General features: G+C 43.9%; 5 protein-coding genes and 1 long non-coding RNA gene across 11 annotated transcripts; 3 read left to right on the forward strand and 3 right to left on the reverse strand.

Annotated features, from left to right (window-relative positions):
- The first annotated feature begins 10,303 nt into the window (after positions 1-10,303).
- On the forward strand, positions 10,304-11,249 carry LOC135173298 (uncharacterized). The gene is made up of 2 exons (XR_010301283.1): positions 10,304-10,399; positions 11,122-11,249. It is a non-coding gene; the product is annotated as an uncharacterized LOC135173298 (long non-coding RNA).
- A 29,467-nt stretch (positions 11,250-40,716) lies between these two features.
- Positions 40,717-173,872, reverse strand: ARHGEF28 (Rho guanine nucleotide exchange factor 28). Of its 4 annotated transcripts, XM_064176295.1 has the most exons (30): positions 173,801-173,872; positions 150,497-150,541; positions 139,711-139,757; positions 119,706-119,836; positions 115,656-115,957; positions 106,259-106,403; positions 102,920-103,031; positions 99,632-99,671; positions 98,943-99,066; positions 96,298-96,430; positions 95,879-95,934; positions 94,013-94,061; positions 92,941-93,088; positions 92,715-92,836; positions 90,725-90,865; positions 90,009-90,259; positions 88,995-89,117; positions 88,170-88,287; positions 87,040-87,294; positions 85,331-85,407; positions 84,496-84,674; positions 82,646-82,746; positions 81,632-81,814; positions 76,462-76,587; positions 75,316-75,395; positions 70,414-70,452; positions 70,263-70,310; positions 67,802-68,281; positions 41,986-42,049; positions 40,717-41,807 (listed from the first exon to the last, which is right to left on the reverse strand). In XM_064176295.1, exons 4-30 carry the CDS (start codon positions 119,754-119,756, stop codon positions 41,647-41,649), a joined length of 3,708 nt encoding a protein of 1,235 aa, XP_064032365.1. In that variant the 5' UTR covers positions 119,757-119,836; positions 139,711-139,757; positions 150,497-150,541; positions 173,801-173,872; the 3' UTR covers positions 40,717-41,646. The 4 variants fall into 4 exon arrangements, with proteins under 4 accessions (XP_064032365.1, XP_064032367.1, XP_064032368.1 ...); XM_064176297.1 differs by lacking the exons at positions 150,497-150,541; positions 173,801-173,872 and having other exon boundaries at positions 85,331-85,362; positions 139,711-139,826; XM_064176298.1 differs by lacking the exons at positions 76,462-76,587; positions 150,497-150,541; positions 173,801-173,872 and having other exon boundaries at positions 139,711-139,826.
- Positions 173,873-200,173: 26,301 nt separating this feature from the next.
- UTP15 (UTP15 small subunit processome component) lies at positions 200,174-212,324 on the reverse strand. Its single transcript, XM_064176618.1, has 12 exons — positions 212,209-212,324; positions 211,619-211,711; positions 211,351-211,535; positions 209,204-209,382; positions 207,844-207,969; positions 206,767-206,902; positions 205,645-205,729; positions 203,219-203,368; positions 202,935-203,036; positions 202,601-202,734; positions 201,897-201,955; positions 200,174-201,186 (listed from the first exon to the last, which is right to left on the reverse strand). Exons 1-12 carry the CDS (start codon positions 212,296-212,298, stop codon positions 200,963-200,965), a joined length of 1,563 nt encoding a protein of 520 aa, XP_064032688.1. The 5' UTR covers positions 212,299-212,324; the 3' UTR covers positions 200,174-200,962.
- Positions 212,325-212,480: 156 nt separating this feature from the next.
- On the forward strand, positions 212,481-223,217 carry ANKRA2 (ankyrin repeat family A member 2). 2 transcript variants are annotated; one of them, XM_064176619.1, is made up of 9 exons: positions 212,481-212,610; positions 213,933-214,326; positions 216,298-216,456; positions 217,739-217,804; positions 220,623-220,720; positions 220,888-221,013; positions 221,384-221,450; positions 221,539-221,619; positions 222,625-223,217. In XM_064176619.1, the coding sequence occupies exons 2-9, from the start codon at positions 214,038-214,040 to the stop codon at positions 222,678-222,680; spliced, it is 942 nt and encodes a 313-aa protein (XP_064032689.1). In that variant the 5' UTR covers positions 212,481-212,610; positions 213,933-214,037; the 3' UTR covers positions 222,681-223,217. The 2 variants fall into 2 exon arrangements, with proteins under 2 accessions (XP_064032689.1, XP_064032690.1); XM_064176620.1 differs by lacking the exon at positions 212,481-212,610 and adding an exon at positions 212,648-212,841.
- Positions 223,218-242,303: 19,086 nt separating this feature from the next.
- On the reverse strand, positions 242,304-249,427 carry BTF3 (basic transcription factor 3). 2 transcript variants are annotated; one of them, XM_064176835.1, is made up of 6 exons: positions 249,280-249,427; positions 248,889-248,957; positions 246,059-246,172; positions 245,659-245,860; positions 243,184-243,240; positions 242,304-242,672 (listed from the first exon to the last, which is right to left on the reverse strand). In XM_064176835.1, exons 2-6 carry the CDS (start codon positions 248,955-248,957, stop codon positions 242,626-242,628), a joined length of 489 nt encoding a protein of 162 aa, XP_064032905.1. In that variant the 5' UTR covers positions 249,280-249,427; the 3' UTR covers positions 242,304-242,625. The 2 variants fall into 2 exon arrangements, with proteins under 2 accessions (XP_064032905.1, XP_064032904.1); XM_064176834.1 differs by lacking the exon at positions 249,280-249,427 and adding an exon at positions 249,064-249,169.
- Positions 249,428-260,929: 11,502 nt separating this feature from the next.
- Positions 260,930-263,544, forward strand: FOXD1 (forkhead box D1). The gene has a single exon (XM_064176808.1). The coding sequence runs from the start codon at positions 261,267-261,269 to the stop codon at positions 262,494-262,496; it is 1,230 nt and encodes a 409-aa protein (XP_064032878.1). The 5' UTR covers positions 260,930-261,266; the 3' UTR covers positions 262,497-263,544.
- The last annotated feature ends 24,814 nt before the right edge of the window (positions 263,545-288,358 follow it).

Below are 288,358 nucleotides of genomic sequence, written 5' to 3' on the forward strand. Positions count from 1 at the left end.
GCTGCAGAGAAGGAATGAGAACTTCAGCAGTGCACAAAAAAACAGTGCTCACTTTCTCACTAGCACACATTGAACCCTCAGGACCAGCAATGTGGACACAGTCATCTGAGTACACAACACTAGCTCAGGTTTCCAAGGCAGTATCCAGAGCTCAATGTGTTGATGTCTCAAAACACACGTCCCAAGTAACCTGCTGCAGCAGTACATATTCAACATTATGTTTGTAACTATTTTTAATATATCTGCTTTATTATCATCCTTTCCTTTTGTACCTCTTCTTTGCCAGAATATGTATTACGTATTCCCTGAGGGGTGGTTGTGGCCAGGAGGAGGTTGCTCTCTTCTCTCAGGTGGCCAGCACCAGAACAAGAGGACACAGCCTCAAGCTACACCAGGGGAAATTTAGCCTGTAGGTGAGGAGAAAGTTCTTCACTGAGAGAGTCATTGGACACTGGAATGGGCTGCCCGGGGAGGTGGTGGAGTCGCCATCCCTGGAGCTGTTCAAGGCAGGATTGGACATGGCACTTGGTGCCATGGTCTAGCCTTGAGTTCTGTGGTAAAGGGTTGGACTTGACGATCTATGAGGTCTCTTCCAACCTTGGTGGCACAGTGATACTGTGATACTGTGATACATGTGGTTTCTTTGTTTCCATTCTAAATCTTGTAGTTGTGTCTCCTTTCTTTTTATTATTTTATTATTAAAAAAAAAAAAGTAAAAAAGAAAAGTTGAACTTCCTGCTCTGCTGCAACTTTATTAAATTATTCTCATCCTTTTTTTTTTGTTGTTGTTGTTTTTGTTATAAAGGCAGTTTGCATGCATGGTTTCCTCTATCTCTCTCTGGAGACCAGCATTTCAATAAATATACTTCACACAGCTCTTACTATTTCTCCTTTTTTTTTTTTTTTTTTTTTTTTTTGGTTGTTGTTGTTTTTATTTTATACTCAAAAGAAAGAGAAAAATAGTTATGGAAATCAAGGAACTCAGCCAAGGACACGAGTAAGTGTAGGAAAGAGCCTCATTCCCTCCAGAGCAATGGCATCACTTCCCAGCAACTCCTGAGCAGATCCTTCAGGACTAACACAAGAGATCAGGTATTTGTAGTTAACATCACTGTCTCTCCTTTCTTTATGAGTTGCTGGTTGTGGACACTTAATTCAGATTATTTCTGACCTAGTTCTTTCAGGCTTCTCAATATTTTTGTTTCAACAGTAAAAACTGCCATCCAAAGTACCATCCATAGAATCATAGAATCAGCCAGGTTGGAAGAGACCTCCAAGATCATCGAGTCCAACCTATCACCCAGCCCTAGCCAGTGAACTAGACCATGGCACTAAGTGCCTCATCCAGGCTTTTCTTGAAGACCCCCAGGGACAGTGCCTCCACCACCTCCCTGGGCAGCCCATTCCAATGCCAATCACTCTCTCTGGCAAGAACTTCTTCCTAATATCCAGCCTATACCTCCCCTGGCACAACTTGAGACTGTGTCCCCTTTTTCTATTGCTGGTTGCCTGGGAGAAGAGGCCACCCCCCACCTGGCTACAATGCCCCTTCATGTAGTTGTAGACAGTAATAAGATCACCCCTGAGCCTCCTCTTCTCCAGGCTAAACAGGCCCAGCTCCCTCAACCTCTCCTCATAGGATTTGTACTCCAGGCCCCTCACCAGCTTTGTTGCCCTTCTCTGGACACATTCCAGCATTTCAACATCTCTCTTGAATTGAGGGGCCCAGAACTGGACACAGTACTCAAGGTGTGGCCTGACCAGTGCTGAGTACAGGGGCAGAAGAACCTCCCTTGTCCTACTGGCCACACTGATCCTTATGCAGGCCAGGATGCCATTGGCTCTCTTGGCCACCTGGGCACACTGCTGCCTCATCTTTAGCTTACTATCCACCAGTACCCCCAGGTCCCTTTCCTCCTGGCTGCTCTCCAGCCACTCTGTCCCCAGCCTATAGCACTGCTTGGGGTTATTGTGGCCGAAGTGCAGAACCCTGCACTTGGCCTTGTTCAATCTCATCCCATTGGCCTCTGCCCACCCATCCAGCTTGTCCAGGTCCCTCTGCAGGGCTCGTAAGTTTACTGATTACACCAGTTTGTGAAGGTGAGACCACAAAAGTTTCCCAGTGATACAGTTTGATGCCAGCCTCTTAATTTTTGATAAATTTCTGAGACTTAGGTGGTTTCGTGAAATGGAGTTTAGGGGAATTTGTGGGGAAAGACATGTGAGGCCGATTTGTAAAGAAGAGTAAATGATTTATTACTAAAGCACTAGAAATCCCCTTCCCCAAACTTATTTATAACTATCCCACGTATGTTCTTGATTCGCGGTTGCAGATTAAAATAGAAAATGACAAAAATGAAGAGAGTCTGCGATTTTCAGAGAGTTCATTTGAGTCTTAAAGATTTTCAGTCTCTAAATAGAGAGTTTGTTGGTTACTCACTGTCCAAAAGCAGTTCAGCAGGGTTTCAAAGTATTATGAATTTCAGGGCGTTGTCCGAGTCCGTGCCGAGCTGGCCGTAATTCTTAATGCTGCGGCGCTGCCGATCGATGCAGGCAGGATGTCATTCAGAAGGGTTGAGAGCGAGAGGGTCTCCAAGTGCAGAGAGTAAGTGCAGGGGTTGCAAAGGAAGTGGTAGGTGTTCAATTTAGGCGAATGCAGCCTTTTTATAGTGTTCAAGAGAGGTGTGTTTAGCCAGTTCAGGCGATTTACATTAGTTTTACAGATTGGTACAAAATTATAATCAATTCATACAATTGGACAATCCTTACCATAAACAACCTACAGGACCACCCAGGGGTCAGCCCCCAACAGGTGTCCAGCAAGCTATGGAACCCAGGTCTTTTGGCTCAAAACAGAGCTAATGTTTACCTTTTACCCCTCCTGGGGAGGAATCTTCTCAGGGGCCCTGTAGCTCATGCAGGCAGATAGGAATATTGGTTTTGGGTTTTGCAATAGTTTGGCTTCATGTGAGCCACGACCCTGTGCAGAAATGAGGCCTGCTAAAGGGCTCTGCTACCTTCCATGACAGGTGGACAATTCTAGTTGTTTAGCCTGAGCAACTAAACCCTGGGCAAGGCAATAAAGCTCCTTTTCTCAGACCTGTTCAAAGTTTCACCTGAGGACTGCTGGCTATACTAGGATGCACTATGCTTTTGTGAGCCTCTCCTCAGCCCTTTATTATCTCTGTCTCAGTGAGAAGAGCTGGACATTGCCAATACTAGACAATTTCAAGTTGTCTACTTCATGCTCAGACACAGATGAGGCCATTAGTACTCTGACTGATCCAATCAGGTGTATGAGAGAGATTATCTGTAAAGATATGCCAGGCTTTTTATGAGATCTCCATGCTGCATATTAAATGCAGTGTCTAATAAAATATGAAACATTTAATTACAGTGAGTGATTACTCTCATTTCTTCAGGACCCCTAGACCTGAGGTAATTTGATGAGGGAAGATTTGAAAAAAATGTGCAAGAGAGCATAAAAGCTGAAACACACTGCATGAAAAAAAAATACTACTTAAACAAGGGCACTGCAGTGCTTTTGGAAGAAAATTCTGAAATTTTATCCAAACTAAAGGCATCACATTGAAAAATAATGGACCAACATACAATGAACCGCACTGGTTACACTTAGAGGCTGCTCCATGGATCCATTTTTCTGGATTAGAACAGACTCAACTGCTAAATTTCAGAAATATGTGATCTTTGTCTCCAACTACTGCTGACTTCAAAGTCTTCTACAAAGCAGATTATCTCCTCTAAGCCCTGTTTACTCCTTTGGACCATCAGGGTTATAACAAATGTGTTATAATGTGTGGTTTACTGTTCTGTAACCGTAGCAGAAGCTAAACTAATTAACCAGTTTGGATGTTGTGCACAAGAACTGCTTCCCTCTTCATGGCTCTGCAAAGACTGAGGTCTGTGGACTAGATCAATTTACGATTCTTTGCAGAGAAGCCACACTTATGTGGCAGCTCTGAGGAGATAGCCCAAGGAGAAAGACAAGGAAAGGGATTCATGAAGGATATTAAAGCTACATTAACCTCTCTCCTTTGAAGAGCTTTCCTTTTCAGTGTCCATTCTCTTGCAAGATAACACCAATAATAGCAGCTGAACAGGAAAGTCTGTTTCTATACAAGTGTCCACTCAATCTGTGCATATGAACTTAGCAACTACAATTGCTTTCAAACACCAGCCTGCTAATTTAAATGAAATTAAACGCTGTGACCACAGTACAACATCTGCTCAGCAGAGCGTTTCCTATTCTCTGCTCCTCAGTGCAGTCCTGACTCCTGAGTGCAACAGCATCCTCTCTCCAAAGGTTGAATATTCTGTTCTAAAGATGTGTACCTGAAGCCTTAGACAGAGAATGGCAAGCAGATGTGCAGTTGTAAGTAGCCTTTTCAGAGACAGTGTGAAGACACTGTTGTGTTTCCTTACAAAACAGAGCACAGGAGATCAGACACTGTTACAAAAGATGGCTTACCCTCTAAATGTTAAACTTTCAACTCAGCTACCCTCTCCTTAGAGATCTCTGGACCTCTACCACAGTGTGACTTCTCCAGTTTGGAATAGTACCCTAAACCAAGGTTGCATGGTCAAGAAGCCCACATCTGTCTATGTCCTTAGCTTCCCCATGTGTCCCTCCCAGTGATATTTTTCAGCTTGCCTCTTTGTTTTGCAGCTGCAGTATCCAGTCTGTCAGAAAACAGGAAGGGTCACCTCTCTCCAGCTTTGTCAAAAGCACTGTCCCCAAGCTCTGTGTTGTCTGTAGGTGATGACAGCATTCACACCATGTTGTAGTCCTCCAGACAAACAAAGATAGGCCCAAGGGGGCTGACAGCCCATCCCAGAGGGACGTCATTTGTTACTCCATCTTATATCCTGCATCTCACAGTATCACAGTATCACCAAGGTTGGAAGAGACCTCACAGATCATCAAGTCCAACCCTTTACCACACAGCTCAAGGCTAGATCATGGCACCAAGTGCCACATCCAATCCTGCCTTGAACAGCTCCAGGGATGGTGAGTCCACCACCTCCCCGGGCAGCCCATTCCAGTGTCCAATGACTCTCTCAGTGAAGAACTTTCTCCTCACCTCCAGCCTAAATTTCCCCTGGCACAGCCTGAGGCTGTGTCCTCTTGTTCTGGTGCTGGCCACCTGAGAGAAGAGAGCAACCTCCTCCTGGCTACAACCACCCCTCAGGTAGTTGTAGACAGCAATAAGGTCACCCCTGAGCCTCCTCTTCTCCAGGCTAACCAATCCCAGCTCCCTCAGCCTCTCCTCGTAGGGCTGTGCTCAAGGCCTCTCACCAGCCTTGTCGCCCTTCTCTGGACACGCTCAAGTATCTCAATGTCCCTCCTAAACTGGGGGGCCTAGAACTGAACACAGTGCTCTCTGTATAAGGGCCAGACCTCTTGGTTGTAGTTCAGTCACTTCTCTGCTCCGAGCATATGCCGACTGCTGCTATCACTTTGTTCTGCATGGGAGTGAGTCCTGGCTGGCAAATTATTTCTTGCTGCATAGCTAAAGTCTATTCTGGGTCTATCTTGGGTAGGGACAGTGAGGCCTAACGGGTCTAGTGTGTATACACATGTGTATACACACACCTTTTGTACTTTCCTTTACTTTCATAAATAGTGTTTCTATTCAACCTCCAATTCTGAGTCACTGGTTTTATTTTACTCCTTTGGGGTAGATACTTTCTGTCCCAGCTCAACCCAGGACACACAGCCACCTCTGGCATGGTGCAGACCCATTTCTGCTTGCCTATCTATACAGGTTACTTGGGCAGTGACAAGTACAGCAATTCCTGGGGCAAAAGCCTGATTGTACTCATCAGGACACACCAGCTGTACAGTGTTTGCAAATTGCTTTGGCTGTCCTGGCATTCTAACTGTATCTTTGCCTAAAAGCACCTACAGAATGGCCAAAGGATCAGGCCCAGCCAGCACGGGTTTAGGAAAGGCAGGTCCTGCCTGACCAACCTGATCTCCTTTTATGATCAGGTTACCTGCCTGGTGAATGTGGGGCAGGCTGTGGATGGAGTCTACCTGGACTTCAGCAAGGACTTTGACACTGTCTGCCACAACAAGCTCCTAGCCAAGCTGGCAGCTCATGGCTTGGACAGATTCACTATGTGCTGGGTCAAGAACTGTCTGGAGGGCTGGGCCCAGAGAGTGGTGGTGAATGGTGCCACATCCAGTTGGCAGCCAGTCACTAGGAGACCATAAACTATCCAACAGCTAGTTGACTGAAAGAATAGTAACTTGAATTTGTAGTCTACCATCAGTGAGAAATACTGTGGTCACTGTAATGTTTTTATCAACTGGCCCTATCCAGTCAACCAGACCATGGCACCAAGTGCCTCATCCAGGCTTTTCTCAAACACCTCCAGGGACGGTGCCTCCACCACCTCCCTGGGCAGCCCATTCCAATGCCAATCACTCTCTCTGGCAATAACTTCCTCCTAACATCCAGCCTATGCCTCCCACAGCACAACTTGAGACTGTGTCCCCTTGTTCTGTTGCTGGTTGCCTGGGAGAAGAGACCACTCCCCACCTGGCTACTATAACACTGTACAGACTAGGTTTTTCAGGAACAGCTTTTGGTGAAAATTACCTTATCTTTTAAAAAAGTACAACTAATAAGCTTCCTCAGTGTCAGTTTGGCATACAAACTAAATATACACACTTCAACTGTGTCATTAATATTACTCTATGGTTATTTGCTTTTTATGTTGTTATAGCACTTGTCAGCTGCAGTTTTAGAACAAAAGCCGTTTGCAAAGAACAGGAGACCAGATACACTGAATAGATGGTGGGTATAGACAAATAAGATGATGGTTTTGGTCAGCTTCACACATGCTGGTTGAGGCCCACTGGCAATCTAGCTGTTCTCATATCTTTGCAGGATGCTGCAGAAAAAAAGAAACCTAGCCAAAATTTCAGATTGGGCTGAAGGAGGTGATTCTGCAGCACAGACCTACATCAGGAAACATTGCAGACATGACAGGATAAAAATTATGTTCCTGGCTAGGACTGCTTAGAGATAAGCAGCAAGGAAGGACAAAAAGCTGGAATGGACTGCCCAGGGACGTGGTGGTGTCGCCATCCCTGGAGGTGGTCAAAAAAAGCCTGGATGAGGCACATAGTGTCATGGTCTAGTTGATTGTCTAGGGCTGGGTGATAGGTTGGCCAGGATGATCTTGGAGGTCTCTTCCAACCTGGTTGATTCTATGGTTCTGTGAAAAGGCAGCCAACAACAGAACTACACAGGGTAATGTTGAGAGTTGCAGCAGGAACATTCCCTGAAAGATGTACCTTGCTAGGTCATTAGAGGGTGACAAATCACAAGAGAATTAGAGAAGGATGTTCCAGTTCCATCACTAGTATTACAACATTGTCTTAAAAGGGGAAAAATTAGCTTAATTGCCTTTGAGGTAGCTTGTTCTGAGTGTGATCTCCTCCAGCAGCTCTGCAGCAGTAGGCAGTACCATGAGATATTCTCATTAGTCAATGGGAAATTACAAAACAACTAATAACCTGCAGAGAGAAGCTGGTTACTTCTTTTCAGCATTATTACTAAAAATGGCAGACCCTGCCTAGTCACTAAGAGGGATTTTGATATGGCTTAACCTCAAAACAGAACATCTAAGATATTCATGGGTATACCCCATTGACCAGCACAATTGTGTTTTTTTTCTGAGCCCTATGACACTTCTTCTTCATTCAGCCTTTACAAGCTTTGTGAAATATTATCATCAAGTTTCAAGGTGTTGTGTTTTTTTATGAGATCTTGAGTGTTTGGTATTTGCTAGTCATGGTATTTGCTGAGCTAAATTTGCCTTACCACAAGGAATGTACATACTCAGATAATTTCCTCCCAGCTTTCTGTCACATGTCTAGGCAGGCACAGTTTTGGGAGATGCTGAATTAGTCATGTGACAGGGCCTAGAGCTATTATCAAACAACTCTCACATCTGTTTTCTTGGCAACTGACAAAAAATTGCACTTACACATCTGAAACCTGGTTCTTAGAAACATTAAAGGTGTGTGCAGTGCTTAAACTTAACCACTGCTGTTGAGACAGCTTTTGATGCTTCTCTCCTTTGGACTTCATGTTCCAGCTGTGTTTTTTCTCTAGTGGAATGAAGCCTTGCTTCCAAAACCAGCGACTGCTCCTATTGAAGTCAGGAGGGAACACGCTATTACCTCGGGGTACAGTCTCAAAGGATATAAGTCAGCATAAGTTCTGCCTCTAATATATGGCAGCTATGCTAAGGCACACTGGTTGAAGGTCCATCCTTGCAGGTTCACACATCATCTGCTCTGCAGTTTGCCAATGTCCCAGATTATGAATGGGAAGCCACGAAGATGCTCTCAGAGGCAGTTGGTGCAGTCCTAGCACTGCATGACACATATATATTTACTTTGCAGTAAAGTAGCAAGTCACCAGAGAGACACTGATACTAGCTGGGAGTAAAAATCTGAAGGAAATTGCTGGCTTTTTACTATATCAGAAGCAAAAGCTTGCCCTTCTCTTTCAAGTTCATTCACTCTATGGCATGCCAAAGTTGGTAGACTTCAAAGCTTTCTCTTTCTTCTGTGGAGATAAGCAATTTCTCAGCTAAGGGTGGGATGAATAATCAAAGGTCTGTAAGGATGCCATTGCATTTACAGGAGATATAATTCATACAGAAATAACATATATTTGTGGATTTGACTTCTTTGAGCTTTCTGCAGTCCATGTCCAATGAAAGAACTAAAGTAAAACCTCACCCATAGCCAATGACACATGTTGCAGCCAGAGCTCACTCTTCCCAGATGCACAAACAACTCTCTGTGATACAGGTAGGTAAACAAACCTGTTATAAAGACCTAAGAAATTTCACTGCAGGCCTAAGTCTTAGTGAATGTTCAGTGAATGAGGCAAACTACAGATGTCTCCAAACACATGCCTGCTTCAGTAGCACTTGCAACATAATCTCTGATTTTAAAATACCATGCAATAGGACATTAGAATAAATTAATACAGCACAACTGAAATACACAATGTGCTAGTCACACCTTTACCTCCATGTTTAGGTTTCTTTTTTATAGAATCATTGAATCAACCAGGATGAGACCTCCAAGATCATCCAGGCCAACTTATCACCCAGCTCTGTACAGTTTGCTTCATGCTAGCTCTCACTTTGCGTCCCCCTCATAGCAGTCCCTGCCTTTCTATGGCAGTAAATGCCAGCAGAAGCAAGAGAGAAAATGTGCTCTTTTTTCAACACATTTCCCCAGTTCCATCTGGCCAAGATGATTTATTTTAAGTACAACATTATGTTGTCCACCCAGTAATCAAAAGCAAATAACTGAATCCGTGAAGACTTATAGCTCCCTTCTTTTTTTTTTTTTTAAGCAGAATATGCATTGTGACAACAGCTAAATTGCTTCATATTATCCCTAAGGAAACTAAGCAGGTAAAAGTAAAGAGAAACATTCTGGTCCCTTATGATGATCTAACCACATGCAGACAACTAATTGGTGCCCTAAAGGAGCACTTCCTCGTCTTTTCCAAGTGGGAATACCATTTTCTCACTCTATCTAGCTCAGCTGGGAATTTTCTTGTTTAGAAAGTACTGCTGTGATTCAGTCCCAGCTCCCAAATAATGACATAGAGGAATGTATTTTGTCTGGCTAAAACACATCTGGCCTAGCTTGAGGGGCTAGAAGCTGCCTTGCAAAACCAGGAGCTGATCAAACCCAGCTCAAAGCTTCAGGACACACTTTGAGACAATGGCAAAGACTTGGTTGCCATGGAAGTGAGTGATCACTGTTTCTGCTAGTGATCTGAGGCCATGGTTTTAACCCAGCAGCATCATAACCTGCCACTCATTTTCCAGGTCAGGAACCAAATATAAACACTAAAGCATTTTGCCATGTTGTCATGAAAGGGGTGGAAATTAAAAATAGGTTTCAAGAGCATTTGACTATAAGATAAGAAAAACAACAAGGTGCAGGACAGGCACGCAAGCTGAGGGGAAATGCATCACAAAGCATTCAAGGCTTGCCAATACACCCCAACACCTTAAACTCAACTCCTGGTGTGTGGAAAATCTTTCCTATTGTAAAGGGTTAACCCTCCTCGAGGAGTGATCTTGACCCTGACACCAGGTGGTCCTAACCCTTCCCCAGGGCTGGGTCTGAGCACTAACAGGTGTGGTGGTTAGCCTACTCCCACTTCCCCTCTAAGACCCATAAAAGCAGGAGGACTTCCTGTTTTTTCTTGCTCTCTCCCTGCCTCCTGCTTACTAGCAATCATCATCATCTTCTTTCCGGCTGCTGTTTGCTTTACTATGTGGCCATAACCCACAAGGAGGACAAAATTATTGCCATCAAATCTGGGTGTATTTACATATTTTGTATCTTGTTTTCCTTTCCCTTTACCTTTGTAAGCTCCCTACCTCATATATATTAACTTTTAACTTTTCATCTCTTAACTTCCAAATCAAAGTGAGATTATTTATTTGGGTGTGCTGACCTTTCCTCTCACTACATCTAATTCCTTTTCTTTGGGAAAGAAAGAGGAAGAGAAAAAAACATCCTACAAATTGTTATTGGCTCTGTTAACTGTATTTGAGTCTCTGGGAAATATAAATTAGAACTGAGACACTTATGGATTGAGGAGAGTTGATTTGTAGAGAAAAGATGCCTCTGAATTATCAATAACCCTTCCTAAGGTGCTCACAAGATCTCTCCCACCTCAGGGACATCCAGAAAAACATTTATCAACAAAGCAAGAGTAGCAGAAGAAATGTCCTGAAGGCCTACGATCATTAAATCACAGTTAGCACTGGCCAGAACTTTTTAGCTTCAACCTGGTGAGGGCAAATTGGTACTAGGCTTCTTCAGTGATATGGTAGTTGTGATCACACAACAGGGGTTTCTCAGCCCTGAGCAGAAACACAGCCTTTTATCCTGGTGGTCATGAGCATGAGCTTACTCAACTCATCTCTAAACCTGTGTGGACTTGATCTGAGCTTTCCCTCCTGCCTTCCAGCTGAACTGGAAGAGCCAAGGAACCCATCTCCTCTCTGTGAAGCTTCTTTTCAATTCCTTGTGTCTAGGATGCTGCAAGACACCCAGAACACCTTCCCTTGGATGATCAGTATGCAACCACAGCCTCAAGTTCGCAAGGCAAAGAGATGTCCAGGTGCCAAATCCACAAAAGAAGACTGTGAGCAGTGTCACAGCATAGAGCTTGAGGTGGTGTAGAGGGATATGCTTGGGTTTTTGTGCACCCAGAAACAGCCACACTGGTGAAAGGCCACAGTCTTGCCTCTGACTTCTGCTTTTCTAGTTATTAGGTGGAGGCATGCTGCAGCTCTTGACTCAAGCAATTAATCACGTTCCTTAAACATTGTCAACAGAGGCTTGTTTCTTATTAAACCACCTGAAAGCAGATCTACTGACAGTCCCGAGAGGAAAATAAAGAAGAAAGGTATTTTTTATTCCAGACACAGTTCAAAGTCAACAAAACTAAGAACTGCTGAAACAGAAATAATTATTGATGCTTTTTTTCCACACCCTGAGATAAATTCCCCAAGCAGTATCATGCTGAGGGAGAGCAGCACAGCAGAGATACTATTCTACTATTTCATTTCTTTCACACTGGGTAATAGGGGGTAGCTTGAGAAGTAGAAAATTAGTGAGAACAAAAACCTTACCAGAAATGTTGAGGGGCATGAACTTACTGAGGTCGCAGATAATTGCAGGCTTACACCAAGATAGTCAAGTTTCCAGTCCCACAGCTGCTCAGTGAAATATGGTGTCAGACAAGCAAATACAGATGTATTGAGAGAGACACACAGGCAGGTAGGAAGACAGACATGGCAGAGCTATGCATCTGAATTTTCATTCCCCTTTTCTGACACTAAGTCCAGGTCACCCACTGCAATGCAGTGAATACTTTAAGTCAGAAATGTCAGACCTCTTCTGCAAATAGAAGGTTAAAATCTGTGCAAGTTGTGGAGACACAGGAGGCTTGATGCTGGCTGCTAGTCTGCTTTTTTTTTTTTTTCCCTTTTTCTTTGTTTGTTTGTTTGTGTGTTTAAATGTATTTCCTCTATGTAAGAAAAAAGCACCTGTTTCCATGAAAGGACACAGTTGCACTTCCTTAGTCTGGAATTCGAACTCATGTTTTGCCATGAGTTCATTTCTAAAAAATTACTGTAATTTGTCATGGTGAAGAACTAGGCTGTGATCAGGCATCTGGGAAACTCTTGGGAAATCCCCATTGAAGAATTTCTGACTGTTACCCCATCAGTGGCCTCCATTAAAAATTGCCCTGGCCCTTGCTCCTCTAGTGCATGGTACTCACAGACTCCCGTGGCTGTATGCTTGCAAAGGGTTGGTTACATGTCCATATTATGAATATTACCAGAACTCTGAGATTCATCACAGGTGTTGCTGAAAACTTCACCACTGCTCGGTTTAGTAAATCAGTGCTTCCTCAGCTCCCAGTCATAAAGTGAAAATTACCTTTGCTTGTTTCTGCAGTTGCACTTAGATTGGCTCTCCTCAATTCAAGAGAGATGTTGAGATACTGGAACGTGTCCAGAGAAGGGTGACAAAGCTGGTGAGAGGCCTGGAACACAAACCCTATGAGGAGTGGCTGAGGGAGCTGGGGTTGTTTAGCCTGGTGTGCTAGTTTGAAGACAGCTGGGATAATTTAGTGAGAAGAATTAGATTACAGTCTGTGAAAAGGAAACAACTGTGATGTTTACTTCACTCATAGCCTTGCTGAGCTGTATAAAAACAAGAACATAAACACAGATAATGCAGTTGTTGTGTGTCTCTGGCTGCCTGCACTTTTCTCCCTAACCTGCTGTCTGGGTAATTAATCCCTCTGCTTTCTAACCTCCCTGGCCAATCCTCCAAACTCACCTTGAACATAAGGCAAAGTCTGGGATAAGGTAGGGGGTTGGAAAGGAGGTGGAAGGGTGGTTGGGAGCCCCTCTTTGGGACTCTGGTTTCAGGGAGGGCTGTTGTGTTTCTGTATTACTTTTTAACTTGTATATTTCTATATATTGTGCTAAGCTGTAAATATAAAGCTTCATTCCTTAATTTTCATATCAGCTGAGTCTAGTCTGGGTGATTTCATAAGAATGGAGGGGTGGGTGACACCCAAACTGTCACACCTGGAGAAGAGGAGGCTCAGGGGGGATCTCGTTGCTGTCTACAACTACCTGAAGGGAGGCCGTAGCCAGGTGGGGATTGGTCTCTTCTCTCAGACCACCAGCAACAGAACAAGGGGACACAGTCTCAAATTATACCAGAGGAGGCCTAGGCTGGATGTTAGGAGGAAGTTCTTGCCAGAAAGAGTGATTGGCATTGGAATGGGCTGCCCAGGGAGGTGGTGGAGTCGCTGTCACTGGAGGTGTTCAAGAAAAGCCTGGATGAGGCACTTAGTGCTACGTTCTAGTTTATTGGACAGGGCTGGGTGCTAGGTTGGAGTGGATGATCTTGGAAGTCTCTTCCAACCTGGATGACTCTATGATTCTATGCAAAGAGACACCCATGTAACTCTTCAACCTGAAGGGGAATTGATCATATCCCCTTTTTCCTACGAGCAGTGAGCACTGGTGGTGGATAAGGGTTACACAAGGAATAGTTAGGATGAGCCAGAAATTATGCAGATCCTGCCCTTCTGCAGCCACAGACAGTCTGAAACCACCAGACCCCTTGTTTCTTTCTAGCACATGCATGACTGAATTATACCCTATCATTAAACCAGTTTTTCATCTTTAGCTCTCACACATCTTTACTTCACTCGCTGTTGGAGGGAAAAGGTATGCAGATCTGTTGGTCAGACTCCTATAAATCTCTAAGGTTTGTCACTTGTTTTTGTTTTCCAAATGTTTTTTTTACTGGCAGTCAACAAGGAATTTCTCAGATCCTTTTAGTACAATATAAAAAGAAGCAGCAGCATCTAGGAAACTGACCAAATGGGTGCAATAACCTCAGATGTGACAGATGCTAGACAAATGCTGGAAGACATAAAGCCTGGTGGAAGGAAGATCCTCCATTCTTCATCATTTTCAAAAGATCATGGAAAACTGAGGTGCTTGAGGACTGGGTAAAAGACAATGTTGCTTGTCTTCAATCAGGGCAATCACACTCACCTCTATCCCTGGAAAGGTAATAGAACAGCTTAATTTGGAAGTCATCTTTAAGCACATGGAAGAAAGACTTTCAGGAGCAGCCAGTAAGGATTTACCAAGAGTAAAACATGTATGACCAATCTAATAGCCTTCTATGATGGTGTGACTGAATGGGTTTGATACAAGCAGAGAAGTGGATGTTGTCTACCTTGATTTTAGCAAGGCTTTTGGCACTGTCTCCCTTAACATCCTCTCAGGCAAGCTCAGGAAGTGTGGATGTGATAGTTTTAAACAGCAGACAGAAAGAAAGTTCACTCCTGAAGGACATAAAATAAAGCCACTCTTGCTGAATTGGAGAGGAATACAGAAAATTCTATTTAAAGCTATATGAGAAAGTACTGAATATATGAACCTTCCCCCCAACCAAACTAAACTGTGAAACCCCAGTGCTCATTTTCTCTCCCCACATTGTCTCACATTAGGCCCAAACAGGCCTTGGCTGCACAGCAAAAATTCAGTCCAGCCTTCAAGACTGCAGGCAGGTTTGCTTCCCTATCATTATTAGATAAGAATCATAGAATCATAGAATCAGTCAGGGTTGGAAGGGACCACAAGGATCATCTAGTTCAAATCCCCCCGCCATGGGCAGGGACACCCTATCCTAGATCAGGCTGGCCACAGCTTTATCCAGCCTGACCTTAAACACCTCCAGGGATGGGACCTCAACCACCTCCCTGGGCAACCCATTCCAGGCTCTCACCACTCTCATGGTGGAGAAGTTCCTCACTCTGGAGAGCTGAAGAAAGGCAGAAAAAGAGAAAGATTTGGCTTTGCTGCCCACCTATAAAGTGGTAACAGAATTATGGGATTGAACAACAAAATCACAATTTCCAGGGTCCACCTCTCTGGTCCTCCTGGAGAACTCAACTCTGCAGTTTTCTTAAGGGGCAACTAGTCCACATCACCACACTGAGTTATAAGAGTGGACAGTGAGATGGACTGAGGTGTGGCTAAACAACAGAGCTCAGAGGGTTGTGATCAACAGTGCAGAATCCACTTGGAGACCTATAACTTCCAACCCCTACCATTCTGTGATTCTGTGGCTCTGTGATTCTGTGGTTCTGTGATTCTGTGGTTCTGTGATAATCCCCCTGAGCATTGCTTTAGCAAGGCTGGAAAAAAACTCCAACTCTCATGATTAACGAGAAAAAAAAACATATTGAGAACGTCAAACAATACATCATCTCAGGTCACTGCAGACCTGATGTGATGGTTTGGGTGTTCCCTGCCCCCCACACTTTAGAAATCACCCAGACTAGACTCAGCCAGCTCTGGATATATGAATGAAGCTTATATTTACAGCTAGCACAATATACAAGCAGATATTTACAGTATATAGAGTTATAGACAGAAATAGACAAGGTAAAAAGTAATACAGAAACACAAATCCCCTCCCAGAAACCTGAGTCCCCAGGAGGGGCTCTCAACCACCCCTGCACCTTCCCCCTGCCCCTCTCAACCTTACCCCAGTCCCAAGGAAGAATGGAGGTTCGGCCAAGAGGTTAAGAAGCAAAGGTGGGTTAGGCCAAATGGAAGGTGAGGTTAGGGAGATGCAGCTCAGCCAGCAGCTCAAGGCAGACAGTGACAAAATGGTGAGAGTGTTATCTAATGTTTTCGTTTCTTGTTCAGCAAGACTCTGAGGGGAGCAGACATCACCAATGCTTTCCTTTCACAGCCTGTGATCTAGTTCTTCTCACCAAAACATTCTAGCCTGCTTCAAACTAGCACACCTGACACCTGACTCTTCAAACTATGAGATACCAAAGATGACTTTATTTTCCAAGAAATTTTAAATTGTTCTCAGTCTTTCAGAAATCTCATTATCTCCTCTCTGCTACTACTTACTGATCAGCCATATTCGTTCCTATGGAAGACTACTATGGAGTAGTTTAGTACTACTACGGAGTAGTCTTAAACAACCAGCTAAGAACACCACAGTACCCAGACTCTGCAGTCTTTGTTGGCATACTCTGACACTTAGAAGCATCTCCCAATGCCCATGTGCTAACTACTAGTGCAGAAGATACATATTATGCCAGAAGAAGTCTGAAATTTTTCTCTGTATGAATTGTCTTAACAGCCAGTGTGCAGGATCTGATATTCCTTTTGCTGTGCAGTGCTAGATCCAGGTCTCTGCCTCTGCTTTTCAGCAGCAGTGGCCAAATGCTTTAACCTCTTTGAAAAAGAAATGCCTCTCATGCCAGCTGGCTAGTCATTAAATAACACAATTCTATTCCCTTCTGCCAGCTCTGGAGGGCAGCTGGGTATCACCATACCGCTCCCAAGGGGCAGATGTTCACCTCCCCCTCGAGTCATGGGTACAGAGAGCACTCCTAGGCAGGAGGTCAGCGGAAGGAGGACCAAATGTCCCTACCCTATTTGTTACTCTCTTGGGTGACATGCTGTGTGATCTGGCAATAGGTTTTTGCACTGCAGGCACTTCTGTCCCTGGTAAATAAAGGGACACCTGCACGTCTGGTTGGCAACTTTCCCAAACACTCACAAGGCCGTTTGTCCTGGGCCCATTAAAGCTAAAGCTTTGAGAAAACCCTTCGTAGCTCCAAACCACACAGCAGTGCAAAGGAGAGAACGTGAAATTAAATCTTCTCTGCCTTAAAAATAATTAGTGGGATTTAAACCAATAAAAATTAAACACAAATTGGTTTAAGTGTGTATTTGCACTTGTGTGCAAAAAACTACTTATTAAGATCACAGGTTTTCATCTGGAAATCCTGTTAGCTAAGATTTTATTATGCAGCTTTGATAAACAACAGAAACAACGTGAACTGATGTTTAATGTTTCTGATCCTCAGCTGCCTTCGTTATTATTTCTAGACAGCATGTGAAGCCAAGGCTTGCCTTCCTCAGCCCAAGAAGAGTTCTTAAGAAAAAATATTTCAGCTCATCTCCTGAACCTGCTTCCTCCAGCAGATCAGTTAAACTGAAGGTGGAACAAGACAAATTAACCAGAGAAGCAAAACTTGTTTTCAATGTTATACTTAAGACAACACAGATACAGAGAATCTGTGACATCTCTACCCCACAAGATTTTCAAAATGTAGCTAGCCAAGATCCTAAACAACCTAAGTTAATCTGGAGTTGGCCCTACTTAGAGAAGTAGATTGGATCAACCACTTCTGGAAGTCTTCTTCAAATTAAATTACTTTCTGATTTTGTGAGAATTGTTACTAAATCTGTTCTGTCCCATCTTACATACCAGCATATAAAAGCTTAATTGTCTGAACTGCTTCATTAGAGCCTTTGTGTTCTTATTTGGGTTTTACCACCTCCATTATTCTGATTCTGACTTTGACTTAGAAGGCTTACAGCAGACAGTTACTAACTGTCCACAGACAAATCTTTTCTCTTACTTCAAATTCCAAACTCTTGTATTTTCTATCAATACAATTCTAGCAGTCACCATTCTTTACCCTGGATTGTATTATACACTCACTGTTATCTTTAAGAGGTGCTGAGGTACTGGAAAGTGTCCGAAGAAGGGCGACAAAGCTGGTGAGGGGCCTCTTAAACAGCCCTGTGAGGAGAGGCTGAGGGAGCTGGGGGTGTGCAGCCTGGAGAAGAGGAGGCTCAGGGCTGACCTCATTGCTGTCTACAACTACCTGAAAGGCGGCTGCAGCCAGGTGGAGGTTGGTCTCTTCTCCCAGGTAACCAGCAACAGAACAAGGGGACACAGTCTCAAGTTGTGCTGGGGGAGATATAGACTGGATGTTAGGAGGAAGTTCTTGCCAGAGAGAGTGATTGGCATTGGAATGGGCTGCCCAGGGAGGTGGTGGAGTCACCGTCCCTGGGGGTGTTCAAGAAAAAAATGGATGAGGCACTTGGCGCCATGGCCTAGTTGACTGGATAGGGCTGGGTTCTAGGTTGGACTGGATGATCTTGGAGGTCTCTTCCAACCTGGTTGATTCTATGATTCTATGATTATGAAAATCTTGCTAAAGAATTCTCTATGTCCTAATGAAAGAAATTAAGGCATAAATACCAAATATAAATGCATATCCCTGCAGTCAGCAGTTTTAGAACCAAAGAGCTCCGAGGAAAGAACACCTTAACAGTGTTGTTTATTTAGCTTAAATACAACAAACACTTCAGGTGCAGCTGTATGGCATGCACTCACTACATGTTATTCTCTCTGCCAAGGAGTTTGGCCTATGTAGGACTTGAGATTGTCACAGCTACACTTTCTCTAGTGTCTCAGCTAGTTGATTTATGCTTTGCTGAAAGTTCTTAATGGCTGTGATTGCTCCAAGAATCATCATATACGAAAGGCAATTTCAACAATTATCATTCAGTTATTGTTTCACTGAGGAAGACAGAAAATTGATTGACCTCAGGGAAAATAAAGATTGATTTGAGGGCCAGGAAGTGAGAATGGTATGTCACGGTGATCTAGTAAGGAACCATAGGAGAGTTTTCATGTAAATAGCATAAAAACATAACTGTATATTGCTGGTGAAAAGTACAAATAGTCCTTTAAAGAAAAAGATGGGAAATAATTGTAGGATTAGCCAACAACACACAAAAAAAACCCTGCAGAGCCAGAAAGCATGGACAAGGAGCATCTACCTAAAACAGAGAAGGCATCTAAATTGCCTTTAAAATCAAGTAGTTGGTAACCAAATATGAGTGTTCAGAAACTATATAAGGATAGTCTGGAATAATATATTTGTTATGGAGGGGGTTTCTCTATGCCTCCCTTATTAGGGGGAGGTGAGAAATTAATTTGAGGCTGTATTATTTTTTTATAAAAATACATTTTTTTAAAATTAATATTTACAAACTCTTGCCACCCCCAACCACTGATTAGTTTTTTTGTGCAAATTTATGAAAACAATTTGGATATGATATGTACAGAGATCTGGTTAATAACTGTTAAATATCAACTATAGACAGAGAGAGATTTCCCTTAGGCTTAATGCCTGTTTAAGGACTATGCTGTCTGCCCAGCAGGGGCTGAAACTGTGTCTACTCTAAGGCAGAGGTAACTTATATTACAATGGAATCAAAGCTTACTTAGATGTGTTGCTCTAATTACTAATCACCCTCCCAGGGTTGTGTCACAGCCTGTGCCCAGTGTTCAGACCTCTGTAGGGCTGGAATATTCCCGTCTTGAGAGGAAAATGATAAATCTTCCCAGTCTCTGGGTAAACAGATTTCTCTAACCTTCTCCTGGTGTGAGGTGGTATCTGCCTCAACGCTGCTGGTTTTCTGGAGGCTGTGTGTCCAGGGATGATCAGCTGGCAGGATTCCAGGAACAGGAGAAGAATGTTGTCCGTGCAGCTTCTGGCACTGTCCTTTCACAGCTAGCAGGCTGTGTTTGTGGGTTTGCAGTCAATCTAGAAGGTCTGCTGTCCTGGTCCTTCTTACCAGGATGAAGCTAGGAGCCTGTGCTCCGTAGATAAATGCAAGATAGTTGGCCGGCATGCATGGCTGGCTCTCGGCTTAGGGGCTATCAGTTCCCCATATATGTATCAGGTGCAGGCTTGAATGTGCTCTGCTTCTAAAGGTACACAGACAGGTTAACTGCAAGTTGAGATCAAAGTAAGAGGTCTAAGCCTCAGCAAGCATCGGAGCAGTGCTTTGGCTTCCAAGCACATGGGTGTGAGCGACTGAGCGCTTCGGGTGCAGGTCAGAGCTGCAATGTGGATCAGAGAGCTGAGCTGCACTGCAGGCAGGGTCAGAGAGCTGAGTCTGAACAGCTAAGTCTGAACATTCTGAACATGTGGTGCACCTTTGCACCCCTCTTTATAGACTGTGGGCTGAGATTCGTGGCCCTTTTGGCCATCCAGAGTGACAATCAGGCTGGCAGTAAACCAAACCTTAATTTAATAGGCAGGAGCTGTTTGCCTGGACCCTCCCAAATATGGGGATCACCTGGGCGGACCCCAGGGATACACAGACTGGGTGTGTGTGTGTTACACAACCTGTTTACTACCATGGGTCCAGGCAGAAAAACATGTCCAGGCATGTAGAGGCCTCTATTTCAGGCTGCAGCCCCTCCACCACAATATTAGGAAAGCATCCTATGGATGAAACTGTTACACTTGTCTAAAGACACAAGTCTACACCTGCACTTACTGAAGTGGTTCCACTCACTTACAGGTTCAGGATTAGGTCAGAGACAAGAGTAAATTTACTTAAAATAAACTCCCTTGAATTTCATCACAAATCTGGAGACACTCTGCCGGATGGTTCATTTGGTTTCTGACTTTTCCTAGTAGCTGAGTCAATACCTCCAGACTATTTCAGTCCTTACTAAATAAAAGTTTATCTATGTTTAATTAAAGCAAATTGACTTGATAGAAAACATTCACACATTTCTGTCAATTTTCCAACTCTTTTCTCAAAGAGTTATTTTTCCACTTTGTAAATTACAAATTGTAGTTTTCTTCTGGAAGAGAAGAAAGAAAAATGAAGAAGAAAGAAAGAAAGAAAGAAAGAAAGAAAGAAAGAAAGAAAGAAAGAAAGAAAGAAAGAAAGAAAGAAAGAAAGAAAGAAAGAAAGAAAGAAAGAAAGAAAGAAAGAAAGAAAGAAAGAAAGAAAGAAAGAAAGAAAGAAAGAAAGAAAGAAAGAAAGAAAGAAAGAAAGAAAGAAAGAAAGAAAGAAAGAAAGAAAGAAAGAAAGAAAGAAAGAAAGAAAGAAAGAAAGAAAGAAAGAAAGAAAGAAAGAAATGTTTTCTAAATGAAAATGAGAACAAGCAAGCCTCTCATCAGCAACAAGAAAAACTGAAATATATCTATACTAATGCAAAAAAAGTAGGCTGTAATATTTTCTGATTCTTTCCATAACCCTAATGAAGCCATATTTCCCAAGAGAGCATCTGAGATAATCCTTGAATTAAGAAACTAGCAGAAAATGCAGCAGATTTAGCAGACAAATTGGAGAGGGGAAAAAAAAAAAAAAAGAATGAGCATCTGGGAAAGAGATATGATTCTCCCCCTCTACTCTGCTGTGGTGAGACTCCACCTGGAGTACTGCATCCAGTTCTGGAGCCTCTATGACAAGAGGGATGTGGAGATGCTGGAGCATGTCCAGAGAAGGGCCACGAGGATAATCAGAGGGCTGGAGTGCCTCTGCTATGAGGGCAGACTGAAAGAGTTGGAGCTGTTAAGTCTGGAGAAGAGGAAGCTCTGAGGTTACCTTATTGTGGCCTTCCAGTCTCTGAAGGGGGCCTACAAAAAAGCTGGGGAGACTTTTTAGGCTATCAGAGAGTGACAGGACTAGGGGGAATAGAGCAAAGCTGGAGGTGAGGAGATTCAGAGTGGATGTGAGGAGGAAGTTGTTCATCATGAGAGTAGTGAGAGCCTGGAATGGGTTGCCCAGGGAGGTGGTTGAAGCCCCATCCCTGGAGGTGTTTAAGGCCAGGCTGGATAAGGCTATGGGCAGCCTGCTCTAGGGTAGGGTGTCCCTGCCCATAGCAGGGGAGCTGGAACTAGATGATCCTTGTGGTCCCTTCCAAACCTGACAGATTCTATGATTCATTAGACTGGCTGTTATTTTTCATAGTCTGGAAAAAAAAATCCATCACTTTTCATTCCTGGTAGACACAGACAGTTCAAAGTTTTAGACTACAAATCATTCTATTTTAAGAAATAATATTTTATTTAGTAGCTTTCAGCAAGTTAGCATCCATGCTTTCACTCTCTAACTCTTGATAAAAATGTCCATTTTTTCCTTTCTACTGGGAAATGTTAGGAATATGTTTTCTAATCCAGGAATGCTGGAGATTTGTCCTCTTAAAACCAGGACCTATTTGACTTCTGCAAAATTTCACTCAGAATTGCTGTGAAGAGTTCTTCTCCACTGTAGAAAATATATGCACTTCTGATAAACTGATCTCTTTTCAATTAAATACTCTTAGGTAACAGCTTGAGAACTTTCTGTGTTTATTTTTCAAGCAACCACAGCCCCGAAGCAACCAGTTATTCACAAATAAACCACAGTTGCTCCACAGTACTCTATTCCCACATCCTAGAGTAAGTTCAAGTAATGTTTTGCCATGGAACAGCTTACTTTTTTTTCCAAACACTTAGTTTTGGATGGCACTTTGAAAATCAGGGAATGTCCACCCCAACATGTGAAGGCAGAGAGGCAGAACAGGAGCAGCAAGTTGAATTGGAGGGTACCATTCTTATGTGTGATCCCTTATAACCCAAAAAAACCTATCCTGAGAAGCTCAAGGCCATGCTGAAGAACTGGTCGAGAACTGAGCACCACTCCCTCATTGCTAGACAAAGAGGGAAGAATTTAACACCGTCTTAAATATCTCAAGGCGTGTTGCAGCAGTAGAGCAACTACTCAGCACTGGGAGATCAGGGTTTGAAACTATGCATTGGTGCTCTCTGCACCAGCAGACACTCAACACCCAACAAACTTCAGTGAAGCCGCAAGGAAGTCTAAACTTCAGATTGTTGTGGAGGGCCTGTAGGCCTGAAAGCAACCTTATTTATGCCTGCTCTGCCCGGACATGTCTCTCTGCCTGCACCAGAAGTAAACAAGCACAAAGGGGCACAACAGACCGGGGCCATAAAGTCAGTTGCCCAGGACACCTCATTGTGTAAGTCCCCACATGCCCAGCTCGTGCCTGCCTGGTGCTGGGCCCACCTGATTCCCATATTTGGAGTCTAGGCCTGTGAGTTTTGCCTAGTGTGGTTAGGTTTGGCTGACTGCCAACCTGATTGGTCATTCCAGTGCCCAATGAGACCATTAACTCTCGGCCCACATTTAATAAATAGGGGTGCACAGGCTCACGTGCAGCCTGCCCCACATTGCTTGCAGCTCCACCACATTGCTTGCCTGCTGCCTGCGTACTTCCATGAAGCTTTATTCCTGCCTTAATCAGTCTTAGACACGTGCTCAGACTGCACAGAATCCTGCCTCTGCACCTAGAGATCCTGCCTGCGTACCCCTGGAGAGAGCAGCCAGCAGGATCCAGCAGCATAAGGTCAGAGACTGCCATTTCCCCTGAAACCAGAGGATTCCAGCCTCAAAGTCCACAGGTAGAGACCCTGAAGAATTGGACACTTGCAATAGGTTGTGACATAGGCTCTGGAGTGTGATTTCTTATTAATCCAAATTGTGAGCAAACACTTTGAATGCCTCTGTAATTTCTACTACCTCTGCCAGAAAGCAGAGAGCATCTTTCAGCTCAGCTTTGCTGGGCAAATAGTATAAGACCCCAGGCAATATTAAGCTGTGGGGAAAACTCTCTTTCTGTATATAGTTTGAAATGTTGGCTAGTTATTAATAAGTCACAATAGATATATATTCCCATCATGTCTTCATAATTATGTAAAGAATCATTCATATTAAAGTTCAGTGGTTGGGGGTGGCAAGAGTTGAAAATATTGGAGTTTAATAAATATATACATTTTTGTAAATATCCTCTCACATTAATTAATTTCTCCCCTTTGCCTAATCAGTGTAGGACGCAGAATACCCCATCCACGACACAGATACATACATGTGTGCATGCATATATATACATGTGTGTGTGTGTGTATATGTGTATATGTATGAAAGCTCTTTTCTCTGTCTTTGCATGCATGAATTTATGTATGCATACAAATACCCCGAAAGCTACAAAACATTTGTGTTTTCTAGGACAACATTGAATGCTACTCTTTAATCTTAACACGTTTTCAAGTGAACTGCCTCTTCTGAATTTCCTGAATTTTGCAGGAATGAAGAGGAAAGCTTGTGTCTTTGATTTTCATGTGAAACATAATGACACAGATACACACTGATACTGAGAGCCCTTTTTTAATTATTTCCTTTTAATACATTATTTTTAGCATCTGTAGAAGGACTTTTCATATACCAACAATTAATTTTACCTTAGAATCTGTCACATAAAAATTAAGATGTGTATCTCCCTCTTCCCTTTCTTTATCATCTCCCCACATGCACATTAATTATAAGCAGAAAGTGCAAATGACACTGGTTCTCCACAGCATCTGCTCAGGCCTTAATTAATCCAACTTTCATGCAGTCCCCATGGCAACAATGCTCAACAGAGTCCCCTGACTTGGAATATTCAATAGAGTATCTACACTACATACTTTATTCAAATTATGGCCACAGAATTGCTTCTGCTTTATCAATGCCTTGTCAGTGTTGATGGGGAGAAAATAAGTTCTTGCTCTACTCGATCCCTCCTCATGCATTACCTCATTAAAATGTATAATGGCATTCAAGCTAAGACAAATTAAAGCAGATATGCTCTTTTTCAAAGCCTAGAAAGAAGCCCATCAACACTTTCCATGTTTAAAATAAATTCTCAGGCTTCAGAAAGTGAAGAGCCATATTTCGCAGTGCCATATCATAAAGGCAGTTAGGAAAATAGCAATAGCAAAAAGGTATTTCCTTGATGTATTTTCTATCTCTGGTTCTACTATCTTAGAATCATAGAATCAACCAGGTTGGAAGAGATCTCCAAGATCATCCAGTCCAACCTAGCACCCAGCCCTATCCAATCAGCCAGACCATGGCACTAACTGCCTCATCCAGTCCTTTTTTGTACACCTCCAGGGATGGCGACCCCACCACCTCCCTGGGCAGCCCATTCCAATGGCAAATCACTCTCTCTGTAAAGAACTTACCTGATTAGGCTTAAAGCATGTGTTTTGGCAAGGTGTAATCCACATTATTTAAATCTTAATGAAGGCTGGAGTTACAGCTGGTGGAAGACCTCCTTATTTCAGTTGTTGGGAGATCATGGGGCACCCATTTGTGATTTTCTGACACACCCTCTCTAGCTAAGTTGAGCAAGGCATCGTACCAAATGTCACCACCACAATAGCATCAGGATGCTCTTCCAGCCAGTCAGCAAGATCTCTGGCTTCCCAGGAATGAAAAGCTCATCTCAGCTTTCCAGCAAAGGCAGACCTGATGGCCAAAGGCTGGGAGCAACCCATTGCCAGCTCAGTCTCTCCCATAGCCAGCATGGCTTTGGGAGCTTGTTTGGTTAAAAACTCTCAGGGCAGCTTCAGAGAGTCCTTGCATGTCTCCAGCAAGCTTCTTCCCTCAGGACAGCTGTGGGAAAGGGCCAGCAGTGGGACCCCTGTGTCCCTGAGCCGAGCTCCCCTGACACAGCTGGAGCCAGTTGTTGCATCAGGTCAGACTCAAACCTGTTGGTTATCAACCTGCAAATTATCTCAGAGGTTTTGGGGGGAAATTGTTGGAAGTGACTGGAGGAGGAATTAGGGTATAACAGTGAGTGGGGAAGAAGTGGGAGCAGGTGGCTTCAGGCCATGACTGTGCATCAGTGACAAGTGTATGGAGGGCTTGTTGGCTTGGAAAGCCTTTGAGTGTTTGCATCTCCTATGCTGCCATATCTTTCCTCTAGGTATTAGATTACAATTTAAACACTGACAGTGTACACACAGAGTTGAAAAGAATTATTTTGCTATTGTATGCAGACAACCATGTTGCTCTGAGGGTATGTGCAAATTAAATGTTAATCTGAGTCCAGGGATAATCTAATTACTGCTTCCTTTTGAAGTAAGAGAAACAATATTTACTGAGTACATTATGGACCTCTGAAGGTAAAACTCTCTTTGAAGATTAAACAACACTCACGTCATTGGTTATTACAGCCATACTTAACCTTTGTTGCTTTGTAAAAGATGTAAGTGAACTTTGAATTTTCACAGAGATGTTGCATGAAGGCTCTACTTCATATCCTTGACAAATGTCTTCTCACAGGAGCTGAAACAGCAACAAACAGAAAGCACTGAATATATGAGAGGCTGGTTGTGTGATGTATGTAGTGCAGAGGTGTGATGTATGTAGCGCAAAGTCACTCTGCAACAGAATAAATCCTCATTTTAGCATAGAGGGGAGATTAGCAGCATAAGGAAACCATCCTCACCACCATGGGCCAGGCACATATGCCAGCACCTCACACACTCAAACCTCTCTGCTTGGGGAAAAGAGGGCCCTTGGACAAATGCCTGATAGAGACAGACTAAATATCCTGGGTTTGTACTGAGGAGGTGAGATCGTGGTATAGCAACGGACCTAGAGTCAAGATCTGGCACCTCTAGGAGTTTAGCAGCTTCAGTAGCACCATATAGTGCAATCTCACTCTCCTCTCTGCCAGTTGTAAACCCTCAGTCCATGAAAAGCCTTCTGTGTGTGGAAATAATCCTTCCTGCTACCTGACTGTGAATTCTTGAACCATATTAAACCTAGTTCATCACATTCAGCTTTACTATCAGCACTAGAGCTGCCTAGTAATTTAATTATGCACTAAATCTTAGCTTCCATCACCCCTAGTCAAACAGTAACAAAATATTGCTATAGTAATATAATTCCATTGATGGCTCACATGGATTTGTTTTCACCATTAACTCTCTGAACACTGCACAGAATAAGTGGTTTCCACAATTTCTTGTGCTGTTTATTTACCCAACCACTTATATTTGAGTCCATATCACATTGTCTGACAGTTCATAATTTGAGTTTGAAAAACATGGTGTTGAAGTGGAGTATTTTATCTGAGTCTTTCAAGCTTGGATTCCGGTCTACATGTTCCAAACATGTGACAGTCTTCAGAGCTCTTTTATGTTCAGGCACATCTCTGTAATTACCCTAGAATCGCTGACAGAAGTTGCAGAAATAATAGGTTGGAAACATCTGAGCAACGTTTAGGGAAATGTTCCTGCTTATCAGAAGGCAATCATGAAATTAAGTGGTGAGTACTAAGTGAGTTACAGTTAATTGAAATTAAAATGGAAGGACTACATTCTGGGGAATGTCAGTTGCCCAGATATTCTGAGCTGACAGTTTCCCAGATGGAAGAATATTTTGAGTTTGGCAACTTCAAACTATGGTCTGTCAGTCGTGTTCAGAATATTCAAGAAGCATGTTGGAGTCCCATTCATCTCATGGGTTTTTTAGCTTGTGAGACAACAATGCAGTCCAGCCTGCAGGACAGAGAGAAGTGACTACTCACAAATAAATTAAACTGCTTCCCCTCTTTTTGGTGGTCTCATGAAACACTGCCTTTGAAAGTTGTTATCCTCATCCCTCTGAGGAATAATGCTGTAAATAAAATGAGAACAGCTGGAATTGGAATTAGAAATGGAACTGCTTCTGCTTAGCAAACAAAGATTTCCAGTCAAAATAGCTGAGCACCCAACCTCTTGTCAATAATTACTTCACACTGTGACATACCCTTCAATGCTTGGCTTTTATTTTACATGCCAATAAAGGTTTCCCAGAGATGTATGCCACCTTTCACAACCTGCACACAACAATTCAGCCTCCAGATAGGTACCAAATGGATGAGAGACTGACATAGAGGATGACCAGTGGAGAATTTAAGGACCCCAGAAGTCAGAATTTAAGGTTCCCAGCATGACCTATGGCATCAGCTTCAGTGGCACCAAATGGCTTGGTCCTGTAACAGCTAAATTCTCTGGATTACCATAATGCCAGTATCATTCACCCAACAGCCATGTACCAGCCACTTAGTGGGAGCCGTTGCCCTCTGCACCCACCACTCCCACTAGGGGTGCAACATTAGCAAACCCTCGAGTTAACACCAAATCCATGGGTCTGCTACAACCAGACTTTCCCTCCTGATGATAGAAAACCATTCTCATTTGTCTGCTTTAGACATTTACTGAGGAGTTAACATTATATTTCTACAAGAAGCACGGGCAGCAACAGGAAGGTAGTCTCATATCACAGAATGACAGAAATATTCAGGATGGAAAAGACCCTCAGGATCACATAGTCCAACTGACAACCCTACTTTGCAAGGTTCACCCCTAAACCATATCTCCCAAGCACCTCATCTGTGCAACTTTTGAAAACATTCAGAGTTGGCAACTCAACCACCTCCTTCAGCAGCCCATTCCAATGCCTGACCACTCTTCTCTGAAAACTCTTTTTTGCTAATGTCCAGTCTAAACGTATCCAGTCACAGCTTGAGGCCATTTCTTCTTGTTCTATCACTGATCACCTCTGAGAAAAGACCAGCACCAACCTCTCCACAACATCCTTTCAGGTAGCTGCAGACAGTGATGAGCCTCCTCTTTTTCAGACTAAACAGCCCCAGCTCCCTCAGTCACTCCTCGTAAGGTTTATTCTCCAGGCCCTTCACCAGCTTCATTGCTCTCCTCTGTGCTCACTCCAGCACTTCAACATCCCTCTTGTATTGAGTACTGAGGTGCCTAAAACTGAACATAGTACTCAAGGTGTCATGTTCCTTGTTCTGGTGGGCGACTTTAACCTACCAGACATCTGCTGGGACTTAAACACTGCAGAGAAGAAGCAGTCTAGAAGGTTTCTGCAATGTGTGGAAGACAACTTCCTATCCCAGCTGTTACGTGAGCCTACCAGGGGGGCAGCCCTGCTTGACCTGCTGCTCACAAATAGAGAGGGGCTGGTAGGGGATGTGGTGGTTGGAGGCTGCCTGGGGTCCAGTGACCATGAAATTATAGAGTTTACAATACGTGGAGAAACCAGGAGGGGCATCAACAGAACCTCCACACTGGACTTCCGAAGGGCAGACTTCAGCCTATTTAAGGAACTAACTCAGAAAGTTCCTTGGGAAATAGCCCTTAGAAACAAAGGGGTCCAGGAAGGTTGGACCTACTTCAAGAAAGAACTCCTGAAGGCACAGGAGCAGGCAGTGCCACTGAGCCGGAAGATGAGCCGACGAGGGAGGCAGCCAGGCTGGATGGGCAGGGAGCTGCTGAAGGAATTAAAGATTAAAAAGAGAGTGTATCACCTTTGGAAAAGAGGGGAGGTGTCCCAGGAAAAGTTCAAGGAAGTTACTAGGTCTTGTAGAGGAAAAATTAGAGAGGCAAAAGCCCATTTGGAGCTCAGGCTGGCCACGGCTGCCAAGGAAAATAAAAAGTGTTTCTTTAAATATATGAATGGCAAGAGAAGGGCCAAGGACAACCTCCAGTCCTTACTAGATAGAGATGGGAACATAGTGACAAAGGATGAGGAAAAGGCAGAGGTGCTTAACACCTTCTTTGCCTCAATCTTCATTAGTGGGACAGGTTGTCTCCAGGACAGCTGGACTCCTGAAGTGGCAGATGGAGTCAGGGACCAGTACAGTCCCCCTCTAATCCATGAGGAAGCAGTAAGGGATCTGCTGAGTCACTTGGATCCTCACAAGTCCATGGGACCAGATGGGATCCACCCTAGGGTGCTGAGAGAGCTGGCAGCTGAGCTGGCCAAGCCACTCTCCATCATTTATCAGCAGTCCTGGCTCACTGGAGAGGTCCCTGAAGACTGGAAGCTGGCCAATGTGATTCCCATACACAAGAAGGGTCGTAAGGAGGAGCCAGAAAACTACAGACCTGTGAGCCTGACCTCAGTGCCAGGCAAGGGCATGGAACAGGTCATCTTGAGTGCCAGCACAAAGCACCTACAGGATAGCCAAGGGATCAGGCCCAGCCAGCATGGGTTTAGGAAGGGCAGGTCCTGCCTCACCAACCTGATCTCCTTTTATGATCAGGTTACCTGCCTGGTGAATGTGGGGAAGGCTGTGGATGTAGTCTACCTGGACTTCAGCAAAGCCTTTGACACTGTCTGCCACAAGAAGCTCCTAGCCAAGCTGGCAGCTCATGGTTTGGACAGATTCACTCTGTGCTGGATCAAGAACTGTCTGGATGGCAGAGCTCAGAGAGTGGTGGTGAATGGTGCTGTGATGGTTTGGGGGTTACCCCGCCCCTCCCTCCATTCAATACCATGCTCTTTGGCCCAATTTTTCACAAGATTGTTCTTGAAATGAGTGCCATTGTCTGACTCGATTCTCTCTGGAGTTCCATGTCTCCACAAGATCTGTCTCTCCAAACCAACAATGGTGTTACGTGCAGTAGCATGTGGAACTGGATAGGTTTCCAACCATCCAGTGCTGGCTTCTACCATCGTTAGTACATACTGCTTGCCAGAACGAGATCGAGGTAAAGTGATGTAGTCAATCTGCCAGGCTTCACCATACCTGTACTTTGACCATCTATCACCATACCATAAGGGCTTGATTCGCTTAGCCTGCTTAATAGCAGCACAAATGTCACAGTCATAGATGACTTGGGTGATAGCGTCCATGGACAAGTCAATTGACCTATCACGAGCCCATCGGTATGTTCCATCTCTGCCTTGATGTCCAGACGAGTCATGGGCCCACCGAGCTAGGAACAGCTCACCTCGGTGTTTCCAATCAAGGTCAAGGTCAAGTTCAGAGTTGGTATCAACTTGAGCAATCTTAGCAGCTTGATCTGCCTTCTGGTTATGTTGATGTTCCTCAGTGGCTCTGCTCTTAGGCATGTGTGCATCTACGTGCCGCACCTTCACTGGAATTTTCTCCAGCCGTGCATCAATGTCCTGCCATAGATCAGCACACCAAATAGGCTTTCCTTTCCTCTGCCAACCATTCTTCTTCCAGTCTTTTAGCCAACCCCATAGAGCATTGGCTACCATCCACGAGTCGGTGTAGAGGTAAAGGATAGGCCAATTCTCACGTTCAGCCACATCAAGAGCAAGTTGAACAGCTTTTACCTCAGTGAACTGACTGGATTCTCCTTCTCCATCTTTCGTTTCGGTAACTCTCCTGGTTGGACTCCAAACTGCTGACTTCCATATTCGCTTGTTCCCAACAAGACGACAGGAACCATCTGTGAACAAAGCATAGTTCTTTTCCTGATCAGAGAGATCACCATAGGGAGGAGCTTCCTCAGCACGAGTTATTTTCTCCTCTGGAGGTTTGGAACAGTCTGTGCCTTCCGGCCAGTTGGTGATCACCTCCACCAGACCAGGTCGGTCAAGATTACCCATTCGTGCTCGTTGGGTTATCAAAGCCATCCATTTAGACCAGGTTGCATCTGTGGCATGATGTGGTGATGAACCTTTGCCTTTGAACATCCAGTTAAGAACTGGCAGTCTAGGAGCTAAAAGCAATTGTGACTCAGTTCCAATCACTTCAGAAGCTGCTTTCACTCCCTCATAGGCTGCTAGAATCTCTTTCTCAGTTGCAGTGTAATTTGTCTCTGAACCTCTGTAACAACGTCCCCAGAAACCAAGTGGACGACCACGTGTCTCATTTGGAGCTCTCTTCCAAAGACTCCAAGTTGGACCATTGTCACTGGCAGCCGTGTACAGAATGTTCTTAATGTCCGGACCAGATCTCACAGGTCCTAAGCACACTGCATGGACTACTTCTCGTTTAATTTGATCAAAGGCTGCTTGTTGTTCAGGTCCCCACTCGAAATTGTTTCTCTTACGAGTCACATCATGCAGAGGTTTGACAATCTGACTGAAACCAGGAATGTGTAGTCTCCAAAATCCCACCACACCAAGAAAAGAAAGTGTGTCCTTCTTACTGGTGGGAACTGCCATGGTAGAGACTTTGTTGATCACATCCTGAGGAATGTAACGGCGACCATCCTGCCACCGCACTCCCAGAAACTGAATTTCTCTGGCAGGTCCTTTGACCTTGTCTCTCTTAATGGCAAAACCTGCTTGCAACAGAATGTCAATGATTTTGTTACCTTTCTCGAAGACTTCCTCAGCAGTTTGGCCCCACACAATGATGTCGTCGATGTACTGGATGTGCTCTGGAGCTTTACCTTTCTCCAGTGCATTGTGGATGACTGAGTGACAGATGGTTGAGCTGTGTTTCCACCCCTGAGGCAAACGATTGAACTGGTACTGGATTCCTCTCCAGGTGAATGCAAACTGAGGCCTGCACTCCTTTGCTATGGGAATAGAGAAGAAAGCATTAGCAATGTCTATGGTTGCATACCACTTAGCCTCCTTCGATTCCAGCTCGTACTGGAGTTCCAGCATGTCTGGCACAGCTGCGCTCATGGGTGGCGTCACCTCGTTGAGGGCACGAAAGTCAACTGTCAGTCTCCAGTCGCCCGTAGGTTTGCGCACAGGCCAGATGGGACTGTTGAAAGGTGAATGAGCTTTCTCGATGACAGCCTGACTCTCCAATTGACAAATCAGCTGATGAATGGGCAACAAAGAGTCACGGTTAGTTCTGTACTGCCTATGATGAACAGTTTGAGTTGCAATTGGCACTTCCAGGTCCTCTATGTCATGTCCCACAACTGCAGATTCATCAGAAAGTTCAGGTCTAATGGACAATTTCAATTTATCATCCTCAATCTCTACGGATGCTATTCCAAAAGCCCATTTGTGACCCTTAGGATCTTTGAAACAACCTTGTCTCAAAAAGTCAATTCCCAGAATGCAAGGCGCATCAGGACCAGTTACAATAGTATGTGTCTTCCACTCTTTACCAGCTAAACTGATCTCAGCCTGTATCTTAGTTAACTCTTGAGATCCACCAGTGATTCCAAAGATAGAAATGGACTCTGTCCCTTTGCAATTAGATGGCAATAAAGTACACTGAGCACCTGTGTCAACTAAAGCCCTGTATTTCCGAACTCTTGAACTGCCAGGCCACCTAATGAATACATTCCAATAGATTCGGTTCTCTCCACTATCCCTTTCCTCCTCCTGGCTGGAGGCAGGGCACCCCTAATGCTGAACATGGCATGTGGGGTGTACACAGTGATTGGTGTTGTTGTGAGAGGAACTGCAACTGTTGGAACAATTGCAGTTGCTCTCGGGAGCTGAAGAAGTGACAGCTACTTTCCTGGCATTATTGCCTCTGTTTCTGCCACTCTGCAGATCCCTGACCCTCTTTGAAAGAGCTGAAGTAGGTTTACCATCCCATTTGTTCATGTTCTCACCGTATGTGTCACGCAGAAGTATCCACAGTGACGCACGTGATTGCTGCCGTCTGGGTGGAATTTGTCTCCTCCTGGGCTGGAATGGCCTTGCAGGAGGTGGGCGTCTGTTCCTGATTGCAGAAACATGCACCCATTCAGATGATGCAGGAACGGTATCCTTTACCAGATTTTTGAGATCCTCCTTCAGTTCTTTCATGCCATTTCTAATGCCATTCTCAATACCTTCCTTAAGCTCTGTAGTCATAGTCTTTATGGCACAGATTATACCAGAATGTGACAAGCTGTCCTCAATCTGCCTGAGCTGATCAGTGAATTCACCAACAGTGAAAGATCTTCCATTATCACTCCTTGCTAGGAACTTACTGGCCAAGATGTTAGCATAGGATGAAGGAGCAAGCTTAATCAGCTTCTTCATGAGACCTGTTCCCAAAGGAATATCGTCAGGCTCATGAGTACCATGATCTCCATAAAGCACTTCCTTCACAGCAAACTCCTTCAGAAGCTTAATTCCCTGCTCAACAGTGTTCCACTTCTTGGCAGCCCATGGCAAATCATCTCGGGAAGGATATCTCATAGCCACAGCCAACAGAAGGCGTGTCCACAAGCTAACCCTACCAAGAGGACTTGCCAGGTGTTTGTCCACTCCACTCTCCTTGGTGAGTGGTCCCAGCTGCTTGGCAGACTTGTCTCCTACCTGCAGAGCATTAGCACCAATGCCACGGCATCTCACTAGCCAGCTTAGGATTGGCTCTCCTGATTCCCTTGTGTATTCCTTCCTAACTTCCCTGACCTCTCTGAGTGGATCCTTGGAGCCTTGGATGTCATCTTCCTCCTCTTCCTCCTGTTGTTCTGGTGGTGCCGGGCCTAACACAATCTTCCTCATAGCATTCCTAAACTCATTGGAACCATCCTCTCTCTTGGCAGCTAATCTCACAGCGCTCCTCTCACTTGAGTATTGTTGTCTCAGCACATCTACAAGGTCTCGCAGACTAACTGCCTCCTCTTCCTCCTCTTGCTGCTGATCACCAGATGTCCCCTGTCTTACATCCTCCTGCGAACCACTCTTTGTCTTAGCTTTTGCCTTAGCAGGTGCCAGAAGGGCCTGAGCAGCAACAGACTTGGATGTGTCTGCTGGAGGATTTGAATCTTTAGGAGTCTGACTTGGAGCATTTGAATTATTGGAGGTCTGACTTGGAGCTTGTGAGTTCAAATCTGCCTTGCTTTTAGCAGGAGGATTTTGGTTCTGGTCTGCTGGCTGGGGGTTTGAATTGGCTGAGCTGGTGTCATTAGGATTTGGACTGACTGGGCTAGCGTTACCAGCACTAGTAGTGTTATTATTTGCCTGTCCTCCTGGGATGCCTGCCAACCCTGAAGTGTTATCATTTTTGCTAGGGACATTCTGATTTTGGGTACCTGCCTGTGCTCCTGAGGCTCCTGCTAAACTCTGTGGCTTGTTTTGGTTATCCTTATCATTGTTTACGTTAGTGGCGGGAACACTGGCTGTGTTCCCAGCACTTGGAGAAGGAGGGGCAGAGGCTGGCAAGGGGGAAGCCGATAACTGTGTTCCCTTGTTTTGCTGTGAAAGAGACTGCTTCTGAGACACAGAATTTTTCCTAGCTCTTACAGAAGCTGGTTTTGAATTTTTCACCAATAATGCCAAAATTAATATGAATATCAAAATCATGAGGCAAATATTAAAAATTGTGAGAAGAAAAACAGTTTTACACGAGCATGTGCCTATGCAAACAGTTGGAATTCCTGTCTTAGGCTGAATAACTCTCATTAGAGCCATATTTAAACCAGAATTTCCATTGATTGTCACATTATTGACCAGAGCTCCTGTAATATCCTTGGTAATATTCTCAGTGACACTAAAACCAGCATAACCAAGAATAAAATCACCCCAGCTCCAGAACATGTTAGAAAGCTTAACTTTAGCCTTCTTAAAAACTACATGAAGCAAGAAATAACCAACTTGATCTTTGATCCAGTTGTACACAAAAAACCAGAAAACAGGCCACACAGCAATCCCCACCAAGTACAATAGCTGCTTGATTAGCTTCATCTTAATTCCCAGAGCTAATTTCCACTCACTGAAATCTCTAGCCCCACGTTGGGAAAGCCAATTAAAAATGTGATGGTTTGGGGGTTACCCCGCCCCCCCACACTTTGTATTTGCCCCAGCTAACTCAGACGGACCCTGGGAATATAGATGAAGCAATTTATTTACAGCTAGCAGAATTTACAAGCAGCTATTTACAATATATACAGTTATATACAAAAATATACAAAGGATAAACAATACAAAAGCACAACTCCCCTCCCAGAAACCTGAGTCCCCAGGAGGGGCTCTCAAACCACCCCAACACCTCCCCCCGGCCCTCTCAACCTTACCCCAGTTCTCAGGAAGAAGAGAGGTGCAGCCAAGAGGTTAGGGAGCAAGGTTAGTAGGAGCAGGGTTAATGAGATGTGACCAGGTCTAAGGCAAAAGCAAGAGAGAGACAAAATGGAGAATGTTTTCTTCTTCTTCCCAAAGTTCTCAGCGTGACTGTGAGAGAAGTAGACACAATTGTTTTTCATTTCACTGCCCGTTATCTAGTTCTGTTACCAAAACATTCTAGCTTGCTTCAAACTAGCACAGGTGCCACATCCAGTGGGCAGCCAGGCACTAGTGGTGTTCCCCAAGGATCAGTGCTGGGCCCAGTCCTGTTCAATATCTTTATTGATGATCTGGACGAAGGCATTGAGTCCAGCATCAGTAAGTTTGCAGATGACATCAAGCTAGGAGCAGGTGTTGATCTGTTGGAAGGTAGGAGAGCCCTGCAGAGGGACCTGGACAGGCTGGATGGGTGGGCAGAGGCCAATGGGATGAGATTGAACAAGGCCAAGTGCAGGGTTCTGCACTTCGGCCACAATAACCCCAAGCAGTGCTATAGGCTGGGGACAGAGTGGCTGGAGAGCAGCCAGGAGGAAAGGGACCTGGGGGTACTGATAGATAGTAAGCTAAAGATGAGGCAGCAGTGTGCCCAGGTGGCCAAGAGAGCCAATGGCATCCTGGCCTGCATCAGGAACAGTGTGGCCAGTAGGACAAGGGAGGTTATTCTGCCCCTGTACTCAGCACTGGTCAGGCCACACCTTGAGTGCTGTGTCCAGTTCTGGGCCCCTCAATTCAAGAAAGATGTTGAGGTGCTGGAAGGTGTCCAGAGAAGGGCAACAAAGCTGGTGAGGGGCCTGGAACACAAATCCTATGAGGAGAGGTTGAGGGAGCTGGGCCTGTTTAGCCTGGAGAAGAGGAGGCTCAGGGGTGATCTTATTACTGTCTACAACTACCTGAAGGGGCATTGTAGCCAGGTGGGGGTGGCCTCTTCTCCCAGGCAACCAGCAATAGAACAAGGGGACACAGTCTCAAGTTGTGCCAGGGTAGGTATAGGCTGGATGTTAGGAAGAAGTTCTTCACAGAGAGAGTGATTTCCCATTGGAATGGGCTGCCCAGGGAGGTGGTGGAGGCACCGTCCCTGGAGGTGTTCAAGAAAAGCCTGGATGAGGCACTTAGTGCCATGGTCTAGTTCACTGGCTAGGGCTGGGTGATAGGTTGGACTGGATGATCTTGGAGGTCTCTTCCAACCTGGTTGATTCTATGATTCTATGATTCTATAGCATTTGACAGCAGCAAGAGGATTTCCTACTGTATCATGACTTACTGGCCAGGCATTTTCCATGCTTGTAGCCTAGATACCAAATGAATGTCAGCTGAGGTCAGGATATCATTCCTGCGGTAAAATAAAGTCACAAAGCCACCTGGAAGACAGAAGGGAATCCTACAGATACATTCATGTGGCAGCTTTTTCTGCCCTTAGGGCATCTGGAAGCACTGCTAGATCTCAAGGTACACAACTGATTTGATGTGTGCTTCAAAGAAGGCCACACCTTAGCTTTACCTGCATCATTGACACTGTCCACCATTCATTGAGATACAAGCTGTTTTGATAGTACTCAGGTAACAGGTGCTTGGAGATAATTTTATGTAATCCTTGCCACCTGGTCAGTTCACCTGGATGCTGGTTTTAAAACACAGGTTTTAAAAACTAACTATATCTGGCCATGTGGGATTCCGCAAGGGAAAGCAAAACCAGCAGAGAGGCAATGTCACTGCTTCTGATGTTCTCCTTCTCACTGACAATTTGAGTATTCATTCTTGAAACCTCACACCTTACACCTGAGACATCAGTAGCATATAGTCAGCTATATCAAAATCTGGAAAGAGAGGCCCCAGATGATGAGAATGGTTGCTCTCCACTGAAAGAAAGCAGCAAATGCACTATTAGAGCTTTTTTTGTCCTCTTGGCTGCCTTTGTATCTGGATTTGGCTTAGTTTGAGTTTATAATTTGCCTACAGCTTGCTGTAGCAGTCATTAAGTAAAACTAGAAGAACTGTGTGCACACAGGGAAAGAAGAAACTTCAAGTGAGGTTTTACTTAACGCAAGAGTGACACTAAACTAAAGCAGGTGTTGATCTGTTGGAGGGTAGGAGAGCCCCACAGAGGGACCTAAACAGGCTGGATGGATAGGCAGAGGCAAATGGGATGAGATTCAACAAGGCCAAGTGCAGGGTTCTACAGTTTGGCCACAACAACCCCAAGCAGTGCTACAGGCTGGTTATAGAGTGGATGAAGAGCAGCCAGGAAGAAAGGGACCTGGGGGTACTGGTAGATAGTAGGCTGAAGATGAGCCAGCAGTGTGTCCAGGTAGCCAAGAGAGCCAATGGCATCCTGGCTTGCATCAGGAACAGTGTGGCCAGCAGGACAAGGGAGGTTATTCTGCCCCTGTACTCAGCACTGGTCAGACCACACCTTGAGTCCTGTGTCCAGTTCTGGGCCTCTCAATTCAAGAGAGATGTTGAGGTGCTGGAAGGTGTCCAGAGAAGGGCAACAAAGCTGGTAAAGGGCCTGGAACACAAACCCTATGAGAAGAGGCTGAGGGAGCTGGGGTTGTTTAGCCTGGAGAAGAGGAGGCTCAGGAGGGACCTCATTGCTGTCTACAACTACCTGAAATGAATGACTAAATTCAATCTTAGATTTCAGAGGCAAGATGTCTTGAGAAACATTGCAAAGCAAAAACAACAGGACTTGCAAATAATACCACTTCAAAACAATGTAATAAAGGTGAAAGGGAGATCACCTTTATTTTTCAAGGTAAAAAATCAGACAATTTATGCCTAGACAATGACTGAAAATGCAGCCTCCTAAAAGAGCTGAGCCTGCATTTAAATTCTGCTAAGTATTAAGATATGCTTAAATGACAGAGTTTAGGGGTGTATAACACATCTTGTTACAAAGAGCACCTGCATAGACCATACTAGCCTATATAAACATTTTCTAGTGTTAAAATACCTAAATGTCATTGCTGTCTATAACTGCCTGAAGGGAGGTTGTTGCCAGGTAGCAGTTGGTCTCTTCTCCTAGGCAGCCAGCAATAGAACAAGGGGACACAGTTTCAAGTGGTGCTGGAGCGGGTATAGGCTGGATGTTAGGAGGAAGTTCTTCCCAGAGAGAGTGATTGGCATTGGAATGGGCTGCCCAGGGAGGTGGTGGAGGCACCGTCCCTGGGGATCTTCAAGAAAAGACTGGATGGGGCACTTGGTGCCATGGTCTAGTTGACTGGCTAGGGCTGGGTGATAGGTTGGAGTGGATGATCTTGGAGGTCCCTTCCAACCTGGCCGATTCTATGATTCTATGATTCTAACTCCAGGGATGGTGACTCCACCACCTCCCTGGGCAGCCCATTCCAATGCCAATCACTCTCTCTGGCAAGAACTTCCTCCTAACATCCAACCTATACTTCCCCTGGCACAACTTGAGACTGTGTCCCCTTGTTCTTTTGCTGGTTGCCTGGCAGAAGAGGCCAACCCCCACCTGGCTACAATGTCCCTTCAGGTAGTTGTAGACAGCAATGAGGTCATCCCTGAACCTCCTCTTCTCCAGGCTGCACACCCCCAACTCCCTCAGCCTCTCCTCATAGGGTTTGTGTTCCAGGCCTTTCACCAGCTTTGTCACCCTTCTCTGGGGTATCCAAGACGTTGTGCTACTTTCCCATTTGTCACCAAATGCATAAGAAAAACTGCCCCATCTACAACTCTCCTTTGCTTTCAAATTTCAGTCAGAGCAAGCAGTACGCAATCACAGCTCAGCCTTTTAGCTTTTCTTTCCTTCACAGAGAGTACATTGTCATTGGAATGGGCTGCCCAGGGAGGTGGTGGAGGCACCATCTCTGGAGGTGTTCAAGAAAAGCCTGGATGGGCATATAGCGCCATGGTCTAGTTGACTGGGTAGGGCTGGGTGCTAGGTTGGAGTGGATGATCTTGGAGGTCTCTTCCAGCCTGGTTGATTCTGTGATTCTAGGAATATAGAGGTCACCTGTTTCCTGCCTTTGCCTTCCTTGAGTGCCACATGTGAGCAAAATAAGATGCTGCATGGTGTTAGCGGACTTGAGGAAATTGTACACCAGTTGAGGTCACAACCAGCCTCTTTCTGATTCCCTGCCACTCGATTAAAACTGACAAGAGAAGTAGTATCCTCTCTCCCCTTTTCCAGTTGCAAGATGTGTACATGGAAATTCCCACATCAGGCTGGGACTGCAGCTATCCATTCAGCAACTTGGATTTGACAGTAGCCAATACCAGATGTTTCAGTGAAGGAATAATAAACTGTACAAAGAGATTCTGTGGAGAAATCTACTAATTTGTTTTTCCCAATTTCCCAGTGGTCATCATGCAATGCAGGTATCCTGGGACATACTGCATCCCAAGAAACTGGTCTGGGTATTCATAAATTTTCAAAAAAGTTGTCCAGACAACAATCTTGATTTTGTTGCTGACTGGTAAATAGATGGGTTGTGGACTGTCCCTACTGTGGGACTTTCAAGAGAAGCTGGATTCCCATTTTCATTTTAGTCTGTGAGAAATAACAAAGGTAGCACTTCCAGAAATTATAAGGTCTTTTTCTCCTACAAGGACATATATTAAAGTAAGTGCTGTCAGGTGTCAGGAGCCTTGAAGGCTGGAAACAGAAACTGGAAAATACATTTGCAGGCCTGGTCTTATCCTAATGACACAGGCACATCAACTAATACCATCTGGGAATCAGGTTCTGCTCATCAAGGTTGGTTGCTCAGTTGTTAGCCTGAGATACCAACAGGACAGCTAGTCCAGTAACCCAGCAAGGCAACTCAGAAACCTCTGCTTCGAATACTGCCAACAGCACACCTGTCCCTTGCAGAGACATCTGCATCAGGAACACCTGCTGCCAAAGATCTACTATCTATAGCTCTACTCCCTGAAAAAAAAAATGTACATAATGTAAGTCTAAAACAGAGACCATGTAACACTTGGGGCTTGTCCAGACAAATAGGCAGGGGCAATTCTGCTCCTCTTTGCCTTATTAACTGGGTAGATGTGAGGCAGCTCTGATCCAGGAGCTGTGCAGCTGCATCCCCACTGCATCACTGCCAGTCTCATCAGCCAAACCAAGTAGCAGTTGGCTAGCCCAGGTGGCTACCTGAGAGTGCTCGAAGCGGCATGCCTTTGGTCTTTCCAGATGAGGTGCCTGAAGCAGAGCTCTGTGTGTACCACACCATGGCAGACACGTCTGCAGCAGGGCAGAGCACAAACCAGGCAATGAGATTTGATTTCTTTTCTTTTTTTTCTTCCTGCTTTCAAACTTTACTTTAGAGAATATAACAATTAATCAAATGCACAGTCTTGCAGAAATGAACAGAACTTTATTTCAAGGTAAGTGTACAAATATTTCTGAAAGACAGAAGGGCACAGAACAGGTTATGGTTTCTTACTGCCTAAAACACAAATGATTCCGGGAACCTGAAAGCAAGAGCCCAGTTGGCTCCTACATGGGAAAGAAGAAGAGTTTCAGAAGGGTTCAGTTAACTAAAAGTCTACTATATATCCCCTTTGTTTTCTTTTGACCAGATAGTTTAATCTGGTGAATTTTAATGTGCAAGGACACTTAGTGAAATCAAATACAGTTATAATACAATAACAAACTGATTTACAGCATCTCTGCACAGAAAATGGCGATACTACCGAAATAATGAGATGCTTCAGGACACAAGCATACACTTACAATTAGGCAGTTTTATGCAATTTACAGAGACTATAAAAATCATCCTCTTCTGAGCACTTCCTGAGCCAGAGGATAAGGAAAACAACCTGATAATTAAGGTAGTACATTTCAACAAAGACTATAGCCATCATTCTAACATTGCTGTCTTTTCATGTTATGTCACAACTGTTAGAAGGTTACTGACCCATACTCTGAAATCTCAAAGAGCAGGCCCATCTCTCTCAGCTTGTTCTTTCAAAAACAAGACTCAAGAGAAAATCAATCCCCAGCTTTTACAGCTCTTGGTGGCATCTTTGCAATTCCAGAATGTTACATCTCCCCTACTAACTACTGCTTCTTGCAAAGCATGTGAAATCACATCATAAATTAAAGATTATTTTTTAAAAGCTCCAGAATAACTTAATTGTTATATTTATCATCAGAAAAAAAAATCTTGCATTGAAAATTAAATACTATAAAGCCATTTGATCATTCAGAAAGCAATTGTGGATGTTTAGAAAAGCGAACATGATTATATCTCCAAAGTGCTACTGAGATTGGAAAACCAGCCATCAGAGGTAAACAATCTTCTCCTCTACTCTGCCTCCACTTTCTGTGTCCTGTAGGCTCTCAGGCTGGTGGTCCAGCAGCAGCACATCTACTTGTGGTGGCTGGATGGATCCCTGGTCTGGAGAGCTTGTTTGGGGACCTTGGGTCTGCAATGCATTCAGATCTGTAAGGCACAAGAGAAGGACATGTGACAATGCATTTTTTGCCATGCCTTTACCATCAGAAAGAGTAAATTCTGACTTTTTTTTATTAGCACCATTCTCTAGTTTGCTACACGTGTCTAAAAATGAAAACGCTGCTGTATTACAAGTTACACTACAGCATGGTGAGAGGTATCTTACCCAAATTTACTGAGATCTGTTCAAGTCTGTCTTGCAAGGGATGATCACCGGCATTGCTTTTACACTGAAAGAAATTCATGCCCATACTTCACTAACGAGACAGATGTTTGACAAGGAGATAATATTTGCACCCAAATACTAAGAACTTATTTTGCAAGGATCTTCACCTTTTTTTTTTTTTTAAGCTTCCCAATTTTCTCCCATAAATGCAGAGAAGTGGGTATGATTTTCCCCAGCATTGAGCTCTGAAGGCTTTTGTGATGACAAGTGAATTACTTTAAAAAGATAACCATGGTTCAGTTTTCTTCCTAGTCAGCTTTCTGTACCACTTTCTGTACTACACCAAGCCCTTAGGACCTTCACCTTTGTAGCTGGTTTTTCTACTGCCAGCATTGCACCCTGGGATAAAACGACTCTTGGGCCACCAATATGGTTAGATGGTCAGTCTCCAGTTTATTTCCGTGTTATAGTGACTTATATGCTTACTTGGAAGAGGCATGCACAGATAACTTAGTTTAAGATTGGTACATGTGGAAAATACAGATTGGTCCAGAGTTATGTATGTGATACAGTATCACAGTATCACACAGTATCACAGTATCACCAGGGTTGGAAGAGACCTCACAGATCATCAAGTCCAATCCTTTACCACAGAGCTCAAGGCTAGATCATGGCACCAAGTGCCACATCCAACCTTGCCTTGAACTGCTCCAGGGACGACGACTCCACCACCTCCCCGGGCAGCCCATTCCAGTGTCCAATGACTCTCTCAGTGAAGAACTTTCTCCTCACCTCAAGCCTAAATCTCCCCTGGCGCAGCCTGAGGCTGTGTCCTCTCATTCTGGCGCTGGCCACCTGAGAGAAGAGAGCAACCTCCTCCTGGCCACAACCACCCTTCAGGTAGTTGTAGACAGCAATAAGGTCACCCCTGAGCCTCCTCTTCTCCAGGCTAAACAATCCCAGCTCCCTCAGCCTCTCCTCGTAGGGCTGTGCTCAAGGCCTCTCCCCAGCCTCGTTACCCTTCTCTGGACACGCACAGATAGGTTAACATTATATCAACAACCTGTAGAGTTCGTCCCCTGTGGCTGGCTGACCCTGCGCCCTGCAGCTGGCACTCTACCTCCTGCAGCTGCATGTGGGGGGACCGGCACCCGCAGCCTGGCTTCCTGATTCCAAGGACACTTCACAGCGAGGGTTTGCTCATCCATGTCCTGCTAGCAAAAATCTCTCCACATTCTACATCAGTATTTTTGCAATGCAATTAACCCCAAACAAACAAAACTGCGTAATAAAGGCACGTGTTGTCCCCTTGTACCTAGAGATGAGAAGTCTGCTATGGACAGCCTGCAATACTTCTCACTGTAGTCCTCGCCCAAGCAACTCCTGCTACGACATATCAGGGTTAACATTTCACTCTTCCCACTTCAGAAGAACTCTGCTGGAAGAAGGGGAGACCTTGACACTCCTCCCATAGCACAGGTAGCACCAGGTGCGAGCAACCTCGGCACTGGGGTCCTTTGAACCTTTATTGTTCATGTAAAGAGCTAAAAAATGACGTTTCACACTTGCTCTGGTCCCTACCTGTTCTCCTATGTCTGTGCAACAAAAATCTATAGAAGAAATCTTTGGGGTTTTACACCCAGTGTCACTGTAACTAGTGACAATTTGAAACGGCATTTGCTCACGTTCAGTACTTCCATCAGTCTAGCTCACCAAGTCAGGAGTTTAAGCCAGAATGAGGTTGCAAGCACCCTGCAAAGCCTGGTCTCCCTGGCTGCTGCCCGCCACGGGGGTGTGTCATGGTGGGAGATGATTATGCAATGGGCATATGAGAACACATCTGCCTTCAGTGTCTTCTTGATATTCACACCACTGAAAGGGGAGCAAATAGGCTTTGGGGCTTTGGCTGCTAGCATAAGCTACATGTATGTTATACTTGCTGCTGAAATTGCAGGGTTAGTAGCTGGCCAAGGTATTTACAGACAAGAGGTGCTTGCTCATTGTGGGACAACACAGAATGTTAAGAAAATTAATCATGAACTCCCTTGTACTTTTACTGTTTTACATTGGATTTAAAGGATCAAGCTTCATTCTTGGTAACAACCCAAAGTCTTGATTGCAGATGACTTATTTGCAGGATTCCCTAACAATCTAAGAGCCCTGCTTTGTTAAAGATTACTTCTATTTTTACTTCTTTTTGATAGCCATATTAGAAAAAGATTACAATTTGCAGCTACAGAGGAAATCAGAAACAGCCAACATCTGCTTATTTCAATGGAAACTGGTTACTACTGGTTTAATTATTAAAAAAGAGCCATAGCAGTGAAAGGTCCTCAGCTTCTAAACATTTGTATTTCAGAGCAATCTTACTCACATTAATATTCCTTCGTAAGTCCTGTGAGTCTTTGCACCTTAACAAAGCCATGTGCATACGAATGCCAGGCAGTAAGTACTTTCTTGAAATATTTGTTTCCAAAGTTTATGAAGTACATAATTGGAGAAGCCTAACTACAAATTTGGGGGGAAAAAAAAAACAACAAAAAACTAGAAAATAAACACTTTACATGCAGTTATTTTCCAACACCAAAACAAAACAGTAATTGCTTCACCAATTAAAGCATTAGCTGTTTCCAAACCATTTCTCATTAACTGTTACAACTCTAAGCATCAAAGCTGAGTAGTGGAAGCAGCATTCTAGAAAAATATACCACCTTCTGCCGCTATAAGAATAAATTATTTATTGCCAGTTTAGCTGCCTTTTAACTCTTATTCTTTAAAGAAAAAAAAAAAAATCTGTTGCAACCAGAGAACCCGAACAGCAGGAGAGCACCCATGTGAGAGCCCAGGGGCTGCTCGGGTGATGAGTGGCAGCCCTTAATCCAACTGAGGAGTGAAGTGACTACGTTTGGCTGCACTTCAGGTGGCACTCAACACAGGCTCTGCCTAACAAAAAGCACAATGTGCTCCCCAGCTGACATACCCAGCCTGCCACTGGGGAGGGTGCCTGCTGGAGGCAGCTGAGCCAGGAGACCAGCTGGTGTCTTGCAGGAGGCAGCATGATGCGCTCTGAAAGCCATCATTCAGGAAGGGCAGAAGAAGGGCCAGAATTGGTCATAACAATGTCAGGTGAAGGAGGAGTGGAGCATGGGGACCAATCCAGCAAGCAGTACCAGTCTCTCTGCCAAGAAGCCTCCACCAAGCTCTCTCATACAGCATGGAGTAACTTGCTGCCCTTGGCCCCAAACAGGAAAAGAGTGAGGGAATCCTCTTTAAATGCATTCCCAAAACCAGGAAGAAACCTCCAGACCTACCCTTGAAAGCATCATCTGCTGCCTACTAAAGAACTCTGAGATGTGAAGTTGCTCAAAAAAAAAAAGAAAACAACCCAACGCCACCAAATTATCCATGCAGAAAAAGACACCAGAAAGCAACAGCTGAGAGGCTCTCCAGGGCTCTTGGGGCAGCCCAGGACACCCTTCGGTACACCCTCTCTCCAGACCCATTCACTCTGCAACCAGAACTCGTTATGGATCAAGACCTAGGTGAATAAGGAACACTGGCATTTTACGAGCCTACTTCATTGCAATTTAACTCATCAGCCAACATCAGCCACCCAAACAGTTTTGCATTATGCCCTTGCTTTAGACCCAGCACTTAACCTCTTTGTGCTGCTCCCATCCAGCCCGGCAGGCAGGCTGCGCTCAGCTCCACAGCGCCCCCACCAGGCCAGCACTCGCCTCACCAGCGCCTCCCTCCCGCAGGCCCTGCCTGCCTGCGCTTCTCCCTGCCTGCGCTCCTCTCCTGCACTTCTTGTGCAGAAAGGGCAAGAGAAGGTGACGGCACCTGGACACAGCCTTTACATAGAATCATAGAATCAACCAGGTTGGAAGAGACCTCCAAGATCATCCAGTCCAACCTAGCACCCAGCCCTATCCAATCAACTAGACCACGGCACTAAGTGCCTCATCCATTCCCTTCTTGAAGATCCCCAGGGACAGTGCCTCCACCACCTCCCTGGGCAGCCCATTCCAATGCCAATCACTCTCTCTGGGAAGAACTTCCTCCTAACATCCAGCCTATACCTACCCTGGCACAACTTGAGACTGTGTCCCCTTGTTCTGTTGCTGGTTGCCTGGGAGAAGAGGCCACCCCCCACCTGGCTACAATGTCCCTTCAGGTAGTTGTAGACAGTAATAAGATCACCCCTATGGAACAGAATTCTTTCTTCAAATAAGTGCAAAAAGATTTCCCAAGTTCTAATGAAGCTGAGCTGTAGCCAGTACTTCCCACAGGCTCTTCTGTGAGACTCACAGGTCTCTGCTCCCTCACACTTTCGCAGCAGCCATGAATTAATGTCGTCTCACTGCATCCCAGCCTCTGGATTTTATACTTGTTACTAAAAACTGTTGCTCAGTTATGCAAAAGTTACTTCTCCTATGACACTCCAGGTAGCTCTTAACTGATCCCCAGCTGCACTATTTACACCCTAGTCAAAAACCAAACAGCAGACCAGAAAAATCCACTCTTCAGTGCTGGGCTGGTCAAACTTTGCTTCTCTTTGCTCCTCAGCAAAGGGGAATGTGCTTGAGGGTGTGATACAAGAAAAACCAAGGAGTGCTGGTAAAGGGCCTTACAGACCAGATACACATTTTTGAGAGTGTCTGTAGCAAACCATAAAATACCAAACTTTGTAGAAATGTTTACAGTAGTCAGTTGATAATATGCAAAGTTAAATAACAACTGCTGCTGAAGTGTCTGCAGCTACTAGTCGGAGATCTGTGACAGGTAATCTTGTAAAAGCCCAGGCCTGCAGTGACTAAGGAAGGGAGGAAGGAGATAAAGGAGAAGCAGAGATATCCTGACATCAGCAATAAAGAGGGGTCTGCTGACCAAAGATGAAAAGAGACCCTGTGAGGAAGACTGTGCTGGTGTTCATCTCAGATAACCATTCAAGACCACCAGGGCAGGTTGGAAGCAGGATGGAGAATGGGAAAATACCTATGTTAACGAACTCCAAGATATAATTGTAATAACCCTACCTCCTGTTACGAATATGTATGCTCTCGTAACACAAATTGTGACTTATGCCAGCATGGGGTGCGCAGGATTGATGCAAGCCATCCTGCCTTCACCCAGCACTGTAACAAAACATACCTACTTCATAGCTCTGCATGAGTTTTGGGGTTCATTCCCAGGTCAGCTGGAGACCAAGTATTAGGTAATCTGCACTAGCACTTCAGTATTCTTGGGCCAGGTTGCCTGATGAACCCAGCAATACTCCACCACAGCACAAACTACCACTTAAGTCCAGCTTTTTCTTCTTTTTATCTCAAGCCAGGCCATTTCTTTAGCTAAAGAAAACACAGCCATTCCCTCTTGTTTTGTCTTCTTCAACAACTCTCTCACAAGCACTTAGAGGGCACATACTGCCAAAATCCATCATCAAACCCAAATCCCAGTTTCTCCCCACTTTCCATTAATTCACCTCTGGTACCACAAGGATAGGCATCAGGAAATTGCAGCTTCTCCAAAGTGAAAATACCTTTCCAGGCAACCTAAATATAGCAAAAAAAGGCTGAGTGCAGGCCTGCAGTACATGGGGCTAGCTTTCACAGTCATTTTTTTAAGGGAACCTCAGTTCTTCTAACAGGATCTTGGGTCCAAACTCAAGAGAAGCGACAGCGCTCTCGACTAAAAACATGCTAGTGTTGCATGGGGAAAGGGAAAAAATTGGCATTCCACATCTTAACTACCATACTCTGCCCTCCTTCCTGTAGCACTAAAAGGCAGGATTAGTGGCAGCGAATGAACTGCTCGGAAGGTGAAGGACAAAGCGATGGCATTTGCAGGAATCTGAGATCAATACACACCAAACCAAACACAGCCCTTGCTCATGTTGGGAGGGGTGGGGGGGATGTTACAAAAGCCGAGTAAACAAGTCATTAGTCACAGTGACTCTCACCTTCTCTCTGTTGTGATAGGATGTAAGCCTTCCACGTCAAATAAATGCCGCGGATTTTCTCCTTTACCCTGCCTCTCTCATCCCCGAGGATCAGAGCTCCTCAGGTAAGCCTGGAGTGTGCACAGTGATGATTAAGGGGAAGGACAGGAATGTACTAGGAAAATACTCCAGGAAAAAAAAAAAAAAAACAAACCAACCTTTCAGTTCTCTGTTTTTAACAGAAAGCCCTCAGTTTTCATTCTTTATCTCTGACCTTAATTTCACAGCACCACAGAATAATTGGAAAAGATCTTAGGAAACCATTGTTTTAAACTCCCCTTGAAGGTTGGGTCAGGTCTGAGGTCAGGTCAAATTCGATAGGGCAGATTTCACCATGCTCAGCTGTTTCAAAAAAGGGAAGGAAAAAAAATAGGAAGGGAGAACTCAACACACGGATTTTGCAGAAACTGCATTTATACACTGAGCTAATTTGTTCTGATTTTCAGAGATCTGTGTCATATGCTGGCCTCCTTACAAAATAAAATTTCATTAAATGAAGAGAGATTTCGAAGTGCAGGGTGCTGCACTTTGGCCACAACAACCCCATGCAGAGATACAGGCTGGGGTCGGAGTGGCTGGAGAGCAGCCAGACAGAGAGGGATCTGGGGGTGCTGATTGATACCTGCCTGAACATGAGCCAGCAGTGTGCCCAGGTGGCCAAGAGAGCCAGTGGCATCCTGGCCTGCATCAGGAATGGTGTGGTCAGCAGGAGCAGGGAGGTCATTCTGCTCCTGTACTCTGCACTGCTTAGACCACACCTTGAGTCCTGTGTTCAGTTCTGGGCCCCCCAGTTTAGGAAGGACATTGAGATGCTTGAGCGTGTCCAGAGAAGGGCAACGAGGCTGGTGAGAGGCCTTGAGCACAGCCCTACGGGGAGAGGCTGAGGGAGCTGGGATTGGTTAGCCTGGAGAAGAGGAGGCTCAGGGGTGACCTCATTGCTGTCTACAACTACCCGAAGGGTGGTTGTGGCCAGGAGGAGGTTGCTCTCTTCTCTCAGGTGGCCAGCACCAGAACGAGAGGACACAGCCTCAGGCTGCGCCAGGGGAGATTTAGGCTGGAGGTGAGGAGAAAGTTCTTCACTGAGAGAGTCATTGGACACTGGAATGGGCTGCCCAGGGAGGTGGTGGAGTTGCCGTCCCTGGAGCTGTTCAAGGCAAGGTTGGACGTGGCACTTGGTGCCATGGTCTGGCCTTGAGCTCTGTGGTAAAGGGTTGGACTTGATCTGTGAGGTCTCTTCTAACCCTGATAATACTGTGATATTGTGATACTGTGATTTAAGCTACTTCCAGCAACAAATACGTTAAAAGACTTTCAAAACCATTACTCCTCTGAAAAGAGTTAGGTATGGAGCTTACCATTTATTTATAATAACTGGCATTAGTTTTCATACCAAATTCACACAGCTGACACATCAACTTCAGACCAAAGCTATTTGAAATGGCAGAGCTGCTGTGTTTTAATCGCCCCATTTGCACTCATGCATAATGAATGCAAAGCACCAGCAGACACCTAAAAGGCAGGGCTAAGTCTACCGGTCTGCAATATTCAAAGGAATTCAAGGTTAACAGCCTCTCACTTGCTATTTCAGTTCCATAGCAAACCACAGCCTAATTCCCATGAGCTCCACTGAAAGTTGTCATTGGTATATCCCAAAGCATCTCTTTGCCCCTAATGATGCTCCCAATGGTCTGCATTCAGATTACCTAGCGACAGCTGATGCCTCAGGGAACTCCAGGCACCTGCCTCTCTCCCTTTCCTCCTGGCAAAAGGCACAACGATCAGGTTTGCTTGCTTTTTTCCAGTGTCTACTAAGACTTTCCCTATTTCTATACACCTGCTTCAGTCGTTTATGGGTCTGACTGTTGGCGAAAGAAACTGATCATCACTTAACAGCACCAGGCCAGGGCAGAACAGCCTTTTGCCCTCAAACAGCCAGAACACCACTGCTGCTGTGTCTATTCAGAGCATTTGATACACAAAAGGTGGATACCTCTTAATAGCCTTGATGATCTCAGGCCAATTCCCAACATTTTCACTGCGAGTCAAGGTCTCAGCTACAAGAAACGAAGCCTTTGCACCTCAGCTAATCTAATTTTGTAACAGGATCTGGATTTAGTTCTGAGTCTCAAAAAACATGGGGGAAAATATTTTGATCCTAAAGCTGCAAAGGAAAGAAGAGCCTAATCCTAGTCCCAGATGACTGAATAAGGCAAGAAATCAGAGAATTTTAATGCTGCTATTTACTTTTAACCAGCCCAATCCCATGAAAAAAACAGCAGCTTCATTTCCTAGGCAAGCAAGCACCTTCACAAATAAGGGCACTTTTCACAAGAAGCATAATAGATTTGACATTAATCTCATCAATTTTGGTGCTTTTTTTTAAATCTTTTTTTTTTTTACATACAAGCCAGAGAACAGAAAGAATTCAAAATCTGGTCTGCAACACAACTCTTCTTCACATCTGTACCTTGGAAAGGTTGCTGGAAATGGCACTATTCTGCATGCTTCTGTTCTTTGTTCAGTTGTTGGCTTAGGTAAAAAAAATGCAATTCACTTTCAGGCTTTTTCTCATAATTCCTTAGAGAATTCTGTTCTTGAGAATTTGGACCAAATTCTTGTCGAAAACAAAATTTACAGTTACTCTGCTAAAACTCTCTATCATAAAGCTCTACAATGGTTCCAACTAATTTATTTTATACTTTTCTTAGAGCTCCAGGTTTTGAAGTCATGTGATGATGCAGCCACCTTTTCTTTTATTCAAGCCCAGTAAATTATTCTCACATTGATTGATAACACAGTGATATCAAAGAAAAAAAAAGAACTTCAAAAACATCCCAAGCTCAGACACAGACAGTGGTAGTACTTTAACATCAAGTTCACAGAACCACAGAATCTGGTCTGGCTTGGAAGGGATCTCTGGAGGCCATCTAGTCCAATCTCGACTTTGCAGTAATCAGGGGCATCCTCAACTAGATCAGGCTGCCCAGAGCTCTGTTGAGCCTCACTTTGAACATCTCCAGCAACGAGGCACCAACCACCTTCCCAGGCAAACTGTTGCAGTGTTCCATCACCCACATAGTCAAGAACCTGTGCCTCACATCCAAACTAAATCTGCTCTTCTCTAGTTTGAAGCCATTGCCCCTTGTCCTATTACCACAGGCCTTTTTAAACAGCCTCTCTCCATTCCTGTAAGCCCCCTTCAAGTACTAGAAGACTGCTATTATTAGATCTCCCTGGAGCTTCCTCTTTTCCAGGCTGAACAACCCCAGCTCCCTCAGCCTGTCTTCATGCAGAGATTCTCCACAGCATGCCCCTAGGTTGAAATAATGTAAAATTTTAACCTACTTACATGGCTATGATACCAGTTATATTGGCTTTAAAGCACTCAGCTTCTAAACTACTTTTGGCATGCTGGGTTTTAATGCATATCAATAAGAAAGACTTAAAAATAGTTCTCACTTGAAATCATTAACTGTACATTAAATACCCACATCCTCACTTCAGCAGGGCATACTGCCTGCAAGCTGCCTGCTTCTGCTTAATATTAATTTATTTAGGTATGAATACCCATTAAATTGTCTTTGTGCTAAGCTTTGAAGCTTTAGATGGTCAATTACAAGACACACACACAGTCTGAACAGGTATTCTGCTAACAGTGAACATGTTTTATTGACCTACTTCTTTTCCAGCTCATTAAACACAACTGCACTCAAATGACCATGAGAAAATAAACATAAAACCCCTAAAAATACCTTCCCTACAAGAAACATAACAGCTGCCAGCACAGGGCCACTGCTCCACCCAATACAGCAGCATGCTGGCACAGGGCACCTCTCCAGGGGTATACCAGCATCCAGTCTGCCCACCGACAACAGCGGCAGGGAGGCACAGGGAAACTCCATTCACGTCAGGATGGGAAAGCCACTTCAATTCAGGTGTCTAAAGTGGGCGTATCTGAAGTGGGCTGCAACTATTCCCCCCTCCTGCCCCCTGCCCCAAGCCCATGATCTGCAGAAGACATTTGGCTAGCAGGCTGAAGTCAAATCAAACTGCAGTCAGCAAGCTTGTTTTATGGAGAAACAGAAATCCCATAAAGTTACAGGCTGAAACAGCATTTCCAAAGACTCAGCAATGAAACCACGGGACAGCACATCCTCACACCTCCCTTGCCTGCTCTTCCAATTTGCACCTCGCATGTAAAACGATGCAGCGAAGCTTCCTCTCATTCCGCACCCCAAGACAGAAACAGTTGACGTTAACCCTGAAAAGCAGTCTCTCTGGCACATTAATTCACTCCCTTTGAAACTAAAGGGGACATTTACACATCAAAACTACTTTTTTTGAGCTGTTACCACAGACAGACGTTATTGTACTGATTAACTCTGCATCATATTTTATGGACGGTTTGGGGACGGTTTTTTAAACTATGCTTTTAAATAAACATTACATCAAAGACCTTGGCAAACAATTGGTTTAGTTCTCAGCTTTTGGACAGTCTTTCAGGTACACAGCACAAAGAAGCATGCTCAGGACTTCAGCTAACATTTTCACAAGCAGAAAAAGGGCACAACTCTGTTATGGAAGTCAGTGAGGTCATGTATAAAACACTCTCAGGTCTTCTCCTAAGCACCTTGGTTTTTTTTATGGTAGCTTCCCAAAACCAGACCAGACCCATCACTTCTTACTATAAAAGCTGGTGAGATCAAAACTCAAAGCAAGTGGCAGAGGTACACTAAGCCAGTATACAGAATTGCTGCAAAAGCAAAAATTCAGGGAAAGTACCAGTTTTAAATCAATTGGCTCAATTACATTCTAATCTTATGCTTTAACAGAAGCTGCTGGCTGTTGATTAATGTATGTGCTAGTTTGAAGCTAGCTAGAATGTTTTGGTGAGAAGAATTAGATTATAGGCTGTGAAAAGGAAACAATGGTGATGTCTACTTCACTCATAGGCTTGCTGAGATGTATAAGAACAAGAACACAAACACAGAGTGTCTCTCTGGACTTTTTGGGCTGCACTTCTCTCTTACCTAACCTGCCATTTGTGTGACTAATCCATCTGCTTCCTAACCCCCTGGCCAATGCTCCAAACTACCTTGAGCATAAGGCAAAGTCTGGGGTAAGATAGAGGGGTGGGAGGAAGGTGGAAGGGTGGTTGGGAGCCCCTCCTGGGGACTCTGACTTCTGGGAGGGCTGTTGTGTTTCTATATTACCTTTTTAACTTGTATATTTATGTATATATTGTAAGCTCTAAATATAAAGCTTCATTCAATTTCCAGAGTGGCTGAGTCTACTCTGGGTAATTTTACAAGGAAGGAGGGGGAGGGAGTCGGGGGGGGATATAACACCCAAACCATCACAATTCAGGAAAAACTATGGGCATTACTGCAAGAGTGAGAGGTTGAGCTCAAGACACAAGAAAATAACCACTGATTTTTCACTGCATTTTGAGTATAGCATAGCCAATTTTAACCAATTTTTTGTCAGGTTGATGAGAAGCACACACACTGATATTCTGTCCTTGCAGCCACTGGAAAAAAATTAAAAAAAAAAAAAAAAAAAAAAAAAAAAACCCAAGCAAAACTTTAAAAGTTGCACATTCCCCAAGTTTTGTATTAGAAGCATTGGGATTTTCAGTGTGATCAAATATTTTGAAACAGTTGCCGTTTTTAATTGTTTGCTAGATTCACTGTGAACATGTAACTGCTGTGAAAGCAGTCTGCATTAAAGCTAAAGGGGAAATTGTACATCAAAAGCAAGAAAAAAAAAAGCACAATTATCAAATAAGTATGTGCCATCATCCCTTCAGCCAAATGCTTTCCTTCAGTGCATGAGAAGTACCTGGATCCACACCTGTTTTTTCTGTTCGCTCCTCTCTGTGCTATGGCCAACACTGGTCTCATTTAAATTCATCACCATCTCCTTCTACCCTGACTTTACTGAAAGCTTTCTCTCTTTTGTCCCAGAAGATACACCTCTGCAGATCCCAGCTCTGTTGTGGTGCAGATCCCATGGGTGCCTTTCTGTGTACCAATCCCAGTCCACCACTCCACAGCAGAAAAAGCATGATGCTATGTTTTAAAACACCCTCCTGCATTCGTTGTCACTATCAGTTCAAAACTGTCTGTGTTTAATGCAAAAGTCTTTCATAGACCTTGATCTCCTTCCCGTTGCTGCCATGCTATAATAGCAAAATTCCTCTGCACAGGAGACAGCTTCTCTGCCATTCTTGCTGTCAGTAACAACTATCCTGCAATTCTCAACCTCACTTTAAAAAGAAAACCTATTATCTTTTCACCCTTGCCAAATACACTAATTCCCCAGTATGTTGTGTATTGTTTGATGGGAAATAAATATATTCAACTACTTGTAAAGGCACAGAGTTTTCTTTGCTTTTATGATGGCAAACCCTAAACAAGTACAGTCAGATCACATTTATTTCTGCATCATTTATATTCCACCTCTAGATCAGACTTCCAAAGGACACTCAAGGAATCTCAGCAAGTGACCTCTAGAAGCCCTGCTATTTTGATTAAACTAAAATCAACTTCCATAACAGCACCATGTCTCCAACCTTCTACCATCCCAAGGAAAGTTTAAACCCAAAGGAAAGTTTTCTACAGCATCTGGGAAGACAGAACATGATACTCCATGAAATCTTCCCCAGCAGTTTGGCTATGGCAAATATGATTTGTACAGAAGGCAATCAGACGCTTCTGTGATGAATGTCAGTAAAAGACAGGCAATCTTCCCTAGTCTCTCAATAAATATTTAATGGTAAATGCTGTTGAAAAGATTTTATGTTTCTAAGACTTCATTGTTTTTACACAACGTACTACAGGCTATTTCCTAGAATATGTAAGTTATTACACTAAATAATTAAAATGAGGTGATACTTCTCAAAATAAGCCAGACAGATGTGATTAGTGATTCAGCTGCATGACTTTACAGGGTGTGTTTGCATACTCAGTATCTTGCAAAATTTGATCATGCAGGAACAGCTTCTCCCATGCATTAGGATGCATTATTTATTCATACTTCTATATTTACTTCAGGCCCTAGCTCCATTACAAAACATATACAAAACATTTTTAATGTACTAAAGCAGGGCATGCCACCAAGTCCCCACCTACAGATCACATTACCTGATGAAAACACAGACCTCCCAAGGTATCTTCCTGACATCAAAAAACAATTAGTAAGACTCTCACTTTATGACTGCTTTTTCTGAGAGATCAGCTCTTTCCCTGTGGACTTGCAACACAGCCTCAGCTCTGCACAACCCTGAGCTTGAGCTGCCTCACCACAAACTCTGACAAAAGATGCCCTGCCCAGGATCTTCTGCTTCAAAATGTGCTCCTATACCTCCCCCTACTTCCCTGAGACCTGTATCTGTTGGAACAACCTTACCTGAGTAAAGAATAAATCTGTGTGCAAAAGATGTGATCCAAATCACAGAATCACAGAAACTCCCACTTTGGACAAGACCCTCAGGACAACCAAGTCCAACCCACAACTCTACTCTGCAAGGTTTGCCCCTAAACCATATCCTTAAGCAGCCCATCCAAACGACCTTTATACACACCCAGAGTCAGTGACTCAACCACCTCCCTGGGCAGCTCATTCCAATGCCTGACTACTCTATCCATGAAAAACTTTTTTCCTAATATCTAACCTAAACCTACTCAATCTCAGCCTGAGGCCATTCCCCTTGTTCTGTCTCCAATTACCTGTGGGAAGAGACCAGCACCAGCCTCACCACAATGTCCCTTCAGGTAGTTGTAGGCAGCAATGACATCTCCCCTCAGCATCCTCTTACTCAAACTAAACAACCCCAGCTCCCTCAGTTGTTCCTCAAAAGACTTATTCTCTAGGCCCTCCACCAGCTTCATTGCCCTCCTGTGGACCTGCACCAGCACCTCCACATCTCTCTTGTATTGTGGTGCCCAAAACTGAATACCATACTCAACGTTTGGTCTCACCAAAGGTGAGTACAAAGGGACAATCACCTCCCTACTCCTGCTGGCCACAGCATTTCTAATACAAGCCAGGATGCCATTGGCCTTCTTGGCCACCTGGGCACACTGCTGGCTCATATTCAGCTCCTGTCTATTACAACACACAGATTCCTTTCTGCCAGGCAGCTCTCCAGTCACAATGCCCCAAGCCTGTAGCATTGCTTGGGATTGTTGTGACCCAAGTGCAGGACTCAGCATTTGGCCTTGTTGAAACTCATTCCATTAATGTTGGCCCATTGATCTAGCCTATCCAAGTCTCTCTGAAGAGCCTCTTTACCCTCACTCAAATTCTACTTCCACTGATGCCAGTAATTCCACTGACTTCAAGAAACACTGCACTGAAGTTCCTGGAACCATAAACATCAGGAAAATGAAAAAGTACTTAGCCATCATCTTGTGGCTGTTAAAGAAGTCTGCAAGGAAACACTGAGGATGGTGAGGACCAACCTTGGTGATACTGTGATACTGTGATACTGTGACATTTACACCAATAGAAGCAGCACCTCAAAAGAAAGACAATCTCTGTACTCCATTCAGCATCACATAGATGTGTACAGTTTAAAACCTCCCTCCTAATGAATGAATTCTAAATGAGAATATAGTAGAAATAATAATACCAGACAGGCATTAAACAGGAAATTCTGAACTTAAATTAGCACACAAAATAGAACCAGAACATCATTAACTGCTTTAATTAAAAGGTTATGTAATACTGCTGCATCTACAGTGGTTATATTCAGAAATAAGGAAAAGTATTTTGACATGAGAAAATTAGCAGCAGAACTACAAGACCCTAGTGCTGCAGAGCTAAAAAGCAGGTGTTACTCGAAGTATACTAATTGCAGATTGCGTATAATGACACATTTTTCACTTTGGTATCACACTGAAATGTTATTTAGTCCCTTTTGCCATCTGCTTTAAACAAATGGCAGTGTTATTCCCAAGAGGAAAAAAATACTTCCCTTGTTATTCACTTCCACCAAGTAACCCACAGACACTGATGTCTCACAGCAGAGCACAAAACTCCTTGTTCTGTGGATTGGAGAGGAGGTGAATTTGCTGTTATCTGTTGCAGAGATAATATATCTCACTTGTTCTAATCAATGCAATTTTGAACTTGGGAGATGTGGGTGCTGAAGTTACTCAGCTTCCTATTCTTATTCCCTTCCATTTAATTTTACTTTCATTGTAACCTATGCTGAGCCCTGAATGGGCTGTGGTTACCTAGGCAGCCATCTGTGTGAACAATCAAAGGGATATCTTGAACACATAAAAGACAATTTGGAATTAATTGCTTGTTCTCAATTTGACATCCACTCAATAGAAAAAGAGGAAAAAATTAGATTAGCTCAAAATACCACATCTGCTCAGGATGCTTCCTGGCAAACCAGGAGCTCCAGAGTCATGACATCTTTTACTTTTAAAATGTTTCTCTCCTTTCTCCTTCTCAACTGAAAGAACAAAAGACAGAGTTGGCTCACTCTGTAGAGCAAAAAGTTTTTAATAATTGCTTTATTAGAAGCATTGTGAAATGTACCAGAAAAATTCAAAATAGACAGGAAAGCACCTTTAAATGTCATTTTTCATGTGGTAAGTAGTTGGCCTGCCACTAGCTACAAAGAATGCTGTTTAAACAGGAGGCATGTGCTATGCAGGGCATAACGATGTTCCAGCCTGAAAGACCAGTAGGTCACACGTACTCAGCAAGAGTTCATACACAGCAATAGTATGGAAATTAACTCTCAATGGCCACATATGCAGACGTTTGGTGACTTTTTTGTGTGGAGGTAGGCATTATTTTTCACAGATTCCAAGAAAAGAAAGCAATATTCTTTGCCCAAGTCCTCAGCCTGGGGTCCCACTAACCACCTCCAATGCTGGAAGTAGTGCTATGCCTATTTAAATAAGGCCTGGAGTTGCTGAGCTTCACCCCTTCCCAAAATCCTGTGCTGACTTGGAACCACAAGGAAACAGCTTGTTTATCTTCAGATATACCACAGTGCAAAGCATATATCACCTGCTTTTTCCATCACACTTACATCAGCTTTACATTGTATGACTCTTCTGACTGCAAGAAATTCTTAGCAGCCTATGAGAAAAGAGCCAGTCCCATACAAGCACCATCCTTAACCTCCCTGATGCAAAACATTCAGGTACTTTTACACAATGTCATAATCAATGTTAAGGCAAAGAATCAACACATTGTCACCAATGCGAAACAGATTCAAGGCATGAATCTGATCATCAGTTATAAGAACAGGTTCAACAGAGCAATCACCATGAGCAAGCACAATCCACTTTAAGGAATAGGAAGATAATTGCTTATAAAGGATAAGGAGGGGAAATGGACTTATAGAATCATAGAATCAACCAGGCTGGAAAAGACCTCCAAGATCATCCTCTCCAACCTAGCACCCAGCACTATCCAGTCAACTAGACCATGGCACTAAGTGCCTCATCCAGGCTTTGCTTGAACACCTCCAGGGACAGTGCCTCCACCACCTCCCTGGGCAGCCCATTCCAAGGGGAAATCACTCTCTCTGTGAAGAACTTCCTCCTAACATCCAGTCTATACTTTCCCTGGCACAACTTGAGACTGTGTCCCCTTTTTCTATTCTGGGAGTTTTTCAAAGTTGCATAAGTAAATATTTTACAACTGCAGAAATCACCTTGGCAAAACTACTAAAAAATTGATTATTTTGCTAAAATCAAGCCACCTCATTTGTTTGTATGCATGTAAGTACATATTTATGTCCTTTAAAAAATATTAAAATCACATTATTCAAATACAGCCCTAACTTTGCTCCCTGGTTTGCATTTGGGTGTTTATGGAGATCACTTTTTTTTTTCTATGTTCCTCATAAACATTTAAAATACACTTTTCTACTGTAAACTGTGCACAACCCACAAAGATCCCTTATGCTAACTCTGCAAATGTCTTGGGGGGGGGGGGGGGGGGGGGGGGGGGAGGGGGAAACACAAATCTCCTACAATCAAGTTTCAGTGCAGTTTTCCAAATCTATCCCTTTTCAACTAAATTACTGCAGCTAAATCTGAATTTTAAAAAAATCAGAATTAAAAAAAAAAAAAAAGGAAATAAAATTAAAGGTAGTATGCTGTTCACTTCAAAGCTTAAAATAATTAAAATTGTACTGATTCCTAAAATCAAAGAGGTGGATCCACAGATAAATCCTTAGGCATGTCAGTTAAATGAAGGAATAATTTATGTGGTTATCAGTCTAGTCTGACACAAAACGTGTTACTTCCCCTGATTCCAAAGTACTTGTCTTCTTCCATGCTGATAAGTTCATAACCATTGGTGTAAAGCATTAACAGGATTTTCTTTCTGACATATTTTCCTCCTGTTGACTGACACACCTTTTCTAGCAAGTGTACTCGTGCCAGATTCAGCTTTGTGGGAACTTGCCCCAAGGTCTTTAGTACATAAAGTTCCCTCTCATACACATAAAACAATGATATATAATCATGATGTGAAGAATCTGTGTGAAGAGACATATGTCTTACCTTAGAAAATATGAATGGAAAATGGTGCAGTAGAGGAATGTAGCTGTTTCCGTCTGAGTATATTTATGATACTAAATTGCATAGCACTTAGCATATGGTAGACTGCAGCACGATTACAACATATTCAGGTGGTGCTTCTCATTAAATTTAAAGGGTTTTTAACAGACCAGACTTCTTACAGGATGCCTAATGCTACTAAGATAATTAATCAAACCCAAAAAAATTCCTTTTGTGTGCACACAAAAGTTATTGTATGCGAGATGTGGTCAGGCATGTGTCTGGTACGTGGTGTTTTTCTTCCAGGAAACCATACTCTACTTGTTTCTTAGTTGTCTTTTGATGTGATTTTAAGGAATGTTTTTTCGGAAGATAATTATGAGACTTTATGCTTGGAGGTGGTTGAAAAATGTAAGAAAATGCCATGAAACTTTCATCCATACAAAAATATTAAAAGCTCACCTAACTAGCAAATTATTTCTAGTCTTCCCCTCATTGCATCTCTACTGTTTTTCCTTCACAGTGATCAGAGCAGATTATACCCTGGAGAGTGTCAGGAAGTGGAGGCACAAGGTCAGAAATCTTACACTCCACTAAACTGTCTGGGGGAAAAAAAATGGGAAAAAAACAAAACAAAACAAAACAAAAAAAGGAAATCAGCTTCCTTGTATGAAACAGTCATACTGCTCAGCTTGATTTAAATTGCTTAGGAACAAGTGATTTGCTTCACTTCCACATGCCGAGCCATTTATTGGGGCTTTGATTGTCAACTGTTTTTTCAGGAGAAATTCTGGTGCTCTTCTCACTGCCTGCTCCCCTTACAGTGGCACCTGACACATGAGAGAAGCAAGTCTGAATTGTGCAGACTCATGCACTGCATGATTAGAGCATAAAATACTTGTCATCCTGCAAATCACAAATGCAGCTCTGGAATGTGATGGCACATCTCTCTCAAGAGAGGTTCCCAGCCCTACCTGCTCTAGCAACACACTGTGGGGGCTTTGAAAGGGGACGCTGCAAGGATTTGCTGCACTGCTTTGCTAAAGGCACCTTGTGAGTCAATCAAGGCAGTGACTGCAGCTTTTACAGACATGACTTAGACTAGCCTGCTACTCTACCTATTAAGTAGGCTTTATAGCCAGTGCTGGTCTCTCCAAACTGCCAGGACTGTGCTGGCACCCTGTTACCAGGGCAAGATAAGGGCGTCTACATAAGATGCAGTGACAGCAGATGAACACAAAGCTGGCCCGTTTTAGGTAGCTGGCATAGTTACATACAGAAGCTCCAGCAGCTTATCCTAGAATCAGTGCAATTAAACTGGTACAAGCCAGTTTAATTAAAGTAGATGCTCTCATGTGGGCTCAATAGAAAGTATCCTGGTTAGCTTGCATCTGAACATTTGCCAGTGCAAGCTAATCGACTTCTGAGAGGTTTAAACCCACATGTGTTCCTCTTCAAATATGCACTACCTTGGCTGACTTATTACTAAAATGACTGCTTCAAACTAGAACACGTTTCAGTAGGCTAATTATTCAGGAATTTTTAGAACTATTAATCTCTTTGACTAATCAGCTTCATTTGCTGATTGTGGTGATGACCTGCCCTACCTTTGATTATAAAATGCTATTTTGGCAATCCATGTACCAAGGTTTAGCAAGGCTGAGGTGGATGTATGCTTAATATATTAGAAAGAGCACTAAGGAGCCATTTCCTTAATCAAGCCCCTTTTTATTTGAACAATGTCAAGATTTGACCTAGGACAATTAAAAACCATGGTACCTGCGTATGTTTTCAACCTGTGATCCCGCTGCCTTCTGTTCTTTGCTCTGACTTTGACTCATGTGTGTGTGAGGAGAGAAGTCATCCTGTATAGCCAGCTACAGAAAAATGAGCATGCAGGCACTGCTGCATTGCTGGCTTGCCATATCTCAACCTGAATTTCACAACTGTGGAGGAAAATCTCACCAGATTATCTATCAAATCAAACTCACATCACTGTCCCCCCAAGACTTGTAGCTACTTTGGGTTTTGTGTGCTTTACACAAGCCTCACAACAATAGAAGAATTTGATTTAAAAAAAGCATTGTGCAACATGAGAACAAAACCTAGCTGGTCCAGAGCTTCTCATTAGCATGCCTTAAAATCCTTCATGGAATTCTTAGTGCAATGAAGTGTTCAGATAGGAAGCCTCTTCCACTTGTTTTAGTGGCCACCATCAGCAACTATCATGCAATCTACGTACCTTTGGGAGCTCCAATAAAATACAAGAATAACAAAATCAATGTTGTGCTAGTTTGAAGCAAGCTAGAATGTTTTGGTGAAAAGAACTAGATAATAGGCTGTGAAAAGGAAAACAATGGTTGTGTCTCCTTCCCTCATCAGTCTCGCTGAGAGTTCTGGGAAGAAGAAGTAAACATTAGATAACATTCTCCATTTTGTCTTTCATTCTGCTTTTGCCTTCAGACCTAGCCACATCTCCTTAACCTCACTGCCACTAACCTTCCTTCTTAACCACTTGGCTGCACCTCTATTCTTTTCTCAGGATTGGGGTAAGGTTGAGAGGGGTAAGAGAAGGTGCTGGGGTGGTTTGAGAACCCCTCCTGGGGACACAGGTTTCTGGGAGGGGAGTTGTGCTTCTGTATTACTTATCCTTTGTATATTTCTGTATATAACTGTATATAATGTAAATATCTGTTTGTATATTGTGCTGCTTGTAAATAAAAAGCTTCATTTATATTCCTGGAGCCTGTCTGAATTAGCTGGGGCAAATTCAAAAGTGTGGGGGGGCGGATAACATCCAAACCATCACAAATGTAATGAGAGTTGTTCTTAGTAACACAGAAACCCAATGTCAAACATTATATTGTCTCTTAGGCAGAATTTTCTTTCCACAGCTACAGAGCCTTTCAAGACATTTTAACTTATTTCTCCATGAAGAAAGAAGAGTTATCATTTTAGCACAGTAAATCAAAAGCTATTCTAACTGGAAATTATCAATTAATGCTCATGTGTTATAAAACGGTCAATAAAATACACTTGAAAAGGCAAAAGTTACTTCTGCTCATTAAAAAAGAAAGAAAGAGAGAGAGAGGAGAGAGAAGGAGAGAAGGAGAAAGGGAAGGAGAGAGAGGAGAGAGAGAGAGGAAGGGAGGAAGGGAGGAAGAGAAAGAGAGAAAGAAAGAGAGAAAGAAAGAGAAGAAAGAGAAGAAAGAGAAGAAAGAGAAGAAAGAGAAGAAAGAGAAGAGAGAGAGAGAGAGAGAGAGAGAGAGAGAGAGAGAGAGAAAGAGAGAAAGAGAGAAAGAGAGAAAGAGAGAAAGAGAGAAAGAGAGAAAGAGAGAAAGAGAGAAAGAGAGAAAGAGAGAAAGAGAGAAAGAGAGAAAGAGAGAAAGAGAGAAAGAGAGAAAGAGAGAAAGAGAGAAAGAGAGAAAGAGAGAAAGAGAGAAAGAAAGAAAGAAAGAAAGAAAGAAAGAAAGAAAGAAAGAAAGAAAGAAAAGAAAGAAAGAGAGAAAGAAAGAAAGAAAGAAAGAAAAGAAAGAGAGAGCACTGCGGAAGGATTTGGTGAGAACATTCTAAGTACAGTTATGCAAATGTAAAGAGTTTTTTGTTTTCCCTCCCAAAGTTTTCTGTATTTCTGTTCTGGCTATTTTCTTACCTGCCCTCAAGCTTGCAAAGCAGCATGCAATTGCTTCAGCAAAATCTGTTGCTTCCACTGCTACCAAGCTACCTTTGTTCCTAGGAGTCACTGTCCCTGAAGGTGTTCACGAAAAGACTAGATGAGGCACTTCGTGCCATGGTCTAGTTAACTGGATAGGGCTGGGTGATGGGTTGGACTGGATGATCTTGGAGGTCTCTTCCAACCTGGTTGGTTGATTCTATCCATTCTGAGAGCTAGAAAATTGCCCACAGTACTTGCTAACTAAACAAAATGTTAATTGCCATTATTAAAGGCATCCTTGTTGCTTTTACAGGAAAAAAGACATTTGCTGGCAAAGACCAGTGGACTTCCACAGTGAACTACTTAATGCTCACTGGCAAGAAGTGTCCATTATGAGGTCCACCTGATTTTCACTATTCCTTGCTAAATCAGAATTTGAGATATCCAGCCCACACACACCATCCTCATAAATGAGAGAAGAATCAGATCTGTTAAGACTGCTTATAGATATACACACTAAAGCTTCATTTAAGTAGAATGTATTTTTGCCATGTAAGCTGTCTGATCCATTATGTCTCATTATCTGTAGAAGGGGAAAAATAAATCCAGAGAACAACATTTTCACCTTTGTGCAGCACCAGAACCATAGAATGACAGAATATCTCAAGTTGCAAGGAATTTGTAAGGATCACCAAGTCCAACTCCCTGCTCCTCACGGGACCATCTAAAACTACACCATAAGACTATGAGCAGCATTCGGAAGACTCGTTATGCCAGGATACACAAAATTAACTTCCAGACAGAATGGGGATTCACAGTAAACAGTCATCTAATTTCCAGAAGTTAACCTCAAAACATATTAAACTGAATGTGTGTTCAGGAATAAACAGTACATTTTGCTTTACCTCATCTCAAAACATGGGAAAACTTAGCAATAACTACAAAACAGCAAATAACAAAGGACTACTACCTGGGATGCACTGAGCTCTGCTGGCTCCTCTTGGAGTTAATATTCTGCCCCATGGCCCAATGAGGTACCACTTCACATATGTGAATCTGATGAAATACTGGAACGAGTTGCCCAGGGAAGTTGTGGATGCTCCCTCCCTGGAGGTGTTCAAGGCTAGGTTAGACGAGGCCTTGAGCAACCTGTTCTAGTGGGAGGTGTCCCTGCCTATAGCGAGGGGTTGGAACTAGATGATCTTTGAGGTCCCTTCCAACCTAAACCATTCTATGATTCTGTGATCTGTGTCCACTGCCGTCCAAAAATAACATTGTACCTCATGTACAAAGGTAACCATAGTGGACGGACTGCAGCACTCGAGTAGGTGATGGCAAATAGCATTCAATAAGTCTCCGTGGCTCCCAGCAGGTGCAAATCCAACTCCTACAAAGACTCCCTGCCTGAAGGTGTTTATTAAGGCTGAGCTCCAAAGACAAAAAGAAAAAGAAAAGGCAGCAATGTGATTTAGGGCAATGTTTGTCTATTCAAAACCAGCCAGGTTCAGTGTAACCACAAAAAAAAAACTGCTGGGAGCACTGGCTGACTGGCAACCACTCAGCCAGTTCTGCTGCTGCAAAGAGTATGGCAGTGGAAAATGCATGATAAAGACAATGCCAAGGCCTGTAATGCACCCACAGCCATGTAGTTTACTTGATATAAAAATACAAGTAGTTCTGCATTACTCTTTGGCACTCAGCATTTCATTATTTAGCCTCTCTGTCTGTGTAGTCCTGGCTATCCCTGCACCAAGCTGTCATTCTTCAACATCATCTCCTCAAAAGATTTCAAAAGTCCCATCCATTAAAGCTGACTAGCAGGCTCAGTTTTGGTTTTACCATCTATTTTTCAAGTATTGTCAAACAAATCAAAATCACACCACAAGCTGTACTAGTAAGAAGTGCCTTCATTGTCTGGACTGGGCAAGCTGTGCTAGTTTGAGCCTAGCTGGGATATTTTAGTGAGAGGAATTAGATTATAGGCTGTGAAAAGGAAACAATGGTGATGTCTAATTCACTCATAGGCTTTCTGAGATGTATAAAAACAAGAACACAAACACAGACAACAGAGTTACTTTCTGGCTCTGGCTGCATGCACTTCTGTCCCTAATCTGCTGTCTGTGTAACTAATCCCTCTGCTTCCTAACTCCCCTGGCCCATTCTCCAAACCCACCTTGAATGTAAGGCAAAATCTGGGATAAGGTAGAGGGGTGGAAGGGTGGTTGGGAGCCCATCCTGAGGACTCTGGTTTCTGGGGGGAGTTATATTTCTGTATTACCTTTTTAACTTGTATATTTCTGTATATAGCTATATATATATAAACATAGAATCAACCAGGTTGGAAGAGACCTCCAAGATCACCCAATCCAACCTAGCACCCAGCCCTAGCCAGTCAACTAGACCATGGCACTAAGTGCCTCATCCAGGCTTTGTTTGAACACCTCCAGGGACGGTGCCTCCACCATCTCCCTGGGCAGCCCATTCCAATGCCAATCACTCTCTCTGTGAAGAACTTCCTCCTAACATCCAGCCTATGCTTCCCCCAGCACAACTTGAGACTGTGTCTCCTTGTTCTGTTGCTGGTTGCCTGGGAGAAGAGACCAACCCCCACCTGGCTACAACCTCCCTTCAGGTAGTTATGGACAGCAATGAGGTCACCCCTGAGCCTCCTCTTCTCCAGGCTAAACAACCCCAGCTCCATCAGTCTTTCTTCTTGTAAATATCTGCTTATATATTGTGCTAAGATGTAAAGATAAAGCTTTGTTCCTTAATTTCCAGCTTGGTTGAGTCTAGTCTGAGTGATTTACTTAAGTGAGGGTGGGGGCAGGTAACACCCAAACCATCACACAAGCATACATGGATGTCATGTTCACAAGGTGTTGACAAAAGCCAGATGAACACAGGGAGGTCAGAGACAATCTTTCACCTTTTTAAGCAGACACATGCTTAAATGCTGAGTGGTCTCTGGATTTTATGAGTTAAGTTGCCAGCTGGAAAATTAGGGAGGTGATGGCCTCAAGAAAGGCTTTACAGATTTTCTTGTGAAAATTAAAACCTGCAGTGAAAAAATTCTGTTTATATCAGCAAGCTTTCAATATATGCAAACAGAAAAGAATGTTTAGATTTTTCATGTTCTTCAGGGAAGAGCAGTGGAAATTAAGACCACACCCATTGAGGCAAGGATTCAAGGTCAGGTCCCATCTGGCAGGTGAGCACCCAGACAGCTGAGTTCAAACTCCGCTGCTATCCTTCACCTTCAACAAAAACTTAACCATTTTTACTATCACATGCTTAAGCAGCTTCAGAGCTATTTTAAATTGCATCCCCTAATAATAACAACGACCATCTCCAGGAAATTACACTGCCAGAGAGAGAGCCACACACCAAGCTCTTCCTCTAAGGAGCTGCTTGTTTCAGGAGAGCAGGGCAACTGGGCCTGGCAGATGGGGTTCACACACAGTTTGCTGTTTCCCACTCTGAAGCAGCCTCACTTCCTCACCAGAGACAGTGCTGTTGTTCAGGAACAAGGACCAAAGGCTTCAGTAAACGCTTTACATGCCTCAGGTATTACAATAATTTACCTTTTCTACAAGAGGCAGGAGACAGCCTATTTTGCAAACACAGCAGCAAAGTAGAATAAAACACAGTTGCACACTTGAAATTTCCATCTCCTCAGTTTAACACTCACTGGTCTCAGCCTGGCTCCTTTAGTGCATCCAGCTGAAAATTATAGAATGGCTGAGATCGAAAAGGACTCCTAGAGGTTATATGGTTCAATTTCTCTGGTTAAGCATGGCTGCCCAGAAAAAGGTTGCCCTAGACTATGGGCAGGTTTTTGAGCAGCTCCAACAGTGGAGACTCCACAGACTCTCTGGTTAACTTGTGGCAGTGCTTGGCCACTCACACAGGAAAATACTATTTCCTGACGTTCAGAGGGAGCCTCCTGTGCTTTGGTTTGTGCCTACTGTCTCTAGTCCTACAACTAGGCAACACTGAAAAAAGCCTGTGTCTACCCTTCCTACATCCTGCATTTAGGTGTTTACATAAATTAGTAAAAACTTCCAAAAGACCTTTCTTCTCCAGGCTGAATAGTCTCAGGTTTTCCTCCTAGGAGACTGCCCAGTCCCTTGAACACCTTCACTCAACACTCATTCCCTGCCCTCCAAACCCCTCTATCCCATACCTATAAGTGGCAGAACTCTACACAGTGCTCCAGATCTGGCTAAAGCAAAGGGGATGCAACACCTCCCTTGAGCTATACTTTACCTAATGCAGCCTGGGAAACCACTAGATTTCTTTGTAGCCAGGGAACAATCTCAGCTTATGTTTTAACTTAGTGTCCACTAGGAACCACAAGTCCTTTCTGCAAAGCTGCTTTCCAGATGGGTTACCCCCAGCATACACTGATGCATAGGCTCATTCCTTCCCAGGACAGGATTTTACACTTCCCCTGGTTAAACTTCATGAAGTTCAAACAAAGCCCTGGATATGCCTGAACCTAAGCTTCCCACATTCTCACTTACTATGTTACCAACAAAGCCCACGTGTATTAGTCTATTCATCAAGAAAAGCCTTTCTAGGTCCGCAGTCAGAGGTATAATTATGCTGAGAAGTACACACCTCATGGCTCCCTGTGGATGACAGCAGGCTGTTTTGTTGACCGTGCTTCCAGTGCCAGAGAAGCTTCTTCTGCATTTTCACACTGTCTCGTTCTCTCTCCACCATTTTCTGGCCCTCTTGCAGCCTCTCCAGGCTCTGCTGGTACTCCTGCAGCTGCACCGCCAGTCCCTGCCGGCTCCTCTCCAGCAGCTCCTCCTGGCACCCGCACTCCCGCTCCCGCTGCCCCAGCTGGCCCTCCCTCGCCTCCTGCTCCCGCTGCCGCTGGTCACATTCACGCAGCCACCGCTGCTGCTCCTGCTGAAACTGCTGCTTCAGTTTGTGTATGTCGCCCAGTTCCACTCTTTGTTTTTCCAGATTACGGTGTTTTTCTTGCTCCAGAAAGAAGTTTAGCCGAGAACTGTGGCCCCGACCAGTCTTCTCGTTCTCTTGAAGTACTAACTTATGGAGTTCTCTGTGGCTGTCCTGGATAGCTAGCGTTGCCTAAACGTCACAAATAATCAGGTATCAATGTTTAAGCTTTAGTATGAATCCATTCCTATATTTTCATCTAGAAGTGTTACATAAAAATGCTTCAACCTCCCGCAATGTTAGAGCTCAATGCTTTTTGGGAGGTTATTCCTTATGCAAGTGGAGAATATTCTGTGTTCATACCTTTACCAAGAGGTGTTTCCAAAAGCACTCAACCATTTCGAGCACTTTAAACACAGCTTCTAGTTTACACTTGCATTATTCTATATGTTTACATTACAGCTGTGCATATGCACTTCAGTTACAGCTGGGATCCTGTTCTGTCAAAGGATGTTAAGAAACATAGGAAAAACAATTCTTCATAGTTAAAGAGAGCATTAAGGCACTGGGAATGCTACAGCTACAGCCAGCAAAGTTCTCCTAACAGATGTGGCTTATGCAGGCAAAACCATACTGTTTCCAGCACAGCTCACTTCTACCCTAAGGCTCACCTTATTAACCTGCAACAGGGCAGTCCTACTAGCATCAGTCCTACAGGCACCTGCCAACATAGCAATGCCATCAGGATCATGCTATATGCACCTGAAAAGGGTATCTGTGCAGTAATGATTTTGGGCTTGATGTTTCCATAGTGTATTTTACAGCTGAGAGTCCTAAATTCCATCCTTCACAAGGATGTTGTGACATTGTTTGCATTAAAGATCGTGACATCCTCCAATTGAACACAAAAATAAATAGGCTGGGATTAAGAAGAAAGTAAAGGGAGATACACCCAGATCTGCTGAGGCACTTACTGCACAGCCTCTTCAAGAGCTGACAGACATGAGAACCTGCTTCAGCAGACATTCCTGGAGAATTCCCACAGGCAGGTTACTCCACGCTGTCCACCTCAGACAGTTCTCAACTTTATGCAATGTGCAATTCCCACTTTTCTTGGCTCCAGCACTGGGTCAGTTCCAGTGATTTTTAAATAGGGTAAATCCAGGATTCTCTGCTTGTTTCTCTACACCTATACTGCCACTTCATGGCCTGAACAATTATGGCATGATCCCAAGCCTTGTTTTACTGTCCTGGTGTTAAGCTATCCATTTCTCAATTTAAAAAAAAAAAGAAAAGAAAAAAGGTGAGTGCCTGAATTGCAAGCTTATAATGTTACTTTTGCATTGCTTCAATCCATTCAACTTCCGAGCTTCTAAAATGACTATGAAACGTGATGATGTAAAGAATGTCTAGAAATTAAACATACACAAATAAAGTATTTTAAAATGAATTATGTAGGTGCACCTAAATAAGACAAAAAAAAAAGTTAAAACACTCAAACTTAGCATGAAAGAGGCAAAAACTTCAGACTAAGGCCCTACAGAATATAGACAATAATTAACTGAGATTAAAATAGCTAAAGCGTTTGAGTTGGCTATCTGAGTGGCAGTGTTCATTAGTATCCAGGAGAATGTTCTAAACAGAACACTAAAATGTTTTAAAATTGTGAACTGTAACTTCAGAAAGCTGTACCTGAATTTAGACCAGTTCAGAGCCATCATTTTATTTTCCCCTTATATTTCTGGACTGTACACCTCCTTTTTATTTGATTGGTTGGTTGTTGGGTTTTGTTGTTGTTGTTGGTTGGTTGGGGTTTTGTTGTCGTTGCTTTTCTTTTGTTTTGTTTTGTTTTTGGTGGTTGGTTGTTTTTTTTTTTTTTTTTTTTTTTTTTTTTTTGTTTTTTTGAGAGAGAGATTGGTCTCTAAGCAAACAAATTTTATTTGGTTCTTAAAAGAAACCTACCACTAACACAAAATAAAAACATATTCTATCACCACTTATGCGACCATTGGGAGAGATAAATATCCACATATTCTATCACAACTTATGCAACCATTGGTAGAGCTAAATATCCACTGACACAATGTCTAGAAGTAGGGCAAGATGAAGACAAACCTCAAGAAGTATATTACTAAGACTAATTAGTCTATACAGTTAGCAGTTGAGCAGTCACCTGTATGCTGTACAAAAGACGGGTTAAGTTCTGGATTGCTTGCACAATCTAGAAAATAGAAGAGAAAGATATTCAAGGATTTGACCATTATTAACTAAACAGTTACTACATTCTGGGGGGGGGGGGGGGGGGGTGTGTTAAATAAACTCACCTCTGTTCCTGTAGATTCCGGGAAACTCGTGCTTTCTCCCTAAAATAAACATGTGGCTTTAAAAAGAGGTTTTAACTGTAAGACTGTGTCATGTAGGTTATTTTATTTTATTAAAACTAGTGGGGACATTCATGTCAGTAATATATGCAGTGCTGGGTCAAACTTCTCTGTGGGTATGTGAAAAAAGGCAGAAGCAATAACCAGTGAAGACTAATAATTCATCAACACTGGAGTTTCTGTGGAAATCACAAGAGATTCTATGCATAACTGTAAAAACAAAAATATTTCATCCACAATTTCAATCCTCTCAGGACTAATGCTTCATAGAAGAGACCTTTCCATACATTCTTCGCTTACTTGGCAGTGTTGAAATACAGTAACCAGACATCTATATATACAGCATGGTAGGTTTAGACTATTGTAGAATGACTTTTCAAAAATAAAGATATTAATGCAGCAAGAAGCTTGCAGAAACCACATTAGTGGGTTACAGTGAAAGCCTTAGATGTGCCTCTGAGACACTAAGGCAAAGGCTGTCTGCCAGCTATACACTGCAAAATGCACCAGTGTGGTTACTATTGTCCACCTCAGTCAGGCTCAGCTGCCACAATTTCCCCTTTGCTCTCTTTTCCTAAGAAGCATTCTAAATTTATGGGGTGAGGCCATACATAATCCCTTCAGCATGAAGAACAGCTCCTCTGAGAAAGATAAAGTCAAGTGGCAGAGAAGTAAAAGACAATCCCTTCTGAGGCCATGCTGGAATGACTTCCTGTATGATTTTTTTTTTTCCCCCAGAGGCACAGAGGAGGATTTGTGGATTATTTGCTCTCTCTATGATTCTCCTGAGTTCTCTGCTGAGACTCGTTTTTCACCACAGAGAGCGAAACAGCTGCTCCGTTTAGTTGTGATAACTGAAAATGAAGATGAAAAAGGCCAGGACCCAAAAACACCACTCAACGCAGACAAGCCAGGGGGAAAGAAAGCACCAGCTGTAGTGTTTTCTCCACTACTCTCTCTCTTATTATCTTCCTTAAGTATTTTCCTCCTTTCATCCTCCCCATCTTCACCTCCTCCAATTCTCACTGACCCACAAGCCACACAACTGCTTGGCTCTCCTGTGAGGAGCAGAGTACTTTACATGCCTGACTCTGCACACAAGGACTCACAGAAAGGAGCTCCACTTGCCCTTTGATGGATGGCCAAGACAAGTAGCAAACAAGGAGGAAGAGCAGAGCCAAGAGGGAGAAAGAGGAGAGTGAGGTTCTGGCAGGGTGAGGAAGAATGGGCATGCAAAGAAGGGCTCACATGCTGAACCAACCTGGGGGGGGGGGGGGGGGAAGTGCGGTGGGAAGGAGGTTTTGAGTTTTTGAAGCCCTTCTTAATTTAATAAAGTGTACATGGGGATTGAAGGCTTAGCTGGCTTTGGCACAGCCAAGGGGTATCAAGTGGCCAGCCAAAGCACTTGTGGTCTTCTCACCAGAGCACCGCTTGAACATTGGGGGATAAATCCAAAGGAGGTCTAGCCAAGCCAGCTGGCGTGGCAGTAGCAGCACAGCAGATTCAGCGCTGCACAAGCCCTTGCGCCCAGCTATGTCAGAAGCAGCATAGTCTGCTGTTTACCTTGTGCTGCCAGCCACCATGACCTCCCTGCCACTCGTCCCTAGCACCTTGGTTCAGAGCAACAAGTAGCAGTGGAGAGGAAAACAGTCAGATTCGGAGCAGGCTGTACGCACAGCGCTTCAGACAGTCCTCGGGAGATGTGCTTATCAGCAGGGTAACGAGGGACAAGAAAGGTTCTATCAGTTATAGCTGCCCACTTCAGAACTTATGCACTGCACAGGCAACACTATTCCTTCTCATAGCTCAGTAAGCACCTAAACCCCGAGCTGGGGACTTTTGGCTCTTGGTTTACCAGGCCAGATGTGCCGGAGCCATTGCTACTACCTCACAACAAGAGACCGAAGGCAGATGGGAGAATAGCCTTCGTCCGTGAAAGCCTTTCTCTCAACTGTTTTGTTTGCTTGTTCTGCCACCTCCTGGTGTAAGTCTGACATGCTAAGATGTGATGTGTAACTTCCCTAAACAGCCAAGACCAGAACAGTAGCCTGAAGTGGAAGAGTTCGCTGCAGATCTCTCTTAGCCAGCTGCAGCTCTAAGCAGGGCTAGCTGCAAAGTTAGATGTGGTTACCCAGCACCTCCTCCAATAAAATCCAGAAAATGTCCAAGGATGTAGACCCCTCAAACTTCCCTGGACAATTTGTTTCTGCTTGATCATCTTTGCAATGCCTTTTTTTTTTAACCCTATATACAGTCAGAATTTCCTTGTGGCAAGTTGTAATCTTGGATGCTCATCTGTTTGCTGTGCACCTCGACCAAAAGCCTGGCTTTATCTTCAAATATAACCCCCATGGCAATGTTTTCTTGTGGAGCTACCTGAACTTCTAATGAGCTAGATTGGAGCCCCTCTGTCCTCTGTTAGGCTACTTTATTTCCCCTCACCTAGCTTCCGTGCTCCCTCACTTGGACTTGTGATGATACAAAACCTGGAGGGGTGGACAACACCCCGTTAGGCTGTGCTGCCATCCAGTGAGATCTTGACAGGCTGGAGAGCTGGGTGAAGGCAAAGCTCATGAACTTCAGTAAGGACAAGTGTAGGGTCCTGCATCTGGGAAGAAACAACAGCAGGCACCAGTACTACTTAGGGGATGCCCAGCTGGAAAGAAGCTCCATGTAAAAAGTCCTTGGAGTCCTGGTGAACAGCAACTTCTCTGTGGCACAGCAACATGCCCTTGTGGCCAAGAGGGCCAATGGCATCCTGGGATGCATCAAGAAAAGCGTGTCTGGCAGGTCTAGGGAGGTTCTTCTCCCAACCTACTCTGTCATGGTGGCATCTCATCTGGAGCACTCTGTCCAGTTTTGGGCTCCCCAGTTCAAGAGAGACAGGCACCTGCTGGAGAGAGTCCAACAGAGAGCCACAAGGATGACTGGGGGACTTGAGGACCTCCCCTGTGGAGAGAGACTGAGAAACCTGAGGCTGTTTTGTCTGGAGAAGACTAAATTAAGGTCTTATCAATGTATATAAATATCTGAGGGGTGGGACCCAAGTGGATGGGGTGAATCTCTTTTCACTGGTAAGTAGCAATAAAACAAGGAGCAATGGACAATGGACGCAAACTTGGACATAGAAGGTTTCACCTCAACATAAAGAAAACCTTCTTTACAGTGAGGGTGACAGAGCACTGGAACAGGCTGCCCAGAGAGGCTGTGGAGTCCCCTTCTCTGGAGGCTTTCAGAACCTGCCTGGATGCATTCCTGTGTGGACTACCCTAGGTGATCCTGCCCTGGCAGGGGGGTTGGACTCAATGATCTCTAGAGTTCCCTTCCAACCTCTAAGGTTCTGTGATTCTGACTTTTGTTTTCATCCCAATTTTTACACACACACACTCCTCTTCCTACTCTTCTGTCTGGTAAGTAAGATGACCTAGAGCAGAACATGAGGCAAGGTTATGGGTAGATGAGTGTATTAGCAAGAGTCTTCCTGAAATAGATAAAATTAAAAAAATTAAAATTAAAACAAAACAAAAATGAGGAGAGGCTGAGGGAGCTGGGGGTGTTTAGCCTGGAGAAGAGGAGGCTCAGGGCTGATCTCATTGCTGTCTACAACTACCTGAAGAGACATTGTAGCCAGGTGGGGGGTTGGTCTCTTCTCCCAGGCAACCAGCAATAGAGGAAGGGGACACAGTCTCAAGTTGTGCTGGGGAAAGTATAGGCTGGATGTTAGGAGGAAGTTCTTGCCAGAGAGAGTGATTGGCATTGGAATGGGCTGCCCAGGGAGATGGTGGAGTCCCTAACCGTGGAGGTACTCAAGCAAAGCCTGGATGAGGCACTTAGTGCTATGGTCTGGTTGACTGGACAGGGCTGGGTGCTAGGTTGGACTGGATGACCTTGGAGGTCTCTTCCAACCTGATTGATTCTACGAATCGATGAAAACATCACCTCTGACATTACAGAAACAGAAGACCTTTTTCAGAACTGATGCCGACAGTATGCTAATGCTAAGTAACCTTCTAGTAACCTTTGCTTTCAGTTTCAAGTCCTGTATTTTCTGTCCTTGTCTCTCTTTTTTTATTCCTTTTGTGGTCCTGCTTGTACACCTGAGGACTCCAATATTGCATCTGACTTTATTTCCGTACAGTAATTCATACTGCTTTTATTCCAGCGCTCTACTGGTACATGGAATTTGCCTTTCCTACTTTACCTAGAACTGACTTTTGATTCTAATTTTTCTCCAGATTTGCTTATGAGTTACAGGGTTTTGAAAAACGGACATTTTCTCTTTCATTGTCTAATTGCTTCACTTTGTTTTAATTCAGAAGTCTGAAGCAAACTGGTGTAAAACAATCTATCTTGCGCTATGTGCTTGTTCTCAGGATAAAGTTCTTCAGTGCATTAGCTGAGCTCTCCCTCACTGCAGCAGACTTGCATTACCCTGTGAAATGGAGAAGGAAGTAGAGGGAATTCAACTGTCAGCTCCATGGAGATGCATGTATTGAATTACAGCAGCAGAGAACTAGGATTTCAGGCGGCCCATGCAAGTGGTACAAACCCACTATGGCTGTTACTACAACCCATTGATCTGTTAAGACTGGCAGAAAAGTTCCTCTGCATTTGAATTGTTCATGATTTTTTTAAGTGGTTTGGGTTTTTTGTTGTTGGTTTTTTTTTTTTAATTATTATTGGTGTCAGTAACATCTCTTTGACTGAATTATCTGGATTTGTTTGAAACGTGCCTATCTCATGGTTTGGAGCAATCTTCAGATAGTCCATAGAAATTCGGACAGCATTTACACTCCCAGTGCCCACAGTGCTATTTGCAACACAGGAAAAAAGCAGTTACAATACCTTATCCCCTAGGCTGGCACCTGCCATTTCCTTCTCAACACTGATATCAGCTTCAGGTGATTCTTCTTTTATTTCTGCATCTAACAGAAAGACCCCAAACAGAATGCCAGAGAAAAGGTATTAAAGCATATTTTGATCAGAGAAACAAAAGGCACACTTTTTATCAGTTAGTAACAGGATGCTGAAAATACAGATATGTGGAGTTATTTAATGGATTCTAGGCTGGTTCAAGAGAGATGTTGAGGTGCTGGAACGTGTTCAGAGAAGGGCAACAAAGCTGGTGAGAGGCTTAGAACACAGCCCTGTCAGGAGAGGCTGAGAGAGCTGAAGTTGTTTAGCCTGGAGAAGAGGAGGCTCAGGGGGGACCTCATTGCTGTCTATAACTACCTGAAGGGAGGTTGTAGCCAGATGGGGCAACCAGTAACACAGGGGACACAGTCTCAAGTTGTGCTGAGGGAAGTATAGGCTGGATGTTAGGAAGAAATTCTTGCCAGAGAGAGTGATTTGCCATTGGAATGGGCTGCCCAGGGAGGTGGTGGAGTCACCGTTCCTGGAGGTGTTCAAGAAAAGCCTGGATGAGGCACTTAGTGCCATGGTCTAGTTGACTGGACAGGGCTGGGTGATAGGTTGGAGTGGATGATCTTGGAGGTCTCTTCCAACCTGATCAATTCTATAATAGCCATATCATTAAAAATGCTCTGCAAAAAATGCTTTTTTCAGGGCTGTAATGTAAGAAATACATGCTGCCTTTTACAGTTGAAATTATTGCAATATCAATTCTGGTTTTCAGATGTTTGAACAAAAATTGGCTGGCTTGGAAAATGGCCTATATTGCAATGCAGATTTTCTGCAGAGCTCAGCAACAATGACAAGAACATGTACAAAGATAAACAAATCTGACTCAATATTGCTGAGTGCAGGCATGTGCTACAGAAAAGACAAAGTGAGTGCAAAGCATCCGTTTACTTCAATGGAGTTATATGACAATTTACACTAAGCATTTGCCCAAAGACTACCTGTATTACATTATTTCCCACTGGTTCTCCCTCAGACTGAGAAAGCTTTCAAAAAAAAAAAAACAAACAAACAATACTGTGTCAATCACTTTAGCACTCTGAACACTTAAAAGCATCCAAATTCACTTACCATGAGGAAGACATTCCAAGATTTCATTGGTGTTAAATCTGTGCTTCACGCTTAATTTCTCAGTAGCTTCCTCCGGTGGTCTGTCAGCTTCACTCACTTGTGATGCAGCAACATGGAGACTTTCAACTGAGAGGAAAACATGCAGAATCACAGAGCCCCCTTAAATAGCTGCTTACTGCATAAATCACTGACACAGAACCATGGATCAATTTAGGCTGGAGAGAACTTTCAGAGATCATTTAGTCCAACACCCTACTCAAAGATAGTCAAATTAAATTGAGCTGCTAAGAGCTTTGTGCAGACAAGCCTGTAGCATTGCCAAAGCTGGAGACTTCAAAGCCTCTGGGCAACCTGTTACTGTATGTAGTCTTTCCTTCCATTCAGTCAGAATTGGCTCTGTTCCAGCTTGAGTCTGTTGTGCCTATCCCCATGTGCCTCTGCAAAACATCTGGCTTTTCTGTATCCTTCTTTAAAGCAGCTGAGGAGAGCAATGAGATCCCATCAAGCCTTCTTCTCTCAAGGCTGAACAGACCAACTCTTTCAGCTTTTCCTCAGACATCACATACTCTAGGCCCTAGTCTTCTTGGTGCCCTTCAATGGATTTGCCAGCTGTGATTATGGCACTCTAGATAGGACTGAGTGAGTAGAGGAAGGATCACATCCCTCACCCTTCTGGCACTCTCCTGATTCATCAGGCTGGGTGGGAGCTGGCGTTCTTCAGTGCCAGCACATTGGTGCCTTGGCCAACCTGCTGTCAAGTAAGACTCTCAGGTCCATTTCTGCAAGACTATTATCTATCTGCTCAGCATCAAGCCTTCACCAACACATGGTACTCTGAGATGGAGGACTTTGCACTTGTCTTTGTCAAAGATCTAGGGGTCTCTCTTAGCCCATTTTCCCGATCTTTAGAAGTCTCTCCAGCACATTGATCACTCTGCCTCATTTGCTGACAGCCATGAATTTGCTAAGAGTGTGCTCAATCCCTTGGTTAACTCCATGAGTAAATATTTGAAGCCTTCAAAACATCAAGGTAAATAAAATTCACTAGTCTCCTCGCAGTTGATCAGAGGCAACTTGCCTTTGATGAACCTATGCTGGTTGTTCCTGCTCACCTTCTTGAGGACAAGATTCTTGGAAATTGCTTCCAAGAGGATTTGTCTCAGAGGCAACAGTGAAGCTGACTACTTTGTAGTTCCCTACACATTCCTTCTTGAAAAGGGGTGATGCTGCCTTCTTTAGGTCATCAAGAATGACAGTATCACAGTATCACAGTATCATCAAGGTTGGAAGAGACCTCACAGATCATCAAGTCCAACCCTTTACCACAGAGCTCAAGGCTAGACCATGGCACCAAGTGCCACGTCCAATCTTGCCTTGAACAGCCCCAGGGACGGCGACTCCACCACCTCCCTGGGCAGCCCATTCCAGTGTCCAATGACTCTCTCAGTGAAGAACTTTCTCCTCACCTCCAGCCTAAATCTCCCCTGGTGCAGCCTGAGGCTGTGTCCTCTCGTTCTGGTGCTGGCCACCTGAGAGAAGAGAGCAACCTCCTCCTGGCCACAACCACCCCTCAGGTAGTTGTAGACAGCAATAAGGTCACCCCTGAGCCTCCTCTTCTCCAGGCTAAACAATCCCAGCTCCCTCAGCCTCTCCTCGTAGGGCTGTGCTCAAGGCCTCTCACCAGCCTCGTCACCCTTCTCTGGACACACTCAAGCATCTCAATGTCCCTCCTAAACTGGGGGGCCCAGAACTAAACACAGGACTCAAGGTGTGGTCTAACCAGTGCAGAGTCCAGGGGCAGAATGACCTCCCTGCTCCTGCTGACCACACCATTCCTGATGCAGGCCAGGATGCCACTGGCTCTCTTGGCCACCTGGGCACACTGCTGGCTCATGTTCAGGTGGGTATCAATCAGCACCCCCAGATCCCTCTCTGTCTGGCTGCTCTCCAGCCACTCCGACCTCAGCCTGTATCTCTGCATGGGGTTGTTGTGGCCAAAGTGCAGCACCCTGCACTTTGAGCTATTGAACCCCATCCCATTGGACTCTGTCCATATGTCCAGGCAGTCAAGGTCCCGCTGCAGAGCCCTTCTGCCTTCCAACTCAGTCACATCTGCCCCCAGCTTAGTGTCATCTGCAAACTTGCTGATGACTGACTCCATGCCCTCATCCAGATCATCTATGAAGATGTTAAAGAGGATGGGGCCCAGCACAGATCCCTGAGGGACACCACTAGTGACAGCCGCCAGCTGGATGTGGCACCATTCACCACCACTCTCTGGGTCCGGCCCTCCAGCCAGTTCCTAACCCAGCACAGAGTGTTGCCATCCAAGCCATGGGCTGACAGCTTAGCCAGCAGTTTGCTGTGGGGGACAGTGTCAAAGGCCTTGCTGAAGTCCAGATAGACCACATCCACAGGCCTCCCCACATCCACCAAGCGGGTCACCTGATCATAGAAGGAGATCAGGTTGGAGAGGCAGGATCTGCCCTTCCTAAACCCATGCTGGCTGGACCTGAGCCCTTTGCCATCCCTTAGGTGCGCTCTTATCACCCCCAAGATAACCTGCTCCATCAGTTTCCCTGGCACTGAGGTCAGGCTGACAGGTCTGTAGTTCCCAGATTCCTCCATCCGACCCTTCTTGTGGATGGGGACCACGTTGGCCATTTTCCAGTCTCCTGGGACCTCTCCGGTGAGCCAGGACTCTCTTGATCAGTGTGATCTTCAAAGATGATGGGAAGGAGGCTCATACTCACATTGGCCATCTCCCTGAGCAGGATTTGTCCCATCTCATCTCATGGGTTTGTGTATGTACAATTTTCTTAAGCACTTCCTGATTCTATCCTCTTTTACTCTGAGCAATGCTTTATCCCAGTAGAGCCTGCTATTAGCTCAGGGACTTCATATTTCTTTTCTGGAAACTGATCCACACAAATTGCCTACAGTGTAAACAATTATAAATTCCTTACAGTGTGCTGAAGAATTCTGAAACCCAAGACATAATCAATATGAGCATGAGAGACAGTGAGCAGAATGATGTATGTACGTATAGGCTTCCATTCAATTTCAAGTGACATTTACTATAGCATCACTGTTTATATTCCCTACCCAAGCTTTACCAATTTTATCCCAAAAGTGCTCCCTGACATCATAACAAAAATGGAGATCATCCTTCCCTGCTTTATTGTTTGAAATGTGGTTACCAGCCTAGTGCTCTTCACTTAGGTGATGCTAAATTCTTGTTGTCCTTCTCAACAGGCATATGGACATATTGCACAGGGCTCAGCTTACGACAGCTCTTTTCAGCTGATTTTATTGTTTTGGTTGGAAGAGACCTCTAAGATCACAAAGTCCAACCACTGACCTAACACCACCATGGCCATTAAATCACATCTCAATGTGCCATGTCCACACACTTCTTGACCATCTCCAGGGATGGTGACTGCAGCTTCCCTGGACAACCTATTCCAATGCCTCATCACTTTTTCCATAAAGAAAATTTTCCTAATACCCAAACTAAACCTCCTCTGTTGCAATTTCAGGCCATTTCCTCTTATCCTATAACCCAATACCAGAGAGAAGAGACTGGTCCCTCATCTCACTGCAACCTCATTTCAGGGCCTTTTGCAGAACAATGAGCTGTCCCCTCAGCCTCCTCTTCCCCAGACTTGAACAACCCTAGTTCCCCCAGACATTCCTCCTAAGATTTGTTCTCTAGACCCTTCACCAGCTTTGTGGCCATTCCCTGGACATGCTCCAGAACCTCAACATCCTCACCAGTGCCAAGTATAGAGGCATGACAACTTCCCTATTTCTGCTGGTCACGCTATTCCTGATAAGGGTCACGATGCTACTGGCCTTCTTGGACACCTGAGCACACTGCTGGCTCATGTTCAGCCAGCTTCCAGCCAACACCCTCAGGTCCTTCTCTTTCCAGCCAGTCTGCCTCAAGTCTGCAGCATTGCAGGGGTTGCTGTGACCCAAGTGCAGAACCTGGCACTCGGACTTGTTAGACCTCATACAATTGACCTTGACCCATTGATCCAGCCTGTCCAGATCATTTTGCAGATCCTTCCCACTCTCAAGCAGGTCAACATTCCCACACAGTTTAGCATTATCTGCAAATTTACTGAGGATGCACTGAATTCTCTCATTCAGATACTTAATAAAGATATTAAAGAGAACTAGCCCCAACGATGAACCATGGGCCTCAGTATTTAGCTGAACTTCAACACAGGTAAAGTATTCACAAAAACTATTCCTTTCTTCTGTTGGAGGATAGCACTGTGAGGAGCATAATTTCTCTGTTAGAATACTGAAAAAAATAAAACAAACAGAGATTTGACAGAAATTTCATCTGGTGTTTCTTGGCAGATCTGTCAGTACCATCTACAGTTTGTTCTATATGCAACTCTACATGATTCCCATTTGTCACCAAATTAATCAAGGTGGGCAAAGGCCAGGTGCTGTATCATACTGCATCCTTTGATCTGTTTTATGGGGCTATATTGCAAGGACAGATGAGGAAACAACCCTCAGGTGGAACCAAATGCCATGTTCCTGATTGCTTACATATGATGTTATGCACTAAACATATCCATTCTCATATAACCTGGCAGATATCATCTTGGAATCATAGAATCAACCAGGTTGGAAGAGACCTCCAAGATCGTCCACTCCAACCTAGCACCCAGCACTATCCAATTAACTAGACCATAGCACTAAGTGCCTCATCCAGGCTTTTCTTGAACACCTCCAGGGACGGTGCCTCCACCACCTCCCTGGGCAGCCCATTCCAATGCCAATCACTCTCTCTGGCAAGAACTTCCTCCTGACATCCAGTCTATACCTCCCCCAGCACAACTTGAGACTGTGTCCCCTTGTTCTGTTGCTGGTTGTCTGGGAGAAGAGACCAACCCCCACCTGGCTACAACCTCCCTTCAGGTAGTTGTAGACAGCAATGAGGTCACCCCTGAGCCTCCTCTTCTCCAGGCTAAACAACTTCAGCTCCCTCAGCCTCTCATGAACTTGAGAGACTTCTCTTCAATGCCCTCTCCCAAGTTTTGACCCAGCCATTTCCCGAAACTTGAGAAAGTTGCAGCCCAAGGCAAGACAAGCATACCTCATTGCCCACATTAAGGGCCATCAGTCCACTTTTCCAGTGAAAACTCACCTTCCCTGAGTGCTGCTGCCAGCAATGAAGCAGCCTGTGGTGTTTCTCCAGAATCAGGTTTGACAAGGAGGTGAGGTTCGATATGAACATCCTGAAACCCACTCATATCTCCCAGTTCTGCATAGATATGCAACTTCTCTTCCAAAAAATTACAGATCTGCTGGTCCTGATTACTCAGTGATTCTGTCAATCAAAATTAAACACTGTATTTATAATTTTTATACTGCAGGCAAAGTATCTTACCCATACACACCTCTAATCTTTATAGCACACAAACACTGCTTACTCAGAATAGGCTTTTTTGAAGGGACCAGGAACTAAATTCATCCCATAGTCTGTCTTAATGAGAGCCGGCGCAGACCCTAGCAAAGGGCCAGGGTAGTGCCCTACCCTAATTAGGTGGCCATGGCTGTGCTCTGAGACCCTCAGAACTCACAAGAACCAATGCACTTCACTCAGGCGCGCAGAATATGCACTGATTCAGTGTCCTAAAGTGAAAAAAGGCAAACAAGTATCTACTCTCAGTAGAGGATGCCCTTCCCTGTGGCTGTTGCAACTTCTCTCTTTGCAGCACTATAAAGATGTACAATTTAGGTGTAGGGGAACAAAGGAAGCAGAATTTATGCCTACCAGCTACACTTCCAGATAAAAATAATACACTGTTTCATCCTTTGATGCTAAACAAGCGGAAAGCAGGCAACTGCTGAAGATTTGAGGTATTTCCATGATTTTGAAACTACCTGGCTCTGAGGCTACACTGTGTTTGTTTCGAAAGTGTGCATTTTTCTTTTTGAATTTTTACTCACGTTAACACTGCAAAAACACAGTCTATGGGGGTAAAAATGGTTCTCTTTAAATAAATTCAGATTTTACCATCAGACTGCCCCAGCCTTCTCTGCTGTGACACTGCCTGTTGAGCTACTGTGAATCCAAAAGCCAGTATGGGTGCATGATTCATTTCTCTTGCACTCTCAGGAAGTAGGAGCTCTCAGAATGGCAGGAAAAGTACCACACCTTGACACTTCTGAATTCTGGATGCTTTGGCTTCCGCAATACGTCTGTCCTCATCAGACTCACTCATTTTTCCTTCTTCTTCTTCTTCTTCCTCTGGACAACTTCAAAGATGAAAGACAAACAAAAGTGGATAAAGCAAAACCTGCACATCATACATGAATCTTCAGTCTTACATTCATAATAAACAGAACACAACACATTTGCCATAATCCAGAATCGTGCCATCTGCCTAGTTCTTCGACGAGCAGTAACAGGGCATAAACGAGAATGAAGGACTCCTCCTAACTCTGGTAAGGCTGTACTGTGCAGAACATGGGTGTCTGGTCCTCATGCACTTTTGCTGTGCTAAGCATAACCTTGGGCCTCACGAGGAGCCATGACTCCCTGCCATTCTTATAGAGCTGACATCAAAACAGGTGCTGTTGGAGATTTCCCCAAAATGATTGTACGGACACCTGCAGGACTCTGGAAAGCATCCAGTGCAAGGGCAGAAATGAAGGAAGCTTAAAATGGCTGTTAAGGACATCTAATGGAGAGCAGGAAGGGCCTCCTGATTCAGCAGAAAACCAAAAGAATCATGACTAGTATGGCAGAAGTGATAGTGAGGTTTTGGGGTTCATCAGTCCTGAGCTCACAGGAAAGTCCAACCTCACAAGATGGATCGAGTCAGCCCGTGGCTTGGATGGCAACACTCTGTGCTGGGTTAGGAACTGGCTGAAGGGCCGGACCCAGAGAGTGGTGGTGAATGGTGCCACATCCAGCTGGCGGCCAGTCACTAGTGGTGTCCCTCAGGGATCAGTGCTGGGCCCCATCCTCTTTAACATCTTCATAGATGATCTGGATGAGGGCATGGAGTCAGTCATCAGCAAGTTTGCAGATGACACTAAGCTGGGGGCAGATGTGACTGAGTTGGAAGGCAGAAGGGCTCTGCAGCGGGACCTTGACCTCCTGCACAGATGGGCAGAGTCCAATGGGATGGTGCTCAATAGCTCCAAGTGCAGGGTGCTGCACTTTGGCCACAACAACCCCATGCAGAGATACAGGCTGGGGTTGGAGTGGTTGGAGAGCAGCCAGACAGAGAGGGATCTAGGGGTGCTGATTGATACTCACCTGAACATGAGCCAGCAGTGTGCCCAGGTGGCCAAGAGAGCCAGTGGCATCCTGGCCTGCATCAGGAATGGTGTGGTCAGCAGGAGCAGGGAGGTCATTCTGCCCCTGTACTCTGCACTGGTTAGACCACACCTTGAGTCCTGTGTTTAGTTCTGGGCCCCCCAGTTTAGGAAGGACACTGAGATGCTTGAGCGTGTCCAGAGAAGGGCGACGAGGCTGGTGAGAGGCCTTGAGCACAGCCCTACGAGGAGAGGCTGAGGGAGCTGGGATTGTTTAGCCTGGAGAAGAGGAGGCTCAGGGGTGACCTTATTGCTGTCTACAACTACCTGAAGGGTGGTTGTGGCCGGGAGGAGGTTGCTCTCTTCTCTCAGGTGGCCAGCACCAGAAGGAGAGGACACAGCCTCAGGCTGCGCCAGGGGAGATTTAGGCTCGAGGTGAGGAGAAAGTTCTTCACTGAGAGAGTCTTTGGACACTGGAATGGGCTGCCTGGGGAGGTGGTGGAGTTGCTGTCCCTGGGGCAGTTCAAGGCATGGTTGGACGTGGCACTTGGTGCCATGGTCTAGCCTTGAGCTCTGTGGTAAAGGGTTGGACTTGATGATCTGTGAAGTCTCTTCCAACCTTGGTGATAGTGTGTGATACTGTGTGATACTGTGAACAGAGAGCTAGCTGCTGTGAATATCAAACTGACCTCCCACTTGCTTTGGACTTCTAGGATGAAAAGCAAAAACTTTTTCCTCTACCTTTCCACTGCATCTTGAATATGTCTCATCCAGCTGTTACGCTCCTCTTTAGAGCTGGTATGAATCTCATACATCTCAGGCCCTGCAGATGAAGCGCTGATCAGAAACATCCCCCTTTCTTCGTTGGCTACTTCTCTTACTATGAGCCTCTGAAGGGAGATAATGGAAGGCTTCTGGTCCTGGGGAAAAAAAGTCACAGCACATGAGAATAATAAATGACTCTCACAAAAACAGCCCAGGTTTAGAAGAGTGCAACATTTTAATTGATTTGGCTCATTTTAGTTGTGGTATAGTCAGACTACGTATGGGCTCACCAAGTGTAAGAGGCTGCAAATTTCGAGTATTCAAACACCTTTTCAAACTGTCTTTAAAAATAAATTATGGTATTTATGAACAATTAAAGCACAGAAGATAGCCTAAAAAGTAAATCCCAGAGACAGATTTTTCATATAATGCTTACACTTCTGCTGTTTGGGAACTTTCCAGGAATTTTCATTCATTTTACATGTATTTACTACTACCTTTGCAGTTAAAATCATTCTTTATTTATCATTTTATGGAACCACAAGTTATGATTTATTTTAGGCAATTGAAAGAGGTTGCTCTGCTTCCAGTCTTCATGATGAGATGAGGCATGGCACTAGAAATATAATTCTGCTATTTTCATCCTCTTTACAATAATCTTTGCTTTCTATATGCTGTCATATCAGTGTTATGGGTACAGTGCCAGGTCTTTAGGAAAACAAAATACAACACAAAGAAAATGACCTAATTTTGAAGAACGATACAAATAAAAGCACAATGTATATATTCAAACATTTGATAATATACTTACAACAGCTGCAAAGATGTATTTTTGATCCTTTTCTTGTAAGAAGAGTAGTACATCAGTTAGAAGCAGGGCTAAAGTGTCTTAAAGTGAGAAAATTAAAACAATGGGTTTTAATTAAAGTTATTATGACTATAGTTTACTATAGTTGTAACTCTTTTATCTTTTAAAAGGCAGAAGCCTTGATTAATAAATATCCCACAGAAGAGTACAGTAAACCAAACAGCAAATATCTGGGTCAGCCTATGTTGTGCATGAAGCAACTGACACCATCACTTTCTATTGCCTGGGAAAGAACATTATTTTTTTTCTGTCTACCCTCATGCAGCACTGTGCTGTAGCATTGGCTGTGGGAAAGAAGTCCCATGTCAGCATAGCTTCCCAAAGCTACTCACAGGCATGCTGGGAAGGACTATCCCACATAGATTTTTTGGGTTGCTTGTGCTGAAATGTATATAATCATAGATTCACAGAATCATAGAATGACCCAGGTTGGAAGAAACCTCCAAGATCATCCACTCCAACCTAGCACCCAGCACTAGCCAGTCAACTAGACCATGGCACTAAGTGCCTCATCCAGGCTTTTCTTCAACACCTCCAGGGATGGTGCCTCCACCACCTCCCTGGGCAGCCCATTCCAATGCCAATCACTCTCTCTGGCAAGAACTTCCTCCTAACATCCAGCCTATACTTCCCCCAGCACAATCTGAGATTGTGTCCCCTTGTTCTGTTGCTGGTTGTCTGGGAGAAGAGAGCAACCCCCACCTGGCTACAACCTCCCTTCAGGTAGTTGTAGACAGCAATGAGGTCTCCCCTGAGCCTCCTCCAGGCTACAAACAAACCCAGTTCCCTCAGACTCTTCTCATAGGGTTTGTGTTCCAGGCCCCTCACCAGCTTTATTGCCCTTCTCTGGACACGTTCCAGCATCTCAACATCTCTCCTGAATTGAGGAGCCCTGGACACAGGACTCAAGGTGTGGCCTGACCAGTGCTGAGTACAGGGGCAGAATAACCTCCCTTGTCCTACTGGCCACACTGTTCCTGATGCAGGTCAGGATGCCATTGGCTCTCTTGGCCACCTGGGCACACTGCTGGCTCATCTTCAGTCTACTATCCACCAGTACCGCCAGGTTCCTTTCCGCCTGGCTGCTCTCCAGCCACTCTGTCCCCAGCCTGTAGCACTGCTTGGGGTTGTTGTGGCCAAAGTGCAGAGCCCTGCACTTGGCCTTGTTCAATCTCATCCCATTGGCCTCTGCCCACCCATCCAGCCTGTCCAGGTCCCTCTGCAGGGCTCTCCTACCTTCCAACAGCTCCACACCTGCTCCTAGCTCCTAGCTATAAAGTCATCGCACAGTTTTGCACTGATACCCTTATTTCTGGAATAATGATGCATAGATAGCTTTATAAAGCTGTACAGCAAATATGAGTAAGTTCATTAAAAAAAACCAGCCCCTATATGTGATTAACACAAAATTCTGCATTTGCAAGTAAAAAATAAGGCTCCAGCCAAATATGTGACTTCAGACTTTCTTTTCCACAAAGCATGGCAGTTTCTCGAACCACTTTTCCAGCAACTAGAGACATATTCTTCACGCCATTACCTGAGGAATTTGTTTGCAATACAGCACAATAAATATTTTAATTCTTAAACCAAACAATAATTGTACATTATTTGCAAATAAAGAGTTAAAGGAATTTACTGCTCAGATGGAGTACCTTTGAAACGACCAGTTGCTGTCTTCCAGTATACTAAACCTTCATGAAGAAGTATCCTTTCTTTCCTCATCAAGTCTTGCTTCCTAAAAATATGGCCATTTTTCATCTTTGTAAATGTTTTGTTTTCAGTTCTACCAAGAATTTCCAACAGCTTTTGCTTTTTTTCATATTCATTCACTGTCAAATCTACAGCTGCAATCATGTCCTTAATTAGATGAAGGGATTTGCACAAGTCTGTATGTTCTTCTGTTCCTTCTGTATGAAACAAAGAAATAAAGAATATAGCAGCAGTCAGAATATTCAGGATAGACAAGATATCATCCCTTACTTCCTGGCAACAACAAAGTGATGTGAAGTTTAAACTGATAAATATATTGATTTAAATCAAACCTGGCAATTAGTTTATTTGAAATATTAGAGGTATCTGCCTTTCTTTCACTGGCCCTTTATAACATGACATGCACTTCAGATACATTCATTAGTTAAAACAACACATTCAATAGTTTCTGACATATTTACAAACTAGTAGCACTTAAAAAAAAAAACACACATATATTACTCTTTTGGATAGGTTGAAAAAAAACAAAACCACCCTTGAAACAGGCCTGTAGGCACAAAGAGTTTGTATTTGGATAGCCAATTTTCTGCAGTGCTCATTGATAAGCATTTGGGGGGCAATATCTGTAAGTTACTAGTATTTTTACATCACTGTACAAAATCCCAGAGATGATTCAAACTTCATCTGAAAAACTGGAGAGTTAATTGTTGAAATGCTTAACCCTACTTACAAGACACCATCAGAATTCATTTCAAAGAAGGTGCAGATTCACTTGAACTAGTTAACATCCCCTAGCCAAGATGTTTTCCTGAAGTATGGGCTATCTTCTGCACTTCCATGGCTTACCTGACTGGAATAGTGGAAGTCTTCATGGCCCAACCTTGACAAAGACAATACACAGCAGACACCCTGTTTAGGCGGCATATTCCCAAACATGCTAGATAATTACATTGCCCTGGCTGTCTACAGAACAGTGAGTACTATCTTTTCTTATGCTGCAGCAGTGTGTATTCCCTAAGTTAAAAATGCAGTAGGATTCCAGACAGGGAACAACACTTCAGCTTTTGTTCACCTTTTGAGTACTGCAATATCCTTTCAACCAGAACCGGGTACTTGGTGATTCGCTGGGTGACGAGCAAAATGCACTCGGGGATTCCTCGGCGTCGTGCCAACAGGTTACTACTTCTCAGCTGTACAGATACAAGCATGTACCTTAATAGATGCATACTAGTCACCAAATGACTAATAAGAAATGTGAGCTAAATTCATTGGAATGAGCTATAGCAAAACACTGAGATATCTGAACCATCCCCAAGGAACAGCTGCTGCCATGAGGGATGAGGTGCACTACAGCATGAACGTGTGTGTAATTCATACTGGATGCCAAAGCTTTCTGAAATTTAAAAGAAAAACATAATTTATCATCTACAACTACCTGAAGGGAGGTTGTAGCCAGGTGGGGGTAGGTCTCTTCTCCCAGGCAACCAGCAACAGAACAAGGGGACACAGTCTCAAGTTGTGCTGGGGGAAGTATAGGCTGGATGTTAGGAGGAAGTTCTTCCCAGAGAGAGTGATTTGCCATTGGAATGGGCTGCCCAGGGAGGTGGTGGAGTCACCATCTCTGGAGGTGTTGAAGAAAAGCCTGGATGAGGCACTTAGTGCCATGGTCTAGTTGACTGCATAGGGCTGGGTGCTAGGTTGGACTGGATGATCTTGGAGGTCTCTTCCAACCTGGTTGATTCTATGATTCTGTCTCACTGGTTAAGGATGACAAAACTGTGCCATTTTTATTGGCAGGTGAAAGTGAGTTACTGAGAATCATTTCAACCCTAAACCTAAGCAAAAGCTTTTTCTTGAGCATTTTGTCAATAGTGACCACATTTCCATGTAAACTTACTTTAATAAAATTCTGGAACTTCTTGTTTTGTTGCAACTCTTTGAAGAGATTAACAGCTTCTTTCTGATGGCTGCAAAACTCTCCATATATTTTCTTCATTTTAGTTGCATTTTCCTCTGAAAACTGAAGATATTAAGAAGTGAATTGTGCTCAACATTGAGCCGAACAGGAAGGCATAAGTCATTAATCAATTTTGCACAAATATAGGACTTTCGCACTACTTGCTTCTCAAGTTCTCTGAATTTCACCAACAGAGCCTATCACTGCAGAATGAAAGCAGCCCAGCTGTTTTTAGGAGCAAGAAGAGAACTACAGGCAGGAGAAAGCACAAGTGACTTCCACTACAATCTTGCCAGTAAGAAAAAAGCTAGTACAGTTTTTGTAACACCATTTCCTTCACCTCTTTGCAAACATAATCCCTTTGAGGCTTATTTTGAATTTGTCCAGTCTCTGCACAGCTTCTAGACAAGACAACAGTTCAGCTTCTTTATTTTGGCAGAGCAAAAAGTGACTGAAGGTGAAAACCCATGCTCTTGTTTGCAAAGAACAGAAGCATGACCTGGAAGGCATCGGTTACCTCTTCTAATGCCTCTACAAACGCACTATGACCACCTCTTCTCTAGCAAGCAGCAACCTGAGATGCACCGTGCCAGATCACTAGAAATGAATAGGTAATCTCTCTTCCATTATTAGTCAATTCTTCACACCTCTGATCATTACAAAGTTAATTCATTGCTTCCACTTTGAGTGCACAGTATGATGGCAACAACCTTCTACTCCAAACAGGACCAAGTTCATCACTTTTATCATATAGGTAGAAGTTCATCACAAGTTTATCACAGCTACTTGTCAGTAGTTAATTTTCTCATCGCTATTTGACCCTGCAGTAATCTGGAGGGGGCAGTCTTTTATAAGGCAACCGTAGTCCTCTGACCTCAACATATTTAAAGTCAGCAAACTGTTTAATTTGGGAACCTTGAGCTCATAAGGGATCAACAGAGCTGAGGCCTCTACCTGCTGCACAAGAATGTCTCCAATTCTGTTGATGACAAAATTGCGCTCATTCCCTGCCTCACATGATTCCTGTCGTCTCTCCTTCATTCTGCAAAAGAATTGCTTGTGTATCTCCAGCAGTTCATCCAAACAGGGGAATATTCTGTCCACTGTGCTGTGGTCCAGCTGCAGTTCTTCCTTCATTCCTTTCCTGAATATTTCAGACATAATGAATAGGGTATGGATGTGATGCACTTCTGTTTGCATCAGCTCTGCAGTACAAAAGAAAAGAGCATAGTACAGGAATCACTGGAATGTTTTGTACACCTTCCAAGATAGACTTCAGCAACATTTAAACATATAATCAGAATAATCTTTTGTGTGTGAGCTTCACATCTAATAGATTGTATCAGTAGGAAAACTGTGACACAGTCCTCTCAACTGCACTAGATTGAACAAGCTGGAATTGCAACTGCTTGAGCAAGGGGCTGCTTGAGGTCCCTTTCAACCCCAAGTGTTGTGTGAGCAGAGTAGATGTGCCTGTCTGGTAATCCCCACTCTCTCTATCCTTAGCTCAGTCTCCAGGACACACTGCAATTTGTGTCAAAAGTTTTCTCTGAACCTTTTTATTACTTGAAAATGAAGTATTCACTCTTCTGGATATAAGACATGTAGGAGTCCTCTCTTCTCTCTATGCCAAATTTCTTTATACCTATAGAGAGTTTTGAAATACTGACCGAAAATTACATCCTGCCTCTTAACGACATCCTTCTCTTGCTTGCTACAGAATACTGGATCCACGACAAGACTCCAAGACTCTGCCTCAAATTCTTGTGCATCTGTGTGGAGATCAGTCCACTGAGACAAATCCACATCATCTATGACAAAATTAATGGACACCAGTTATACAAACAGCAAGATAAGTCCCTTTGCACTCACAGATCTGTTAATATAGTAAGGGGAATGAATCACAAGGATGAACTTCAGACAAGACTTCTGCAAACACTGGCAGTGGCTTTACAACAGAAACTATTACCAAAGTGTTGAAATGAAAGCGTAGTGGCAGGAGAGGAGAATATAAAAAACACCATTCTTTGGTCAGACTAGGTCACAGAATCATTGTTTAGGTTTGAAAAAAGCTTTAAGATCGTTGACTCCTGATGAGAATCTTCCCCCACACTACTGAAGTTTACCAGGTCAGCTCAGATGGATTGGAAGTAAGATAAAGCTATATTTACAGCAAAGCTAAATTTACAAGCATGTATACACAATACATTTACAAGCGTTTACAATTGAAAAATAATACAGAAATCCAAATTCCTCTCACAGACAAAGAAACTGCCCAGGAGGGTCTCAAAGCCACCTACTCTCTTTCCCAGACAACAAAGCTTACTTGTTATTTGCTAGCCAAGGTTAGTGGAAGAGATTAGAGAGTAGTGAATAAATAAAATACTCAGGGGTGAAGAAGGCAAGAGGGGGACAAATTGTTCACACTTTGGCTTTTTATCCCTTTTAGCAAACCAATGAATAATATAGACTGTTGCTATCATCTTTTTACAACCAACAATCTAATTTCTCTCATTGGAATATTCCAATCAGCTTCAAACCAGCGACTTAGTGCCATGGTCTAGTTGACTGAATAGGGCTGGGTGCTAGGTTGGACTGGATGATCTTGGAGGTCTCTTCCAACCTGGTTGATTCTATAATTAATCTAGCACTGCCAAGTCCACCACTCAACCATGTCCCTAAGCACTGCATCTACACCTTATTGCTGTCTACAACTACCTGAGGGGAGGTTGTGGCCAGGAGGAGGTTGCTCTCTTCTCTAAGGTGGCCAGCACCAGAACGAGAGGACACAGCCTCAAGCTACGTCAGGGGAGATTTAGGCTGGAGGTGAGGAGAAAGTTCTTCACTGAGAGAGTCATTGGACACTGGAATGGGCTGCCCAGGGAGGTGGTGGAGTCGCTGTCCCTGGGGCTGTTCAAGGCAGGATTAGACGTGGCTCTTGGTGCCATGGTCTAGCCTTGAGCTCTGTGGTAATGGGTTGGACTTGATGATCTGCGAGGTCTCTTCCAACCTTGGTGATACTGTGATACTGTGATACATATCTTTCCTTTAGTATACTTCCCTTCTTGAAGAACTGTTTTAAAATTTAAACATTAAATCAAACATTTTCAGAGACACCCAGGAAGAGATATCTGCACCATCCTTTGTGAACAAGTTTTCTACACCTCTGAAATTCAGTCTCACACCTAGGCACAGGAAAAGTGTATTTCTATTCACTACACAAGGACATGTAGCCATTTTAGGAGGACAGTTCACAGTGGAAGGGAAGATTTTGAGGCTGCTAGGAATATACAAGTGATGTAGTATTACAGTTTTCAATGTACACTGTCAATGAAGACAGTTAGATGAGTGCAGAAAACAACTACACTGCTGTTCTGGTTCTGCAAGGGTACCAAATACATTTACTTCCATTATTTTAAAATGTTTACACTGCAAACATATTCTGAAAGTTAGCAAAAAGTTAGATACAAGGAATAAAGGAAAAGTATTTTAAGACTGTATGATTGTATCATTTTGATAAGGGACACAATTGTACCTATAAAAAAATAGATGCTCTTCTTTCAGCAGATTAAGTGGCTTCCTGTATCAACTAAGGAGTTTTTCCATTTTACACTTTCCGTTATGGCTTATAAAACAAAACATCTGTGCAATACTTCTCACCTTCCATCATAAAAGAATCCATTGAAGAAAAGGTCCCTAATGCTTGTAACATCTCTTCAGACTGTGACTTGGATCTCCAAGTGCTAGTCTCAGAGTCTTGTTCGGAAAATGGCATGGACCTTCTGCAGGAAAGCAAAATTAAATCCCACATTTATTTAGTGTTTTTTATTTTTCTAGAAATGCTGACTGACTTAATGAGCATAGCCTGCTGGCACTTTCCCTCTACCTTTCAAAACTGGCACTGGGGACACTTTTGGACAAGAAGTGGGACTGTTGCAAGGCTTCCCTCCTTCCACCAGGCAGTCCAATAGGCACAGAGGAAGAAAGATAGACTGGGGAGAGCATCATCTGTGAAATGTCTCCAGGCAGGGAATCTGTGAGGCAAAACACAACATGATCTGTCAATTGACACAAAGTATGACATCAACAATATACTTATATTGTATAGCAGCCTTCCAGTACTTGGATGGAGCCTACAAGAAGGATAGAAAGAGACCACATACAACGGACTGTGGTGATAGGACAAGGAGCAATTGTTTGAACTATAGAAGAGCAAATTTAGACTGGATGTTAGGAGCATGTTCTTGACTATGAGGGTGGTAGAACACATGAACAGGTTGTCCAGGGAGCTGGTTGGGACCCCATACCTGGAGATATTCAATGTGAGGCTCAACGAGGCTCCGGGCAACCTGATCTAGTTGAGGATGTCCCTGTTGTCTGCAGCAGGGGTCAGACTGGATGACCTTTGGAGGTCTCTTCCAGCCTGGCTATGACTGATTCTATGACTGAGAAATACTACTGAGTGTTCATATTGACCTATACTGGGTACTAAGAGTACAAGCCATGATACAAGACTGTTAATGCTTTTCCACAGAATATAAAGATAAGGCTACAGGCAACATGGAATAAGTTTGTCATGGATATTATTGGAAAGAAAACAATCTCAAAGCATACATGGCTCTAACACTGGAACGTAAACACAGAAGACCCAAACATTTGTGCATGCAGCAAATGACATGCTCAAAAGCACAAGACAGAACTGACTGCTTTTGATTTTTAATCTCAGTGAAAATAAAGCTTAGTAAAACTTCCACTCATTTCAATGGAAAACAAATTAAATGTGGCAGTATTTTCCCTTTTAAAATGCTGTTTTATTAGGCACAGACACTTTATTAAAGATATTGAAATTGAAAATGGAAATACACGGATCATTCAGGAAAACCCATGTTGTCAGTGACATTAGTTGTAACCAAGTCTATTTGAACCTGGAAGTGCAAGGTTTACACCTCCTAACTTACTTGTTACACCAGCTTGGGGCTTCTTACTGTGATACTTCTCCTGGGATTTCTTTAAAAAAGAAGAATTTTATGAAATTGCAATGAAATCATAGCTAACAATACAGTGAATAGTCAAGTCAGCAATGCACTTCCACATATTATCACACAAAAAGGCTTCAAGACAGTGGTCCTACATTATGGTCCAAATTTCTACCAAGAACTAATAAATCCAAGTTTACCAGTTACTGGCATATAATATCATTCTACTTTGAGTATTGTTATCTGCACTGTACTACTTCTGCAAAACCTGTAGTGAAAGTCTGCTGTGCTTAGGCATGTATTTCACAAGAGGCAGCCCAGTGAACACTTTTTTCACTTCAGTCTTTTTGAAATGAGTCAGGGGTAGTGAGGGCTGTTGACTCCTCTTGAAAACCAGGCCCATTAATTAAAAGTGCTACTTCAGCTGCCCTCATGTCCTGAAGTTGCCCAGAAACTTCTGCAAGTCTATGACATGATAGTAATACACAAAATAAATACAGACATCATCTGAAGCCTTGTTTATGCTGAAGTTCCATGTGAAAACTTGTTCTGCCTGCATGTCAACATCATACAAAGCCCAGTTGCACCAGAAAGATACACTTCAGCAACGTGATAAAAATTACTTGTGGCACACTACCTGAGGGGTGGTTGTGGCCAGGAGGAGGTTGCTCTCTTCTCTCAGGTGTCCAGGGAAGGGCAACGAGGCTGGTGAGAGGCCTTGAGCACAGCCCTATGAGGAGAGGCTGAGGGAGCTGGGATTGTTTAGCCTGGAGAAGAGGAGGCTCAGGGGTGACCTTATTGCTGTCTACAACTACCTGAGGGGTGGTTGTGGCCAGGGGGAGGTTGCTCTCTTCTCTCAGGTGGCCAGCACCAGAACAAGAGGACACAGCCTCAGGCTGTGTCAGGGGAGGTTTAGGCTTGAGGTGAGGAGAAAGTTCTTCACTGAGAGAGTCATTGGACACTGGAATGGGCTGCCCAGGGAGGTGGTGGAGTCGCTGTCCCTGGAGCTGTTCAAGGCAAGGTTGGACGTGGCACTTGGTGCCATGGTCTAGCCTTGAGCTCTGTGGTAAAGGGTTGGACTCGATGATCTGTGAGGTCTCTTCCAACCCTGATGATACTGTGATACTGTGATACTGTGATACTATGATGATACTTCTCTGCAAGTCCTGTTTTATTTGGTGAGGACAGAAGCTTTACACTGCTGTTCTTGAAAATTATATCTTTGTCATGACAACCTCAATACACACATAATCCTACTTCAAACAACACACAAACTATCTGTTCTAGTGCTGATTTTGCCCTGTCTGCAGTGTCAGCTGAACACAGAGAGTGACTGGCTAGGCAGGCTGCGGAGTTTCCTCCTCCAGAGGTTTTTAAGATCAGGTCTCACAAACATCTGCCGAAGTTGATACCTAAAAGTTAGCGTGCCTCTGGATGAAGACATGGACTAGGTCACCTCCCAACATTCATTCTATGTCTGCTTTCCATTATTCCAAACATAGGAATTTTTCCCTTCTACACCAGGGGCTGTCTATGTTTTAGAGAAACCTTTATTTTTAATTCCTTTTTGCATCCCTCCAGACATACAACATTTCACACTTTGATCTGGCAACTCTTCAAAACCAGAAATATCTCTTCGAACTCACTTCTGACCCTCTTCTGAAAGCTGCTGTTCCAGCGCAGAACTTGCTCTGCTGCTCACATTTGACATTTTAACACCCTTTCAGCCATACATGTAAAGACACTTGGTCTGGGCAGGCTTTGTGTACTTCCTTTTTTCTTTCGTGTTTCCAGATCCCTCAGGAAGCAGACACCCTCTAGTAAGAACAGTGCAGTATAGGAAATTACCTTGGCACAAACAGGAGCACACTCCTTGCAGCTCTTATGCACAATGACGTTGCAGTCTGAAAGAGAAGGCACATTTCAAAGTCTGGCACTGAACAGGGTCCTCAATCTACAGAAAACAGTACTCTAAGATCTCACTTTCTTCCCTCCTCCTTACTAAAGTGACCCTAGGGAAGCTTTGATGTTACAGCCCCTGGCTCAGAAGAAAATCTTGCCTAATCCACTGCAGCTAGAAGATGGCCATGACCTTCTGAAGTTGTCACCTGCCCTGTCCCTTGCCAGCCTTGGATCATTACATAAATTTGGATGTAAATCCAAATCTAGGCAAAGTTCCTTTTTGAAACAGAAGAGTGAACCAAGATCTCAAAGCAGGAGTTGGAGCTCTTTCCAAGTCTGCACATGAAAACCCACCAGCTACTTACTAGAGCACTGCAGTGACTCTTTTCCTAGGAGGGCCTTTTCACAGGCCATGCATGGAATAACTCCTGAGAAGGCCCCATTTATGAAATTGTGCCTGTTCAGTTTCTCTTTATCTTTGGTATCTTTATTTCTTGTCTTCATTCCAAATGGCAGAGATGGGGAAAAAAATAAGGGAAAAAGAAAAAAATAAAGAAGAATAACATTATAAAAAGAAGAAAGAGTGATTCAATCTTAAAAATACTAAAACATCCTCTTTTAAGAGCAAATTATTGTAAAGCATTTGTTCCCTATCCTGGAGAACTTTTGACAATATACTAAATTATTACATCCAACATTGCTGAAGTTCTAAAATGAAACAGGTGTTTTCACTGCCAGGTAAGGCAGCAAGCATTATCCATAAAGCTGGAAGAAATACATCTACAACACTGCAAAAAGGGCAGGACCAGATAATAAAATACAGCAAGTGTTACTGACTGACTGCGTGCATCAGCAAGTTTGCAGATGACACTAAGCTGGGGGCAGATGTGACTGAGTTGGAGGGCAGAAGGGCTCTGCAGCGGGACCTTAACTGCCTGCACAGATGGGCAGAGTCCAATGGGATGGGGTTCAATAGCTCCAAGTGCAGGGTGCTGCACTTTGGCCACAACAACCCCATGCAGAGATACAGGCTGGGGTCGGAGTGGCAGGAGAGCAGCCAGACAGAGAGGGATCTGGGGGTGCTGATTGATACCCGCCTGAACATGAGCCAGCAGTGTGCCCAGGTGGCCAAGAGAGCCAGTGGCATCCTGGCCTGCATCAGGAATGGTGTGGTCAGCAGGAGCAGGGAGGTCATTCTGCCCCTGGACTCTGCACTGCTTAGACCACACCTTGAGTCCTGTGTTCAGTTCTGGGCCCCCCAGTTTAGGAGGGACATTGAGATGCTTGAGCGTGTCCAGAGAAGGGCAACGAGGCTGGTGAGAGGCCTTGAGCACAGCCCTACGAGGAGAGGCTGAGGGAGCTGGGATTGTTTAGCCTGGAGAAGAGGAGGCTCAGGGGTGATCTTATTGCTGTCTACAACTACCTGAGGGGTGGCTGTGGCCGGGAGGAGGTTGCTCTCTTCTCTCAGGTGGCCAGCACCAGAAGGAGAGGACACAGCCTCAGGCTGCGCCAGGGGAGATTTAGGCTCGAGGTGAGGAGAAAGTTCTTCACTGAGAGAGTCATTGGACACTGGAATGGGCTGCCTGAGGAGGTGGTGGAGTCGCCGTCCCAAGGCAAGGTTGGACGTGGCACTTGGTGCCATGGTCTAGCCTTGAGCTCTGTGGTAAAGGGTTGGACTTGATGATCTGTGAGGTCTCTTCCAACCCTGATGATACTGTGATACTGTGATAACCATAAATCCATACGCCTCCCTGAGGCACCCATGCAAGCTCATGCCTCTGTAGTTAGAGCTCCAGTTATGTCAATTTAGACAAATTGTCCTTAGCAGACATCAGAAATAATTAATATTTTTAATGAGTATTTAAAAAAATCTGTTTTCACAGTGCTCCCATTGCTGTGAGTATTCCATTCGCAAGCAGCCCCTGTAGTTAATTCTTTAGAAGGCCACACAGCCACAGGTTAATGCATGGATGCCAGACCAGACATACATGTTCAAAGTCAGTTCTGCCACTCTTGAAGGTACTGCCTCAGGCAACCATCTTCATATCCTAGGATATGCTAGGGCAGAGGAAGGAGTACTAGAAAAGCCTTCAGAACTGCCAAAAGGCCAGATGAAGAGATCCCATAAGCCAAATTTGACTCTCAAGCTGCTAATTGATGTTTTTCTTCTAAATTTCAGATGTCTCAAAATTAAACCACAAATATTCTCATCTACCTTCCACAGCACTGTGTGGGCCTCAAATATGCACCTCTATAATACTAAGCAGCTCTTACTCATGCAGAAAGTCTTATTAACTTCAAACTAAGGCAAATTCAACTGCTTACACACCAATGTAGAAGTCACAGGCTCCGTTACATGAGAGTAACTGCAAGAACTGGCCCATACCCCTAAATTTCTGCTGTTGGACTCTTCTCACAGGTAAATAGTGACAGAAGAAGATGGAATGTCCTCAAGCTGCAACTGGGTAGATTTACACTGAACATCAAGAATGGCCTGCCCAGATTGGTGGTTGAGTCACCAATCCTAGATGTGTTTACAAGTTGTTTGAATGTGGTGCTTGAGGATATGGTTTAAGGGTGAACTTTGTAGAGTAGGGATAACGGCTGGACTTGATGATCCTGAGGGTCTTTTCCAACTGAAATGTTTCTGTGATTCTGTGATTCTCTGATTTTATTCAAAGAAAATTATTTTTTAAGACAAATCACACATTTAAGCTTCAGCTAACTCATCAAATGAGATCACGATTAACATAAAAAATATGACAAGGGAAACACTTCCTATGGTTCAGCTGAGGCTACTGTCTACTGCTTACAAGGAAGGCCATTTTTAATAGGAAGGTCATTCCATGGTACACTGCACACATTTAACATTAAAAAAAATAATCTTTCTTCTGATTACTTACTTGGCTTTGTAACAAACAACTTATATTTGCATAAAAAATTAGATTCTCATCTGTCATTAATGTAATAACAATTATATATACTAATATGGATAAAACTGCCAAATTACCTTGCACTTATTCCGTGTGCTGGTCATTCTGTTCATCAGAAAGCTGAAAGTCCGACTCACTTTGCATTTTTCAGGCTCGTTTTTTGAGGGTACAATGTATTTATTCCATTCCTCCTCCTGTATCCTAAAACAGAAGCCAGTGATTAAAACAAAACAAAAAAATCATTCTGGTGGGAACAGTCCTTTAAAGAGAGCAGAATTTGAATGGTGCTCGTTTGACTTAACATTTACAATCATGTGTTTTATTGTGATGTTACTAAAAAGGCTGCATTCCCTCTTTATAAAATGGAGCAGTGCTAGCCCAGGGAATGCTCTGAATATGCAATGTGTTACAAGCTTGCCTAGGTCGTGGCTGGTAACAAAATCAAGGGTGCTTTTATTAGAGTGTTCTGGACAACTCTGTAGTGGATAGGAGAACATCCATCCCTGCCTGTGTATGTCGCCGCAGTGACGCACAGTAAACCCCCACAGCGGAGGACAACAAAGAGCCAGGCTGAGCTCAGCACAGGGCTTAAGCATGGACTTGCAGATCCTCTGGGCAAGAAGCGCTCTCCTAAACTGCTGCTCAAAGTCCTGCTGCAAAGGGTTCAGCAGCAGGCGCTGCCTGCTCTGCTCCCTAGGTGGCATTCTCGGCCAGATCAGCTCCTAGCACCTCAAAACAGAGGTCCTGTGAGCACCTGTTCCCGTACCTGTTCTCTCGGCACTGCTCGGGCAGGCTGTACGCTCGCTCTGCAAGACATAAAAGAGTTAATTAGGCACCCAGGCTGCACAGTTGTCGGATTTATTTGAAACCCACAACCCCTATCAGGCCATAAGCTTGCCATTCAGGCTTTGCAATGTCGCTTGAAAATTAGGAAAGCGAAAACATGTACACATTAGGAGCAGCTTTTCCTAGGGCCAGACCATTGCCCACTAAGATTTTAGTTGGCAGAAGGTGGCAGAACTGAGGTAGGTATCAGTGAATGATAGTCTCTGCAAACAGTCTGTTTTTAAGAACAGCAAGACCATATTTCTTCTGTTTGCCTTAACAACCCGGACTTGAATGATTAGCAAATACAATTCATTGTGAAATATCTTAATGAAATTCTTCCAAATTTTGCAATTAACTGTCTTATGCACCCTTGGCTATAACACCAAAAGAAATTCAATCCCTCTACTGAAAGAGGAGTGTTTCTAGTCCAGGTAGGATGTGTATTGACAAGTTCACATCCTACAAACAGCAGAGAGGACTCAAGGAGACACTTCCCATCAAACTGTCTAAAAAGAAAAATAAAAGAGGTTGTGAAAGAATGAAAAAAAACTCAGCAAGCAAAAGATGGAGACCACTCTACCATTTCAAAATGAGAAGCCATTCCATTCTGCAGACACCTTTTTGCAGTTTTCAACTATGCTTCAGAAAGATACTTAAGCTCCTGCCTAAGTGAAAGTATTGGACTGGGTCTTCTTTAAAGCTAGACACAGACTTAAACATGCTTTGCTGAACCAGCATGTCTTCAGACAAATGTAGATTTCAGGTTACCAAGAGACAGAATATTTACCAAAGAAGTAGCAAGACTAAAAGGGCATTTCAGTTAGCTGCCAGGAACGAACTGTGCCACACGATGCTTTTGGAAAATATGAAGGCAGTGTACACATGGGAGACAAAAACAGCCTCATGCAAAGCAGCACTGTGCAGTTGGCATTGCGGTACTTACTACAAGGGTGGTGCAGAGACACTGACTTAGAGAATGAAAGAGTCTGAAGGAGGGACTGACCACTGTTCAGGAGCACACCATCTACAGAGCAGGGACAAATCCTTTAATATCATAGCCAGGTAATAGCTTCTTGAATAAAAGCAGGTAGTCATTTTAAACTTGAGCACACCGAAAAGCTTCCACCAACAATGGGTGGTGATTTCTCACTTTCTTCTCATACTCTCTGTGACAAGGACTATCCTGTTGCCATCCAGTATTCATCTGCTTTGTCTTATGTTTCACTGCAATGTAGGAGGTCAGCTACACACCCCTCCTGCGTAGCTCAGCCTTGAGCAAGACATTCAAAGAGCAGGCAGCTGGGCAGATGGGAAGGGGCAGTTTGGCAGTGTGTAAACACCTGCACAGGCCCAGACACAACCTTATTACAGCCCACAGAGATCAGGAAGAACTATTTGACCTAGTTTATTGGACCGAGATCTTGCACTAGCCCTGTTCCCAGAGAACTGTTCAAAATGAGAACAGCTGTGCCTACCTTACACAGTAATCACCACTGCTGCTAAGCATTGTTCACTGCTCCCATCCTTGCAAAATGCTGGCAAGGAAGGCATGAAGCAGAAGGTCCTAGCAGAAAGGAAGTACCAACAGTAACTCCAGCAGACCATCATCCTTCCTCCTAGCAGCTCAACACATCTGCAGTGAAGGCTGAAGAACAGCTGTTTCCAAAATGTGGACAGGAAAGGGTCTTCATCTTCTCTACAGACAGGTAAAGGTCCAGCACTCACTGACTATTCCCAAAAAGAAGGTGAGAATGACCGAGGCACAAGGCTACATGAGGTCAGAGCACCTAATGGTGTTTAGCTGAAACATAACAGGCTGTAACTCCAGCAGTCCCTTTTGGCTGCCAGGTGAAAGAAATTCTAAGGAATCCTGGGATTTGCTTATCTGCCATCTTCTGCCTCCTTGACACACATTCTTCTTCTGCCTTGTTTTGTTAAAGATTTCTCCCCTAATCCATCGGATACAAACAGTTATGAAAGCATTAAGTAATGTGGGAAAATAAAACACAGCTGTATCTTGCAGGATGAAATACACACACCTTGTTTAAAAGGGATGTAAAATCTTGCTGTGAGTTTAAGCAACCACAAGCAAGTTATTCGTTGAACTGCTTAACAGAGTTTCTTAAGGTAAAAAGATGTCTGCAGTCACTGCATGCTTGTCCATCAGTTTTCTCTACCTCACCTTCTCAGCAGCTTTTGACTTTGTTAACAGGCTTCAAAGTTAACAATGAAATTTCCACAACCTTTTCCATGTTTTCACACTCATGTAACATAATGACACAACAGTTTGGGTTGGAAAGCATCTTCAAAGACCACATAGTCCAGATCTCCTGCCACAGGCAGGACCTCTTTTACCAGATCGGATTGCTCAAAGCCCCATGCAACCTGGCCTTGAACACCTCTAATGTTTGGGCATCCATGTTCATCTCATCTGGTTTGCTATAACTCTTGTGCTCTGCTTCTTGCTTAGGACCAATGGAAAGCTAAAGGTATAAGGCAGGGAGACAAGCTGGAAGTACAGCAATGAACCGTGTTATAGAGAGAGATGCCAAGTCTCTTGAAATAAAAAGTGTTTCTAAGTGATGTCATCTATATTAAAAACATTGTATGTATTTCACACTTTGAATGGTTTTCAGATACAACCCACACCCTCAAGGCAAAAAGTGTGGGATGTCTTCTATATATGAAACTACATATCTAGAAATACAGTACATTACAAACAATTTGGAAAAAAAGTTACAAGCTTCTTGCAGAGACATCTCTGTGAAAAGATGGGGTTCACTTATCAGCCTCTGGAGATGTCAACAGAGATGAAAACAGCCCATCTATGTTGCATGTGTTCCTTGGGATCTATAGGAAGCTGGGGCCGCCGCCCCTCTTTTGCCCTGTGTCATCCTGAGCTTCCTCTTGGTCTCTGCCTGGCACCCAGTGGGAAGTCAGGATAAGGATCTTTCAAAAATAAGGATCCTGCTCTTGTTTGAATTTTTTTCCTCTCCCAGTTTGTGTGCCTTCTGAAGGACCAACTGCTGTATCAGGGGAGAGCATCAGAGGGCAGCATATGGAAGACTGAAGGGATGACAGTAGGGGTGCACAAAGGCGACTAAACCTCGCTCCCACATGCGTTGGCAAGGTCTGTGTACAGAACAGGTCTGAGTAAAACCATCAGCAGGTCTGAAGCAGGGTGCCATGGGATGAGGCTATGCAGGTGCAAAGCCTGAGCACTGACCTTCATTTGAATCCCCAACTGCAAAGTCCCGAGGAATGTGAGGTCTTCCCAATAAACCTTTGGGCGTCGAGCAGGAATAGGAACGTGACCGAACCCCAGACACTGTGCATTCCTTCAAGAAATTGCAGCAGATTAAAATCTGTGTCATTTTGAAGTGCACCAGCAATAGAAACAAAATAAACCAGTGACAGAACTTCTGAAAGAAAGACAGCCACTCTTCTGCTGGACATCTTTTCATGTATCTCCTTCATACAGTGCTGTTTACGCTACTGATGAGAGTGTGGGAACTCCTCATCCTGCGAGGTAGAGGTTGCAGCTAGTGGTGTCTAAGATCTTTAACTGTGGGCATGGACACAGCTTGATGACATAGTTGTGTGGCACGTGGCAATGAGTCTTTGGAATGAGCAGGGTCATTTTCACCTCATCTGGCTCATCTTGGCTGAGGAAGTCCCTATGTGCTACAGTACATGGTCGATACATTGTAGATGTGTTCCAGCTTTGCAAAGATCAGCCTCTGCTAATCTGTTGCAATTGCTGATTATCCTCCCTGAAAAATGTGCTGCTTCTCTGCTGAATTAAACAAGTTCTTAATAGCAATGGTGTAGGTTGGTGGGTTTTTTTATTGCACACTAGAAGAGTGACCTCCCCATCTATCTGATGGACCATTGGGATGAACTTCTGTGCTTGCAGGGTGTGTTTTCCAGGCTCTTGTTTCTGTGGTACTTTTTAACTTGCTGGAGTATTTTTATTTTTGCTGGTAGCTCCAGGATTTGGGTGTACTGCGTAGTAGGAATTATACCAGTGCCTTGTGCACTAATATCCTTTGAATCCATCCCAGAACTTGAATTATTTCTTTTGGTGACAGCTCTGCTTTGAGAATGTATATTCAGATAATCTGCTAAATCCTTCAAAGCCAGTTCTGGGGCACTGTTTTGCAGAAGACATACATGTGGGGTTCAGACTTTTTACTTCCTAACATATAAATTAATGTTTTGGTTCTGTCTGAGCCTCCTTTCAGACAGATTGAATCACTCTGATATTTACCTAGATATATTTAATTGGCAACTGAAAAAATATGTTAGCAGCACAGTGTCATTAACTGATCTTGTCACTGTCTCTGGAGGTGTTCAAGACTGGATGGGGCACTTACTGCCATGATCTACTTGACTGAATAGGGCTGGGTGATAGATTGGACTGGATGACCTTGGAAGTCTCTTCTAACCTGTTTGATTCTATGAATCTTTGAAACCTCTTAGATGGTCTTTAGTCCATCAATAAATTACAAAAGGAGGTTGTAGCAAGGTGAGTGTTCATCTCCCTAGTAATAAGATAAGAGGACACAGCCTCAAGTTGCAGTAGGGTAGGTTTAAGTTGGCTATTAGAAGAGACTTTTTCATTGAAAGGGTTTTCGAAGACTGGAAGAGCCTCTCCAGAGAGGTAGTTGAGCCTACATTCCTGGGGAGGCTTAAAAGACACAGAGATGTGGTGTTGAGGCACATGGTTTAGCAGAAGACTTGGTAGCCAGATAACGGTTGGATTCAACAATCTTAAAGGTCTTTTCCAAACAGAACAATTTCATGATTTATGATTCACACATTTTTTATTTGCTTTATCAAAGCTTCAAGTTAAATATTTGATGACCTAACCTGAATTCTCAGTTTGTCATACTTCCACCATGATAACTTTTGGTTTACTACAGGAAACAATTCATGGTACAAGTTAGATTAAAGAGTAGGAGAAATGTTACATTCTTCTCCAGTTTGATGGCTAGGTGTTGCAGGACACCATATGTGGTGACCAAGCTATCTTCTTCTAGCAATGTGGCCATTTCAGCCAGATTTCTAGCTCAGACATTTAAACAAACTCGAAAAAGAGAAACTTAGAAGCGGAAGCGCTGAGTGGAGAGGTGAACATACTAGGGACAGGCCATATAATGGCAACGATGGATAAGTTAATATAATTTCATTGGAGCGCCAAGAGCTTTATGTCTGGAAGCACAGCTTGGACCTCCCCCTTGCTGCTGCTGCTGCGCCTGTTGCTATCTTCCCCTGCCGCTGTTTTGGCTGCTGCTGCTTTTGCTGCTTCGACGCCTCTTGACCCCTTCCCAACCTTCCTTAATGTTATTCTATTTCTGTAGTAGTTTGTTCTCCTTATACTGCTATATTTGAACTATAAGAAAGACAATTTTCATTTTTCCTGACTTTCAAAAAAAAAAAAAAAACAAAAAAACCAAAAACATCTGTGTTGTAGTGAGTTAACTTTACCAGGGGAGGGATCCACCCTAACCCAGGACAACCAAGGAAGCCATTAACCTCAGTGTACTGTAGTGCCTCAAGCGCATTTCACAACAATTAATGTCCTGTATTTTCCCTCTGCAATGAAAAGATTTTCTGGTCCTGAAAGGAAACCTTCTGATTTTTGATGCATCGCTTATATTTCAACAGAGCCTTCTTCAAAACTGCCTACCTCATTGTTTTGTAAAGTAGCCCTAACAGAATTCAGTGTTTGTGCTGGACTCTTCTTCCCTTCATTTGCTGAAATCAGATAGAGGTCTACAGAGACAAAGAGTCTGTCTCAAAAAAAAAAGAAAAAAAAAGGAATCCCTTCAAAAAGAAAAAAAACTAACAAATCTCTATGTATCTGAAGATTTCAGAAATGGTACCATGGTCTAATGAAAGAAAACATCTTGAGGATACTTTAGAAATCATAATGAAGAGATTTGCCATTGGAATGGGCTGCCCAGGGAAGTGGTGGAGTCATTGTCCCTGGAGGTGTTCAAGAAAAGCCTGGATGAGACACTTAGTGCCATGGTCTAGTTGACTGGCTAGGGCTGGGGGATAGGTTGGACTGGACGATCTTGGAGGTCTCTTCCAACCTGGTTGATTCTATGATTCTAAGAGGAGACATTTGCACTTGTCAAAGCACAAAACCCTTCTGAATTTCCTTGACTCTAGGAATCATTTTAAAAGAGGCAAAAGGTTGTTTTTATACTTCACAAAGCTATTACCCTTTCACATAATTACAGCTGGTTAAACATTTCCTCACTGAATATATTTTGGTTAGAATATGCTGATTCACTGAACCTGAGATTATTTCCTTTGAAATGCTTCTGATAAATTATGTTTTTTCAAAGCTGAAGAAAATCTCTGACAGGCCCTTCACATGGCTGCTGCCAAGTCTGGCCACAACTGAGGAGCTCTGGCTCCAAAACTGCTGTGTGGAGGGCCTGGCATTGCCAACAAGGAACTCATTTTTCCCCATCAAATACAGATGTTTCTTACATGTTCTTAGTGACTTACTTAAAAGGAAAACAATGTAAACGAAGATAGCATCAAATACCTTGGACTGTAGACTAGTAGGTAAGTCTAATCCATCTCTGCTACAAGCCATGGCCTCTGAAGAGCCAAGAGGAGAGTAGTGAATGGGGGATCTGTCCGAAACACCTCCACTTCTGCAGTCTATCTCAAGGTCATCAAGACTTGAACTGAAACAGACAACAGTCTTTAATTCCCAAGAATTCTAGTAATAATCCATCTCAAGCTTAATGCCACAAATACCGCAGTACACTCTGATCAATGACAACCCAAAGCACTATGATTATATCATGTAAGTCACGCTCTGAATCCACTCTCAAGTTTGCAGTCACCTGGTCCAAGTACACAGTCATTTTGTACAGGACTCATCAGACAGTCATGTGGATCTGAACTACAGATGCTTCCATGGCCCATGATCACACAGATGTCCACCAAAGTCAGCCACTTCTGGAGGACAGTCTTCAGACCCATATTCAGCATCTCCCTTAAAATGAGATGCTTTTCCATACATATATGTGCTTCTCTATATAGATGATAAAAAGAATTAAGACAACTAGCTTGGATTTCACTATTAAGACATGAAGATGAGTACAAATATTTAGTATGCATGTCTATTAGAAAAATAATGGTGTGGCTATTCACAGATTTTTTTTTTATATACCTTTGACTTCACGGAGGATGGAAGAGAAAACTAATAAGAGAGATGGAGCATTTGAGACAGACAACCAGCAATAGAACAAGGGGACACAGTCTCAAGTTGTGCCGGGGGAAGTATAGGCTGGATATTAGGAGGAAGTTCTTGCCAGAGAGAGTGATTGGCCATTGGAATGGGCTGCCCAGGGAGGTGGTGGATGCACCATCTCTGGAGGTGTTCAAGAAAAGCCTGGATGAGGCACTTAGTGCCATGGTCTGGTTGACTGGACAGGGCTGGGTGCTAGGTTGGACTGGATGATCTTGGAGGTCTCTTCCAACCTGGTTGATTATATCATTCTATGAAATGAAAAATTCCTAAAAAATCAATACTTCAAATATCTACAGGCTATTTGATTGGTGAGGGTTCCTGACCAGGAGAACACACTAAGTTTTCTTAGCCCTTGGTACTAGGGTTTCTCAAGGTGGATCCTGCTAGCTGGAAAAGCAAGTTCATGGTCTCTTCATCAAAGTGACTGGAATGAACGGTTGACTGCCTGCAATAACATTCCAACCTTCCAACATAAAACTTTAAATTATGTGTGGTATTTCTAAATAGCCAGAGTTCCTAACAGGAATAACAATACAAAAATTCCTTCACACATTACTACAATTGACTTTTGTTCAAGGGCAAATCTATCAATACTGTCCAAAACTGCTTCCTTATTACACTTCTGGAGGCTATCTTTCACAATGTTTCCTAGTAACAGCCCATGTGATATCTCAGAAACAAGTTATTTAACTGCATTGTCAGTTCTTATCACATTTTAAAATCAGAAAAAAAAAAAACAAAAACCCACAACTTTCCAGTCAACAGACAAGCAGATGCATCTTACTAAGGCTAACTCACCCACAGAATATTTTTTACATAAAGGTTGCTTTCATGGGATCACAGGATGTCAGGAGTTGGAAGGGACCTGAAGAGTCCAACTCACCTGTCAGAGCAGGACCATATAATCTAGCTCAGGTCACAGAGGAAAGCATCCAGATGGGCCTTGACAGCCTCCAGAGAAGGAGACTCCACAGCCTCTGTAGGCAGCCTGTTAGTGTTCTGTGACCCTTACAGTAAAGAAGTTCCCCCTTGGGTTGAGGTGGGATCTCTTGTGCTGCAATTTACATCCATTGCTTCTTGTCCTATCACAGGGAGAAAGTGAGAAGAGCCTGTGTGTTCCACCTCCTGACCCCCAGCCCTCAGATATTTATAGACATTTATTAAATCCCCTCTCAGTCTTCTCCAGACTCAAAAGCCCTCAGGCTCTTCTCATAAGGCATGCCCTCCAGTCCCCTAATCTCTTTTCAATCTCTTGCTACTGCAGTAAATTTGCAGATCACACTAAAATGTGGGTGTTGATCTGCTTGGAGGTAGGAAAGTTCTACAAAAGGACCTGGACAGGCTGAATCAACGGGCTCAGGCCAACTGTATGAGATTCAGCAAGGCCAAGTGCCAGGTCCCACACTTGGGTCACAACCCCATGCAATGCTACAGGCTTGGGGAAGAGTAGCTGGAAAGGTGTCCTGCAGAGAAAGACCTGGGGGTCTTGATCAACAGTTGGCTGAATGTGAGGCAGCAGCTGTGTGCTCATGTGGCCAAGAGCACAACAGCATCCTGGCCTGTCTGAGGACAGTGTGACAAAGAGGACCAGAGGAGTGATTCTCCCCTGTACTCAGCACTGGTAAGAAGAGTACTTTGAGTATTGTGTTCAGTGTTGGGGACTTAATTGCAAAAAAAAAGACACTGAGGCCCTGGAGCAAGTCCAGTGAAGTGGTTAAGGGTCTGGAGAATAGTCCTTACAAGGAACATCTGCCCTTGTTCTGGTGGGCGACTTTAACCTACCAGGCATCTGCTGGGACTTAAACACTGCAGAGAAGAAGCAGTCTAGAAGGTTTCTGCAATGTGTGGAAGACAACTTCCTATCCCAGCTGTTACGTGAGCCTACCAGGGGGGCAGCCCTGCTTGACCTGCTGCTCACAAATAGAGAGGGGCTGGTAGGGGATGTGGTGGTTGGAGGCTGCCTGGGGTCCAGTGACCATGAAATTATAGAGTTTTCAATTCATGGAGAAACCAGGAGGGGCATCAACAGAACCTCCACACTGGACTCCCAAGGACAGACTTCAGCCTATTTAAGGAACTAATTCAGAAAGTTCCTTGGGAAATAGCCCTTAGAAACAAAGGGGTCCAGGAAGGTTGGACCTGCTTCAAGACAGAACTCCTGAAGGCACAGGAGCAGCTGTGCCATTGAGATGGAAGAGGAGCTGATGAGGGAGGCATCCAGACTGGATGGGCAGGGAGCTGCTGAAGGAACTAAAGATTAAAAAGAGAGTGTATCACCTTTGGAAAAGAGGGGAGGTGTCCCAGGAGAAGTTCAAGGAAGTTACTAGGTCTTGCAGAAAAAAAAAATGAGAGAGGCAAAAACCCACTTGGAGCTCAGGCTGGCCACGGCTGCCAAGGAAAATAAAAAGTGTTTCTTTAAATATCTGAATGGCAAGAGAAGGGCCAAGGACAACCTCCAGCCCTTATTAGATAGAGATGGGAACATAGTGACAAAGGATGAGGAAAAGGCAGAGGTGCTTAACACCTTCTTTGCTTCAATCTTCACTAGTGGGACAGGTTGTCTCCAGGACAGCTGGACTCCTGAAGTGGTGGATGGAGTCAGGGACCAGTACAGTCCCCCTCTAATCCATGAGGAAGCAGTAAGGGACCTGCTGCGTCATTTGGATCCTCACAAGTCCATGGGACCGGATGGGATCCACCCTAGGGTGCTGAGAGAGCTGGCAGCTGAGCTGGCCAAGCCTCTCTCCATCATTTATCAACAGTCCTGGCTCACTGGAGAGGTCCCTGAAGACTGGAAGCTGGCCAATGTGATTCCCATACACAAGAAGGGTTGAAGGAGGAGCCAGAAAACTACAGAGCTGTCAGCCTGACCTCAGTGCCAGGCAAGGGCATGGAACAGGTCATCTTGAGTGCCAGCACAAAGCACCTACAGGATGGCCAAGGGATCAGGCCCAGCCAGCATGGGTTTAGGAAGGGCAGGTCCTGCCTCACCAACCTGATCTCCTTTTATGATCAGGTTACCTGCCTGGTGAATGTGGGGAAGGCTGTGGATGTAGTCTACTTGGACTTCAGCAAAGCCTTTGACACTGTCTGCCACAAGAAGCTCCTGGCCAAGCTGGCAGCTCATGGTTTGGACAGATTCACTCTGTGCTGGATCAAGAACTGGCTGGATGGAAGAGCTCAGAGAGTGGTGGTGAATGGTGCCACATCCAGTTGGCAGCCAGGCACTAGTGGTGTGCCCCAGGGATCAGTGCTGGGCACAGTCCTCTTCAGCATCTTTGTTGATGATCTGGACGAGGGGATTGAGTCCAGCATCAGTAAGTTTGCAGATGACACCAAGCTAGGAGCAGGTGTTGATCTGTTGGAAGGTAGGAGAGCCCTGAAGAGGGACCCAGACAGGCTGGATGGGTGGGCAGAGGCCAATGGGATGAGATTTAACAAGGCCAAGTGCAGGGTTCTGCACTTTGGCCACAACAACCCCAAGCAGCGCTATAGGCTGGGGACTGAGTGGCTGGAGAGTAGCCAGGAGGAAAGGGACCTGGGGGTGCTGATAGATAGTAAGCTGAAGATGAGCCAGCAGTGTGCCCAGGTGGCCAAGAGAGCCAATGGCATCCTGGCCTGCATCAGGAACAGTGTGGCCAGTAGGACAAGGGAGGTTATTCTGCCCCTGTACTCAGCACTGGTCAGACCACACCTTGAGTACTGTGTCCAGTTCTGGGCCCCTCAATTCAAGAAAGATGTTGAGGTGCTGGAACATGTCCAGAGAAGGGCAACAAAGCTGGTGAGGGGCCTGGAACACAAATCCTATGAGGAGAGGTTGAGGGAGTTGGGGTTGTTTAGCCTGGAGAAGAGGAGGCTCAGGGGTGATCTTATTACTGTCTACAACTACCTGAAGGGGCATTGTAGCCAGGTGGGGGTTGGCCTCTTCTCCCAGGCAACCAGCAATAGAACCAGGGGACAGTCTCAAGTTGTGCCAGGGTAGGTATAGGCTGGATTTTAGGAAGAAGTTCTTCCCAGAGAGAGTGATTTCCCATTGAGAATGGGCTGCCCAGGGAGGTGGTGGAGTCACCGTCCCTGGGGGTCTTCAAGAAAAGACTGGATGAGGCACTCAGTGCCATGATCTAGTTGATTGGTTAGGGCTGGGTGATAGGTTGGACTGGATGATCTTGGAGGTCTCTTCCAACCTGGTTGATTCTATGATTCTATGATTCTATGATTCTATGATCTGAGGGAACTGGATTTGTTAGTCTGGAGAAAAGAAAGCTGAGGAGAGACCTTACCACTCTCTACAGCTACCTGAAATGAGGTTGTAGAAAGGTGACTACTGGTCTCTCCTCCCTACCAACAAAAGATAGGATCAGAGGAAATGGCCTCCAGTTGCACCAAGAGAGTTTTATATTGGATATTACAATAACCTTCTTCACTGACAGGGTGCTCAAATGCTGTAATAGGCTCTCCAGGGGGTGGTTGACTTCCCATCCCTGGAGGTATTTAAAAGAGTGCTAAGGGACATAGTTTAGCATCAGACTCAGTAGAGTCAGATAATGGTTGGACTCAAAGGTCTTTTCTAACTGAAACAGTTCTATGACTGTCATCTCAGATACTTCAAAGAAGGTGCTGCTGGAAGAACATACTGATAGCCTTGTTTTATGTGTAATATTTTGATCACTTACAGTTGACCTACCACAGTGTGGTGGAGGGGCTGCAGCCCCAAAACTGAGGTCTCTGTTTGCCTCTACATGCCTGGACATGTTTTTCTGCCAGGACCCATGGCAGTAAACAGGTTGTGTGACAGACACACACCCAGCCCATGTACTCCTGGAGTCTGCCCAGGTGATCCCCTATTTGGGAGGATCCAGGTAAACAGCTACTGCCTATTAAGGTAAGGTTTGGGCTTACTGCCAACCTGATTGGTCACTTTAGATGGCCAAATGAGCCGTGAATCTCGGCTCAGAGTCTATAAAGAGGGGTGCAAAGGAGCACCACGTGTTCAGAGGTTCAGACTTAGCTGTTTGAGCTCAGCTCTCTGATCCATATAGCAGCCCTGACCTGCTTGCATGGCCTAGACACAGAATCAGGCCCTCACTTGCAAACTTACTGAGGCTCAGCCCTCTTGCACTGATCTCAAGGCGCAGTTAAGCTGTCTGTGAACCCTTTGAGAAGCAGAGTGCATGCACGCCTGCATTTGGTACATATATGGGGAGCCGAGAGCCCCCTGCCTAAGCCTAGAGCAGCTGTACACACTGGCTTGCTATCCTGCATTTATCTACAGAGCTCAAGCCTCCCTGCAGCCCGGCATATCTTACATGCCTGCTGTCATAAGCCTGAGGAATCAGGCTCATCAGACCTTCCAGACTGTCTGCTAACCTACAAACACAGCCTGCTAGCTGTGAGACGACTGTGCTAGAAGCTGCACGGACAAATCCTCCTCCTGCACCTGGAAACCCTGCCAGCTGATCATCCCTGGACACGCAGTATCCAGAAGAAGCAGCAGCACCGAGGCAGAGACCACTCCACACCAGGAGAGAAGGTCAGAGAAATCTTGTTTACCCCAGAGACTGGGAACACTTAATATTCTCCTGCAAGCCGGGACAGATTCCAGCTTCACCAAGACCCAAATACTGGGCACACTGTGACACAATCCCGGGAGGGTGATTAATAATACTTAAGAGCAACACACCTAAGTAAGCTTTAATTCCTTTGTAATATAAATTACTTCTGTTTCAGAGCACATAGAGTTTCAGCCCTTGCTGGGCAAACAGCATAGCTCCTAAGCAGGCATTAAGCCTAAGGGAATCTTTTTCACAGTAACACAGTATCACCAAGGTTGGAAGAGACCTCACAGATCATCAAGTCCAACCCTTTACCACAGAGCTCAAGGCTAGACCATGGCACCAAGTGCCACGTCCAACCTTGCCTTGAACAGCTCCAGGGACGGTGACTCCACCACCTCCCCGGGCAGCCCATTCCAGTGTCCAATGACTCTCTCAGTGAAGAACTTTCTCCTCACCTCCAGCCTAAATCTCCCCTGGCACAGCCTGAGGCTGTGTCCTCTCATTCTGGTGCTGGCCACCTGAGAGAAGAGAGCAACCTCCCCCTGGCCACAACCACCCCTCAGGTAGTTGTAGACAGCAATGAGGTCACCCCTGAGCCTCCTCTTCTCCAGGCTAAACAATCCCAGCTCCCTCAGCCTCTCCTCGTAGGGCTGTGCTCAAGGCCTCTCCCCAGCCTCGTCACCCTTCTCTGGACACACTCAAGCATCTCAATGTCCCTCCTAAACTGGGGGGCCCAGAATTGAACACAATAATCAAGGTGTGGTCTAACCAGTGCAGAGTCCAGGGGCAGAATGACCTCCCTGCTCCTGCTGACCACACCATTCCTCATGCAGGCCAGGATGCCACTGGCTCTCTTGGCCACCTGGGCACACTGCTGGCTCATGTTCAGGTGGGTATCAATCAGCACCCCCAGATCCCTCTCTGTTTGGCTGCTCTCCAGCCACTCTGACCCCAGCCTGTATTTCTGCATGGGGTTGTTGTGGACAAAGTGCAGCACCCTGCACTTGGAGCTATTGAACCCCATCCCATTGGACTCTGCCCATCTGTGCAGGAGGTCAAGGTCCCACTGCAGAGCCCTTCTGCCCTCCAACCCAGCCACATCTGCCCCCAGCTTAGTGTCATCTGCAAACTTGCTGATGACTGACTCCATGCCCTCATCCAGATCATCTATGAAGATGTTAAAGAGGATGGGGCCCAGCACAGATCCCTGAGGGACACCACTAGTGACTGGCTGCCAGCTGGATGTGGCACCATTCACCACCACTCTCTGGGTCCGGCCCTCCAGCCAGTTCCTAACCCAGCACAGAGTGTTGCCATCCAAGCCATGGGCTGACAGCTTAGCCAGCAGTTTGCTGTGGGGGACAGTGTCAAAGGCCTTGCTGAAGTCCAGATAGACCACATGCACAGGCCTCCCCACATCCACCAAGCGGGTCACCTGATCATAGAAGGAGATCAGGTTGGAGAGGCAGGATCTGCCCTTCCTAAACCCATGCTGGCTGGACCTGAGCCCTTTGCCATCCCTTAGGTGTGCTCTTATCACCCCCAAGATAACCTGCTCCATCAGTTTTTCTCTGTCTACAGTTGATAATTTTATAATTAATAATCCAATCCCTGTAAATATATCATATCCTAACTGTTTTCATAACCTTGCACAAAAGAACTTAATTACATAGTGGTTGGGAGTGGTACAGATTTGTAAATATTAATTTTAATAAATAATTTTATAAAAAATTAATACCGCCTCAAATTCATTTCTCACCTTCCCCTAATAAGGAAGGAATAGAAATCCTCCTCCACAACACACAGCCAACCACATTTCTCTGAAAATTCATATAAGATCTTAAAGCTCATCTATAGGTACCTGACTGAGATCTTAGGAAAGGTGGGAAGATCTAAAACAGTAGAGGGAAAAATGTTTATGGTAGAAGTAAAACATTATTATTTTTAGTAATCTAAATTATGTTGCTGTAGTTAGCAAAACCAAAATGTTTGGGAAAGAACAACTTTTAGTCTGACTCTTGTCTTATATATGTTGAAAGACTCCTTCTAGAGAGACTTTATAACTGCATAAGAAACTCAAAATTAAGATGGTGAAAATGTAATTGTCTGCTTTAATTAACAACAGACAGACATTACTGCTCTCTTACTGTTTTCACAGAGACCCAACTGCCTCAAATTTCCTCTTGTAAAAGAAGGAAGTGATTTCATGTCTACTCTATCCAGAGACACAGTAAAGATTTTTTTTTTTTTTTAGCAAGGAAATTTACTAGTTGTTAAAAATATGTATACACACAGTTTTGTTTTCAAGCTCTCTGCATTCCTACAGCAAACCAGTTCACATCGTAAGCTAAAGCCATCTGGAGGAGGGCACTCAAACAACTGCCCTCTGCTGACAGTTATAACTGAGTACCATCAAGAAAGCAGAAAACAGTCTGAACCTATCAGAAACTTCAGCTGTATCCTGCATGGTGTCTTCAACGGTGGAAAAAAAAACATGCAGTCAGGAATATACTGTTCCTTGTACAGGTCAGTGCAAAGAGTGGAAGGGAGGTCTGGAAGCATTCCTGTGTGACCTGCGCTAGATTATATGCTTCTGTTCTATTATATGCGTCTGTTCTAGCAGGGGTGCTGGACTCAATGATCTCTGGAGGCCCTTTCCAATCCCTAACATCCTGTGATCCTGTTTTCCAGAGTGTTCAATACTTTTTGGACAATGCTCTTAATGGAAAATGTAACTCAGGAAAATTAGGAAAAAATTCAGTTGTTTGTTTTTTGTTTGGTTTTTGTGTTTTTATTTACAAAAATAACAGAATAGAAAATCTTGGAGTGGACAGCAGATTGTTCTCTTTTTTTTTTTTTTTTTTTTTTAAGAATACAAATGAGAAAATGAGGTATAAAAGTCTAAATTCCCATTAAAAAATTAATTTACTTGGAGGACATCTTGAATCAGTTAAAAACGCCTGCATAATTGTTTTATGAAAACAGATCATTAGGACAATTTAAATATCAGTGACTGAAAATAGTCATTTTCCCTCGGTTACAGTATTTATTACTCCAGAGTCCACCTTTATCTTTTGAAATAAAACATATACCAAATAATTCTTATGAACAAGTCAACTCCATACCTTCTTTTTTTCATGTCAGCATAAAGTTGGCCCCGATCTTTAATAAATCCATGGGCTTTGAATGGAAGGTATGAATCTTTTCCATACAAATCAGCAGGTGAAGCAGTATGTCTTAAACCTGTGTTTTCTCCATTTTTCACTGGCCTTTGATTTCCTTCATTTGTAACCCTTATATATTGGTCATTCCCCTCAAGGGAGGGAGATGAAGAGCTCTTAGCCACCAGAGCTGAGTTGGTGGAATTCAGACACGTTTCACTGCTGGCACCATCTCTGTGAACATCATTTGTCTTTAACTCTCCAGCCTGCAGAGAAAAAAAATAATGTTGCTAAGAGACAGTAACAAGATGTATTCTCAGGGAACTAGGATCAGATAAGTTTATCATTTTATTTATGGTTATGTTTTGCCTTTTTTCCCCCTCTCTCTTTCTTTTTATAGCAGATGACTCAAAGGCTAAAAGATTCTAGACCTCCTACTGCATTTTTACCCATGGTGAGATGTTGTTGGGCACTCCAAATTCCATCTTTCCCTTTCTCTATCTCTGGAGGCTTGAATGGGGGAAGAAGGTGGCACAAAACTACTTTCTCCCTCCACCCCCGGTGGACTTGAAGGTGGAAAAGCAAAAGGCACCTTTTCCACATGTGTACTGACTCCTGGGAAAGCTCATACTAGAATCAGCTGGCAAGTGGCTGGATTCTTTGTGCCCAGCATATATAGATAGATGGATATATATGGCAACAGACACAATGCCTAGAAGGATTATAAAGAGAGTGAGGAAAAAGCACACAGTTCCTGCTTTTGCACCATTCTGTGCAGTTCCACTCCAGTCCCACTCTTGCACAGTTCATTCTGCTCGCCCACAAGTCTGCAAGTTTGGCAAGTCCTTAGGTCCAGTAGAGAGAGAGCTGCCAGCGGCATCTGGACCTGGCTTCTCTTGGACCACCATATCCTGACTTCCTGTTTGCTACCCTGAGCTGGGGAACACAGCAGCAGTTAGGCTTTTCTGCTTGTGCTGCTAAGACAGTGCCACTCCATGATCTTTGTCTCATGGAAGCTGTGCCTACAGATAATTCAGACCTTGGTGGGTTTTATCTGCATCGGACTTAATGCCATATGGATCCATGATTGAATATAGCTCACAGAGGCTGCCACAGGTAAATTCATCAGGGATCATCTCTAAAGTCTTACTTCACCTCTGTGAGTAAAATCTGCTCTTCCCTAGACTCTCTGCTCAGCCTAATGCTGTGTTGTAGGTTAACCCTTTTCTGTTTTCTGACTTTTCTAAATTGCTAAACTTGCCCATAAGCATCCTTGTGGAGATTTCCTGACCAAATTAGAACCTGTAAATAGACCTTAATCAGTTCTGTATATAGGTTGGGGATGGGGCTGTTCAGGAAAATAAATATAATTCTATTCTTGTAAATCCTGCCTCAGCCAATTCTCAACCGAATCGTGAGAGTAGCAATACTTGTTATTTGCAAGTCTAATGAATTACTCACTTGTGCCCATACCTTTTGTCAAAGGCATTGATCCATATATTTATAGCTTTTATTTTATATGTCCTTGAGCAAAACTATATATAACACATTAACATGGAAGACATAAGGAGGAGAATTCAAACATTGTGCAGTTTATTCTAGGAAGATCAGATCATACACACCATGCACTTTAGTTTTCCAGAATCATTGTCCTAATCTTTCAGATAAGTGTACACAATCTGGAACAGAGGTTCTCCAGGGTAGGAGGGGAAAGGGATCCTTACTGTTCACCATTAAGTAATTCTGGGCATGAAGCACCTCTCCTCAGGTACAAAGATAGGAATGGTGCTCGGAATTATGTTTTCCCAGGTACAGGAACCCGGGTTTAGACCCCAGTATCAATTCTTTGTGCAACTGAGGTTGAATGTTACAGAAGATACTGAAGTATAGTTTATCAGCAGTCTTTTAGTTAGATGTGAAATGTCTATTTAGATGCAAAACAATAAGTCACACATGCAGTGAAAACACCCAATTTCCAAAAATCACCTGTATAAAATCAAAAAGGAAAGACAGGAAGGATTGCAAGCATCTACAAAACCTTTTCAGATTGATGACTTCCTCCTCTCTAGCCATATTTAAGGTGTGTTTTCATCTCCATGATAATATTTTCAGTGAAAGACAGAGGGAACTGCAGGCATTTTTACAGCAGTCTGCATTTGCATTTGAAAATACACTGCATGCAAGCCTGGAATCACTTCTGTTGCATTGTGCAGATGAGCTACGTGAAGGTAAAATGCTACTCCCAGGTCTTACACAGCTGTTCCCTCTCTCAAAGTTATTCTCACACAGGTCAAGACAGAGGTTTACCCTAGCACCAGAGGAACCTTCTCCAGCAGCTGCTCTGGTGCCAGCTGTGTGGTATGTAAGGGAGCATTTGGCCCCAGTCATCAAATCAGCAAATTTGAAAGCAGCTGTGCGTTAATCAAATATACTCAGGTAACATCTGAAGCAGGAATGGAGTTGCTCTCCTGTAACTCTGTCTTCTCAACACAGACACTGTTGAAACCAAGGTTTCACAGATTACTTATAATACTCTGATACTTGCTCCTAGGTCATAATTCATGCATCTCCCAGGAACCTTAGGTGCATTTTGAACGTACTGGCCTCTGACTGAAAATTCCATCTCAGAAGTCACCACAAACTACATCTGCAATGAATGCAGTGGCTGAAACGTTTCCGATTTGATTGGTTTTTTTTTCTAATTTTAAAAATCACACTTGCAAAATCTCACCCTTCTCTTCTTCCATTAACATCTGATTATTTCATGTTCAGCAGTCCATCTTTTACTCCAGGGAAAGCCCACAGCAGGTTAGCAATAAATTAACTGCTTAAATCATCACTGAAACTTAGCTACAGCACACCAGAATCCAGCAGCTGTTTAACTAGACACAATCACTATACAAGAGAGTTGGCCTAATAATCTCTGCTCAAATTATGGTATCTGAGTGTGACAATGGGGGAGGGATTTCAGGTGCAAAATAGTGATGTCAAATATAACTTGGTCTGGACTCTCTGGCTTATCCCTGGTGCTGGTGAAAAATAAAGCAGAAACATAAAATACTAAGTCAGAATTTCCAGTATTAGAATACTCTATGCCAGCTATTGGACATGGATTTCACCCCCTCATCAACATCTCATTTGAGCTTACAAGATTAACTTGGAGCACAAATCCTATGAGGAGAGGTTGAGGGAGCTGGGCCTGTTTAGCCTGGAGAAGAGGAGGCTCAGGGGTGATCTTATTACTGTCTACAACTACCTGAAGGGGCATTGTAGCCAGATGGGGGGTGGCCTCTTCTCCCAGGCAACCAGCAATAGAACAAGGGGACACAGTCTCAAGTTGTGCCAGGGTAGGTATAGGCTGGATATTAGGAAGAAGTTCTTCACAGAGAGAGTGATTGCCATTGGAATGGGCTGCCCAGGGAGGTGGTGGAGGCACCGTCCCTGGGGGTCTTCAAGAAAAGCCTGGATGAGGCACTTAGTGCCATGATCTAGTTGACTGGCTAGGGCTGGGTGATAAGTTGGACTGGATGATCTTGGAGGTCTCTTCCAACCTGGTTGATTCTATGATTCTATGATTCTATGATTCTAACTATGAGCTTATAATTAATTTCCAAAACTACCCAGCATCCACAAATTCATCTCTTTTGTGACTGTACACAGACCTCAGAAAACCTGACATGCACATAGGCAAGTTACATTGTGTTAATGTTTCTTAGAGAGAAGCAAGTACCATTCAGCTCACACATAGAAAACACAGTAAGAACTGCTTTAGAATTCTTCATACAGGCTAGGGAGAATAATTCCTATTATCAACTGAACCAGTGAAAAAAGGACATCATAAAAGTACCACAAAATCACAGCTGAGAAGAGTTAAGTATTGCTGGGTTTATTTTAGAGTTTTACTAATTGGCCACACACAGCACTGCTGACATCCAGAAGATCCTACTGTCACAAAAATGAGACACTTTACCAGGAAACAACTAAAATTTTACCAAAGTTCAAATGTAAGCTTACTTGGTCTACTACCATGCAGTTTGCATATACTTCGTCACTTCCACTCAGCATGGTAGAAAGTCTGGTTGCAGCGAAGAAAGTGGGTGAAGCCTTGAGTCTCCTGAGCACATCAAGGGTAGAGTGTCTCTGCTCTGGAAAAAAAAAAGAAAATGTGGAAAATATGCCATTAAATCTGAAACCATTTTATTTTCACATATATACACTGACATAAAAATGGCAACTTTAATCATTAAGAACCAAATCTTATAATTGCAATTTGAGTACTATTTATGGGGCCATTCAAAAATCTGCCCATTATGTAGTTGCCCAACACTTGCTGTAAGTTCCAAGAAGCCTCTAGTTGGCAAGATGCAAGTTTGCTGACAACACCAAGCTGTGTGGTGCAGCAGACATGCTGGAGGGCAGGGATGCCATCCAGAGGGACCTGGACAGGCTGGAGAGGTGGGCACAAGCCAACCTCATGAGGTTCAACAAGAGCAAGTGCAGGGTCCTGCATCTGGGCCAAGGCAATGCCAAGCACAAATCCATGCTGGGCAGTGACTGGCTGGAGAGCAGCCTTGAGGAAAGAGACCTGGGGGTGCTGGTGGATGAGAAGCTCAACATGAGCCAGCAGTGTGCATTTGCAGCCTGGTGAGCCAACCAGAGCCTGGGCTGCATCAGGAGAAGTGTGGTCAGCAGGTTGAAGGAGGTGATTCTCCCCCTCTGCTATGCTCTGGTGAGACCCCACCTGGAGTACTATGTCCAGTACTGGAGTCACCATTACAAGAGGGATGTGGAGATGCTGGAGTGTGTCTAGAGAAGAGCCATGAGGATGATCAGAGGTCTGGAGCACCTCTCCTATGTGAACAGACTGAAAGAGTTGGGGCTGTTCAGTCTGGAGAAGAGGAGGCTCCCAGGTGACCTTATTGTGGCCTTTCAGTATCTGAAGGGAGCCTACAAAAAAGCTGGGGAGGGACTTTTCAGGATATCAGGTAGTGACAGGACGAGGGGGAATGGAGCAAAACTGAGGGCGGTTAGATTCAGATAGGATGTGAGGAGAAAATTCTTCACCATGAGAGCTGTGAGAGCCTGGAATGGGTTGCCCAGCGAGGTGGTTGAGGCCCCATCCCTGTAGGTGTTTAAGGCCAGGCTGGATGAGGCTCTGTCCAGCCTGCTCTAGGGTAGAGTGTCCCTGCCCATGGCAGGGGGGTTGGAACTAAATGATCCTTGTGGTCCCTTCCAACCCTGACTGATCCTATGATACTAAAAAGCACCACAGAATCATACATGAACACTTATTTTTAAGTTATATGAATCTTGGTTAGCAATTTTTTCTGTTTTCTGCCTAAGACATATCTTTGTAGAGATCTGTGGTTGCAAAAGTACACAGGACTAGATCTATGAGCTAGAACAAAATATGCATGATTATGACCTAAACATTAAATATCTAACATCTGATACATTATTTGAACAGAATAATGTTCAACTGGAGTCAAATAATGACTCACCTAAAGCATTCTACCTACTGGGAGCAACATATACACTAATCTTACACCAATAAAGCAAATTACTATTACAAAAAAAAAAAAAAAAAAAAAAAAAAGGGCAAGAAATTTGTTAAAGGGTTATAAATAAAACATCACTGATTACATCTTAAGAGAGTGGCAATCCATCAATAACTAACCCATGAACAACATATTTGGGATGAAGGCTACATCTTATCTTACTTTGGAACTGAAACAAGATATTATGAGTTTCACCAAAAATAATTAATAGAAGTTGAAAGTTTAGTTTTCAACGTCACGCTCTTGACTGCAAATCTCATAGAAAACTGCACAGGCTCACTCTTTTATTTCATGGCTTTAAGCAACAGAAAAACTAGCCAAGCATTACAGAAACACTGTCAGTCTGTTCTGCACACTCACTTCCCTTAAAGCTGTTTTTAAGTGTGAAGAGTGTGCATCCATTCAGTATTTTATCTGGTAGCCAAGGCCTCAGATTACTTTCTCTTTGTGAAAAAGAGCAAAATTTGACAAAGAGGAAACCAATCTTTTTGTAGACTATGTGAAAACAGGCTTAAAAAAATTAAAATCACAGCTGTAATGCAATTTTCCTTATTTTAAGATGCTGTAAGTCAAACATTGACATTGGAACTGAACCAAGATAGACTACCATTAAGAACAAGGTGACAAAGTATCTTAACCACCGAAACTCTCAAGAGATTCAAATTTGGTTTGTCTGTTACAGAAAATTATACCAAAAAATCCATCTTAGTCTGCATGAGAAATCTATTTTCTCTAAAGGCAGAAAGGAAAATAAACCACTAAAGACTTTCTCAAAGCTACATTCCTAAAGCAATTAACACATCACAGAATCATACAGCGTGGTTTGGGTGGAAAGGGAACTTTAAAGATCATTTAGTGCAACCATTCTGCCATAGGCAGGGGCATCTCTCACTGGACTGGGTTGTTCAAAGCCCCATCCAACAGCACTTTGATCATCAGATTGCAAGAAAAGTTACAATAAAGAAATTACACTGGACTAGAAACTACGTTTGTCGAGGCATTTTTCTTCAGGGAAAGAAAGTCCCAGACCAATGTCAAAACTGCAGTGCCAGTCCACAGCTTTTATCTAATTTCCTGATGCTGTCTCATAAAGCCCGAGAGTACCTTCTATGCTTTGGGGAAGCTGGAAATCTCCACTTAGAAACAGCACAGTATGAATTAATTGGTTTCTAGTCCTGGCAGGTCTTGTGGGATCTCATACCGTTAAAACATTCATACACTTCTCATTTTACTTCTCTCTCCTGGAAGAATTTTAACATGATTTTAGCCACTGCCATCTTGAGAACTGCTAAAGCTACAAACCATTTCCTTAGGTCTGCAGCCTTTGTTTATAAACAGTATAAACGTATTGTTTTCTACAGCAGTTCATCAGACTTTGACAGCTAAAATCATATGGAAATGTGATTTGGCAGAAATGTCAGTAGTTTCTTGTGGCAAGAAAAGCTTTCCAAAGGCTGTTCTTAAACCAGCAACCAGAAAGGGAAGAAAATGTCAGGCTCTCTTGCTGCTTGTATGCATATTACCTGCACCATCACACACTCCCTCATGTATTTAAACCTCTGGATACAACTGGCAAGGTCAGTACTGGACTCCACTGACAGGCTGAAAAGTACCAATACATATCCCAGGAAAAAAAAAAATACCAGTCATTATGAATTACAGAGTAAACTTAAGCCTATGGAGACAGTTTCTTGTCTTCAGCAGCAGTGCCCACTGCCAGGGTCTTCACAGTCAGTTAACAGACTGCACTGTGAATTACCTGTCCCAAACCAGAAACAACAAAATACCCTAGTACTTCAGAGTTTCACTTACATAGCAACTCTTCTAATACCACATTTTACATTCTTTAAAAATTCTGTAACAGAAGAACAATCTAAATAACTTCTGAAGAAATCTACTGCAAATACAGCAAGATATATCAGAGTATGTCATCTGCAGTACTTTCTATCAGTAAATCTTTAATATCATCTGCTAAATGACCTATGTTTTTTTTTCTGGTGATGCTCCAGTCAGTCCACTGGCAAAGGTGAGATGTGTAAATATATATTTGTTGAGGTTCTAAATGAACAGACAAATGGCAGCAGGTTATTCTGGGGCTTCATGTTGCAATATAACCCCATTGCACCTCTCCACTCCCATTCCACACCCCTATTTCAAACATGCATGAAGGGATGACTACATCAAATTGACTTTGTAACAAGAGAAGTATTTAAAGACTTTGCTGAATGCGGGGGAGACCATTATTAAGTACACATTGACTGTGCTAGTAACTTATTTCCACTGGACAGGCCTGAACAGTTTAAAAAGTGACAAAAACATTGCAAGTGTCCATATCACACAATTCATTCCTACAGCCCCACTAATTATCACCAGCGTGCCTCAATGCCTACCAGTTACCTTGGTCTTTTGGAGACCATTGGCAGACCTTCCTCGAGGTTAACAAGGCAGCACATAATAGCTCCTGCACAGGATACCAGTACCAAGGCTGTCCTTGCCTTAAAGATGAAGAGTATTGCCAAAATGCATTTTCAAACAAAAGGGCCCAGAAATCTCCCCTACCTGTTAAAATGCTCTTTTCTCATTACAGATGCAAAACTTCAGCACAGCTTATGGAAAGAGCGAGAACACTTCTAGGACACACTTGCACTTCTTGTGAGAGTGAAGGTCTCCTAAAGTTTTAGCTCTAAAACATGTCAGCAATGAACTTCATGATGCTTACTAAGATAAAAATGACCTTACTAAGATAAATATGACAGGCAAGAATTACCTGGTACTGAAACAACCCAGCAGGAAAGCTCATCAAGCAGATCTTCCTGCATTGAGCTGAACACTCTCTGAGCCATAATCACAGAGAAAGAATAAGATCAAGAATTGCTTCCTTTAGCAGAGCCTGTGGCCCTCCGCCATCTGCTTGGTAAACAGTCAAGAGAGATGTATGTTTTATTTAGATGTAGGTGAGCAAAACCCCCAGCACTGGGAAAGATAATCTCCAAACGTGGATAATATAAAATATCTTGGCCAACAAATATCTAGGCATGACTTGTCTACATCTTCTACACATCTGTCATCAAAGTCATACAGCAAAGGCTGCACATTTCACCGGGCTTACAAAACTACTTGAACTTCTAAAAAATAGCACACGATCCTGAGAGCAGTAATTCAAAACATACTTTAGGCTGGCTTAAGAAAATGTATAGCCTTGAATGACCTGTGTCAGAAAACGGCAAGAGCGAAACACTGCTCTTCCACAAAAACAAAGGCTTACATAACTCTGTGGCAGAGAAAACAGCAGAAGTGAAACCCATCAATGTGAACAAGCCAAGAGATGAGACATAAATTACAAATTCCCTTCTCTAGATAGAATTAATAGTTTTCAGACAGCTCATCTCATTTACCCCCAGCAATCTGAGCAGTGGTTAATGTATAACTGGAAGTAAGAGTTACGAAGTCAGCAAAAAATGCAGACAGCTAACAGTATAGGTCATGCAGAAGGATTGCAGAAATACTCCTCTAAATCCTAAAGTGGTCACCTGAATTCAGACAAGGAAGCCTGCACATTCCTGGCAAGGGATCATCTAGAGTGACATGCACATCTATAGATATGGACAAATAAAAACAGTTTCAAAGGGTGATCTGTATCCCTAATTCAGTGCTTTATTCAGACAGCGTAGCTACCGATGACACCAAATTAGGGCAAGTACATAAGCAAAGCATTACACAGGGTAAAGCGAGGTACGCTTTGAAGTGATGTTGTTATAAAGACAAATATTTAACTGTCCTAAATCTGTGGAGTGAAAACTAAAGCACTGTTTCCTACATATTGCATGGAGAGTATCAGGAATCTGGATGCTAGAAATCCTGCTATCATTTTTAAAATGTGGTTCAAAAGTCACCACTAATAAACATTCAGGACAAGTCAACAGTCAGTCGCTGGCACCTACATGTGAAATGTGTCCCTTTCCAGCAAGGGATTCACTGCACTGAAGCAGGCACTTTGCCTACTACATGAAAGAATTCAAGAAAATATAAGACATAAGTTCATGTCTCGTTTAATACAACAGCACAACAGACAAGGATTTCTTCAAGATACATGATGTCTGGTTTCAATCCCCACCTCTGACTGAGTTGAATCAGTGTCTAACTCCCACCTCCCAGAGTGGGACAGACTTGTCAGAAACAGATATTCTCAACATCCCTGAAGACTGTCAAAGCCTCCAAAAAGGCTTTGAGAGTCACTGTCTCTGAATAAAGGGAGTATGCCAATGCAAGAGGAGAAGGGACCTGCCTTATGGACATTTCACATCAAATAACAATACAAAGACCATTATGGCTCTTGCATCTAGGAGTAACACCTAGACTCCCTCCCCAGCCCAATCACTAAGACACAGTCATGTTGACTGGACTCTGCTAGGCCAATTTAACCTTTAATCATGCCACGCGTATGAAACCTCAGCAGAAGGGAATGAGTTTGCAGTGGCTTCTGATGGCCTCCAAGAGTTCAGGGGTAGGACAGGGTCTCCACCATCTAGTTTGATAGGACCCTGAGCAGAGACAAAAGCTGACCTTGGGGCCCACAGAGAACTTAAAATGTGGACTCACAGAAGGGTGTGGTGCAATGTGGAGTGTGAGACTTCTTACTTTGGACTCTTCCACCAGAGGTCTGCACTCCCATGGGGAGCAAACCCAGAGTAGGAAACCAACAGCCTACTGGTTTGGAGAGGAAGGGAGGAGGCTAACATTTCACTGTCCAGATCAGTTGCAGCACCCAGCAAATGTGCACAATAAATTCATGACTTTTGGAACAGGGAAGAAATATCCCACACTGCTTTCCACTGGATACTACACACTTCTTGTTCACTGAGATCTTAACTTCTCCATGTGGGAAATGCAACTTCAAGACCTGCCCCACACCTGTGTGTTGGGATGAACTGGATACATTCAAATACTGATCACCAGTGCAGCTAAAAAACCTGCTGTCCTCTTTCAGAGGTATTTCTTCCACCCTGTGTGCAGCCAGGACTTCAATTCTCCAAGCACAACTGGGATTTTACTGCTAAAACATGCACATGCACCCAAGAACACCTTCTTGCTGCAATAACCCCAGATATATGGTCAGCTGTGCATACAAGTCACATGTGTCAGTATATTATTAACAGAGACAGGAAACAAGATGCAAATACCAGATCTCTATAGAGTGGAGAAGTACTAAAAAAGAAAAAAAGAGAAAAAAAAAAAGAGAGAGAGAGAGAGAGAGAGAGAGAGAGAGAGAGAGAGAGAGAGAAAAGGTACATTAAATGGCAACAAAAGTATCCTGGAAGATGGGTGCACAGCTACAGAACTTACAAATAAAATGAGTGCTCATGAGAGATGGAAAGAATACACTCGTAACTTAGCTTGTCAATTCTGGAAACTCTGTGTGCATCCATACACACTGCAGAAACTCCTATGTGCTTGGGGATTCTCATGAATAAAACTGAAAAGCTTGGAATGTGTTCCACACATTAAAACATGCTTTCTGTACACATTTTTTACTCTCAAACTAGGTCAAAGCATCAGTCTGTGTAAACATAACTCTCCCAGCTCACTGACTTTAATGACATTGATGGAGCTTTTCTTAGGCTTTTTCTCCTTCCTTGAAACACACATACACAAAAACCCCACAACAACAAAAAGAAAACCCAACCAATTTAATGGAAGGGAGCACAAATTACACTTTTTGTCATTCTTTCTCTAAATTTCTTTCAAATGCAGTAAAAATTTATCTTCCTCCATCAAAGCTTTCAATGATAATTCCTCCCAACGTAAACTAGCTGATCAGCACCTTAAAATCTCCTTTATCATACTGACATTTATAATGCTTACCTCCCAAAGATTTCTCCACGAAAGAGGACTACGTGCACAGACAGTAACTGACCCTGCCACCACAGAGAGCAACTGACTCTTCTGCTTGCAAAAGATTCTGTTCTTCATTCTAATAAGATTTTCATACATAATTTAAAAATTAAAAAATCCTGTTAGCTGTTGAGGCATATTTGAAGTAGCAAATTCTCCCTAAATGAAAACAACTGTAAGCAGCAGAGCTTTCTGCAGCCACTGCCATGCTGCATAACTCCTAGGGAGTCAGAGCTACTAAGTGAGAGCTACACATGCAACAAGGGAAAAAAAATAATTACAAATTCTGTATATTCTTAGGGATTTTTAATTATTTTTTAAACAAAAGAACAGTACACCATTTGGAGAAAACACTTTCTTCCTGCATAACAAATCCCAATGCTGTTACCTACAAAAGCATAGCTAACAGTGAGGTAGACTTTTGACAGAAAAAGTCTTCCTCGTGCATATTGTTTAGAACTGCCTGCATGCAATCATACAATGCAAAGGAGGCAGATCATATTAAGCAAGAGTCATTTAAAAGAAGACAGTTTTTCTACCTGGTTTGGATGCTCTTCTTCGAATCCTCATTTTGGGTAAGGAAGGCCAAGAGTAATTAAAAGGTGAATCAGAGTCTGAGTCCATTTTTGTGCTAAATAAACAGCGAGCGGATTCCCAAACTTGCACTTTGTTGTTCTGAACAGAAAGTCAAGTCTAAGAGTGATGTAAAATAAAGGATTGGGCAAAGAAGGATCAAATTGCCCACTAAACACAGGGGAGGGAGAAGCTGTAAATGTTTGCTCTCTTCAGTCGTCCAGCCATGTAGACAGATCAGGCTGCAAACATTAAGGCAGAAGCAAAGAGGGTTAAAGTATGAGAGCTTCGAGCGGAGCTGTTGCATCGTGGTCCAGAGCTATTTGAAAGGTCACTGTGTGCCAGTGAATCATTAACTCACCTTTCCATTTTGATGTGAATGAAAACAATAGGAGCTGAGTAAGTAATAAGAAAATACGTCTCAAAAGTAAAGAAATGATTGCACACTTCTTCAAAGTTTTGTTTCTATGTTAAAAGTGGGATTTACAAGGGCTCTCCAATTAAAGACAGGCAAAATGCCAGAATTAAAGAAGCCAAAGATTAACAGTACGCTAAGAGCACTAATCGGTCTGCTGGAACCTGTATTACCACAGAGCAATACCCCTCTTCTCAGCATTTACAACTTTGGCAGACCTTGGGATGTTGCAGTTGGAAAAGCAGTGATAACTCATTCAAAATCTGTCACTCCCATCTTTACGGCTTGAACATGCTTAAAGCTCAAGTGTTGCAAAGAAAGATTATGCTGCAATTAGAGGAGCTCTCTTTCCAACAATATTTAGCCTGAATAATATTTTCTTCTTCACATAGCCACCAAGTCAGACAATGAACCATAAGAATTTTGTAGAGCTGGCCCCTTTACAGCTCTGGTCTAACCTCACAGCAATGCACAATACAGCTAGTGACTAATTTACAACAAATCCTCCATTCTTATACGGTCTCCCCGAACAACTCATAGGCAATTAGTATTCAGTAGGAACTCATTATCCCTTCCCCCAACATCTTTACACTATACAAACTACTTTTTTTTTTTCTAAACAGGCTCAAATGTGGCTATACAAGAGCTAATACAAAAATAACATGTCCACTGTTTCTTAACCAACTCCTCTAAACATTTCTTTTAGTTACCCCACAATGTATGCGGTTTTGTGTTCCACATAAAGGAAGAAAGAGAATGTGGATCAGCTTAAATGTCAGTTTTTGGAAGATGATGACAAGCTTGTTAACATTCCTTACTTCACTTCAATTATTTTTCAGTCTGCTGAGGTCTTCAGTGCTGCTTCTGTATTGTGTTTCAAGTGATTCCTCAATCCACATTTCAGTCAGAGATAACAACATATTCGTTGAAAGAACATAATGCAAGTCAAACGCAAGTTTAACTCAAACCCCATTAGAAAAGTATCTATGAGGTTTTCGGGGATAAAATAATTATTGTATGAGCGTTTCATAAAGTTCACAAATTACATAAAACACAGTTGAAATGCATCATTGTTGTGCCCTTTCCTTAACTGAAGTTCTGCCAGCTTTGTTAGGCCTGAAAAGAATAATTCACCCCAGACACTGGAGCCTTAGACTTTCACTTTAAATATCAGACACTCCCATAGCCTTTGTCTGATTTATATATATAATTAACAGCCCCAGGGAACTAAACAGACAATGGATGACTCAAAATACAAAAAGGATATAATTCCATGCTTCAAGCATCCACTTCAAAATATCTCCACTCCCTGGAATGTCAGGTTCAAATGGCACTGATAAGTCCCCTGGGCCTGTGGGACCACGGGCACTGACGTACGTACACCTTCCCACCTGCACACCACCCAGGACCATTGTGGCCACAGTCTGAGAGAAAAGGAAAGGGACAGAATGTATTCGTTGGATAACTTTTCCACTTAGGAAATGCCTTCCCAACTGCTACAACACAAAAGATTTCCCCTCTATGCAGCAATTTTCCGTACCCTGCTTGCTGTTTTGCTCATTGGAGGTATTTAATGCCAAGTGGAGCGAAAGTCTTAAATCCAGACATGTACAAAAGGCAGCACTTCATGGGCAGACAGCAGTTAGCATTTAGAGAAGACTCTATGTTTTACACTGGCTTTAGCACCTCTCACCTTTCAGGTTGAGCTATCATTCCTTTATGAGAACTTTACGAGAAACAGTACATTTTGCTTACTTCTGTGATATCTCCACTTGTACATCTTTTGTCTAAACTGACCAACTCTGGCTTTTTCACTTGTATGTTCCATTATATTACACTTATTTAGTCCCACTGGTCTTCCTGGAATTCTGTTTAGTCCAGGGAGGGCTAAGAGGAACTGCACAAAATACTCACAATGCAGAAACGCTGTCAACATATTTAATGGCATTAAAATATTTTACATGCCAAGACATTTACTTTCCTGAATGACCTCTGTACACTACATAAATATTTTCACCGACTGCTCAGCTATTTTCTACTCCCTCCCTTAAATTAACAGCATTGATTTAGAACCTTCTAATCTTCTAATGATTAAGGACTCCTAAATATTTTTCACGGGTAGTCCTACTGCATAACACTTGGAGAATCCAGCTACTAAATTTCTGCTGTGTCAAAAACCTGATCATTTACTCTTGCTGTTTATCCTTTACTTCTCAGCAAAGTTCTTCGGCATTTCATCCCCTTACTGCCATCTTCCCTGAATAGGACTCTGTCAATGGCAGTCTGAACGTTCAGAAGAATTATCCACCTTAACTCCTGTTCCTTAAGGGTTAATTGAATATCATTCACTTTACTTGCTCTGTTTAGGGCTTTGTGAGTAACTACTTTTTTCTAGTTTGCAATATTCCTTTGTGGAACTGTGAAAGACCTCATGCTGGTTTTCACCACCAAGAAGAGCTTCGCCTTACTTACAGTCTATCACTTTCCAAGATGGCCCAACTCAGTTTTCACCTGCTACACTTCGTTTCAAGAGTGGTGGCATTTGCATGCAGCTGGCGCAGAGATCTGCCAGCTTATGAGATCAATGATGCTTTCTAGCTAGAAAATATCACCTTTTGATTTCTAAAGAAATCTTTTGATTTCTAAAGAAAAAATGGGTTTCAGTTATGTACACCAAGGCACAGATGTGAAGCTGAAGACCAAGTGAGGAGTTTGAGTGCATTACCAAGGGCTTTTGATAAATAATGTAATGTCTTGAATTCTTTCACTTGAAGCTTGTCAAAACATGTCTGTATGACATGCCTGTCAGAGGTATTCTACTCCAATGTCTGATCGCTCCCATGGTTCATGGCAAGATGGAAGGAAGCAGAAGAAAGTCACCAGCATGTGCAGTCTCCATGGAATGGCACTGTTGGGTGGGTTCCCACTCCTCAAATACTGCTAAACCATGGATTGGCAAGTCTCTCTGAAGCAGTCAACACCTCTGGGCTCAGTGTCCTCTTCCCAGATGGAGAAGGGATGCACACAGCACAGAAAACAGAGCTACCAACCCCAGAAACAGGGCTCAAGAGGGTCACTGTTGGACTCAGGTGATAAAGAAGCTGCCTGAACAACAGCTCTCCTGAAAACACTGCATTGAGTTTGTCTGAGATGGAGTTAATTCTCCTCAAAGCATTTTTCTAGTGGTGTATTTTGCAGTGCTGTAGCTGGGTGTTGATAACACACCAGTGTTTTGGCTACTGTTGAACAAGCATCCAAGCTGTGCTATTCCAACATCTTCTCACCCCTAGAGTATGCTGAGGTAAGATCATGGGAGCCAGCTGGCCCAAACAGTATTCCATGCCATATGATGTCAGCTCAGATATAAGAACTAAGTCAAAGAAGGAAGTGGAAGGATATTCATCTTTGTATGAAAGTTTGTACTAGAATAGTCAAAACACATTGTCACATCACTGTTCTTCACCTCTTCCTTTCCCAAATCACAAACTGATCACTAAAACCACAGAACCAAGCCCAGATCCTTAAGTTCTTGGCAGATGACCTCTTCTATTTCTCATGATCTTCTTTACTGCTAAATTTCAACTGGTGGTTCATGCATTCAATTTAGGGCACTGGCCAATTTATTCCCTTATTTTGAGCACAGAGATCTATTGAGGCATCCCACAAGTAACACAACAGTCTGGGATTTAAACTGTTCAGCAGTGGATCCCACAAGGTCAAGGCAGACAGCCGCTGCCCACTGTCACAGCCTGAGATACGACCGTGTTTGATGGATCCCACCTCTCTCACTAACGCCCTGCAGCATGCTCGCTATAGTATGCCACCTGCAGGGCGGAAGAGCTGGGAAGGGGAGAGAGCAAAGTAAGGAAAGGAGGAAGAGAGAGTTTCTTGCACTGCACACTGTCCACTGCAAACACACCTGCTTCCCACCATTTCAACCTCCTGTGCCCGTTTACAGCAGCAGCTTGTGCTCTCCCAGAAAAGCATAGTCCTGTGTGAATTTGAATATCAAACTCAGGCACATTCCCACAGATTAAATGGCTCTTACTCACCTCACCAAGCCCTCACACTTCCCCTTGTGCAGGTGCTCTTCACTCTTCCACTCAAACAACTGCTGACAAAACCTACTCACTCTTTATCTGTAACCAGTGACAAAAAAAAAACCATTTAGAGACTCTTTATCTGTAGTGTCTCCTACAGATCTTGTGTAGACAGATACCAGAAATTTTAATGAAAAACACAAAACTGTATGGTACTATAAATTTGGCTCCATTTTTCATCAACTTGTTTGTGCAGTTTCCTAGACACTTGCCTGGAAATGAACATAGAACAGCTGCTGCCTTCACAAACACTCTGCTGAGAAGGGCAGGCCACCCTACCCATCTCCAGAAACGACGTTCTGCACAGACCCTGGAGTTTACTGAAACACTTCACAGCCACAGCATGCTGCAGGAGCAGCAGACTCAATGTGTGTGTGCTGCCTTCTGGATTGTTTTAAGACAGTCTGTCAGTCCATGTGTTGTTTGAGGGTTTCCATGCTCCTCTTCACTTACTTCCATATGGATATATATTTTTACCAACCCCACATAGGGCACATGGAATCACAATGCTCCTGCAAACCATCCAGACTGAGAGGACACTGTGCCATCTAAATTTATACCTAAACCCTTACTATTCCCCTTCATGTATACATTCTAATTACAATGTGAATTATGAATTCATTTTCCAGGCTGTTATTTTGGTGTTTTCTTTGACACCAGGGTGACAACTACAGTTAGAACAGCTATAATAACACTTTCATGCTAAAGATGTCATGTTTATGATATTCAATGAATTATGCATTATCCTACACAGAGCTACTAGAAAGATCTCTTTTGGATGCAGCTGTTTGTAAGTGGTGGTACTTAAGTCTTATTTCTTCAATAAACTGAAGGAACGAACTTAAAACGTTCAAGAGAAACAGCTTTGTATAAACTATACTATATATAACAAAATTCTTGGAGAACACCCACAAGACTGGGAAGAAGAAGGGTTCAGTTTTCCAAAACTGAGGCAAAAACGTGACCTCTGCCCAATGACGACTCAGTGTAGCTCCAAAGAGCCAGTGGCCACATGGACTGCATTACACAGTATCACAGTATCACAGTATTATTAGGATTGGAAGAGACCTCACAGATCATCAAGTCCAACCCTTTACCACAGAGCTCAAGGCTAGACCATGGCACCAAGTGCCACGTCCAATCTTGCCTTGAACAGCTCCAGGGACGGCGACTCCACCACCTCCCCGGGCAGCCCATTCCAGTGTCCAATGACTCTCTCAGTGAAGAACTTTCTCCTCACCTCCAGCCTAAATCTCCCCTAGCACAGTTTGAGGCTGTGTTCTCTTGTTCTGGTGCTGGCCACCTGAGAGAAGAGAGCAACCTCCTCCTGGCCACAACCACCCTTCAGGTAGTTGTAGACAGCAATAAGGTCACCCCTGAGCCTCCTCTTCTCCAGGCTAAACAATCCCAGCTCCCTCAGCCTCTCCTCGTAGGGCTGTGCTCAAGGCCTCTCACCAGCCTCGTCGCCCTTCTCTGGACACGCTCAAGCATCTCAATGTCCCTCCTAAACTGGGGGCCCAGAACTGAACACAGGACTCAAGGTGTGGTCTAACCAGTGCAGAGTCCAGGGGCAGAATGACCTCCCTGCTCCTGCTGACCACACCATTCCTGATGCAGGCCAGGATGCCACTGGCTCTCTTGGCCACCTGGGCACACTGCTGGCTCATGTTCAGGTGGGTATCAATCAGCACCCCCAGATCCCTCTCTGTCTCGCTGCTCTCCAGCCACTCCGACCCCAGCCTGTATCTCTGCATGGGGTTGTTGTGGCCAAAGTGCAGCACCCTGCACTTGGAGCTATTGAATGCCATTACCTCACACTTTGTCCCACAAACCCTTCTTGTTGTCCAGTTTACTGTCCTGATCTCAGGATTTCACAGTGTTCTTCCAACCTAAACATCAACCATGGTACCCTGCTCATGACTGATTGTTGATTTTTTTCCCTCTTTTTTTTTTCACTGCACCATTCACCTAGTGTGGTTAAGGACAACAAGCTCCTTTTAGGATAACAAGCTCATTAATACTACTTTCACGTGACAGTGGTTAGTATGCCCTGACTCTTGAAACAACCACTAAATGCTTCATACAAAGTACACAAAGAGGTAATTTGCCTAAATGCTCTCCTTGTCCAGTATCTATTCACATCAAAAGACTAGCTGGGATATGCAGTACAAATGTGGATGGAAAGCTTGTTGCTTCTTTGTCTTGTCCCACAATGAAAAGCTCCCTTGAGTTTATTTGCAAAAGCTTGAGAACTAAAAGCTCAACTCAATAAAAATCTCTTCTTGGTTTCAGCTCCACAGAGGCCTGTGTGAACCACAGCAGCATAGAGAGTGCAGATGGCCTCACATGAAAGCAAACCCCAGTTTGACTTGGACCTCACTCCTACTGAAGTTTTGCCAATGACTTTGTTGTTGAGTCTACACTTACAGTGGCAGCCTATGCCACCAAAAAGCTCACTGAAGACCCATCTTGCTGAAAAAAAAACATTTTCCATACTTCAGGAACATTTCAAGAGAAAGCCTGTCTCTCAAGGAGGAAGAAAGCTGAGAAACATGTTTATATGTGCACTTTTGAGACTACAACTGGTTTCTTCACAGTGTCTTTCTGGATTATATTTAATATTTAAAGAGTAAGTTGACACTAGATTTATCCCAGATTGTTTATTTATGTTAGCGTGAAATGAGACTAGGCAGAGGACAGGCAAAAGAGCTTGTTTAAACATCAGGGGGGGAAAAAAGACTGGTTTTGGTGGATTATTTTGTTCAGCAGATTAGTTTTGGATTTTAGGCAGAGGAGGAGTTCTGGGAAGCCAGACAGCGTATGTTCGTAACTTGTTCGTTTTTCTTTCTGTCCTCCTTTTGAGATTAAGTTGAATTATATAAACGTCTCAGAAAGCCAAGAATAGAGGAAAATACAAGAGACAAGCACAAGCTTGTTTTTGTGCCCAGTGTTATTTATCTCAGATTTCTCCATGGCTTTTTGATTAAGCTCAGTTCAGGCTCACATCCCAGGAAGACTTCACTTCCCACATTTTCTATCACACTCAAGTATTTTGCAGTCTTCAATGTTTACTTGTTTATAAATATTACAAACAAATGAGAATGCTTTATCTACTAAAATAAACTTCTGTCATGTTTAATTGTGTTTTTAAGTTGTTTCTGGCAGTTCAGCCTCTCTTCTGCAAGGTACATGAACAATGCAAAAGCTTTGCAAAAGCAGAAGGAGCAATATAAAGACCTCTGAAAGTTGCAGTAAAGAAGAGCAGAGTGCAATTGCCACAGTCTTTAGCTGCATCAATAATTCTGATGTTTTCTTCAGCCATTATTTTTCTCTGCAACTTTCTGACCAACAGCCTCTTAAGTATAAAAAAATAGGCTTTTCAGAAGTCTGCTTTATCACAAACTGACTATCCAGAACTTCTTCAGTAGAACCAGTCCAAGCATTTGCATATCTCAAATTATCCTAGTATTGCAGTGTGTCTTTCTCACCTCTCTCTTTATGTTCTTCCTTGTTTCAGGTGAAAAACTGAGACACATGAAAAAGATAAGTGACATGCCCAAGGTCTTACTGTAAATCCATTAAGGAAAGGAACTAAAGCAAAGGTCTGCAGCTCCGGACTTGAGATGCAGTAGCTGTCTCAACCTCTCTCAAAGCATACAAAAATGAAAGAACTTACTTAAATCTGCCAGGAGAATAGAAATGACTACGAATAGAAAAGATATGCATAGCCTTAAACGCAGGGCTGTTGGAACTCTCTCAAAGAAGCAACATCCAACATACAACTTTCACTTTTATCTAACAATAGCCATTAAATTATTTCCTGTGGTTCCAATGTCAAAGCAGGCACGTTTGGCTCACAACACTTCTAACTGCAAACATTCTGCACAGTGAAAACCAAAGGAAATTAAAACAAAAACAAAAACAAAAACAAAACAAAAAAAAAAAAAAGAAGGAGCAAAAGATGTGACAGCAGCAAGAAGAAAAAATAATCATTCCACAAATACAAAGGCAAGATTCCAGGCAGCAGATTCCAGGCAGCAGGACCATGGTGTTTTCTATCTTAAAAAAAAAAAAAAAAAAAAAAAAAAAAAAAAAAAAAAAAAAGCACCAAAGAAAAAGACCAAAAAAACACCTCACCTTTTAAAGTCTTACCAACCATCATAAGAAAATCTAATTACAAAAGACCAAAACAGTAACAGTGAAACCAGATTTTCCTGTAGATTACAGTGCAGCCCCTATCAGTTTACGCTGAGGGCACGATCATTGTGTTCTGTTCCTTAAACTGACTTGTGGCTGAACCGTGAAAATCAAATGTCAGACTCAACTAAAAATGCTTTGTAGCTGCCTGGTCAGAGCAAACTGCTGAAAAGTTGGCATCAGTATTTTTATCTCTTGAAGTGCAAATCATGGCTTGCAAGAACTTTTTCACCACTGGCAGAGCAAATAGAATAGACCAGGCAGACAGCATTAGGGCATCATCACTGTCACCAGGAGAGCAGGAAAAATACTTTGAAAAACTGACATTGTCAAGCCTTGCTGGACTTCAGGAGAGGATTGGGGTTTTTTAAGGAAAAAAAAAAAAAAAGCTGTGTTTCCTTGGAAGAAAAATTGGAGGTTGTATTTTTCTCAGTGGAAAAACGAAATGTCTGCAGCTTTACAAATGGCCTTGCGAACATCCTCTTTCCAAACAGGCTACGCAAAACAGGAAAGACTTGCAAGTGTTTAGAACACACATGCCCAGCTAACACTGTCACATGCCCAACAGTAACAGCATTCAGCTGTCTCCTCTTAGATTCTCTCCCAAAATGTACAGGGTCACTGACTCTGAGGATGACAATGCCTGGCAATAATATATATGCTTAATAATTAAAGAGAAAAAACATACTTTATTGCTTTTCATTTTATTTACTTCACTCACTTTCCCCAAGTGGATATTGTTGGGGTTTTTTTTCCCCTCAATCTTTCCAGTGTGGTTTGCCTCAATGAAAAAAAAAAAAAAATCCCTTTTTTTCCCTTCTTGTAAACACAAAAAACAGATCCCTAACAATTTCCAGTGGAGACAGAGATATGGGAAAGAAGATTGGCAGTTGACTAGCACTGAACTCATTAGTCTCCATCAAATCCCTGTTCTTTCTGGTCTATCATCCTGTTGTGCCCCACAGTTTACTCCTGTTCCTTCGATTCTTGAGTCTGGGAAAAGGAAAATAAAATCTGTAGTTCACATGGCTTCTAAACGGCCCATCCTCCCCCTGACACTCACAGGGGTGGGACCTCAGGGGCTCTCCGACAATCCTGGAGAAAGAAAAGCCTTTTGCACAAAAAGTAGATCTCCTACTCCCAAAATCTAAGACTCAAATGGTGCCTAAGGCAGTCCAATCCCATCCCAGAGACAAAGGATTGAACTAAGGAGACCTGACACCTCTCAGCATCCTACTGAATGCAAGCACCTTTGCAAAGATACTCCCAAAACTGTGTGGTGAAAGATTCATAACAGTCAATATGTTTGAGGAGGCAGACTGGGAAAGAAAACAGAGAGAAGGAACAGCAAAGCCTTTCAAGGAGTTACTGCTTCCCCAAACCATTCCATGAGACTGATTTGTAGTAAAAGGCTCTAAAAGCAAGAACCATGTAGAAAAAGAAGCAATTCTGGAGGAATTTAACCCATTCAAAAAGCACTTATATTCTCACTGTTAGAGTGAGAATATAAGAGAATCTAACTACCAAGTCAGATTCTAGAATTTGCTCATTTCTGTTCACAGTTCTTCATTCAACCCCTCTTAACTGTTTTCCCTCTTCCTCTCCCCCACTGACAGCCACTTCCATTTCTATCCTTATCCCCCACTGTGTGCTTTTCCTGCCAAAAATGTCACCATTTAACAACATTGCCAAGTGAATTTTTTTTCAGTAACTTGAAACAATTCAGGGTAATAAACTCCACTTTGCAGCCTTCTCTTCTCCTACAGAGTTTAACTCTGCCCTGACTAGCCAATGTAGTGTATTTTGGAGGACAGAGCAACACATTTCTAAGATCCCTCCTTCCCTAATGTCTGACCTATTCACACCTGCAGGAATATCATAGGTTAGTTCATTCTGTATAGACTTAGTACAGCCTTTCTGCTACATTAAAACAACAGACTATCAACATGACACCTTTTCCCCTCAGCAAGATTTGAGCTGCAATGCTCTGACCCAACACAGGTTTTCAATAAAGACTCCAAAATGCACACATACTGCAGAGATGTAATTCTGCAGTGACATAAATTATAGGGATAGGTGCTGGGGAGTGAGGTTGCCTTGCTTGTTGCAGGAGCCCTTGCCAGGGGATGCCCCTGGAGAAAAAAAGAGGATTTGGGTGTTTGTTTTTCATGTAGGTTTGTGGAAAGACCTTTTCAGCAGCTCAGCAGTCTCTGGGCTTCTGCAGCAAAAAGGCATGGGGAAGGCAAAGAGGCCTTGTGGTGCTTTTCCTCCAAAGCAGAAAGCTGGAAATCAGCACAAGGCAGCTGCTGCTGCTACCAAAGGGCAAATTTGCTCTCGGTCCTGGGCAGATTCCCTCCTGCTGCCAAGAGCAGGGCTTATTGTGGTGTTCTGTAGGAACAGTATGGGCACAAGTGCCCAGACAGGTTGGTAGTAGAGCTCAGTATTTTGGACCAGTTTGTTGCTCTCTGTGTGGTACTGTAGAGGATAACCTCATCAATATTTATAAATATGTAAAGGGAGAGTCACTTTTATAATAATGACAAAAGGCTGAAGTCCAACAACATTCCAGTGAATACAAATATAGTTTAAAAATTCAAGTAATTAGCTATTTAGAAAATATCAGCTTTACCAGATTTTGCTTCTCTCGACTGTAATCATTATTTCAGCATTATGCACAGTTGAGCTTTAAAAAGTTTTTACTTTAAAAAGTAAAAACACAGTGAGACAAAGATGTCCTAGTTTTGTCAATAGATTCAAATAAACAAAAAGCAGAATGTAAGATGAGAGATGAAATGCAACAAACTGTAATGAACATTCTCACGGACACTGGTATCCTCCAGCACCTGTTAGATAAATCCATGTAAAAGACAATGCTGCCACATTTGATGTATCAAGCATTTGTTTCCATTTAGGACTCACAGATACCTACCAGCTCTTTCTCGGAGATGTAATAAATTATACTTCATTACATCATCTCTTCAGACTGGCATCTTAGTTGCCAGCTCACTAAAGGCCCTCAACCATAAACAACAAAAGCTTTCTGGTTCAAAAGCAGAGCTTGCTTCTTCAACCCAGCTTTCCAGCCTCCAAACATGTAACAGGTTCATAAAATTATAACCTTCTACATAGATAACAATTACTCCAGGATAGGAAAAGGCAGTAAATATTGTCTGGCATGCAGCTGTGACCCTATTTATCTGCTAGCTCTGGGATGGGCTCAAGCAGAGGTTGCTGTTTCCCAACCTAAATGAAGCTTAGAAATTTGTATAAGGAGAAATCTGTACCTTTTTATCATCCTGGGACAATTCAGCAGCTGTCAGCTCCACGGGACCTGTAAAAGCAAAGATTCCTATCGCTATTAACAAGTAAATTCATTTAGGGTCTGCTTTGATTTCTGCTGCTGGTCTCTCTCCTAGTTTGAATAGGCGGGGAGACACAGCAGCAAGCAAATGGGCAGGCAAGCCAGAACAATGGACATGGGCAGCCCATGCATCTCCCCACAGTGGCGTTCCCGTGGGCAGCACGCAAGCTGGATGCACAACAAGAGCTATGTTATTGTCATAGCTATGTTTGGGCTAGGCAAGCATGCTGATTTGTTAGCCAGCTGCTGATTAACCCCCACAGTTCACAAAATCAACAGTTCTAACACCATGCCTCACACCAATTCCACGAATCTCCCTGGTCCAGCTTTTCTTCTGGGATTTCATGAGTTTTCTGAAATCTGACTTTGCATTTTCACCCCAAAAAGTTAAAAAAATGTCATTTCTGTCACTTTTTTTTTTTTTTTAATGGTTTCTTCCCAGGGCAGTGAGGAAGGACACAGCACTTGCAATCCAAGTTTTGACAAGCTTTGCCCAAATGCAATCTCAAGGATTGTTCTGAAACAGCACATAGAAGTAATCAGGCTACAGGAATGCAAACGAGCACCAGCATCCAGGAACACTATTATTAAAGTAAATATATTTTAAATAGTAATAAATGTATAGCCAGAGTTGTGCTGGTAAATGCGTCTCATATTATATTAGATCTTTCAACTCAAGGTTCACATCTGTTCTCAGATACACAAATACTTCTCCATTCTCCAGGTACAGCAAGTATGACTCAGCAGCCAATACAGAGTGGTTTGGGGGACTGTCAGCTGTATCAATATATCTTCGTAAAACAACTCAAAGACAGCCGCCTAATATCTAAATCACAGCCTTCAGCAACAATGACCCTACCTAACTTGTAGGTCTCTGGGTCCATGTTGATCAGTATGTCAATTGATTTTTAATTCATCAACCTTCTGTAACACTCACATATATACCTTCCTATGGATGATAGAATCACAGAGCATAAAATCACTAGCGTCACCAAAACAAGGGGACACAGTCTCGAGTTGTGCTGGGGGAACTATAGGCTGGATGTTAGGAAGAAGTTCTTCACAGAGAGAGAGTGATCTGCCATTGGAATGGGCTGCCCAGGGAGGTAGTGGAGTCACCGTCCCTGGAGGTGTTCAAGAAAAGCCTGGATGAGGCACTTAGTGCCATGGTCTAGTTGACTGGATAGGGCTGGGTGATAGGTTGGAGTGGATGATCTAAGAGGTCTCATCCAACCCAGCTGAAGCTATGATTCTATGATTCTGTGATCAACCAAAGCATCCCAAGCATCAGCTTTCAGCTAGAAGGAAAAACTAACTTTAAGAGCTTCAATGAGAAGATTTTTTGAATTTTGTTTTACAGTATGGCCTTGCAATTTGCATTATTATTATTATCCAGTTCCATAGTTCCTAGAAATTAAAAAGCTGTTAGCTTTTGTAGAATCAAATCCTCCAGATAACAGCATTCAGCCAAATTATGGACAAGGAATTTCAATGTCAGAAAAGAGGAAAAAAAAAACCACAAATGACTGAACTAGGCAAAATACCATCTATTTCACCTTTTGTTCTGCACCCTCACTGCATAATGTATCACTCCATGTATTTGAATTTAATTAAGTTGCTATGGGAGATTCACTGCTAATCAAGCAGCATCACCTTACAGTGACCCATTGCTTTCATATGATTGCATTACACGAGGAGCAACATGCGGCTATAGCAACCTCTGCTCAATAATAGCTCAGGCCTTCTGATAGCACTGCATTTTAAAGCCCTTGACTTTAGGCCCACTGAGAAGTGAGTAGTTATTACTTCCAGAAAGGGCAGCAGTTTGAATACCTAGTGAGGATCCTTTGATGACACAAATTAACCAAATTAATGTCCTAAACTTAGCAGCCACTTTACAAAGGAGTTCATTAAATGTAACTGAGAATATAGAATCATAGAATCAACCAGGTTGGAAGAGACTTCCAAGATCACTCAGTCCAACCTATCACCCAGCCCTAGCCAGTCAACTAGACCATTGCAAAAAGTACTCTATGTGTCACTTCACATTGTTTCTGCTTCTAAAAGCAACAATATTAACTCATTCTCGAGAAAAGTTCTCATAGTATTCTCAGCTCTGGCAAATGCAGAGTGTAAGACTAGCTACTAGTCACCAGTCATCCACGACTTCAGTACCTGGATTTGGCAGTGAAATTTGATTCAGTGAAAGCAACAAAAGAAAACAGACTCGTTCACAGAAAGATGGTAACCAATGACAGTGTCAAAATCCAAGAAGAGTAAAAATCCATTGGCCTACAAAAATAGTTAGAATCTTTTCATGTCAAAAATATGAAGTGATTTCATGCAAAAAAGACATAGTGTAAATCATGCGAGAATGATTACTGTGACTTTTTTTGCATAACTTCTGGATGCTATCAAAACCTGATATACTCTTCTTGAATGGAGAGTGGTGGTGAATGGTGCCACATCCAGCTGGCAGCCGGTCACTAGTGGTGTCCCTCAGGGGACGATCTCGATGAGGGCATCGAGTCAGTCATCAGCAAGTTTGCAGATGACACCAAGCTGGGGGCAGATGTGGCTGGGTTGGAGGGCAGAAGGGCTCTGCAGCAGGACCTTGACCGCCTGGACAGATGGGCAGAGTCCAATGGGATGGCATTCAATAGCTCCAAGTGCAGGGTGCTGCACTTTGGCCACAACAACCCCATGCAGAGATACAGGCTGGGGTCGGAGTGGCTGGAGAGCAGCCAGACAGAGAGGGATCTGGGGGTGCTGATTGATACCCACCTGAACAGGAGCCAGCAGTGTGCCCAGGTGGCCAAGAGAGCCAGTGGCATCCTGGCCTGCATCAGGAATGGTGTGGTCAGCAGGAGCAGGGAGGTCATTCTGCCCCTGGACTCTGCACTGGTTAGACCACACCTTGAGTACTGTGTTCAATTCTGGGCCCCCCAGTTTAGGAGGGACATTGAGATGCTTGAGCGTGTCCAGAGAAGGGCGACGAGGCTGGTGAGAGGCCTTGAGCACAGCCCTATGAGGAGAGGCTGAGGGAGCTGGGATTGTTTAGCCTGGAGAAGAGGAGGCTCAGGGGAGACCTTATTGCTGTCTACAACTACCTGAGGGGTGGTTGTGGCCAGGAGGAGGTTGCTCTCTTCTCTCAGGTGGCCAGCACCAGAACGAGAGGACACAGCCTCAGGCTGCACCAGGGGAGATTTAGGCTCGAGGTGAGGAGAAAGTTCTTCACTGAGAGAGTCATTGGACACTGGAATGGGCTGCCCGGGGAGGTGGTGGAGTCGCCGTCCCTGGAGCTGTTCAAGGCAAGGTTGGACGTGGCACTTGGTGCCATGGTCTAGCCTTGAGCTCTGTGGTAAAGGGTTGGACTTGATGATCTATGAGGTCTCTTCCAACCTTGGTGATACTGTGATACTGTGATATTGTGAATGTTGAGGGGAAATAAAGCTTTCTTTTTTTTTTTTTTAATTTAAAACCACAAAATAATTCTGATTCCAAATAACTTTGGGGGAAGGAGAGGAAAAGCTGTTTTAAGACCAGAATCCAAAATGTGACTAGACATCCTGAACTGGTGATCTTTCTTTTTGGACAGTATCCACTGACACTCATTATCCGTTTGTGCCAAGTCAGTCTGAATTGAAATTGCTTCTGTTTAAAATGATCAAATAATGACCATATAGAAGTTGTATTGCCCACACTACTGCCACATACAGTGTTACTAATTCAGGCCGTTTTTCCTTTCCATCACTGAGGAACAACATAAAGATTGTGCTGCTCAGAGCATGGCACTCGGATGAGTACCCACAGACGACACATTTGGACATCGTATCACCTAAGTCTGTGTGGTAAATTGACACTTACTCTTACTTACAATAACAGATGTATAGTTTGCAGCTCCTAAAATCTGCTCATCATTTCTCTGCTACAATGCCTTCTAGTGGCAGAACACTTGTTGCCTGAACAAGTGTTCTTCTGTTTGTTGCTGCAGAAGTTTGGAATAAAACTACTTTTCTAGCACTAATAATGGCAGCTTACATGTTTAAACACGATTTACACAACAACTCTGTCTCCACTGTATCTATTCACTTGAAGTTACCAGCTGATGCCACTTGGAACCGCAGTCCCTCTCCTTTCCCTCAGTCTGTCCGCAGTTTATGCAGGTGCTCCGCTTTCCACTGCTCTCCGCAGGCTGCCTCCAGCACAGCCACTGAGCAAAACCAAACCTCTCACAGAGCTCACAGTTTTCATCTGTTATTGCTTCATTCAAACACACAGTGCCAGCCACGTAAGCTAACAACCAATTGACACAAATGTCCAAAATGTCATCATTCTGATGCTGATGGATTACCTTTTTTTCCCTCTTGTTTTCTTTTCAGCTCTAAGATGTGCTTTCTCCAAGATACACAGGGATATATTTTGGCAAGGAAAGAGCTCCAAAGTCCCTCAATCCCCACAGAGGCAAACTCCTCACCAAAATATTTAATGTCTAATTGAAACACATGGAAGTTCTGCCACATTAAGGTCCGGGCTGAATCCCAAAACAATCCCTACGAAACGTTATTCCGCTCCTACCTTTACTAATATAAGTTACATGGCCTTGCCGGAATCCGCTGGCAGGAGCACTCATTCAGTTAAACACTGCCCTCTCCAGGACCCTTCCGACATCCTCCTGGCCCCTCGAGGAAGGCTTTTCCAGTGACTGCAAATGACAATCGGGTTTGTCTACAGTTTCGGTCTGCCAGTGAGCACCGCAGCTGCCACGGCGCACGGTTGCCTGTGCCACTGTTGTCTACTTACAGGTCTTTAATGTCACATGAAACAGAAGATCTTCCTGAGCAAATAAAGGGTTTGGGGGTTTGTGCCAACTCTCCTGAGCATTTTAAAAGTGCAAAATCATGGAATACCAAACTGCACCTTCTCCAGTGCTTATTGTTCTGGACCTCCCACTGTCCCCTGGACTTCAGCAAAGCCTTTGACACTGTCTGCCACAAGAAGCTCCTGGCCAAGCTGGCAGCTCGTGGCTTGCACAGATTTCCTCTGTGATGGATCAAGAACTGGCAGGATGGCACAGCCCAGAGAGTGATGGTGAATGGTGCCACATCCAGCTGGCAGCCAGTCACTAGTGGTGTTCCCCAGGGATCAGTGCTGGGCCCAGTCCTGTTCAATATCTTTATTGATGACCTGGACGAGGGCATTGAGTCCAGCATCAGTAAGTTTGCAGATGACACCAAGCTAGGAGCAGGTGTTGATCTGTTGGAAGGTAGGAGAGCCCTGCAGAGGGACCTGGACAGGCTGGATGGGTAGGCAGAGGCCAATAGGATGAGATTGAACAAGGCCAAGTGCAGAGTTCTACACTTTGGCCACAACAAGCCCAAGCAGTGCTACAGGCTGGGGACAGAGTGGCTGGAGAGTAGCCAGGAGGAAAGGGACTTGGGGGTGCTGATAGATAGTAGGCTGAAGATGAGCCAGCAGTGTGCCCAGGTGGCCAAGAGAGCCAGTGGCATCCTGGCCTGCATCAGGAACAGTGTGGCCAGTAGGACAAGGGAGGTTATTCTGCCCCTGGACTCAGCACTGGTCAGGCCACACCTTGAGTCCTGTGTCCAGTTCTGGGCTCCTCAATTCAAGAGAGATGTTGAGGTGCTGGAAGGTGTCCAGAGAAGGGCAACAAAGCTGGTGAGGAGCCTGGAACACAAATCCTATGAGGAGAGGCTGAGGGAGCTGGGCCTGTTTAGCCTGGAGAAGAGGAGGCTCAGGGGTGATCTTATTACTGTCTACAACTACCTGAAGGGACATTGTAGCCAGGTGGGGGGTGGCCTCTTCTCCCAGGCAACCAGCAACAGAACAAGGGGACACAGTCTCAAGTTGTGCTGGGGGAAGTATAGGCTGGATGTTAGGAGGAAGTTGTTGCCAAAGAGAGTGATTGGCATTGGAATGGGCTGCCCAGGGAGGTGGTGGAGTCGCTGTTCCTGGAGGTGTTGAAGAAAAGCCTGGATGAGGCACTTAGTGCCATGGTCTAGTTGACTGCATAGGGCTGGGTGCTAGGTTGGAGTGGATGATCTTGGAGGTCTCTTCCAACCTGGTTTATTCCATAATTCAACTTGGTCTGAATTGATACTCCTTTTTTTTTTTTTTTTTTTTTTTTTAATCACCAACTGTATTTGACATCCATGACATTTACTGGGAAACTCAAAAACAGTATCAAAGACTAGCAAACAAATATGTTAAAAGTAATACTAAAGCAACTGCTAGAGGCTCCACAGTTTATTTCATCAATTACCTCCCAGAAGAAACTAAGAGCAAATCCTCAAGGGAAACCAATAAAATATTTTCCACGACAGAGAGAATTTACTTCCTGCTTACAATACACAAGGGATCTAAAGGATCTGACTTAACATTTGTACTTCATTGTTTCTAACATTTCACTGTGAGAAAAGCAGCACAGCAGCTTTGAACAATGGCACAGTTCAGAAGCCTAGTTCACCTTGACGGTATCTCTACAAAGGGAGCAGTTTAATGGACAGGCAATACAAAGAACCTAAACCAGGACTAAACAATAACTACATGGTAAACTCAGCCTGGAAGGCAGGAGCTGCTTCTTCCTCCTATCTGTGGCTGGGCTGACATGTCTCTCAGACACACACACTGGATTACTTCTTCTCAAAAGAAGCAGCCAGGGTCCAGTCCCTTATTTTAGCAACTACCTTTGAAGATTATAAGCAAAGTGGGTCGAAGAGAGAATTTCTCCTTTGAATAGTTTCATCTACAACTATGCTTGCTTCTGCTCTATCTCTCTAGTTCAGTTGGCCACATATTTGCCTTCTACCAGAAGAGCAGAGAAATAACCTGGATACAAAACAAAAAGCCAGGGATGACTCAGCTGAATTTTGCAGCCAAATTGATTTGAAAGCCATAAAGCTCTCAAGATAGATACAACCTCCACCTTCTTGGGTCTAGTCGCATTTTTCTCTGCTTGCCTGTTGGTGTGCAAGACACCTTCCTAGCCCCACACCCACCAGGCAGAAATAAATCAATGCCTCTTGGGAATCTACTAATCTTTCCACCAATAGGCTAATCCATAAATTATCAAAAATGTACTCAATCCTTTGGATTATTAACCTGGTTTAGCCTTTCTTTTTTCTTATTACCCTGACACCATTTCACATGTGTCCATTAGTTCCTGGACTTCTTTTCCTCTCATAGAGGACCTTTTACCTGCATTGGCTGGGCTGCGCCCAGTAACTGAGACAGACAAACGGATTACCTCCCAATGCTGCTTATGGCTCTGCTGAAGGTGTATGAACCAACCTGCATCCTCCCTGATCGGCACTGCTACCACTACAGTGACTACTGCCCCAAGGAGGCTGCAGAGAGTTTAAGTGGTTCCACTCTCTTCCTCATTATCCTCAGAAATACCTCCACTGTACTACCTAGCCAATCTGGAAAACCTGTGAGCTTGCACCTCTTGAACTACAGAGCCCCAGAAGGTCTCCAGTGAAGGCATGGCTGCTATATGGCTAACTCTAGCTTGCCAGCAGTGCGATTGGTTTAACTTTCCCCTGCTTCTTCAGACTTGCAAAGAATAATCGAGGTACTAAAAGAAGCCACAGACAAAGGACTGAAGAATCTACTTGAGAAACACTGAGATTTTCCCTGCATGAAAAAGAAATAGTCTGTGCTGCTCCCTAAGTGATCCATTTCACACACACAAATTCAATGCTGCATGCCACCATAACTGAGACAATTTCTTTCTCTTCAGTCCACATCTTTCTGAATCAAGCCTGAAATAGCAACATGGTCATTTATTCAGTCTCAAGATACAATACAATACACTCCTAGCCTGCTGTAGATGTGCTGAATGCTCAGTACAACAATAGATTCTATCTCTATTTTTAAACACTACATATCACAAAATCTCTAATGCTCTCCCTATGCTTTGGATCCTACTAAGAGCTGCAAGTCCTTGCTTGCAACAGAAACAAAATTAAATTGGATGTAATGCATAGTTTAAACATCGTAGTTTTATCATTCACACACACACCACTTGAGGATGGTATCTGTTGCATAGGAAATTAACTAAACCATGTGATCTTCTGGATTATTCTAGCTTATTTCTGCTTTATTAAAAGTAGTACAACATGAATGCTGGGCAGGGCAGGGATTAGAGTCACCACAATAGAGGATCTAGAGGAATAAGCAAAAAGGTAAATCTACAAGTGAAGAGGAGTAAGCTTTTCCCTAAAAATACCAAATGCAGCTTTTAAGAGTCTCTGTCTCTGAACGGTACTCAAACATCTAACATACCACTCTTTCTTTTTCCATTTCAAGGACTGAAAGAACAAGGATTTGATGAGTGCAGGGAAAAGCCAATTATATACGTAACAATGCTTTTCTCATTACAGTTTTGGTTCTGCTATTGAGTTTCTTATTGTTTCCATTGAAAAACCACAAGATACTGTGCAAGCTGCAAACACACAATCATTTCACTGCATTGGAACAAATCAAAATTTCAGCAGTGCAGTTACACAAGATTAAACATAGAGACTATAATACATCACACCTTAAGGTTTTGTGTTAAACATATGTATCATGTTCTAAGTTAAACAAGCAAACAAACAAAAAAAGGCAGAATGCAATGTAGATGGCTCAAGTAGAATCAGTGCACAAATAAGAAGACACGGTCAAACATGGAAAAGAAAATCTGGATTTTAAGACCAGAAAAAAAAAAAAAAAAAAAAGGACTAATTTATTGTGGCTTTTGCTCACTAGCATTATACAGTCATGCTGTCTCAATCTAGCCTGTATTGCTACGTGGGAACTTGTCCTTTCAAGTGTTTTCCTCCTTACTTCATTGACACTGATAGATGTCTTGAAGACTATCACAGCAGTGCTCCAGACAAACCCTACAGTAGAAGAAGACCCACCACACCATAACTAAACTCTACAGCAAAAGTCTGTGCTCTGTATTTATGCAGTAAATAATAGACTAGGGTTGGCTCTTGATAAAGGCTTCGTTCTTACACTGTTACACAAAAGAGTGGAACTAAATTACATAGTTTGAAGTACCAACATAGATACAATGGCAGTGTAATTAAAGACACAGAGATCCCAAGGAAAGACAGTCACTGTTGAGTTGTCAGTGATTTAAAAAACAATTTGAGAGGTGCAGGAAGCTCTGATCAAGTTCTCAACTTCTCTTATCCTCCAGTTTCATACATACAACATGCTACCCTTACACAAAGTGATTCTGCACTTACAAAGTGACTACTTATACACAGTAATTCTGCATATGACTGCATCTTATACTAAAAAGCTACCCAAAAAAAACCAACCTAAAACAAAACAACCCAGCTTGAAGAGTCTATAGCTGGAAATTATTGAAGAAAATTTGTGACAATGCCCTGAGCCAGATAGGTACCCACCTGATGAGAAAGATCTGTCCTAGAAGTATATTCTGAAGAGCTTAATGTCCAACTCCAACAAGTGCTGCGCAGTGTGGCTGAATATCAGCACCAAAGCTCCTGATGAATGAACAAACCACATGCAAGCAACTTTGCTAATCTCTGCTCTTGAAATATCAAGCAAGTGACTGCCTGGAAACTGAAACAAGGTCTTTAAACCAAACCACGCACAGATACAAAGAAAGCACAGCCACAGTGAGCTTCCTGCTTGGCTTTGTCAAAGCTTGTTGGGATCTCAGCACACCAACTGCATAAAACAGAGGCAAAAATTCTGAATCATCCACCAAAAACATGGCTGGACAAACAAATACTTCCCAGCAACTCAATTTCGGCCTAAGAACTTCTAACCATCAGGTGGGAAAAAGCAATATCAAGTCTTAAGTCATTACTCGTTAGCAAAATAAGCCAGAAAGAGCAAGTTGTGACAATAGCTATTTCTCTTTGTTGCTGTAAATTAGCAGTAGTACCTTTTCCTGTTAATGTTTCCATATATAGCAGTAGGACACAACGGACAGCTAGCAGGTTTGTTATTCCACGACAGTGAAAAACACAAAGTGTCTCAGGAGAATACAGCATTGTTTTGACATTACAAACAAAGAGACATTCATAACATAATGTACTGTACCAGTGTTGTAAGTATTTCTTTTTATCAAACTGAAGTACTGGTAAGTCACACGTAAAGTACACACTGCATGGAGCCAGAACCAAAGGAACCACATACCGAAACAAAATGCAGCCCAGTTTGTGAGTATTTCTACTTGCAAAGAAAAGCCAAGGAGCATCTGATGCTGAACACTTGGTACCCTAAGACACATGCACATAGCATGCAGTTCTTCAGGTCTACATAGAGGAAACTCCAGACAGCTGAAACATAACAGAAAGCACTTTTCCTTCAAGTAATTTGTCAGTGTCGCAGCCTTCTGACAAAATAGTTGTAGCTGCAGCACTGGATTTGATGCTGAGTCTCTATTATCCATTCAAGCCTGAGCTTTACAGAGGTCACCATGTCTGCTGAGGTTTTGTGGAAGTCAGGTCCTATGTTTCTATTTATATCTAAATATTTCTCTATGCATATTTTAAGGATATCCTTGACTTGGTAACGTGTTGCAGTTCAGCTGAGATAGTGCTGAGAGAGTACCTGATGGTGCGGCTGGTCCTATGCCACTTCATTAACAATGAATTGCATTGCAGATACAACGAAGGATGCAAATTATAAACTTTCTTTAATTGTAAATACAAACTTACCACAAAGTAGAGAAGAGATCCTTTATGTTTCTTTATGTTTAGGCTCTGAAAAAAAAAAAAACAAAAAAAACCTACAGCTATACCCTGAAATCATCAATAACAAAACTCAGCATTTTATTTGCCAGGAAGCAAACTTGTTACCACAGGCAAAAATGTCACTGTTCAGGTTCAGATCTACAAAAGCACATAAGCAGAATCCATTTTTCACTGAAATCAAGACTTCATTGTGTCTGTGGAGCTAAATTAGCATATCCAAATACCATCCAATTTCAGCAAATAGTCTGAATTAGATAACCTCAGGATTTCTCTCTTTCCTTCTATATAGCACAGCACTGAGCACAAGACATATTCCAAAATACTAAGCAAGATAGTTATGAGGAAATTTTCCATCTGCTTTTCATCACCTCAGCAACACAAACTATAATGAGCCACATTATTTTTTTTTCTCAAAGGTCTGCAAAATATTTCTAATTTCAGGTTTTGGAGACAACAATCATTGCTTTGTTTTAGTTACCAATGTTTATCATTAATGGCATGAGTTATAGCGCTAGGAGAGATGTCATATTTTAGGTCAGGTCACAGAGGAATGCATCCAGATGGGCCTTGAAAGTCTCCAGAGAAGGAGATTCCACAGCCTACCTGGGGAGCCTGTTCCAGTGCTCTGTGACCCTCACAGTAAAGAAGCTCCCCTTGTGTTGAGGTGGGATCTCTTGTGCTGCAACTTTCATCCATTGCGTCTTGTCCTATCACAGGGAGCAAGTGCAAAGAGCCTGTCGTGTGTCCCCCTGACACCCAGGCCTCAGATATAAATAGACATTTAAGAAATCCCCTCTCAGTTTTCCCTTCTCCAGACTAAAAAGTCCCAGGTCCCCTCAGCCTCTCCTCATAAGCCATGCCCTCCAGTCTCCTAATCATTCTTGTAGCACTCTGCTGGACCCTCTCCAGCAGATCCCTATTCCTCTTAAACTGGGGAGCCTAAAACTGAACGTAGTACTCAAGGTGAGGTCTCACCAGGGCAGAGTAGAGGATCAGAAGAACCTCCCTTGATCTGCTGGATACACTCTTCCTAACATACCCCAGGATCCCATTGGCCACCCTGGCCAGAATGCTGTCCCATGGATAACACCAGGACATCCAGGTCCCTCTCCACAGGACTGCTTTCCAGCAGATCACCTCCCAACCTATACTGGTGCAGTTTATTATTCCTCCCCAGGTGCAGGACTCTGCATTTGTCCTCACTGAACCCCATTTGGTTCCACACAGCCTTCAGCCGTACCAGCCAAGCCTCCCAGTCTGGTGCCATCAGAAAACTTGCTAAGCAGACACTCTGTCCTCTCATCAGTGTCATTGATGAAGATGTTGAACAGCACTGGACCCAGCACTCATCTCTGGCAAACTCCGCCAGTTTCAAAGCTTTCAAGTCCACTGAATTCAACTCAATCATCTGCAGATCTGCTTTACTAAACATAGAATCATAGAATCATAGAATCAATCAGGTTGGAAGAGACCTCCAAGATCATCCAGTCCAACCTAGCACCCAGCCCTAACCAATCAACTAGACCATGGCACTAAGTGCCTCATCCAGGCTTTTCTTGAAGACCCCCAGGGACAGTGCCTCCACCACCTCCCTGGGCAGCCCATTCCAATGGGAAATCACTCTCTCTGTGAAGAACTTCTTCCTAATATCCAGCCTAGACCTACCCTGGCACAACTTGAGACTGTGTCCCCTTGTTCTATTGCTGGTTGCCTGGGAGAAGAGGCCACCCCCCACCTGGCTACAATGCCCCTTCAGGTAGTTGTAGACAGTAATAAGATCACCCCTGAGCCTCCTCTTCTCCAGGCTAAACAGGCCCAGCTCCCTCAACCTCTCCTCATAGGATTTGTGCTCCAGGCCCCTCACCAGCTTTGTTGCCCTTCTCTGGACATGTTCCAGCACCTCAACATCTTTCTTGAATTGAGGGGCCCAGAACTGGGCACAGTACTCAAGGTGTGGCCTGACCAGTGCTGAGTCCAGGGGAAGAATAACCTCCCTTGTCCTACTGGCCACACTGCTCCTGATGCAGGCCAGGATGCCATTGGCTCTCTTGGCCACCTGGGCACACTGCTGGCTCATCTTCAGCCTACTATCTATCAGCACCCCCAGGTCCCTTTCCTCCTGGCTACTCTCCAGCCACTCAGTCCCCAGCCTATAGCACTGCTTGGAGTTGTGGCCAAAGTGCAGAACCCTGCACTTGGCCTTGTTAAATCTCATCCCATTGGCCTCTGCCTACCCATCCAGCCTGTCCAGGTCCCTCTGCAGGGCTCTCCTACCTGCTCCTAGCTTGGTGTAATCTGCAAACTTACTGATGCTGGACTCAATGCCCTCGTCCAGATCATCAATAAAGATATTGAACAGGACTGGGCCCAGTACTGATCCTTGGGGGACACCACTAGTGACTGGCTGCCAACTGGATGTGGCACCATTCACCACTACTCTCTGGGCTCTGCCATCCAGCCAGTTCTTGATCCAGCACAGAGTGAATCTGTCCAAACCATGATCTGCCAGCTTGGCCAGGAGCTTCTTGTGGCAGACAGTGTCAAAGGCTTTGCTGAAGTCCAAGTAGACTACATCCACAGCCTTCCCTACATTCACCAGGCAGGTAACCTGATCATAAAAGGAGATCAGGTTGGTGAGACAGGACCTGCCCTTCCTAAACCCATGCTGGCTGGGCCTGATCCCTTGGCCATCCTGTAGGTGCTTTGTGATGGCACCCAAGATTACCTGTTCCATGACCTTGCCTGGCACTGAGGTCAGGCTGAAATATGGAACCATAGAATGGCTGGGGTCAGAAGGGACTTCATCCAAACTGCCTACAAAGGGGACAAGGACTCTTTGCATTATATCCGCTTATCCAAAGCACAGGCCAGCCGAGCTTCAAACACCTCCTGTAATGTGACATCCATAATTTGCCTGGGCAACCTTTTTTAGTGTCCCACCACCCTCATCATAAAAGAACTCTTCCTTACATCCAATTTAAATATAACCTCTTTCAGTTTAAAATCCTTGTGCTTTTTTCTGTTGCTTGAAGTCCCTGATAAGTTTCTTCACTGTCTTTCTTATAAGCCTATTTTATACATTGAAAAGATGCAATAATGTCTCTCTGGAGCCATTTCTTTTCCTGGCTCCTACAGTAAGTGTTTCATCTTTCTTATATTTTTCGTGGCCCTCCTTTGTTCCCACTCCAATAGGTCCATGTCCTTCTCGTGCTAGAGACTCCAGCACTGGCTGCAGAGTGAGTGATTCAAGTCAGCCTATAGGGAAAAAGAGGCATGAGGGTCTGACTCCAGCCCACAGCTTCAAAGCCCATCCAAGCACTACTCAAATACTTTGGTCTACCTGGACCGGAGACATTCTTCTACAGAGAAACATTTAGGTGAGCAGGGCTTAGGTTTCCCAAAACCCATCCAGAGATGGTGGAAATAGTGGCTGATGTACCTCTTCAAAAATGGAAGACCTCAGTTCAACTTCCTCATCTGCAAGACAAGATGTGAACTCACACACATTGTCAAACTCCCCTTGATCATTCATGTGTTGGAAGCACATCCTGACCTCTCTGTTGCAGAGCAACTGAAAACGGGTCAAGGTGCAGAAGGAAGTACAAGGTATGCCAGACAGAAGAGCAAGAAAACGGCAGACAGACTACAATGCAGCAATCATCTGGGAGAAGTCTCTGTTGCATGGACATGGATGCATTTCTCATGATACTAACATCAGATGTGAAAAATGACGCTGGAAGCACTTGCTCCAAGAATACCCTAACCATTCAGACACAGTAGGAGAATGTGTGCCTATATCTTACCTTTCACTGCCTCTTTCTGAATAGGGATTTACACTGACCTCAGTACTTTCTGTACTTCAGAGAGTCTGCTCTACAAGGGTATTAGACTCACTGCTATGCTGCCAGGCTGGACCCCAGCAGAGCACCACAGGACATTCAGCATTAGCATTCCCTTTTTGGGTTTGTTTACAGGTACACCAAGGAGTTGAAATTTAAATAGTCAAGAATTACTGTGATCCAAAACACAACCCCTGAACAAATATTATGCATTTTCAGGCTAAAAGGTCCACTAGAAAATGAACTTTCAGAATTGCCCCTTGGTCTGGAGTACTTGAATTCTGCTGAAATCTCACTTTAGACATCAAAGTGGGTTCCTCAAATGCTACAGTTTTCTATATATAGTATTAAGAAGCATTCAGCATGTAAGTCTATCTAATTAAAAGACATGCAAATACACCAGTATTATGCACACTAACCATCCAATTAGATACTAACCACACAACCAAACCCTCAGATTAAAAACACAGAAACAAGAAAGCAAAGTTTACTCTGAACTCCCATCTTTTCATTACAATTTTGTCATGGGACCACTGGGTTTCAATGTATATTGTAAGACTGAAAAAAAAAAAAAAAAGAATAGATAAAATTAGGACTTTCCTGCACATCAAAAAAAAATGAGCCCTTAGGAAGTCTTCCCTAACAAGGGACAGCCTTCTCTTTACTCTGACACTGCAGTAAAGTCACTCTTTTGGTGGTCAAGTCTTAAAAACAGTATCACTAAGTGTGCTACCAAAAAAAGACAAAAATCCAACAACCACACACACACAAAAACACCCCCCACAAAACCAAAAAACACCACCAAAACCAACAACACCACAAAATAAACAGTTTTTAAATAACTGACAAACAGTGATTGAACTTTGTGGCCTTAATGTATCACCCACAGGAACAGCTTCTATTATCTCACCATGAACATTCTAGCAGATGATTTTTGTCTGTCCAACCAAATGACCTTCATCAAATCTTAAACTAGATTTGTTCACACTTCGACGTATGTGGTAGCAGAACCACCCAGTAGCTCTGCTGGCTGTTTTATCCCATACACTTCAGTCATAAACCACACTTGCATTCCTCCCCATCCTTCAAATCTACAGACTAGATCTTTGCCAAGCTACTTTCCTCTTACTACTCCCTCCTGGCTTGTCCAGGAGTGAGCATAACCTCATGACATAAAGCAATTACAAATAGCTTCAAGATACTAAAACCTGAAATATAAATTGTAAAGTTGGAAAGAAAACTGGAAAGGTAAATAGCTTATTTCAACACATGGGAAATATTTTCTACCACTACTGGGACAGTCATCCAGAGAGGCTACAAACAGTCTGTCCTAGTAAGGCTCAAAACCTGTCATAGAATCATAGAATCATAGAATCAATCAGGTTGGAAGAGACCTCCAAGATCATCCAGTCCAACCTATCCCCCAGCCCTAGCCAGCCAACCAGCCCATGGCACTAAGTCTGTCTCTAAACAACATGATTCAGAGTTGAAGCTAGCCCTGCTACAAAAGGGAGGGCATAACCAGGCCACTTCCAGAGGCCACTTGCACCCCAATTCTTGTTCTATTCCAGGATCAACAACAGTAAAAAGGGAGGGGGAGGATAGTCATAAAGACTGAAAATAACCTTTACAAGTAAACCTACCTAAAACAAGAATATTTGCACTTATAAGAAAAAAGGTATAATTTATTAGACAATTGGCCTTTAGCATTTTGTTCTTAAGAACAATTTCCACTTCCAGTTCTTCTCTTTCACCACCTTACAGCACCTTCTCTTACAGCTCCTCACTGTGACAACATGAATGACATTTTCCCAAACATTTCACTTCAATTTCCAGTGAGGAAGATTTCAATTGTGGCAAAGGTGGAGGAGGAGGAGAAAGATCAAGACATTTCAGAATAAGAACATTTTTTTAACACAACATTGTGGGAAAGCTACATAGTTAATTCAACTGCATTCATTGGCCAATAGGAAGGAAATCATAGAACCATAGAATCATAGAATCAACCAGGTTGGAAGAGACCTCCAAGATCATCCAGTCCAACCTATCACCCAGCCCTAGCCAGTCAACTAGACCATGGCACTAAGTGCCTCATCCAGGCTTTTCTTCAACACCTCCAGGGACGGTGCCTCCACCACCTCCCTGGGCAGCCCATTCCAATGCCAATCACTCTCTCTGCCAACAACTTCCTCCTAACATCCAGCCTATACCTACCCCGGCACAACTTGAGACTGTGTCCCCTTGTTCTATTGCTGGAAATTAAGGAATGAAGCTATATTTACAGCTTAGCATAATTTACAACCAAATATATATATATACAACATACACAAATATTTACAGTTACATACAAGTTAAAAGCAATATAGAAATACAAAATCTCTCCAATATAGAAATACAAAATCTCTCCCAAAACAATCAGATTGCCAGGAGGCTCCCAACCTGAACCTTCTCCCTGCTTTCCCCTCTTTCCCTCCCTTCAGAAATAACCAGATCAATCCCCATATACCTCACATGATAAATCTAGAGAGATCTGAGGTGAGATGTCAAAGAAGACAAGAAGAAGGTTAGAGGAAATAAAGAGTTAGGTTGGATTAGAGTTAAGGCAGAGGCAATCACACACAGGCCACCAGAGAGAAAGAGCAGAACTGAGAAATAACTGAGAAGTGTGTGAGAAGTGAGTGTCTTATCTATATTTTGACTAGTTGCATTTCTCAGTAGAAGAATGAGTGATATAGGTTACTGTTAGTTGTTTGTTTTTTTTCTTTCTTCTCACAGCTAAGGATTTAATTTCTCTCAGTAAAACACTCCAATGAGCCTCAAACCAGCACAGGGAATTAAACATTGTTTAATTGTTCCCTCTCCTATGATCCACAATTCATTTTCCTAATTAATTTTGTTGCTTTTGCTGATAGCTTTAAACTCTTCTTTTTGAGAAATATTTAAACACTGGCAAAGCCAGCAGCAACATTTTTTGTCTCATTACCAGCACAGTTAAGTCACCCAGACAATGTGAACTCACTCTCTCGGCAATGCTCCTTAAACAGAAACCGAGATGCCTTCAGCTGCAAGACTGACTCCTTACAGCCAAGAGACATAAGCCTGCGTGTGTCAAGGATAATAATGTTGCAGTGAAGACGCTGAACCTGTCTAGTGGTCCCTGGGGGCTGCAAGTCCTAAAGGACCACCCTAATCTGATGGTATTATGAGAGGAAAGGTTACCCAGAGGCATGTTTCTTATCCAGATTAAAGCATTCTGTCTTTCTTTCTTCTTTGTTTCTGGTACACTGAAAAAATGTGGGAAGACTCTCTCTCCTTGTACATAGCGACAAGGACACACATCCTTGCTGTTCCACTGTGTCCAGACTTTGTTTGTACATAGTATTTAAATCTGAAAAGCTAACAAACTTAGGAAAATTATACAGAAGCAAACAAAATATAAATCTCATGAAGGAAACATACTCTCTTCCATATAAATGCTGCAGTATAATTGGAAAATAACAATTACCATAACTAAAAATTAAAGAATTTTCCTGTTTTGTTCAAGAAAAGCCTGGATGAGGCACTTAGTGCCATGATCTAGTTGACTGGATAGGGCTGGGGGATAGGTTGGACTGGATGATCTTGGAGGTCTCTTCCAACCTGGTTGATTCTATGATTCTATGATAGTGTCTGCCCTGGTAGAGCTTAGCCAGGGTCCAGACAAACAGAACTACAATCCTCCAGATCCACAACCCACCTAGAATAAACCTCCCCATGTTTCAAGCAAGCAAATGCTCAGTTGGCTTTGCCTGAGCCTCTCTCAGTACTGCTGGTAGCCTGACCAGGCTTCTGAGTTGGACTTCAACAGATTTTGATGAAACAGTTTGCCAAATCTATGAATAAAACTATAGCTGATTTCTTCAGGCTTTGAATCAAGGTTTTCACTGCTAAGATCCAAGAACTGTTCCAACAGTTGAGTAATTTGAATAAATCACACCAAAAAGAAACAAGTCACTGCCATTTTTTTCCCTCTTTCCTGTCCAGACAATATTTGAATGAGACTTGGTATTTGTTTTTATTGCCTTTATAACAGACAGACAGAAAACATCCTTCTCCTAGGGAAGGCAGCAAACTTCAAGCTATCTGTCATTAAGAACTAGAAAGATTTAAGATGGGGGGGAAAGCTCTCACTCAAAAGAGCAGAGTAAGTGCTGTGTTTTTACATTCCAAGAGCTTGCATTAATTTCTCTGTCATCTTGGCTTATACAGAAACTGCCTGTCCTCCAGTTATCAGCTATTTAAAGCATTAAAAAGTACCAAATTTTCAATTGAAAACATACAAAGCCATCAAATTTAACACTGTTTCCAACCTCGGCTACAAATCAGCCGGGTCTGCAAAAAAAAATTATTTATACTCTTCAGCAAAACCTAACTACTGTTTTTGGCTTGTAACAAAACACTGAAACCAGGCAAAATTCACTAGATTTTGTTACAAAAGTATCAAACAGCAAATCCTAATGTAAAGTTTCCCATTTCCTCTATAATAAACAGAAAAACAAGAGCCACAAAACATGTCTAATGATTCTACTCAAAGAATTATTCTAGACATAAATAAAGCATAAGCCCTGAGAGAACTGTGATTAAAAAACAAGTTTACTTTGTACATCATGGTATAGTTGATTGGATAGGGCTGGGGGATAGGTTGGATTGGTTGATGGTATGATTCTATGATCAGAACACAGACAGTAACAGTTTCTTCTGTTTAACAACCACCTTATTCTTGTCTGTGTAATAAAAACACCTCACTTGGTTAGTATCATGGTAGCAATTTTTAACTGCTGCAATTCTTGCCTGCTTTTTTAAACAGCTCTATAACTAAATCCTGCCTTTGCAAGATGGAAAATTGAAGAACTGCATTCACAGAGAGTCAGGGCACAAGAAAAAGTATTCCAGGGAGACTGATTTATTGCAACCATGATCATCCTTCTCACACTTCGGGCACAACCCAAATCTTTGGTTACCCTGTCCATACTTGGACGATTCTTCATCTTAACCACAAAACAAAGCACAAATGTCAAGAACCTGGGATAAAACAGTGAGACACTGTTCTGAAAACTGCATCTAAAAACTGCTAAAAGCCTTCCAACTTAAAAAAAAAAAATCCACTTTATGAGACACTTTCAAGGATGTTCCAGGTCATTGCTCTTTGTGAGCAATGACCACTGTCAAAATGTTATCCAGGGACTCCAGATCTTTTATTCTAATCCCAAACATATCCATAAATATCTTGTGACTAAAGACAGTGAAATATTCTGCATAACTGTCCAGAAAGTTATGTCGCAGATGACACCAAGCTAGGAGCAGGTGTTGATCTGTTGGAAGGTAGGAGAGCCCTGAAGAGGGACCTGGACAGGCTGGATGGGTGGGCAGAGGCCAATGGGATGAGATTGAACAAGGCCAAGTGCAGGGTTCTGCACTTTGGCCACAACAACCCCAAGCAGCGCTACAGGCTGGGGACTGAGTGGCTGGAGAGCAGTCAGGAGGAAAGGGACCGGGGGGGTAGTGATAGATAGTAAGCTGAAGATGAGCCAGCAGTGTGCCCAGGTGGCCAAGAGAGCCAATGGCATCCTGGCCTGCATTAGGAACAGTGTGGCCAGTAGGTCAAGGGAGGTTATTCTTCCCCTGGACTCAGCACTGGTCAGACCACATCTTGAGTCCTGTGTCCAGTTCTGGACCTCTCAATTCAAGAAGGATGTTGAGGTGCTGGAACATGTCCAGAGAAGGGCCACAAAACTGGTGAGGGGCCTGGAGCACAAATCCTATGAGGAGAGGCTGAGGGAGCTGGGCCTGTTTAGCCTGGAGAATAGGAGGCTCAGGAGTGATCTTATTACTGTCTACAACTACCTGAAGGGGCACTGTAGCCAGGTGGGGGGTGGCCTCTTCTCCCAGGTAACCAGCAATAGAACAAGAGGACACAGTCTCAAGTTGTGCCAGGGTAGGTCTAGGCTGGATATTAGGAAGAAGTTCTTCACAGAGAGAGTGATTTCCCATTGGAATGGGCTGCCCAGGGAGGTGGTGGAGGCACCATCCCTGGGGGTCTTCAAGAAAAGACTGGATGAGGCACTTAGTGCCATGGTCTAGTTGACTGGATAGGGCTGGGTGCTAGGTTGGAGTGGATGATCTTGGAGGTCTCTTCCAACCTGGTTGATTCTATGATTCTATGATTCTAAAGTGTGACAACTTGCAAGACAGATTCTCTTAAGTGACAGAACAGATGCTGAAGACACATTAACACAGACAGAAACTGCTCTTTCACATCCATGCCCTGCAATTATGACGTAAACTAATCACAGACATTACCTATGTTTTAAAAATACAGGGATCCACCATAAATAAAATAAAACTCAGCACCCTCTGGGAGTTAAATGTCTTTGACAGATTTTGCATATATAGTCACTTGTCCCTGAAAAATCATAGAATCAAATACAACCAAATAAGTCAGTCAGTGAACTCGAGTTAGTGACTCAAGCAAGTCAGTGAACTTTATATATATATATATATATATACACACACAAAATCACACTCTATGTTAAAAAAAAATAAAAATTGAAAGAACTTCAAAAGATCTTAGAGTTAGTTTACAATACAAAAGCACTGACATCATTCCACAACTGATTATGCTGTTTTCAAATGCTCGTTCCCAGATATCTGCTCATGGGTTTCTCTATAGTAAACAGAAAGCAACCAGCCAAGAAAAATCTGTCACACAATAGCTCTGAAAAAGAACAGGAAAAGGATCCCAGAAGCAGCAAACTATAACAAGTGCATGACACAGCCAGAGGAGGAAGTTTAGATGAAGCTGCATTTCCTAGAAGAGGAGAACAGTGTGCTCCGCCATGGTCCCTGCCTGCCACAGTTATTTTGTATGAGACAGAACTGGCCAAACACCCGACAAAAACAGTTATCTTCTTGAAAACACACCACAGAAGAATATGTCACGAGGTGGGGAAGTTGCCCTCTACATGCAAGAGCAGCTGAAATGTGCTGAGTTCTGTCCAAAGCAGGGGGCAGAACAGGTTGAAAGCTTGTGGGTAAGAATTAGGGGATGTGGAAAAGGAGATGAAATTGTTGTAGGGGTCTACTATAGACCACCAGACCAAGAGGAAGATGTTGATGAGGCCTTCTGCAGACAGCTGGAGATAGCCTCCAGAGCTAACTCCTTGGTACTCACGGGTGACTTCAATCATCCTGATATTTGCCAGGAATATCACACAGCCAGGCACAGGCAGTCCAAATGGCTCTTGCAGTGCATCAGTGATAAATTCGTGTTGCAGGTAGTGGAGGAACCAACAAGGAGAGGTGCACTGCTGGACTTTGTATTAACTAATAAAGAGGGACTGGTTGAGGATATTAAGGTCAGAAACAGCTTGGGCCACAGCAATTATGACATGGAGGAGATTAGTGTTCTACAGGGTAGAATCAGAGCAACAAGTAGAATTGCAACCCTAGACTTCTGCAGAGCTAACTCTGTGTTCTTCAGGGACATGCTTGCAGAAATCCCACGGGCTAAGGCTCTGGAGGGTAAAAGAGCCCAAGAAAATTGGCTAATTTTTAAAGACCACTTCCTCCAAGCCCAAGCTTGGTGTGTTCCCGAGTACAAAATCAGATAGACATGATAGGAGAACTGCATGGTTGAATAAGGAGCTCCTGAAGGAAATCTCAGGGAAGAAGGAATCTTACAATTCATGGAAGAAAGGATTGGTCACGTGGGAGAACTATAGAGAAGTAGTCAGGGCTTGTAGGAATGTAACAAGGAAGGCCAAAGCCCTCTTGGAACTGAAGCTGGAGAAGGAAGTAAAGCAGAACAAGAAGGGCTTCTTCAAACACATCAGTAGAAAAAAGAACAGGGCAGGTGTGGGGCCACTGCTGAACGAGGAGGCAGCCTTGATAACTGAGGATGCAGAGAAGGCAGAGCTGCTGAATGTCTTCTTTGCTTCAGCCTTTACACCTAAGGCAGAACTCCCCTGTGTACTCCAGACCCTGGATGAAGGAGAGGAAGCCTGGAGGAGGTAACATCCCCACTGGTCAGTGCAGACTGGGTTAGGGATCAGTTACACCAATTAAACATTCACAAGTCCATGGGCTCTGATGAGATGCACCCAAGGGTGCTGAGAGAACTGCATGGTGTTATCACTCTACCACTCTCCATCACCATTGCCAAATCGTGGCAGACAGGAGAGGTGCCTGAGGACTGGAGGAGAGCCAACATCACTTCAGTCTTCAAAAAGGGCAAGAAATAGATTCCAGGATACTACAGACCAGTCAGCCTCATCTCCATCCCCGGAAAAATGATAGAGCAGCTCCTGCTGGAAGGCATCTCAAGGCTCTTGGATGAGAAGAAGGTGATCAGGCGCAGTCAGCATGGATTTACCAAGGGGAAGTCATGCTTGACTAACCTGATAGCATTCTATGATGCCATAACTGAATGGGAAGATTCAGGGAAACCAGTGGATGTAGTCTGCCTTGACCTTAGCAAGGCCTTTGACACTGTCTCCCATGACATTGTCGTGAGCAAACTGAGGAAGTGTGGGATGGAAGAGCAGTGAGGTGGGTTAGGAACTGGTTGCAAGATAGAGTTCAGAGGGTGGTGATCAATGGCGCCAGGCCCAGCTGGAGAGCTGTGACTAGTGGTGTCCCCCAGGGATCAGTGCTGGGGCCAGTCCTGTTCAACATCTTCATCAGTGACATTGATGAGGGCACAGAGTGTCTGCTCAGCAAGTTTGCTGCTGACACCAAGCTGGGAGGCTTGGCTGATACAGCTGAAGGCTCTGCAGCCATCCAGAGAGACCTGGACAGACTGAGAGCTGGGCACAGAGGAACCAGATAAGTTCAATGAGGACCAGTGCAGAGTCCTGCGTCTGGGGAGGAATAATAAACTGCGCCAGTACAGGCTGGGAGGTGATCTGCTGGAAAGCAGTCCTGTGGAGAGGGACCTGGGGGTCCTGGTGGATAACAAGTTATCCATGGCACAGCAATGTGCCCTTGTGGCCAAGAAGGCCAGTGGGATCCTGGGGTGTATTAGGAAGAATGTGTCTAGCAGATCAAGGGAGGTTCTCCTCCTCCTCTACTCTGCCCTGGTGAGAGCCCATCTTGAATACTGTGTTCAGTTTTGGGCTTCCCAGTTCAGGAGGGACAGGGATCTGCTGGAGAGGGTCCAGCAGAGGGCTAGCAGGAAGATTAGGGGACTGGAGGGCATGGCTTATGAGGAGAGGCTGAGGGACTTGGGACTTTTTAGTCTGGAAAAGAGAAGACTTAGAGGGGATTTGACAAATATTTGTAAGTATCTGAGGGCTGGCCAGGAGGGGGGGGACAGGCTCTGCTCACTTGCTCCCTGGGATAGGACAAGGAACAATGGGTGTAAATTGCAACAAAAGAGGTTCCGTCTGAACACAAGGAGGAACTTCTTTACTGTAAGGGTGTGCTAGTTTGAAGCAGGCTAGAATGTTTTGGTAAGAAAAAGTAGATAATTGGCTGTGAAAGGAAAACAATGGTTATGTCTCCTTCCCTCACAGTCTCGCTGAGAGGTATGGGAACAAGAAAGCAAACATTAGATAACACTTTTGCCTTTTTTTTTTTTCACTCTTGGGCTGGGCTTTGACTGAGCTACATCTCCCTAACCTCACTGCCACTCACCTTGCTTCTTAACCTCTTGGCTGAACCTCTTTTCTTCCTTAAGACTGGGGTAAGGTTGAGAGGGGCAGGGGGAAGGTGCAGGGGTGGTTGAGAGCCCCTCCTGGGGACTCAGGTTTCTGGGAGGGGAGTTGTGCTTCTGTATTGTTTTTTACTTTGTATATTTCTGTATATAACTGTATACACTGTAAATAGCTGCTTGTATGTTGTGCTGCTGTAAATAAATAGCTTCATTTATATTCCCAGAGCCTGGATGACTCTAGTTGGGTGTTTCTTTAAGGGGGGGGGGGGGGGGGGGGGGGGGGGGGGTAACAGGGTCACAGAGCACTGGAACAGGCTCCCCAGAGAGGTTGTGGGGTCTCCTTCCCTGGAGACTTTGAAGGCCTGTCTGGATGTGTTCCTCTGTGATCTGCGTTAGATAGTATTGTCCTGCTCTGGCAAGGGGGTCGGACTCGATGATCTCCTTGGGTCCTTTCCAACCCCTAACATCCTGTAGTCAGCTGTTCATGCTTCAAAAGGATGCCTGCTTTGCCTCTAGTTAAAACAGTTACCACAGCACTGACTCCACTGGCTCCATAAACAAGTCTGAAGAAAACCTGCACCAAAGCATGGCACAGTAGTAGCACAAAAATTTCCATGGTTAAAACTGCAGTTATGCTCTGACCACTCCGACAAGCATCTGACTCACTCCCCTGTTCAACATGTGGCAAACATACACTTCACCACAGTGACACTCTCATGCCCCCCACAACATCACATCTTCACCTGCCTTCCCCAAGGTCAACTTTCTCATCATTCACAACAATGCAAATCCTGCACTTGATTTCCTCTTAAAGACAGGCAAGTCTAGTACACTAGGGCTGAACAGGCAAAGACTAATTTTAGACACAAAATCTTTCTTAGATAGGGTTGTTTCTGTAAGAATAGATGCAAACAATATTAGGAGTCCAGTACTCAGACCAAACATACCCATCATCCCCAAAAGTGGAAACACACTTCTTTTCAGTAGCCCAAAATATTATTATAACTGCCAAATGTTTTCTCCTATTTTTCTTTGGGCTCCACACTGTTTACCCAGAAATAATAATCAAAATCATAAAAGTTGTAGCTGTTAATATATAATCTTTTTTTAATCCTTCTATGTTATCTGTGAGTAATACTGTGGGTGGCTGTTTTCACATTATCACAGTATCACAGTATTATTACGATTGGAAGAGACTTCACAGATCATCAAGTCCAACCCTTTACCACAGAGCTCAAGGCTAGACCATGGCACCAAGTGCCACATCCAACCTTGCCTTGAACAGCTCCAGGGACGGCGACTCCACCACCTCCCCAGGCAGCCCATTCCAGTGTCCAATGACTCTCTCAGTGAAGAACTTTCTCCTCACCTCCAGCCTAAATCTCCCCTGGCACAGCCTGAGGCTGTGTCCTCTCGTTCTGGTGCTGGCCACCTGAGAGAAGAGAGCAACCTCCCCCTGGCCACAACCACCCCTCAGGTAGTTGTAGACAGCAATAAGGTCACCCCTGAGCCTCCTCTTCTCCAGGCTAAACAATCCCAGCTCCCTCAGCCTCTCCTCATAGGGCTGTGCTCAAGGCCTCTCACCAGCCTCGTCGCTCTTCTCTGGACACACTCAAGCATCTCAATGTCCCTCCTAAACTGGGGGGCCCAGAACTGAACACAGTACTCAAGGTGTGGTCTAACCAGTGCAGAGTCCAGGGGCAGAATGACCTCCCTGCTCCTGCTGACCACACCATTCCTGATGCAGGCCAGGATGCCACTGGCTCTCTTGGCCACCTGGGCACACTGCTGAATCATCTTTAGCCTACTATCTACCAGTACCCCCAGGTCCCTTTCTTCCTGGCTGCTCTCCAGCCACTCTGACCCCAGCCTGTATCTCTGCATGGGGTTGTTGTGGCCAAAGTGCAGCACCCTGCACTTGGAGCTATTGAACGCCATCCCATTGGACTCTGCCCATCTGTCCAGGCGGTCAAGGTCCCGCTGCAGAGCCCTTCTGCCCTCCAACCCAGCCACATCTGCCCCCAGCTTGGTGTCATCTGCAAACTTGCTGATGACTGACTCCATGCCACTCATGGGGTGACATGAACAGGGTAAGTCCCTGAATACACTCCACAGACTGAAACAGTGGATGGTAAGATGGCAGCATCCTGATGCACAGGAACCCAGCAGAATTTCTCCCACACAGGTGCTTGCGGCCACAGCTTCCAAAGCACCTCGCTAAGATCTAGAGTCTAAGGGTGAAAGACTACACACCCAGACCGCTTCCAGGTTTTCTTTGCACTACGTGAAACAAGGGAGATACTATGTCATGATGTTCTTTCATAAACATACTCTTGGAGAGAAGAAGAAATTAAAAATAATTTTTAAAAAGCTTAAATCCAAGCCATTGCCTTACACTGCTTTAAAAAAAAAGATCATAGCTTTAGATTCAGTAAGAACACAGGAACATCCTAAATTTCATATCCATATTTCACACTGCAGAATTTTATTACTCCTTCCCTTGTAATGGGTAAAAGTAAAAAACAAGAGGGAAAACAATGCAGTGGAATGCTCACATGCATGTGATAAAAAGTAAGGTTTTCATAACCCACTCCCTACATCACTCCAGAAGAAACTGATTGTAATTTAATAAAAGATTTTACAGAATGAAGGCAAATTGGGAGCTAGTTTGTAGCTAGCCAAACAATCAAGCAATTCATTTGCAAAATGCATCTGGATGTGATCTGAAAAGAAGGTTAAATCTTGCATTACTAGCAAGGAATTAGAAACAATAAAGTATCTTTGGTGGGGGAATAGCAAGCTACACTTTTTTTGATGCCACATGTGGCATCAGGAACAGTCATTTCACAAAGGATGAGCTCCCATCAGGAACAGTTATTTCACAAAGGACGAGCTCCTGTCATCCTCTCCAGCACTTGCCATTTGCCATCTCATCTTTCTGTCTTCAGATGCTTCCACTCCATGTTGCTCAATTCCATCATCTTTTTTCCTTGCTTCCACTACTAAAACATGCAGCACTTTGCTGTTCAGGCCAGCAACAATGCCACTTGCTCTAGCTTCAGAGTACTTCTTTTTTTTCTTCTCATGTACTCCTCTACAAAATATTCTTGGTACAATAATGTCATCTCCCCTTCTCACCACTTGAAAATCTTTTACAATTGCATCCCACTATTGCTGGAGTTCACCCCTGAACTTCAGTCCTCTCCACTGTTTGGACTACTATGTTTTATAGCAATTGCTAAACTTCAGTATTAGAAAACTGCAACAGAGTTTCAGAAATGTGCATGAATTTGATTTCTATTAGCTTCTTTCTTATCATATAAAATAAACTCACATAGACAGAAACCAAGACGCCTTATATTATCTCTTTAAGAAAAGGTCTTATTTTGTTAGCTTAAATCTGAGTTAGGATAACTTAAATCCTTCCATTACAGCCATTCCCTTCAGAGGCATTTATTTACTGGCTAACTCATGCAAGGCTAGCCAAACCCAGAGAGCAGTCTGCAATAGGAACTACATGAACAGATCTTTCCTATGGAGAAACTCAGTGAAAGTGTACAGTTCTGGGCCCCCCAGTTTAGGAAGGACACTGAGATGCTTGAGCGTGTCCAGAGAAGGGCGACGAGGCTGGTGAGAGGCCTTGAGCACAGCCCTACGAGGAGAGGCTGAGGGAGCTGGGATTGTTTAGCCTGGAGAAGAGGAGGCTCAGGGGTGACCTTATTGCTGTCTACAACTACCTGAAGGGTGGTTGTGGCCAGGAGGAGGTTGCTCTCTTCTCTCAGGTGGCCAGCACCAGAACAAGAGAACACAGCCTCAAACTGTGCCAGGGGAGATTTAGGCTGGAGGTGAGGAGAAAGTTCTTCACTGAGAGAGTCATTGGACACTGGAATGGGCTGCCCGGGGAGGTGGTGGAGTCGCCGTCCCTGAAGCTGTTCAAGGCAAGGTTGGACGTGGCACTTGGTGCCATGGTCTAGCCTTGAGCTCTGTGGTAAAGGGTTGGACTTGATGATCTGTGAGGTCTCTTCCAACCTTGGTGATACTGTGATACTGTGATACTGTGTGATACTGTAATTCCAGCTCCATCCTCCTTTCATAGCAAGGCACATAAAAAAGCGCAAGTGTACTGTACCTTGGAAGGAGATTCAGTAATGCCTCTCTTCTTCACAAGGCTTTCCCAGAGTTTCTTGGGAGATTCTACCTCTTTTTTAATAGAGCTTCTTCTTGGCAGTCTGTGTGCTTAGCCCCAGTTCTCAGAGATAACACATATACCCTTTAGGCATCAAAACAGACACTGACACAACTATAAATGCATTAAAACTGTGTTTGGGCAAGGGTGTGGTACTTTTGACCTCTCTGGGTTGCATAAAGGAAAGTATATCTTTTATTGCCAGTGAAAACACTGCCCTGGCACAAGTAAAAGATTAGGAAGATTTGTGGGTTTATCAGGATTTATAGGTCTATGTACTTTTTCAACATAACCAAACATTTTTTTCCCCTTCAGTCTCTCTAGAGTGCTTGAGAGCTGACTGGGTCAGACATGCAGCAGCAGGGTCCCCCAGGCCTCATTTCCTGGGGCAAAGCCCAGACTCCCCATAGCCTCAGGAGAAGAGCTCCCACATCCTACGTTCTGAATCTCTTCAGCAAGGGACTGGGGCATGCTCCCTGTGAGCAGATGAGAGGAAAGGAGTCAGCAAACCCCCACAGATGAGGCACAGCAGCAGACAGGCAGCATAGGCCAAAGGGATGGCCATGGCACCTCCAGTGTTCCAAATCCCTCCTCTGCTTTAAGTCACCCCACACTTGATAAATAACTGGCCCTTAACAAGAACTGATCTTCTTTCACTTTGAATCTCGGTAACAGCATCTTCCTTGCAAGCAACCTCACTCTGCAAAACAGGTGAAACGCAAAAAGGCCTTTAGTGGGCTTCCAGATCCAGACTACCACACTGGCAAACAGATGAATTACAACTGGTCACTCCCCTTGCATAAACAGCTTAGATAAATCTATTTTCCCAAGAGAAATTTACCATACAACTAATATATTCTAAAGTACAACAAAAAATTCTTTACCAAACTACACAGTCAATGTATCAGCTTGAGAATTAATGTTTCACCCAGCAGTTTCAAGGATATTATCTGCAATTGTAATTATGTGGTCTAAGAAAAATATCTGTGTGTAGGGACAGAAAAAAAAAAAAAAAGGCAAACATTTATTTGTTCTCAAAATTCAAGTCTAAACATCCCAAAATAAAGGCAAATCCCCAAGTATTGATAGCCAAAATGAGGCTTTTTTCCTTTGTGTAAGGTGCCATGAGCCATTACAATTTATCACAAATATTTATCCATCATTCAAAAGACTCACTTCAGAAAAACCTTTGTATTTTAAAGTGAATTGTTTAGATATATTTAACTTGTGCTTAGACAAGAATAGTGGCAAGATTTTTACTCTAAGTAGCCACGCAGTTTTAATGACCTTTGCTGCAACCTAGCTGCAACTGTGAACAATTCTGCATAAAATATAACAAAAGGTCAGTAGGGGAAAATGCGAGTGAACACAAAACAACCATATTAAAGTCATTAATTACAAGCACAAAGTTATAAACATGCATTTGTACCATACACCAGACACATTGCAGTAAACATTGTCACGGACTAGTTTAAGGAAGCATAGGAATGGAATGCAATGGGATTCAAGGCAAAATACACAACAAAACAGCAATTAGTCTCAGGAAAAGAGAGGTGTAACAAGGTGAAAAAGAAAATAAGAGAGTAAAGCCAAACACTTCTCTGTCAGCATTACCTCTGTGATGGGTCAAGAACTGGCTGGATGGCACAGCCCAGAGAGTGGTGGTGAATGGTGCCACATCCAGTTGGCAGCCAGGCACTAGTGGTGTCCCTCAGGGATCAGTGCTGGGCACAGTCTTGTTCAATATCCTTTTTGATGATCTGGACGAGGGGATTGAGTCCAACATCAGTAAGTTTGCAGATGACACCAAGCTAGGAGCAGGTGTTGATCTGTTGGAGGGTAAGAGAGCCCTGCAGAGGGACCTGGACAGGCTGGATGGGTGGGCAGAGGTCAATGGGATGAGATTTAACAAGGCCATGTGCAGGGTTCTGCACTTTGGCCACATCAATCTGAAGCAGCACTACAGGCTGAAGACAGAGTGGCTGGAGAGCAGCCAGGAGGAAAGGGACCTGGGGGTACTGATAGATAGTAAGCTGAAGATGAGCCAGCAGTGTGCCCAGGTGGCCAAGAGAGCCAATGGCATCCTGGCCTGCATAAGGAACAGTGTGGCCAGTAGGACAAGGGAGGTTATTCTTCCTCTGTACTCAGCACTGGTCAGGACACACCTTGAATCTTGTGTCCAGTTCTGGGCTCCTCAATTCAAGAGAGATGTTGAGGTGCTGGGATGTGTCCAGAGAAGGGCAATGAAGCTGGTGAGGGGCCTGGAACACAAACCCTATGAGGAGAGGCTGAGGGAGCTGGGCCTGTTTAGCCTGGAGAAGAGGAGGCTCAGGGGTGACCTCATTGCAGTCTACAACTACCTGAAGGGAGGTTGTAGCCAGGTGGGGGGTGGCCTCTTCTGCCAGGCAACCAGCAACAGAACAAGGGGACACAGTCTCAAGTTGTGCTGGGGGAAGTATAGGCTGGATGTTAGGAGGAAGTTCTTGCCAGAGAGAGTGATTGGCATTGGAATGGGCTGCCCAGGGAGGTGGTGGAGGCACTGTCCCTGGGGGTCTTCAAGAAAAGCCTGGATGAGGCACTTAGTGCCATGGTGTAGTTGACTGGCTAGGGCTGGGTGCTAGGTTGGAGTGGATGATCTTGGAGGTCTCTTCCAACCTGGTTGATTCTATGATTCTACCTCTCTAACTGTATACATAATAAACCCTTACAAGAAAATTGAGAGGGTTCTGCAACTGAATGACTTAGGAGAAGAAGCAACCGAGTATAACTAATTTCTTTTCTACCCAGAGCAACAGAAGCAGCATAATTTCAGGTACAAACTGGGGACAAGGTGTTGTGATGATACAATCACGCTTAGTGCTACAAGCAGATTTCTCTTAAAGCCGAACACGCACATGGCTGCTTTGAGAAGAGACAGTCTTCTGCTGATATACACTGCAAAACTCTGCCAGCATCCTGAGAACCTCACTCAATTCAGACCAGGAAAAACAGTGCAGTCTTCAGACTTCATGCCTGTGCACAAAACACTGCTTACATACAGGATATGCACCACAGCAGATTCTCCAAATACCAACTTTATGCATCAAGTATTTACAGGTCACACTTTGTGATTACCTTAGGAGATGTGTGAGAGGAAGCATTACTGAAGAAATGTGCACATTCAGGGTTTAACTGTTCTTTTAGACAACATAGTGGAACAATGAACAAAGAGACCTACTTGTAACTGGGGGGTCCTTGAGAGCTGAGACATTCTAAACAAGTATGTAAAAATTACTACTAAATAAAGTAGTCAGTTTTTGACTCAAAAAAAGAGAAACTACTCATGATGTCAAACACACACCTTCTACCTGAAAGAACCCTGCCCAAAATAAACCACTCACCCTATGAGCATGCTCAGTGAATTCAAGAGAAGTTGGACCTTTAACAAAAAGTGAGCAAAAGACTAAGCAACAGGTAATGAGTAGGTGTTGACACAAGATACAGCTAATGCACTTTACTGTATGAGTACCCACCACAAATCTCAGCTGGTGTGCCAGCTTTGTGGTGTGCTAGCACCAAAACTTGCAGAAGTCTTCAACAAAGTAATGCCTGAACGTTAATGCAGAACCCAGCATTAAGGAGCTTTTTTCCTGATTTCGGTGGCAGAAACATCTGCACACAGCTGTGGCTGCAAGTAAGAAACATCTCTGCCACATTCACTTAAAGCAAGACAACACAAGGGAAGTCCAACAAGTAGCAGCTGAGGTAGCTCTTTGCTCTTGTCAAGAGCGTGAAAAAATGATTCGGCAATCAATTTCCAGAATATAATCTGGAAGGACACTCCAGCAAGGTCCTAATATGAGAAAAGCATGAACAGAAACTTCCTAATGAAGATGGATAATTTACCCTCTTCTAATATATCAGCAGGTCTGCCACTTTGGTTTAGATGCAATACCTTTTTAAAAGGAAAAAGCAAGTGCTGGTAGAAGCTACTGCTACTTTTTGGCAGCTTAAATAGCCTAAATAAACTGGGAAAAATAATTAAAGCATTCTGTTACTGTGATGGTTTGGGTGTTCCCCACCCCCACACACACACTTTGGAAATCACCCAGACTAGAATCATCCACCTCTGGAAATTTGAATGAAGCTTGTATTTACAGCTTAGCACAATATACAAGCAGGTATTTACAGTATATACATTCATATATAGAAATATACAAGGTAAAAGGTAATGCAGAAACACAACTCCCCTCCCAGAAACCTGAGTCCCCAGGAGGGGCTCCCAACTGCCCTTCCACCTTCTCCCACCCTCTACCTTACCCCAGATGTTGCCTTGTGCCCCAAGGAAGAATGGAGGGTCAGCCAGGGGGGTTAGGAAGCAAGTGGATTAATCAGAGAAGGGTGAGGTTAGAGAGGAGTGCAGCTCAGAGCTCAGGCTGCGCTCAAACTCCCTTATCTATGTTTTTACTCTTGTTCTTATACATCTCAGCAAGCCTACAAGTGAAGCAGACATCATCATTGTCTCTCTTTCACAGCCTGTGATCTAATCCTTCTCACCAAAACATTCTAGCTAGCTTCAAACTAGCACAGTTACCAAACCAGTGAGAAAAGTACACGCCAAGCAAAAAAAAAGTCAGCTACCTGAATTCCCTGCATCCAGTTAGAAATCAACAGTGTCCAAGTAATTCCTCAAAGACAGGTTTTGTCCACCCTATTCTGAAAGTCCTCCCTGCACAGTCACCTAACAGCCAGCACTGGGAGCTCGTTCCACTTTAAAAAAAAGTCCATATCTGTCCTCTCCCATCTTCCAGAGCTGGCAAATATATTGGTTTTGATAGGGGCCTTACACGCCTTCACCCTTGATAACATAATAGCTCGGTGATACGAAATGGCCAGCAATGTGCCAGAAGACTGCCCTAATTAATTTAGTGCAGCATCTGTTTCTGCACAGGTCTGTTTCCATGCATAAGCTGGATCCATTATCTCAAAGATGGATTATTACTTTTTTTTTTTTTTTAAGAGATTAAGTATTGTGTCTTATCCCATGACATTTTGCTAGATTAACCTTAAACCCTTTTTCAGTGATGTTTATTGCAATAGTCCTCCCTTCATGATAACACTGAAGTATATCTGCTGTATGGAGAGTTACTGAAATTGCTGCATACACTGCTGTTTTCCCAAAGCTGATACCCGAAAATAACTTACAAGTTCTGCCTCCTTACTAGCCTCAATCTAGGCTCACTCTCTTCACAAACACAGGCAGTAGAACAAGTTTCTTGTTGCAAACTGAAAGACTTGGTCCCAGGAAAAAGAATTAATGCTTTTAAGAAGGCATCTAAAGTACTGTTTATTTACTACAAAGCCAAACATCATTCCTCTGAAAAGAAGCTCTGTAACAGGTAAGGACATATATACGGCTGCAAGTCTCTACGCTGCTCTGCACTGCTAAGTTGCCTCTAATGCTGTCCTCTTTGAAGATAAATATGTATTAAACATATTGATGCATTAATTCCAAACAGTGCACGTGCAATATGCCCAGACACATTCCAGGCTTTTATTTTTTATAGTACTACCTTATTAGAAAAAAATTGCCTTCCTCAGTCCTGTTTCTGCTGTTGCATGCTCTCAGTCAGCCTTATGCCTTTTGTTCTGCTTCTGTCAGGTCTTCTAGTTCACATTGCAAAGCACCAGCTCCTAAACACAAAGGCAGCTGGAGTTTACAGCTTACCAAGGTTGTGAGGAAAGCCTAGCACAACTTTGTATTCACAATCAGCACAGCATGCAGCAAGCAGGCACTACAACTGTATAAAATTGCAATGCAGGTGACACATAAATCTTAACATGCTGCGATGCTGTGCTGGTATACAGAGTGATGGGAGGGCAAAGGAACAACTCAGGTACTGAAGGGATTAACTTATAATGAAAAATCAGACACATAAATATAGCATAACTTGGACAATCAGCCATATCAGAAATACATTCTAGTGCCAAACACAGAAGCTCAGGCACTATATGCGATCACAAGTAGGATGCTGCAGGAACTTGGCCAAAGCATTAAACCCCTCAACGACCATGAATCATAAAGATTGAGAGAAGGAAAGCATCCACTAATTTCTTCCCCAGCACAGGCTGCCAAGACTAACCTCTCATTTAAAGGTACAGCTAGTAGCAAGACCATTTACACATCACGATGACCAACATCTAGCCTCACAAACCTGACCCACACCACAGCTAGGCACACTATTTCTCTTGAATTAGTGAAGAGTACAGAATAAGCTTTTTAAGCCAGTTTTGTGTTGTTTGTGCCCACTGCACATCAGAAGCCTGAAAAAAAGACAGTACCTGATGTGGCTGCTGGTGCAGAATTAATCCACCAGTGTTCTCAAACAACCTGAACCAGAGAGCAAGTGTATAGAAAATCAGAGTTTTGCATCACATGGCCACTGTTTTCTTTAGCTTATCATCAGATGTGTTAAAGCTGTGTTTAGTATACTAAACTGTGACACCAGATAAGGTATAGAAAGGATCTCAGACTCCTATAATGATAAAGTAACCAGTACTTCTGGAGAACAGGGTATCTTCTAATTCTGAAACCACTGACTAGAAATAAGAATAGACTGTATGACCTTATCAGAAAGCAGGGGTGGGAAGGGAGCAGAAACAAGGAAGAACCTGCCAAAACATGTATTAACATTCTTTCTTGTCTGTTGTTAAAAATATCATTCAGTGTTTTGCTGTCAACAGCAACATGATTTATGTTGGAGCACAGAATCATTCAGAAGAATTAAGAAGCTTGGGAATGAGCTTACATACACAGGTCAGAAAACTTCTGCAACTAGGCATATTAAAAGAAAATAATACTCACTCTAACACAGATGCTAACTAAAAAATAAAAGTCATCTGTTCCAGTTCACTTAATTTAAATCATATAAATAAGATTACTTACTGCTCACATGTCTTCTGTGACATCAGAGCTTAACTGTTGTAGATACCACATGTTTAAGAACAAAGTCTCTATCAGGAGTAACGTGACAAGAGGGACCAGAAAAGTGATTGTGCCTTTCTACTCATCACTGGTGAAGCCACATCTTGAGTGCTGTGTTCAGTTTTGAGGCCTTCACTACAAGAAAGACATTGAGGTCCTGAAGCTTATTGAGAGGAGAGCAATGAAGCTGACAAAGGGTCTGGAGAACAGGTCTTATGAGGAGCAGTTGAGAGGACTGGGGCTATTTAGTCTGGAGAAGAGGCTGGGGGGAGACATTGCTGTTCTCCACTGCCACTTTAAAGGGGTCTGTGGTCAAGTGGCTGTTGGTCTCTTCTCCCTAATAATAAGTGATAGGATGACAGGAAATGGTCTCCAATTATGCTAGGGGAGGTTTAGACTGGATATTCGAAGAAACTTATGGGTTACCAGCACTAGAAAAGGCTTCCAGGGAGATGGCTGAATCACCATCCTGGAGATGTTTAAAAGATGAACGGACACAGTGCTGTGGGGCACCGTTTAGCATCAGAGTTGGTACACTTAGATAATAGTTGAACTCAGCCATCTTAAAGATCTATTCCAACAAAAGTGATCATATTATATGATTCTAAAGACTAAAAATGAAAACAATGAAACATATAGATACAAGCTGGGGTCAGAGTGGCTGGAGAGCAGCCAGACAGAGAGGGATCTGGGGGTGCTGATTGATACCCGCCTGAACATGAGCCAGCAGTGTGCACAGGTGGCCAAGAGAGCCAGTGGCATCCTGGCCTGCATCAGGAATGGTGTGGTCAGCAGGAGCAGGGAGGTCATTCTGCCCCTGGACTCTGCACTGGTTAGACCACACCTTGAGTCCTGTGTTCAGTTCTGGGCCCCCCAGTTTAGGAGGGACATTGAGATGCTTGAGCATGTCCAGAGAAGGGCAACGAGGCTGGTGAGAGGCCTTGAGCACAGCCCTACGAGGAGAGGCTGAGGGAGCTGGGATTGTTTAGCCTGGAGAAGAGGAGGCTCAGGGGTGACCTTATTGCTGTCTACAAGTACCTGAAGGGTGGTTGTGGCCAGGAGGAGGTTGCTCTCTTCTCTTAGGTGGCCAGCACCAGAAGGAGAGGACACAGCCTCAGGCTGTGCCAGGGGAGATTTAGGCTTGAGGTGAGGAGAAAGTTCTTCACTGAGAGAGTCATTGGACACTGGAATGGGCTGCCCGGGGAGGTGGTAGAGTTGCCATCTCTGGAGCTGTTCACTTGGTGCCATGGTCTAGCCTTGAGTTCTGTGGTAAAGGGTTGGACTTGATGATCTGTGAGGTCTCTTCCAACCCTGATGATACTGTGATACTGTGTGATATACCATGGGAGCAAAACATGATCCAACCCCTCATGAACTTGCTTTGAAGTACCCACTCTTTTCCTTCATGTCGTTTAAAACAATCTCCTTCTGTCACATGTAGTGCCTCAATCTCGTTGTGACAAAAAGTTCACACCCAAACAAAGGCTGCCATGCACACACTCTTGTGGGGGGCTGCATGCAAACCACCCTGAGTTTGGCTAGGGCAGGGTTCATTGCCTCACAAAGGACTGCAAGGGCCTGCACCCCAGACAGCCAGCTGAGCCAGCTGGTGGGCTATTCCACAGCTCACTGGCACCATGACTAATGCATGAGAGGAGGGCTGGTCCAGGAAGGTGCAGAAGTCTTTGGTGCATGGTTGAAGGTGAACAGGTTGCATGTTATATCATCACAGAACCATGGAATGGTTTGGGTTGGAAGGGACCTTAAAGGTCTTCTGCAGGCAGAAACCTAAACAGAAAGTTTCATGGTGGAGGCAGCAGGCAAATTGCTTCATTTCCCACTTCTCCTCATCCCCATGACAGGGAACAACAGCAGCAATTATGACCATGAAATTATAGGTTTTTCAACAAATGGTGAAAACAGGAGGTTTAAAGACTGGATGAGGCACTTAGTGCCATGGTCTAGGTGACAGCTTGGACTGGATGATCTTGGCAGTCTCTTCCAACCTGGTTTCACCCAACATGGCAAAGTGCCATTCTGGTTGGCTAATCTGTGCCCAAAAGCCCATGAGACTCTGGCCACATGGATAAAAGAGACGAGCAGGTAACACAACAGGCTGCTGCTGCCATTGCTGCTTTTGCCTCAATGTGCTCTCTGTGCTACTGCCTCATTGCATCCTGCCTGCTCCTCTGCAAGTCTTCTGCTGAACTGGGAGTCTAGAGAAACCAGGTCAGAGACTGTGCTAGACCCCCAGCCTCCCAAGAAAAGAGCCTGGGAAAACTCCAAAGCCTGCAATGGTTTTGAAACCACCAACAGCAACCCTTCCACATACTTTGGGTACTGTCTGACACTATAATGCAGCCCCAGAAATCACAGAATCATAGAATCAGCCAGGTTGGAAGAGACGTCCAAGATCATCCAGTCCAACCTAGCACCCAGCCCTAGCCAGTCAACTACACCATGGCACTAAGTGCCTCATCCAGTGTTTTCTTGAACAACTCCAGGGATGGTGACTCCACCACCTCCCTGGGCAGCCCATTCCAATGCCAATCACTCTCTCTGGCAAGAACTTCCTCCCAACATCCAGCCTATACTTCCCCCAGCACAACTTGAGACTGTGTCCTCTTGTTCTGTTGCTGGTTGCCTGGCAGAAGAGGCCACCCCCCACCTGGCTACAGCCTCCCTTCAGGTAGTTGTAGACAGCAATGAGATCACCCCTGAGCCTCCTCTTCTCCAGGCTAAACAACCCCAGCTCCCTCAGCCTCTCCTCATAGGGTTTGTGTTCCAGGCCCCTCACCAGCTTTGTTGCCCTTCTCTGGACATGTTCCAGCACCTCAACATCTCACTTGAATTGAGGGGCCCAGAACTGGACACAGTACTCCAGGTGTGGCCTGACCAGTGCTGAGTACAGGGGAAGAATAACCTCCCTTGTCCTACTGGCCACTAGAAAACCTTTAGCAAAATTCTGTAAACTCTTAAGTGAACCTGGATGCCTTCTGTCTTAGCAGCAGAAAGGAGCCTCTCGAGTCCCCTGGTGGGCAAACAGGTACAACTGAAGCTAAGAACCTCTTTGCAGTTTAAGTTCAATGTTTGTTATATTGTTGCTAGTTATGTTTCTGAAGTGTTCCAAGATTCCCTGTTTGTCTACCTCCGTATAATCTTTTCATGACTGTGTGAAGAAGTGATTATTATTAAAATTACTGGTTGATAGCTAGTTTCTGGATAACAAAACTAATAAACTATATTAATTTTCGACATACCATCTTGTACTCATACCTAACCATTACAAGGAGGCATCTCCAACCTCCCTGGGCAACTTGTTCCAGTATCATCCTCACTGTAAAGAATTTCTTCCTAACACCCTGTCTAAAGCTACCCTATACCAGCTTAAAGCCATTGCCCCTCATCCCATCGCTACAAACCCTTCTAAAAAGGCTCTCTCCAGCTTTCTTGTTAGCTCTCTTCAGGTACTGAAGGTCACTATAAGGTCTCCCCAGAGTCTTATAGAATCATAGAATCAACCAGCTTGGAAGAGACCTCCAAGATCATCCACTCCAACCTAGCACCCAGCCCTAGCCACTCAACTAGACCATGGCACTAAGGGCCTCATCCAGGCTTTTCTTAAACACCTTCAGGGACAGTGCCTCCACCACCTCCCTGGGCAGCCCATTCCAATGGCAAATCACTCTCTCTAGGCTGAATACCCCCAACTCTCTCAGCCTGTCCCCACAGAAGAAGTGCTTCAGCCCTCTCATCATCTTTGTGGCCTCCTCTGGACCCACAGGTCCATGTCCATCTGAAAGAACTATCTCCCACACCTTGCTGAAAAGTGATGGACTGAATAAAGCAGTTCTTAAGGAATGGCTACACCTTGTATGACACATACCACTGGACACACAAAGCCTTTCTTTTGCTTTGCACACAAGGAAGTGAAAGTTTGAGCTTATTTGTGAACTAAAGCACTTTACAGTTATGCCTGCTTCATCTTATTTCTCACCTACAGAAATCTATGTAGTTGAACTGTCCATCAGTAGAGCAAATTTTGCTTTGAAGAGCATTAAAAGACAGTCCAGAAGACTGCTGTTTTAGTCTGCATCTCCAGGGAATGGAATATGTCTCTTTTTCTGTTTTCTCCTCTTTATTCCTCACTCAAACATGTTCTATAATCAAGGTACTCGCGAATAAGCAGCCATGTTTTCACCGGGGTCACAGGGAATTATGCCCACTCATCCCTAAAGAACCACAAGACTGTAAATGAAGAAAAGAGTGAAGATGCTAATGAACCTGGTCAGGGTACAACTGTTTGGCAAGACATTCCTGGAAGGAGGTATATATCCTTTAAAAAAAAATAAGAAAATATCAGAAGAACTTCAAAATTGTTACTTAATGACAGAAGGAAGTGAAGTAGCACAGATTCAAGGGACAGTTAACTGTAATACAGACATGTCTTTGTAGGGAAAGGCCACAAACATATTGCACATGATGCAAAAGCTGCCAGATCACAGTATCACAGTATCACAGTATCACCAAGGTTGGAAGAGACCTCACAGATCATCAAGTCCAACCCTTTACCACAGAGCTCAAGGCTAGACCATGGCACCAAGTGCCACGTCCAACCTTGCCTTGAACAGCTCCAGGGACGGCGACTCCACCACCTCCCCGAGCAGCCCATTCCAGTGTCCAATGACTCTCTCAGTGAAGAACTTTCTCCTCACCTCCAGCCTAAATTTCCCCTGGCGCAGCCTGAGGCTGTGTCCTCTCCTTCTGGTGCTGGCCACCTGAGAGAAGAGAGCAACCTCCTCCTGGCCACAACCACCCTTCAGGTAGTTGTAGACAGCAATAAGGTCACCCCTGAGCCTCCTCTTCTCCAGGCTAAACAATCCCAGCTCCCTCAGCCTCTCCTCATAGGGCTGTGCTCAAGGCCTCTCACCAGCCTCATCATCCTTCTCTGGACACGCTCAAGCATCTCAATGTCCCTCCTAAACTGGGGGGCCCAGAACTGAACACAGGACTCAAGGTGTGGTCTAAGCAGTGCAGAGTACAGGGGCAGAATGACCTCCCTGCTCCTGCTGACCACACCATTCCTGATGCAGGCCAGGATGCCACTGGCTCTCTTGGCCACCTGGGCACACTGCTGGCTCATGTTCAGGCGGGTATCAATCAGCACCCCCAGATCCCTCTCTGTCTGGCTGCTCTCCAGCCACTCTGACCCCAGCCTGTATCTCTGCATGGGGTTGTTGTGGCCAAAGTGGAGCACCCTGCACTTGGAGCTATTGAATGCCATCCCATTGGACTCTGCCCATCTGTGCAGGCGGTCAAGGTCCTGCTGCAGAGCCCTTCTGCCCTCCAACCCAGCCACATCTGCCCCCAGCTTGGTGTCATCTGCAAACTTGCTGATGACTGACTCCATGCCCTCATCTATGAAGATGTTAAAGAGGATGGGGCCCAGCACTGATCCCTGAGTGCCTTGCCTGCACTAGTATCTAATTTCCAATTTCACACTCCTATACTGCCTTCAGAAAGCCAATCTCTTGGGCCAGCAGGAAACTTACTCCATCATCTCAGCTTGTGGAGCAAGTCCACCTTGAAGGCCAGCTACGTCCACAGTGCTGCACTCACTCTTCCTCCTTCACTGCTACCAAAGCTGATCTCAGGTGGTTCAATGATGAAGAGAAACCCTTGTGTGAGTAGGGTCTAGGTTTGCATAGGCATATGAACTAGCATAAAAATTCAGGACTTGCTGCCTCAAACATACCAAACACTGACGGGAAACATCCTTGGCCTCAGTCCCGCCTGCTTCACTGCAGGATAAGGTCATACTAATTTAGCACCTAGGAAGCCCTGACAGGAGTGTGCTTGTTTGTAACTTTCTAACATTTTAGGCATGTTGCTGCACTTACATCACCTCAGATCTTCGTTGTGCCTCACACAATGTCTCTTGACAACAAAAGATCACTTGAAAGGAAAGAAAAGAACAGTGCACTACAGAAAAATCACAAAGCACTGCCATTATTAAAGTGATGGGAAACACTGAAAGTATTAAGCAAATATCACATTTCCTTGAGCAAATCACCAATCTGAACAAACAAATAGCTGGACAAGCAAAGAACAGGCAAAACCATGCAAAGCCCACTAAGACAACTAAAGGAGATATGCTGGGCAGAAAAAAAGTTGGGGGAAAAGAAAGCTAAAAGAACTTGACACACCTTGGCACTCTGCAGATTTATTCAGGGTAAAGAATATCACCAAGGGTAAAAGGGGTAGGAGATCCTCCAGGCAATCAGATGCTCTGCAGCTGCAAGCAGCTACAGAGCACCTGGTTCTGTGTTCTACTCTCAGCACTCCTCAGCTCAGGAGGGCTCCTCCTCAGCCAGACAAAAACATACTCACCATTTGTAGGAATACTTTGATAGACTAGTATTAAACAGTCAATACATAAGCACCACTCCCTCCTTTGCAGCTAGCTACCCTTCACCCATAACTACCCTTCACCAGTAACGCTGTCACAAACAAAACCCAAGCCCAAAAAAGAACAAACCAGCAGAGAAACTTAAGAGAGAGGCTTGGTATAGAACTATACAAGAGAGGTTAATTAAGTTTAGACCTCAAACACTTTTAGACAGCTTCAGTGGCTGCAGGCAAAAGCATGTGAGCACTTAGGGAAGTGCACTTTGAGAATATTAAGCAATATACAGTGCATGAAGAATTAACACCCAAATACCTCTTTGGAAAGACAGAATAGACATGTAACCTGCAGCACCATCAACTTAGGAGACAAGACTCCTCTTTATCTCTCTCTTCTGCTTACAAAGCATCAGGCTTTCAGCAGAGATCAAATTATAAACTTCTTTAATGTTATTTTCTGCTCTTAGAGTTGACTACTCCCACAGTGTTCGCCCCAAGGCAGCAAGGTATTTCTTAGTCAATGTTAAAGACTAATGATAGTAATCAGCAATATTTATTTAGAGCAAAACAAAACAGTCACCTACAAATTAAATAAGAAGGATTTTCCATGAGAGAGTTTTCTTTATTCATACTAGATACTGCTTTCAGTAGGAGGAACAACTACCATACATAAATTCTTCAATGTCTGAAAAATATTCATCAAATATTTTGCTTTTTATCTGTCACGGATGCAGATTATTCGCACTCCATTTCCCATCTCAACACAACAAGCAGGAAAACGTTTTGCTTCTTTGTTTCATATTTTACAACCCTTTTGAAAGCTGTACAGTGCCTGTTCACTAATCTCCTCAAAACCCACATTCATGTAACCCTGACACTATCATACTAAACTGTGGCAGAATAAGCCAAAAGAAAACATGCATGGTTATTAATAATAATGACTAGGCTGCCTAAATTTTAATCCTTGTGTCTCATTGAAGGCATCAAGTAAACTAAGTTTGCCCTCATTCCAGTTATCCCTGGCTCCTAGTTCACCTATTTTAAGCAATCATTTCAGGTTTTGCAGGGGGAAAAAAATCAATTTGATTACAAACTTCAACTTGCTCATTTTTCTAACATAGGATACAATTTCCTGCTTTGAGGAAGTGGAGAGAATGGTAATTTTATAGAGGAAGGAAAACACTGTTGTAAATTATGGGTAAGAGACAGAGTGGTGCCTCTTCACAGGCAGAAACTCTGCTTTTGAAAACTGAAATTGAGACTACTGAAGAAGGAAATTACCATTAAGGGGAAATAATTTTACACTTATTTCAGAGAACTGAGCCATGGTACTTTTGAAAACCATCATCCCCACAAATGCCTGCATCAGAGAGCAACCTTTGACAACAGTCTGTGGTCTCAGACAACCTGAGAATGGGGGCTTTGATTTCATTCTCTCTGCTTTTGAATTGCACTGTTATCCACAAGAAAGAGATTTCCAGACAAAAGCCCAGTGTTGTAAAACTTGCATAAAGAGGTACTTCAGCACTGTTCAACTCCACTGTCATTGCATCTAGAAACAGAATAAGCCAGTGGAATTATTATACACTCGCCAGGAGGCATTGATATCAGACAGCCCATTTATGTCTGCAAACTAAGTCATAGAATCATAGTCGACCTCCTCCAGGGCAAAAAATAAACACATTAATCTTATCAGCTATCCAGTTGGCCCAAATTTCCCCAGTATGAGAAGACACTGGTATAACGATGTCCGTGTAACACTGGGGTCCTAGTTAACATGCTGCGCGCTTTTCACACAACAGACTATATACAAAACAGGTCAGGCTGAGTCTAGCCACTGAGACGTTCCTAGCTGCAGCAAATTACCTAGTGGGAATTGCAGCATTTCTTATCTCTAGAGGCAAAATATGAACGTGACCTCAAGATACAGTTGTAGCAACTTTTATTGAACACCAGTTGTCTGGTGCTGTTTTTCAGCCACTTGGTAGAAGAGATCCCCAAGGCAGGTCACCTTACTTACCCTAGACTTCAAGCTACTTTCAGAAGTCATCACTGGAATTACAGTCATCATAGGAAGTCTGATTTCTATTACTGTATTTTACCCTCAGTACATCCTCAAAATTAATGCTCTAAAGATAGTATTCCTGTCAAATGAGAAAAGTATGTCAGAAAAACCTCTATAGATATGAAACAGGAAAGTTGAGCTCACCTACACACACATCTTCTACTTACTGAAATGGGAGACAAAAAAAGAGGGCTTGTCTTAAAACTAGGCTGTCTCAGCTCAGATGTAGCCTTGTTTTTACAGCTGAATAATTTCCAAGAACAACACAGTTGTGCAGCACGTTGCTTGTTAACGCACGGTGCAGCCTGCTATGAGTCACGTCGGATTTGAGAAGTTCCCTGCCTACAAACTGCAGGAATTAAAGCACAGCTTCAATCAAAACAAAAAATTATCCACCCACCACCCTAACACACACTTCTTTTAAACCACAAGTTTGTCAATATTCATCTACTGGTGCCCATCACTTCATCTACATCATTGCAGCTTGACTTCAGTGTAATTTCAAAACAGAGGTTAAAACCCTTCACAAAACCAGTGACTACCCTTTGCTTGAATCACACTGTGGATCCCCTATGAGTCTGTGTCTTCAGAAACACCAGATTCCTAGCTCTGTAAAGATCCTGAGCTTACCTGAAGCAACCAATGTCTTCCATACAGCACTGACCAGAATCGTGTAAAATAGGCTGCTCAGCAAGCTTGTGGAGTCTCCTTCTCTGGAGACATTCAAAACGTGCCTGGACGCATTCATGGGTGACCTACTCTAGGTGATCCTGCTCTGGCAGAGGGGTTGGACTAGATGATCTTTCAAGGTTCCTTCCAACCCCCAATGTTCTGTGGTTCTGTGAAAATCATACACTCTCTGGACGAATCGGCTTATAACAGTGTTTCCTGAGTACAAAGGGGTACCTAACTGTACTTGCTTCTCACAGAAGAATTAATAAATGTCAGTGAAGCAACACCTTAGGCTTTTCACACACTTTCAAGAGAGCTGGTTGCTCAGAAAAAGGTTTCATGCAAATGGTAATGTCTTTCCTCCGCCTGAGGCTTACAGTTACTCATCTTGGCTGCTGGAAGTGGCTAGGAGGGGCAGGAAGAAGAGGATGCACGTACGGAGGAAATATTCAGCTCTGACTACCAAGCACCTCTTGTGCAATCTCTGTTTCAGAGCAAGGGATTGAAGGACACTATCTTGTACACACTACCGATCACCTGTGCCCTGTGGTCAAGAGATGGCACGCAGGCAACTGCTCTCGCATACTGAAGAGCAGTCCTACTCCACACAGCAAGGGGAGTGTTGAGCTGCCCAACATCATGAAAACATATCATTTTAATCATCCTTTCAACACCTACTCTAGCAGTAAATTTCAATGGCAGCATTTACTGCATTTTTCTGCAAAATGGAGAGAGCTGCAGCATATACTTCAGTCAAGTAGAGGTAAATGTGCAAAAAAAAAAAAATGAAAACAATTTTATTTAACTGACCTTTCCTTCAATACAGAGTCTCCCCTTAAACCTTCTGTTAAATGCAACTGCCAGCCTTCTAACCAGCTGACATTATTGAGATGAATATCGAGTACTTCTGTCTTATCAAAGATGATAATGAATATCAGTATCAACAATCCCTCCAACACTTTTCCTTATTCAATATTTTATTTATTGGTTGCCAATTTTTGTACTCTCATATATGAAATTTCCAGTATTACAAATGCTACCATTTTACATCACAGTTTCCTCAACTACCAAGGCATATTTTTTAAGGCAAAAAACAACAAAACCAATGGAAAGTTGGCTTAATTGCATTTTAAGGCAAAAGACATCAGTTCTCAAACTTTTTCACTCTGCAGGCATCTAATAAATTAGATAAGGGAAAGCATTATCTAAATCTCAGCAGCAAGGCATTTCTGTTGGTTGACAAAGTGATCCTTCAGCCAACACTATGACTACTACTTGCCTGTCTCAGCACTTACTGGGTATTAATGGCACTAAGTCCAGCTGGAGATCTGTAACTAGTGGAGTGCCTCATAGATCAGTGCTGAGTCCAGTTCTGTTCAACATCTTCATCAATGACATTGATGAGGGGACAGACAGTGTCTGCTCATCAGTTTTGCTGATGACACCAAACTGGGAGGCTTGGCTGACACACATGAAGGCTGTGCAGCCATTCAGCGAGACTTGGACAGACTGGAGAGCTGGGTACAGAGGAACCAAATGAGGTTCAAAAAGGGTAAGTGCAGAGTCCTGCATCTGGAAAGGAATAATAAACTGTCCCAGTACAGGTTGAGAGGTGATCTGCTGGAAAGCAGCCCTGTGGAGAGGGACCTGGGAGTCCTGGCAGACAATAAATTATCAGTGGGACAGCAATGTGCCCTTGTGGCCAAGAACGCTAATGGGATCCTGGAGTGCATTAAGGAGTGTGGCCAGCAGGTCCAGGGAGGTTCTCCTTCCCCTCTACTCTGCCGTAGCGATACATCACTTGGAATATTGCATTCAGTTTTGGGCTGCCCAGGTCAGGAGGGACAGGGATCCACTGAGAAGAGTCCATTGGAGGGCTAGAAAGGTGATTAAGGGACTGGAGCACCTGTCCTATGAGGAGAGGCTGTGGGACTTGGGCCTTTTTGGTCTGGTGAATAGAAGACTTAGAGGGGATGTAAAAAATGTTTAGAAATATCTGATGGCTGGGTAACAAGAGGGAGGGGACAAACTCTACTCAGCCCTGTGACAGGACAAGGGATAATGGATATAAACTGCAGCATAGGAAGTTCCACCTCAACAGGAGGAAGAACTTCTTTACTGTAAGGGCCACAGAGCACTGGAACAGGCTCCCCAGAGACGTTGTGGAGTCTGTGTCTCTGGAGAGTCTCGAGATCTGTCTGAATGCATTCCTGTATAACCTGAACTAGATTCTATGGTCCTGCTCTGGCAGGATTTATGGATGTCCCTTCTCACCCCTGGCATCCTTTGATCATCAGCATATTCCTAAGGACAAAAGGGCACTTCCTGATACTACAGCAACCTGCCATACAACTTGACTTTCTCTTCTTCCTTGTACACAAAGCATGTTAACTATGAGAGAAAGACACAAAGGTGGCATAGGAAAGACTGGCTTTAGTCATAGAATCATAGAATCAAGCAGATTGGAAGAGACCTCCAAGATCATCCAGTCCAGCACATCAACTAGCCCTATCCAGTCAACTAGACCATGGCACCAAGTGCCTCATCCATGGTGCTGCTCTGTGATTCAGCATGCACTAATGCGGACCTAACTCAGGGGTCCACTGCTGCCATAATGAGGCTCCACAGCTCATAAAGCAGCACCACACAACAGCTTGTACAAGCTTTGCAAATGGCTGCAGAGATACCAAGCTGGGGTCAGAGTGGCTGGAGAGCAGCCAGACAGAAAGGGACCTGGGGGTGCTGACTGATACCTGCCTGAACATGAGCCAGCAGTGTGCCCAGGTGGCCAAGAGAGCCAGTGGCATCCTGGCCTGCATCAGGAATGGTGTGGTCAGCAGGAGCAGGGAGGTCATTCTGCCTCTGTACTCTGCACTGGTTAGACCACACCTTGAGTACTGTGTTCAGTTCTGGGCCCCCCAGTTTAGGAGGGACATTGAGATGCTTGAGCGTGTCCAGAGAAGGGCGACGAGGCTGGTGAGAGGCCTTGAGCACAAACCCTATGAGGAGAGGCTGAGGGAGCTGGGATTGTTCAGCCTGGAGAAGAGGAGGCTCAGGGGTGACCTTCTTGCTGTCTACAACTACCTGAGGGGTGGTTGTGGCCAGGAGGAGGTTGCTCTCTTCTCTTAGGTGGCCAGCACCAGAAGGAGAGGACACAGCCTCAGGCTGTGCCAGGGGAAATTTAGGCTTGAGGTGAGGAGAAAGTTCTTCACTGAGAGAGTCATTGGACACTGGAATGGGCTGCCCGGGGAGGTGGTGGAGTCATCATCCCTGGAGCTGTTCAAGGCAAGGTTGGACGTGGCACTTGGTGCCATTGTCTAGCCTTGAGCTCTGTGGTAAAGGGTTGGACTTGATGATCGGTGAGGTCTCTTCCAACCTTGATGATACTGTGATACTGTGATACTGTTATAAGATATATACATATTCATACTATCCTTCCATGTATCAATTCAAAGATAAAGCATAGGTCTCCGGACCTTGCTTGCTATAGTCTCCTTTCAAATCATAATCCCACACCTCTGTGCCATGGCCTACTACTGCTGTTTCAGAAACTGTAAAGCAACTGGTTGAACATCAAGATTGTCAAGTAACATAAACAAAACTCCAATGATGCTTCACAGATGTCACGGAATTCAATTATTTTTTAACTGTGTTCTTTTTTTTTGTTGGTGGTGGTCACATTGAAACTCTTGTCTATAAGAGAATTGCAGTTTTCTTATCACCATGAAGACAAGCACATTAAATCTTTATCTGTAATCAACTGCAGCAACAAGAAAATGAGAGTCAGTCCCACCCAGAAGCCACTGGAAAGCAGGCTGGAACCTTTAATGTTTTAAAATAAAATGTCTACAACTACCTGAAGGGACATTGTAGCCAGGTCGGGGGGGGGGGGGGGGGGGGGTCTTCTCCCGGGCAACCAGCAATAGAACAAGGGGACACAGTCTCAAGTTGTGCCAGGGGAAGTACAGGCTGGATGTTAGGAGGAAGTTCTTTCCAGAGAGAGTGATTGGCATTGGAATGGGCTGCCCAGGGAGGTGGTGGAGGCACCGTCCCTGGAGGTGTTCAAGAAAACACTGGATGAGGCACTTAGTGCCATGGTCTAGTTGACTGGATAGGGCTGGGGGATAGGTTGGAGGTCTCTTCCAACCTGATTGATTCTATGATTCTATGATAAAATATCTAAGCAAAATGCCTTGAGCACTGTAAATTCTAGCAGCATAGGTTTACTAAGACATCTTCTACCAAGCTTTCTTCCATTGGATGACTGTGTTGCATGTCAACTTTATCACTGTTTTACTATTTTTTTACCATGCAATGTAAGCTGTGTAGGAGCTAGGTGTTACATCAACCCAAAGGACAGCATCTAAAATAGACATGAATTATTGTACATATTATGTTTATACTTCAGAGATCTTAATATATCTCAGTGTGGTACTCATCAACCCACCAGTTTCCATTAATTGAGTTCATTCCACTGCTTCCTCTCAACAAACAGCTGCTGAATGAAACTGTATTTCTGAATTTACAGATTCCATTTGAATTATGATACATATGTATACCTAAAGGCTCACAAACAGCTTTCCCAGCACAAGAAGCTGTGGTGCACTGAGATGAGGTCTAATATGGTACAGGAGGTTCTTGTACACACCTGTCCTTGCTCTGATTAAAAGTCTTTGGAAGGAAGAAAGAAATGTATCAAGAAAAAAAAAACACCATAATAAATACTGCATTGCTGAAGTCAGAGTTTTACACCATTACAGCAAGGTTTTTGATGTAATCTTTCATTTCCAGGTTTGGCTTTCCATAACATTTAGTGCACATGGAATAGGGAAGAGACAAAGGAAAACCCTCACCTAACAGCACCACAAGCACATTCACTTACTGTCTTCTAATGATATTCAAACTGCAGAACTGTTAGGTAAAATAAACCCTTGCCTATTAAATTTATAATGAAGTTGCTTGCACTACTGTTGATTACTTCAGCACATATTAGTTGCTCATGAAGCAACTAACCAGAAGGAACACAGCTAAATGGACTTTAAAACAGCCTGCTTAGAATAATATGAGAGAAAAATAGAACCCCTCAAAAAAAAACATTTCCTCATTCATGGCTTTCATATATTTCTTTAGTTTGTTAAAGCCACAGCCATTTTGTTCACCGTTGCAGAAAAGATATTTAAAGAGCATCCGAAAAAGGGTCACATTTCTCAGCCTTTAAAAAACAGATCTGGGGTTTAAAACACAAAAATAACTTCCAAAAATCCTCTTATACAGAAGCCCACTTCTAAGCTTGGAAAAATGTATTCTTTACACATTCCTGTATTAACATTCTTAATGTAGCATTCTCATTTCAATTAAAAATAAAATGCTGCTCTGGATTTTTAATAAGCTTAGAAGTATGAATTACATATACGACAAAAACAAAACCAAAGGTACAAGTAAGGTCTTTAAACAAAACAAAATGTTTTTGATGTCATTGACAGACATCTATCTCACCCCCCTCACTCCATTTAGTGCCCACTCTAATAGAGATACTAGCTTTCAAATGATGATGATATTATCATCATCATCATCATTATTATTATTATTATTATTATTATTATTATTATTATTATCTTTTAGAATTTACTATTAATTAATCTGGACCCACCAAAGACATGAGACCAGAGCAAAATCAAACTCATCAAAGAGTTCCTACAGCACAGTCACAGGCTATACTGACACAGTATCAAAGAAGTGGACTAGAAGCATAGTGTTCTACAAATGCATTCAAATGCAGGCTTCAGCGTTACTTGTGACACTTCATCATCGCTCAGACTTGCCCACCCACCAAACTGCTGTAATTGATGAACAGAGTTAGGCGATACACTGTGTTTTTAATGATGCTTTTGTAATTTGCATCCCACTTTCAAGATCAGCTAGAACAACACAATAAGCTCTGCAGCCATTAAGTGCAAGACACAAACTTTTGATACAACACGTCATCAGGTAGAATTCTGATATTCACAGAAACAGATTCATACTCAGTGAAGGGCAACTACTCCACCACAGAGCACTCTACTAATATTGTTTATTGATACCCACTTGTCTTTGTGATGCTTTGTCTGAAGGATACAGCTCACAAAGATCAACCAGTCAGCAGGAAAATCTTTTCTTAATTCCATAACTTTGGAAGAACTTCAGCAGACAACACAGAGGAAAATTCCAAAAACAGTCAGGGCAGAGAGGAAGGGAAGGGGGAGTCAGATGCTACAGGTATAGTAACACTCAAGCCATTACAGGAAAGACAAAAAGGAGTACTTCCACTAAAAAGTATGAAAAATCCTGATGTAAATGAAGACTTCTGCTGCTTCAGTACTTGGGCACAAACACATATGGGGGATACAAATGTTGTTGGCTATTCTAGCTAGCATCTTCAAACCTAAAAGACTTATTTGTAGAACACATAGTGTATGATCCTGCTCTGAGACTACTGCATCACCCACTTCTAAGTAGGAAATTGAGATGTGCATGTATCTGCTTTGTATCCGGCCACGCAGATAGCTGGGTTTGGGCTAGAAAAGGCAAAACTTGAAACTGGATCTTCTCAGACACTGTAATGTTAATCATAGGCCATCCTTCCTAAATCACAGTGCAAATTCTCCTTGCACTCACAGCCCAGGGAGATGGTGGAGGCACCGTCCCTGGAGGTCTTCAAGAAAAGACTGGATGAGGCACTTAGTGCCATGGTCTAGTTGACTGGATAGGGCTGGGTGATAGGTTGGACTGGATGATCTTGGAGGTCTCTTCCAACCTGGTTGATTCTATGACTCTATGATTCTATGATTCAGATCAAAAGAATATCAAGGACATTTCATGCATCGCACCCCTCTGCAACAGCCCCACAAAGGAATTACTTTTAGGGGAGACAATGCAAACTTCTGGATAACAACGTCAGTTTCAGATGGAGAAAAGGAATACTCCTTGTTACTATGTAACAAAATGTTGGCAGAAATGTCTAATTGACAACTCAACTGAGAAGGCCAGATGAGTTTCCTCGTCTGGTAAATTACTAGTAAGATAGACGCATGGGATCGTTTTCTTTGTTACGCTCAATGTTCCAACAACACCTTGGAAAGAGAAAAGCTCTTAAATCTTTTCACTAGATTTTATTCTGACGATTTTACATATCAGAATCATATAACAAGGCTCGGTTTTTGCCTTTGTGGGAAAAGCCCTCTTAATAAAATGCCTCCTGAAATCACACTTCTACGAACTGTGGTAGAAAGCAAATTATCTCCATGAAAGCAAAACTCGGTGTCATCTGTTAGGCTTTCTATAGCATTAATTTACCTTAAGAGAACTATCTATATTTTTGTACGGGTCAAAACACAGAGGCAGCTGCAAGTCCATTAAAATTATGACGGATTTTAGAGACTTTGTTCTGTACAAGAACCACTGTGAAGGATGAAAACTAGCACAGCTCCACGCTGCACACGCCAGTGTCCCACCAAAACGGTATCAAGCACTGCCTCAAAATTTGTTTCTCAGGATTTTGCCGTTAGAAAAAAAAAAATAATAATTTCCTTTACATTTTTTGGCTGCTAAAAAAAGTTAAAACAAGTATAAAACTTCTTTAACTCGGGCGAAGAATTGAAGAAAAGGCAAGCAGCTCTTGCAGCAAAATAACGAATAAATAAACAACAAAATCAACCGCAACAAATGAATAATGCGACTTCGGAAGGTGACAGCCAACATGAAGCGTTTTTCCCGGACACCAGGGGAGAGCCCGAGATGCATCCCTGTCGACAGAACGTCAACGCCGCCATCCCCGCGGGCTCGACGCGGCGCGTCGGGGAAGGGAGAAGGAACCCGCCGTCCCCCAGCCCTTCGCAGCCGCCTCGGTGCCCACCCCCTCCGCCAGACCGGGGACTGCCGGGCAGCAGGTGCCCCCAACCCAGCTCCCCTCTCCGCCCCAGGGTGGCGGCCGTCTTACCTACGCGGGACACCCTGGCGAGACTGACGCCGGCCGCTGGAGGCGGTGCTGCGGATCCGCCGCCGGGGCTGCCCCTGGTCCCGCGGATGCACCGCCCCCGGGCCCCGGCAATCCGCGGGCCGAGGAAACACAGCCGCGCTGGGATGGTCTTGGGGCAGTCTGTTGTCCGTGCCCGCAGGTGGCAACCTGCCCTAGCAGCAGCGGTAGCAGTGCTTGCTGGACGGGGTTAGGGGAAGTCAGGCCGCCCGCGGGAAGCCCTGCGCGGCGACGGGAGTGGGAGCCCCGGCCCCAGCGCCTGTCGGAGCGGAGCGCTGCCCTCTTCCGGGCGCGGCTGCATACGGCGGAGTGCGAGCCCGGAGAGGCAGGGGGAATTCCCCGGCATTCAGCAGCCGTGGCCCTCTCCGCTTCCTTCCCTCGTTGACTGCCATCCCCGAACCAAGCAGCCCCTCGCCAGGCACTGCCCACGCCTGGGGGTTGGCTGATTATCAACTGGCTGCGCAGCCACTGCTCTGGGCATATTTCACGCGGCAAAGTAGTTTGATGCCGACAGATACCACCATTTTTCGGCTTTTCAGCTGCTACACGGGCATAGGATGTAATTTCAGATATTTTTTAAACCATCTTGTCATGTTGACTCGCTAAGCCTGTTCTGAGAACCTGTTTCACAGAGCACCAAAAGCGCAGCGTTGAGCACCAGTCTAGGGTGCCAAGCTCCCTCGCACGGCACTGTGATTTAATTCTCTCCCTGCTTGCTGTGGATGCACTGCGTACTTTGTAACAGCAGCGGCTTAGCAGTGTTGTGGGAATGGAAAAAGCTTACAGGTGTCCTGCAAGCAATGTATGAAAGAATTGGAGTTCTACTGTGAAGCAGAGGCTGGAACACTATGGAAGTGTGTATTTCCTCAGTATCCCAAGCATCTGTGAAATAAAGGAGAATAAAGGCAATCCAAGAAAGAGAAAGCATAAGATGGACCTGTTCAACCCAGACAGACCTTAAGAAGGATCTAAATGATGTTCTGGGTTGGGCTAGGACAGGGTTCATTTTCTCACAAGAACCTGGGAGAAGCCACACCCAGGACAGGCAGCTGAGTCAATCAGTGGGACATTCCGCACCATAAATGTCAAGTCCACTGTACCACAAGGGGCACGGCTGGAGTGGGCAGGTGCTGTGTTGGGTGAGAGCATCATGGGTTTTATCACTCGCTTTACATATTACTTAATGAGTATTAGTGTCATTCCTGTTGTTTATTCATTCTGTTAAGCTCTTAACCCACAGGGTTTTGCATTTTGCTCCCAACTTTTCCATCTATCCCAAGAGAGGGAAGGGAGAAGCAGCAGTGTAGCAGGTGAGTGGCTGCCTGGGGCTTGGCTAGCTCTAAGCCACTGTTACTTTACTGAGTTTAAAATTGTCTGAGCAGTGAAAAATCCAAGTCCTCCACGAATATAATCCAAAATGAAAGCATGCTGTACTGCCATACTTATTCCCCATTCTGTACTCTTTTCTTCCAATAACAAGAAGAATATTTGTAGGTTTTGATTCAAAAAACAACAACAAAAAAAAAGTTACAATGATAATAGTGAACACATTGATTTTAATGACAGATCCTGATAGATTAAAAAGTTTGTACATAGGAAACAGCAACACAATTCAGACTGATGTTCTCCTTAGTTGATCTCCAAAGGCCTACATGAAGTATATTTAGGTAAACAGAAAAACTGTAGCCAAGATGGTAAATAGAGTGAAAGCTCCTAGTTAATAACAAGATCATAACCTGACTCACATATCATCATCAAAAATTCAAGATCAAAAATTCAAGACAATAACTGAGCTTATCAGATGCCCTCAATCCAATTAAACTCTTCTGATTCAGTTACTTTTACTCATCCAAACATATATTCACCAGCATTTAAAAAAGAAATATACAGATTAGACTATTGCAACAGAACACACAATCATGAAGGAAAGAAGGCAGTAAATCTCCACTGCTCCCACTTGTGCTTCAGTTTCGAGGCTTTACATGGTGTGTGCCCATCACTAAAACTAGAAACTTTTTGTTTGTTTGCTTTGGGTGGCTTACTACAAGACAAAGACCTGTGCAGAGTACAAGGAAGTAGGGACCTTCTGCACTGTAGTTCTCAGAATAAGTGCACAACTCCAAGCTTACATAGCTACTATACTCACTGGCTATGGTGAAATCAGGGTTTTGGAAAGTTAATTTGCAAGGAGGAAAAATGAGAGATACAGGTTGACAGAGTGTAGCCAGGTTAGGAGTGGCTTGCACCGTCCCTCTTACATCTGGCCCTAGCATACTTTACAGAAGGCATAAGGATTGTGTTTCTACAGTTGCTATATTCACTTACCACATTAGTTAAGCAGGATTTTCCCCTTGTAAACCCATGCTACTTTTACCAGGCACTGAAGTGAGACTGACAGGCCTGTACTTACTAAGGTCATCTTCTTTTACTTCTTGAAAACTGGGACATTTTCCAGCTTGCAGCTGACTTTGACTTCTTGACTCTCAAAAACATTGAAAACAAAGGGAAAGACTCATGAGCAAGCTCAGGAAGTGTGGGATGGAATAGCAGACAGTGAGGTGGATTAGGAACTGATTACAAAGAGTGGTGACCAGTAGCGCCAGGTCCAGCTGGAGAGCTGTAACCAGTGGAGTCCCCCAGGGATCAGTGCTGGGTTCAGTCCTGTTCAGCATCTTCATCAGTGACATTGATGAAGGCACAGAATGTCTGCTCAGCAAGTTTGCTGATGACACCAAGCCGGGAGGCTTGGCTGATACAGCTGAAGGCTCTGCAGCCATCCAGTGAGACCTAGACAGACTGGAGAGCTGGGCACAGAGGAACCAGATGAAGTTCAACGAGGGTAAGTGCAGAGTCCTGCATCTGAGGAGGAATAATAAACCCCACCAGTACAGGCTGGGAGGTGATCTGCTGGAAAGCAGCCCTGTGGAGAAGGACCCGGGAGTCCTGGTGGATAACAAGTTATCCATGGCACAGCAATGTGCCCTTGTGGCCAAGAAGGCCAATGGGATCCTGGGGTGTATTAAGAAGAGTGTGTCCAGCAGATCAAGGGAGGTTCTCCTTCCCCTCTACTCTGCCCTGGTGAGACCTCATTTTGAATACTGTATTCAGTTTTGGGCTCCCCAGTCTGAGAGTGACAGGGATCTGCTGGAGAGCATCCAGCGGAAGGCTACAAGGATGATTAGGGGACTAGAAGGCATGGCTTCTTAGGGGAGGCTGAGGGACCTGGGCCTTCTTAGTCTGAAGAAAACTTAGAAGGGATTTAATAAATGCTTATAAACATCTGAGGGCTGGTCAGGAGGTGGGACACACAGGCTCTTCTCCCTTGCTCCCTGTGATAAGACAAGGAGCAATGGGTGTAATTTGCAACACAGGAGGTTCCACCTCAACACAAGGGAGAACTTTACTATAAGTCACAGAGCACTGAAGCAGGCTCCCCAGAGAGGTTGTGGAGTTTCCTTCTCTGGAGACTTTCAAGGCCTGCCTGGATGTGTTCCTCTGTGATCTGTGATAGATTGTGTGGTCCTGCTCTGGCAGGGGGATTGGACTCCATGATCTCCTTGGGTCCCTTCCAACCCCTAACATCCTGTGATCCTGTGATATCCCCCAGCTTTCAGCACCCTGGGATGAATCCCATCAAGTTACATAGACTTATGTGCTTCCATCTGGAGTAGCAAGTCTTTCACAATTTTAGGGTCAGCTGGGAATTTATCATCCTCCTGGTCACAGGGCTCCCGGTGTCTCAAAGGCCATTACTGGTGTTGAAGACAGAAGTGAATAATGTATTAAACATCTCCACTTGATGTCCCTATTTGTTAGGTGACCAACCTCAGTAAGCACCTGACCAATGCTATCTCTGATGCTCCTTTCTATAGGCTTGTTTCAGTTTCTCACATTTTAAATATTCTGCATAGCTCAATCATAGTATTAGACCACAAATGTACCAGTATTTTCTATTTTCTCATCATTAACTACTAAGCTTTGAGCAACTTAACCGTTGCAATTTAGTAAATTTTAGCAGCACAGTCTTCAGAGTGCATCTGTTGAAATACAAAGGTATTTTACCTTCAATAAATTGCAATGTCTGAGTAATCTAGCAACAAAAGTTTCACCCATTAGCAGAATTAGTCCATGGAATAGAGATCATTGTCCCTCCTGAGAAACATTTAGTGGAATGTCTGATTAAAAAAAAAAAACAATCAAGTGATCAACCAGCTCAACATTCCCTTTCCCTCATGCAATTCATGTGGCTGAACACAAGAAAGAGTAGCACTGGATTTACTTTTGTTTTTGGAAGTCAGTCTATGTCTGGTTGTGGTCAGTTAGAGAATCCCCTTTTCTTGCAACCTTCTATGTGAACAATGCTCCTCAGCCGTAAGATACTGGGGAGGAGGAGGTGTTCTTCCTTCCCAATAAGAAACTGCAAGAATGAAAAAGACGTCGAAAAGGTAACAGATACACTTTTTGTCTACAACTGTCTGCTTTGGGAAAAGGTAATTTATTAACTGTATTTCAAAGACAAATCAAACTTAGTTACTCCAGAATCACCTAGAAATCGAAGGAGATGCAGCACACAACAAATCCCCATTTCTCCTATAAAAGTAGAATATAAATAATGTCCCTTCCCCAAACAGGACACCTAGAATTACATCCCCTCCAATTCAATGCACAATTAACTATTTTAGCTATTTCAGTTCATGATATTTCATCTTAAGGCTTCAGAACACTGGGACAAAAGGCAATGCAATGCTGGATAAATAATTTTCATACAAATACATCCAATTTTCACATGTAAAACAAAAATATGCATGCTTGGTACCACAGTAATGCATTTTAAACATTTACCAGAACACAGACTGCTGCAAACTGTTTCCTGAAAGACACTTAATTTTTTCCCTACTATTTTATGCAACCAGCAGCCTACCAGAAAGCAAATATTTCATTTAAAATTAATATTATAATTAAAATCAGAACATGAACAACAGACATGACACAGGTAAGAACAGCATCATATTCAGGCTCCACTGTAAATTAATGATGTAGTTACTGAAGAAAAACTTGCATAATGAAAAAAAAAACAAACAAACAACTTAGTAATCAGAAGAAAAAAGAAACATTATTAATTTTCCTATCAGATATGAGCAGAAACATGAAAAACAGGCAGGCAGATTAGGTGTCACCTACACAAACACCAGCTTTCAACACAGAAGTCATGAGTCCAGTATGATTCATGATACAAATATCTGTTTCTACTCAAACTGAAGAAAACCAGTTGGCCAGTCAGATAAAAATCTTCAAAATTAAGATCTTAAATAGCATTTCTTTTCCCATGTTTTGATCAGCTTTACATTTGTGTGACGTATCACACCTCCTCTACCTTGGCAAACTCACTTGGTAGAGTAACATGAACAGTAAATAGCATAGTAATTCAAAATACTGTAAGACAGCAGAATCATAGAATAGTTTGGGTTAGAGGCAACCTTTAACTGTCACACAGTTCAGCCCTACTGCAGTAAACAGCACTATCTTCAACTACATCAGGTTCCTCAGAACTCCATCCAATGTTTTCAGGGATTGGGCATCTACCAGCACTCTGGGCAATCTCTTCGTGCTTCACAGTCCTCCCTGTAAAATTTCTTCCTTGTATCTAGTGTGACAGAGTGTCTTCTAGTTTAAAATCATCACTCCTTGACCCATTTCAGCAGGACTTAAAGTCTGTCCTACCTTTCTTACAGACCTCCTTTAAGAACTGAAAGGCTGCAATGAGGTCTCCTCAGAGCCTTTTCTTCTCCATGCTGGGCAACCTTAACTCTTACAGCCTGTGCTCATGAGAGGTGTTCCAGCCTCATTTTTGTGACCCAGCTCTGAACCCACTCAAACTAGTCCAGGTCTTTCATGCAGTGAGGACTCCAGAGATGAACACAGTACTCTAAGTGAAGTCTCACCAGACACAAGAGGCAGAAACACCTCCCTCAACCTGCTAGCCACACTTCTTTCTATGTGGCCCAAGTTGCAATTTGCTTTCTGGGCTGCAAGTGCACATTGTTGGCACATGTGCAGTTTTTCATCCACCAGTACTCCTTAAGTCTTCCTCCACAGGACTGCTCTCAATCCCTTCATTCCACAGCCTGTACTGATACCAAGGACTGTCCTGACCAAGGTGCAGGATCTTGTTCCTGGCCTTGTTGAACCACAGAAGGTTCACATGGGTGCACTTCTCAAACTTGTCCAGATCACTCTGGATGGTATCCTGTCACTCAAGTGTCAACCACACCAGTCAGCTTGGTATCCACTGAAAACTTGCTGAGAGTGCACTCAATCCTGCTCTATCATTGACAAAGATAGTAAACAGTAGCAGTCCCAACAGACATTTGAGGGACACCACTCACCACCCACCTCCATCTGGACATAGAGCCACTGAGTACTCTCTGGATGCAACCATCCAACCAATTCCTCATCCACCAAACACTCCATCCATCAAATGTGTCTGTAATTCAGTTCAAATCTGCTATTTAAATCTAACTTCTTCCTATGGTTCTGCTAGCCACACTTTGAGGTGCTACAATCAATACATACGTCAGACATTTACACTGTCAGTAACAATATGTTTCATGTCAATGTCATTACTTCTCAAGTCATGGAACTCGTGGGTGCCAAGAGAAATGTCCACTTTCAATGCCAAGCACTGCTGATGGGTCATGGAATAAGACCTCCCAACCCAGGAAATACATTTTTTTGTTTGTCTCCCAGGAGATACTGTCTGATAATTAAAAGTAGCACACATTTCCTAAAAGACAAACAAAGTTCAGGTCTACTGGCAGAAAAAAAACAGTAAAGTAAGTTGCAAGGAAAAATGGAAGTTTAAAGTTTGTATGAGCAAACTCCTCATTACCTATTATCATCCTAAGCCTTCAAAACCAGCAGATCCCAGTAGCCAGGAACATACATCAATTTTAAGGGGGACCAGACACCATTCCACACTATTAAGTCACAGATTATTAAGATTTTAGGTAGAATCTGCAGCATAGTTCAGGTTATTTCTACCACTTGATACCCATATTTCACTGCAACACACGAGCAAATTCCTTTTGCAGGAAATGCAGATTAGACCTCAAATAAATTCCAGGCCTGCAGGAAAACAGAAGTCACAGAAAACAAGTAAAGGACAAAGTTCTATCCTACTTATATGTGTTGAGCAGCCTTTGGAATTTCCATCTTTTCAAAGTACAGCATTGCTTGTAGTTAAACCATTATCCCAGCATTCAAATACATACTGGTAATGATGTAGACTCAAACTGGTTGTTTAGCCTAGAGAAGAGGAGGCTCAGGGGTGACAAGGGAGGTTATTCTGCCCCTGTACTCAGCACTGGTCAGGCCACACCTTGAGTGCTGTGTCCAGTTCTGGGCCCCTCAATTCAAGAGAGATGTTGAGGTGCTGGAACGTGTCCAGAGAAGGGCGATGAAGCTGGTGAGGGGCCTGGAGCACAAATCCTATGAGGAGAGGCTGAGGGAGCTGGGGGTGTTTAGCCTGGAGAAGAGGAGGCTCAGGGGTGACCTCATTGCTGTCTACAGCTACCTGAAGGGACACTGTAGCCAGGTAGGGGGTGGCCTCTTCTCCCAGGCAACCAGCAACAGAACAAGGGGACACAGTCTCAAGTTGTGCCAGGGTAGGTCTAGGCTGGATGTTAGGAGGAAGTTCTTCCCAGAGAGAGTGATTGGCATTGGAATGGGCTGCCCAGGGAGGTGGTGGAGGCACCGTCCCTGGGGGTCTTCAAGAAAAGCCTGGATGAGCCACTTAGTGCCATGGTCTAGTTGACTGGCTAGGGCTGGGTGCTAGGTTGGACTGGATGATCTTGGAGGTCTCTTCCAACCTGGTTGATTCTATGATTCTGTGATTGAATGAACAGAATTACACAACCACCGAGTTTCTCTACTTAACTGCAGATTTTTCTCAATGGTGTGCAGTTTACTTACTGCATTCATTTAACATAAAATAAGTTCCCTTTATAATAATTACCTATTTTTTTAGAGAATTGTAATTTGTAAATGCCTGTGAGCCATTAGAATTAAGTTAACAAATGTTTCATTATACATTGCGTCATTCTACTGCTTCCTGTGAATTGAAGGAGATCTGAAACAGAGATGAAGCAGGGAGAGAAAACATAATGTAGTCATGTTTTATAAAAGGAGCCAGTTTTATTCTGATGTCCAAGTATGTGAGATGTGATATTACCCTCAAATAAGGGCAATAACACATTAGATAAATTTGAAGTACCTTCTGGTAAAGATAATCTCAGGTTTTCTTCTGGTAAACAAAAATTGTTGACAGACGGTCTAAATGACAGTACTGGATGCATAAAAATGTCTTCCAAAGTTACATAACTTTGGAATAAAACTTTAAAATTGAACTGTTTTGAAAATATTGCATGGGAAAAATCTTGTCAACATGCCTTTTCATGTTTTCAGTAATTCAACCTATTCAGAGCCACACGTGTTGAAAGGTTTCAACATGGAGAGGCTTGTTTTGAAAGTCACTATTATAAAAAGGTATTTCACAAGTCCACATTACTGTTGTGACAATTTTTGGTGATAGGTGTCAGTCAATTATTCATACTTGTTTCAGTGGTCTCTCCAAGACCATTACTTTTGCTCTCTTCTAGACAAGTAACTCTTTTCCTAGTGAAAGTAGCAAACAGTGTATCCATCATCCCCAAAACTTCTAGTAGTTCCTCTTGATAGTCAATCTCTTTTCCTATGGCTTTCTGAAGTTTCAAGAACTGTCTATCAACAACTGCCGACTGCCCGACCACAGGCTGATAAATGTCTGTAAAGAAAAAAGTCACTTAAGAATCCACATCTCTGTAAAAACAATATAATTCTATTATTACCTAGCTAGAGATGCATTTAATAGGCTGGATGTTAGGAGGAAGTTCTTCACTGAAAGAGTGATTTCCCATTGGAATGGGCTGCCCAGGGAGGCGGTGGAGGCACCGTCCCTGGAGGTGTTCAAGAGAAGACTGGATGAGGCACTTAGTGCCATGGTCTAGTTGACTGGGTAGGGCTAGGGGATAGGTTGGACTGGATGGATCTTGGAGGTCTCTTCCAACCTGGTCGATTCTATGATTAAGGAGTCCAGTACGAGTCCAACATTGTCAACAAAAAATGTAATGGAGTTCTGAAAACTGTGTTCATTATTAGCATGTGCTTATTAACAGGAAGTCAAACAAATATGTGTTTTTACAACCTCAAATACTATTTTTGTTTCACTGGTAAAGTGGAAGTCACTTCTACTATCTATTTAAGCATACAACCATGAAGTATCAAAGACACCTAAGAAACCAGGAGGAGCTTCCTGCAGCCAGTGTAAGTCAGATGCTGACTGCAGTCACAGTTGTCTGGCAGTGTCTATTTCTGGATCACTGAGTTCTTAGTTACTAATAAACCCAAAAAATGTTTCATTTCTTAAAAATAAAACAATTTCTTAATTTATTTCCAGGTTAGCTGTACAGCTTTGAGAATTTCTAGTCTACTTACCAGTGATTATATCTGCAACAGTCACTAGTATAGAAGTAAATCTTGGATCAATCACACGCCTGTGAAAACAGAACACATCCCGGTTTTACTGGTTTTGGAAAGCGCACTTCTTCTCTCATCAGTGTAGAGCCCTCTCATGAAGGCACACAGAGTTTTTCCTTCATGAAGAGATCTCACAGAACAGTTGAAGAGGGCTACATACATAGTATTGATGATTTCAGGAAACTGGCAAAAGAGTCAGGTACATAAAGACAGGAGTTTCACCAAGGAAATGTAATGCAACAGACTAAAGGTAGAACGTATCAGGTAAGTATCACAGTATCATCAGGGTTGGAAGAGACCTCACAGATCATCAAGTCCAACCCTTTACCACACTGCTCAAGGCTAGACCATGGCACCGGCACCAAGTGCCACGTCCAACCTTGCCTTGAACAGCTCCAGGGACGGCGACTCCACCACCTCCCCGGGCAGCCCATTCCAGTGTCCAAAACACGCTCTCTCCTACTGTGAATAAAATTATTTCACACTAGCAAGTAAACAAACTATTTCAGTGCTACCCCAGATCCTAGTAAAAGAAAGCAGCATGCATGTGCGATTTCAAGAACACCAGCGTTCCACTTACGATCTGATGAGACTAAGACAAAAGCTATCAAGAAATACCAATCTCAAAACAGTGAAGAGAGCATTCCAGGTTAAAGTAATACCTTGCCACGAAGGTAAGAAGGAGGTCGATTTGCTTCTCGTCTCGGCCTGCAAGCGCACTCCTCAGCGTTCCTCTGCGATGTAGCTCCTGCATGACTGCAACTGTAACTTCAGGAGTATGAAGCCTGATGGGTGGCTGGACACACATAGTGAAGAGTTTAATACCTAAACATCTTTACACATAGAACAGGGCTGATATGAGCAAAACTAAAATGGAACCCAAGCAGGTTGGATTCATTTCTAGTTATACACTGAGATAAAATTAAGTTTGATATACAAAAAAAGAGTCCACACCAGATGACGGCAAACAACTCGGAGACCAGAACAATGCATTACCTCCAGTACTGCATCAAGAGCCTTGGATGACTGAAAGCTCTTTAGCAGTTTGTCGTATTTCCTCAAAACGTGTTTTACAGGTTTACTGACACAGAAGTCTTCCTAGAATTGAAAGATGAGTCCAGAATGAGACAGACACACAAAATGAGTTAGAAATATTCCAGTGAACGTGTGTTTGTGCATCTTTGTATCTTTCCTCCCTTCCCTATCTTCACCTTAACACAGAAACAAAAAATGAAAGTTCTGAGGAGAGCTTTAGTGTACATTTTCTCTTCACCCTGTACCTGTTTTGGCATGTAAGTTCTTCCTTTCACATAGGTTCTATATGCTGGTTGTCTCTTCTTCGCAGTCTTTTCTTTCCTTACTTCAGGTTTTCTGTGTTTAACATTTAGCACTCCATTGGTCATGCCTACAACTATGGTTTCATCTTCAGGCTAAAACAAAGAAATCACATAATTATGAACCAAGTGTTTTATTTGATGATGCATCCTCTACTACACAATTTTTTAAGTATTTATGCTTAGTGATAATGCTCTAATCACAGTAGCACACAAAAAATAATGTTGTTAGGCACCTTTATGAGGTCTATGGTCAAAAACCCTGTTCAAAACAGAGACAGCTCCAAGGGTATGACAGTAAGCAACATTAACCATCTAATAAACGCTTTAAAAATACCTAGAGGGACTACAGCCTGTCTAGTGAAGCAGGCAAAACCACACACTAACATCTTTCTCTAAGTATGATCTCTAACAGGTTTTGATTTTTCAATGGTGTACAACTGCCTTTGGCTATTACACGGACAACAGACATGGACAAGCTATCACCACAGGATTTTGGGAAACAAGTGGAAGTTGTTCAAAATACCTGTCACTAGTGTAAATTTCACATCTATACCCAAGGTTTTATGTGTTTGGTGATAAAGGTTATAAATTTAAATGATGTGCTGGAGAAAAATGCTGACTTTACACATAAAAGTACTAAGTTACTATTAACACATAAGTCCATAAAAATATTATCTGAATGCTCAACTGCTGATATGAAAAAAAAAAAAAGTGTTAAGAATTACAACCTAAGAAACAGAAACTTGAAAGTCATGCCACCAAATAGATCCACTGTTAACCAACATCTTAAGTCCTGTGTGAGTCACTCTCAAAAAACAGTAGCAGACTCTCAAAAATTAGAATGAGAAAACCCTGAGGAGAATCAAAGACTGCCTTGATTTAAAATGGAATTCTTCAGCCTGGGAGAGACAAAAAGACAACATGGGAGGAATATGATAAAAGCCTAAGGAATGATGACAGGAATGACTGTGGATCGGCTGGTCGTGTCTTTCAAGGGCAACAAACACAGCTAATAAAGGCTCAAATGGAACAAAAAGGAGCAATTCTTCACACAAGTAACAACGATGTGGAACTTAGTGTCAAGTAATCTAGTGAAAATTAAAAGCTTGCCAAAGCTTGGGAAGAGACTGAGCAGGTTTGTGTAAGAGATTCCTTGCATTACAAAGGAACTACACACTACTGAACTAATTTCTCATCTGAAAATAAGTTTGCAACAACATCAGCAAAGTTATAAACACTTGCCTTGGTTTTAGTTTTTCATATATGTCTATGTATGGTTATAGCTGGATACAGCATGTGGAATTAGACTAACCTTTGCTTTGACCCAGTAAAGTCAGACTTAGGTTCTCATATGGCCATTGAAAGTTCAATTTGTTTTAGTCTAAAGGAAACAAAAAATTATGTTCCAAAAGATATGTATGTGTGTGTATATATACATACACACACGCACATGCAGCTGTAGAGAAATCAAACCACGGGTATTTCACATTTTGCAGCTGCTGCAGTGGCTTAAAAATATGGAGGATTTTTTGTTCTGTACTCTTTATCTCAACCAAGAGTAATTCAAAATTCATTTAGCTCTAGCAAGTGAACAAGGCAGGAAATGAAGAAAGGAAGATACCCTCTCCATACAAACACCTTCCCCTAGATTTCAGAAGAGCAAGACAACAATAAAGTAGCAAAGTTAACAAAGAATCTGCAGTTTCTTTTTCATATGTCCTTCAGAGGCCACATAAGAGGGTAACTATATGATGCCAGCATTGTTTTAAAAAGGGTTTTCAGCCTCCAATTTTCTGGTCAGTAGATCACTTATCTATTAGAACTTAAATGCTTCAGAGAAACGAGTCTATTTTCTCTTTCCAAGACACTAAGATGGATGTTATGGCAAACCAATTTTTTTATGCTCATGCTTCATATGCTCACCTCATTTCAACCTCAAACCAACCTGACCCAAACAACTTCTGAGACAAGTTCACCTTATTCTAAATTTCTCAACAAACTACTTTATTTTACCACTGCCACTTAAGAGGACTCACAAGGTTACTGAAAAGCAAAAGACCAAGCACAACCTTCTCAATGTCAAAGGATTTCCCTTCTAAACTGAATACTTTCCCAAAGATATATGCTGTCCTTCTAAAAACACACAATTTTGTACAGATCTAATTTAGTAACATCTAGTATTTGAATGTATTATGTTTAAAACCTCTCAATGCACTTTTAGCTTGGGAGGAATGTATTTAGTCAACCTGCTTTGCACATGTAGCATTCTTCTGAAACACTCAATAGCAATGAAAGCAAAAATTAATTACCTCAGTGACTCAAAATGTATCAGTGATTACTTTGCCTACAAAAGATTCAAATGTACTTACCGACAACGCAAGACTGAGGACAGACGTTGCATAGTTAAAGCTGTGGACTACTTTGTAAGATGTAGTACTGTAAATCTTCACGTGCCTATATGGAGAAGTAATGATTATAACCTTGTTACTCATGTCTTATTGTAGACATTTGACAGGAATTTCATCGCTCTCAATGTCTGCAGGACATTTAAAGAAACTAAGTGTTTATGCAAAGCATTCTTCACACTAACAGTCTATTTCTTATTTATTACCTCTCCTGTAACAGAAAGGTTCTGTTAAAAAAACACACCGAAGTCAAGAAAGGATTATTCTGACAAAAAAGAAGATTAAAATGTTATGAGATCCTAAGAAGAAATGGCAGGCAGATGTAGTGACTATGTGACTTCAGCAATGCTTACTAGGAAACACTAAGGAAGATGATTCTTCAAATTTGTTCTTAAATCTTAAGATGTACTGACAACTTCTGGAAGTAAACTTACTGTGTTCTATCCAGATGCAATATAATGGTTTCATTTGAAGGTACAAAACATTTAACAAAAGGGAAACTTTAATGTTGTGATAAAGTCTATGAAAGCCAACAAAGTACAAGAGGTGGGGGGGGGGGGGGAAGAAGAAAACAGATCATTATCATTTCAGACCACTTCATATTTCTAGTTTCAAAGACAACAGTCTGAGTGTTGACACTTTGCAAGTCAACCTAAACAAATGAGAAAACAAGGAGGACATATTTCATCTGCGCACCTCTGGTACAAAAAGCAACAGAATAGAGACAGAAAACCCAGGCTCTTTTAAAGGTAAGAATTTAAATACTTTCAGTTATGCAAGCTGCATTTCAGTTAAGAAAAAATACTTTACAGAGACTGTAAAGGTCAGTTTAGAGATTTAAAAAAAAAAGAATGCTGCTTCAGAAGTTCCCCACCTACATTCCCAAACAGCACATGCAGCCCTTACTGACTGACACTCAGGCTAATAAGAGGAAAAAGTTGAAGTGTATCACAATACATACCTTGGCTCCAAGATACATTTTCAAGCCCCCAAAAAATGCACTGATTCACGGTGATGTATAAAAACTTTCAAAAGAAAAAAGCCCTAAAGAATTCACATCACAACAAAGCCACAAAATACACTAACCTGTCCAAGGATCCTGACAATAACCTTTGTCCAGAGCTGTTCAGGCATAAACAAGTTACAGTTTTATGGTGATTTTTAAGTGAAACCAGTAATTGTCCACCTTTCAGTACATCCCAAACCTTGACATATCGACCTCCTGTGAGAAGGAAACACACACAATAATCTGACATACATACACATTCTTGCTTCTCTGGAGAAGTTCTCATAGTGTGCTACCATGCCTCCTTCAGAACAGTTTTTTTTTACCTACTCATTATCCCCAACCACTACGACTGTATCCTGGGACAAGACATTTTACTAGCGTACTCTGTTTCTTAGGCCATTCTGCAGGCATTGCTTGATTCTTCTTACCAAAAACATAAAGAAAAACAAAAAATCATCAAAATCTAAGTACCACTGTGTTACAGGACTTTTGATCCAGTGGCCAAAAAAAGCGTTGCTATCATTTAAGAGACAGATACAGTCCCATCTTTTCTAAATTCCTTAAATATGTTCATTCTTTAGCACTGAGACAATTCCTCCCAAATTACTAATGATAGTACAAGAGGAAATGGCCTCAAATTGCATCAGGGGAGATTTAGGTTGGCTGTTGGGAGGAAGTTCTCTCCTGAGCAGGTGGTCATGCACTGGAACAGGCTGCCCAGGGAAGTGGTGGAGTTGCCATCCCTGGAGGTGTGGATGTAACACTTGAAGCTATGGTCTAGTGATGAAGGATGCTGGGATGAAGGTTGGACTGGATGATCTTGGTGGTCCTTTCCAACCATAGCGATTCATAGTGATTAGATGTGCTGAGGGGTTTGATTTAGTCAATGACTTGTCAATGTGAAACTAATGATTGGACTCAATGATCTTGAAAGTCTTTTCCAATCTAGGAAATTCTGTGATTGTGTGTTCATTTAAGTCTGTTTCTTGTTATGAGGAAGGTGCTTTTTTTTTTACTCCTGAAGACTTGTGAGAAATCCAACTTTTAAATCACTTGCCATTTCATTACTAAATGAAAACAACACATGAGCAAGAAGCAGCAGAAACATTTCCCAAATTAAGGCCACAGAAAGAAATTCAATTTTATTGAAGTACCTGCAGATACTAGAAGCCCACCAGAAGGGAAGAGCAGCACACTCTCCACAGGCTGACCGTGTTCTATTGTCATGACACTATTTTTCACTCGTGTATCAAACAGTTTCACAGTGTGATCGTAGGAACCTGCAGACAACACAGCAAACAGCTTCAGTTTCATAATTTCAACTATTTCAGGAACCAAACCAGTCATTTCCTATAAACTACAGCAGCTCCTGTCAAACAGAAACAGTTTTAAACCTTCCATTTAGAACACTTTGTGATTTACCTTGGTTGCCTTTGGGCAACCTAAGCCTTCTAATTCTAGATCTACAACATGTCTTAGTCATTTATATCTGTTTTACCGCATCAAGTGTATTAAAAATAAATACCAGACAATCTGACGAAACTCAGTTTCTTGTGCTAGGAATACTATTTTCGTCATATCAACTTACCACATATTAATAGAAAGCTACTTCTAGGAAAACCAAAACAAATTAGTTTTAAATAACTTCTCCCACAATCTTGAGGAGAGGCTGAGGGAGCTGGGATTGTTTAGCCTGGAGAAGAGGAGGCTCAGGGGTGACCTCATTGATGTCTACAACTACCTGAAGGGACACTGTAGGCAGGTGGGGGGTGGCCTCTTCTCCCGGGCAACCAGCAATAGAACAAGGGGACACAGTCTCAAGTTGTGCCAGGGGATGTATAGGCTGGATGTTAGGAGGAAGTTCTTCCCAGAGAGAGTGATTTGCCATTGGAATGGGCTGCCCAGCGAGGTGGTGGAGGCACCTAGTACCATGGTCTAGTTGACTGGATAGGGCTGGGGAATAAGTTGGACTGGATGATCTTGGAGGTCTCTTCCAAACTGGTTGATTCTATTCTATTCTATTCTATTCTATTCTATTCTATTCTATTCTATTCTATTCTATTCTATTCTATTCTATGATTCTAAGTGCACCAGTTCAGAGCTGTGCCAACTATAATAGAACTATTGTGCTCCTTCAGAAAAACTCATAGAACACTTCAGTCAATGCTGTCTAAAGGACTTTCTCAAAACTTTCAAAGAACAGTCAGAACAATGTGATTAACTCCAACAAGCTAAAGCAAAAGATGTAGGGCTGGGGGATAAGTTGGACTGGATGATCTTGGTGGTCTCTTCCAACCTGCTTGATTCTATGATTCTATGCTAGAAATTAGTTTACTCATTTTTTTCCCTATAAACATTTGTGTCAAGCGAAAAGGAAATAACCAAGTAGGCGTTCAGCAGGAAGACAGATCTTCCATGTTTCAAACATAATAAAGATCCAACTGTACTAAAACTATCTTCCTAAAATTTCCTTCAATTTCACCCAAAAGCAGCACAAAATGTAAAAATACAAACCTGTTATAAAGACATCTGCATTCACTTTACTTGCACAGCCGCATCTCACATAGTCAGTATGTTCATTGTAGGAGATGATTTCTGTACTACTCGGAATATCCCACAAACTGGATGCATAATCATCACCAGCAGAAAATACTCGGTACTTATCAGACAGGAAGCCCACAACATGAACAGGTCTAGAAACAACAATAACCAAAGTTACAGTGTGTACTTGTCTCCAGAACAGTTTGCATGAAGGGCTTATTAAAGTATTCTCTCCAAATTAAATGCACAAAGTAATTACTGTTAGAAGTTACAAAGCCTCATTTTAGGGGTTAAAAACACTTTAGTTCTTGTCTTTCCAGTCACAGAATCACAGAATTAACCAGGTTGGAAAAGACCTCTAAGATCATCGAGTCCAACCTATCACCTAACCCTTCCAATTAACTAACCCATGGCACTAAGTGCCTCATCCAGCCTCCTCTTAAACACCTCCATTTCCTCTTGTCCTGTTGTTAATTACTTGGGAAAGGAGGCCAATACTAACCTCATTACTACCTCTTTTTAGTTAGCTCTAGTCAGTGCTGAGAGATGCTTACTTGAGCACTGATATGGTCTGCCTTAAAGGTTTTACAGGTTTACCTGGATGTTCATTCAAAAGCTGCAAATTCTGCATTTGTTACTTAAGAGTTCTGTGTACTGGCACTGTTCCTTCAGAAAAAAAAAATCTAATGGTAAATTTCAGTTAGGACTGGGTTGGACACTTCTCTTGTCCTTTAAAATCAGTATTTAAATCTGTATTATCACTGAAATATCCCAGAAGATAGTAACTGTGCCAGAAAACACAGATTCTCTTAATCTCATTATAGTTAAATTAATGGTAGGGACATAAAACAATACTCAATCTGAAAACAGAGAAGACCTCAAATAGAAACACTCTCAAGGTTCACCAGTGTGCTCTTCATTGGTGTCCTGGTCTTCCCTAGCATAGAAATCTGTTTAACGTAAGCACTGTTCTCCCTCACAGGTACATCAGAACTCTTCTTCAAATTCCTTCCCCACTCCAACCCCACCCCACTATTATGACTATTTTTCCTGGTGTGGTGGTTTGGGGTTTTTGGTGGTGGTGGTGGTTCAGATTTTGTTGTTGTTTTAGTTTGGTTGGTTGGTTTTGGTGGTTTATTCGGTTGGGTTTTTTGGGGGTGTTTTTTTGCAGATGGGTTATTAAAAAGGATTCCTGCTATTTCTGTATTACAAATGCTGTGTCCAGCAGGAATATGGAAGTGATAGTCCCCTTGTACTCTGCTCTGGCGAGGCCACACCTTGAATATTGTATTCAGTTTGGGGCATCACATTACTAGAAGGATGTGGAGGTGATGGAGTGAACAGAGAGAAGGGCAACAAAGCTTGTGAAGGGCATGCAGAATAAATCCTATGAGGAACGACTGAGGGAGCTGAGGCTGTTTAGTTTGAGGAAGAGGAGGCTGAAGGGGGACCTCACAGCTGTCTACAACTACCTGAAAGACGCTGTGGAGAGGATGGTGCTGGTCTCTTCTCACAGGTAAATAGTGATAGAACAAGATGGAACGGCCTCAAACTGCGAGTGGGTAGGTTTACACTAGGTATTAGGAAAAAACTTTTCCCAGCAAGAGAGGTCAGGCATTGGAATGGGCTGCCCAGGGAGGTGGTTGAGTTACCAACCCCCGACGCATTTAAAAGTAGTTTGGATGCGGTACTTAGAAATATGGTTTAGGGTGAACCTTATGAAGTAGAGATGTCAGTTGGACTTGGTGATCCTGAGGATCTTTTCCAACCTGAGCAGTTCTGTGATTCTTCTTTGTTTAACCACTTCTTAGTATGAACACTTAGTGCCAGCATCACATAAATGAGCTTACCACTGGCATGCAGTCATAAGACTGTGTCTATATAAGAAAAGATACCATACATTATATATTTATTCTTCCATGTACTCAATACATATTTAGAACTAAGAAAAAATAAACGCTTCCATTTTGAATTAAATTTAACCACCTTTCACTAAGATCTACAGGAGACAGCGGCAAGCAACATAAATGGGCATTACAGAGATTTTCAGCAACATGCAAAGCAGATATATGTAAATTCATATATTAATACACACAATGCAGAAAAAAAACCAGCCTTACTTAGTGTGACCATCAAATTGTCTCAGAGGTGCTCTTCCACTAACATCAAAGAGGCGAATGCTCCCTTCTTCACTGCCAGCAACAATCAGATTGCCATCATCTCTGTATGTGGCACAATAAGCAGCATCTTTGAAGCGAGAAAATGTTTTGATCGGTTCCTGAGAGTAACGACCATAAATGTGGATCTAGAAAAACAAGAAGACATAGTTAGCTCAAATGACTTGTACTGAAGGGCGAGAACATAAAAATCTCAAGAGAAAGTGCTTACCCTTGAGGAGGCTGTGACAGCATAGTTATATGGAGCAACTGGAGAGAAGTCGATTTTATTCACTGCACCAAACTCCTTTATCTGAACAGGCGTCTAAAACAATTGCAGTAAAATCATTAAATAGACATAAAAGCACCGTCAAAAAAAACGAAACCACAGAACAAAATCTCTTCTTCCTTCAGAAAGCTCAAAATTCCATTTAAAAAACAAGGTATTTTTTTAAAATAGTCCTACTGAGAACTACTGCCAGGCTACTTCTGCCCTTATACATGTATTTGCGATTCATGCATTACAAATGACACATTAGTTACGAGACTAGAAGAAAAAAGCTTACTCGCTCACTCATGTTTCAGCATATTTGGAACATACAAGAATATACACTTGGACTACACACACGACTTTCGGCCAGCCTGGGACGCACTTCAGAGCCGCTCTGTTTCACAGCGCTACAGAAGAGTCGGTTCTAACTGAAAGCCCAAGCATCTGGCGGGACACGCACGGACCGGACCGCAGACCCCCGTGCCACACACATGGTCAGAGAAGGCGCCCCGCCGCCCGAGCACCGCACTCCCCGAACGCCTGCCTCCTACCTTGTAGCCCCGCCAGTACACTGTGTCCTGCGTGATCCTCTCCCCGAGCTTGGGGACTACCTGAACCACCACAGGCTTGTACGCGGCCATGGCTGACCGGGAGCGGGAGCTGGAGTCGAAGCCGCCGGGCAAAACAAAACCCCGCGCCGCTCCTGCTCAAGGGAGAGCTCCCGCCTGCGAGCTCTGACAGGCAGATGGCTCCGTGGAATAAGTTCCGCGAGGGCCCAAAGGAGCAGGCGCCGCGGCCGCTATGGCGAGCCTGGCACTTCCCCCGGGCAGAGCACAGCGCGCACATGGGCAGGCGTCACTCAGAGAGCGACTCTCCACAGCCAATCGCCACCACGGCGGGGCCCTAGGACGTCACTTCCCTCCCCCGTCAGCCGCCGGCCCGGCGCCGCCGAGGTGAGGGGGCAGGGTTGCTGCCGGGCGGGGAGCTGCGGGTCCGGTCTACTTGGAGGCGTTTTGCCGGCAGTGGGTGTTCCGCGGAGGGCGGCGTTGCCGCTGTAGCCCGTCTTAGCCCGCCGTTGGGCCTTTCTTCTTGGAGCTGGCGGCCTGAAGTGGGGGCGAGGGGAGGCTGCAGGGGTGAGCCGCCGCAGAGCCAGCCCTGCTGGTAGACTTCCCGCGGTGCTATCAGTAAGCCCCTGTCTTCTATTTAAAAGGGGTATGTCGTTTTCCTGCGCGTATATTAGAGACCTTTTATTGTACTTATTTATTGTACTTATTTATTGGTGGCCAAGAGAGCCAATGGCATCCTGGCCTGCATCAGGAACAGTGTGGCCAGTAGGACAAGGGAGGTTATTCTTTCCCTGTACTCAGCACTGGTCAGGCCACACCTTGGGTCCTGTGTCCAGTTCTGGGCCCCTCAATTCAAGAGAGATGTTGAGGTGCTGGAATGTGTCCAGAGAAGGGCGACAGAGCTGGTGAAAGGCCTGGAACACAAACCCTATGAGGAGAGGCTGAGGGAGCTGGGGGTGTTTAGCCTGGAGAAGAGGAGGCTCAGGGGTGACCTCATTGCTGTCCTACAACTACCTGAAGGGATGATGTAGGCAGGTGGGGGTTGTCCTCTTCTCCCAGTCAACCAGCAACAGAACAAGGGGACACAGTCTCAAGTTGTGCTGGGGAAAGTATAGGCTGGATGTTAGGAGGAAGTTCTTGCCAGAGAGAGTGATTGGCATTGGAATGGGCTGCCCAGGGAGGTGGTGGAGTCACCGTTCCTGGACTTCAAGAGAAGACTCAGTGAGGCACTTAGTGCCATGGTCTAGTTGACTGGATAGGGCTGGGTGATAGGTTGGAGTGGATGATCTTGGAGGTCTCTTCCAACCTGGTTCAATCTATGATTCTATACTGGGCTTGTGAAAACAGTTAAGAGTCATAAACAAACATAAAGTCTCTTTGATTTATGCAAGTCTAATGTTTTTAGGCGATGGGGTTGGTCCTGTCTTGGTGTAAACGTAATGGCTTGTGGTGATTTTGTTGTTGTTGTTGCAACCAGACTAATATGTTGAAATACTATTTGGATTAAATTCTTGGCTTCATTACAGAATTTGGCATAAGTATCCTGTGTGGTAAAATTTAAATGGAGTTTGTGACAGCAGTAAGACTGATATTTCACCAAGGTATTAACTATCACAACCAAACTCCATAAACTTCATTGAACCTCAGCTTGGTGTGTTATTATGCATTACTTCACCAGAATGCTGAAAACCTGTGTTACATGTGTTCAGTTGTAGGTTATTCAAGCATCTGGATCTCCATCTTGGCTGGTGAACAACTCCTGGCTAGAAACTATGAAGAGCCCTTTTGCATAAAACTTCTGCGTGACTGAGGCCATGGCATCTTCAACAAACTTAGACCTTGGGGCCCAGTTAATTGTGGAAGAATGCACCACTAGCTACAGCCTTTCACCCATGCCAGACATTAAAGTGGAACATCAGCTTGACTCTAGCACAGAGGAAGGCCCAGCTCAGAGTATTGCCATGGGAACGAAATTCATTTTGCCAAATAGATTTGATATGAATGTTTGCTCACGGTTTGTGAAATCTTTGAATGAAGAGGACAGTAAAAATATTCAAGACCAAGTTAATTCTGACCTTGAAGTGGCATCTGTCTTATTTAAAGGTTGGATTTTATTGTTCAGATTTTTATATGTGTACTGTGTTTTCCTTGTAAGCCTCTATTTAAAAAAAAACAAAAGCTTTATATATGTGTTCATCAGCAACAGTTTTCTAAGATTTGTCTCCTTGAGATTTTTATTATATGCTTAGTGGATTATTAATATAAAATTAATTTACCAGATTATTTCTTAAATCACCTTTTTATTTTTTTAAATTGCAAGAAGTAGTGGCACAGAAAAGTCTGTAATGTAGTAAGAGCTGATGATGAAATCAAGCTTATTTTTGTGTACTATGGCCTACACCATGATAACACACTATTGAATGTATCTTTACAGAACACTGCTGAAAGGTCGTGGGGATGACTTTATCAGCATGGCTGTACATAGCCTGTCCGTGTAGCAATTGGCTTGCCAGTTCAGCTTCACACTGCTAGAAAGCAAATGTTGTTCCAATTCTGAATCCCTGCAGCTAATCTCCAGATGTTGCTGGGCAGCTTTATCAGGGCTGATCTGTGTTTTCACATGGCTGAGAATATTGATAAAGCACAGAATTAGGACTTTCATCTGTTTCCCCCTAACAGTTGTAGTTTCCAGTGGTCACTTGTTACATTTGACTGCTGGTGATGTATCCTTTCATGAAGTTAAAACTGTCTCATTTTTTTGTAACATACACAAGCACAGACCTGTTGTGGATTTTAATGGTTTCTCTGATGATCTGTAGTGTATGGCTGCAGTTCAGCCATTGTAATTTTCAAACTCTTTTGATTTGCAGGCCCTAAGTGCTTACTAGTGGAGCTGCAGACCTGAACGGCAAATTTAAACCCATCAGCAATAGGGTTGTTTTTCATAGGTAACATTTGTGAACCCCTTAGAAGTAGCCCTGCAGATCCAGGGACCGCAGGTCAAAAATCCTTGGTAGGTCTCTGAATTTGATCACCTCAGCTGTAGCTTCTATTTGATTAGCAGTGAGAATGTAATTTCATTTTCATTGTGTTAGCTTCTAGTAGTTTTAATTGGTTCACACCCCAGATTTGCACTTTGATTTATGATCATTAAATGCTCTATGGTGCAAATTCTGTGTGCATGTTAATTAGATTCCAGTCATTAATTACTAGTGCACACTGGTGTCAAAGCAAATAATGGTATGTCTTGCCAGCATCTAATCAGTTAACTTCTTAGAAAGTGCTTGGCTTCTCAGCTACTTCTCAAAGCCATAATCTACTCTGGAAAATTAGAAGCCAAGACTACATATATTCTGTAATCGATTGCCATTAGATTCCAATAGAAAGCTAGACAGATAAACACAGCAGCACTGGATGGCACTTGAGAGTCTTTTCCAACCCAATACAATCTGTGAATGACTTCTTGAATTCTAAATGGTGGCCTGATGGTTGCATTTTATGCAAGTTACTGTGGAATATCTGTCTTGCTGTTGCATAGGTGTTATTAAGGCATTTATGATGCAGTTTTATCCAGAGATGGAAAAAGTACTGGTGAAAAATATTAGTGATGGTTATCTCTACCCATGCAGTGAACTGGTTAGGGAGCAGGCAAAGCAACCAGCTGAGCTGTTATCTGACTGCATGGCTGACACAATGCAACCATCCTGTTACTGCAGTGGAGAGCATTAGTAAGGATATGCCTGGCTACATGGAGTCGTCCTGACTGATAATTCATACCAGGCGAGTTGAAAATCTAGACAAAAGTTTACCTTGTTTGGACACTAACTTGTCCCTGGGTGACATTACACCATACTGAATGTGTGGGGTAGCAGCATTATTTTAATGATAAAAATGAGCACAGCCTTTTATTCAGATCTCACCATGTACAGTGGAAAAGGTACATGTCACAAAGCTTACTTAACATGGTTTTTAAACATCTTGTGATACTCGTGCTTTCCAGTTTGAGTTAGAATCTGTGGCTTGCTTTTAATGCCCATATTACTACTAAAATCATGTTTTCTCTGTTCAATGTAGCTGAATGCAACATCCACACTTCTCCTTCCCCTGGCATCCAAGTAAGACATGTTTATACCCCATCAACTACTAAGCATTTCTCCCCAATAAAACAATCAACTACCCTCACTAACAAACACAGGGGAAATGAAGTCTCTACTACACCTCTCCTCGTAAACTGTAAGTATCCTTCAGCCTTACTGTTAATTATTTTGTGAACTGTGTATTAGGTGCTTGACAGATCTTTCTCACTTTTTTCCTCTGGTGTTGTAATGAACTTTAATACAGGACGAAAACATTGAGCCAACCTTGTCTGCTTTCATGTGGTTCCAGCCATAGAATAGTAATTTACCCACTGTATTAAATCCATGATTGAAGTATATTTTCCAGAAAGGATCCAATTCTTTATTTTAAAAACATACAGATTTTTCTGATCCTTTTGAAGCTTTTATGTTAATGTGCTTCACATCTTTATTTTCAGAGCTTGCACATCTCATAAAATAAGTTGCAATTACATGCCACAGACTACTGCAAATGTCTTGATTGTCACAGATCTTGAAAGTCAAGAAGGCAGTATAGTATTACTTGTGGGATTTTGTCATTCTTACTTTGTCAAATTTTTTCTATATAAATCTCTTAAATTTACTTATCTATAAAATACTTCCTCTATAAATTTAATATTTGGGGAATGCTTGAATGGAGAAAATTGGAGCTGCAACGTCAACCTCTGAACAAAATAAGTTGTCTTTCTGAAACAAATCAAACTTCCATGTTGTGAATAGGAACAGGGCAGCAAACATTTACATATTCTGTTGACATTAGCTAATTTTGTTGCTGTATAGTGTAGATAATTTATTATACATTCCCTCCTGAGTTACCTGTCAGACCTGATCTATGCTGTAATTATCAAAGCCATGCATCTGTGCAGTTTACTGTAGAATCTGAGATTTTTTCATTAAAAATTAAAAATAACCCAAAAACCTTGCCCTGTAGGTGTTGTGTTGTGTAGAGTTTTGTGATGTCTGACATACTCCACATCCTAGTGAGTGAGAGTGATGCTACAGGCTTTATTGTGCAGCATGGCAGGTCTCCTAATGGCATGTGATCTCCTAGATGTAATTGTTAAACTACACAGCTTTAATTTATCAAAAGAGGCCTGTTTTCATTTAAGAAGTGTTCTTAATGTGATCACAGGTCACCTACTGAGCAGCAGAGAAAAGAGACTTTTGCTTTCTAATAAGACTTATGCATTGGTTAAAAAAATTACCTAAACCTGTGAAATTCTCTGGAAGCATTTCAGTTTTAAAGGTAGTTATTTGAATTCAGAGTATAAGGTGACACTTATCTACATTTAAACCCAAGTTCTGTACGCATATGCCAATGAATGTATTATGCCCAGCTCCCAGCAGGATAGAATGGAAACTGATGTATATAATACCTGCTTTTGCTTTCCTTTTTGCAGCTTTGTCAGTTCATCAGCTGGCTGCTCAAGGAGAAATGTTGTATCTGGCCACACGTATTGAACAAGGTGAGACAGTGTTTGAGTGCCTTCCTTTTGCTTGAATTTTCCCCTAAAGCTTTATTTTAAAAAATCCTCAATTCTGGTGAAATTGAAGCATATTTGAGATACCTGTTCTTTGTGAATGTGGAGTACTGTTTTACATTAGTGCATTTGGATTGGCTGAGATGGAGTTAGTTCTCCCCATAACATCTTTCATAGTGCTTTGTGTTTTACAATGGTGTAGCTGGGTGTTGATAAGACACTGGCATTTTGGCTGCTGCTGGGCGACTTCAAGGCTGGGTTTTTCCTGCATTCCTCCCCTGCTGAGGGATGGACAAGGTCTCAGGAGGGGACATGCCTGGGACACTGTGGCAGTTTGAGCTAGATTTCTAGCTCAGGCATAAAAAAAAATGTGAAACAGAGAAACCGAGAAGTGGAAACGCTGAGTGGAGAGGTGAACATTCTAGGGATAGGTCATATAATGGCAACAGTGGATAAGTTAATATAATGTATTTGGAGCATCAAGAGCTTTATGTCTGGAAGCACAGCTTGGACCTTCACCTTGCTGCTGCTTCTGCTGTGTCCGCTGCTATCTCCCCGACACTGTTTTGGCTACAGCTGCTTTTGCTGCTTTGCCGCCTCTTGACCCCCTCCCCGTTTTCCTTAAGGTTATTATATTTCTGCAGTAGTTTATTCTCCTTATACTGCTAAACTATAAGAAATAGAATTTCACTTTCCCTGACTTTCCAAAAAAATCCATGTTGTAGTGAGTTTACCAGGGGAGGGATCTGCCCTAACCTGGGACAGCCACCTAACCCAAACTGACCAAAGGGCTATTCTATACCATCAGCTCAGACACAAAAGCTGTGGGGAAGAAGGATATGGGGAATATTTTCATTGATGGTGTCTGTCGTCTAGAGAAACTACTACATGTATTGAAGCCCTGCTTCCCAGGATTGACTGAACATCATCTGCTGATGGGAAGTAGGGATAATACCTTGGTTTGTTCTTAATTCTGTGTGCAGCCTTTGCTGTTGTTCTTTGTCTTACTGAACTGCTTCTGTCTTGACCCACAGGCCTCTTGTTATATTTTCCCTCCCACTCTGCCCACCAAAGAAGAGGAGTGATAGTGTGACTGTGGTGGGCATCTGGCCCCCAGGCAGAGCTAAACCACCATAATCAATCTTCACATATTTGTATTATTTGTGTTTTAAATTAAAACATTACCATTACTAGGAGTTGTAGATAAATTTCTTCCTCACCCTACTCCCAGCTATACAGGTAATGAGAAGGGAGAATCTCTTAGTTCTTTCACAAGAGTTAATTTTAATTTTATTATCTTTGTACTTTAAAACACATTTTGGTTAATGACAGCTTTCTACTTCAGTTCAGTCAATCAATATACAGACATTCATGCTGGTAATTTAAGTCATGGCTCACACTTGCAGTATAAAAGTGCTACTCATTCTGAGTTGTGTAGTAGTCTTCAGTGTGATGGCTGAATGTCCATAATACAAATACTTAATTTCAGCTGTAGGTAATGGATTGAATTTGGTACTGTTAGTAGTGTGTTCTTAGTGTACTATTATCAGCCACATTTTCAATGCATCTTTGTTGCAATGTACTGGAAGGCAGGCGATGAGTTGCAGAGTCTAAATGCTTTGTAATTAGCTACATATATGGACAGCAAGTGTGGAGCACCAGTAACAATTAAAAATGCATATTACAGTGCTATGATAAGCTTGAGATTTTTTTAAAGTACTTCAGTATTAAAACAAAAAAATCCAACTCAGCTATTTCAGTCTGCCAGTTCTTGAAAAAAAATGTTCTTCCTTCTAGCTGTGCTAGAAGTAGACTTTCATTGTTCCTACTAAACACCATGTTTATTACATGAACTTGGGGAGAGTTGACTTACACTTTCTATATTGCTTCACAAACTAACTTTTTTACAAGATTCTGTTGTCACTCTATGGAGAACTCACTTTCTAGAGTATAAGACAGAATGTACTTTATTTTTCAAGCAGCCTTTCTCCTGTTTACAAAGTTAAAGCCCAGGTTACAGACAACTTGTAACATTCTGAGTGAAAACAGAGCTCGATTTATAGAGCATTTAAAAAAAAAATTAAAAATCCAAATCTTCCATTTTACTTTGGTCAGTTGTATGTTTTTTTTCTCTGTCTTTTTTTTTTCTTTTTGAACAATATATCTGCACCACCATGAGGACAGAATTTTGGGTTTACAGTTAAAATGAAAATGACTTTGAGGACACATTTTGACTTCAGTCTCTTCACCATGGATGACAAAATCATAGAATCAACCAGGTTGGAAGAGACCTTCAAGACCATCTACTCCAACCTACCACCCAGCCCTAGCCAGTCAACTAGACCATGGCACTAAGTGCCTCATCTAGGCTTTTCTTGAACACCTCCAGGGATGGTGACTCCACCACCTCCCTGGGCAGCCCATTCCAATGGCAAATCACTCTCTCTGGCAAGAACTTCCTCCTAACATCCAGCCTATACTTTCACCAGCATAACTTGAGACTGTGTCCCCTTGTTCTGTTGCTCATTGCCTGGGAGAGGAGACCAACTCCCACCTGGCTACAGGCTCCCTTCAGATAGTTCTAGAGAGCAATGAGGTCACCCCTGAGCCTCCTCTAGGCTGCACACCCCCAGTTCTCTCAGCCTCTCCTCATAAGGCTTATGTTCCAGGCTTCTCACCAGCTTCATCATTCTCTGGACACGTTCCAGTATCTCAACATCTCTCCTGAATAACTCTCTTGATAACTCAGTCTATTTCACCAGCTCACAGAGTGCATTGAAGTTTCCTGGTTTTCTTTAAACAGAAAATGTAATCAATCATAAGGATGAAGAAGGATTTACTCCTCTGATGTGGGCTGCAGCTCATGGACAGATAGCAGTGGTGGAATTTCTCCTCCAGAATGTAAGGAAAAAATGCCACACTTAATTTTGAATTCATGTACTTTTTAAATCAATTTGTCACTGCTGCTATAGGCTTAAATGCTTTTAAGTTCTGTATAAAACCTTACATTAGAAAAACACATGGTGTATTTGATGATTGTGATTATTGTAATTGTTTTACTACTTCAGGGTGCAGATCCTCAGATTCTGGGAAAAGGGCGAGAAAGTGCCCTCTCACTGGCCTGCAGCAAAGGATACACAGATATTGTCAAAATGCTGCTTGACTGTGGAGTTGATGTCAATGAGTATGACTGGGTAAGACAGTAGCTTGAACTTACATCAGAGGGTGCCTTGGTATGAAATTTGAAACACAGCACTGGCTTGGGTTTGAAAATTGTTCTACCTCTTCTGAAATACCTGAGAGTCTTAAAAATTGCACAGGATAGGAGAAGTTGGCCCATTGTGACTTCTTGGTAAAAAGAATGCTGAGTCCTGGTAGAAGGCTGAGCTTACAGATGGAACAGCAGGCAAAAAAAAAACAGAGATGCAAATTGCAAAGAAGCAAAACAGCAGCTCCTTTTCATGAAACTTCTTAAGTGTCTTACTGATACACAGAAGTATACTGGTGTGGTAAGGAATGACTGTTGCAGACTGCTCAATCTTTAGCTTTTCTCCACTTCTGCAGAATGGAGGCACACCTCTGCTCTATGCAGTACACGGGAATCATGTGAAATGTGTAAAAATTCTCCTTGGTAAGTACTGTCCAAACAGTTATTAATAAAAAGGTGCTTGAAGTTCTCCTTGTCAGAAATAACGAGCTTGTTTTCCTATTTCACGTAGAAAGTGGTGCTGATCCAACTATTGAAACAGATGCTGGCTGTAATTCCATGGATTTGGCTGTAGCCTTGGGCTATCGGAGTGGTGAGTATGGCAAACGTAAATTATGTTTATTTTCACTGCTCCTTGTTCACATAGCTGCTGTAATGGCCTACTAAAGATTTTGCACCTATAGGCAATTCCCTGTCCTGCAAGTCTTAATACACCTAAGTGTATCAGCCCAGAACGTGTAGGAATTTCCATTCATGTCTCAAAAAGCCAAGTAGCTACTAAGAAAACATCACTGTTCTAGATGTGCACCTTTGGGCACAATTAATGGTGTGTAAGGATGATGCAACCATGATCCAGACAAGGGGAGATGAGTTGCTCTCTCACTTTGTTAAAAGATCTGGAGCCCTCCTAAACCTCTCAGCCTGGCACACCACGGACTGTCATGATGTGATGCAGTTTGCAAAACCTAGGGAAGATCCCTGCCATAATAGCTCTAGCTATCTTGGAAGCAGACAGTAATAGTGCCAGATCAGTGAATTAGGCTATTGTTTTTTGGAAAACAGAGGCAAAGAAGCGGCTTTTCATTGTTTTTCCCTCATGCTGCTTTCATTTGCATATCTGTGAAATGTCTGATTTTACAGAAACTTAACAATCGAAACCCAAGCCTATCCACTCCCTGTGTGGCTTTGCCAAGCAGAACACTGTTTATAAGGGAGTGCAGTAACTTCAGAGATGTCTAAATGTCAGCCTACTTCAAGGGTTCAGTCTCAGTATTCCACAGAAGTAGTTTCTAATAGTTTTGCCCACTGTCTATCCATGTAGAGGCTTAAAACTATGCTTTCCTTTATGCTATCTGCCTATTCAGGCCAGAGAACACCTCTTCATTTCCAAAGGTAACTGCCTTACTGGATGTTTTGTGTTTGAATTACACAAAGCTTTTATTTTCTGGAGGGATGCCAACTCTCCTATCTGTTTCGTATAAATGAGTGTACAGGACAAGCTAGTATCTGCCAGAAGACAATGGTCAACTCTAAAAATGTGAAAAAACTCTGAACACTGATTAACCTGTTTGTTTTGTTTTGTTTCTGTCTGCTTTAGTTCAACAGGTTATTGAGTCTCATTTATTACGGCTACTTCAAAATATCAAGGAATAATGTTTGGCTCCTCGGCAGGTGTCATTTCTTGGCTTGGAAATTGGAACCACTTTTTAGCGCTGTAATCGGTAACAAGGGTTGGCTGTTTCTAAACTTCAACTCAGTTCAGCTACGTGCTGTTTTTAGTTAAGCTTTTAAATATTCTTCCTCTTCTGTCATTGTTGTTCATAGATATTGGTGATGTTATCTTTTTTGTAAATGTATTTTATATAATTTTAGAAAAGTGAGTTGTTATGCATGAAAACCTTTGTAAAATAAAACCAGTTTTGATCATCTAAATGTTTATACTGAGTGCAGTAGGTGGCATTGTGCTGGGTGTCCTAGTTCATCACATCATTGGTACATGTACAGATGAAGAAATTTGTCTAGTTATTGAGGTATGTCACCAGAGGATAGATGTCTTTGCTGCTAATTATACTAAAATGTGCACCATGTGTGATTGCTTGAAGATCTCCAGTTAGTATTAGTGTATCGGCTTTTGGTTTTGCCGTGTTTTGAAGGAGTTTGGTAATAAATTGAAGGACTTTGATAATAGTAGTTAATTCCTACCTGATTTCTTTCAATCTGCTTCTGCCTTCCTGTTATAGTCTTGAAACAACCAGGCCAGAATGTCCTAGGTAGAAATTTCTCTGGTATAAGGAAATCTAACTGCAAGTGCAGAATGCTTAGCTCCTAAATATCCTCCCTGCAGTGGCTGAAAGCAGGCATCATCTGTATGGGGAGAGAGGCCAGAGCCTACTGCCTTCCAGCCTTCTTCCTCCAAAGTGTAGTCCTTTGCTGCACAAAATTATAGTTTCTGGAATGGCAAGGGCTCTTGCAGTACTGCTCCTTGCAGTACTACGTATAGCTAAACCATAGGAACGTCATTCAGACATTGCTTGAACTCCTGACAGGCTGGGTGCTGTGATCACTTCCAGAGGAAACCAGCCACCTTCTCAGTGAATAACTTTTTCCTCGTGTCCAGTCTGAACTTCCCCTGTTGAAGCCTCATTCTATCTCTTTGTGTCCTGTTGATCACCAAAAAGATCAGCACCTCTTCTGCTGCTGCCTGCTGTGAAGTGGCCACAGGCTGCAATGAGGTCACCCCTCAGGCTTTTCCAAGCAGAGTAAACCGGTTGACCTCAGCTGCCATTCCTGAGTCTTGCCCTTAAGGCTATTCACCATTTTGGTTGCTCTCCTTCAGACACATTCTTAACAGTTTGATGTTCTTATATTAAAGCTCCCCAAAACTGCAGACAGTGCTTGAGGTGGGGCCACACCAGTTCAGTGCAGCATTGGACAATCACCTCAGTTGGACAGCAAGGCTGCACTTGGTGCACTCCAGGACATGGCTGGCTTTTTTTGCTGCCAAGGCATACTACTGACTCATGCTCAGCTTGACATCAGTCCAGCCTCCACCTCTCTTTCTGCAGAGCTAGCAGGACATTCCAGGGTATTCCAACACTTAGTCAGAATAGCAATAATGATTTTGACATCAGCTGAAAAATCAGGCAGTGCTAACTGATTTTCTGAGCTCTTTGCCCTTCAAAACTACACTGAGTGATGGAACACGTGGTAGTTTTGCAGAGAGGCTTCACCAGGTGACAGTACACACATGCACTTCTCCGCTCTGTCCATTAGAGGTGTGGCATCCATTCAAATACATTCACCCCCAGTCGCTGCCTTCAGTCCGTGGGTGGTGGGACACATGTCCAATTTATTCTCCAGCTACAGCTCACACGACGTGACTGAAGCGAGGTATGTTACTGTATTCCTAGCATATTATCTCTACTGTGCTTCATTTTTCATCTGAGAATCATTCCACACACAAAGAAAATAAGTAACTATTTAAAGGTACATGCATTGTGATCCTGACCAAAGGTGCTGGGATGACAGGGAATAATCCAGATGAGTTCTCTGGGTCAGAGACAAAGAAATAATGAATTCAAAACGCCAACTTCATTATTTCAAAGTGACTGCATATACACTAGAGGGGAAAGTAGGAATAAAAAGAATCAAAACCTCTGGATTAAACCTGAATTTCTGGCTAAATTTATCTCTGACTCTATACTGAAACATCTGTGGTGCAAATCAGGTCAGAATTAACCGTGGTGGTTGGTTTTGTGAGAGCCAGCCCAGAAGTTCACTTCTTTCATGAAGCTGAAATCTGACATTACATGAACCTTAAGGGAGAAGAAGCAAGAAAATGTAACTGATCTTGGCAAGTGTTGGTGAAATCATTCATGCATTTAAGTGAGTAGTGAGTATTGTCTGTTTCCCAGGTTTGACGCTTGCATTTTATGTAGGGTTTACACCAATTTTGCCATCTCATGAATAATTAAATCAGATGAAAGAAAGTAAATCTGATATGCCTTGGCAGCAAGAGAGGGATTTTTTTAAATAACAAAAATCTAGAAAAATGCCTTAAGTAATATTAAACTAACATGAAATGACAGTTGTTGTAAAGTTGCATATTAACAATACTGAGACTTAATGGCCTTGCAAAAACAAATTAACTTCCACATTTATTGAAAAGCAGTGTGAGTGGAATGCAAACTGTCTTCCTGAAACAGTAAAACCTGAGCCATTCCTGATTCATTTTAAGACACATATGAAGACACTATGCAAGTACACGTGAGGAGTAGAAACTTCTTTTTGTGTATTCAGTTCTAAATGATGAATCTTCCAATATTTGCTTTGTATTTTGTCCTCAGTTTCAGTCAGCATTGCATTAATGCATCAGTTGCATTAATTATTAACTGCTACCTGACAGTGTATCCTAGAATAGGTGTGGGGGTTTTATATTGTATGGCAAGATACTGAAATAGAGGAATGTAGACTGTGACAGCAACAATGTAAATTTTCTTCCATCTTTTCACTGTAGAATTTCAAGCAATTGTCAGTTGTGGACTCACAGAGTACACTAGGTTGGAAGGTACCTTTAAGAGTCATCCAGTCCCACCATCCTGCAATAAGCAGGGACATACTTGATTAGATCAGGTTGCTCAGAGCCACATCAAGCCTGATCTTGAATGTTTCCAGGGATGGGGACTCCACCACTTCCCTGGGCAACCTGTTTTGTGTCCCACCACCCTCATAGTAAACAACTTCTTCCTAATGTCCAATCTAAATTTACCCTTCTCTAGTTTAAAACCACTGCCCCTTGCCTTATCTCTACAAGCCCTTGTGAACAGTTCCTTCTCAGCATTCCCGTATCTGCCTTCAGGTACTAGAAGGCTGCTATAATGTCTTGCCAGAACTTTTTCCAAGCTAAATAGCCCCAGCTCTCTCAGACTGTCTTCACAGGAGAGGTGCTCCAGCCTTTTGAACGTCTTTGTCACACTCCTCTGGACCCACTCCATTAGGTCACTAGAGCAAAGTAGAAAGGCAGAGTCAACTATCTTGATCTGCTGGCCATGTACTTTTTGATGCAGTCCAGGATGCAATTTGCCTTATGGGCTGTAGTAGTGCACACTGGCTTGCGTCCAGCTTTTCAACTACCAGCAAGCCAAAGTCCTTTCTGCTGGGCTGCTCTCTTATCACATCATCCTCCAGCCTGTGTTGATGACAAGGATTGTTGGAATCTAGGTGTGGACCTTGCACTGGGCCCTGGTGAACCTCATGAGGTTCACCAGGGCCCAGTTCTGCAGCTTGTCAAGATCCTTCCAGATGAAGTCACATCCTTACTTAGTGTTATAGAATAAGTCAGGGTTGGAAGGGACCACAAGGATCACCTTGTTCCAACCCCCCTGCCATGGGCAGGGACACCATACCCTAGATCAGGTTGGCCACAGCCTCATCCAGCCTGGCCTTAAACACCTCCAGGGATGGGGCCTCAACCACCTCCATGGGCAACCTGTTCCAGGCTCTCACCACTCTCACGCTGAAGAACTTCCTCCTCATGTCCAATCTGAATCTAACCACTTCCAGCTTTGCTCCATTCCCCCTAGTCCTGTCACTCCCTGAGAGCCTAAATAGTCCCTCCCCAGCATTTTTGTAGGTCCCCTTCAGATACTGGAAGGCCACAGTAAGGTCACCTCAGAGCCTCCTCCAGACTTAACAGCTCTCTGAGCATCCTCGCGGCCCTTCTCTGGACATGCTCCAGCATCTCCACATCCCCCTTGTAATGTTGGCTACAGAACTGGATGCAGTACTCCAGGTGGGGTCTCACCAGAGTGGAGTAGAAGGGGTAGAATCATTTCCCTCAACCTGTTGACCACACTCCTCCTGATGCAGCCCAGGATCTGGTTGGCCCTCCAGGCTGCAAGTGCACACTGCTGGCTCATGTTGAGCTTCTCATCCACCAGCACCCCCAAGTCTCTCTCCTCAGGGTTGCTCTCCAGCCAATCACTGCCCAGCCTCTATTTGTGCTTGGCATTGTCTCGACCCAGATACAGGACCTTGCTCTTGGTCTTGTTAAACCTCATGAGGATGGCTTGTGCCCATCTCTCCAGCCTGTCCAGGTCCATCTGGATGGCATCTCTTCCCTCCAGCATGTCTGCTGCACCACACAGCTTGGTGTCATCAGCAAACTTGCTGAGGGTGCACTCACTGCCACTATGTTACCTGTTATCTGCAAACTTGGAGGCTGCACTTGATCCCATTGCCTGTATCATGATGAAGACATTAAACAGCACTGGTCCCAGTAAAGACCCTTGAGGGACATCGAATCCATATGTCTCCAGTTTGGAGAGAAGGATATTGTCAGGCACCACATTAACAGCCTTGCGGAAGTCCAGATAGATGACCTCCACTGTCATTCCCTTGTCCACCAATGTCATCACTCCATTGTAGAAAGCCACTAGGCTGGTCAGGCAGGACGTGCCCTGAGTAAAGCCAGGCTGGCTGTCTTGAACCACCTCCCTGTCCTCCATGTGCCTTAATACAGCTTCTAGGAGGATGTGTTCCATGGTCTTCCCAGGCATAGAGGTAAGACTGAAAAGATGTTAATTCCTAGGGTCCTGCTTCTATCCTTTTTACACAGGAGTGCAATGTTTCCCTTCTTTGAGTCACTGGGAACTTCACCTGACTGCTAGGACAGCAGTGTGCCCAGGTGGCCAAGAGAGCCAGTGGCATCCTGGCCTGCATCAGGAATGGTGTGGTCAGCAGGAGCAGGGAGGTCATTCTGCCCCTGTACTCTGCACTGGTTAGACCTCACCTTGAGTACTGTGTTCAGTTCTGGGCCCCCCAGTTTAGGAAGGACACTGAGATGCTTGAGCGTGTCCAGAGAAGGGCGACGAGGCTGGCGAGAGGCCTTGAGCACAGCCCTACAAGGAGAGGCTGAGGGAGCTGGGATTGTTTAGCCTGGAGAAGAGGAGGCTCAGGGGTGACCTTATTGCTGTCTACAACTACCTGAGGGGTGGTTGTGGCCAGGAGGAGGTTGCTCTCTTCTCTTAGGTGGCCAGCACCAGAACAAGAGGACACAGCCTCAGGCTGTGCCAGGGGAGATTTAGGCTGGAGGTGAGGAGAAAGTTCTTCACTGAGAGAGTCATTGGACACTGGAATGGGCTGCCCGGGGAGGTGGTGGAGTCGCCGTCCCTGGGGCTGTTCAAGGCAAGGTTGGACGTGGCACTTGGTGCCATGGTCTAGCCTTGAGCTCTGTGGTAAAGGGTTGGACTTGATGATCTGTGAGGTCTCTTCCAACCTTGGTGGTACTGTGATACTGTGATACTGTGACTTTTGAAGTATCATGGAGAGAGGGTGGCTTGGCAACTGTATCAGCCAATTGCCTCAGGGCTCTCAGATGCATCTCATCAGGTCCCATAGGCTCGTGTGTGTTCAGGTTGCTCAGGCGGATGAGCCTTGTCTTCATCTACTGTGGGAGGGCCTTTGGCCCCCAGTCATCCTCCTGTGGTCCTTTGACTTGGAAGGTGACCACATATCCCACGAAAGTGAGTAGAAAGGTGAAGATGGGCATCTTTCAGAAGCAATTTCTGGTATTAAGAGCCCTTTCCAAAGCTTAACTCTGTTGCTAAGGCAATGAACATGGAATTAAGTTTTCTATGGCTCTTGTGAGTGCCCTAGAGGAACAGCCAGCAGAACTTCATAAGCTATGACTCAGACACTGTTGAGGAAAACCTACAGACTTAGCACATTGAACAGGGGCAGGGACATCTATGCAAAAGAAAAGCTTTATTCACTGGAAAATTAAAAATCACATTAAGAAAGCAGAGACAACTGTGGATTACGCAATATTAACTGCATGCATCACTCCACATACTTTGTGTTTCTCTTGAGACACAGAGATGCTTCTCTTGGCGTACATACTTCTCAGTAGTCAGTTTTCTTTGTTTATAGCAGTAACATTTTAAAGCCCCTGATTCAGCCTTGAGAGGTGTTTCGAAATGTTATTAGCCTGTGGATTTTGATGGAGGGAACACTTTCTGCAGCCTCTGATGGCAGAGAGAAGACACTAAGAGTCACCTCTGAACCACATCAAATGGATCTGCTTCCTTGCCCCTGCATGCCACAAGAGTGTGACAATTCTGCAGTCAGAATCTTAATTCCCAGCAGATTCTCTCCAAACTTTGCAGCAAAAAAAGCTCTTGCCAATGTAATTCCTCACAGGAATGTTATTTTACAGGTGAACTTGAATGGCAGCATACTGTTTCACTATTTGCAAACAAGTTAAGGAAAATAAAAAATGTTTCTTTAAATATATGGATGGCAAGAGAAGGGCCAAGGACAACCTCCAGTCCTTGTTAGATAGAGAGGGGAACATAGTGACAAAGGATGAGGAAAAGGCAGAGGTGCTTAACACCTTCTTTGCCTCAATCTTCAATAGTGGGACAGGTTGTTTCCAGGACAGCTGGACTCCTGAAGTGGCAGATGGAGTCAGGGACCAGTATAGTCCTCCTCTAATCCATGAGGAAGAAGTAAGGGACCTGCTGAGACACTTGGATCCCCACAAGTCCATGGGACCAGATGGGATCCACCCTAGGGTTCTGAGAGAGCTGGCAGCTGAGCCGGCCAAGCCACTCTCCATCATTTATCAGCAGTCCTGGCTCACTGGAGAGGTCCCTGAAGACTGGAAGCTACCAATGTGATACCCATCCACAAGAAGGGTCATAAGGAGGAGCCAGAAAACTACAGACCTGTGAGCCTGACCTCAGTGCCAGGCAAGGGCATGGAACAGGTCATCTTGGGTGCCATCACAAAGCACCTACAGGATGGCCAAGGGATCAGGCCCAGCCAGCATGGGTTTAGGAAGGGCAGGTCCTGTCTCACCAACCTGATCTCCTTTTATGATCAGGTTACCTGCCTGGTGAATGTGGGGCAGGCTGTGGATGTAGTCTACCTGGACTTCAGCAAAGCCTTTGACACTGTCTGCCACAAGAAGCTCCTAGCCAAGCTGGCAGCTCATGGCTTGGACAGATTCACTCTGTGCTGGGTCAAGAACTGGCTGGATGGCAGAGCCCAGAGAGTGGTGGTGAATGGTGCCACATCCAGTTGGCAGCCAGTCACTAGTGGTGTTCCCCAAGGATCAGTGCTGGGCCCAGTCCTGTTCAATATCTTTATTGATGATCTGGATGAGGGCATTGAGTCCAGCATCAGTAAGTTTGCAGATGACACCAAGCTAGGAGCAGACTTTGATCTGTTGGAAGGTAGGAGAGCCCTGCAGAGGGACCTGGACAGGCTGGATGGGTGGGCAGAGGCCAATGGGATGAGATTTAACAAGGCCAAGTGCAGGGTTCTGCATTTTGGCCACAATAACCCCAAGCAGTGCAACAGGCTGGGGACAGTGGCTGGAGAGCAGCCAGGAAGAAAGGGACCTGGGGGTACCGGTGGATAGTAGGCTGAAGATGAGCCAGCAGTGTGCCCAGGTGGCCAAGAGAGCCAATGGCATCCTGGCCTGCATCAGGAACAGTGTGGCCAGTAGGATACGGGAGGTTATTCTGCCCCTGTACTCAGCACTGGTCAGGCCACACCTTGAGTGCTGTGTCCAGTTCTGGGCCCCTCAATTCAAGAGAGATGTTGAGGTGCTGGAACGTGTCCAGAGAAGGGCGATGAAGCTGGTGAGGGGCCTGGAGCACAAATCCTATGAGGAGAGGCTGAGGGAGCTGGGGGTGTTTAGCCTGGAGGAGGCTCAGGGGTGACCTCATTGCTGTCTACAGCTACCTGAAGGGACATTGTAGCCAGGTAGGGGGTGGCCTCTTCTCCCAGGCAACCAGCAACAGAACAAGGGGACACAGTCTCAAGTTGTGCCAGGGGAAAGTATAGGCTGGATGTTAGGAGGAAGTTCTTCCCAGAGAGAGTGATTGGCATTGGAATGGGCTGCCCAGGGAGGTGGTGGAGGCACCGTCCCTGGAGGTGTTCAAGAAAACACTGGATGAGGCACTTAGTGCCATGGTTTAGTTGACTGGCTGGGGGACAGGTTGGAATGGATGATCTTGGAGGTCTCTTCCAGCCTGGTTGATTCTATGATTCTAAGTCACTTTTTCTGGTTAACTAAACCTCTGGCGGTTTTAGTGTGTAGCATGTGATCACAGGTGTCCTGAGCTCTGCCTCATACAGCACAGTAACTACCACTGCTCCATGCAGCAGTAGCAGCAGCCAAATGCTTCAGAGGTGCACAAAGTCTTGGCCCCACTCATTTGCATAAATAGGACAGAGTGCTCCGCAAAGTCAAATAGAAGGATACACAAGGGACAAATGTCAGTCTGCACTGCAGTAGGTATGGCTTGTGTTAGAACTAGCCTTTATTCACAGCTGGACAGAGAGGCAAAGAGGCTTTACCTTTCTGATAGGGAGGGACATGAAAGCTGAAGAAGCAAGCAGCTCCCTCTATAGAGGGCAGTAACTTTCAGTGTGTTTCTACCACGGAGAACACAGTATTTTACACATCTACTTTGTAACTGCTCAAAGAAAGTCTGCTTTCTCACAGGCAACGAGAGAGAAATTGAACCAATGAAGACACTGAATAACCACAGATTGTTAATATTAAATTAAGGTGCTGTTTGTAAAGCACTCTTAAAGGACTATAACCAAGTAACCCCTGCTCTTGACACCTCATAAGGTGGTTTAGGTAACACCACTTTGTAAGGCAAACAGCCATTCTCTGGCACCAAGTGGGTCACATCTTTGTTCCAACTCCCCACATTATCAGGCCCCATGCACCAAGTACATACACCAAACCAATTTATTCTTCTTCTTCCTACCAGCCACAAGTTCCTGGGGTAACTGGCCAGTTACTCTCTCTTGCCAGTCTGGAAGGTCCTGGGCACTTGGTTCACCATGTTTTCTTGATGACTCCAATACTGAACAGGGAAGCATAACATCATGTGTAGAACCAAGCAGCTGACAATGAGAACTTGGACCAGCTTGACAGTGAAACCAGGACTGTCCAATGGCCTGGGACACCTCCACTGTTATCTTCTTCCTCTGAGGACTGAGTGGGTAAATAGTTTTGATGGGGTTTTAGATACTATTTTTAACTCCAGATTATTATTGTTACATTGACACAGCAAGCCATCTATTAAGATTCTACCCAATCTGCAGACAATTCAAGTAATTAGAAATTTTAAGTTCTAGTACAAATTTTGTATTGTTACTTAAAAACTGTATACACTGATTCTGCTTGTAAAAATCCTGTACTACTATAATAATGGATTCTGTGCTATACTAACATCTTGTTAATAAAGCTTTAATTGTAACTACAACTTCATGCTGTCATCACTTGGCCAAGGATCCCTAAAACAACCTGGATGTCCCCTCTGTTAGGTGACAGAAATATTACTTTAAATCTATACATTTTGGCCCAGACAGAATTCAGTCAAGTGAAGAGTCAATTATGTACAATGCTAGCATTACTATTTCCATGTAAACTTGATGATCACTTTGTAACACTCTTCCCTGTCTCTTCTGGTTTCCCTTGGGGTTGGTACTAGTTCCACTCTGTTGCCTTCTTTGTTCATCTGTATTGTACTTTGAACTCCCCACTTGTATTTCTGAGACTCCAATGGGATGGCATTCAATAGCTCCAAGTGCAGGGTGCTGCACTTTGGCCACAACCCCATGCAGAGATACAGGCTGGGGTCGGAGTGGCTGGAGAGCAGCCAGACAGAGAGGGATCTGGGTGTGCTGATTGATACCCGCCTGAACATGAGCCAGCAGTGTGCCCAGGTGGCCAAGAGAGCCAATGGCATCCTGGCCTGCATCAGGAATGGTGTGGTCAGCAGGAGCAGGGAGGTCATTCTGCCCCTGTACTCTGCACTGGTTAGACCACACCTCGAGTATTGTGTTCAGTTCTGGGCCCCCCAGTTTAGGAAGGACATTGAGATGCTTGAGCGTGTCCAGAGAAGGACGACGAGGCTGGGGAGAGGCCTCGAGCACAGCCCTACGAGGAGAGGCTGAGGGAGCTGGGATTGGTTAGCCTGGAGAAGAGGAGGCTCGGGGGAGACCTTATTGCTGTCTACAACTACCTGAGGGGTGGTTGTGGCCAGGAGGAGGTTGCTCTCTTCTCTCAGGTGGCCAGCACCAGAACAAGAGGACACAGCCTCAGGCTGCGCCAGGGGAGATTTAGGCTGGAGGTGAGGAGAAAGTTCTTCACTGAGAGAGTCATTGGACACTGGAATGGGCTGCCCGGGGAGGTGGTGGAGTCGCCGTCCCTGGAGGTGTTCAAGGCAAGATTGGACGTGGCACTTGGTGCCATGGTCTAGCCTTGAGCTCTGTGGTAAAGGGTTGGACTTGATGATCTGTGAGGTCTCTTCCAGCCCTGATGATACTGTGAAGTTACAAAAAATAGCAAGCTCCTGCCAGACCTTCCCAGGGTAAAGTCTCACCTCCCTTCAGCCTCCTCTGGGTTCAATCTTTGTATAGGGTAAAAAAACCCAAACAAAAAAAACCAACTACCAAAACCAGTATCTTACACTTTCTCATGCCATGAAGGGAGCCATGGGATCACAGATAGAACCTCTACTTGCCACCTTTTCCAAGATTAATGCAAGGTGATCACACATCCTCACTGTGGCACCAGAAGGAAATTCTGTCTCAGGTCTACAATGCAAGACTGCCCCCATAGCACCTTTTTTTCAGTAATTCATCTGTTGCTATCCCAGTGGTATCCTGCAGAAAAAAATACTCTAACTCCAAGGAGATGGAAATCAGCCACTGAACCTTATTGTTACTTGGCTGAGAAAGAACACAGACAATATTCCACTCATGACATGCAACCACACTTTGGATTTCTAAAGCTATTTTACTGTGCCTTGGCCCTACATTCTAACAGTAACTTTCAAGCAATTCTGAAACTCACTTCTTTAAACTCTGGTGATGCCACTCATGACCTGAAAAGACAGCTGTACACTAAGGCCAAGAGTACTATTTTTTGCCTTTTTTTCCCCCCACCACGGTAGTTTTTTAACAGTAGTTGGAATAAAAATTGTCATTAAGTAGAGCAACCATGGTAGTTTATTATAATTCTAGGTAACATTCCACATAAGCACTTCACATACACAGCTAGAGCTAATCCCTATCATGAACCAGATGGAACTCCATATTCTTATGAAAGGGTAGGAAAAAAAAAGAAAAAATACTTTATTTACTGGGATAACAGACTAAAAGTCTGTTCTGTGTTTTTTCCCTAGGAAGCTGATTGTTAGAGGCATTTCAACAGAGTTTTTTCTGATCATTGTGGACCAGGCTTTTCCTTTACAACGAGAGTATAAATCACTGGAGTGCAGACACAGTCCGTTACTAGAACAGTCATCATTAGTATTGTTATAGCAGTTCCGCTTGCATGCACCTCCTGCTGTGCAGCACATAATGCTTTCAGGAAGTACACTGTGCTGTCTGGCAATGAATGTGTAACTGGATGAATTAGAAATCCAGTCACTTGGAACTTTGAAGATCAAAGATGTTGTTACGAGTTAGTCCTAGGAATGACGTCTGAATAGATCTTTCTGTTGAGGGTGATTTGTCACCAAAGTAAGCTAGCAGCTCTTCAGGCATACAGGACTGTAACGCATGTCAGTCAGTCTTCAGTGGATGAGCAGTGATGAAGCCAGCCATGCATGCAGAAATCAGAAGGGAAGGTTGCAGAGCCCAACAGAAAGGGAGACGTAAACTGGGCACAGCAACAAGGTGGATTACAGCTTTATGACTGCACTGTACAGCTCGTCCTTCTCCTGCAAGAAGAAATCTAAGCAAATCCTCTGGGGAATTAAAAAAAAAAAAGAAGAACAACCCTGACCTGCACTGTGAGGAATACAATTCTGATTTATCACGTAAGCTGATTGCATGTGTCTTTTTTTTAGCACTGACATCAAAACATGGCAAATTCCACCACATGACAACCTTTTCATAGCCCTCCAATTTTTGTTGCACATCAGCACTTCTATTTCATAAGCAGAAAATACAGCTTATGGGACAGTACCATTTACATACAAGTTCCAGTAAACTGATCACTCTCAAGTACTTCAGAACACCCAACAGATTGACTCAACGTATCTGTATTATTGCCAGTTAAGAAGACACTGGATGATGTGCGATCTGCAGGCAAATTCGATGTGCCAGCACTTAGCCAGGCTCCTAGCATGGCTGAAAAATAAGCCATTGCCAGTTACATCTCAAAAATCCCTGCACCCTGCATTTGAAGCCATTGGGCTACATCTAGATAATGTCAACTGTTGTAACCTGAGAGGACTCAAAACAGAGTTGCTTCTCAAATTGCATCAGAAAACCTGTTTCGCTCTGCATCTGCGGTATGTCCACTGGAATTTAACTTACTGCCTGCTGACACCGTTTGTCAAACACACAGTACTTCCTGATGAAACTAGACAGCTAACAAGATGGGACATCATCGAAAAATGAAAAAAAAAATGTAATCCAGGTTTTGAAACAAATGTTAGCACTTAATATTCAATGTGCAGTTAAAATACGGCAATGCTAAAAATATGAGGAGGGGAGGGTCTACTCCACAAATGTGAGAGGCTGACATGCTAAAGCAGAATGACAGCCCATCTACTCTACAGTTCCTGATAGAGGTCAGCCTCAGCCTTGACACCGGTGTATGCATGCACAAGGTCACATATAAGCAAGTCTGAATTTTGTATGCTGGTGGAAGAAGATGACTTGGTGAATCCCAAGACCTGTAGGCTACTCCAGTTTCTACAAAGAGTAAAAAAAACACACACACATAAAAATATATCTTAAAGATCATCACCACTGGGTAGGAATTAGTGGAGCATGAAATGCTGCAGATGCACATGGAGATTGTTTATCCAAACACTGCCCCCAGCATAAGCTAAAGGCAAATCTCAGCAGCATGAGCTAGCTAGGCTGGTTTCATGCTGTTTAGGAGCTTCTCAAAACCAGGAAGAACTGCACCACCTCCTGATGCCTAACGCTAAGTGGTGCAAAGCAGCCAGAAGGAAGATAAACGCATTTTCATATTAAGTCTGCCAGTTTTGACATCAACCAGGTGCAAAAACTTGTAACAGATGCTTCACATCAATAGGCCTGACATAACTGTTCAAAATTTTCACTTAGGTTTAGGTATAAATCATACAAAACACAAATGTTCACAATAACTTTACAGGACAAGGAGCTTCTAGGCAGAAGCTGCCTCTCACCCTGTATTTTCATCAGAGTCATGCCTAGTGGGAGCAGATGAATCCACCCAACTATAACCAACTGAAATGTGAGTTAACCAGCACATACAGGTGACATCAAACAGTGTCAGAGGTCAGTACAAATGCAGAAGACCTTAAAATGTAGTTGAACATAATAAATATTGTAAAAATGGTTCCTACCCACTCAAGTCTGCTATGTATCACAGCCATGTTGCTCATGTAAGTGGCTCTAATAAGGCATTACCAGTTTGATGTTACCTCTAAAGGGACTAGCAGCAGTTCAAAAAGACAAGGAATATTTTAATCACCACATGCATTACCAACACCATTCTACTCTGCCAGTTACACTCAACAGGTGTGTAACACCACAGGTATCTGTGACAAACACTAATGTCACAGATCTAGCACAGACTTTTTTACAACAATCTTCACGTTATCTTTGTTCAGCACACTCACAAGTTAAAAGTGCATGCCAGAAGCCCAGCTGTATCTCAGGTCTTTAAAGGTGGCAACAGTCTTACTTGTGCATAGTTAATAGGAATTAATTTCAAAACAGCAGCCAACAAAATGCTGCTGCTAAGAGAAAATCTGACCCTCAAGCCACACTCAGTTACTTCTGCAACTACCCAGCGTGCCTGCTGGAAGTAACAGGAAAGCATAGCAGTACTAGACACAATCCATGGAGCTGTATCTTAAACTCAGATTTCCTCCTGTTACAGTAGGTACTTCTGTGCCAGTTTGAAGCAAGCTAGAATGTTTTGGTGAGAAGGATTACAGGCTGTGAAATGAAAACAATGTCTACTTCCCTCACAGGCTTGTTGAGATGTGTAAGAACAAGAATCAAAACATAGGTAAGGCACTACTTCTGCTGGGGAGCTCCGAGCTGCATCTCTAACCTCACCCTCTGTTTCTCTGACTAACCCACTTTGCTTTCTAACCCCCTTGCCAAACCTCCATTCTTCCTTGGGACTGGGGTAAAGTTAAGAGGCGTAGGGGGAAGGTGAAAGGGCAGTGGAGAGCCCCTCCTGCGGACTCAGGTTTCTGGGAGGGGAGTTGTGTTTCTGTATTACCTTTTACCTTGTATATTTCTGTACATAACTGTATATACTGTAAATATCTGCTTGTATATTCTGCTAAGCTGTAAATATAAGCTTCTACTTCCAGAACCAGCTGAGTCTAGTCTGGGTGATTTCCAAAGTGGGGGGCAGAAGCGGGGCCAGATAAAACCCAAACCATCACAACTTCAAAGACCTTCAAATCTTGTTTAATCTTACCACATAATTTTAAATACAGTGATAATAAGTAGGTGTAAACACTTGACAACTTATTGTTGGTTATGAAGCAGAAGACTGCTCACATGTATATGGCTTAAATTTCTTAGATTCTGGCAAAAATGCATTATACATTAACTCAGGTACAGCTCTATAGAGAGCAGAGGTCTTCAATCAGAGAAGGTTAAGACTCCAGGTGTTTCCTGAAAACTGGGAGAGTAAGCCAAAGCCTACATGTAAATTTTTCCAGCACTAAAAAAAAAAAAAAGGCCCAGCAAACAAAAAGCCCAAACAAAAAAAAAAGCCAATCCCAAAACACTAAAACACTATTCAACAGAAAGGCAGAATAATTTCAAATGCAGCAGGTCCTTCCACCATTATTTTCATAGTGGAATATCTGGTAGAGCACACTGAGCCCCTGTCTTTGTGAGAAAGTACTGCACTTGTTTGCTACTGGCAACTGGCCTTAGACACCTCTAGGAATGGAGCCTCAAGCACCTCCCTGGGCAATCACCTTTATGCTGAACAACTGTTTGGAATAGTAATATTAAATGTAGTGATTCTACACAGTGCAAGCAGCTTTAGAGAGACTGCAAGTAGAAATATAGAAGAAATAGCAGGAAAAAAGTCCTCTTTGGAGGTTTGGCAGCACTCATCTATCACATAGGTGAGAAATATGCAGAGCTAAATCTATTAGATGGCCCCTCATGAAGGTAAAAACACTTGTGATACTTGAGTAACCTAAATAAGGAGAAGTAGGTACCTGCATATTCTGTCTCTCTCTCAGGTTGTTCAAGAGCTGAAAGGCATCATAATAATCCTGATTTTGTACTAGAATGCCTTTTTTTTTTTTTTTTTTTTTTTTTTTGCAAACACAAAAGCACCATGTTGTGTGATTAAACTTATCTTCCACCAGCTCAGGATCTGAACAGAAGTTAAGACCATGTAGAACTCTGCTATCCACCTACATAGTAGATAATATGCTACAGAAATAATTAATACTTATACCATTATAGCACTAATTGACCCATTATTTGTTTGGATTAATTAGTAATGCAAAAGCTGGGCTGTAATTTATCTATAAAAGTATTATTAATCCCTGCACCACTCAAGTGTTATTAGAATGGTCTTCTCATTCCCATGATAGCCTCACTGCACTGTAAAGGCAACACATAAATTGCATCTGTTAAATCTATTTCTTACCAACCCCCCGCAGATTATAGCCAGACAGTGGGGTAGCAGTATTTCATAAGCTGTCTTCCTTCTGTTCAGTAACATTATTCTCTAACAACAAGCCATGCATGAAATGAAGGCAGAATATTAACAGGCCAATGAGTCTTACACACTGAGACTGCAAGTAGCTTACAACACCAAGAGACTACAGCCTAACATTGATTTGAATACACAGAAATAGTTCTAGTTCTGATTTTAAGAACTTCTAGATTTATCTACTTTTTATCCATCTTTAAAGTTACCTAGTTGAACTTTCAAACTAATCATGATAGTGTCCTGTGCTATAGACTGTTCAACTTAGCTATGTAAACTTTGCTCACCTGCACTGCCACCTCCTTCCCTCTAAAAATGGTATCCTTCCAGAGTCCAACCTCCATTACAGATTAGGTCCTTTGAACTATCACATCTGGTGTAAAATACCTTTGGCAACTAGCACAAACTGCTGGATGTATCCAAAGCTAGAGACCTGAAAAGGAGTAAGAGTGTAGGAAAAACAGGGGCTACATTATATATATGCAAGCCCAAATCATGTTGACTACTTGTATTTGAAAAAAACTAGCTTAAAAAATCTCCCTTTACATATACCACCAGTTTCCTGGTCATTTGGAGCTGTAATCCAGTGACCTGAATTCAACAAAGACTTCCCTGAAGGCTTACCCATCTATGCTGAATATTAACTTTCTAGTCTCCTTACTTGTTTGACTTGTTTTGAATTAATTTTCCTAAACAGGATGATCAGTCAGGGTCTATGTTCTGGCTTCTCAATCACTCCCTCCCACCTTCTTTGAAAAATAAACTTGCATCCTAACACCTCTAACCTTCACACACAAGCTTTTTTCCCTAGCTACTGTCCTCACTGCAGTCTCTTAATTCTTCTCCTGCCTCTTACAACAAATACAAGCTATTCTCTTCATTTAAAAACGTCCTTTCTTACTTTATCTGTACCACACTACATCCTTTGGGAAGAGAAACATCTAAATAATGCCCCACCTACAAAACACATTATTAGCACAAAATTTCCCAGAAGCCAGTGGGAACTACATTAGTTTTGCCTGCCTCCCCAGCAAATCAACATAGTAGGATAAGAAGAATCAATTTGGTATTTGAGATACTAAGCTGTGAATACTTTAAATGAACAAGTGATCCTCCTCAGTCACATAAATTAAATATGCACTAATTATGCTAAGTTCTCACTAGGAGTATTTCCTAAGAGACCTCAATATCATACGACTTAAATAAATCTGTCTTATAGAGCTTTAAAAACAGTTACCTTAAAACAATAATAGAGAACTTTTAATTTTAATACATGCATCACCCTAGCTTAGTAAAATACAAAACTTCACCATTTTCCACAATGCTTTTTTTCAAAATAGAAAATAATTTTAAACCAGGGCAAAGTCCTTGAAGCATATCATTAACAATTACAAAGATATTTCTAAATATCTGTGGCAAAAGTAATGAAAAAAAAAAACAAAACCTACTGGCAGTCACTACTGCATTGGAGTTCAGCTGTTCCAAAGCTTGATGTGATGGAGTAACATTTCCTTAGCTTTTCTTATTAAAAACAAAATACTCAAACAAACATTAGAAATGTAGGCATCTGTTTTTGTTTCTTTGTTGCCCAATATATCTGAAATGGAGATACAAAGCCATTTTCCTTGAGCAAGACTACAGATGTGAATCCAAAATGGTGTGACTACAATACGGTTAGATAGACATTCAAGCTAACAAGAAGCATCAACACTCCTGTTTTCAGTTTCTAGTAGTTAATAACAGATAAGGAAAAGCATAACCAAACTCCTCACTAAGAAAAAATAATCACAGCTTTGAGTCAAGGACCAAGCATTTAAGTGTCAGATGTCAAGACTGCTATAAACTTCCAATAAACACACTTCCTCTTAAGACTCTGCTATGATAACGACCACATTTTGATCATATCTTGATTCTCAGTTTGGGGATGCAAAGATATGCTGGTATTTCCTGACTGTGAGTCTATTTCCAGAGACATGTCACATGGCAGTTTACCATCAGGTTAACATTATTTTGCATTTCAAAATATACTGTTCTAGCAAGTATATTTTAAGCACTAAGCATGTCTGTTAACACTCTGCAGATGACCTGAACAAGAGAGTAAGCCACTTCATGAGCCAGAAAACAGTATGAAATACTTTACAAGAGCTACAATGGTTTAAAGGATGTCTTTCTGATGGTATCTGAATCACAGAATGAGCAATGCATTTATTGGTTTCTCACAAAACACCCAGCACATTTGACTTACCAGATCACAGGAGTAGCAGCAAATGGTAAACAAATCTGTAGAATTTGGGATTTACCTTTTAAAGGGCAACTAGCTTAAAGTCACCATTTTAACTTCAAAACTCAGATTTGCAGTTGTTTTCCACCTTGCTGCCACAATTCAATGAATGCACATTTTAAATTAATGCTAAGAGTAATTTACTGATGAAGTACTTGCAAAATGAGACAAGTAAACTGTTACTCTTTAATTCTTGCACCAGACTTTAGTCATGTCATGTTCTCATCATACTGCTGTCTTACCTCAAACCATCGTAGTTACAAGGTGTGAACAAGTTCTTCCACTGTTTCCCAACAGCAATGAGTTACACCACAAACACACACACACTTGGCAGGTCAGACACTGCCCCACCTTTTCCAGGCACAAAGAGAACTTTAGTGTGATGCCAAATTTACCAATTTTATCATGCACGCATCAGGACAAACTTCCGCATCAAGAAGTGTTTGTTCTAAAGACAATCTTAGAAGGCTGATAGTGGGGTGCTCTTCTAACTTAGCTTCTGTTATAGAAAGAATCTATCACAAACATCAAAGACTCACAAACATGAAGTTCAGCCACCACCCCTGGAATCTCCAGATCAGAGTGGAATTTAAGTCTTCCTTGTGTCTAAAAAGAATTGAGTGCTCTTTTTCCTCTGGAACATATAAATGCAGTAACATCATGTATGCCTGAAACACCCAAATATAATTATTTGTTAATAGATCTGAAGATGCTAAAAACAAACTTAATTAAAAGCCATTATGAATTCAATGAAGGCTTGTTACCCTTCCTATATTCCTTCCCCCACATAATGGACATTTTCAGGTAAGTAAAATTAAAATACTAGGAAAGTATTATTTAACTCATTAAATCAGTTGCACCCTGGAAATACATATTAAACACTTCTGCAGATAAGGTAACATTATTACCCAGTTCTCCCAAGATGCCAAGATCTTAGAATTTTTCAAGACCAAGTAAAATTCTCTCTCAAATTACCCATTTTATAATGATCAACCAATAATTATTTCTAGAGTACCAATCAATTTTTTTAAAATCATTAGCTTACAAACTTAAGAGCATACGTAGTCCTGACCTGCAAACAATGGGAATTCACCAATTAAGTACAAAATGCTACATTATGCAGGGAACAAAAATTTTAAAAGAGTTTGTTTTTTTGACAGCCAAAGGACACAGCAGGAACGCAAGACCTTTCAGCGTTATTAATATTTGTGGTCATTTCTTCCCTGCTTTCCTGAAAAGAAGCCACACCACAAAGTTTATCTTATATATTTATTGTATGTCAAAGTTCATTAAAGATGAGGTTTTGCTTGCATATTAGTTACTGAAGAAATGTGCCTAGGCAGACATTTGTTAGCAATCCAACTTATTTCAAAGCATAGGTTTGTTCTATCAGGCCACAAAAATAGTATTGTGTACAAGCAGTAACTAACAAGCTGCAGCTTCAAGGAGTTTCCAAATATCATGGATCTTGAGATCTCAGAAGGAAATAAGAACAAAATCAAAGCAGTCACAATAGAAAATAGCAGCTCCAAGTAGCTTTTTCAAGTTTAAACTTTATTCTGAAAGTGACACTTAGTTCAGTTTGCCTCATTCTTTGAAGCTTCATCAAAGTTTTCAACCAGATCTAGAAAAAGAATGTTGAAATTAAAGTTTAACATATTTCCACTTTGCATAGTTTTGGGTTTTTTTTCAAAGTTCTACTTTATATCAAACGTTTGCAACACAAAATAAGTTATTTGGTCTGTATTTTACAAGCTGTAAGTTAAGAGCCTCACAGTTCATTCTCCTTGCCCAACCAAGTCAGCTTTGGACAGCTCATTATAAAACACAATTCTGTGAGCACTTCACTATACCCACAATCGGGAAAAGTAATACTAAGGTATTTCTTCCCACCCTTCTCCTTGATACCAAATAATTATCTTAGCCACAGATATTAGTTCTACACAGGACAAAAATGCTAGCTCAAACAAGCAAGTCTATCATGGTGTTTGAAAACAATAAAATCATCTGCCTTCAAAAAAATCTGTGATAGCAAGTGACTAGCCCAAACCCTTATCATCTCTGTCCCAATCATGCTGTATGTTATCTCTCAGCAAAATGCACTTCCTTTTCCTCCACTGCATGCATTTTCTTACCTGGAACTTCATCATCATCATCCTCACCAGTAGCAAGTGGTGCTTTTCCATCCACAGCTGCAAAAGGCAAGCAGTTCAAAAGCACCAGTCAAGCTCACCATAGACATCTTTATTAGCTACTTAGTACTTTTAGAAAGCATTATCAAGGATTCTGAGCTAAACTGCTATGCTTTATGCAGTTCTCCTACTGAGTAAGAATCTTTGCCCAAACTAGGAAGCTCACATTCCCTTCATTTACAGACAATGCTCAAATAGCTCAGTGAGAATATGCATGCTAAGCCAGCTTACTAGTCACCAACTTGTATGTAGGTGCAGAGAGTGCCTTGCACATTGATAACTTTCAGTTACAAGTACAGAGACTGTTTTTACCAATTTGCTTTAAAAGCAGCTTAGTTTATTGACTACTTCGCATTTCTCAGGGGTCGAATATTTAATATTGTCAAGTTTTAATGAAAAGAAAGAATGTTATGATGCTAGGCCTTCAAGGAAAATGAAGTCTACCTGGGCAGGCACGACTAGAGATACTCAAAAGATACTGCTCCCTGGAAAATTCATAGAAATATGGAACTGGATGCACACTTTTACACTTAGGTGGTTAAACTAACCATGTGTTCTAGTCCAAATCTCTGCTACCTCAGTAACTTCTTAAACATTCTTACTGTATTAGGCAGAGTGAGTGAGACTTAACCACATCCACTGCAGCAAATCAACGATCACCTGACAAACTGGAGCAGTATAATGTTAATATGTATCTCAGGTCTCTAAGTGTCTGTGCTACTACTTTTATTTACGGCTATTTTCAGTTGTACTATCAGCCATCTTATACTGTCACCTGTGTTTTATCCTAATTAATCCTTTGTAGTTCAAGAAAAACACGAGGAAAAAGATGGATTCATACTAGACTTGTACACTGATTTCTAGAGAACCAAAACTGAAGAAAGCACAAACTTTGCTCTAAAAAAAAAAAAAAACACCTTGGGACAAGGTCACTGCTACCCCATTCTGTTATTTAACAGCAGAAAGCTGTTAGAGTGTATTACTAGTGTTGAATGCATTTTAGAAGTAAACCATGTTACTTTGTCCTAAACTGCTTCCATTCTCTCTCATCCCCAAGACCAGACTAAGTTTACTTCAGCACTTGAAAATGCAATCATCACAGACACTTCACTCCCCAATATAAGGCTTACAAATACAGCAGACAATGCTGGATGGAAGGTTTTGTGCAACTGCTTTGGCATTCACCCAAAGCAGAAAGGAATAGCCATTTATTATGTCATACAAAGCTAACACCTTAAACAAGCTTCTCTAATATTAAAACTGCACAATTTATCTATCTTGTCCAGAATATAATCACCAAAGATAACAATTTTAAATCCTCCCATTTTTATTTTTTTTCTTTTCTTCCCCCTCCCCTTTTTTCCATTTTTTGACATATCAAGCCATACTACTACCACAGAGAAGCCAATGGGTGACACTAGGAAGGACCTGAGCTCCATGGGCAAAAAAAAGGCATTCACTCTACCTCCTGAAGACTACTTCTATCAAGATTTTATTCAGTCATAAATTGACTAGAGGGAAGTATCACCAACTTCAGTAATGGAAATAAAGGATGTCTTGCTGGCAGTAAAGCACAAGAAGCACACAAAAAAAAGTAACACTGAAGTTCAGAACTGCTAAAAACTGGACACAAATATGTTTCTCCAATACTCTCTGTATCTAGGAAGCAGGAAAATCGTACATGCAGGACAAGAGGAGTATTCCCATTGTCAAAAAGCCTGTAATTCACTCCTAGTTCTCCCCCTCTAGTGGCAGCACCTTTTCCAAATACCACATATGTTCCTCCTCTACTTTTCGGGAAAATAATCATTTACGTTCTTCTACTAGCTTAAAGGTGGAAGTTTCTGTATCTAGCTTAACACTCATGCCAATCCTATTCACTACACTCAGTTCTATAAAAATAAAAAAATACATATTTCCTTACAAATACTGTGCAACTTCCTCCTCACCATCAAAAAAAAACCATGCAAAGAAACAGCTTCATCATATTTGAAGCATTAAGCTGCAAGGTGGCTGTCCTCAAATTCCTTTCTCCATTATTCAGTTTTCCATTCAAAGTATCCAAACAAGTGTTTGGATACTTTATTTTTTAAAAAAACTAACTCTTCCAGAGTTACTCTACTTAGCTTTAATGACAAACTATGTCAAAATACAGCAGCCACACTAAGGAGTAACTACCACAAAAATCAAGTCTGGCTTCAGCTTTCCAGTCTTATACCAGCTGCAATAAATGGTAACAGGTGCCTCTGCTTCATTTGGTTATACTCATCACTGCATCTGAGCTATAAATAAGACCTAAGAGTTCCAAATATTTATGAGCATCTTAAAATATGCACAAGTGCACTGAATTTCACTGCTGCTATACAAATAACCCTCATGGCAGCTGCCAGCATAAAAAGCACTCATGTTTCAACTTACGTTGCTTAGGAAGGGCTTCTGCCAGTCTCCTCAGACTGGTCAAACTGTCAGCTCCAAGTTGGTTTAAGATGCTAGGAAGCATTTCTGTCAGCTGCTTTGTCTCAGCATGACCAGTGATAGTGAAAGTGTTAGCAGCCAGAGATGCTTGAACTTTAGGGTTATTGAAGTGAATGACTGTCCCTTGGTTAGTAAACATGTTCACCTGCAAGGGAAAAAAATCTACTGTATGAAACAGTTCACACAGATTTTTCAATTTCACAGAAAACTAAAGTTTTTAAAGCTCAGTAAAGGCCTACTTATAATTTACAGACAAGTACAGGATGTTACATACCAGGAAATTGATTTAGATACATTTTTTAATTTCTATATAGAAAACTATATTTTCTTTTGAAGCAATTACCTCTTCAATTCCAGAAATATTGTTGACTCCAAGCTTCTTCAATGAAAACTGAAGTTTCTTGTCATCTGCTGTAGCTGTTCTGTGGACAACCTTCTTCTTCCTGCGGGCAGTGCCCTTGAAAAAAAAAACAAACCATTGCAGTAGTCTTCACAAACCATAATCCCAAGAGCTGTATAACTACTCCACAGCTATCTACAAATCATTGTACTTTTGTGTTACAGTGCACACAATCTCACCCCTCCAGCTGTGCTGTAGCCATCTGTCCTTTGCTATAAGGGAAGCTTTACGTGTTCGAGAAGTGGCATGGCTCAGAAAGCAATACAACAGAGAACATTTAATCCACAACTCTTAAAGTGATTCTGGACCATCTCAGAAAATAAAATATGCAAATTTACCCATGTCTGTTATTGTAGACATAAAACTGAAGATTAAGTAGAGTCAGGAAACTTCTCAACCTTAAGTACTTTTATATTGTAGCCAGATTTTGCTAACAGTCAGAGGTCATAAAGTCATAGGACACACATACTTAAAAAATTACTATGAGAAAACAAACACTCCCGTTTCTGCATTCCAAAGAGACAACTGCCATCTGGAATTAACTATCTGAAGAACATTTATTTTCAAAAAATATTTTATAAATGTGTTCTACATCAATACTTAAACATAGTATTGCAGGCCACCCGTTCAGAGAGCAAAACATGTAGAGGTTAAGTTCCTCCTACATGCTCAGAGCTCCAGATTTCTCCAGGGAAATATCTGACCCATATTATAAGATATTTATACTTACAGAAAAGCAGAAAGTACCATTCTATGCTTCTTTCCACATTTATAAGGTTTTGGTAAAATTTAACACACATATATTATTAAGGCTCCTTTTTTTACACACTAACTACCAAGGATTAAGCTAAATCCTACTCCAGTTGCCCATTTGCCACATGTTATCAGTAAGACAATGTGTTGCTGCCTGTGGCAGTATGAATAGCTCCAACTTTGAGTTAACTGACAGAAGTTAACAAACTGGATGGACATTTATATCTCTCAAGTAATCCAGTTACACCGAAGAATGTCAATGACAATTCACTTAAAACACTTGGAAGACCATAGCTCAAAATTTTAGTTGTTTGTCTAGAAAGCTTGATATTCACTTCCTGCTACTGTCAAGTTAGCACACAGAAGCAATTTGAAAACTAGTAAAATAACAGAAACAGTTTTATTTTACTACCTTGGATACACAGGAATTGAGCCACAGTAAAGCACACTAAATCTCTTTGGACAAACAACTTTTCTCAACACATTTTACAAAATTATGCCTTGGATAAAAGGCTACGCAGGAACATGTATCTCCTTTTTACCCACACTAAACAGGTGTCAAACTTCAGACAAACTGAATTAATTTAAATGAATAGTTGCTGATTTCATCTCAACAGATTTAAGTTTCTAATGACTAAATTTTTTCCCCAAACAAATTCTATCCTGATCATGCAAGGACATGCTGTTCGCACTGCTCCACCTCTATAATAAGGCAGTGGGTACAGCAGGCGACCAATGGAATACTGCAGACTCCTCTGCCACTCCTCCAAGATTTCAAGTGAGAGCTACAATATTAAGTCTTAGATATAATCAACATAAAAACATCAAATTTCACATAAAGTAGCCCTCCACCTAAACATCATATTTAGCTTATTTTTAGGACCTGCAGCCTTGTAGCAAAGGCAACATGCAACCTATTATCACAAGAATTAACTCTTCCCCCTTTGCCTTCTCCACACCCTTCTTAATTTCCATGGTGACAATGCCATTAGGAATCTCGGTAATAAAACAAATAATCATAATAAGACAAATGTTCAGGCATGAAAAGCATTTCATAGGCCAATATTAAAACTGAACACCAGCAGCATATTCTAAGCTTTGGTTAATGTCTCTGACAGATCTCTATTGATTAAAAAGCTGTAATATAACAAATATTAAAAGCCTCTCATAGTCAATAAACACACACTTGTAACACACGTACAATCATCAGTACAGCAGTTCTCCACTTAATCAGCAATTCACACAAAAAACACACAAAAACACCAAGATAATTAGTACATTAACCATTCTAAATCTCCATCTAAATGGAAAAAAAAAAAACCACAGGAATGAACATCCCTAGAATTTCTGCCAAGCTAAAGCACTGTTGAATACTTTGTATTCTAAAATACTGTGTATACACTTCCTCAGGCATTTAAAAAAAAAATCTCATTATTGCCTTAAAAATGGCACTGTAAGTAAAATGTTTGTTACCATATGTGTCTACTAAACATATCTATTTTCAGATACTAAGTAATCAATCATACAGCTACATATATTCAAATATCACAGGGAAAAACAGCCTTCTCAGCACGTCCACCTAAAATACAAGACTGTTACAAGTACAGAATTCCAATTTTGTCCTTAAAGACAGTAAAACAGCCACGGGCATTCTGAAAATTTCTGACAAGAGTCTGGACTGTAACTTTATAGTAATCAGTTAAGAAAACTATCTCCGAGCTCACTTGATGTAAGGTCTACTCATTTCAAATCCTTCACGTTTTCTCAAACAGCACACACAACAACAGCGGGGTGCAAGCCTGCTGTAACACGTTTGCTACAAACTAACAAGAGAAAAGGCTTGAGATTCGATTATTGCTGCTTGCACGGAACCAACTCTGGAGATCCCTGCAGAAGCACGCCTTCTGAGGCCAGCCAAGCCAACCTGACAGGACTTAGGGATGCGCCCCACCCCGTGCTAGGCCTGGTGTGCGTGCAGGGACACTTCCTCCCGGAGGCAGAGTGGGGAGGCGACTCCTACCTTGCCACCGATGCGCACTTGAGCCTGCAGTTTGGCGAGCTTTTCCTGGTTCATGATTGTTTCTTTCATCTGCGGAGACAAAAAGAGCGCCCGCGGAACGCAGGCCAGGAAGCGAGCGATGGAGGACTCGGCAGCATGGCAGAAGGCTGCCAGGGGGTCCGCAGCTACCCCTTACCGTATCACTTCCCAGAGGGCAGCCCAGCTCCGACAGAGGGGCAGAAAGGGACCTGCTGGCGCGCAACACCGCTGAGGCGTGACGAGGCTCCCCTCAGCCCCGGCCCGTATTCGCCTTATCTCCCCTGACCCGAACCACCGCCGCCGCCCACTGACCCACAACCCTCGGCCACGTAACAGCCTCCTCCGGCCCGCCCCACGCAGCCTCCTCTTGTACCTTCCCGGGGTATGTGCGGAGACACCGGAGCGAGAAAAAGAACAAAAGCTGCGGCCGAGGCCCAGGACCGAGCACAGCACGCGGAGCCGAGCGAGATGGCGCCCGAAGCGAAGGCACGGCGCACTGGACTGCGCATGCGCCGCCCTCCGGGCCGGCAGGGGGCGCCCTGCACAAGCACAGAGGAGCTTCCGCAGAGAAGGGCGGGGCATGCTGGAGAGGCGGGGAGGGGCGTAGGGAGAGGGTGTCGGCGCCGCTTGCTTGCTGAGGTCGGTGTGCGAGTCATCAGTCCCCTTTGCCCTGCCGTGCTGCTTCATCGTTTGCTCCCTCGCTGCGGCACCTTGCAGCCTTGACGGCGGCGCTCACCGCCACGGGCAGATCCGTCTGCGACCTGGGGGCCTTCGTCCTCCCCCTCTCTAGAAAATTACCGTTTCTTTATCTTGTCGTGCAGCGCAGACCTGCTCGTTGTGTCTGTGACCGTTCTTCTGCCAATTCAGCGCTGCCGTGACTCTCCTGTCTCCTCGCTGCCGGTCTGCGGCTGTACTGCTCCGCAGAGGCTTCGTGGTGTGACTCCTCGGGTGAAATCCCCCCACCACCATGGTCACAGGCAAACTGTTAGAGGACTTGTTCACAAAGCGTTCTGTCACCACCACTCGTGTGGCAGGCAGCTCGTGTCTCCTGCTTCACTTCCACGCAGTCTTTCTCACTCTGCCCTTGCATGCTCTTCTGTGTTGCCCGGTACCCGTGTGCGCTTCATTTGCGCTCTCTGCTTCTCTGGAGCTTTTCTTTGGTAGCGCTAGTTTCGACCGCTGAGATTTTAACGTGACCTGCGCTTCTACTGTCTCTCTTCGCGTTTGAATCTTGTTCTGAAAAACAAATGTACATCTCCAAGGCCCTAATTCAAGCAGCTGCTACTGCACTGAAGTATTTTTAATCACAGGGCAGAGGTCATTGCCAGTCCGGCCCTCCACAGGTTGCCTTAGGTGTTTCATTTTGCTGTCTCATGATTACTGGGAGCTCACGTCTGGCTCCCACAATGACTCTTACCGTGCACAAAACTAAACAATCTTCACAGGGTCTGGATCAGCATTGCGCAGCAGGGTGCAGAAGCAGGTTTACAAGAGAGGAAGCCTGGCATTCGCGTCAGTGCTCACTGAATGACAGAAAACAGGAGAAGCCTTGTTACTCCGTTATTCTGTCCTCCTCAACCACCGCAACTGAACCCAGTGAGCATCCTGGCATCAATAGAAATTGACTTTGCCATTTCATCTTGTATTTTAGTGCCTCTAAAAAAATTCTTCCGTGGAAAATGCTCATCAAAACATTGCTTTTGTTCTTCTGTCTGGAAGATTATGTTAATAATTAATTTACCCTTCTTTACTGATTAATGTTAAAGCTCCTATATTAACAGTTCCTAGAGACAAGACTTTGCCAAAGCAGCACTTCTGTGCCTGTAAGTTTTATTTGCTATTATGATATGTCTTCACTCTACTGGGGCTGTTCATTTGTACAGAAGGTAATGATTGCTATTAAAATTCAGACTTCTTTAATTATGAATGATAAATCCAAAATTACACCATCTGGTGGCAATAGGCCAGGGGGAGGTTATGATTCAAAAAGTGCTGAAGAGCAACCTGTACACCTCAGGAGACTAATATCACAGCCACATCAAAAAAGCAATGCAGGGAGACCACAGACTTTTGGACCATCATATCTCTGTGGAGTATGTGAATCAGAGTAAGAAACCAAACCAAACAAACAAAAAAAAACCCTTATTAGTATATTTGACCTAGCAAATCCAGTATCTAATGCAGAAGGAAAGGAACAAAACAGGTTTAAGGGGAAAGGGGATTTGAGTTGAGATTTGGGGAGGACAGTTTGTTCTAAACTAAAAAGAAGGCTTAGGAACTTACTGCAATATGTGATTTGAAACATAACTGCAGCAAAAGAGAATATAGCCAGGATTTTTTTAAAAACAAACAAACAAACAAAACCCCAAACTCCTAAACCCAGAATCACTGTATGGTATTGAAAGTAAAATCAATATTTCATCTTCAGAATTACTAAGCCAACTGGTGATTACAAGCATGCAAAATGTCTTAATAAGCTGAAATACTGAAGTGAAAATGAATCACAGACAAATTACTCCAAGACAGAAGGTGTAGGAAATTCTGTCTGTCTTGTCAGGCTAGGATTAACTAGACTAGAGATATGGTCTTGTTCTATCATGTGAGATTTCAAAGACAAATTGTGCTGAGAACCATATCACTGAGTTGTATCAGAAATTGAATTGAAGAACTGCAGCTAAAAGGACTATGTAATATTTGGTTACATTCCCTGGATCAAAGAGTAGACCTTCAAAGAACAACCTATGTCTGGAAAAAAGTATTTTAGAATGCTGAAATAGTATTGGCTTGTTTTCTGCAGTTCTTTCTGTGTAATTGCATAATAAGCAACATAAACCTGAACACAGATTTGGTTGTAGCTGAACTTCTGTTGGGAAATGACACGGATCCAAAACCTGTAGCACAGAAACAGAGCCTGAGTTCATTAAGCATTTTTTTAGTTCTGAAAAAAGGACAAAAGTTAAGATCTCAACACTATCAAAGGATATACGTTGCTAAAACAAAGTTCATTATCTTCACAGAAGCAGAATAGAGTAGGAAAAGATCATTAAACTGGTTACTCGGGAAAATTGTCTCCCAAATTATGTGGAAGGTTAAGGGCAGAAGAGTGGTAACACTTGCTGTCAAAATGCCAGTGGACAAGCTCTCCTGAAAGACATTGCTATTGCTGCATAGGTTATATCAGAGTAAGTGGTCAGGCTAAAGTAAATTAGTAGTTGTCCTGATTGCAAGACACCACAAAGAACACATACTCAATGTCATTTTAGACAGTGAAGGGAAAGTGACACCATCCCTGGAGGTGTTCAGGAAAAGCCTGGATGAGGCACTTAGTGCCATGGTCTAGTTGACTGGCTAGGGCTGGGGGATAGGTTGGCCTGGATGATCTTGGAGGTCTCTTCCAACGTGGTTGATTCTATGAGTCTATGAAATCTTAGAAGGAAGTATTTGTTCAAAAGAGTATGAGATTCAGCACTCAATAAAGCTGAAGTGTGTGGCACATCAGCAAGGTATCAAGGGATATCTTGTCATTCCTGATGCAGATGGTCTATGAGATAAGAGGAAAAGCACTAAGCTGTTTGGAAAAATATGCATATATGTTAGTAACTTAAAGGAGGAAAGTAGCAGCATTATGGCATGCAAGCACAATGAAGCAAAAGTGCTGTAAGAGATACTAATGGAAAATAATCTGTCTCTAGAAGTCTAGATATAAGTCTCACTGAAGAATTCTTAATTGTTTAGGAGATGCTAAGTTTATAAACATTGAATGGGAGCCCAGGAGAATTGTTTTTGTATTGTATATTGCAGTATTGTACCATGTGCTGTTGAGTTATGTGGAGTAATCCATAATAGACTTCTGTGTCCAGGAAAAGAGAGCTTCTCGCTAGTGTCCTTCACTCACGATGCCTGTAACTCATAAACTCAGCAACCCCAAATACTTCAAGATACATCACAAGCTTTTCATAAGCTGTGGGGTTCCTCTTTCTGTTTAAAACACCCCACAGAAGCATTAACCGAACTGGTAAGGCTCTCCTAGATAGGCTTTCCTGTTAGTCTTAGTTAGCAATTGAGGTCTTGATAGAGAACAGGTAAAAGTCAGAAATCATCATATTCCTCACTGGCTGTGTGTGGAAAAGATAGTGCCTTAAATTTATGCACAGATGTTAGAGACTCAGACAAATAGATAATTCCTGTAAATATTTTACACAAAATTGAAGAAAAGCTGATAATTTAAGTCATCATCACAGAAATATTTTGACTCCTCCTAAGACAAGTAATTACAAGTCAGAAATATTGCTAAGACATGACCCCAAGTCAGTATAGTCTCACTCAAGGATGGCATATTAGGCTCAAATGAATTAGGACTAAATTTGTCCTGCTCTAAATGTGTAGCCATCTGTGTGCCACCTCTGACTAATGTCTTGGTAGCTGTGAAGGTGCAACTAATTCTAGATTTTTCGTCTGGCTTTCTAGGACTCCCGATTAAGCTTGGTGCTTGGTGGGAAGCAAGTGATGAGTGCAGCAGCCAGAAGTGGGGACACAAGAACTGGAGGGTGAACTACTGCACCTCCTGCAGCAACTGTTCTTGATTTCCAGTCAAGCACCACCAGGAACCTACCACCTGGTAGTTTTTGATGAAAAAAAAACAATGCTCTCTATCTTTGATCATAGTATATCTTATCCCCAAGAATTTCTAAGCAAATTAAGACCATCCCTGCCAGTATTCTCTGCATTTATGAAAGGGTTCATACTCCTTTGGGACTTATTTACATTGCTGCAGAATTGAATGGAAAATAAATATCTGAGGCATAAATTGCAGGATCTCCCTCCTACTTTGACAGAGCTTATCCACAATAAAGAATTCAGGGATTATGTGGAGAATGCTGGAAAGATTTTTGATAGTCAGTGGAATCACAAAATCAAACGTAGCTTCAATAAATATAGTTTGTTCATGTGAATAATACCCTGCTGCATCAGCTCTGGTGACTTTGTTTTGAAAATTAGATGGTCCCTCCACTAGCACTGGGAAGAGTCGCTGGCTTATTAAAAAGACTAAGTTTAAATGAAAGCCAGAAAAGCTAATTTAGGTATTTTATGCTGTTCTGGATGATTATTACAATAATAAGCAGCCTAAGCTGAATGAGAAAAGGGGAAGATGATAGTAAGAATTGTGAATGGTACAAAGTTACTTCTGTGCTAATCCAGTGGTTCCAAAACGGAACACTTCAACCTAAAAAAACAACTGACCTATAACAAAAAAGTGATAGAAATCTATAAAATCCTGATTGGAAGGCAAAGAATGGTTAACAACAGTTATTGTTTGCCTCTCGTAGTACAAAAATGAGACCACAAATTCACAGAAGACAGCTCATCACAGGCTACTAAATTCAGATGTTATCTCTGGATTATAAACACCACCTAGATTTCTTGCAGCTAGGCATTGATTTTACACTTTTCCTGTTTCTGTATTCTTAGCCAAACATCTGATGTGAGCTGATGAAATCAGCTTATGTTGCTGGACAGATCTTTCCTTGTGTTCTGAGAAGTTCAGGAAGGTTCTGAGAACATTTAGTCACCGTTTACAGGAGTAATGGTCCAAAAGGGCTTTAAATTAAGTGACTTTCACCTGTCACAGCAAATGTAGAATCATAGAAATTGTAGAATCAGTCAAAGTTGGAAGGGAACACAAGGATCATCTAATTTCAACCCCCCTGCCAGGGCAGGGACACCCTACCCTAGATCAGGCTGGCCACAGCCTGATCCAGCCTGGCCTTAAACACCCCCAGGGATGGAGCCTCAATCACCTCCCTGGGCAACCTATTTCAGGTTCTCACCACTCTCATGGTGAAGAACTTCCTCCTCCAGCTTCACTCCATTCCCTGCCCTGAAAGAATTATAGAGCATAAAAGGGGGAAGGGGAAAGCAAAAGCAAACAAAAAACTCCACTTTCTTCTTGAGGTCATATCCATGGATGATTGTTGGATATAGTAATACTAAATGCAGTGATTTTATAGAATTGTGTCACTGTGGTACAGCTATTATCCAGCCATGGACAGGAGAGAGTTCAGTAAGTGATGAGTTAGAGATAAAGTGGAAGGTTGGAATGACCTTAGAGAATGGTGTAGCAAATTGAGATGCTTGAGCATGTCCAGAGAAGGGCGACGAGGCTGGTGAGAGGCCTCGAACACAAGCCCTACGAGGAGAGGCTGAGGGAGCTGGGGTTGTTGTCGTGGAAGGCAGTTTCACGAGAAATTCATGGGGAAAAGGCGCGAGGCTGGTTTGCAGAGACCCAGTGATTTATTGCTAAAAGCGAAGATCCCCTTCCCGAAAACCGAATTACCCACGTGAATTATTCTCGATTAGGCAAGAGTAACATTTCAGAAAATGGTAAATAAAAGAGAGTCTATGGTTCCTTGAAGAGTTTTGAGTCTTTGAAGTCGCTCAGTTTCGATTTAAGAGTTCATCAGTCTCCTCACAGTCAGCAGCTTAGCAGGGTTTCGGAGCACCACCAGGGCGTTGTCCCTTTTCCCCCGGCCAGGATCGGGTCCATGCAGGCCCTCGGTCTCTGAGAGCCGGGCGTCAGCAGTCTTACGCCGGGCTGAGACCGAAGCAAGCAGGCAGATGGCAGCAGGCAAGCACGCTAGAGCAGGCTGATAAGGTGGAACGGGCCGCAGGCAGGTTGGTAGCATATGAACCGAACCAGCCGACCCGAACAGTCCGAACAGTTCCGAACAGTCCGAGTGGTCCGAACACCGAAGCAGGCAGACACACCATTTATAATGTTCCAAAGAGCTGTGCTCACCAGTTCTGACAATTTTTACAATATTATTGCAGATTGGTACAAAGTTATAATTAACCTATATAATTGGACAGTCCTTACCAAAACAACCTGTAGGACCACCCAAAGCTCGGCCCATCACCAGGTGGTCAGTGTGTCTGAGAACCAAGGCCGAAAGTTGGAAAACAAGGCCTAGGTTTACCTTTTATCTCCCCTAGGGAGGAGACTTCTCATGGGACTAGACGATTGTTTTGGTTTTACGATGCTTCTGGCGTAAATGTGAGACACTGTAACCTTCATAGCATGGGGGCCTTTCAGGGGCTTTGCCACCCTCCATAACAATTGTTTAACCTGGAGAAGAGGAGGCTCAGGGGTGGCCTTATTGCTGTCTACAACTACCTGAGGGGAGGTTGTAGCCAGGAGGAGGTTGCTCTCTTCTCTCAGGTGGCCAGCACCAGAACAAGAGGACACAGCCTCAAGCTACACCAGGGGAAATTTAGGATTGAGGTGAGGAGAAAGTTCTTCACTGAGAGAGTCATTGGATACTGGAATGGGCTGCCCTGGGAGGTGGTGGAGTCGCCATCCCTGGAGCTGTTCAAGGCAGGATTGGACGTGGCACTTGGTGCCATGGTCTAGCCTTGAGCTCTGTGGTAAAGGGTTGGACTTGATGATCTGTGAGGTCTCTTCCAACCTTGGTGATACTGTGATACTGTGAAATGTAAACAAATGTAAGCCTGGAGTCTGTGGTTTTCGCCTATCTCTGCTGACTTAGAATTGTCAGACACAATATACATGTTGTTGAGAGAATATAAAGAGTGCCTATGACAATTAGTGTGTATTCCTAACGTAGTCCTAACACAGTGCATGTAACCAATCGGAGTCTGAGATTATCTGTAACCTTCTTATGTAGCTTTCTGATAAGAAGTATATAAACCCATGCTTGGGTGCAATAAACGGATTAGATTTTGATTGGCTTGTATCAGGCTTTTGCCCTGTCTCTTATTACCCCTTGATACTATGGTATTGAGCCTATGACAGGTGATGATCTTTTTTTCATCAGAAGACATAGCAGGAAGCCCTTGGGGTTTTATTCAGCTTCTCAAGTGACTGGTGCCACCTCTTGTCAATACATTGTTTTTTATCCGGGTGACGTAGGTGCTGTCTGTAATCCCAGCCTCTGCTGAAGGCTAAAAGGAAGTGTTATCTTCCTTCAAAACTACATAGCAAAAGAAGAAAGGGATAAATCCACAAAAGAAGTGGAGCTGAAATAGTAATCATTGTGATACTAGGTGGTGGACATCACAGATATTGGTGCAATAGTCTCTGCCACAGACACCATCAAACTGCTCCAAGGTCATTGATGAAGGATTTAGTATTTCATGGCACAAACAGCTCAGAATCCAGTCTAATCATTAGCGGAAGAATCTACATTAAAATAAAGCATAAAATATTCAAGAAATTGTTTTATTTCAATAATAGAAAGTCCAGTTGTTCAGGTGAGACTCAAATCAGGGTGCGGAGATGTATGAGGTCATGCCAAAAGAAGTGCAGATTTTGGTACTGTAATCTTGAATGGTGCAATAGGCCCAGGGAAGGCTCTTCAGCTCTACTTCACTCTACTTCAGGCTCTACTTCACTTTCCCCAGGCTGCATCTATCCACACTGCTACCAGACATGTGACCCACGGGGTGATGAACAAGGCTTGGGCATGCTCCTACATGATCAGGGTCACCTCTGGAAAACTCAGAGCACCTCAGCCAGTGTGCCAGGGTGACTGCTTGAATGTGCTCTAAGTGGTACCCAGGGTGCTCTTTGATATTACATAGCAGCACAGAGAAGGTCTGCAGGCTCATCTATCCCATGTCCCAAGGCAGGCTCCTAGGTGCCTTGCTCAGGCACAGGCCCCCAAGATGCAGAAGGGTGTATGGATTGGGATGCTGTATTGATCCCAAGGCATACTATCTCCCAGAACAAGGGAGATGTCAAGGAGAAGTGATGGTTATTCCAGCTCAATCTGACTCCTTCCCATTGTCACTGAATACACTACCTGAGACAGGATGCCTCTGGTTCAGTCACCTCCAGCAAGAGAACTGCCAAATTACACAGCCCTTTCTCAGGTCTGGATCTGAGCAACAAGAATGGGTTGAAAACTCTTTGGTTCCCAGCAGGGTCTGTGGACACCAGGGGCCCAGACATACTGCCAGGAAGGGTAGTCCAGCAAAGAGAAGGAGCCATCAAGGGTGCTTGTGTGGAATACCACAGTGCGTTGATCCCATACCGATTTAAATGTGAGGTGTTCTGTACATGATATGCTGGAATTGCACATATAAAGATATAATATATAATGTTCATTTCGGATGAACATTAAGATCAACAATAAACAAATAAACAAGCAAGTAAATAATGCCTGCATACCTCTTTCTCACATCTTGTCTCTGTGCCACTGGGGGTTTAAGTGTACATTACATAGCATCTTTCACAAACAGCAGGAAAACAGGGAAGACAACCCCTGAGGACCTTGGCCCAGGAGTCTGCCATTTGGGGAGTGAGTCCATGACCCAATAGGGACAGTCCCACTGCCTGGAGGAGGAACACAGTGTGGGAGACCCAGGGGAACGGGTGGAAAAGTGGTCAGGGGAGTTTCAGCCTTTCCGTAGAGAGAGGTTTCTTGATAACGTCGCCTTTTGCCGGAGTCTCGAAGGGCTCCTGCACTGCCCTTCCTGGGATTGCTTTGGGCAAAGGGCCACGCCGGACACCCTGCCGCGGCACACAGTATCCCAGAGCCAGCCGTTTCGCCTTTACTCGGCGCTTTTTGCCGGTAGGTGGCATCCCCCGCCCGCGCAGAGTAATGCCGGGAGCTGAGCGGGGCCAGCGGCGGGGCTAGAGACAGGGCAAAACTTCAGTAGGCGGAGTCCCACCTACAGAAACGCTACTCATGGCTGTGCAGCCGAGACTTACCTTCCTCCTCTTTATAGCTCTCTTCAGAAGGCACCTGCCGGGCTCGGACAAGTCATGATCTCCAGGGGCTTCAACATCAGATTTTACTTGTTCGCTCAGGGAGCTGGATCGGCTGCCTCCCCAGAAAGCAAGCCACTGCGTCTGACCCGGCCACGCACCCATCCCCCACGGCGACAGGTAGTTCTGCCCAAGTCTCCCAGCTGGGTTCCCAGCCCTGCCATCAAGGCCACGGCAGCCACGTCGTGAAGGTCCTGTGCCCTAGCCCAGGCCCTGCCGGAGCGTCGGGGCCTCGGTGCTTCTAGGGCCACGGTGCTGCCGAAGAGCCGCCGTTGTCACACTCTTCGTGAAACAGCACCGTGTCCTGCGTGGCTGTTAGCAGTCATCAGGCAGATCCGGCTTTTCCTCCTTGTCACTGAAGCAGTTTTACCCGTAAATTTTTCCGCGCCACCGTTCTTCCTGTTTTACGGCGTGGTTTTGTTTGTTTGTTTGTTTTTCCGGATGATCTAAACTCTTTAAAGAGTATGAGACGAACGAGGAAAAGGCAATAAACAGAGAGCAAAAAGGAAAAATTATTATCAAAAGTAGTAACTCTTTGTAAAAAAAGATAAAGCTAGCAGAGAGGGAAAGTCTTTTGCCTGCCTGGAACCCCAAAACTGATTCAGCGAGGCAATTTATTTCCTATGAACTGTTAATCTTCAGTGACATGATCCTACTTTCTGCAGGGGGGGAGGGACGGGGAAAGGGGGGAAAAAAACGATTAATGGTTTGGGGGGGGTGGTCTTATTATTACTTTTTTTTTTTTTTAACTTGTATCACTTTTGATGGTATTCTACTGCAGGAACTTTACTAGTGAACAAAATATAAATAGGTTTATTTGGAAATAGCAGAAAGGATTAAACTGTAAATCCATGGAACTGCTTTTGAAACAGGATGACTCGTACCTTTGGATTAGGACAACACATCGAAAACTTATTTCGAGAAAATGATGTGTGTGAGTTTTCTGAGAAGCAAGATTCGAGCACTGATGACACTATGCATCAATCCACCCTTTCCACGGTCATTTATTCCGGAGCACGAAATGCTCTTCTGCTCCTCCCATCCCAGTTGTATTCTGGTCGTGGGTTATCCCGACAGAACTGGGAGCAATGGGGATTTTCAAAGCTTTTCTTTTTAAGACCACAGTGCTTGCATTTGTGCCCAAGTTTGGGTGTTTTCGCCTTGTCTTGACAGCCCTCCCTTACAGGAAATCTTTGCTCTTCTGCTTTCCTCACATGTGTCACCTGAAAATGGGAACGGTGGGACTTCGGAAGCAATCTTTTCTGTCGCTTTTTCGGGATTGTTGCTGCACTTTCAGCAGGATTCGCGTTTTAAAGACCAGCGAATCGTCTTCTTTGCATAGGAAAGGGGTTATAATTGTCTGTTAGCGTTTCCCGTAATGGAGGGGGAAAATATTTTCTTTAAAGTAGCCTCACAAATAAAGTGTGATATTAGGGCTGTGCTTTGGAGGTGGTTCGTTGAGAGCTTGCGAGGTCAACGTCGAGAAATATTTAATTCTTAAATAAAATAAACTCTGTAGGGAAAAGGGAGGAGAGTGTAGTGGGGAAGATGTGCCTAAACCATCCCGCGGACAGAAATCTGAAGTTTATCAACTCACCACCTCCCTTTCCGGCCTGTTTTGCTTTGTTTTGTTTTCCTTCCCACGAGAAGCAGGACCCCGTCCCTGGGGACAGCCCAGGAAGACGCAAGGCTTCGGCACACTCCGGAAGGCTCCGGGGAAGATGCTCCAGCACTTTAAGAGACTTGCCTTTTTTTTCCCCCTGTTGTTTGTTGTTTATTTATTTGTTTGTGTTTTTTTCCCCCGAGGTGGTGGGGTGTTGCATGGTTTTAATATCCCACTTTTCCATTACAGACTGCTCCGGTCTCCCCGCAGCCCCCGGAGCCCGTTCTGACGGTGGTGGGACGAAGGAGGAAAGCTGAGGCAGGCGGCAAAGAGAGCTGCCTTGGGGGCGGGTGGGGGGCACGGACTCTGACGCTGGGAGCCATGTGATGGTCCCCTCACTATAAGGCGAGTAGGAAGGCTGCCCTCCCTGGGACTCGGTCACAGCGTTTTTACCATGTTTCCTAAGGCCCGGCCAGCCGCCCGCTCCGCCCTCCCTCCTCGCTAGCCTCCTCCCCTCTCCTCCTCCCAGGACTAGGCGCGCTGTCTCTTACTCCGCGTCCATTAATGTCTGGGGGCTGAGGTGAAGAGAAAGAAGGGGGAACCGACTTCCAGGCACGGCGGCACAGCCCCCCCCCGCCCCCCAAAGCCCGACCCCAACAACAACAACAACAAAACAACTAAAAAAACCCCAAAAGGGGGGAGGGGAACAAAAAGAGAAGGGGAGAAATCAAAAAAAAAGCTGCAAAAACACCCTGAAACAAAACTCAAACCGAGCCGCTGCCTGCGGCAGGAGCACTCCCGAGGCGGGCCGGTGGTTCTGGGAGCCGGCGCGACTCGGAGGGGGTCGCCTGCCTGCGGCAGCGGCGGCGCGGCTCTCCGCGGAGCTGCGCGGAGGCCGAGCAGTGGAGGAGAGGGCGCCCGCCGGTTCGCCGCGTCCGCCGCCACCGATGCGCTGCCCCGCCGGCGCGCCATGACCCTGAGCTCGGAGATGTCCGAGGCGTCGGCGCTGGCTGAGGAGACCGACATCGATGTGGTAGGCGAGGAGGACGAGGAGGAGGACGAGGAGGAACCGCAGCCCCACCACCGCCGCTCCTACGCCGAAGACGAGGAGGACGAGGACGAAGAGGAGGAGGAGGATGCGGGCGACCTTCACGACGACGCCCCACTGCCGCGGTCGCCCGTGCTCGGCGGCGGCGCGGCGGGCGACGGTAACGGTGCCGCCGGCTCTAGGCCTCCCTCGCGGGGCGGTCCGCAGAAACCGGCGGCGGGCAGCGTAGGAACGGGCGGCGGCGGGGCTGTCGGCGGCAGCGGCAAAAACAGCCTAGTGAAGCCGCCCTACTCCTACATCGCCCTCATCACCATGGCCATCCTGCAGAGCCCCAAGAAGCGGTTGACGTTGAGCGAGATTTGCGAGTTCATCAGCGGGCGCTTCCCTTACTATCGGGAGAAGTTCCCCGCCTGGCAAAATAGCATCCGTCACAACCTCTCACTCAACGACTGCTTCGTCAAGATCCCCCGGGAGCCCGGTAACCCGGGCAAGGGCAACTACTGGACGCTGGACCCCGAGTCAGCCGACATGTTCGACAACGGCAGCTTCCTGCGCCGCCGAAAGCGCTTCAAGCGTCAGCAGCTCCCGGCACCCGAGCTGCTGCTGCGCGCCGTGGACCCTGCCGCCTTCCTCCCGCAGCCCCCGCCCCAGCCCCCGCAGCAGCCGACCTGCGCCTACGGACCCTACGGCTGCGGCTACGGCCTCCAGCTGCAGCCGTACCACCCCCACTCCTCCCTCTTCGCCTTCCACCACCCCTCCCCGCCGCCCCGTCAGCCCCCCGCCACCCCTGGCAGTGCCCCCGGCGCGGCGTTGCCCCCCGCCGCCGCTACCGCGGCGCCTCCGGGCCCCTTGCTGCCGGCGGCGGAGCTGGCACGGACGCCCTTCGGCTACGCGCACCCGCTGGGCCCGGCACTGGCGGCCTCCCTGCACGCCGCCAAGCCCGGCAGCGGCGCGGCACTGGTCCGCTCCCCTTTCTCCATCGAGAGCATCATCGGGGGGGGTCCCGGCTCTGGTGCTGGCAGCAGCTGCGCCTCGCAGTCGGCCGCGGCGCCGGGGCTGGCTCGCTCGTTGGGGAGCGCCGGGGGAGGCCTGCCCCCCGCCGCCGCCCTGCCTGCCACCCCTGGCTTCGCTGCCCGCATCTCTAACTGTTAAGGGTTTGGGAGTCTTTCCGAAGGTAGGATTTGGGGTTATCTCCTTTCTCCGCCGCTCGGACATCCGGCGGACGCCGCTCGGAGCGGCCGCGGTTTTGCGTGGGGATTGCGCGGTGGGGCTCGGTGGGCATCCGCTGTATTTTGAGCAAAGCCAGGTCTAGCACGGGCAGGCGATCATACTATGGAAAGTTACCCATTACTCCTTAAACAGAAGAAAAAAAATGAAGAAGAAAAGGTGATAAATACTGTCTCTAAACCGTTAAAGTTCAGAGATTCTCAGGTCTAGAAGCTTGAAAACAGTAATGTACAGGAAAAAAATAGGCTTGAGGGAGGACAGCAAAGCAATAATTTTTCATTTTAGTACACTTGTCTCATGTACTTTTATAAAAAAAAAAGTTAACATGTTTACAAGGAAAAAAGTCAAGATTATCATTTCTTATTTTAACCTGTGTTTTGTATTATAATAGACTTACGGAGTTTTTTTATTTTGTACTTTATGCATATTCTTTGCAAGGAATATTGTTAAAAATTACTGGCAACTATTGTATCATTTTAATGTAAAATTTTTACACATTTTCGAAAATAAAAAAAAATTAATTTTCAATTAAAAAAGAAAAAGAGCAAAATCAAAGACCAAAGGAATCCAGCCAAACAATTGGCTTCGGAACTTTTCCTCCTTAATACTTCTCCCTTCGATGGGATGTTGATATTCTTTTTTTTCTTCATGATTAGTAGCACAATAGCTAACAAATTTACATCTTGGAATTTATTATGTGTGGATTTGACCATGAAGACGATCAAAATATGATCTTCGCAGTCAAACTACCGTTAACCCTATCAGAGAATGAAAGACACCCCCACAAAAAAAAAAAAACAAAAAAACAAGAAAACAAAACCCAACAACCAACAATCACAGACAAACAAATAAAGTCCCCCAAACCGACTAAACAGCCCAAACTAAAAACAAACTGTGAGAGGAAGGACAAAGGAGGGGAAACATAGAAATAGTATTTCTTGCAGAAGTACAGCCCAGTTCTGTAAGGCATCAATCAGGGGACTGACTGGGGGGAAGGGGGAGGGGGGGAGCGTAGTGGGGTGTGTGGTGTGTAGGGGACTGGGGAAGAGAGAAAGAACAGAAAAACACCGTTTTAAACTCATTTTTTTCTCTTGGTTGTAGTCTAAATCAGAACTGCATCACAGTTTGGTTTCCAGAGGTTGAAAGTAAAATACTGTAAATAAGGGGCATGTATTGAACTTCATAGGGAATTGTTCTAGACATTTATATTTCTGTGATGATAATAGGAACATGTGTTTCTACTTTTCATTACATACAATATAAAATGAACTTTGGAATATCCTTGTATGAGGAACTGGTTAAGTGCACGAGCTGATAAATTAAGGATATGTAAATGTCTGAAACGAACTGTGAAATCAGCTTTTCTGATTCTGATCGCTCATCTTCACGCACATAAGGTCGATGGATATCTATTTCATAGACTAAAATTTCTTTTTAGCTAAAAAGCCTGACTCAGATATTTGGAGCTTATGAGCTGAAGTGTGAAAAGAGAATTACTGGTTTTAAAAGTAGGCGTGTAGTTGCTTGTTGTGGACTAGGAACATGAATTTTTGAAACTAGCGGGGAGCTTCTTAAGTACTACTGTATCTGTAGCAATTCAGTGGTTTCAAGAATAAGTTACATGAATTTTTGAAAGGGGCAGAAAATAAAAAGATGCCTTTCAGTGTTTAAGGCTTTTCAGAATAAGGACGGGAAGGTTGTGTAGTTGCATGCGTTTTGCATATAGAAGTACTTCGTTGCGTTGCCTTGGGTTTAAGTGTTCTCGTGAATAGAAAAGGTATGCTTTTCTGGTTTGTTCGTAAAAATGCAGGGTTAAGTTAATGATTTTCAGTAAGAGAAAAGACTAGACATAAGATCTCTTCTGGATTCCATTTGCAATCTGCAACTGGAAGGCCTCTTTGGGTGCCTTGGGTCCCATAGAGGAAGTAGAGTCCTGCTTGATTTCTAAAACTAAAGAGAAAAAATGGCAGAGACACCTCGTACGTACTCTTTAGAGAGAGTGCATCTTTTTCACGAGAGACCCATTGACTTGCTTTCCCCGGGCATTACCAGGCGGATGCGCCGGGCCGATCCAGGGAGAAGTACCGAGCTCGGCTTGAAGGCCTTTTGGAGATGTGGCTAGAATCAAACTGTGAAAGTCTTTGCGAGAAGGAAACCCGTCCGTACTCGTGAGTACGGCGATACTAGAGTCCCCGAGGCGGGGTGCTGCCTGCAGTCGTCCCGGCTTCTGGCTGCTGCAGCAGGGCAAGAGTTCGGGGCAAGAGACCGTGTGAGTCCTTGCGCTGTCCCCAGGCGCTAGATGGGAAAAGCCGGTTCCGGAGCCCCGAGATTTGTTTCTCTTGGCTTTCTCGCAACAAGCCCTGGGGAGGCAGGCGACCTCCCCTGTGCAAAGACCGGCCTGGCGGGTGGGGGGTCCAAGCGTGTCCGTCGCCCTTCCCCGAGGTCTGTTCAGAAGAAAAACATGCTTGCTTTGTGGTTTGTTTTTTTTTTTTTTTTTTTTTTTTTTTTTTGGCGGTGAGAAAAGGGGTCGGCAGTGGGTATGTGGTGCTGGGAGAAGATCCCTTACTTGTTTTCTCTCTGTCTGAGAAGAAGCCGCCCAGCCTAGTCCCCGGGGCCCGACAGTCCTCGTTTCCCGCACCGCTGCGTCGGAGCAGGTGCCGCCAGAATGTGCGCCTACACCGCAACCCTTTGATGGGCTCCCAGCACCGCCGGGCCGCAGCGCTCCATTTGCATGCAAATGGCCCGCCGTGCCCCCATCCCCCTCGCCACCCCCCGGCTTCTAAGGCGAACAGAGGGTACGTTAGTCCTCGCGGGGACTGAGCCCGGACGAACGATTCCTTCAAAATAGGCTGGGCCTTATAAACAAGCTGGTGAGACAAACAGGATGGTGTTGCCTCCTTCTCCTCCTCCCAGCTACAAAGTGTGGCTTCATTAACCCGTCTTCTTTCCTCATCATATCCCCACAGGGCAGAGAGACGAATTACTGAAGCTGAATTGGGAGGGGGTTGCTCTATGAGGGGGCTAATGTTTCAATCAGTCCCTCCAGAAAGACCACACAAAAAGAAACTTTTTAGTTTATGGTGCTATTATGCAGTTTTAATCTAGGGATAGATTTAGCCAAATGTTATCTATTGGGAATTTAATGAAGCCCTTATGTATTCAGTCGCTTTCAATGCCACACACAGTGTTTCTACCCAGAAACATTTCCTTCCATATATTTGTTTCTGTTGGGTGATTTATATATCTTTAATTACATAAAAAACAAAACAAAACAAAACAAAACCCCTACCAAATAATAATAATAAAAAACACCAAAACCCCAAACAAACAAACACCACAACAAAAAAAGTAAAGACAAAACAAATACACACACCAAAAAAAAAAAAAAAAAAAAAAAAAAAAATCACCAACCCAACAACCACACCTAAAATGTCTTTTCAGGAATCTTGTATAACGTTTGTCTCGAACAGAGCCGAGTTAGGTCCCTTCCCACATCTCTTATAAAAGAAGTTTCCCCTTCTTTCCCCCGTTTCGAAGATGACTACTTTGCACGCCCGTACACTGCGCCCTTCCAGCTGCAGCGCTCCCCCTGCCTTCCGCAGAGGGGCCTAACATTGCCCCGGCTTTGCCGGCACTGGCATGGGCTCTGCAACATGCAACGGGGCCCGGGGGTCCAACCCAGCCGCTGGGTTCGCATACACAGCTACTCAAACCTGACCCCGTTCTTCTCTCAAACTCTCCCCATCTTCATCTCTTATGTGCCATACATTCGCTTCCTATTTTTTGTTTTTGTTTTTGTTTTTGTTTTTGTTTTTCGTGTGTGTGTGTGTGCAGCGAGAGACATCTCTGGGGACAGTGAGACGTCTGCTGCCACTGCTCGTCCTGTCAAGCTGGTTTCAATGTACGTAGAGCCATTCCGATCCCAGAGGCTGAAGGGTGAAAGGGGGGTATGAGCGCCTCACCTGAGTATGAGCGCTGCCTCTCTTGCAGCGCTGGTGTCAAGGACAGAGCGCACGACCGCCCCAGCCGAGATTGAGGCCTGTACGGGGATTCGTTGGAAAGTGGATCTGATTAATAGCTCTTCGGCACGGCCCGGAGGCTCCGCTCCGTATGTATACTTTCCCTCATTACTTAACAGTAAGTATTTCAGTAAGTCTCTGATAATGCCGTATTTGGCAGAAATCATGGAAATTCTGACCGTGGCCAAAGGCTTCCTGTGCTGGGTCCTGCTAAGCAAAGCGGATCCGTTCTGCCTGTTACCAGTGGCTCCCCCATCGACAACGAAGCTTCTCTCGCTCCCCGTCGGCTCGTCGCCGAGACGGACGCACCGGTGGAACCTGGGGACCGGGAGGGGAGTGTCTGCCGTGTGCCTGCAGACAGGCGGCTCGCTAGCAGGTAGGTGTCCACTCTGTCTCCGCCTCCGCCGGTTTCGAGGACTTGTCACAGGTAACCGCAGCCCTCGCTTCTTCCCCGTCTCCGAAGTTCTTTCACCTCCACAACTCTCACCCTGAGAGCCATACTGAGCAGCTACCGTGGGATCTGCGCTCGTTGCCCCTTCTTGAGCCACAAATCACGATTGGAGAGGAAAGATTAATCCACAAGCCCGCGAATGTGCATATGGATAGGAACGCGCTACCTTCGGATCCATCCTGCAGCAGAGAATGTCCTTATTAGCACTCTGCGCAGATAGGTGCCTATCGGTATGGGGGGAGGTGGAGATGCAGAGAGGAGCCCCAGATCTGTAAAGCTCTCCTTCCCGTTTTTCTCTTGCAGAAGAGCGCTGTGTCCCGCCGCCAGACCCCGCCCGAAGGGATGCTGTGGGCTGCCGGCCTCGTTGCCTCGCTGGCCTCTGCCTCGCTGTCCGGCCCAGGTCGCTGCGCAGCTCCCGGAGAGACTCAGAAGAGGAAGCAAAGGCTTAAGGATCGGAAAGGCGCGCATAGAGCCCCGCGGCAAAACTGGCGCCCACTTGGCTGCAGTAGTGTGGGTGGCACCGCGGATTGTGCGCGGGGGCACAGTGGGGCAGAACAGCAGAGGCGAGGTTTCTAGTCGAACCATCCCGAAAGAGTGGAGAACTACTTAGCGGATTAGCGTTTATCATCGCCGGAACCCCGCGGAAGATGCGCCTCGTACTAAAATGTGCCTTCAGTTCAGGGCTCCGGCTCCGCAGAACGCCGCAACGACGGGCAACGGGGTTTTGGTGCAGTCTGCGCGTCAAAAGAGAGGAGAAATGTAGAGACTAGGCCCCACAGTGCCCATAAAGCAGATGAAAATTGAAGACTTTTTGAAAAAAGTTATTGTTATTTGAATTTTTATTTAAAAAAATATGCAGCGTTCATCCAGTTTCAAAAATTATGTCGTTGGCTGAATTCAGAGGGAAAGTTATTTTGGTTTATTCAATCAAAATAATTAAACTTGCCCTTTCTTCAAACCACAAGAGAGCTGTTGACTTGATTCTGAATTTCGCTTTCGGTGATGGAACAAAAAGGCATGGAGAAGCCTGCAAGGTCTCATATTTGGATGATAAATTATACAATTTATATTGGAGAAAAAAAATTATAAATAGAGACTTCATTTGTCACGTTAATCTGTTGTCTGACACTGGAAAAGATTATCCACGAGTAACCTGAACGTGTATCTCTCTCCTCCATGCAGAAAACCATCTGTGTGTATTGAGATATTCAAGCCTGTGTGCCTCGGCGCCGGTTCTGGCACTGATCTGCGCCCACTCATTTGTGGTACTGCAGTGGTCTCTCTGCCAAACGCCTACGCTTTTGGAAGTCCCTGTAAAACCCGGGAAGGTGGGTCTTCCTACCATGGCGGACGCAGGTCTGCTTCTTAACTTTCATTACGGAAGAGCGCATGCACACCTGTATACACGAAATACTTAAAATACACACAATCAGGATAAACGACGTGTCTTCCACGGGTTCTCTTTTCGTAAAATAAACACTGTCACTTCTGCTTATTCAGCAACCACCAGACGAAAGTGATAGCTTTGTAACATACGTGAAACTAGTGAAATTCCACCTGTTGGTTGCACAGAGGTAAAGGAAGTTAAAGTTCTTTTTAAAAGGAACCATTAGTTTTAAAAAAATCTTGCAGGGCAGAGCTAGAAGGGGCAGATATGTCAGGTGACTGGCTTGCCCCAAAGTGTACGGGATCGGAAATTATGGACCGTGGAAAATAATTTTTACTATTTATCCCAGACAGCCTCTACGTAAAATTCCTCCGGGGCATCTCAGTGGATTCTGTTAACCATTCTCCCTCCTTCCTGGAAGTTCTTAACTTGTCTTTCTCCATGCAGACGGCGCTGTGTGGGGGACAGCGCATACGAGTGTATGTCCTCGTACACATGTTCCCCAAGTGTTCGACAGCTGTCGGCCCTGCTAACACCGAACCACAGACCTCCTCCCCACGGCTTCCCGCTTCTGTGCGAGAAGCCAAAGGGCGGCCCTTCTCTGGAAATTAACCTCTTTAGATCGCTTTCAGTGCGACTTTCCTCGCGATGGCTCTTCGTCGGGTGTTCATACGTCTGCTGACCTGGATACTTCTTTCTCGGGAGATCCCGGTCCCATTCGCTCTCCCATGAGGCATATCCCCGGCCCTTGCACCCGAGCGGAGATACCGACAGGAGAAGGGGGTGTCTCTGGATTTTAAATCGACTCCCTTCCTCTCCAGCCTCCTCCCTACCCAGAGGAAGCCCACAATAACTTGCTAACACACGGGCAAGACAAACCCAAGGCTCTTATAAGAGGTTTTTAACCCAGTCCCGGAGCTGCTGCCTGCGCCTGCGGCTGCGAGACGGCTCGGTTTGCTCATGTGAGTGGCTCGAATTCGCGGCCGCGCCGGAGCAGACCCGAGAGAAGCCGGCTGAAAGTGGCCGGCTACTCCGCCTCTCTTCCCGGCTCCAGGTACACTGCCCCCGACCTCGTCTGCCCTGGGCACCCTGCGACCCGCCGGCAGTGCGAACCGCAGTTGCCGTCGAGGAAGCGTCCCGTGGAACGAGCCGTGGCTGAGCCTGTTCCTGCCTTCTGCAGGCACGCAGGGCGTTTGGGCACACCGTGGGTCGCTGGGGGTGTGGAGGTGGGGGGAGTAGAGAGCCCAGTGCCGGCGCTATAAATCCCTTGGCAATTGAGTTCTGCACCTTTGATTTGAAAAATCGGATTCCTTGAGTGGAAACAGTTGACAGGAACCTAAAAGGATTAGCTGCATTCCACACAGGATCATTTTTACTGGTAACATTTTGAAACGATTGATCCCTTCCAGACCATAAACAACGTCCAGAAAAATGATCTAACGAGACTTCCATTGTTTCCTTTTGTCTCCGAATCCCCTTTCGCTAGCAGTTTGATTAGGCACTTTGACAGGCTGGGTCCACCACCCTCTTTTCCAGAATTCAGTATTCCATTTGATATCGATGGCAATTTGATCCGTAATTCCAGTCTGCCAGAGAAACACCGGGTCCGAGGAAAGGCAAGTTGTGGGGAAGGAGCTAGGAGAGCAGGCGGGGAAGAAGGTGGGGTGTCAGTTGCCCCAGGGTGCCGAAATGAGAGACTGGAGGCTTTTTCCTCCGCCATACTTCATCGGAAGGCTTTTGTGACGGACTGACGGAAGAAAGATAAGGTGTAAGCCCACCGTTGAGTACTTCTGCCCGGGCCTTGGAGGAGGTGAGAACCCCACGCACGGCCCGGTTTTGCGCCTTGGCCCGGAGGGACTGACCTTCCGCCGGCCCTGTCTTGTTCCTCCCCATCTCTTCTGTGGGCAACAGACTTAGCAGAGTGACGTTAGCGGGGGAGGGAGCGAGGAGGCCCTGCCCTGCCGCGCTACCCGACCGACTTGTCCTCTGTTTTGACACCTGCACGCACTGCCCTGTGCTCCTCTCCCTGATTTATTGCCTAGTTAAAGGTTCAGCCTTCCTAAAGCCACCCGCGCTGCTTCCCTCGGTACCTTCCTCCCTGGGAGGAGGCGGTGGTGGGCTGGAATGTGGGGCGGAGACCCTTCTCAGGCCTCCGCCTGCCCCTGCACCCCGACCAGAACCGTATCAGGGATCCCTGCTCGAATGAAGCCTCGACAGAGTCTCCAGCTCCTCCCCAGACCGGGAATCTACTGGCCAACGTGGGGACCTGAGAAACGAGTAGCTTGTCTCTGTCTTCCCCTTTCTCATCCATCCTCTCTGTGCGTGTGCGATCGCTCCGACGGCGCGGCCCGGCACGGGGCTGTGCCGTGCGGCGGGGAGCACTTCCAGTCTGGGACGGCCAACAGCCAAACCCATGAGTAACACTGCAGTTCTGTGTCTCCCTCAGTCCTGTGTTTGCCTCAGTCAAATACAGCTCGGAACTTGTTCGTAGTGTTTGGTGTTGTTTTCATTCTGTACGGTTCGCCATCTGTCTCTCTTTCTTCTTCCCACCCCCCCCACTCCCACCCCTCACCCCCCCATCCCCCCACCCCCGGCCTCTGCCCGTCCCTCTTTTCCTTTTTTTCTTCTTCCTCCCACAGAGAGTAAGTTGCTTTCCGGCGCAGATTGGCATCACTGAGAATCTTCCTAACTTTACTCTGTCTTCCTTGCATCTATCAATCCACCTTTCTAATTAGACTAATTAGAAGATATGTGGAGTGTTGCTGGGTCCATAGACTAAACTGCTTAGGGCTTGTGAAAGGAAGGCTGAATGCCCACCATGGGAGGTGGCCATTCAGGGGGACGGTAACAGTTGCTACATTTATCTCCTGCTATTGAAAAAAGCTCTGCATAAAGCTCGATTAAAATGTTTGGAAACTAATGCCACCCTGGATCCCTCTCTAATTAGAGAGCCTGGATAGATCACCCTGAGTAGTCAAAAGAAACTTTCCCGGGCCTGGCTTTTCTGTTTAGCAGAATTACTTCTTTCCATCACCACCCTGTCCCCGTCTCGAAAACGCCAAAACAAAACAAGCGAAAGAAAAAAGAGAAAAACAAAACAAAACAAAAACAAACAAAAAAACCAAACCCAAAACCCCAACCCTCACAAAACCAGCAACCAACACAAACACGCGCAAAAACACACACACACGCAAAGGAAACAAACAAACAAACAAACAAAAATCAGACAAATAAAAAAGGCAGCTATAGAAACGAGGGGTAGAGTAAACGGCGCTAGCCTGACGTCTTCCTCCCCAAGGGTGACGTTTGGACTTTCGGGCCTATTTCTTTCGTGCTCGCAGGCCCAGTTCCCATTTCTCGGAGTATTTCTGTAGCCAGGATGCCTCCAAGAGGAGGTGAGAGAGGCTGGATTTACCACCCCAGCTCCTTCTCCTCTGCCTGCTGTCAGCGAGGAGACAGCTCGGGAATGGAAAACTGACCGTCGCCTCCCGTCCCTCAGCCAGAGCCCCACGACCGCGGTGCGTGCGCAGCTGCGGAGCTCGGAGCCAGGCCTCCCTTCATGCTGTGCCACTGCCGTCTGGGTCGGGAAGCACTGGTGGTTTAAAAAACAGGACAGAGGACGGGTGGGAAAAGATCACTCGCCGGCGAAGGGCCTTTTGCCTCCAAAACGCTACCCGCGGGAGCCCAGGAGGAGCTGTGGTTTCCAACGGTCAGCCAGGTGGGCTGAGGGAAGAGTGTCTGGCGATCTCTCTACGGGATAGCCCTGTGACTCCATCTCGGCGTTGGGAACACGCCCGCGCACTCGAACACTCACGCAACACTTTTGCACCCCCCCGAGCAGCTCAGACCCGCTCAGACCCGCTTTTTCCTTCTGATGACCCCAGGATGGAAGCGGGCAGCCCTCGGGCTGTCCTTCGCCCGGGATACTTAGCCCCGCAGTTCCCAAGCATTTCGACAATCTGCGGCATTTCTTCTTCCTCCTTATGGCAGAGATATTTTTGTCCTCATAAACGAGAATTTAAAATTGGTGCTGACTGGGAAAAGGGTGAGAAAAATATCCTGTTCTTTAACACTAGCCTGCTACACTGAGATGCCTTAATTTGAGGGCAATTATGACCAAAAGTGACTGAAAAGTGCTCATACTCAGGACACGGCGGGAGACGAGCCTCCAGTGCTGTAGACGGCGTCACTTTCTTCCCAGAACCACTGTACTGGAGAACAGGACAGAACTGGGAGGGATCTGCTCGTTGTGCTTCTGTTTGCCACAGCAAGCACGCAGTACGGCCTGCGTTACGGAGCCGGGCGCTGAGAGCCGGGCAGGAAGCAGGGCAGGCTGTCAGTGTCCGGGCCCGCCGCCCCCTCCCAGGCGCGCTGTCCTCCGCTCTCAGCCAGGCGGGCAGCAGCTCACCCTCTAGGGCGTCTAATCCTAGGAGAGCTCAGCAGGACGTTTAGTCCAAAGGACAAAACCGATCGAATATTTCCCTTAGGGACCTACGTGGAGCTGCTCACACTGTATCACGCACAATCTCAGTGAACTCAACAGGACGACTCGGAAGGACAAAAACAATCAAATATTTCCCGTAGGGACTTAGAATTTTTTTTTTTTTTTTTTTAATCGCTTTACCTTCAAAAGCGAGCCCCTCTCAGAGGACAGATCTGCCCAGTTGCAGACAGTGCATCTTTCCATTAAATGCTCCCAGAGGACTTCACCCCAGATCCTTTTGGCTCCGTGGGGGGAAGGCCACTCGCGGGGCCCACCTCGGAAAGCTCTGTCCCTCAGGAACAACCCCAGTTTGGCCTCCGGGGATGAGCAAGAGAGTTTTCCTGATTGCCGGTCCGGGCCGCTGCAGATACAGCGAGATACATGACCCGAAAGGCAGACCTGTCGCTTTTTCATGAGATGTGGTCCTCCAACACGGAGAGCCTGTGGGGCCATTCCTCACGAAAGGCAGTTCCCGAGGTGCCCAGGAAACTGTGAGGAGAAGGTAGGTGATCGGCCTGCAGGGATCAAAGGACAGCACGGGCAGTAGCTGAGAGCTTTCTCAGTTTTACTCGGTATTAGTTTTCTTGATTTTATAGGGTGCTGGGTCTTCCCAGGGCCAGTATCTGCATTTCTAGAGCCGCAGGAGACCCTCTGATGCTGGTGACCTCTCTCCTTCAGAAAACAAGTAGATGTGGACTGAGGACTCTCCCTGATCAGACCCAGGGGCAGCTGCAGCTGTGCGCCTGCGAGTCCATCGCGATCAGCAGGTGGCTGAACTCCTCGTCTACATTTTACATGTTTCACATTGTTCCTCTCGTGGGCGTTATACGGCGCCTTGCCTTGTTAGCACTGGAAAAATTTCTTATTAAAAAAACAACCAATCAACCAAAAAAATCCAAATGCCCACCCCACCCCCACCCTCCCCGCCCCAGACCCCAAGCAAACCAAGCCCTAAACAAAACCAACGAAGATCAAATAGGGAATTTCTGCAAGTAACATGAGCATAAGGTTAGAGCTCTGGGTTGAGAGATTTAGCTGAAACTTGTGTCACGGCACCAATCTGCTCCACTATTCTGTTAGTTCTCGCTGTGCCTTTGCCCTTGTACAGGCTCCCTTATGCAGCCTCCCTTTTGCAGCTCTGACATTCACCTCAGATTGGGCAGGAAGGTAAGAGGGAACAGTTGTTTTGGTTTGTTTGTTTGTTTGTTTGGGGGGGAAGCTGACGGCAAGAGTTGACCTCTTCTCCCAGGCAACCAGCAACAGAAGAAGGGGACACAGTCTCAATTTGCGCTGGGGAAAGTATAGGCTGGATGTTAGGAGGAAGTTCTTCACAGAGAGAGTGATTGGCATTGGAATGAGCTGCCCGGTGAGGTGGTGGAGGCACTGTCCCTGGAGGTGTTCAAGCAAAGCCTGGATGAGGCACTTAGTGCCATGGTCTAGTTGACTGGATAGGGCTGGGTGCTAGGTTGGACTGGATGATCTTGGAGGTCTCTTCCAACTTGGTTCATTCTATGATTCTATATGATTCTATGGGTTAAGCCTCTCTGAAATCCAGTCCCTGGTGCAAATACTGCTCAGGGATGGCACAGGACAGCTACCCCATGATTGGGGAGTTTCCTTCCTGTGGAAGTGAGAAAATGAGAACTCTTCAGGGTGAACGGAGTTGTGATCTGGATTTTTCTTCCCCCCCAAGAACAGGTGCTCTGAATGGAAGCAGGCCAGGATGTGACAGGGCAGTGGATTGATGCTGAAGGCCTGATGCCTCTTCCACTCTGGTGAGAGACAGCTCTTCCCAGGGCCTCAGATAGACACTGCTGCTGCCTCAGTGGGGCACAGAGGTTTGGAGGCTTTTACCCACTGTGTTGTAATCTGAAAACGCCTACTCCTTACCATCTCCTACCGAAGTATCCTTGTGATCTGGCCCTCTCAGCTAACTAGAGCACCGCTGTTCCCTAGATGCTGATGCCAGAGAGAGATAAAAGGGAAATTAAAATAAATATTTGTCCTTCAGGAATGGAAGTTATTAAATTAACACCCCAAAGTTTGTGCCACCAAATGAGTTTTGTCAAACACTATTTTTCAAAATGAAAGATCAAAATATGTGAAGTTTTGCCTTTGGCCAGTGAAGTCAAGTGCAAGAAAAACCTATTAATGTACATCATCGAGCCACACAAGCCACCACTGGACATGTACAACAGAACGTAAATAGAATATTTTGTTTAACAATGCTGACAGCTCGTATAGAGCAGAATTGGAAAGATCTAAATATTAATAGATTCGCTCAAGTGGAGCAAAAGTTACAAATCATTAGCTGAAAAAAGCTGGCTTTCAGCCCACATTCTATAGGGGCATGAGGGAAGCATGGTAACTGTGTGGTTGCCGGCTACGAAAGGGCAATTTTTTTTTAATATAATTTATTTAGATGAAGTGTGCAGAATGTTTTTATTTGTTCTACTTCTAGCTGTCTCACCTCTGTGTGAACTCCCCAAACCCAGATCTACTCCAAATACTTCTGCTCGCCCCTTCTGCACACTTCCCTCCAACGTGTTTGCTTTGGCATCTCTCATGTTCTTGCAAACAATTCTTCCAAAGATATCAATCACTCTTGCACCCAGAGAGAAATACTGTACACTCAATGCGATGACAAAACGAAACATGTTTGAAGCAAACCATGTGTTCCAGTGTGCCAAGGATTATGTTATTTGTTCAAGGAACATGTTCGGAATATTTTAGGCTTCTGTTACTCCTGTGATAGTAAATTTTATTGTCTGCTGTTGGGATTTATTATTTCAGAGACAATCCAAATACCTCTTTATACAGGGAGAACTTCTAAAGTGTGAAGCCAGCTCTGTGTCATACTGGGGGAGTTTATTGGCCTGGAGTATTTTATTTTCTGGTGCCGCTTGCCTTAGGACTTGCACAGAAGTGCTCCTGGGCCTTGTGCCAGCAGCTGTCCCAGGCATGCCTGTCCTGCTCTATGTGCGCCCTGTGCCAGCTGAGGGAGTGGGGTGCACAGCTACCTGCCACAGAAGCCTGCTATCCGTGGTGGGTAGAGCCAAGGATGGCAAGATCTCCCTGCAGCGCCCTTACTGAACTGGCAGGTAGGAACCCTGCAGACGGTGGCTGCAGTCAGGTCCAGTGCCGGGCAGGCAGTGTTGCTTGCCTGACATGCCTCTTTCAAAATCCTGATTTCACATCCTAATCTTACATGTTGTCTTTGTTGTTTATTGTTGTTGTTGTTTTTTCCACAACGGTTTCCAAACAGCCTTGCTCATGAAGCAGAGGGGTGTCCCAGAGTTGCAGCACTGACGTCTGTACTGCCAGGGTTTATCAAAAGCCCAGGGCTGTAGGCATCCCTTTCTCCACCACCTCTCTGCAGGATTTGGGCTGCTCCCCACTCTGCGTGGGCTGTGAAATATACCGATGTTCCTCACAGACTTCAAGGGGTGTCTCCTGATACCAAAGTATAATTACTCAACAATGCTGAATGACTGCACACCCCTTTCCTTTCACCCTTCCAGCTTGGGTGGCAGTACCCACCACACACTTGCCCTGGTGAGAAAGGCACTCAGGGCCTCCCTGATCACTCCTGGGGACTTTGCTATCTGGCGCCCACAATGCAGTGGCATAGAGAGGCTGTTGTCAGCATATGTTTGTCCCCTCTGTCAAGACTGCCTTGGAGGAGACCCTCCTGGTCTACACAGCATCCCTGGCAGCCACTGCAGCAGTGTTAGGGCAGGCAGAGCTTCATGTTGCCTGAAGGAAACAGAGCATCTCTTATCACTGTAGAGCCAGCCTGGTATCTTCAGGCAACCTTGCCACATTTATGGTCTTCTTGAAGCCCAGGCTGTCTGAAATAACAGGTCTGCTAGCCAGATGGCATTAAACCAATGTGATTATGCATGAGCCAGTGAGGATGCCATTTCATTTTCCTTATTTGGCACTGCTCACCAAAGTGAAAATGATAGGGCCTTGCTCCAAAAGGATCAGACACAGGAGCAGGAGCAGAGCTCTCAATGAGAGATGGCCAAGTTTCTGACCAGGAGCACATTTCAAGAGAAGAACATAAACATTTTCCCAGAACTCACTGTTAAACTTCCTCTCGCAGGACTCTGGCTTGGCCTGCAGTCAGAGTGTAGAACGACTATTTCAAATTGAATAATCCTGGCTGGACTTTTTGAGAAAAGAAAATAGGCTGTAGGTCATCAGATCAATAAAGAGGGATTTTTTAAAGATGGATTGAACTGACAGGCTGTCTCTCCAGCCTACTGTGCCTGGTTGGTGGGGACAGAGTGAGCCTGTCCCAGACAGGAGTAATGGCATGGGTGAGGGGAGATTTGTTCCCTTCAAAGAGAACAGAACTACTTTCCAGTGGTGCCTTAGACCATTAAACATCCCAGGTGGAAAACGGCTTCTCATGATGAGGGATGGTGCTAATCCGGGGGTGCAGTCCCTCCTGGCACTTCCCAAGGAAATAACCCTTTGTGAAAAGTTTTAATGGAGAAAGTAAGAGTGGGGCACAGTTCAGTGACCAAAACTTTGCTTTGTATGCACATTTATGTTTCCAGCAAAATCTTTGAATAGTAGCGTCTATGGATGTGTCTTCCCAGCAAGTGCAAACTGAGAGGGAAATACTGTTCTGAAACAGTTGATGTCGTCACCCCCCCAACAGCAGCCTAAGGACACCCAATGTCCAGTGCCAGTATGTTTTCCCAGCTTGCTAGACTGCTTTCAGCCATGAGCTTAAGGTATGAGCCACCAACATTCTCAAAGTGATAGGGAATGTCTTCCTCCAGCACAAGTCAAAAGTGAGTGGCAAGGAGAGACAGCATACGAGCTAGCCCACAGTTTAGGTTGAGTCCAACTCCTTCATAATTAATAAAAAAGCGTCCTGAGAAAAATGCCTGTGATTAAGGTTGTAAAACTAACAGACACACACAACCCATTATACCCCCAGCCCCGCTCTGAACAGCTAAATGAAAAGAAGACAATTGTGCTATAGTGAAAAACCCCCAAAAACATCTTCCCAGGAGAAAGAAACCTACTGCATGTGCAGAAGCCCAACCCAGCCTGCTTGGGAGCTGGTGACTGACAACGCATAGAGGTGACCACTGCCTCTGTCTCCTGCCAACAAGGAAGAAACAAGGGAAACTGGGCATGTGCTTGCTCCTGGAATGAAGGCCCTGGGCCAGCATGCCCAGTGACAGGAAAGTGGGCAGAGGATTCCCCAAGCAGCTGTGATTGTGTCACAATTTCACACAGTATCACACACACAGTATCACACAGTATCAACAAGGTTGGAAAAGACCTCACAGATCATCAAGTCCAACCCTGTACCACAATTCTCAAGGCTAGACCATGGCACCAAGTGCCAAGTCCAATCTTGCCTTGAACAGCCCCAGGAATGGCGACTCCACCACCTCCCTGGGCAGCCCATTCCAGTAGCCAATGGCTCTCTCAGTGAAGAACTTTCTCCTCACCTCAAGCCTAAATTTCCCTTGATTTCTTCTGGCCCTGGCTCCTTCTTTGCGATCTTATTGTCAACTGTGCTTTAAATAACAGAAATGAGTGCCTGAGCCTGAGAGAAAGAAAAAACCTTGCTGGGTGATGTTCACACAAATCAAGGGTCACTGCCTGGGCCAAGGCCTGAGTGCCCAGAGGGTGAGGGGATGCCTCCTGAAATGACCCCCACGAGAAGCGACCCAGAGCCGTGTTTCCCTCCAAATGAGTGTGTTTTTCTGGGGGGGGACATTGGTGTGGTTTTGTTTGTTTGTTTATTTGTTTGACTTTTCTCCTCTAATTCTTGGCCTGCAGCATCTGCGATTTAAATATGGCAAGGACAGGACAGGACAACATGGATGTCCTTGATTTCTGGATATGACAACGAGATGATTTTCCTCTTGAGCAACGTTTAGCATCCTGTGGCTCTGAGAAACACATGGCGAAGCAAGCCGGAAAATGGAAAGAGATGTGCTTGTGACTGTTCATTTCCTTTACCAGAGAAACTTCTCCTGAACGACTGAAACCCAGAGCCGAGGCAGAATAATCTCAACCACATTTGGCTTTATAGTAAATTAATACTTCAGTCTATATAGTTGAACGGGAAGTAGAAAGCTAAACCAAAACCCTTGTCAAAATAAATACTTGTCAGCAAATATTTCAATTAGTAAAAAGTTTTAATAAGAGTCTAGCATTTCAAAAGAAAATTAAAAAAATATGAAAGAGAAGTGGAAAGGCAGTCTGAGTTCCATGTGCCTCACAGCTCATCCCCGAGGGAGATGAGATGCTGGTTATTCTGTGTTGTGTGCATCTGAAGGAATAGTCGCATTTATATTTACTATTATCTCATTTAGCAGGTCACACGATGCTTCAAGCCTCCAGTCAGGTCTGGGTCAAGCTGCGAGATGATGAAAATCAAGGTTCTGGAAACAGGCTTCCCGAAGCAGTGAAGGTGCCTCTGTGTGCGGAGTCATGGGGGTTGGGGTGCCCCTAGAGCACCGAAGGGACTCAGTTGATGCCACTATCTCATGTTCCTGGGGAGAAGAAACACCGAGGCTACCTGTGCTTTTGCTCCTGGCAGTGCAGGCAGCAGCACTGATGCTCTCCCTTCTAGGGTTGCTGTGAACAGTCCAGAGACTTCTTAGCTTTCTGGTCTTCAGGGTTGGAAGCCTGAAATGTCCAAAAACTGACACAGTACATGAACTGAAAACTTTATAAACTTATTTACCTTAATGTCTTTATTAACTACCCCCAAGGACTGTGGCTGCTGCTGTTTCTGCTCTTGCACGGTGGTGGTCTGGCACCTCCACGAAGCACACATGCTAAACAGATTAACATGCTTCGGCTGACCCATGCTTCACAAACGAAGGATAGAATTTCTTCAGCTCCATGTGGAAATTAACCTACATGTAGCAATGGTCAGCTGCAAAGAGGGAGTTCCCAAGCAATGTAAACAACCTACAGCTCTTTATTACTTTTGGCTTTTCCTTTCCTTTCCTTTCCTTTCCATGATTAAATATTTATTAAAATAGGAAATTAAAAAAAAAAAAAAAAAAAAGGATAAAATAAGGAAACCAAAAGGGAAAAGCTTCTTCCTCCCTCTCGGCCCCTCTTCCTCATTTGCTGGATTTATGCACATACCTGCAAAAACTTTTTGTACCTATGGGTTTTTTGATTGTTCTTCTACAAGTACAAGGCTCCTTTTAGAAAAGCTAGAATCCCAGAGGGGGTGAGTTAAACGCACAGTTTTGAGAGTGTTACCATTGTTGAAATGAGTTCAGTCTCTGACGTCCATTCTGGTCATTTGAAAACACCCTGAGATAGAACTGTTTGCAGATAGTTGGAAAGCAGATTACACTTCGTTAATTCCATCACTTTCCCTGTAACAGCCTCTTTGCCTTATACCTTTGCGATCTTACACTTTTGCCCCGGGCTGCGAGCATCAGGTTTTCAGAGAGGCTAAGAACAAACACAAGTAACTGTTGGCTTCTGTCACTCGGGGCTGTCATGGTAATAAACACATGACTTCTCCTCCAGGAATTCCTAATCCTCTCTGTGTGATTCTAGCCCTGCGGATAATATCATTACAGGACTAAACAAATAAACAGTCTATTGGAATCAAGCAGGAGGCACTAGGGACTACAGTTCCTCTCTGCAAGGATGATACAAGTAAATTTACACTCACAGCTTGGAGACGGTCCAGTGGCTATGAATAGCTGCTCAGTTCTACAGCACTGGCGCTGGGCTGGGAAATGGTGCTGACCCGCCTGCTCTGCATTTGCTGCAATCAATGTGAGCTATTCAAGGTTGTGTTTTCCTTACTATCCTCTGCTGGGAACATCAAGGACCACTAGCACTTTTATGAACCTAGGCTCGGGGAAGACGCTTTTATTGCAAAGCTGTAGTATTAAACTCAGTGACATGGATGAGAGTTTAACATCTTGCTGCCAACCAGGAGCTGGGCTCTGTCATGCAAATTGCTATTGTTCTGGCTCATGCCTTGTATTTGATAAACTTGCTCATGTGCTGGGATGCTCAGTGACATTATTCCCCATCCTGTAAGTAATATAATAAAAATAAAGGTGAAACCAGTTGCAATCAAGATTCAATACAACCTATGCCTTTTATTAGCACTCTGTAAATTCCAGTTTCAAATTGCAATCAGTAACTTGACTGGCACGTTTGGAACATTAGCATTTGGAACAGTAGCATTTATAATACACACACTCTCTCACACACACACACGTGTACACACATGCATCCCAAATTAATGGTATGAATTTGTCTCTGTGTCCTGGACGTTTTGCACCCTTGCCCTGTACAAATGCCAATGAAGAAATAATATTTCAATGAAGCTGGTTTCCTACAGGCTCTAGAAAAGATTTAGTTACCCAAAGTGCTTTGTTTTCAGGAAGAGAGATGTTTTATTAATTTTCAGACAAAGAGAGTAATAAATTGATTTATTACTTACCTGTACAGTCCCTTTGCAAGGATTCCTTTGAAAGCTTATTTTCTGCAGTTGTGAGAGTTGGAGATGTTTAGTTCAAGCGAAGTCTTCCTTTAAAAAATGCAAAATCAATAAAACATGACACAGAAAGGGTGTCCTAAAGCATGGGCCTTTACAGAGATGTGCTCTTCTCAGATTTTTTATTGGCATTACCTTAGACTGTGCTGAAAAGCCTTCTGTACAGGATCTTAATGTCTTTTATGGCTACAGCCTCCCTGGGAAGTGCTTTCAGGGGTGATGATGTGGTTTATGTGCTTGCTTCCTTGCTCATGTCCATCAAAGGTGTGTAATCCATTAGCCAACCTCAGTAACTGTTGACTGCACTATGTCTGACTGGTGCTGAGCTTTACATCCCAAACTGGAGAGAGAAGGAGATCCAATGACATCTGCATTGTAGCCTGCTCTGCAACTTGCTTGGTAGAACAAGAAGCCACTTAGCTCTTCTATCAGCTTGTTTCCAAACGAATTGACACTTCCCCCTTTTTTCTTACCAGCTAGCTGAGATCTGGTCTGCCTTGCTCCTTTGATTTTGCACTTCACTAAAGCTGGTTTGGCCACTGAAGCTGATGTACCTCTATCACTAATATTGTGAAGTGATCAAGGTAATGGGAACTGTTCCTGCTTTGGAGCACAAGTCCCAGGCATTTGCTGGCAGTGATCGTGACAGAGCAGAGAAAGGAGTAAGGTCCCTTTCTACAAAGCCAAAATCAGATTCAAGAACATTTATCTTCACCTCACAACCATTCTAAACTTGGGAAAATTGGCCTGCTGGTAAGCTAATTGACAACTCTGTCTCTTGCTACTGCAGTGACAGACACAAATACCCTGAAGCCCAGCTTTGCTGGGGAGAGGGCACAACTAATTTTCTTGGAAATTGCTGAAGATATGACTAAAATCTGTATTTCATTGTTCAGGGACATAACTCTTCTATGAAAACCAAGCAGTTAGCAGTTCAGTCTGCAGGGCAGAAGAGCTTGAAGAAATCAGATTTGTTTACTTAATAAGTTCTTAGCATGGTTACTCATAGTAATCAAATCACATGAGTGGTTTTAAGATACACCTTGCTCCCCCACAAGCTGCACAAGTAGCTAATGTTAGTCCAGGGCTTCTTACTGGGGAGCTTATTGGCATAGGAAAGCTATCATTGCAGAGGAAATCCTTCAGCTTTGCATCCACAAAGTGTAATGCAGGGGGACAGTAGTAAAAGAAGTAAAGTTGCCAAAGAGTTATTGGCTCCCACCGTCCTTTTCCATTAATAAAAGGTTCTGGCCTCCTTTCCATTGTCATAAATCTGGACTCAAAGAAGGTGACTGCTTTTATTGGCAAAACTTTCACTTCATCAGTGACGTCAAAATGCATCTGAGGGTTCACTGGCAGCTCAGCGCAGAGTGGGCTTTCTGGGTGAAAGGAGTCCTCTGTCAATGCCCCTCCTGAGACACTTAGTTTTAAGGAAATATTTGTACTGTTCTAGGAAAAGAGCTGGCCGAATGTTTTTCTTTTGTGCTTAGGCACTCTGAAAGGAATTCCTGTGGGCATGATTAACTCACATATGGCAAGTGAGAAACAAAACAAAACCAAACCAAAAAAAAAAAAAAAAAAAAAAAAAAAACCAAAACGGAGAAAAGAGAGAAGAAGAAAATCAAAGGTCGTTTGAATGCTTTGGCTCAGCACAGGAAAGGAGAAAATCCACCTTAGAGGATACAACTTAAGGGGAGATGAAAATACATGATCAAAGCAACAGGGAACTGAGAACAGGCAGTGGCCTAGTTAAAACAATTGAAAAAAATCCTGGGCTCTGCAAAGTGTAGGAGCAGGGTGTCAAGCTCTGTAAATGAGGTGGAAAGTGTATGTGTGCCTATGTGGTAAGGGGATGTACCTTCTGCACCCAACAGCTTGCCTGGAACAAAACACAGGAATTCGGTGGGGAAAAAGGTTGCTAAGAGACAGCCTTACCTGTGTTCCTATTTGTGCTGTTCACAGGATCCTACTGAGGTCTTGTGTAATGCTGTACAAAATATACTTGCAGCAAATCTGTGGTAAAGGTTAGAGCAACTTAAGTCCTATGTACAGAAGGAGAGATGAAGCTTTATGTCCATCCAAACAGTCAGTCACCAGCAAGAAGAAAATCTAATGACTTTGCTCAGCCTTCTCTGATGTGAGACAAAGCAGAATCAAAGACAGAAAGATTATCTATGCAAAGCAATAATATCAACTTGAACACAGCAGCCAGCAGGGACTAGTTCTTTTTCCCATGAAGAAATAGTTACATTTCATTGGAATTCAAAGATCATAGAATCAGAGAATCAACCAGCTTGGAAGAGACCTCCAAGATCATCTACTCCAACCTAGCAGCCAGCCCTAGCCAATCAACCAGACCATGGCACTAAGTGCCTCATCCAGTCTTTACCTGAACACCTCCAGGGAGAGCGACACCACCACCTCCCTGGGCAGCCCATTCTAATGGCAAATCACTCTCTGGCAAGAACTTCCTCCTGAAATCAAGACTATACCTCCTCCAGCACAACTTGAGACTGTGTCCCCTTGTTCTGTTGCTGGTTGCCTGGCACTAGAGACCAACCCCCGCCTGGCTACAATGTCCCTTCAGGTAGTTGTAGACAGCAATGAAGTCACCCCTGAGCCTCCTCTTTTCCAGGTTGCATGCCCCCAGCTGCCTCAGCCTCTCCTCACAGGGCTTGTGTTCCAGGACCTTCACCAGCTTTGTTGCCCTTCTCTGGACACATTCTAGCACCTCAACATCTCTCTTGAATTGAGTGACCCAGAACTGGACACAGGACTCAAGGTATGTCCTGATCAGTGTTGAGTATAGGGGAAGAATAACCTCCCTTGACCTACTGGCCACACTGTTCCTGATGCAGGCCAGGATGCCACTGGCTCTCTTGGCCACCTGGGCACACTGCTGGCTCATCTTCAGCCTACAATCCATCAGTATCCCCAGGTCCCTTTCTTCCTGGCTGCTCTTCAGCCACTCTGTCCCCAGCCTGTTGTGCTGCTTGGGGTTGTTGTGTAGAAACGAAGAGTAGAACCCTGCACTTGTCATTGTTAAATCTCATCCCATTGGCCTCTGCCCATCCAGCCTGTCTAGGTCCCTCTGCAGGGCTCTTCTACCCTCCAACAGATTAATACCTGCTGCTAGCTTGGTGTCATTTGCCAACTTACTGATGATGGACTTAATCCACTGATCAATAAAGATATTGAAAAGGAATGGGCCCAGCACTGATTCTCAGGAGACTTCACTAGTGACTGGCTGCCAACTGGATGTGGCACCATTCACCATCACTCTCTGGGCCCGGTCCTCCAGGCAGTTCTTGACCCATATCAGAGTGAGTCTGTCCACACCACGAGCTGCCAGCTTGGCCAGGAGCTTGTTGTGGCAGACAGTGTCAAAGGCTTTGCTGAAGTCCAGGTAGACTACATCCACAGCCTGCCCCACATTTCCCAGGCAGGTAACCTGATCATAAAAGGAGATCAGGTTGGTGAGACAGGACTTGCCCTTCTTAAACCCATGCTGGCTGGGCCTGATCCCTTGGCCATCCTGTAAGTGCATTGTGATGGCACTCAAGATGACCTGTTCCACGACTTTGCCTGGTTATTGTGGATCTACCCATGTTTGGAAAATAAACAACTTTCAAACCCCCTGTGGCCGTTTGAGCTGATCCTCTAGCTCAGACATAGAGGAACATTCCAGGGATAGGCCACATAAATGGCAACAATAGATAAATTAATATAATTTCATCGGAGCATCAAGAACTTAATGTCTAGAAGCACAGTTTGTTCTCCCCCTTCACCCGCTGGCTTCTGCTGCTGCAGCTTCGCCTATCTTCCCCGGCTGCTGTTTTGGCTACTGCTGCTTCTGCTGCTTCGCCGCCGCTTGACCCCTTCCCCATCTCCCTTAAGGTTATTGTATTGTTTTCTTTTTTTTTCCCTTCCTTCCTCCTCTAGTTATTATTTCTCTTTACATTGTTATACTTATATTATAAGAAAATACAATTTCATCTTTCCCTGACTTTCAAGAAGTAGGGGGGGTTTGTGTTGTGAATTTCTTCCCGGGGGAGGGATCAGCCCAAACCTTCATTTTAAAATGTATTGGAATTCTGTGATTAATAATAGTGTATTAGTTCATAATTTGATTGATCAGGTGTTCTCAGTAACACTGGTATTCATTCTTGGAGGAGAGCCTGGCTACTTCAATACTTCTAGATTGTCAAATTAATACAAACCACTTGTTGCTCTTGAATTCAAATTTGCTTAGTGTCCAAAACTTTTCAACATCTGTCCATGTCTGTGCTAGTTTGAAGCAGGCTAGAATGTTTGGTGAGCAGAACTGGATTACAGGCTGTGAAAGGAAAACAAGGCTGACGTCTACTTCCCTCATAGGCTTGCTGAGATGTGTAAAAACAAAAAGCAAAACATAGATTAATTAGTCTTGCTTCTGCTGGGGAACTGGCTGAGCTGCATCTCTAACCTCACCCTCCGTTTCCTTTGTAGTCCACTTTGCTTCCTAACCCCCTGGCCGAACCTCCATTCTTCCTTGGGACTGAGGTAAGGTTGAGAGGGGCAGGGGGAAGGTGAAGGGGCGGTTGAGAGCCCCTCCTGGGGACTCAGGTTTCTGGGAGGGGAGTTGTGTTTCTGATTTACCTTTTTACCTTGCATATTTCTATATACAACTGTATATCTGCTTGTATGTTGTGCCAGCTGTAAATATAAGCTTCATTCATATTTCCAGAGCCAGCTGAGTCTAGTCTGGGTGATTTCTAAAGTTGGGGGGGGGCGGGGAACACCCAAACCATCACAATGTCAAAGTGACTGTGCAAACTCCTGTACTGGGAAAGATGTGAAGGAACCCTGAACTTCCACAGCCTGTCAGTGGAACTTCCTTCCTCCACACAGGTGACATCATCAGGGTTTTTGTCTGGATTTTGACTGTATGCCGCAATGCACTGTGAGGTTAGTATTAACACAGGTATGAGACACATACTGTGTATGATCCTGGTTTCTGAACTGTGTTTGTAGGATAGTTATGGATGAAGCCCTTGAATCAGAGTATCAGTAGGTACATAATGTTCTGCCATGATACTTAGGCTCACTGGGGATGCACCAAGGTTGAAGTGATGTAAGACCCAGCAGCAGGGAATCAAGGTGTATCATAAGCTTTCATTGGCATTGACTCTGCAAAGGACAATGCAGTATGTTTGAGTTTCCACTCAGAGCAGTAGGGAATGGATAAGACCACCAACTTCCAAGTCTTCCAACAGGGCTTATTAGATTTGTTTCATTGTCTGTTTAGAACTCCCTGGATTATCAGTTTCTATGCTGTGTTTTCCCCTAAATGACACCAAAGGAAAATCCACAAGTATGATACATACTTAGGCCATCTGGTGTTTTTTATTATTGCAATTGCTTATTGTTATTTTCATCGTAAATGGCAGAAAATTATAGGCATTTTTATTTGGAGAAAATATGAAACAAGGTGTTGACTCACTTGTTACTTCATATGCATACACCTACCCCCAGAAATCTCTAACTCTAGCTTGTACTTTCTAAAAACTTGATCAATGAGCCAAATGACAACCAGAAACATGTTTGTGCAGGCTTCCCCACTTCCCTGGATCCCTCAGCCTTCAGTATCACACTCCTGAGATGTCATTCCACTCTGATGCATGTCATGGCAAAGTGATGAACCCAGCATCCTCCCCTTACATGCTAGCTACTGCACCTGGGTGAGCAAAGCTCCAGAGAGAAGCAAAGCTACACCATCCTGAAGTTTCCAGGTGATGAAGTGTGAAGCATAACAGTATGCTGTTGGAATTTCTGTCTACATCCACTGGAAGTGCATTGACTGTGATAAATGCATACAGATACAATAGAAAGCAGAACTTGCCTAACATTTCTGTAGCTTTTATCCTGTTCAAAGTTCCTTGGCTTTCAAAGGGCAGCCTTCTAGAAATCATAAGATTGCATCCTGCATGTAACTACTGTGCATGTGTAGAAAAGTTGTCATGTTTGGTGGTTTGTTTTTTTTCCTGGCACAGAACTCACTTTAATTTGAGATTACTTAGTTGAAGAAAACAATTCCTGACATGTTGCAAACCAACATTTGAACAAGATGTGCTCCTTTTGCATAAGGTTAGGATGAGTGCACTCTCTGTACTGAGGGAGCTGGGGTTGTTTAGCCTGGAGAAGAGGAGGCTCAGGGGGGACCTCATTGCTGTCCACAACTACCTGAAGGGAGGTTGTAGCCAGGTGGGATTTGGTCTCTTCTCCCAGGCAAGCAGCAACAGAGCAAGGGGACACAGTCTCAAGTTGTGCCAGGGGAAAGTATAGGCTGAATGTTAGGAGGAAGTTGTTGGCAGAGAGAGTGATTGGCATTGGAATGGGCTGCCCAGGGAGGTGGTGGAGTCACCGTCCCTGGAGGTGTTCAAGAAAACACTGGATGAGGCACTTAGTGCCATGGTCTAGTTGACTGGCTAGGCCTGGGTGCTAGGTTGGACTGGATGATCTTGGAGGTCTCTTCCAACCTGGTTGATTCTATGATTCTATGATTCTATCCTCTTTAATCCACGTGAAGCAAAGTGAATTAATTTTGACCACTGAGACATTTGATTGGTAAAACATAATGTAGCACAGTGTGAATCACCTTGACATTAGTTAAACAGTTTTGCTCAATCAGATTGCTTTGATAACTATTAGACATGCAGGGCATTTTCCATAATTCCTTCAGATACAGTCTAGCTCCACAAACATTGTGACATGTCATTATATATGGGAGAGACGAGTTCAGACAGCAAAGGGTTTTCTTTTTTTAACACCTGTGGCTGATTGCTACTGAATATACTGTCATCTGAGTATACTCTACATGTGTTTATACCAACTTATGCTTTTGATAAGCACCTATGTCTCTCTCTTAAAAAAACCCAAACAAA

This window comes from Pogoniulus pusillus, chromosome Z (assembly GCF_015220805.1).
Source record: "Pogoniulus pusillus isolate bPogPus1 chromosome Z, bPogPus1.pri, whole genome shotgun sequence".
NCBI lineage: Eukaryota > Metazoa > Chordata > Aves > Piciformes > Lybiidae > Pogoniulus > Pogoniulus pusillus.

Excerpts from the sequence above, each read along its gene's own strand:
- ARHGEF28 (XM_064176295.1), bottom strand. The coding sequence starts at position 119,756 with ATGCTGAGTGGAAGTGACGAAGTATATGCAAACTGCATGGTAGTAGAC. Across the intron at positions 96,431-98,942 it reads GCACACGGAATAAGTGCAAG|ACAAGAAATAAAGATACCAA; the intron begins GTAATTTGGCAG and ends TTTGGAATGAAG. Across the intron at positions 88,288-88,994 it reads AGTTCCAGAATTTTATTAAA|CTGAGAAGTAGTAACCTGTT; the intron begins GTAAGTTTACAT and ends GTATCTGTACAG.
- UTP15 (XM_064176618.1), bottom strand. The coding sequence starts at position 212,298 with ATGGCCGCGTACAAGCCTGTGGTGGTTCAGGTAGTCCCCAAGCTCGGG. Across the intron at positions 206,903-207,843 it reads TGGGCTTCTAGTATCTGCAG|GAGGTCGATATGTCAAGGTT; the intron begins GTACTTCAATAA and ends TCCTTCTCACAG. Across the intron at positions 202,735-202,934 it reads CTCTTGATGCAGTACTGGAG|CCACCCATCAGGCTTCATAC; the intron begins GTAATGCATTGT and ends ATGTGTGTCCAG.
- ANKRA2 (XM_064176619.1), top strand. The coding sequence starts at position 214,038 with ATGGCATCTTCAACAAACTTAGACCTTGGGGCCCAGTTAATTGTGGAA. Across the intron at positions 214,327-216,297 it reads GGCATCTGTCTTATTTAAAG|CTGAATGCAACATCCACACT; the intron begins GTTGGATTTTAT and ends TGTTCAATGTAG. Across the intron at positions 216,457-217,738 it reads TACACCTCTCCTCGTAAACT|CTTTGTCAGTTCATCAGCTG; the intron begins GTAAGTATCCTT and ends TCCTTTTTGCAG.
- BTF3 (XM_064176835.1), bottom strand. The coding sequence starts at position 248,957 with ATGAAAGAAACAATCATGAACCAGGAAAAGCTCGCCAAACTGCAGGCT. Across the intron at positions 246,173-248,888 it reads AAGTGCGCATCGGTGGCAAG|GGCACTGCCCGCAGGAAGAA; the intron begins GTAGGAGTCGCC and ends TTTTTTTTCAAG. Across the intron at positions 243,241-245,658 it reads AGAAGCCCTTCCTAAGCAAC|CTGTGGATGGAAAAGCACCA; the intron begins GTAAGTTGAAAC and ends TGCCTTTTGCAG.
- FOXD1 (XM_064176808.1), top strand. The coding sequence starts at position 261,267 with ATGACCCTGAGCTCGGAGATGTCCGAGGCGTCGGCGCTGGCTGAGGAG.